At 39.9% G+C, this 288358-nt stretch overlaps 3 protein-coding genes and 1 pseudogene across 11 annotated transcripts in view; 2 read left to right on the forward strand and 2 right to left on the reverse strand.

Annotated features, from left to right (window-relative positions):
• Nucleotides 1-8383: 8383 nt before the first annotated feature.
• THBS1 (thrombospondin 1) lies at nucleotides 8384-26440 on the forward strand. 5 transcript variants are annotated; one of them, XM_025390803.1, is made up of 22 exons: nucleotides 8384-8675; nucleotides 9163-9375; nucleotides 9655-10214; nucleotides 11078-11153; nucleotides 11455-11654; nucleotides 11767-11889; nucleotides 12948-13041; nucleotides 14818-14991; nucleotides 15511-15687; nucleotides 15995-16168; nucleotides 16425-16552; nucleotides 16667-16819; nucleotides 17276-17494; nucleotides 17982-18089; nucleotides 18663-18822; nucleotides 18978-19096; nucleotides 20744-20978; nucleotides 21175-21402; nucleotides 21570-21841; nucleotides 22270-22367; nucleotides 22472-22611; nucleotides 23546-26440. In XM_025390803.1, exons 2-22 carry the CDS (start codon nucleotides 9309-9311, stop codon nucleotides 23551-23553), a joined length of 3513 nt encoding a protein of 1170 aa, XP_025246588.1. In that variant the 5' UTR covers nucleotides 8384-8675; nucleotides 9163-9308; the 3' UTR covers nucleotides 23554-26440. The 5 variants fall into 5 exon arrangements, 3 of the variants coding, with proteins under 3 accessions (XP_025246588.1, XP_025246587.1, XP_025246589.1); XM_025390802.1 differs by having other exon boundaries at nucleotides 9280-9375; XR_003120258.1 differs by lacking the exon at nucleotides 23546-26440 and having other exon boundaries at nucleotides 9280-9375; nucleotides 16667-16824; nucleotides 22472-22550.
• Nucleotides 26441-28218: 1778 nt separating this feature from the next.
• Nucleotides 28219-218408, reverse strand: FSIP1 (fibrous sheath interacting protein 1). 2 transcript variants are annotated; one of them, XM_025390806.1, is made up of 13 exons: nucleotides 218204-218408; nucleotides 211578-211710; nucleotides 205644-205827; nucleotides 199118-199272; nucleotides 197276-197369; nucleotides 174111-174206; nucleotides 172023-172147; nucleotides 170452-170562; nucleotides 158712-158870; nucleotides 147553-147690; nucleotides 50829-51339; nucleotides 29033-29114; nucleotides 28438-28458 (listed from the first exon to the last, which is right to left on the reverse strand). In XM_025390806.1, the coding sequence occupies exons 2-12, from the start codon at nucleotides 211701-211703 to the stop codon at nucleotides 29068-29070; spliced, it is 1746 nt and encodes a 581-aa protein (XP_025246591.1). In that variant the 5' UTR covers nucleotides 211704-211710; nucleotides 218204-218408; the 3' UTR covers nucleotides 28438-28458; nucleotides 29033-29067. The 2 variants fall into 2 exon arrangements, with proteins under 2 accessions (XP_025246590.1, XP_025246591.1); XM_025390805.1 differs by having other exon boundaries at nucleotides 28219-29114.
• LOC112627997 lies at nucleotides 130921-131528 on the forward strand (annotated as a pseudogene). Its single transcript, XR_003120257.1, has 2 exons — nucleotides 130921-130963; nucleotides 131048-131528. The product of XR_003120257.1 is annotated as a cytochrome c oxidase subunit NDUFA4 pseudogene (transcript).
• Nucleotides 218409-234559: 16151 nt separating the features above from the next.
• Nucleotides 234560-288358, reverse strand: part of GPR176 (G protein-coupled receptor 176) — a 119031-nt gene continuing 65232 nt past the window's right edge. The window contains exons 2-4 of one of the 3 annotated variants that reach the window (XM_025390808.1): nucleotides 243101-243158; nucleotides 242517-242708; nucleotides 234560-237777 (exon numbers count right to left, since the gene is read on the reverse strand). In XM_025390808.1, the coding sequence (XP_025246593.1) occupies nucleotides 236655-237777; nucleotides 242517-242708; nucleotides 243101-243158 (1373 nt within the window). In that variant the 3' untranslated portion in view covers nucleotides 234560-236654. Of the gene's footprint in view, nucleotides 237778-242516; nucleotides 242770-243100; nucleotides 243159-266380; nucleotides 266575-288358 lie in introns of those variants that run through there. The other 2 variants (XM_025390809.1, XM_025390807.1) reach the window with 2 other exon arrangements.

The following is a 288358-nucleotide window of genomic DNA, read 5'->3' on the forward strand; positions in this document are numbered from 1 at the left end:
GTGACAAAGCAAGACTCCATCTCAAAAAAAAAAACTAAAAATTAGGTAGAAATAAATATTTATTTAAAATGAGAAGTCTCATCAAACTAAAAAACAAAGTAACAAATATCACAAAATCTAAGGGAAAAACAAATCTCGAAATAAACGTATTAGATAGTTCTTTCTGTAGCACTGGTCCACGGACTGGCTGCCTTCTGACTATGCCATGTATATTTCAACCTTTGTCTCTCCTCCATGACCCACATGCATCCAGGGGCACCCACTGCCGGTTAACATGACCATCATGATACGACCTCTAGCACTGCATCTTCAGGTCAGGACAGCACGTGGGCAACAGGAAGATGAATGGAAGCCATTCCAACGCAAGGAGGGCTAGCCATTACCTCACACAGTGACTGCGAACCACACAGATATATCTTCACACCCTGCCCCCTCAGCTAGATCCAAAAATCGCCTGTAGTCACTCTAACTCTCTAACAGAGCAGTGTGACTGAGGCAAGTTAACATGGAAAAGTCAGAGGACGAAAGTAGTTGTAGCTAACACGTCTTACTTGTGCAAATGTTGCCAAACATGACCACACGAACGCATCACTAGGGCTTCTCTGGGGCCTGGGAAGGAACCCAGGCATGTAAGGGACCCTGACACCTAAGCCTCATCAGCTTCTTGGTAATCCCACCTCTGCCTTCCTCCCACACATCTTCCCATGGATTCCGGTCCCCAGGCTTCTACGTCCAGCAAGGCAATGAGGCTCAAGGCACTGAGCACCATGCCTTAGGGCAGGATGGACAAACTGGCAAAGGCACCAGGAAGAATAAATCACACAGATGCCCTCTGCCTTCAAGTCTTGGGACAAAGAGGGATGGAGGGAGGGGTTAGAGTTCTGAGCAAAGCCGGGACTTTGAACTCAAGCAAGTGGACACCAGCTCATTGAATAACCATGAGCTAAGTGCTTCACATGGATTACTGCTTCATCCTCACTACCACCCTAAGGAAAAGGAGAGAGGGAAGGAGAAAAGAAAGAAAAAGAGGAAGGAGAAAGGTGAGAGAAAGGGTGATGATGAGAAGGAGGAGGAGGAAAGAGAATATGGAGAAGAAGAATGTGAAAAAGAAGAAGGAAGAGAGGAAGAAGAGGGGCAGGAGGAGGAGAATAAGAATGGGAAGGAAGAGACACAGAGAAAGAAGAGAAAGCGATCAAGTGAAAGAGAAAAAGGGAAGGGGAAGGAAAAGAGCTAAGAAGAAAAGGTAAGCTGACAGAGAGAGAGAAAAGAAAAAAGAGAAAGTTTACTCCGTGAACTCTTCTTCCCTAGGAAGCAGGAGGGTTTATCTTTGGTGTTATAATAAAATGAAAAGCTTTTTTTCAGACTATACACTCATCCTCTTAAATTAGAAAGAGTGACAATTTCTTTTGGCTCAGTTCTGCAAAATGCAAGTTGTCATGATCTCACTCTTAAAAAAAGGAAAAAGGGAAAAAGCAACCGCCCAAGAGATGGCTATCACTTCAAGCGAATGCCCCGTGGGCCAGCCATTTGGTTGCTGTCCATGTTTTCCAGTGGCATGTGAGCCTTTCACCCAGACTGCAATCCGATGCCAAGCTCCATGGCATGTTCAATCTTCAAAATCTTTTGTACAATTCTAACACTTTCCAGGAAGAGTTGATTTTCTTTATGTTTGCTTGTCTTTTAACTGACTGACACTCATAATTTTCTTCCAAGGAAAAAGGAATAGCAGAAAACTTGAAAATATCACTTAATCTGTACTGCACATGTTAAGACTGTTTAGAAAAGTTGAAAAATTATAATTCACAAATGGGTGACTTGAAGCACCAGTTGAACCTCAGAAAAATTAAATTCTTTAGGAGGAATGCCTTTAATTAGAATCAGAGGCAGACTCTTCGTCATGGAAGTCCTGGAAACTCCATTATTTCACAGATTTGCAGACTCATAGACTTCCTTATTTATTGTCAGAAACTTCTGGAGGTCTCTCAATGAATCTCCAAGTTACTGGGTGAGACCACACCTAGCCCAGGATTCCAGATGAGCTGCCTAGTCCATATTACTGGTGAAGACACCCAGGGAACATTTCACAACCTATCTCAGCAGCATTCCAATGTGTTATAATCCTTGCTTTTAGGAAATCCTTCATTATTTCCAAAGATACTGCTACTGCTCTACAGCCTTTGTGAAAACAAGATCAAAACCTTTACAATTTAAAAAAAAAAAGAAAGAAAAGAATTAAGGAACATTCTCTCTCTCTTTCTTTTTTTTTTTTCTTTTTTTTTTTTTTTTTTTTTTTTGAGATGGAGTCCCACTCTGTAGCCCGGACTGGAGTGCAATGGCGTGATCTCATCTCAGCTCTCTGCAGCCTCCGCCTTCCAGGTTCAAGTGATTCTTATACTCAGCCTCCTGAGTAGCTGGGATTACAGGCACCCACCAACATGCCTGGCTAGTTTTTGTATTTTTAGTAGAGACAGGGTTTCACCATGTTGGCCGGCCTAGTCTCAAACTCCTGACTTCAAGTGATCCTCCTGCCTTGGCCTCCCAAAGTGCTGGGATTACAGGTGTGAGCCATTGCGCCCAGCCCACATTCTCTTCTTCTGCAAACTAACATGTCTATATCTTTTTCAGTCCTTTAATGATGTGTGTGGACCCCGTACATAACAACATGCACTCTGGGCCCCTCCGTTGTGGGCCAAACAACTAAACACCTCACTCTGGTTGGTGCCAGCCAGATGAAGTATTATTCCACAGTGCCTAGAAACCTGGGAGGCCAGATTGCTTCCAGTTCTATAAAACCTGTTTGAGAATTAAAAGAGATGCTCCATCATGTCCTAGGCTGGGTAAATGTGAAGGAACAGTGTAATTCTATGGCAACTGACAACCCCAACGGTAAGCCGAACACAGCACTGCCCCCAGGAGCAACAGCAAGTGTTTGAGGAGGCTCAAAAGAGAGTTGGGGAACTAGGGGGGTTAGGGCTGCATGTGATGGGGAGAAGAGGGTGTGGGATAACATGGGTTGGCCTTGGTTGATAGGCGATGTCCAGTTTCTGCTGCCTCTGTCTCTCCTTCCGCCTCCTTACCTCACTCTTGAGCCCCCCACCTTTCTCTCTCTCACTATCAGAAACACGTACCCTGCTCTTAATTGGGAAACTAGTAAACATTTCTGCTGATTTTTAATCCTGAAACATCATTGAGACCTTATGAAATGAGTCTCAAGGAGCAGAACCATATGAAGGGAAGGACTGTGGGCTGGCATTCGGCACACCTGTGCTGTCTTCTGGACTCCCACCACCAACAGTCTCCAGGACCTGTTTCAAGTTGCTTCACCTCTTTGAACCGACTTCATCTATTAACTGAGTGGTTGAACCAGATGGCTCTTTTTAGCTTAAAAATTCTGTGATTTCATTTGTGGAGGAATTTCAAGCACTGGTAGACAGAGAAGAAACTGAGAGGCAAGAGGTATGGTTTAGACTCATCAAATTAAATCAAAGGTGACTTTCCAGTCCCCCCCAACCCCGATCTGTAAGGCTGCCTTTGGGCGTGTGGCCTTCCTGAAAGATGGCAAACACTTGAAAAAGTTGCCACACTGAAACCCAAACCAGAGCATATATAGGATGTCCGATAAGGTGGCATTTTTTACTAAGATGATAAAGGATAAACATTGGCGGAGTCAGAGAGGCTGCTCCCAAATACAGACCTCCCCACCAGCAACACTGCATTAGCCTGCACCTATCTTCCAAAGTATGAAAAACACTTTTGCCAAAGATGGCTTGTGGGGGTTTATCATTGTTACATGCTAAGAGCCTGTTCTCCATGTCCTCACTTTCCTACCTTGCTCTTCTTCCCCATTTCCATCTTTCGGCCCAGTGTGAGACCTTACCATCTCCTTTTCCCATCTTCTTTCCTCCATACCCTTGGCTTCCTAGCAGGTCAATGTCCCTGCCCCTTCACTAGAATCCATCCATCCTGGTTATTATTTTCTTTGTGAACCTGCTGGACTACATCTGAAAGTTACCCAAAAGAAGGATACAAAGACACAACAAAATCAGAAATAATGCTCACCCTCACCAGCCTGCAGTGAAGAGTGTGTGGAACTAGGGTGGCTGCAGGCAAAGAGACAGGGAGAACGGCTGCCTCATGCCATGGGCAGGACAGTAAACAGTGCAAATTTTCTGGAAAGCATCTTAGTAATATAGGTGAAGAGCCTTTACAATGTGTTTATCCTATGATCTATCCTTATTTCTTTTATTCTAAAGAAATAAGAAGAGGTTTAAGCAAAGTATGAGTGAAAAGGCAATCCAAACAGAGGAAAAGGGGCTGTTACGATGTCTATGGTTCTCAGAAATAGAAAACAACAACTTGGCTTAAATAATAAGCACATAACCAGAGAAATCTAGAAGTAGGATGCCCTTAAGGGTTGAGAGATTCAGCAGCTCAAAAATGTGACCTGACATACGAGTTCTTTCCATGCTTTTGCTCTTCCTTCTCCGGCTGGTTTCACACTAAACTTGGCTCCCCAGTGGCCAGTAGCACCAAACAGCACTTATCGGCATTCTTGTTGGTATCCAAAAGAGATGGAGAAAGCCTGATTTCACATGGCTCTTCCTTAAAAGCAACAAAGACTTTTCCCAGAAGCCTTCCACAAACCTCTGATTGGCCAGAACTGGATCACGTGCCAATTCCTAAATCAGTCACTGGCAGGGAAGTGGGGAGAAGGGGAGGAGGTGTTTACCCTTAACCAATATGCCTACTCCTGCCCACTGAGGTCAATTCCATAAAAGTATTTCTTCAGTTCTTTGAAGACAGATACAATGTTTGTGAGTCACTCACCACCTTTACCCCAAGAACTAAAGGATAACTGAGTAAAATGGTAGAGCTGGTTAGGGAAATGGTGAGTAGTCCCATCCTTCTGTGACATAATTGACTTGTACCTAAAGAGATTTGGAAATTTAAACATAAGAACTCTCTCTTCCAAAGCCCAAGGCTTTGGGCACTTCAAATCTAGTCCTTGCCCAGGCGTGGTGGCTCACACCTGTAATCTCAGCAATTTGGGAAGCCAAGGAGGGTGGATCACCTGAGGTCATGAGTTTGAGACCAGCCTGGCCAACATGGCGAAACTCCATCTCTACTAAAAAAATACAAAAACTAGCTGGGAGTGGTGGCACATGCCTGTAATCCCAGCTACTCAGGAGGCTGAGGCAGGAAAATCGCTTGAACCCAGGAGGCAGAGGTTGCAGTGAGCTGAGATTGCACCACTGCACTCCAGCCTGGGAGACAGAGCAAGACTCCATCACAAAAAAAAAAAAAAAAAAGAAAAAAAGAAAAAAAAAATCTGCTCGTTACAAGTAAAAAGATAAAAGCTGATTTTTAAAAACTAAATAATAAGGAGTGTGAGGTGATAAGTTATATGATAGAGATAATGTATGCTTTAAAACTTTACAGAAAGAAGAAACCACATAGCATAAAGCAGATGGAAAACACCTCATGGAGAAGGGAGAGCTTGAATTGGTGTTTGACTGAAGGACAAGAAAAAGCTGTTGTAACTTCCCTCGGGCTCTGACCTCTGACGCAGTTACAGTAAAGCAACTTAGAACCATGATCTAGGGAACATATTCAGAGGGAAATGAATTTATGATGCCTTCAATTTGAAGATGCTATGATTTTAGACTATTCTAGAATACAATGATTTTTGGTTGCTTCGCACTTGTAAGAAATGTTCCACTACTGAAAACTGGCAATGCTTAAAAAATTCCTACACAAAAATCACAGCCCACCTTGCTGGTCTTTGCTAAATAAACGAAATATTTTTTTCTCAATTATGTTGCTCTCCTTAATTACATGCAATTTTAAAACTAGCTGTAACTGACAGTCCTTTCCTCATATTTACTGGCAATGTATTTAGGTCAATCCCACCTCCAATTAGAGAAACCTAGAAAAAGGAAATCCTACGGTGAAATGCCATATGCCTTACAATTTTCAGTAATCCTCAAGGATGACAACTTGGCAAAAAAGAGAACTGGACCAGCTCCCTGAAAGGTCCATCACTTCAGCCCATGTTAATTGATTGCCTTAAAATCACAGTGCCTCCAGTTTGTAGAGATACACTCAAAACGGACTATTGCCCTCACATTAAAGGGGATAGGTTTTCTTTTCCCTTTTCCCATCCCTGCTTCTCTCAAAGCTGCACAGAGGTATATGAGGTTTCTGGGGAATATTTGCCGCACATGTTGGCTGGCAAGAATTTGGGTGAATTCCTGTTAAGGTGCACAGACACCCCCTCTTCTATGACCTTTCCTTTCCACCCAGAACAACTGGAGTATCATGAAAAGACAAAGGGCTTTGTGTTTGAGATAAGCAGCTCCTATACCTGTCAGCTTTCTCTAATAAGAGAGCTCTTTCCTGCCACCATATAGGTCTTATTGGTAAAGCATGATGAAGTTTGGAAACTGTTTTCCTTGTTTTGTTGAAAGAAGCCAAGTTCCAAGAAATCTCCAGAGGCATTCCTCCAACCCCTCAGCCATGGCCATGGCAGCATGAATCCTGAAGGGGCAGTGAGTGCTGGCTTCTACTCTCTCAGCACAGCTAAGCCTAGGGGAGATAATCTTTTCATACAAGATGCATCCTGCTTTTGTGGGCCTCTTGCAGCCCTCAAGCCCTCATCTGATCTGTACACAATGATCAAGTGGGCCAGAGGAACCCAAAGCCATCAGCTGCCCATCCCTCCAAGAACTGTCTCTGTCCAATATCATGGAGCAAGTGGAAAGAAGAAAAAAAACCCAATCACTTTTCAAAGAGCAAGGTGAATGCTGTAGAAGGAGAAGGAAGGGGAGAGAGAGGGATGGGTGCCAACTCCAGAATCTTTAGATCTGCTTGGATGAATCATTACCTATGATTTGCGGGACAAGAATCCAATTTTACTCATCAACCAACAGAAACTTTTCTTACGGCCTCCCAACATCTAAAATCCAACAAACAAACATGTGCCTTAGCAACATACCGGTCATCTTTTAAAGGCTCTTGATATGCATGTTGAGTAATTAGCAAACACTCTTTCCGTAATACACACACACACACACACACACACACACACACACACCATCTTGTCATACAACACTCCCACGCAAGAAAAGCGAAATTGCTCTTTGATGAATGTAAACCCTTGGCTGTTTGCAGCAGTCGGGAGTTCTGCCAGGTTTAACTGCTAAGATGGGAGGTGAACCCCAGGGGTTTCCCCTGGCTGTGCTGAGATCCTTATTTGGTCAAGCTTCTACCTATGCCCTGGCCCCGGAGCCAGCCCGATAGCGCTGGACCACGGCACAGGGAGCGAGGCTGCTGACGTCCCATCCCGAAGACATGAATGGAATTCCAGGCAGCTGGAGTCATGCTGGCTTGGGACAGTGGCTTGGAGACCAGACTTCAATGACAGAAGCACTAGGCAGCGGCACTCATGGCAAGGCGTGCACCCACAGAAATGTAACCCACACCTCGGTTTCAGGAGCCGAAAAATGAAAAGAACGTTTAGGGAGGAAAGAGGGAAATACAATAATAGGCAGAGAGTAATTTATTACTCTATGGGTCTGTTCTGTAAATAGTTGAAGACTCTGGAGCCAGATGGTTCTGCAAATTCTCCAAACAGGAGTCACGTTAAGAGGCACGAGTGGGCACAAAAACTGTTTTTCAAGACACAATTTCAATTTGGCTTGAGGAAACTGGATACGAGTAAGGTTCCTTAAAATTCGAGTAGAAAGCAGCTGTCCTCCCCGGGCCCCTTGATGAGAATACGCACACCGCCCCCAAGCGGCCGGCCGAGGGAGCGCCGCGGCAGCGGGAGAGGCGCCTCTGTGGGCCCCCGGCAGCCGCAGGAAAGCGCCCGAAGGCAGCGAAGGCGAGCGCCGCGCAACAACCCGCCGGCCCCGCCGACGCCGCGCTCACCTCCCGCGGGGGCGGGCGTGGGGCCAACTCAGGACAGGCGCTAGGGGGACGCGTGTCCTCACCCCACCGGGACGGTGGAAGAAGGTCAGCGAGGGCCCGAGGGGCAGCTATTTTAACGAATGGCTCTCTTGGGGTCCCCTGCGCCCCGTCGGCCCATTTTTCTTTTTACAAATTGGGCCCAGTCTCTAGTGTTCACCTTTCAGCTATCACCCAGGCATTCCGGGAGACCGGCTCGCCCGAAAGCCCCTGCCCCACCCCGCGGGCCCTCCTGGGTGGTCGCCCCAGCCCAGTCCCTGCTCGGGATGCTCGCTGATCACCCCGAGCCCGCGTGGCGCAAGAGCGCTAGCGCCTAGCCCGTGCGCGCCAAGGCTGCGTGGGCGGGCACCGACTTTTCTGAGAAGTTCCAGTGCTCCCAAGCCCCGACCCCCGCCCCCTTCACTTTCTAGCTGGAAAGTTGCGCGCCAGGCAGCGGGGGGCGGAGAGAGGAGCCCAGACTGGCCCCCCTCCCGCTTCCTGCCCGGCCGCCGCCCATTGGCCGGAGGAATCCCCAGGAATGCGAGCGCCCCTTTAAAAGCGCGCTGCTCCTCCGCCTTGCCAGCCACTGCGCCCGAGCTGGCCTGCGAGTTCAGGGCTCCTGCCTCTCTCCCGGCGCAACCTCTACTTCGGACGCACAGGCGGTCCCCGCGTCCCTCCAGCCCTCGCCGCCCTCTCCACCGCTCCCGGCCGCCGCGCTCCGGTCCACACAGGTAAGTCGCCCCCGGCGGCCGCCGAGGACCAAAGCTGCCGGGGACATCCACCTGGAGCGCTGAGGCTTCAGTCCCTCTGGTGGACCCCGGAACCTACACTCTCCCCGCTCTCCTGCCCCAGCCCGCCCCTCTCGGCCGCTGGAGGACTCTTCGGGACAAGGCTCCAGAGCCATCCTCTCCAGCCTTGGGGTTCACAAACCAACTGATCAGGACACCCCAAGATTTCTTTACTCTCTGAAGTCCTCCTTAAGCCTTTGTATCAGCACTCCAGGGAAGAGTCTGTACTTCCCCGTGCCCTCCCTGCAACTCCAAACTACACTCCTGATCTTGTTCACCTTCGACTTCCCAAAAGCCCCCAAATTGTTGGTCTTGCGCCCCCCACACTTTAAAACCAGCATCTTTTCCCTCCACGTCTCTCTTTCCCTCTCTCTCTCACTCTCTCTCTCTCATGCTCTCTAGAAAGTAATCCTGTTGTCCTTCATTTCAGCAAACGCGGGGTCAAAGAGGGATGGTCCCGGCCCTGTCCCCATGCCCAGCCCGGTTTCTGCCCACCCTCCCTGCCTAACTGATCTCTGACCTTGGGCTCTTGTGCTTCCTGCTGTAGGATCCCTGCTGGGCACCAACAGCTCCACCATGGGGCTGGCCTGGGGACTAGGCGTCCTGTTCCTGTTGCATGTGTGTGGCACCAACCGCATTCCAGGTGAGTTTGTGTGGCACCTTTAGGGGAAGGAGGGACGAAGAAGAGGGGCTGGCTACCCCAGGTGTGCCCCTTCACATGCTGTCCTCTCCCAGCTCCTTTGCTCTTGAGCCTGACTGGACATCAGGACGCAGCTTCACTCTGATCCTGGTGTTTATTCAGCTCTTTCAGTGGCTGCCAGGAGTTTTCACCCCAGCCCTTTGTCTCCACCCCTAAGGACTCAGCCCCCTACCGCTGGTCCCAGCCTCCAAAGCTCACCATGTGTTCTCTCCTGCCTAACAGAGTCTGGGGGAGACAACAGCGTGTTTGACATCTTTGAACTCACCGGGGCTGCCCGCAAGGGGTCTGGGCGCCGACTGGTGAAGGGTCCTGACCCTTCCAGCCCAGCTTTCCGCATCGAGGATGCCAACCTGATCCCCCCTGTGCCTGATGACAAGTTCCAAGACCTGGTGGATGCTGTGCGGGCCGAGAAGGGTTTCCTCCTTCTGGCCTCCCTGAGGCAGATGAAGAAGACCCGGGGCACGCTGCTGGCCCTGGAGCGGAAAGACCACTCTGGCCAGGTCTTCAGCGTGGTGTCCAACGGCAAGGCGGGCACCCTGGACCTCAGCCTGACCGTCCAAGGAAAGCAGCACGTGGTGTCTGTGGAAGAAGCTCTCCTGGCAACCGGCCAGTGGAAGAGCATCACCCTGTTTGTGCAGGAAGACAGGGCCCAGCTGTACATCGACTGTGAAAAGATGGAGAATGCCGAGCTGGACGTCCCCATCCAAAGCGTCTTCACCAGAGACCTGGCCAGCATCGCCAGACTCCGCATCGCAAAGGGGGGCGTCAATGACAATTTCCAGGTGAGGCTTCTTCTCTGAGCCCTGCTCCGTGGGATCACCTGCTAGACAGGTGACCTGCCAGGAGGGCTACAGGAAATCCTGTCTGTGAACTAAAGCAGCAGTTCTCAGATTTTAGGCAGCATGAGCATCACCTGGAGGGCTTGTGAAAGCTCCCGCCGCGGCACCCCAGCCCCAGAGTTTGGGATTCTGTAAAACGGCAACTCTAACAAGTACCAGGTGATGCTGATGCTGGTAGTCTGGGAAGCACACTGTGAAAACTACTCAAGGAAACAAGAAATGGTTTTCCTTTAGCAATCAGCCTGTTCAAGCCTTAGATACTCCCTAGGCTCTTAAGAAAATAGCTTATTTCAAATGCATGCCCCCAATTTTAATGTTGTTTGAAATGGATACTTTCTATGGGCAGAATCAGTACCACTTTGCTATTGGATTCCTCATGGGTTCGCAGCTGGTCTCACATAGAAGGTTAAAATAGCAGTTAGTTGTTGCTGTTACAGCTTCATCTGCGCCTTAACTTCTAGATCTTTGCAAGGGTGGCTTTGAACTCCCACATTTAACTCTTTGACACTGGAAACTGTCATTATATCCTCTGGGCTTAGGATCAGATTCCATTTCCTGTGTACCCAAGTAGGCTGATAACTGAATTCTTTGTAAAATACTCAAGACTTGGCAGAAGTCACAATTAAGATTTTGAAGTTTTTGGCAATTTATGTTGCTGTGTTATTTTGACATAGTGATCTTCAGACAGCTCTTTGAAGCTTTTAGAACATCTATTGTATGCTTTTCCTAGCATAGAGACAGTCCTTCCCAACCCCATCCCCACCCCCCTCAGCTTTCTACAAGTAATGTGTATCCTCTGCCCACAGGGGGTGCTGCAGAATGTGAGGTTTGTCTTTGGAACCACACCAGAAGACATCCTCAGGAACAAAGGCTGCTCCAGCTGTGAGTACCCCTCTATTTTTAGAGCACATAGGGAAATCGGGGGGAAATTCCACCAAAAACAAGCTGAGGAATTTAGCAATAGTGGCTGTACATAAATTACCCCCAGTAAAATCATTAAGAGGCATACAAAAGTGACCTCAAGGGGTATCATACACACACCCATGTATACACACATGTGCGCATACACGCCACCCCTCTACGTGCATCCTTCACAGCAAATGAAATGTCTTCTACCACTAACAGCTCAAGAGGCTGGTTGGTAAGAGTCTCTCTTTGAAGTTTTCGTTTTGTTTGTTGCCAGCTACCAGTGTCCTCCTCACCCTTGACAACAACGTGGTGAATGGTTCCAGCCCTGCCATCCGCACTAACTACATTGGCCACAAGACAAAGGACCTGCAAGCCATCTGCGGCATCTCCTGTGATGAGCTGTCCAGCATGGTCCTGGAACTCAGGGGCCTGCGCACCATTGTGACCACGCTGCAGGACAGCATCCGCAAAGTGGTCAGTGGCCTCTGCACCCAGCCCGTTAGCATGAACCCTGGCAGGTTTATCACAGATGGCCCCAAATGACTGAAAATGAGGGTGGACACTAATGATATTCTCTCCCATTTAGACTGAAGAGAACAAAGAGTTGGCCAATGAGCTGAGGCGGCCTCCCCTGTGCTATCACAACGGAGTTCAGTACAGAAATAACGAGGAATGGACTGTTGATAGCTGCACCGAGTGTCGCTGTCAGGTAAGTAGTCTTCACCAACCAGAATAAGAGTCGACAGCTTTTGTTTGAACCTGCATCTTTGGGGAAATACCCACATCGCCACAGAGATTCTTTTTATGTTCCATGGCCTGATACCAAAGTGTTTTTTTCTTTTTCTTTAAGATGCAATTATGGCATCTATAAATTATTCTTTAAACTCTCAGATGGTTTATCAAAGTATTAATTACACCCCAGGCTAAGTATCTAAGACAATGAATCTACTAAGACATCTGAATAATTTACCTACCTTAGTTCAAAGACTAAGTGTTGAATGTCAAGTAAATAAAACCTGGTTGGAACATTCTTTTTTTTTTCCCCAACCCCGATTTATATTCAGTTTTGGCATAGGTTATCTTGGTAGAGTAGCAATTGCTTTTCAAATCACTTAGCCTGACACTGTTAGGATGTTACTGTCTACTTGGCTCAGATGGCACTGCCAGTTGTGTGTTATTCACTCTAGCATTCCCCCATGCCAGTGGCCAGTGAGTTTGGAGGTTCACCTGGCTTATCTATTAATAGCAAAGCATTTGAATTTGCTTAAATACAAATCACAGATGACTGGCTTTGGGAACCAACTTCATTAAATTCCCATTCTTTCCCAATATAGAGACAGGTCACAGATCTATAGATGAGAAAAAAAGAAATGCTTGTAGATCTTCCTTCCTCCCCGCAAACACATAATATAAAAATGTAAAAGTCCTGGCTGAATTTCCTGAGTTTGATTTCACACATAGATTTGGCCCATGATGTTGGTTGGTTCCTCTGCTATACATTCTTCGTACTGTAACTGCCACCCTTGACTAAGTAGCAATTAAAAAGAACTTTCCAAGCAATGGAGTGACACGTCAACTAGCCCTAGAACTGTCTCTACAATAGTGGTGGTTGCAAATATGACAGACAGATCTTCTATGAAAATCGTTCCACTAGAGCATTGACAGCCCTGACCACGTTTTGGCTTGTAAAGGAAATGTTACAGGATGTAGACTTCTGAACGCAACATGCTCAGCAGCCTGTTCCCCTCTCACTCTCTTGCCCTGCAGAACTCAGTTACCATCTGCAAAAAGGTGTCCTGTCCCATCATGCCCTGCTCCAATGCCACAGTTCCCGATGGAGAATGCTGTCCTCGCTGTTGGCGTAAGTTCCTCAAATGGCGTAACTATTCTTCAGTGACTAGATCAGTTCTACATACATCCTAGAGAGCCGAGCACAACACTGGAGCCCCACCCCCATCTCCGCCATGCTTTCATTCAGTTTCTGGCTGCAGCAGCTGCTTAACTGACAGCTTATCTGCTGTACACAGCCCAAAACTCCATTATCAGTACATCATAATTACCCCATCTGGATTGCAGTAATGGCAGTGAAGATCTTGGTATAGCTCATTCCTTCCGATTTTTTGCTTTGAGGAAAAGAGATGAAGACGTGGCAGCAACCGCTCTAAGTTGACTGCTTTTAGAATTTGACCGTAGTGGCACAGAGTTAAGAAAAATCTGCTCACCAGAGATACTGACAGGCTTATTGTGTGAGCTGGCCTGATGGGGCCTGGAAGTTCTGCCCCTTTTATCTGTAGGGATAAGAGGGCCTGAGAGAGTAACAGCAATTTGAGCTCCAGAGCACCAAAAGAAATAAGGCATGGTATTGTTCCATGGCACCTTATCCCTGGCTTTTGTTACCAGTAAAATTAATGACTTTGCTGAGACAATATTTAATGTAGCAGGTCCAAGTTATAAAAGTGATTCATCACAACTGAGATGAGGAAGAAAACAGAAAAACAACACGTGCCCTTCACGTACACACACAGACACACACACACACACACCCCCTTGTCACAGCTCAGAACAACCAGTTCCATCCAGGGATCATATTCGCGATCCTGGCACTGTAATGATCGTTTTTACATCTATTTTCTGTTCCGCATTCACTTGAGATGTACGTTAAAAGGAACAAAGCTAGCTGGAGGTAGCAAAGTTCTGAACTTGAATCAGGGATTACTAAGAAAACTTACAACTAATGTCCAAAGAAAATAAGTCCTTTGTCTTCTGTGGGATACAGCTAGATGTGATTGTAGCCGTGGTGCCTGGGCAGATGGTAAACAAACATGCTGTCCTCTTATGACCGTATGTGCAGAGAAGGCCCCAAATGCTTGGGTGAGAGGAACAACAAACTGACTAACTCATGGCCGAGTTGGAGCCAGAGCCAACAACAGCTCGGCTGCCTTCAAACTCATCTGTCAAACACATGGTGTATGGCTCCCCTGACAGAAACGGCTCCTATAAGCTTCCTCAGACTCACGCATTCCTGGAAGGCTGAGACTGGAAATGCCTACCCAGATATCTTAAGTCAGTAGAGGAAAACTCATTTGCATTGCTGAGAGGAGAAAGGAAAAGCAATGACTAGGAGAGCATACACTGTGGGAAGGCTCAGCTGTACTGAGCCAGGCAGAGCATCCGATTACCCCACTGCTGTACACATCATGACCTGGGGTAAATCCCTCGGCCGCTGGCCTAAGAAGTATGTTGCTTTTCATCCTGTATAACTGCAACTTTGTGCCGGCTCATATCGTGTTCTAGAGAGTCCATGTACAGCACGGTGACCGTAGTTAATAATAGTGGATTGTACGCTTAAAATTTGCTAAGAGAGTAGATCTTAAGTCATCAAAACAAAGTAACTGTAAGATGATGGAGGTGTGTTAACTAGCTTGACAGTGGTAATCACAATATATGTGTGTATCAAAACAACATATTATACACCTTAAATGTCTATTGTCTTTGTCAGTGACACCTCAGTAAAGCCAAAAAGAAAGAAATGTATTGCTTTTCACCCTCTGGCAAGTGGAGGGCCCTGAACAGAGCCCTCTGAAGAACAGCTTGTCCTAACCATCATGTACCTGATGAACCTCTGTTTCCCCTGCAGCCAGCGACTCTGCGGACGATGGCTGGTCTCCATGGTCTGAGTGGACCTCCTGTTCTACGAGCTGTGGCAACGGAATTCAGCAGCGCGGCCGCTCCTGTGATAGCCTCAACAACCGATGTGAGGGCTCCTCGGTCCAGACACGCACCTGCCACATTCAGGAGTGCGACAAGAGATGTGAGCATCTTGGCCTCTTAGGGACATGGAGAACTGACCTGTCCTTGGTGTCATCACCGAGGGCAGCTCCACAGCATGGACATTAAGAACACGGGTTCTAGGATCTCTGGATCCCGATCCCACTGCTTCGCTGTGCACACCTGAGCACAGCTTACCCTCTCTGAGGCTGTTTCCTCATTTGCAACTTGGAGATAATAATAGTTCTTGATAAGTTTATCTTGAGCATTTTCTTTAGCTACTGCATGTAAAGCAGTTAACATTGAGTTTGGTTCATGGTAAGCACCCTGTAAATGTTAGGATATTAACAGCAACCCATAAAAACAGCTCACTTCTCCGTTCTCTGGTAGAAAACGTTCCATGTTGACATTTGGGCCTGTGGCCAGGAGCCAATTTCTGCCGTACACTGGGTTTAGTTGCCATTGACCATTTCCTGGAAATAACGTGTGTGCTCCTGATGAGGGATTCTGTTTGGTTATCTCTAAGCCAAAACCATTTGTGACCATCAACTTTGTACTTTAGTTAAACAGGATGGTGGCTGGAGCCACTGGTCCCCATGGTCATCTTGTTCTGTGACTTGTGGTGACGGTGTGATCACAAGGATCCGGCTCTGCAACTCTCCCAGCCCCCAGATGAACGGGAAACCCTGCGAAGGCGAAGCACGGGAGACCAAAGCCTGCAAGAAAGACGCCTGCCCCAGTAAGTGTGAGCTCAGCTGCAAGGTTGAGCATGGGCAGCAGCTCCGCCCAGCTGGTTGCCTGGCATCTGCAGCCTGCAGTTCAGTGGGTCATAGAGCAGGAAGGTTACCTACTAGAGAAACAAACAGAAGCGAAGTCCTGCATGCTCAGCAACTTCTTTTAATGAAAAACAAACTCACCCCCTTCCCCAGCATTCTTTCCGTGTGTCAGAGGAGCAGAGGTTTCTTGAACGCGCTTAGGAGAGCCTATGACAAGGGAGGGATTTGAAAGTTGATCTTAATTGTTGCCTGTGGTTCATTTTCTTCCAGTCAATGGAGGCTGGGGTCCTTGGTCACCATGGGACATCTGTTCTGTCACCTGTGGAGGAGGGGTACAGAAACGTAGCCGGCTCTGCAACAACCCCACACCCCAGTTTGGAGGCAAGGACTGCATTGGTGACATGACAGAAAACCAGATCTGCAACAAGCAGGACTGTCCAATTGGTGAGCCACGCAGCCCAGGATGAAAGGACCTAGGAGCTTTGCTATTTTACTGAATGCTGCAGTCAGCATTCGAGGAGATTCCAGCTTGGTTAGTCCTGAGTGATCTGATTCTAAGATGCAGATGGACAACATAATCCCAACAAGTTATCAGTTCCCCATACCCTATAATATCTTACACTGTGTTAAGTGCTCAGCATGGCAGTACGGCAGCTTAGACTAACCATTTACTGTGCCTGTCTCTCTCTCCTTGTCTCAGATGGATGCCTGTCCAATCCCTGCTTTGCCGGTGTGAAGTGTACTAGCTACCCTGATGGCAGCTGGAAATGTGGTGCTTGTCCCCCTGGTTACAGTGGAAATGGCATCCAGTGCACAGATGTTGATGAGGTAAGGAACTGATGCACTCCGAGTTTCTGGATCTAGGAAAGCAGCTAACCTGTGCAGTCGCTTCCTTATGGCAGTGACTTCCGAACACGAAGCACGCTCTTATTTCCTCCATAGTGCAAAGAAGTGCCTGATGCCTGCTTCAACCACAACGGAGAGCACAGGTGTAAGAATACGGACCCCGGCTACAACTGCCTGCCCTGCCCCCCGCGCTTCACCGGCTCACAGCCCTTTGGCCAGGGCGTCGAATATGCCACAGCCAACAAACAGGTACAGTCAACTAGACAAGTAAACCAGAGGAGAGGAGAGCTGTCCTTGACCAAAACAACTAGGAGAGGGAGGAATGTAATTTCATACCATTCACACACACAAAAAAAAGGGCGAGGAGATGAATGTATGGTCTAGTTTTAGAAATGTGACTAGAAAATCCATGGTAAGTCCTGCAGGGGAAAAATAGTCTACCATATTTAAAAATGCTGCTCTGGAATAAGTTGTGAGCAGATGGACTTGTAAACGCCTAGGTGCTGAGCAAATTCAAGAAAAAGAAACATAAAGCAAAGTTTGCCTACAGCCTCAGGGAGAATGGGGAGGAACAGAGGTAATTACCCACACTCTTCCAAATGGAGCCTCTGTCTGCTCAGAGATGACAGGGATCTGGACTGTTGTTTCCATGAAATCTGGGGATCCTCGAAAGCTCTGGGTAACAGCAGGATGGTGTGCCCTTAGGTGTGCAAGCCCCGTAACCCCTGCACGGATGGAACCCACGACTGCAACAAGAACGCCAAGTGCAACTACCTGGGCCACTACAGCGACCCCATGTACCGCTGCGAGTGCAAGCCCGGCTACGCTGGCAATGGCATCATCTGCGGGGAGGACACAGACCTGGATGGCTGGCCCAATGAGGACCTGGTGTGCGTGGCCAATGCGACTTACCACTGCAAAAAGGTACAGCCAGGTCCCTTGTGTGCCTCCGGAAAGAGGGCCCATCACCTTATCAAAACACAGGCTAAGGAATTTTAAATACTTAAAGTCTGGACATGAAACTAAAAGATTAAATCTCCCAAAGGTAGAGGGGCACTAATTCCTATGAAAATTAATACCACTTGGTGCCAAAAACATGAACAGGCTCTTTTGGGCACCTGTGTTCCACAGTCAACTCTTCTGTCCAAAACAAAGTTCAGTACTCTATCCAAACACCAGCAAAACATGACTTGTGTTCACAACATCTATAAAGCCTAGAGCATTTACACAAATTCTGTATGTATATCCCCCAAGAAAAGTTTTACTTTCTTGTCTTCCCATAAAAAAACATATGCTGTTACTGAGCCGAATTCTGTTCTTTTTCTATTTGGAATTCCAGGTACACTCCTCGTGCATGAGCTGAGCATGAGGAAGGCAACTGAAGCAGTGATATATGTCTTCTCTTTCCTAGGATAATTGCCCCAACCTCCCCAACTCAGGCCAGGAAGACTATGACAAGGATGGAATTGGTGATGCCTGTGATGATGACGATGACAATGATAAAATTCCAGATGACAGGGTAAAAACAGTTTTCCATCCCGTTTTCATCTTTTTAATTCAGCAACAGCCTGAAGCACTTCAGGATTCAAGGAAATTACATGGCTATAGCAAAAAATATACCAAATCAATACACAGGATAATTAGAAATTATTCATTGTGTTCCAGTAGTTTAAGGATGTAGATGTTGCCAAGAAAATTTTTAAATGAGGGTTTTGTTTTGCATCAGAACTGTTTTTCTCTGCACTTGAGAAATTATAATGCATAAACAAATGTCACTTTGTTCCCTAGATTCATTTCAAATGTCACATCGAAATGACAGTAAAATTGACTTTGGGCACACTACGAACTGAGATGATGGGATTATATTCTACATCTCACTAACTTCTAACCTAAAATGGGGATCCATTTTTTAACTATGTCCTTTTAACTTCTGTAGTGATGATTTTACACTGAGTACTCAATTAGCCTATCCACAAAGTAGAAAGTAATTATTGCTGATTTTCGCAGCTTTAGACATATTATGCACATGGTTTGAGGCTTGAGCTCTTTTCAGGGACAACACTGTTAAGTGCTCCATTTCTTCTCTTTGCAGGACAACTGTCCATTCCATTACAACCCAGCTCAGTATGACTATGACAGAGATGATGTGGGAGACCGCTGTGACAACTGTCCCTACAACCACAACCCAGATCAGGCAGACACAGACAGCAATGGGGAAGGAGACGCCTGTGCTGCAGACATTGACGGGGACGGTAAGGTGCTGCCTGATCAGTGGGCCCGCGGGAGACAGGGACATGACACCGCTTTCCAAACTTACTTCTGTCTAGTCCTGGCTATTAGTATGCACTTTGGTGGACATATCCAAGGCTGGAGAGCCCAGCTCTTATTTGTCCCTTGTTCTCTTCAGGTATCCTCAATGAACGGGACAACTGCCAGTACGTCTACAATGTGGACCAGAGAGACACTGACATGGATGGGGTTGGAGATCAGTGTGACAACTGCCCCTTGGAACACAATCCAGATCAGGTAGGTGGACTCCTTTCAGAGTCTTTCAGTAAACTGTTGGAATAGTCCTTTCATGGCCTTTGAAAAATGAGCTTAACGAAGTTCAAACATTGTCATGACCGTGGCTCCCTGGGTTCTCATAGCCAAGTGGAATATGTTCATGTAAATAATTTGCCTGATGTGAGCTCCTTGCACAGAGTCTCACAGATCTTTAGCATGAAGATCTCGTAACTTCAGCCTTACCTTCTGTAAGAAGGGCTACTGGACTTGCTCTGCATGGTCTACCATTGTTAAGATAAATTATACAAAGTAGGGATTTGTGACTGACAACTGTACAATAATATTAATCATATATAATACTAAGAGATGGAAAAATAAATGTGCACAAGCAAAATAACCATGTTCATGGCTAATGATGTAATCTAGCTCTAAGAAAATCATCAAACTAAGGATATGTCCAAAACTTGGAGAAACCCCATTTCTTTGTCATTCTTCAAAAGTTTCTGGCATTACGAACATTCTTTACCTATGCTAAGGAGTGCTACACATCAACATTACACAGAACAGGCTCTCTGTCTGAAAGTATTTCTTTCTTGTGTAACTGCCCATCATTTTCTAAGGATAAAATTTAAGGCTTTTTTCCCCCTAAAATGAATTGTTCTGGAAGCTTAGAAACCAGCTTTTTTTAATGGTAAATTTTTATAAGATTAAAGAAATGAGGAAATCCAGCTTCTCCCTCCTAAGATTTGTTCCTGTGAAGTCTTGTCAAACATAAAACAATAGGATGAATGGCTCTGGGGCCATCAAAAGCTTGAATGATCTGGGTTAGCTTTGCTGATCAGATGGCATTGATAATCATTTATTTTGAGTTTGAAACTTACCATAAATTAAATTTCAATATCATGTAACCTCACTGGATGAGTTTTTGATTCCTCAGATAAAAATAAATTTTACAACAAAATTCAAGCATGATGTAAAAATCTTATAAGCAAAGACCATAAATACTGGCAAGAAGAATTCCAGTGTGTATATAAACAGTCCCTAAGCATCCCATGCATACTGAATAAAATACTCTGAGAAAAACTATTTTGGAAAAATTTAGAGTTTGACTTTACCTGAGCCTACAGGTGACAATCCTTATAGATACTAGGTGTATAAAATCAAATGCCTAAAAGAAAAACCCAAAGTAATTTATCCCTGTCATTCACGCTACCCAGACAGTATACAACGCAGAGACCATCTTTTGCCATCTTTTCAGGACTTAGAGAAATTGACATGTCAACAGTTTTACAACTGAAACCTTCTAAGGAAATTCTCTGTTGAAGTATCCAGAGAATTTCATTTAACATTAAACATTTAACAGTTAACATTTCGTTTCATCTTTAAAAATTAAATAATTCTATTTGATTTTATTTAGAAAGTTTTATATTTAAAACATTTTTAAATTATCCCTTCTCAGGTTTTTGTAAGAAAACAAGGAAAAAGGAAAAAAACGTTTAAAATGTAATGGCTACTATTGCTATCTTTCTGCAGGAGTATATAAATAGACATGAAACCCCACTGGCTATATCAAACAATGAAGAATTTTCCCTGTGGTGGGGGCATAAGTTATCTTTAACATGAATGGTTTATAATGCAATTTACCCTCCATTTACATCCCTCTTTCAGCTGGACTCTGACTCAGACCGCATTGGAGATACCTGTGACAACAATCAGGATATTGATGAAGATGGCCACCAGAACAATCTGGACAACTGTCCCTATGTGCCCAATGCCAACCAGGCTGACCATGACAAAGATGGCAAGGGAGATGCCTGTGACCACGATGATGACAACGATGGCATTCCTGATGACAGGGACAACTGCAGACTCGTGCCCAATCCCGACCAGAAGGACTCTGACGGTGAGTCAGGGGAGCCATTTCTAAGAGAGGGACTGCTGGCACGGCTGTGTAGATTGAGGAAATGAAAACAAGGCTCAAAGCATTTGAGAGGATGAAGGGACCAAATGCCAACTTAGACAAGATAGTGACATTTCTGACACCAGTAACAATAATAGCACCTCAGAATTTTGCTGAACTCTTGCTTTTTCGACCTCAGGTGATGGTCGAGGTGATGCTTGCAAAGATGATTTTGACCATGACAATGTGCCAGACATTGATGACATCTGTCCTGAGAATGTTGACATCAGTGAGACCGATTTCCGCCGATTCCAGATGATTCCTCTGGATCCCAAAGGGACATCCCAAAATGACCCTAACTGGGTTGTACGCCATCAGGGCAAAGAACTCGTCCAGACTGTCAACTGTGACCCTGGACTCGCTGTAGGTGAGTAGTGAGTTCTTAGATCAAGAGGCTGATGCATACATGGGGAAAAACAAATAGAAAACCTGGCAGTTGTACCTATCCCTGCGGGTGCTGAGGATGTCTGGGAACATGATGGAGAACCTTCTGAAGGCTGCAGGTTTTAACCTGGCTCTGGGCTCATCTTCCAGGTTATGACGAGTTTAATGCTGTGGACTTCAGTGGCACCTTCTTCATCAACACCGAAAGGGACGATGACTATGCTGGATTTGTCTTTGGCTACCAGTCCAGCAGCCGCTTCTATGTTGTGATGTGGAAGCAAGTCACCCAGTCCTACTGGGACACCAACCCCACGAGGGCTCAGGGATACTCAGGCCTTTCTGTGAAAGTTGTGAACTCCACCACGGGGCCTGGCGAGCACCTGCGGAATGCCCTGTGGCACACAGGAAACACCCCTGGCCAGGTAAGAAGCAAAGCCCTACAGCAGAGAGAGAGCTGATGGGTGCCTGACTAGCGATGGGGACACTGTGCTTTGACCAAGACTCCAACCAGGGAGTCTTAGAAAGTTCCCAGCATCACCAGCTGCAGCACTGAGCTCTGCTTTGTGAAAACATAACAGTGTTGAAAAGGGAGCTTGACCAAGAATTGCCCCGCAGATCCTAAGGTGCCTTCAGCCTTTTCAAACAAAAACCTCCTTCCCTCCTCTCTGTCTGCTTTATGTGTGCGCTCAGTGGCACACAACAAATGTGAGAGGGCTTGGAACAATTCCCCATTGCAGCCCTCTAACTTAGATCAGCTCGGTACCTTTCAAGCGTTGTTTCTGATGGAATGAAACAGAAATCTTTACCTGAAGGAGCTGTGTTTCAACCTTTCCTTTTCCTTTTCCTTCAGGTGCGCACCCTGTGGCATGACCCTCGTCACATAGGCTGGAAAGATTTCACCGCCTACAGATGGCGTCTCAGCCACAGGCCAAAGACGGGTTTCATTAGGTATGATCGTACTGATTCAATTTCACTTAAAGTCACACTAATGGACAAAAAGACAAAAAGTATGAAATAGCATTGTCACTAAACAAGACTTTTTTTCCCTGCAGAGTGGTGATGTATGAAGGGAAGAAAATCATGGCTGACTCAGGACCCATCTATGATAAAACCTATGCTGGTGGTAGACTAGGGTTGTTTGTCTTCTCTCAAGAAATGGTGTTCTTCTCCGACCTGAAATACGAATGTAGAGGTAAGAGCAACATCACCATGAATGTGCACTGGACATCTCTATTGCAGACTAATACCAAGGATGACAGTTATGGGGGAGTCCAATGTAAAGACTGTTTTGGAGACAGGGTTATTTCTGTTTTGCTTGTGAGGACACAAGGACAAAAATGGAATAATGCCTAGGCACTGTGGCTTATGAGTTCCTGAGTCCTTAGTTACAATATTAGTTTGCTTAGCAGTTTCTGTGCTGCTCATACACAGTGCAAAGGTAGGCTGCAGAAAAGCTCCTATACAATTTGGACTTCATTAATAATACTGTTCTTTACAATTATGTATTTATATATCTTACTGCTTGGTGTTTTATTCATGCCATCAGAGCACAAGTTAGAATTCCCAACTTTTCCCTGTATATAAAGAAGGGAGAGGAATGTTGCTTTCATTTTGGCATGTTAAATTAATGTTTACTATTAAACTTAGCTTTTTTTTTCCTTCATTCTTTTTTACTCAGTGATTACTTAAGCTTGCTAAGTCCAACACTGGCTCTACCACAAAATAAGCACTTAATATATATTTACTGGGCCAAGGCCAGATACTGAAAAGATCAATCAGAGTAGAGAAAGATGGTTGATTTTACACACACAAAAAAAAATCTAAATTATTAATGTAATTTTTGAGTCTGAATTTTTAAAATAAGACTCCCTAAACTTTTACCATTGAAAGCCTTGGAAAGCATAATATACGTTCTGGAAGGTTCATGCCATGTTGGTCACCTAGCATCAATGTCAGCTCATAAAATTAAATGCTAATATGCTTGAACAATCTTAAATTAGGCTTTTGTCATTAGAAAAGTAGAGCTATTCCTATGTGGTTTAACTTATTAACTGATACTAAGATGTCTGTGCTTTTATGAATTAGTTTTCATTTGTATATTTATTTATATTTGTTTATTTTAACAGATCCCTAATCATCAAACTGTTGATTGAAAGACTGATGATAAACCAATGCTGGTATTGCACCTTCTGGAACTATGGGCTTGAGAAAACCCCCAGGATCACTTCTCCTTGCCTTCCTTTTTTTCTCTGCTTGCATCAGTGTGGACTCCTAGAACATGCGACCTGCCTCAAGAAAATGCAGTTTTCAAAAACAGACTCAGCGTGCAGCCTCTAATGAATAAGACATCTTCCAAGCATATAAACAATTGCTTTGGTTTCCTCTTGAAAAAGCATCTACTTGCTTCCGTTGGGAAGGTGCCCATTCCACTCTGCCTGTGTCACAGAGCAGGGTGCTATTGTGAGGCCACCTCTGAGCAGTGGACTCAAAAGCATTTTCAGGCATGTCAGAGAAGGGAGGACTCACTAGACTTAGCAAACAAAACCACCCTGACATCCTCCTTCAGGAACACGGGGAGCAGAGGCCAAAGCACTAAGGGGAGGGCGCATACCTGAGACGATTGTATGAAGAAAATATGGAGGAACTGTTACATGTTCGGTACTAAGTCATTTTCAGGGGATTGAAAGACTATTGCTGGATTTCATGATGCTGACTGGTGTTAGCTGATTAACCCATGTAAATAGACACTTAAATAGAAGCAGGAAAGGGAGAGAAAGACTGGCTTCTGGACTTCCTCCCTGATCCCCACCCCTTACTTGTCACCTGCAGTGGCCAGAATTAGGGAATCCGAATCAAACCAGTGTAAGGCAGTGCTGGCTGCCATTGCCTGGTCACATTGAAATTGGTGGTTTCATTCTGGATGTAGCTTATGCAGATGTAGCAGGAAAATAGGAAAATCTACCATCTCAGTAAGCACCAGCTGCCTCCCAAAGGAGGGGCAGCCACGCTTGTATTTTAATGGTTACAAAGGCACAAAATTATTGTCAACCTAACTAAAACATTCCTTTTCTCTTTTTTCCTGAATTATCATGGAGTTTTCTAATTCTCTCTTTTGGAGTGTAGATTTTTTTTAAAATGCTTTACGATGTAAAATATTTATTTTTTACTTATTCTGGAAGATCTGGCTGAAGGATTATTCAAGGAACAGGAAGAAGCATAAAGACTATCCATGTCATCTTTGTTGAGAGTCTTCGTGACTGTAAGATTGTAAATACAGATTATTTATTAACTCTGTTCTGCCTGGAATTTAGGCTTCATATGGAAAGTGTTTGACAGCAAGTAGTTGACATTTATCAGCAAATCTCTTGCAAGAACAGCACAAGGAAAATCAGCCTAATGAGCTGCTCTGCCCCTTGTGCCCAGAGTGGATGTTCTGGGATTCTTTTTTCTTTGTTTTATCTTTTCAAGTGGAATTAGTGGTTATCCATTTGCAAATGTTTTAAATTGCAAAGAAAGCCATGAGGTCTTCAATCCTGTTTTACCCCATCCCTTGTGCCTATTTCCAGGGAGAAGGAAAGCATATACACTTTTTTCTTTGATTTTTCCAAAAGAGAAAAAAATGACAAAGGTGAAACTTACATACAAATATTACCTCATTTGTTGTGTGACTGAGTAAAGAATTTTTGGATCAAGCATAAAGAGTTTAAGTGTCTAACAAACTTAAAGCTACTGTAGTACCTAAAAAGTCAATGTTGTACATAGTATAAAAACTCCGCAGAGAAGTATTCCCAATAAGGAAATAGCATTGAAATGTTAAATACAATTTCTGAAAGTTATGTGTTTTTTTTTTTTCTATCATCTTGTATACCATTGCTTTATTTTTATAAATTATTTTCTCATTGCCATTGGAATAGAGATCTCAGATTGTGTAGATATGCTATTTAAATAATTTATCAGGAAATACTGCCTGTAGCGTTACTATTTCTATTTTTATATAATGTTTGCACACTGAATTGAAGAATTGTTGGTTTTTTCCCTTTTTTTTTGATTTTTTTTTTTTTTTTTTTTTTTTTTTGCTTTTGACCTCCCCCTATTTTTACTATTTGCCAATACCTTTTTCTAGGAATGTGCTTTTTTTGTACACATTTTTATCCATTTTACATTCTAAAGCAGTGTAAGTTGTATATTACTGTTTCTTATGTACAAGGAACAACAATAAATCATATGGAAATTTATATTTATACTTACTGTATCCATGCTTATTTGTTCTCTACTGGCTTTATGTCATGAGGTATATAGGTAAATACCATTCATAAATCAATATAGCATATACAAAAAAATTACAGTAAATCATAGCAACATTCACAGTTCGTATGTGCCTTAGAAAGACTGAGTTGCTCAGGCCTAGGCTTAGAATTTGCTGGGTTTGTGGAATAAAAGAACAAAATGATACATTAGCCTGCCATATCAGAAACATATAAAAGAGAAATTATCCCTAAGTCAAGGGCCCCATAAGAATAAAATTTCATATTAATGTCATTAGATGTTACTGAATCCTTTTCAAAGTGCAGTATGAAAACAAAGGGAAAAACACTGAAGCACACGCAACTCTTGCAGTGACATTTTCTGACCCAGGAATGAAGCACTGGGTGGGCAACACGATTGTATGTTGTGGAGACACTTCGGAAGTAAATGTGAACAAGGGAGGAGCTGTCCTTGCAAAGTTGAGCCAAGCATTACAGCTACCACCTTTTGAAGAAGGAATAATAAGTTTAATCAGAAAAGATGACTAAAAAATGTAAAATCTGGAAGGACTGCATAAATGCGTGTGTGTCTAAATACAAATTATCTTGTGAAGAAAAGGCCCAACTGTACCAGTAAGCAGACCTTGACTTTTGGATGGGCCCATCATGAATGTGGAGTACTGACTAATTTCTAGTCTTAATGAAAACAGATCAAAGAAGACATTTTATGAGTAGGTTAAAGGTCTGGCTTTGAGGTCTGTTAAACACTAGAAAGGACTGGCTGGGTGAGAGAAAATCTTCCTTGTTGATTTTTCACTCTCCTTCTATAAATATTCATCTTTCTGAGTAGCAATGATCACATATAAATGGAAACTGCCAAATCATTTTATAGTACCAAGGTGAAGAAGCAAGAACTAGAAAGTATTGATAATCGCTGTGGAGTTAGGAAAACTGATATAAAGGAAATAATTCTTTGAAATGGCAAAGAATTAAATAGCATCATTCATTCTCAGACGAGTTCAACGTGTGAAGTGCTAGGAGATCATTCTAATTCATTCTTGGACAGTGAAGCAAAACTGATTGAAAATACCAAAATAAGACAGAAAAAGCGACTGGAAAGAGGAGCTTTTCTTTCAGGCATGTTCCAGCTGCACCCTAGGGCTGACCTTCAAATAATCAGGTTGTACTGAAATAAAGGACTTGTTAAAAATTAAAATTATGTCATTAAGATGATAGCTTTTTTCCTCCTCCAACAGTTTATTGTCATGTGTTGTGGGAGAGCTAACTTGAAGAGCAATAAACTCTAGGTCTTACAGGAATGTACAATAAAGGTGGTGCCAGTAGTTTTTTTTCTAAAGAGTCACATGTAGAAAAGCCTCCAATTTCATTCCTTAAATTAATTAGCCCTCTCTGTCTTCTATAATTTTCTTCTTTTTATTTTTGACACAAAGTCTCGCTCTGTCACCCAGGCTGGAGTGCAGTGGCACAATCTCAGCTCACTGCAACCTCTGCCTCCCAGGTTCAAGCAATTCTCCTGCCTCAGCCTGCCAAGCAGCTAGGACGACGGGCACGCACCACCATACCCGGCTAATTTTGTATTTTTAGTAGAGATGGGGTTTCACCTTGTTCTGGTCAAACACTAAGCCCTAAAGGGAAATCCAAAATAAAAACATTTATTTTTAATAAGAACGCTTTCTATCTAAATCAGGGTGGCTTTAAAAAAAAAAAATCCAGAAGCTTCGTGTTGAATTATATTACAGATTTAGTTACCAGTCCTTGTTAGAGTTACTTCCGTTGACATGCTATGGAATGGTCTCACTTCTTTTATGGCAGAATTCATTACTTAAAACACTCTATTTTCTTCTCCCTTACCTATATAACAGAAAGGCTCACTATGTCCCAAATATCATCGGCAGAAGCAAACTATGAAGTCATAAGCCCTTTGCAGTGCAAGTCTAGAAATAATTTTACTCTGTGTTTCTTTCTCTCTCCCCCTTCCCTCCCTTTCTTCCTCCCTTCCCTCCACTCCCCTCCCTCCCTCCTCTCTCTGGTGTCTCTCTCTCTCTCTCTCTCTCGCTCTCTCTCTCTCTCATACATACAAACATCAAATACCAGAAAAGCATAGATTTAGAAAGCTGAACTCCTCTGAAAGGCTGACGGACAGCACTGGCCCCTCTCTGTCCCACAACAAATTCTCACCCATATCACTTTTGCCCTCTGATTCTTCCCACCCAAACCCTGAAACACAGAGTGCACCTCATTTCATTCCTTTGAGAATCTAAAATCATGACTTTTAACTTACGCTTCCATCCCACAGCAAAACTCTTGGCATCAAGATAAGTTGTATGCAGCACACTGACATCAGCATGAACAATTGCTATTTTAAATGAACAACAGTAAACTGAAATAGTGTCTGGAAAAAGAAACTGCCTATCAATACCTCTGAAAATAGCAGCTATAGAATTCCTCATTTTAAAAAGTCAAGGAACTTCCATATAAGCAATCATTAATGTTATTCACTATCAGTGGATGAACATGTGCCAGCAAAAATAATGTTATGTATACATTACTCCACATTTTATTAAAGGCAGCACAATAGCCTGCTCATTTTATTGATTCAGAAATAAACTGGACTTCCAATTCTAATGCCAACTCATCTTATGGAATGTCAACATAACACTTTCTCCTGAGTCTAAGTTACTGACTTGTAACTAAACTATCTTTCTTAAAATAGTACTGCAGACTTTCTTTTAAGTAGCTCATTTTTATCTGATGCAATCTAAAAGGCCCAAACTCTGAAAGAAAATAAGAAACTACTGTTGACTATTATTAACAAAGTAATATATCAAATAATTCAGTCAAACTCCTACTTAAGAAACGTGTCATCACCAATAAGATAGTAAAGGCTCTTCTGACATTGCTTTGTTGCAGCAAATTCATTTCATCTTATGGCAGGTTGTATCAATTTCACAGGCATGACACAGGTGGGAAGAAGGAAAAGCATGGCCACAGCAAAAATTCCCAGTGACCACCATGATCTGTCTGAATCCCAGTAGAGGCGAAACATACAAAATTGAATACAGGACAATCACAGCACTTCAACAAGTTTTACCCTGACAAGTATACATTAAAATGTCAGTTTTTATAATGAATCCTCACATTGTAAGATTGCAAAAATTTATAAACAATGGTCCCAGAAATTTTAATGAGCAAAAACCCTTGAACAATTACACTCCAAGTCTTGAAAGTGTCAAGGAAATATAATCCACAAAGAGTGACTCCAAATGTCAAAATCAGTAAAGAATAGTCTCTACAATGCATTCATTGAATTCAAATAATTCAATCAAAACTGTAATTTAACTTAATTACCAACTTTCTTAAAAGCACACCCAGCAAGTCCTTGATTAGGGTTCTTTACATTCTTCTGCTGCATCTTTAGTCTCCTGCTCATCTGCACATAAAAACAATAACCACAGTTATCAGAGATTCACAAATGTATGCATAATTAAGAAAAATAACTCAGCCTGTAAAATATTAAATCCTTTTACACATGAGGCAATATCACACTCTCATTTAATAGTTATTGAATAGTCACCACAAGCTGCAGAGAGTTTACAAGAAAAATAGAAAGATCAGGGCGCCTACTCTCATTGAGCTTACAGCTCAGGGAGAACGCTACAGGTTTCGGAGCTAAAATGACTATGGATGTGGAGACACACACAGAGGTTAATATTTTGCTTTCTACTAAGTTTCTGGGAAGTAGAGTGAGACCAAAAGTAAACGTTATATGCAGAATAGATAAGAACTGATCGCCTTTCATTTCTTAAAGTGAGAAAAAAAGAATTGTGACATTAACAGAAACGGAATGGAAATATTTTTCTACCCTTGGTGAGAAGGTTATCAGAAAATGCAGAATTGACAATAGAACTAAATTTTTAAAAGACAAAAAAGAAACAGGAGAAACTAGAAACTTCATGCACGACTGGTAGGAATGGAAAACGGTGCAGCAGCTTTAGAAACAGTCTGGTAGTTCCTGAGAAGGTTACCAGAGACCTGGCAATTCCACTTCTAGGTATATGTCCAAGAGAAATGAAAGCATACATCCACACAAAAACTTGTACACAAGTGTTCACATCAACATTGGATGTAATAGCCAAAAAGTGGAAACAACCCAAATGTCCATCAGATGATGAATGGATAAGAAAATGTGATATATCCATATAATTGAGACTTATTCAACAATGGAAAAGAGTGGAGTATGGATACATGCTACAACATGGATGAATCTTGAAGACATTATGCTAAGTGTAAGAAGCCTGTCACAAAAGGCCATATACCATATGACTCCATTTATATGAAATGTTCAGACTACGCAAATTCACAGAAAGACTGGCGATTGCCTAGGGCTGGGGTTGGGGAAAAATGGGAAGTGATTACTAATACCTACAATGTTGCATTATGGGGGGTGAAAAAAATATAAAATTGATAGTGGTGATGGAGGTACAACTCTGTAAATATACTACAAACCATTGAATTGTACACTTTTAATTGGATGAATTGTAGGAAGCTGGTGAACAGTGGCTCCCAAAAACTCACATCCTCATCCCTGTAACTTGTGAAAGGGGTCTTTCTAGATGCAATTAAATTAAGCATCTTGAGATAAGAAGATCATCCTGGATTCTCTGGGTGGGCCCTATATTCAATAAGAAGTGTTGTTATACAAAAAAGACAGAGGGAGATTAACACACACAGATGGAGGGAGGCAATGTGAAGAGGGAGGCAGAGACTGGAGTGACGTGGCCACGAAGCCAGGAATGCCCATAGCCAGGAGAAGCTGGAAGAAGCACGTAAGTGTTCTAGCGTTCTCTCCTAGGACCTCCAGATGGTGTGTGGCCTTGGTGACACTTCGATTTCAAAATTCCGGCCTCCAAAACTGTGACAGAATACATTTCTGTCGTGGTAATTTGTTGTGACAACCATAGGAAACTAATACAAATACATAAATTATATCTCAATAAAGCTGTTATTAAAAGAAAACTCAACCTTGTAATTAAGGGCAGATGACTTACAGTTTCATAGCAAAGTGATAAATGTAGTGATACTGTCAACACAAGGAGAAATATTAAACAGCCGAGGTAGAGGGAGATGGGATGAATGAAAAGTAGATCACAATATCTCATAATAATTCCACAGCTTCGTAAGTGCTATTCTCACTATGCAGTATTCTCCTTTTTGCACACCCAGCATATAACCACTCATCCTTGGAGGCTCAGCTTAAACGCCACTCCCATCCCTCTGTAGTGTTGTCTATGTACTTTGTTCTAAAGCTCTTACTATGCTTGTCCCACCCTACTGTAATTATCTGTTTTAAGCATCTTTAGGCACTTAAAATTTTTCATCAATAGACCTAGACTGAATAATAAAATTTTCCATCAATAGACCTAGAACAATGGTCCTCAACTGGGGGAAATTCTGCCCCCAAAGAACTTTTTTTGCAATTTCTGGGGAGATTTTTGTTTGTCATAACTGCAGAGGTCACTACTGACATCAAGTGAGTAAAAGCCAGGGATTCCATTAAATACCCTACAGTGCACCAGACAGCCCTTCAAATGTCCAGCTAAAAGTGCTAACAGTGCTGAGGCTGAAAAACTCTTGGAACTTAGAAAAGCATCTAATACACAGTAGAAACTCATGAAGTGTTTGTGGGGTAGATCGATGAATGAATGGATGGTAGATGGATGAAGAATGAATATCATGGGGCCCTGGGGTTTTAAAGCATGGCTGCCCATCAGAATCACCCAGACCCTGTTCTCAGAAACTGACTTAAACGACCGCTGCCAGAACCCACCTCTAGAAATTGATTTAACTCATCTGGGATGGAACCGAGGTGCTAATCTGTTTTAAATCTCACCAGGTGGTTCTAACATGCAGCCAGAGGTAAGAGGCAGCGCCAGCTAAGGAACAGACTCAGTATAGCTTAAATGACAGACCGGCTCCTGGCAGATGCAAGTAGAGAGACTGGACAATCAATCAAAAGTATGCAAAGCACAGATAGTTCCATACTGGCTATATGTGTCTCCAAATAAAATACTAATGAGGAAAGAGTAGAGAACTCAAAGGAGGGCCCCAGGGCAAGCTTACTCTAAGAGGAAGGTTGTCCAAAAGAATGACAATATGGATGGTTGGAGAGATCATGAGACAATGTGGATACAGCAGTATCTTCATTAAAAAGAAATTTAAGAAGAAAAAAGCAGAGATTCAGCAGACGGGAAAGAAGATACTTTCTGTACATTATTTTCACCGTCACCATCTATTTTTGATCATCCTAAAGTAGAAGTAAGTAGTAAACCATTTAGTCCAGAGCTTCTCACTCTTTAACATGCACACAAATCACCTGCTGGGGTATCTTAAAATTCAGGCTCTGCTTCAGTAGGTCTGCAGTGGGCCTGGGACTCTACTTTTCTTTTTGTTGTTGTTGCCCAGGCTGGAGTGCAACGGCATGATCTCAGTTCACTGCAACCTCCACCTCCCAAGTTCAAGCGATTCTCCTGCCTCAGCCTCCCGAGTAGCTGGGATTATAGGCATGCGCCACCACACTCGGCTAATTTTGTATTTTTAGTAGAGACGGGGTTTCTTCATGTTGGTCAGGCTGGTCTCGAACTCCCGGCCTCTGGTGATCTGCCCGTTTGGGCCTCCCAAAGTGCTGGGATAACAGGCGTGAGCCACAGTGCCTGGCTGAGACTCTACATTTCTAACAAGCTTCCAGCTGATGCTGACACCACTAGTCCATAGATCTAGTTTACAGTCACAATAGCGGATCTTCAGTAACTTTTTACTTTACCCAATCTGAATGAAGCGACAGAATCAAAAGTTTCCAATAACTGATAAAGTGATAAGGACATTACAATTAAATATCAAAACTCTCAAGCATGCCTTTGTTCATTTCATACTGCTAAACAAAATGATAAAGAAAATGATCAATAGCAAATATTTATATGAAAAGTCTACCTTAAGAAGAATTAAAAAAAATTAGTTGAAAGTAAATTGAAAATGTAAATTAATCAAATATAAACTTACTATACAGTAAGGTTTTATATTAAAAAATGTATTAACACTAGAAATTTCTAATACGGCATCTCTGATATCTTGGCCAAATAAACTCCTGAAGAGGGTTGGTTTGACCATACAAAGGGAGGTTAAGTCACTCAGGGCATTGAAGAAGCAATGTGTAGCCTTGGAAAAGTAATTTAAGAAATAATAACTATTAGGTTTGAAGGCACACCCTGTTTGAGACAATCGGAAAACTATTAAGGCAATGATGAGTTAAGGACTTCCCTAAGAGCTATCCAAAGTATTTTTAATGGGAAAAAAATCAGCTAATAGGGTCACTGTTTCTAGAATCTCACTGCTCTCCTGCAAACCAGTAAGACTACATTATAACGAAGAAAATTTTCTGAAACGATCTAGTTCCCTTGAAACTGTTCAGGTGGTATGAGTAAGGACATGTACCAACACATACCCTCTTCAAACCACTGCAACACCCTTACCAAAAGTCAATCCGCCGGCAACCAGGCCTCATCTAGCAAGTTACAATCAATAGGCAAAATTGCAACCTCAAATATATTCAGATTATATAGTCGTCATTATTAGTAAAACTTTTTTTTTAATCTGAGGATCCCAATAAGATAACATAATTAGCTATCTTTCATCTAAACTGGAATCTATAGTTCTCAAGTGTTCACAGTACAATCCTGTCACTAGCATTAATTTAGCAGCCTGGACATTCCAACCCAGGAACTCTGATTTCAGCAAGTCTGGATAGGTCCTTGGACACAGCTAGAAAACAAACAAGCAGAAAACTCCCCAGATGATCTTGATCCTCACTGTGGTTAGGAATAATGCTCTGTGGTTTGTAACAGTGCTTCTCAAACTTTATTGCCGGGAAGCATCACCAGGGATCTTATTAAAATGAAAATTCTCATGCCTCAGGTTGTGGGTGGGCCCTTAGGGGCCCTGCATTTCTAACAAGCTTCCAGTGGTGGTCGGGCTGCACTACAAGCAGAGGAGACTTACAACATGGAATGGAAACTCAGTGTCTCCAAAGGACCAAGCCCATGAAGTAGAGAGGGCTGGGTGGGGGCTGTGTCCTCTTGGAGAATACACATGCCTTCTAAGGGGAGCATCTGCTACTCAGCTCCCGTGGGTGGCGGTAGAACTTGCTGATTTGTCAGAAATGTCAGAGATCCAGGCTTTTATGGAAAAATCTCATGACAATGTTAAATGCCATGTAAGCCAACCAAGTCCAGTCACAGAGCTAATGATTTTATGTGAATGTTCTCATTTGATCCTCATTACAACCCTCCAGGGTATTAAGCCATCTTATATTATAGATAAGGAAATCAAGGTGTAGAGCAGAGAGAGAGAAATTAAGTAACTTGCCTAAGATCTCCATCTAGCAGCAGAGCAAGGATTCAAACCCGGGTCTTCCCTACCCAGAACCACTGTTCCTAACCACTAGGCCACACCCCACTGGTGGGTGGTAGGCCACCCTCCCTCTGCTAATCTAGGTTCTAGCTTGGGATTCTGCTACTTACTTGGACTCCCTTAGTTTGGTCCTTTGAGTAACTAATTTGCTCTTTGGTTTTATGTTCACCGTTTCAATTTAGAGTGACCAGCCATTCCAGTTTGCTAGAGACTGAGGATTTCCTGGGACATGGAACATTCAATGGTAAAACCATGACACTTCTGAGCAATCCAAGACAGCTGGTCACTCCAGTTTTCATTCAGAGGTATTATTTAAAAAAAGAAAACAAAACTTATATGACTCTTATTGCATTTACTATAGACTTTTAAACTGACACATAATTGTACATATCTATACGGTACGCAGTGATATTTTAATACATACAATGTCTAGGGGTCAAATCAGGTAAATTGCATACCCATCATCTCATTTATCATTTCTTTGTGTTAAGAACATTCAAAATCCTCTCTTCTAGCTGATATCTGAAAATACATATTATTGTTGACTACAGTCACCATATAGTGCTATAGAATATTAGAACTTATTATTTCTCCTATATAGCTGTAATTTTGTATCCTTTAACCAGTAACTCCCTATCCCTTCCTCCCTGCTAACTTCTAGAATTTTTCAAGAATACTGTTCACTCAACAGGTCCTATGAGAAATTCCACTTTGTTTTTCTTAAATAATTAGTGCAGTTCTGTCCCTGTTTTTTACTGCACAACTGATTTTGTGTCGCTTTTTGCCCTATTTTACTATGTTTGTTATTTGCTAATACCATGTTCATCTTTATTTTATGAATTTCTGTTAATAATTAGCTCAAATGCTCAGTAGGAAGGGAGAATACTATACAAGCACCGATGGCTTTTGCTTTGATTACCTAGAAAGCAACTCAGTACAAGATAATTTGATTAAATACCACACTAACCCACAGACCTGATGCTTTTTGCTTCGGAAGTGCCAGTACATTCAGGATTGTCTCTGAGGTTAAGTGTGACCTGAGAACACTTACTCCCCACTCTCCTCATGCTCCCGTAAGGAGGAACTTGCATGGGAAGCATCCTGGCCTCACTTCACACTCTCCACACTGTCTGCGGAAAGCTAAGTTTGGGGGATGAAATGGCATGCTCAGCTCAGCTCCTGCCTCCTCAGGAGTCAGCACCCAACTCCCACCTGACCCTGCTCCCCAGAGCTCCATGCTTTGCTCCTCCATCCCATTGGTTTCACATGGACAGGTTTCCACAGATGACACCTGAGGTTTTCCATCTCTGATCTCTGCCAGTGACTGGTTGGGTACGTTTATTTTAAAGGCATAGCATTAGAAGCCTGTCTGGCTGCCCACCCGAATCATGACAATCCTCTACATTTCATCAGCAATAAAGCAAACCTCCTTGATCGCCATTTGTCAGAATCTCTCTCTCTCTCTCTCTCTGGTTCTGACCCGAGTGGGGAAGAGAAGAGTACTATTTATTGATCCCCTAAAACCCCAGTAACTAGTGAGTACAATGCTGAATTTACTGAAGCTTGTTTTCAGAAATTCAAATAATAATGGTTACCATGAAGCTTAAAGCACAAATATTGATAATGTGTTTCACACTGAAAACTTTTAATACAACTGATAAGCAAATCCTTATTTTTCAATACCACCATTTAAAGCACACCAACAAGGCACAAGTATACATATGTAACAAACCTGCACGTTATGCACATGTACCCTACAACTTACAGTATAATAATAATAATAAATAAATAAATAAATAAATAAATAAATAAAAATAAATTGGTCTTCAAGGTCACTGAGATTGGTTCTCGTTTTGAAGCCTTATCTGACTCTGCCTTTTAGAAGCAGAATTGAAATAGCTGGAACAGACCTCAGCACATCAAGGAAAAGACAACTACATATCAGTAATACTTGCTATTGAAAGAGAAAACAATAAATGGCTTTACTTATTTTCTTCCTCTCTGCTTCCAGAAATCTAATCAGAATCACACTGTTGTGTATCTATTTGCCGAGGAGGTAGAACAGAAATGTAACACCCGAACACGCAGCAACTCCTCATTAGTTACCTCCTCAAAGGGCTTTTTGTCAAGAAAACTGACACAGCATTCAGTTTTGATGCACACTTTTGTACATAATGTACAATTTAGTATTTTAGAAAAAAATTGATCAAGTTATTTTAATAATTATAAATAATGAGGTTAGTAAAACTCCAACTTCAGATATTCTAACATGCTCAAAGTAATAATGTAGGATCTATTCCTTAGAGCTTATTATATAATAAACAGAAAGTAAAATATGGTTCACATATTCACACCTATGACATCTTAATCCTCCATACTCATAGGGTTAATTGTTATAATTGCATATTAAGATTATCTGGTATAATCAGAGCCATGTTCTATGTCTCCATAGCTTCTTTCCATTAAGTCACATTAAGTTCCAATTCATTGCATCTTGTCATGCTCTACCCAGTGACAGATATGCATCAGTGTGACTCATGTTCACATAAAAAGAAAGTCATATTTTAGCAAATTACTGTTCTAAACCCCCCTACATATGGACTCCATGGGAATGAGATCCCATACACAAGAAACCATTGCATTCCATTTAGTAAGTTTGATTACAGAAGTCAGAGGAGATTCAGATACTTTCTCTCTAATAAAAACCCTTTACCTGAAAAGAAGGACAATATACTGCAATTTCAGAGTAGAACAAAGTTTTCATAGTTCATTTATTAAATGAAGATCTTTGGTGTGGAGAAAGCGAGCCACACCCATCTAACTGAATTGCATTTGTAAGTGAACTCTGCTGCTAGATAAAAACATTATAGCTGGAAGTTCCAGTCAGCAAGATGGCACAATGGGAGTTGCTCAGCTCCCACACCCCCAACAAAAATGCAACCAACAACTAACTATTTACAGACAAGAATATCTTCATTAATACTCCCGAACTCCTTGAACTTGAAAGGCTGGGACACCCCCTTGGACCACATAACTGCAAAAAAGCCTCATTCAAGGGGTAAGTGGAATAGAGGAATGGTTTCACTTTAATCACATCGCCACTCCCCCAAACCCTGCCACATCTCAAGCTAGCACAGTACCACACACAGAGGACTCCCCTGGGCCCACAGTTTCTACAGTGGGAAAAGAGAGTTAGAGGCAAACATTCAGCTTCCCCAACACTCTGGGACACTGAGCAGGAAGCCCACTCATTATTATCTCCCAGGAAACACGGGCAGTGCAGGCAGGGCTAGACCACCTAGGATCAGCCAGAAATAAAGAACAAAAGTGAGACTCACAGAAGCAAGCACATGGATCTTGGCAGTGGCTCTGCATTCTAGCCAATGGAGGCACTCCACCAGAGAAACTAGCCAACAGCATTAGCATTATCCTGCAGGAAGTACAGTCAACTGATCTGCCAGGCTTCATTCCCTAGCCAGCTTCCCCACCTAGCTCTGGTGCTCCTTAAGCCTTCCCCAGGCCAGGCAGCAAGGGCAGGTCAGTGATTACCTAAGGAGGGTAGCAACTCGCCCCACCCAACCCCAGCAGCCAACTAGCCTAACCCTACCAAGCCTTCATGTTCTGCTTAAGGCTTCCCAGGCTGGGAGGCAAGTGCAGGCCAATGAATGAATATCTGTGGAGGAAATTACCTGGCCTCACCCAACCCCAGCAGCTGCATGGTGACCCCACAAAAACTCAGTGCTTTGCTTAAGCACTGAGTGCTTAAGTGCCATGCATTTCTCTAGATCATAGCCTGGCCCATCCTGAATGGCTGAGCAGAACCACAGAAACCTCGCCCAGTCTCTGAGCCCAGCACACAGCCCTGCCCAGCTATAGATTAAAAACAGCAGTACTTCCCAGCCAGGGAAAACAACATGCAACCCCGTGCAATCAGAGGCTATCACAGAGCCCAGTTAGTAGCTCCACCTAACTGTGGAGTCCAGCTAGTGATCTGTCTTATCAGACCACAGAGCACAGCCAGAAGTTCCACTCGACCTCAAAGCACAGGCAGCAGGCTGGCCCAACAGCAACCAACAGCAAGGTCTACCTGTCTGGGGTTGCTACCAGCCAGCCCATCCATAATCAAATGCTAAACTAACTAGTGAAGCTCTACCACTGTGAAAGACAACCTTCAAGGCCAAAAAAGGTGGCCATTTCTTCAAATGTGTAGACATCAAGGTTTAGAAAGAATCAGGGAAATGTGACACAACAAAAAGAAACTAATAAAGCTCCAATAATGGACCCTGAAGAAAATGGAGATCTATGAAAAAAGAATGAAGAAAGCCTACATAAATTATGGGACACCATCAAGAGAACTAACTTTCTTCTAATATAATTCTAAGAAAGATATGATGAAGAAAAAGGCCCAGAAAATATATTTAAGAAAATATGGCTGAAAGTTTCCAAAATTTGTAGAAATATGACAACATTCAGGTATAGAAAGCTCAGAGATCTCCAATTAAATTCAAGCCAAAGATGGGTGCACCAAGACAAATTATAATCAAACTACTGAAAAACAAAGATGGCTGGGCACAGTGGTTCACACCTGTAATCCCAGCACTTTGGGAGGCTGAGGCAAGCAGATCACGAGGTCAGGAGTTCAAGACCAGCCTGGCCAATATGCTGAAACCCCATCTCTACTAAAAATATAAAAAGTTGCTGTCATGGTGGCGCACACCTGTAGTCTCAGCTACCCAGGAGGCTGAGGCAGGAGAATCGCTTGAACCCAAGAGGCTGCAGTGAACCGAGATCATGCCACTGCACTCCAGTCTGGGTGACAAAACAAGACTCTGCCTCAAAATTAAATTAAATTAAATTAAAATAACAAAACAAAGACAAAAAATCCTGAAAGTGGTAAGAGATCAGAAATGTATCACATTCAAGGGAGTCCCAAAACAGCAATCAGTAGATTTCTCAGCAGAATCCCTGCAAGCCATAAAAGAGTGGGATAATATAGTCAAAGTGCAGAAGGAAAACAAAACTGGCAACCAAGAATATGTCACTCAGCAAAGCTATTCCTCAGAAATAAGGGATAAATAAAAACTTTCCCAGACAAAAACTAAGGAAGTTTATCACCACTAGGCCTGCCTTACAGGAAATGCTAAAGGGAGCTAAGCTGAAATAAAAGGCTCCTAATTGATACATAAAACTTATAAAAGCAAAAAGCACTAAATGGTATAAGTAAGACATAGTCATATTCAGAATAATACTGTAAGGATGATGTGTAAAGGAATTTTCTCTATATTATGAGAGTTAAAAAACAAAACTATTAAAAACAAATGCAGCTATAATAAATTGTTAAAGGAATCCAAATTACAAAAAGATGTAAAATTTGGGGGGAGGAAGTTAAAGTATTGAGATTTTATATGCAATAAAAGTTAAGTTGTTATCACCTTAAAACAGCCTGTTATAATAATATTTTTTGGTCTTTTTTTTATTATTATTATTTTTTAAAGAGATGGAGTCTTGCTATATTGCCCAGACAGGACTCAAACTCCTGGGCCAAAGTGATTCTCCCACTTCACGCTTCCAAGTAGATGGGGCTACAGGTACGTACAACCATGCCCAGCCAGTACAAGATGTTTTATGTAAACCTGATGGTATACACAAACAAAAACCTATAATAGTTGCACAAAAAATAAAAGGAAAAGATTCAAAGCATACCACCACAGAAAATTATCAAACCACAAAGGAAAGTAGCAAGAGAGGAAGAAAAAACATATCTACAAAACAAACAGAAACAAATTACAAAATGGCAGTAGCAAGTCCTTACCTATCAGCAATTACCTTGAATGTAAATGGATTAAAGTCGCCAGTCAAAACACATAGGGTGGCTGAATGAGTTTTAAAAAAATAAAATAAAAGGCCAACTATATGCTATCTATGAGAGACTCACTTTACTAGTAAGGAAATACATAGACAAAGTGAAGGGATAGAAAAGTTATTCCATGCAAATGGAAACCAAAAGAGAGCAAGGGTAGCTATACTTATATCAGACAAAATAGACTTTAAGTCAAAAGCTACACAAAGAGACAAAGAAGGTCACTATATAATGATAAAGGGGTCATTTCATTAAGAGGACATAATTGTAAACATATACACATCCAACATTGGAACACCTAAATATAAAAAGCAATTGTTACATGATCTGAGAGATAGACTGCAATAGTATATGAGTAGAGGACCTCAATACCCGACTTTCAATGATGAACAGATCATCTAGATAGAAAATCAACAAGAAAACATTGAACTTGAATTATACTTTAAATCAAATGAACCTCACAGTCATATACAAAACTTCACATCCTACAGCAAGAAAATACACATTCCTCTCAAGCACACATGGGACATTCTCCAGGATTGGCCACAAAACAAGTCTTAACAAATTTAAGAGGATTTTAATCATATCAAGTATTTTTTCTGATCACAATGGCATAAAACTAGAAATCAATAACAAGAAATCTTGGAAAATTCACAAATATGTGGAAATTAAACAATATGCTCCTAAACAAACAACAGGTCAGAGGGGAAAAAAAGGATATCAAACTATATTTTGAGACAAACAAAAATGGAAACACAACATATCAAAATTAATGGGATGCTGACAAAAGCAGTTCTAAGTGGGAAATACATAACAATAAATGCCTATTATCAAAAAAGAAAAAAATCTCAAATAAACAATCTAATGTTAAACCTCAAAAAACTAGAAAAAGAACCAACTAAGTCCAAAGTTAGCAGAAGAAAGAAAATAACAAATATTAGAGCCAAAACAAATGAAATAGAGACTAGAAACAATAGAAAAAAAAAATCAACAAAACTAAGAGTTCGCTTTTTGAAAAGATAAACAAAATTGACAAACCCTTAGCTAGACTAACTAGGAAAAGAAAGAAAGAAAACTCAAATAAATAAAATCCTCTGAACTCATCATATCATCATGTAATGGGAAGATAATGATTATGACCATACTTTTGTCTCATGATAGTTTTAGCTTATACAAAAAGTATTAATATAAATGACCAAAAATAAAGAAATGCTTAAATTATGATACATCAATAGGATACATTTGCAGCCATTATAATGAATGATTTAGAAGAATATTTAGTAACAAAATGTTCAAAATATAAAAGAAAAAATAGAAGAATATACTGTAAGAAGAATATGAAGACAATTTAAAATATACAACTAGAAAAAAGATGAACGTTAATATTAGCAGTGAATAGGTCTGGACAATGATTTTATCTTCTACACTTTTCTGTATGTTTCAAATATCCCTCAACAAATTACAAATTTACATTTGTTGTGCTATTAGAAAGCAATAACAACTACTTTTTAAAGTCTTAAAGCTAAAAACTTCTGCTTATTTAAAACAAAACAAAAATGAAATGAAAGAGGAGACATTACAACTGATAGCAAATAAATACAAAGGGTAATTAGAAACTACTATGTAAAATTATATGCCAACATATAATAACCTAGATATTATATTGGATAACCTAGAAGTGAACAGATTCCTAGACACATATATCCTATCAAGACTGAATCATAAAGAAGTAGAAAATCTGAACAGACCACTAATGAGCAAGGAGGTTGACTCAGTAATAAAAAGCCTCCTATCAAAAAAAGGCCCAGGGCCAGATGGCTTCACTACTGAATTCTACGAAACATTTGAAGAAGAACTAATACCAGTGCTTCTCAAACTCTTCCAAAAAATTGAAGTGGAAGAAAGCCTTCTGAACTCATTTTACAAGGCCAGCATTACCCTAATACCAAAGCCAGACAAGAATACTACAAGAAAAATAAAAAAATTATGCCCAATATCCCTGATAAACACAGATGTGGAAATCCTCAACAAAATACTAGCAAACCGAATTCAAAAGCAATTAAAAGAATCACTCACATGATCAAGTGGGCTTTATCCGTAGTATGCAAGGATGGTTCAACATATGCAAATTAATAAGTGGGATATACCACATTAATAAAATGAATAAAAACCGTATGATAATCTCAATAGATGCAGAAAAAGCATTTGACAAAATTCAACACCATTTCTTGATAAAAATTCTCAACAGATTAGGTACAGAGGTAATGTACCTCAACATAATAAAGGCCATGTAAGATAAATCTGTAACTAACATCATACTCAACAGTGAAAAGTGGAAAGCTTCTCCACAAGGATGCCCACTCCGACCACTTTTTTTGCAACATAGTGCTTAATGTCCTGGCCAGAGTTAGGCAAGAAAAACAAACAAAAGGCATCCTAATAGGAAATAAAATCAACATACAAAAATCAAGAGCATTTCTATACATTAAGAACAAACTATCCAAATAGGAAATTAAGAAAACAATCCCATTAACAATTGTCTCTAATAAAAAAGAAATACTTAGGAGTAAATTTAACCAAGGAGTTGAAAGAACTATATATTGACAACTACAGAACACTGATGAAAGTAAAGAAAATGCAAATCAATTAAAAGATGTTCCATGTTCCCAGCCTAGCCAACATGGTGAAACACCATTTCTACTAAAGATAGAAAAAAAAATAGCCAAGCATGGTGACGCACACCCGTAATTTTGGCTGCTCGGGAAGCTGAGGCAGGAGAATTGCTTGAACCTGGGAGGTGGAGGTTGCAGTGAGCCAAGATCATGCCATTGCACTCCAGCCTGGGTGACAGGGTGAGACTCTGTCTCAAAAAAAAAAAGATGTACCATATTCATGAATTGAAAGAATTAATAGTTAAAATGCTCACACTATCCAAAGTCATCTATAGATTTAATGCAATACCTATCAAAATTCCAATGTCATTTTCATAGAAAAAAACAATCCTTAAATCTGCATGGAACCACAATAGACCCTGAATAGCCAAAGCAATCTTGAGCAAAAAGAACAAAGCTGGAGGTATCACACACCCTCCAGCTGAAATATATACTTTGAAATATATATTTATTTATATATATATATTTAAATATGTATATTATATTAAAATATATATTTTAAAATATATATATTTTAAATATATAATATATATATTTCAAAGTATAACACAATTATAATTGCAACAACATGGTACTGGCATAAAAACAGATACTTCAGTCAACAGAACAAGACAGAAAGCCCAGAAATAAACTCATGCATTTATGGTCAATTGATTTTTGACAAAGATGCCAAGAACGCATAATGGGGAAAGGTGTTGGGAAAACTGAATATCCATATGCAGAATAATATAATTTGATCCTTATCTCACTCCATGTATAAAAATCAAATCAAAATGAATTAAAGATATAAATATAAGACCCAAATATAAGACCCAAAACTATAAAACTACTAGAATAAAACACAGGGGAAATGCTCCATGATATTGGTCCAAGTAGTGATTTTTTTAATATGACCTTGAAGATACAGGCAAAAATAGACAAATGGGATTATATCAATGAACAAAGTAAAGAGACAATGTGTGAAGTAGGAGAAAATTTTCAAACTGCACATCTGATAAGGGGTTAATATCCAAACTATATAAGGAACTCAACTCAATAGCAAAAAAAAAAAACACACACACAATTTAAAAAATAGGCAAAAGACCTGAACAGACATTTCCCAAAAGAAGACATAAAAATGGCAAACAGGTTCATGAAAAAATACTTAACATCACCAATCATTAAGAAAATGTAAATTAAAACCAAAATGAGATGCTACCTCACACCTGTTAGAACAGCTATTATCAAAAGATGAAAGAGGCCGAGCGTGGTGGCTTATGCCTGTAATCCCAGTACTTTGTGAGGCCAAGGCAGGTGGATCATTTGAGGTCAGGGGTTCCAGACGAGATTGGCCAACGTGGTGAGACCCCATCTCTACTAAAAATACAAAAATTTGCTGGGCGTGGTGGCACGTGCCTGTAATCCCAGCTACTCAGGAGGCTGAGGCAGGAGAATTGCTCAAACCGAGGAGGTGGAGCTTGCAGTGAGCCAAGGTTGTGCCATCACACACTGCACTCCAGCCTGGGTGACAGAGAGAGACTCCGTCTCAAAAAAAAAAAAAAAAAGATGAAAGATAAGTTTTGGCAAAGCTGTGGACAAAAAGGAACCCTGACACTGCTGGCAGAAATGTAATCAGTATAGTCATTATGGAAAACTGTTGGAGGCTCCTCAAAAAACTAAAAATAGGACTATCATATGATCTAGTAATTCCACTGCTGGGTATATGTCCAAAGGAACTGAAATCAATATGTCAGAGAGATACCTGCACTTCCGTATTCATTGCAGCATTACTCACAATAGCCAAGACATGGAATCAACCTAAGTGTCCATGAATGGATGAATGGATAAAGAAAATGTGGTATATAAACACAATGGAATAATATTTAGCCTTACGGAAAAAAAAAGACAGATTCTTTAATTCCTGACAACATTGATGAGCCTGGAAAACATTATGCTAAGTGGAAACCAAGCACAGAAAGACAAACACTGCATGATCTCACTTATATGCAGAATCTTAAAAAGTCAAACTCATGGAAGTGGAGAGCAGAATGGAAGTTACCAGTGGCTAGGGGATGAAAACGGGGAAAAAGGGAACAGAGAGTTGTTGGCTAAGGGGTACCAAGTTTCACTTAGGAAGAATAAATTTTGAGATGAATTGCACAGTATGGCAACTACAGTCACTAATCACATATTATATGTTTCAAAATAAGAGTAAATTTCAAGTGTTTTACCACAAAAAAATGGTAAGTGAGGTGATAGATATGTAAATTAGCTTGATTTCCTCATCTCACATTGCTTATATACATCAAATCATCACACTTTACCCCCAAAATTTATATAATTATGATGCCAATTTAAAAAAAATTTTTTTTTAATTACAGCTTGTGAAATTTCATGTAAGAAACAAAAAATCCAAATCTTTATATAGAATATGCGACTTACATAATTCTTAAGCAACATTACCTACTTTCATTGTAATGTAAAGAATAAATGTGAACCATATTTTCAGTATTTTATTCAAAATACTGAATATGAAATGGTTATACATTTAAATTCTTTTATGTCGGGGGGGCACCCAAGATGGCCAAATAGGAAGAGCTCCAGCCTCCAGCTCCCAGCGTGAGCAACACAGAAGACAGGTGATTTCTTCTGTACAAGGTTCATCTCACTGGGGCGTGTCGGACAGTCCGTGCTGGTCAGTGGGTGCAGCCCGACCAGCAAGAGCTGAAGCAGGGCAAGGCATCGCCTCACCTGGGAAGCACAATGGGGAAGGGAATTCCTTTTCCTAGCCAAGGGAAAATGAGACACACAACACCTGGAAAATCGGGTAACTCCCACCTTAATACTGTGCTTTACCAAGGGTCTTAGCAAACGGCACACCAGGAGATTATATCCCACACCTGGCCCGGAGGGTCCCACGCCCACGGAGCCTCCCTCATTGCTAGCACAGCAGTCTGAGATCTAACTGCAAGGCGGCAGCAAGGCTGGGGGAGGGGCGCCCACCATTGCTGAGACTTAAGTACGTAAACAAAGCCACCAGGAAGCTCGAATTGGGTGGAGCCCACCGCAGCTCAAGGAGGCCTGCCTGCCTCTGTAGACTCCACCTCTGGGGACAGGGCATAGCTAAACAAAAAGCAGCAGATACCTCTGCAGATGTAAATGTCCCTGTCTGACAGCTTTGAAGAGAGCAGTGGGTCTCCCAGCACGGATGTTGAGATCTGAGAATGGACAGACTGCCTGCTCAAGTGGGTCCTTGATCCCTGAGTATCCTAACTGGGTGATACCCCCCACTAGGTGCAGACCGACACCTCATAATTCACACAGCTGGGTACACCTCTGAGACAAAGCTTCCAGAGCAAGAATCAGACAGCAACACTTGCTGTTCAGCAATATTCTATCTTCTGCAGCCTCCGCTGCTGATACCCAAGCAAACAGGGTCTGGAGTGGACCTCAATCAAACTCTGCAGCTGAGGGTCCTGACTGTTAGAAAGAAAACTAACAAACAGAAAGGACACCCACACCAAAACCCAATCAGTACGTCACCATCATCAAAGACCAAAGGCAGATAAAACCACAAAGACGAGGAAAAAGCAGTGCAGAAAAGCTGGAAATTCAAAAAATTAGAGCGCATCTCCCCCTCCAAAGGAACGCAGCTCATCGCCAGCAACGGAACAAAGCTGGATGGACAATGACTTTGATGAGTTGAGAGAAGAAGGCTTCAGTCAATCAACTTTCTCAGAGCTAAAGGAGGAACTACGTACCCAGTGCAAAGAAACTAAAAACCTTGAAAAAAGAATGGATGAATGGATAACTAGAATAATCAATGCAGAGAAGACCATAAAAGAACTGATAAAGACGAAAACCATGACACAAGAACTATGTGACAAATGCACAAGGTTCAGTAACCGACTCGATCAACTGGAAGAAAGAGTATCAGTGATTGAAGATCAAATGAATGAAATGAAGCAAGAGAGAGAAGTGTACAGAAAAAAGTAAAAAGAAATGAACAAAGCCTCCAAGAAATATGGGATTATGTGAAAAGCCCAAATCTACGTCTGATTGGTGTGAGCCTGAAAGTGACGGAGAAAATGGAACCAAGTTGGAAAACACTCTGCAGGATATCATCCAGGAGAACTTCCCCAACCTAGTAAAGCAGGCCAACATTCAAATTCAGGAAATACAGAGAATGCCATAAGGATACACCTCGAGAAGAGCAACTCCAAGACACATAATTGTCAGATTCACCAAAGTTGAAATGAGGGAAAAAATGTTAAGGGCAGCCAGAAAGAAAGGTCGGGTTACCCACAAAGGGAAGCCCATCAGACTAACAGCAGATCTCTCAGCAGAAACTCTACAAGCCAGAAGAGAGTGGGGGCCAATATTCAACATTCTTAAAGAAAAGAATTTTCAATCCAGAATTTCATATCCAGCCAAACTAAGTTTCATAAGTGATGGAGAAATAAAATCCTTTACAGACAAGCAAATGCTTAGAGATTTTGTCACCACCAGGCCTGCCCTACAAGAGATCCTGAAGGAAGCACTAAACATGGAAAGAAATAACTGGTACCACCCATTGCAAAAACATGCCAAAATGTAAAGACCATCGAGGCTAGGAAGAAACTGCATCAACTAACGAGCAAAATAACCAGCTAATATCATAATGACAGGATCAAGTTCACACACAACAATATTAACCTTAAATGTAAATGGACTAAATGGTCCAATGAAAAGACACAGACTGGCAAATTGGATAAAGAGTCAAGACTCATCAGTTTGCTGTATTCAGGAGACCCATCTCACATGCAGAGACACACATAGGCTCAAAATAAAGGGATGGAGGAAGATCTACCAAGCAAATGGAAAACAAAAAAAAAGCAGGGGTTGCAATCCTAGTCTCTGATAAAACAGACTTTAAACCATCAAAGATCAAAAGAGACAAAGAAGGCCATTACATAATGGTGAAGGGATCAATTCATCAGGAAGAGCTAACTATCCTAAATATATATGCACCCAATACAGGAACACCCAGATTCATAAAGCAAGTCCTTAGAGACTTACGAAGAAACTTAGACTCCCATACAATAATAATGGCAGACTTTAACACCCCACTGTCAACATTAGACAGATCAACGAGACAGAAAGTTAACAAGGATATCCAGGAATTGAACTCAACTCTGCACCAAGCAGACCTAATAGATATCTACAGAACTCTCAAATCAACAGAATATACATTCTTCTCAGCACCACATCACACTTATTCCAAAATTGACCACATAGTTGGAAGTAAAGCACTCCTCAGCAAATGTAAAAGTACAGAAATTATAACAAACTGTCTCTCAGACCACAGTGCAATCAAACTAGAACTTAGGACTAAGAAACTCAATCAAAACCGCTCAACTACATGGAAACTGAATAACCTGCTCCTGAATGACTACTGGGTACATAATGAAATGAAGGCAGAAATAAAGATGTTCTTTGAAACCAATGAGAACAAGGATATGACATACCAGAATCTCTGGGACACATTTAAAGCAGTGTGTAGAGGAAAATTTATAGCACTAAATGCCCATAAGAGAAAGCAGGAAAGATCTAAAATGGACACCCTAACATCACAATTAAAAGAACTAGAGAAGAGCAAGAGCTTAAAAGCAAGAGCAAACACATTCAAAAGCTAGCAGAAGGCAAGAAATAACTAAGATCAGAGCAGAACTGAAGGAGAGAGACAAAAAACCCTCCAAAATATCAATGAATCTAGGAGCTGGTTTTTTGAAAAGACCAACAAAATTGACAGACTGCTAGCAAGACTAATAAAGAAGAAAAGAGGCCGGGCGCGGTGGCTCAAGCCTGTAATCCCAGCACTTTGGGAGGCCGAGATGGGCGGATCACGAGGTCAGGAGATTGAGACCATCCTGGCTAACACGGTGAAACCCCATCTCTACTAAGAAATACAAAAAATAGCCGGGCGAGGTGGCAGCGCCTGTAGTCCCAGCTACTCGGGAGGCTGAGGCCAGAGAATGGCGTGAACCCGGGAGGCGGAGCTTGCAGTGAGCTGAGATCCGGCCACTGCACTCCAGCCTGGGCTACAGAGCGAGACTCCGTCTCAAAAAAAANCGAGGTGGCAGCGCCTGTAGTCCCAGCTACTCGGGAGGCTGAGGCCAGAGAATGGCGTGAACCCGGGAGGCGGAGCTTGCAGTGAGCTGAGATCCGGCCACTGCACTCCAGCCTGGGCTACAGAGCGAGACTCCGTCTCAAAAAAAAAAAAAAAAAAGAAGAAAAGAGAGAAGAATCAAATAGATGCAATAAAAAATGATAAAGGGGATATCACCACCAACCCCACAGAAATACAAACTGCCATCAGAGAATACTATAAACACCTCTATGCAAATAAACTAGAAAACCTAGAAGAAATGGATAATTTCCTGGACACTTACACTCTCCCAAGACTAGGAAGAAGTTGAATCCCTGAATAGACCAACAGCAGGCTCTGAAATTGAGGCAATATTTAATAGCCTACCAACCAAAAAAAGTCCAGAACCAGACGGATTCACAGCCAAATTCTACCAGAGGTACAAGGAGGAGCTGATACCATTCCTTCTGACTCTATTCCAATCAATAGAAAAAGACGGAATCCTCCCTAACTCATTTTATGAGGCCAACATCATCCTGATACAAAAGCCTGGTAGAGACACACACACAAAAAAAGAGCATTTTAGACCAATATCCCTGATGAACATCGATGCAAAAATCCTCAATAAAATACTGGCAAACCGAATCCAGCAGCACATCAAAAAGCTTATCCACCATGATCAAGTAGGCTTCATCCCTGGGATGCAAGGCTGGTTCAACATATGCAAATCAATAAATGTAATCCAGCATATAAACAGAACCAAAGACAAAAACCACATGATTATGTCAATAGATGCAGAAAAGGCCTTTGACAAAATTCAACAGCCCTTCATGCTAAAAACGCTCAATAAATGCGGTATTGATGGAACGTATCTCAAAATAATAAGAGCTATTTATGACAAACCCACAGCCAATATCATACTGAATGGGCAAAAATTGGAAGCATTCCCTTTGAAAACTGGCACAAGGCAGGGATGTCTTCTCTCACCATTCCTATTCAACATAGTTTGGAAGTTCTGGCTAGGGCAATCAGGCAAGAGAAAGAAATAAAGGGTATTCAATTAGGAAAAGAAGAAGTCAAATTGTCCCTGTTTGCAGATGACATGATTGTATATTTAGAAAACCCCATCGTCTCTGCCCAAAATCTCCTTAAGCTGATAAGAAACTTCAGCAAAGTCTCAGGATACAAAACCAATGTGCAAAAATCACAAGCATTCTTATACACCAGTAACAGACAAACAGAGAGCCAAATCATGAATGAACTTCCATTCACAATTGCTTCAAAGAGAATAAAATACCTAGGAATCCAACTTACAAGGGATGTAAAGGACCTCTTCAAGGAGAACGATAAACCACTGCTCAGTGAAATAAAAGAGGACACAAACAAATGGAAGAACATACCATGCTCATGGATAGGAAGAATCAATATCGTGAAAATGGCCATACTGCCCAAGGTAATTTATAGATTCAATGCCACCCCCATTAAGCTACCAATGACTTTCTTCACAGAATTGGAAAAAACTGCTTTACAGTTCATATGGAACCAAAAAAGACCCCACATTGCCAAGACAATCCTAAGCCAAAAGAACAAAGCTGGAGGCATCACGCTACCTGACTTTAAACTATACTACAAGGCTACAGTAACCAAAACAGCATGGTACTGGTACCAAAACAGAGATATAGACCAATGGAACAGAACAGAGCCCTCAGAAATAATACTACACATCTACAGCCATCTGATCTTTGACAAACCTGACAAAAACAAGAAATGGGGAAAGGATTCCCTATTTAATAAATGGTGCTGGGAAAATTGGCTAGCCATAAGTAGAAAGCTGAAACTGGATCCTTTCCCTACTCCTTATATGAAAATTATATGATTTCATAAGACCATTGGGAAATAGGTTTTATGTTTGCATGCTCTTACTGATGCTACCTGTGACTTACAGACATACCTTCTTATCCTACTCTAATTTAAACAATAATACCTTTATATTGAGGTGCTTTTGAGACTTATTTAGCAAAACACATGTTTGCCAAGCCTCACCTGCTTTTGTTTTCTCTGGAGAATTGAGTTTCAGATGTTGGTCTTCTGATGAAAGGCTCACAGTGATACCATACAGTGGATCATCCAAGAAGGAGGGCCTTTTCAGTCTCCCAATGCCAAGAGTCTTTGACATAAAATAGTCTTTTGTGTCACTAATAATATCATTCTTGGAAAATTGAAGGCATTTCATATTCTCTACTTCAGTGACAAGAGCTTCTGACATGCGATGTCCAGTCAAAGCTTTAGTGAGATAGTAGCCTTTAGAAGCCTCACGTTCTGCACTCTCAAGCATATCTGCATCTTCTGCCTCAGTTTTCTGGACCTTTGTTCCTGATTCATTTAGTAATTTAGAGATGATGGACCTGGAAAGCTGGGGGAACATAGGTATTACATCCTCAATGTCTTCATTTTCTCTTTCTGAAGAAAGTTTAATGATGGATTTTTGTTTAACTATGCATTCATCCAGAAGACACTTTAACTGTTCTTCAGAGAGACGCGATGTGGACTGTAACTGATGAAATAAACCAAAAGTTTACATAGTCAATTGACTGAGTAAACACATATATTTTTGGGAGGCATCCAGTTATACAATATAAATGCAAGTAACCCCTTATACAACACATAAAAATAGAAAAATAATTCTGTGTAAAGTATCCAAAACTGTAGGGGAAATGTCATAATCCTGGCAAAATCTTTGGGTGGTGTTTCTCTGACCCCACCCATCCCTCAGCATGAACCCCACCACCACCCAATTCCTTAACTGGAGAAAAAATTGGCATACAAGGCAGACTACCCCTACCCCTGGGGATTCAGCCCTCCCTTGTCTGTCCACAACTCTCAGTGGACAATACTGCTGAAGACAGAAAAGGAAGGGTGAAGGGTGGTGCATCCTGAGATGTGTCATTGCTTCAAAGCTACAGGTCTAGGCAGAGGCCAGGGGCATTCCAGAGGCGGTGCATTTGGGGAGAATGATTTGATCATACATATTTAATCTCTGCTTGTAAAGGTTACCAGGGCTGAGTGTTTCAACCAAGACTGTAAATATTTAAAAACATTTTTTTTCTTCCAGCAATATTCTCAGGAAGTAAATTTTAAAAAACGAGATGAAAGTAGACAGCCATGTTCTACAAGACTTCAGCTGAATAGCATGACATTTGAGTTGCATCAATCTCAAAAAGGAATGACATTAAAATATAGTGAAACACACTGAAAAAAAAAGTGTCTACTTCCCAAAAAATCTGTCTTCCATGGTTTACATGTGGATTATCTAGGAAAAGACTAATCCTCCTTTACAGGGGGATGAATTATCTGAGAACAAGAAGTTCCATAAGAAAACTTAATCATGAATTTCAATGACTTTAACTTCTACTTCAGCAAAGTAAAATAACGCTATTGGCCTACTCTGAAAGTACACAGTAAAAAATAACTAAATATTCTGCATATGTAAAGTACTGAAATAAAAAGCTATTATTGAAACTAGTATAGTTAATTCTCCACTATTACGTAAAGCTTCTAATACAACTAATAAATACTAGTATGTAAAACAATTTTGTGCCATGTTTAAAAAATATTGTTTAAAATTATATTTAACTTACCTATATTAAAACTAGTTTTTATAGCAGCAAGTGTCACTATGAGCATGAGGATAATAAGAAATTGTCTGGGAATATATTCTTAGTAATTGTTTGGAATTCAAAATTCAGGTGACTGATCCTAAGGTTAATATATATGTCAAGAAATAAGATTAGAATTATATATTAGCAAATTCTACTTTTAGTCACTAGGCATTTCAGGCATCCAGATATAGTACTTTATCCATCTTTATCCAGAATCAGGAGCATTCTCTTCACTCTACTATATAAACCTAGTCAAGGAGAAAATGAAGGAAGTCCTTCTATGACATTAGATACCTAAAACACACTTTCAAACTTGGCTTATGTGAAATTACTTATAATGTGTAGACAATTCCCTAGGATTTAGAAAGAGCCCGCTGAGTGTCATCCTTACCAAACATCCTCATCAAAGCCTTATTATGATGTAATTTTTAGACACTAGAAAAAAATCAGTCCATATTAGAGCAGGAGGAGGTCTCTAGGGAAAAAAGGGTAGGAGGGAGGATTGGTAGATTATCCAATATGCTTAACCATTTCCAAAAGTAATATTGATATGATAGATGTTTGGCAGTTCTGATGATATATTTGGCTAAATACACAGAAAATGAAGCAAAAGGAAAATCAAAGCAATTGTGAACTCTGGGGAAAACAAAAAGTTTTACCAAAAAAAAAGGAAAAGCAGTGACATATACACAGAAAATTAGGCAGAAGAAACTAAGATAATTATTAAAGTCTAGGACAAACAAAAAGTTACATGAGAAAGGATGCCATAGGCTAATAATTGCTTCTGATGTGAACAATATTTACACAGTCAATGATAATATAAATACTGATGACTAAAGTAAGCAAAAATTGTGACTTAACTATTTTGGGGAAATGTGAGGAGAAACAAGGGGTGTTTGCACTTTATTAGTTAAATTATTGCCTACCACTATAGCAACCCAATACATAATGTCTAAAACTAATCAATTAAGAAAGTAAGTCATTAATAAATAATATAGAGGTAAAATTCAGAAAAACATAAAAGATTTAAAAGTAGTTAACTGGAGAAAATATCAAGGGGTAGGGAAGGCTGAGGCAAGGGATTGCCATTTTTATTTAAAACATTTTAACACAACTTTTTCTTTATTACTGTAACAAAAGTTAAAATTAAATATAAAAATAAAAGTAATTTAAATGTATTTTTTTTTTGAGATGGAGTCTTGTTCTGTCACCCAGGCTGGAGTACAGTGGCTCAATCGTGGCTCACTGCAACCTCTGCTTCCTGGGTTCAAGCGAGTCTCGCATCTCAGCCTCCCCAGCAGCTGGGATTACAGGCACCCACCACCACACCTGGCATACATAAATATAAATATGTGCATTTATTTATTTATTTATTTATATTTTTAGTGGAGACAGAGTTTTAGCATATTGGTCAGGCTGGTCTTGAACTCCTGACCTCAGGTAATCCATCCACCTCGGCCTCCCAAATTGTTAAGATTATAGGTGTAAGCCACCATGCCCAGCCCAAATTTTTTAATAAAAATGCACTTAGAAATAAAATTTAGAATATTTAAATGAAATTCCCAAGTGATAGTATGTTTGGACATCAGAAGCTGACCCATGTTTCATGGAGCCAGAAATTTATATAATCTTGGAGCAAGAGAAGGGCATTTCTTAAAAAAAAGAAAAAAAATACAAAATTACAAATTCAAAATTAGGTACAAAAGTGAGTTTCTTTTATTTTAGTATGTGAAAAAGATCACAACAAATTACTAGGATCTTGGGGAGGGCTGAGTCGATTTCTTACAGTATCTCTTTAGGTCATTGACCAGACACGCTTACAGAAATGTTTGCTGATTGCAAACTGGCTTCCTCCTTCCCACCCCAAAGCTCCTATAAGTGAGAGGCCCTGAGCTGAATCTTTATTGGCTTCATGGTAAATTGCTTCTGGGTACTATGGGATAAAACACTACACATTACAGCTTGTGTGTACACAGAAATAAGCTGGACTACAATTACCCTGATCCTCCTGGGGGAAGCAGCTGGATAGGAAAGAAAACACGGAAGACTAGAACCTGGGCTTCCGTCCAAGCTTTGCTGCCTTGAGCATGTCACCTGAGTTCTCAGGGGCCCATCTCCTTTATCTGTAAAATAAGGAACTTTAGAAGATAATCTCTACATTAAATTCTAACTCTAACATTGCTTTTTATGAATAACTACTCTAAAAATAAAAATAAATTTTAAAATAAACTTTTCTACTGACGTTACAGTGTAGCCTGGGTAGAGATATGAAAACAAAATAATAGCAAGAAGAGAACTTTTATTTATTCAGCTCCTTCACAATATCAATCCTGAACTCTTATAAAGTAACTAAACATTCTCTGGCCTCAAAATATAAGTAAAAGCAAATGAAACACATTACGCCCTCAAATTAATTTAATGACAGTGCTTCTGGGTGGCGATACAGACTGGAAACTTCAGCACGACCCATCTTTCCCATCTTTTGATTCCCAGCAGAGTCTTGCCCGCAGTCAAAGCTCAGTAAATGACTATCATGAGAACTGAATGATTAGAGTGCTTAAACCGTTTTTTAAGGTATTATATTAATATAATTTATTTACAAATACTGAACTGAAGTAAACTAGGGCTCCATCACAAACATCCCCAACTACCTTCAATAGTTAAGGAATCATCTAACCCACAGCCTTTTTCCAGATTGCTCTCAAAAATTCTGAGCTAATAAGCACCATGACTGAACCACTCACCGTGCAGGCACTGTCAAGTAACCATCTGTTCAAGTATTCACCTCAAAATATTCATCTTTCATGCCAGCTCTAATTTCCCAGTATTCCATAAACAAGTTATTATTCATACTATTCCTATCCTTCATAAAACTCAACATAGTGCATCTCAGTCTTCATTTTTCCAGGCCAGAACCCAACCTCTTCTCACTCTGTATATGAAAGCCCCTCTCTTCCCACCTTCATTTTAGTAGCTCTTTAATGAATCTTCTTTCTTGTTTCAGCCAATACACACGCATTTCATGGTAAAAGAGTAAATCTATTGGATTTTCATCGGGAAAAGAATAGAATACACATGCGGTGTTAGTTCTGCTGCATCCTGCTGATCTGGTTGGGCCACTAGGTTATGTCTTACAGAATAATAATAAGTAGGCAGCATTCACTAAGCAGACCAGACTCTGCACTAGGCATATTACATGTATTGATTCCTTTAATCTTTGCAACAAACCTATGAGGTAGATACTATTGTTATTTCCACTTTGTAGATGAAGAAACTGAGGCACCAAGAAATTAAGTAACCTCTCCAAGGTCATATAGCTTCTAAATGGTGGACTTGAAATTTGAATCCAGGTAGTCTGGGTCCAGAGTCTAAGTGTCTAGCCACGTGGCTACACTACCACTCGCTGTAAATGAGTTCTCCCTCTACCACCCTCCAAGTGTCCTTTTCCCAACTGCTGCTCATTTTTCTGTCCATTCTATCAGATATAGAAACTTTTTTACTTAACTTGGGACTTTATTTCCCAGATTAGCTTTTGTATGTATGTTTTATGCAAATGTATACAGTGTATGTTTTATGCAAACGTACATAGTGCCCTCTCTTTGAGCTCATTAAAAAAAAAAAAAAAAAACCCAGCCACAGCTCCATTCCCAGGATGCCCACTGTTTACACATCTCCACCCAGATAAATGCCAGTTTGGTGTAGAAGCTAAATTTGATGAGGAATGCAACTTGTAATTGCTGGAGATGGAACACAGACTGTGGATTATCTCACTCTCATCCCTGCCCCACCTCCTATGCTATATATCCGGAGTTTCTCCAGCCATAAAAATCTCCAGTTAATTGGGCAATGGATTTTGTTGACAAGGCAATCAAGATTATGTCCCTGATGCAGATAATCAGAAAGTCTACCCATTATAAACCAGCGGAAGCAATCTTGTCCTTTGATGTAAGCTTACTTCGGGTGTTTTTTATTTCCCCCAAACAGCATTCCTGAAGACCCACCCTACGAAACCAATACCATTATCACAAGTGAGAAAAGGGTGGAAAACTAGAATGTTCTAAATGATTAACAAGGAAAATATGGATGTACACAGATTTTAATGACATCGAGTTCTACTTCCAAAGAAGCAACTAAAAAACATTCCACCGTTTGCTTAATGACGAAGATATAAGTTTATAGCTCTCTGTTGCAACCACTGCTGGCAACACCTCAGTAGTAGTTTATTTTAGTCAAGGATTTTTGGCTACAAGGAACAGAAACCCTTATGTCAAAAACAAGAGGTGGTAGGGTTGAGGTTTGCTGTAAGATCAAAGAAGTCATTTCATGGACAACAAGAAGCAGGAAGTAAGAGTATAGACTGGCCTTTCGGAGTCTAGAGCTGAGAAGCCACCAGGAACCAAAGTCATGTGCCCCGTCTGTCTGTCTTGGTCCATGTCATCTCTTAACTCACTGCCTGCCTGATGCATCCTCCTCTCTGCAAACCCGCTTTCTCTGCTTATTAATAGTTTCTGCTTTTTCACAACCTCAGCTTGCCTATGTATTATGAACTGACTCCATAAGAGTACCACACCCACCAACAACTGACTATGTCCTTTAGCTCTCTGTATTCTTTTGCTTAAATTTTCAAGCAAGATAACCTGGTTGGTCACTGGCCAGGTTGATGGACTGCCTGTGTCAGGTTCAAGAGTCCACCACTGGTCCAAATATCTGAACTGAGGGTCACATGGCAGAAACACAACCATCCAAGCCCAAGGTTTTGGCAGGGCTGCGGGTAAGGTGATTTCCCAAACAAGAAGGTATCAACAGAGCAGGGATTCCAAAATAAACCTATCACATATTTGAACTACAATCACTATGAAGTAAGTAACCATCAGAAAGAACCTGCCACTTAATCTAGTTCTATAGTCAACTAAAGCTTTAATGATCAAAGTGTTTCCAAACTTCACCAATCTCATTAAATCTGGGTACTCACTGAAGAGTTATTTGAGATGTAAATGTAGAACTAGTTGTCAGAAAATATCTACCTGTGCATAGAAAAATAAAGGCACTCCAATTAGGCTACAGAACAGCACTATCGAGTCTGAATGCTCCCAATAGGCTCACATCACTTGCTATAGCTCTTTTGGATTAAACACATCTAAATATCAATGGAGAAAAATTTTTTTTTTTTTCATTTTAATGTCTGTATCAACGGTGCTAAGGATTCATAGGAGAAAAGGGCTTATTCTTCCTTCCTCTCCTAGCTCCTTCCCTCCCTATTCCATTCTCCCACCTTCCTTTCTTACACTGGGGCTACCCCAATCATATAAAGGCAAGTCCAGCAGGTAGACTGCTCTTAGGAGGCCATACCAAGGACAAAGGGTCCTGGGGGCCAGGGACAATCTGGCGTATTTTTCACCAGAATAGTCAGAGGCTGTCTGGCCAGAAGAGAATCTGAACTCTAGTCAAAAAGGAAGCAAATATCATTGCCAGAGAAACTATGTAAACCACCATCAAGAGTGAGGGTTGAGGCAAGGCTGTAAACAGGAAAGTGAGTCAGCCCCCAGGTCAGCAGCCAGGAGGCTTAGTGGACAGAATAATACTGAGTGTGAAGTAGGTCAAGGCAAACAGCTCTGAAGCGAGGTCGTGAACGCTGTGGTGGTGTGGGAAGCCCTTTTTATGTGGGGCCTGGCATGGCAAAGTCACTGTGCCGAATCAGACCCCACCCATGCCTAGGCTACCCATCTTCCCCAAACAGCTGGGTGAGGCAGGGCTTGCCTTATGGGTTTGCCTGGTTGAGAGGCTGTTGTGGCCCTGGGCAGTCTGTGATGGCTCTTATTGTGTGGCCCAGGTGCCCAGGCTTCAAGGATCCAGGCTTTCTGTTTCTATGTACCAGAATGAGAGAGGTGGGCTGCCAGCGAGACCCCTGTGTGTAAATTAGGGATGAGCATGGATCGAGGGAGCTAGAAGCTAGAGGTAGGATTCTCAAGTCCTATTATTTGAAAAAGGGCTAGAAACGTGGCTTGCTGGGGACATAAGCAGAAGAGTGTGGAGGTGCTTGGCAGGAGAGCCAGACTGTGCTTTCTAACAGGGTGACTGTGCTTTCTAACTGTGCTTTCTAACAGGGTGACTCGTGAAAAGGGACTCTTATGTTTTCATTTTGTGGGACAATTATCATTTGAGGATTGCCAACAGTAGCTGTTTTCTAGCAGTAGAGACAGCAAGTCCACTTGGATCAGATGCCCTTTGTTCTGAGCAAGTTGCCGGAATGGCCCTGTTATCACATGTCTATCACTTCCTTTTCTGAAACAAGTCTGGGGCCCAGCTCTATCTACAGCTGGAGGGGGCCTGGCACCCCTGCCCCGAACTCCCAGCTAAAAAAGCCTGGCCAGGAGATGAGGTGCACAGATTTGCATAAAGAGCCTAAAAAGAGGCCCCTGATTGAGTAGTTCTCATGGTCCAAGGGAACTGGAATCTCCTCCACCCCCTACCCCAGGATGTAGATCCAGTCTGTTACTTTACAGCAGCGAGCTCCCACTGCTTTGCAAGACTGTTTATTGGCCATTATTAGTTATGAGTATCATTTGCATGGGTGAAGGCCTTCTGTACTCTGTTTGATGATGCCTATTTTTACTGTGTAGAGATAAGTTGGGTCAAGGAAGGTTGTGATGGGGTCAGCAGTCAAGAAGGCCATTAGCTATTTAAATACCCGAACCTCCAATGGATCCAGATTAACCCTCACCCTCTTGCAGGAAATCAGCTGATAGATGAGTCACATTGGAGAAATCTGGTATAAATGAAACCTAAAGAACTTATGTATGCCCACAGGGGTCTCTAGAACTTTAAATACTTTGCTTGATATCATCTAAACTTCACAACTGTAGAGAAGGTATCCTCAGAACTCTGTCTCTGGGATCTTCAACACGTATCTTCTGTGTTGGGCTGGCCTGAAGATGGAGGTTCTGTGGTCTGTAAAGAATCTTCCCAAACAGGGTTTAAGGTCAGGTCAGGGGAGTGTATCTAACACCCTCCACCTTGTACTGGTGCTGAAACAAGGTGGAGATGTGGCATGGACTGGAAGGTAATACCTGGCCTCGCACGGCCTGCGCATAGGTCAGTGATATGGTTTGGCTCTGTGTCCCCACCCAAATCTTATCTCAAATTGTAATCCTCATGTGTTGAGGGAGGGATCTAGTGGGAGGTGGTTGGAACACAGGGGCAGTTTCCCCCACGCTGTTCTTGTGAGTGAGAAAGTTCTCACGAGATCTGATGGTTTTAAAAGTGACAGTTTCCCCTGTGTGCTCTCTCTCTTGCCTGCTGCCATGTAAGATGTGCCTTGCTTCCCCTCTGCCTTCTGCCATGATCCTAAGTTTCCTAAGGCCTCCCCAGCGATTCGGAACTGGGAGTCAATTAAACATCTTTTCTTTACAAATTACCCCGTCTCAGGTAGTATTTTTACGCAGTGTGAAAATAGATGAATACAGTCAGACAAGGCTTCAGGTTCTGACTACCAGTACTTCTGCTTTCCAGAGACATGGGCCCTTAATACATGATCAGTGCGAAGATCACCAGCAGCTCCTCTGCCTCTTATTGTGAGAAGCATCTCACTAGTGTAGTACTATCTGGACCCTGCTCCCTCACCCCAATCAGAGAGAACACTCAGCTAGTCCCCACCCATATAAGAGAGACCCCTCAAAAAGATGTTCAACCCCCGGGAACTGGAAAACCGAGTATTTCCTTACATGGCCAAGAAGTTTCTCAGCAGCATACACAAGTCAAACAGCCAAGCTTCACTGACATTACGCTGCTCAACATGACTGGATTCAGATTACCCATCACCCAGACCTGTGCACTTGCCTGCTGCTGGGCTGAGCAGATCTAACATGGCCTGTGCTGCTCTCACAGGTGTAGACCTGGATGTCACTTCTGATACCACTGCCATGGCCCCTCAAGTCACCCATGGGCACATCAAGCCCCTCTTGGCTCCTTCCCAGGATTTCTTGTCTATTGCTGATGAGGTGTGAGTTGCTAATAAGGTGTGGGATGATCAGCTGGCCACTTCTAGGCTTGTAAAAACCACAAGCGCAAGATAATTCATGCCCCTTGGGGCAGACTTTGACCAAGGGGAGAGGGTAGGCAGTGAAGGAGTTACTTTCCCCCTGGAAGGACTCCCTGAAATGCAGTCACCCACATGGCATTTCTCTGAATATGTCCCACAAGATCAAACAGTCAGCTGTACTTGCTAGCAAGCAGTAGTCAGGTCAGTGACACAGCTCTTATACTTACTCGCTTTCTTTGCTTCACTTCTCTTGTTCCCCACTTCTGCTTCTCTGGTGATGCTTTCGCTAATGAAGCAGCAGCATATACACTTTTGCCTCAGGCCCCGCTGCTCCACACGAAGACATTCGCGATAAGCAACAGCTTCCAAGTCACGGCTGGGCAGGACTCTGAACCAAACAGAGTGGGCCTGGAAGCACAGGGTCAGCAGCTCCAACCAGCCTCTGCAGACTGTCAACAACGCTCACATGCTGGCGCTGGCTGGGTGCAGGTTCAGGGTGATGGCCAGTACTGTCAACGCCATAGGAGATAGGAGGCAAAGTGATGCTTCAGAATCCTTGGGGCTCATGGCTTAATAGCTGGTTTCTACTGGCGAAGCTGGGACCAGAGCAGCAGAGTACTGTCCAAGAAGACAGAGTCAAAGGAGAAAAATCCTTTGGAGGCCTAGAATTTGCCCAGGGCAGCCAGAGGCAGCACCACTAGAGGGAGAATATGAATTGGAGCCCGGGGGAGAAAGCCAAAGTCACGGCTTAGGTTGGAGTGTCGAGATAAACAGCAAGAATGACAAGTATGGGGTATAAAAGAGGTCACGGCATGTTGTTCAGTGCCAAGGCATGTCCACTGCAAAGACGTAGGAGGCCTGCTTTCATTCTGGACGGGCAGAGTGTAAGACCAGGCCAGGGGGCTAAAAGGAGTGAGGCAGGAGAAGACCCTAAAAGCCACCGAGGAATCAAAATGACGTGCAAGGTGAGCTATGCACGTGTGACATTCCTTCACATCTTAGACGCATCCCCAGCTTCCTCGTGGCATTTTCTACTCCATTTGGGAAAGCCTCTCAAGTTAAGTGTTCCTTAAGCTTACACACTCTCTCTCTGAAAGCAACAGAAAGCCCCAGAGGGAGAGGAAATACCCTTACCAACAGCAGAGAGTAGCGGGGAGAGGCTGACATTTCTCAGTTTAGACTCCAGCGCTCTCACTCCCCAGCTGTTTGGTATTGGGCAAATGACTTAACCTTTCAAAGTCTCAGATTTCTAATCAGTAGAGTAGAAATACTAACAACTAGCTGACTCCAAACAACTGGTTGGGAGGAACACTAACAAGGAACAATTTGCAATAGTATTAAATACCTGCGTGAAGCTGCAAGGACCATGCCTGATGCAGACGAGGCAGGAGTTCGATCGATGCTGGAACACCAATAGCAAATCTCAGCTTCCGTCTGGAAGCTAGCAGCAGCAGCAGCAGCAGCCAGATGGCCTCTCAGCAGCTGTACGCTGAAGCCTGTACTTTCCAAGTTCAACTGGCCCCTCCTTTTGAAGATCTCTCTCGGATACCAGGAACGGAGCTTTATGGACGATCTCACAACTAACAATTCACAAGGAGTAAGCCGTCATGTGTACTCTTGTAGATTCATGGGGCCGTGGAGGGGGTGCTACAGAGGCTGTGAGATGCTGGGAGAGGGCACCCAAGAGGGAAAGGTTGGCATGTGATTCTCTATCATTGCCATCGGAAGGTTTATACTTCAAGGCTGACACTAATAAGTCTTCAGCATCAGAAAGTACTGTATGTGGTAACCACAAAGTAACCAGAAAGGGGCTGGCTTCTAGATACTTTTACATTTGGTTAAAATAAGCCCGTCAGGGCACCACGTGAGTCTTGTAAAGCGCAGGGCTGAAGTTAAGCCAGGTTCATCCCATGCTCCACGCACAGGGGCACGTGCCCCATTAGTCAGTTTTTCTCTTGTTCCTCAGGCTGCCCCTCAGCCCTCTCCACCTGTGCACACCCTCTTCAGGAAGCAAACTCTGTTTCAAACGTTTACTCGTTTCCTGTTGCCCTCACATCAAATCCTGAGGTGCGCTTCCTCACTACTGTCCCTGAGTCTAAGCAATCTAGGTCAATGTACAACTCTCTCAAGGAACAAACACATTTTACAGGAGCCTTGTTGAATCAGCATGACTTAACCTGAAGAGGTGATTCTACGAATGGAATCCAAGCCCCACAGCTGGATGATAGAAAGATATTTGAAAGATACCACTTTGAGCACCCTCAAATCAGGCCACACTGGGCAAAGTTAGGCCTCGTCTTGTTCTACAAATGGTCAGTCCTGACAAATTTCATCAGATCTCATTTTCCCCTTGGCTATAAATCTAGTGCGATACAGTTAACTGCACATTTAACTTGTTAACCACAGAGAGCTTTCCCTGGTCACAAACGGGTGACTTGCAGCATTTCCCAGGGTTGAGCAAGTGCTCCTGAAGCTCTGCCCTGTCTAGACACGTATCTGAAATATCTAATTACCCCTGTACATTTTGCAGAGCACACAAAGTCCAACGTCATTACATAAACATAAAGCTCCATATTAATATATTTGCTCAGTGAACTGTCCTTTTACATTTGCCAATCTGAACGTGAAATCATGCTGCTGCTGAGAATAAGGATAATATATTGTGAATAAGAAGTTCCAAGTTGTGCTCTGATCCAAATTATGAAAGTTAAATTATCTAGACAGCAAACCAAAAAAAAGCTGTGTAGCGAACTGAATCCAAATTCAGAAGAATCTAAATAGCCTGATGCATGGCCTCTCTTAAATGATGCATTTAAATAGCTTCCCTTTCACACGGAGCAAGAGGCTTTAAGAGAGAGATGAATCATCCACCTCCCTCCCTGTCAGCGGGTCCCACATTAGGTGGGTGTCCAGACCAGCCCAGGTCATTAGTCAGCACTGGGGGCGGGGCATGGAGTGAACAGGACTGATAGCCCTGGACTATCTACTATGCACCAGGAGTTTCCATATACAGTATTTATTCCATTTACCTCTTCCAACTACCTAGTGGGGAAAATTGGAAAATCATTCTCCACATTGAACAAATAAGGAAACTAAGCCTCAGAGAAATTGAATAGTCCAGGGCCCAGAACTAATTAAAAAAATGAAGCCAGACTATAAAGTTAGAGCCTCTTCATACTAATTGCGTTCAGACAGATGCTTACAAGAGTTGGTTAAACTCCTTTTTCAAGGGGGAGCACCTGGCAGCAGCATGGTACCATAACACGCCCCCTCCACACTCTATCCGGCATCTGAAAATGTGATACCACAGAGCAGCCTCGTAAGGGGAGCCCCTTTCGACTCATAAATCTGAGGCAAATGTATAAATAAGCCCTCACCAGTGGGTGGCGGCTGCCCTCTGTGTCTCCCACACCTGGGGCATCAGGCTGTGCCATTCGAGTACCCTCTGCATCTACTTTCCCTGCTGGATGTAAGTTCCTCGGGCTGGGACCAGGTCCTCCTCATCTGTGTTCCCAAACCTAGCACAGAGCCTTGGTACAAGATGCACATGTGGCAAAACTTCGTTGACAACATGACGCTTTCTTTGGGTGCTCCTCCACCCTCTGCAGTGACATCGCACCCCTAAAAACTCAGTGCTCTTAGTCTGTCCCCTTACTGACCAGTGGTCCTACGCCATGGCCCATCCTAGGCCCAACTCCTCTTCTCTCCCCTATGTCTTGTTCCCTTCAGAGCCTGCACTCCCCACATGACTTTGGATGACAATGGTTTAATCAATTAATGAAACTTTGTTTATGATTTGGGCACCGCAGATAGCAATGCTTTAACTCCTGAAGAGCTCCTTAATGCGAGAAACCTCAGATCCCAGCACGGGAAGACAGACAGACAAACTGGTTGAAAGGAAGGGTGCTGAAAGTATTCTCCATTTCACCCTGTATGGGCAATGATTCACCCCACCTATGGGCAGAGGCAAAGTACCTCTTCCCAGACTTCATGTCCACTCACCATGGAAAAAATGCTTCAGATTTGCAAAAATTCCCAAGCGCGAGAAAAAGCCTGCATTCTGGGCCTGTTGCTGTGAGAGTCACTACAAGTCTGACATAGAGGTTTAATTTGGTCTGCTGTGAAAATAGAACTGAATAATAATCACAGTCTTTGATTGTGGTTAGGTTTAATTATAGAAACTTACTCAAGTACATATATATTAATAGATAGCCTCACAAACATGGCAGAAAACCATTTCTATTCATAAGTATTTACAGGGAAAGCTCTCCTTATTTACTTTATTAGTAAATACATATTTTGAATCAGCAAACCAAAAGACAGGACCCACCTTTCATGTGAACATTTTCTAATCATGTCATGTCAGTATTTTCTCCTTTGATTTCCAGTGAGCTGGCACGAGCTCTGGCCTCTGCACTAGATGGTGGCGCTGAGTCACTTATTTAGAATGGAATTATGGATCATATAAAGACTGATAAGTACAACAGATGTTCAATGTGGTGGTTGTTGGAAATGTCGCCTAATTAAATACGCTAAAATATTTTGGTTGAAAAAATTTTTTAAATCTTCTAATTTTTATACCTTCCGATTTTCTTTGTTGTTGTTGAGACAGGGTCCAGCTTTGTCACCCAGGCTGGAGTGCAGTGGCTCAGTCTTGGCTCACTACAACCTCCGCCCGCTGGGCTCAAGCTATTCTCCCACCTAGCCTCCCAAGTAGCTGGGACTACAGATACACACCACCATGCCCAGCTAATTTTTTAATTTTTTTGTAGAGATGAGGTTTTGCCATGTTGCCCAAGCTCATCTTGAACTCCTGAGCTCAAGCAATTCTCCCACCTCAGCCTCGCAAAGTGCTGGGATTTTAGGCGTGAGCCACCATGCCTGGCAACTTCTGATTTTGTAATACAGAAATAACTGTCTTGGCCAGGCATGGTGGCTCACGCCTGTAATCCCAGCATTTTGGGAGGCCAAGGAGGGTGGATCATGAGGTCATGAGATCAAGACCATCCTGGTCAACATGGTGAAACCCTGTGTCTACTAAAAATACAAAAATTAGCTGGGCGTGGTGGCACATGTCTGTAATCCCAGCTACTCAGGAGGCTGAGGCGGGAGAATCGCTTGAACCAGAAAGTCAGAGGTTGCAGTGAGCAAAGATCGGCCACTACACTCCAACCTGGTGAGAGAGTGAGACTCTGTCTCAAAAAAAATAAATAAATAACTGTCTTTGGAAGTTAGACAAAATAATAAACAGTTTTTATTTCCTTTTCATCTAATTTCAAATTAATGTCTTAACTTCAAGTAGGCAGGGCAAAAACACCATTTCTCTCAAATCGGGTAATAAGAATTAATTGAAGGGTAATAGGCCAAAATACAAGGAGCACAAAAATGAAAACACAGACATGTGGATTCAGAATTGTGCTTCCCTTTGCTAGATAAAAATTTCACTCCTATAATTATCATTTTTAATGTCCAAAATCTTCCCCGCATAGGCTATACTTTTTTTTTTTTTTTTTTGAGATGGAATCTCGCTATCGCCAGGCTGGAGTACAGTGGCGTGATCTCGGCTCACTACAACCTCCACCTCCTGGGTTCAACCATTCTCCTGCCTCAGCCTCCCAGGTAGCTGGGACTATAGGCACGCACCACTGCGCCCAGCTAATTTTTGTATTTTTAGTAGAGACAGGGTTTCACCATGGTGGCCAGGATGGTCTTGATCTCCTGATCTCGCGATCTGCCTGCCTCAGCCTCCCAAAGTGCTGGGATTACAGGTGTGAGCCACTGCGCTCGGCCTGGCTATACTTTTTAAATGTTCAAACAATTAATTAACTTAATCTAGTTTTTTTTAATTCGTAAAATGCATTACTTAACTGAATTCACCAGTTAATTAAGCCAAGTGACTTCTTCATGACTGACCTGTTAAAATCAATTTTTGTATTTATAAATTACCATGTACCTATTAATACATAGTATAATTACTGTATTATAACTTCTACATTAAAACTTGCAATATGAACTGTGAGGCCAGTGGAGAGAAAAATCTTTAGACATAGCTAATTGAATAAATATATAAATTTGAAGATTCATTAGGGATTTAAACATTCTGTTTCAAAACTGAAGCCACCACATACTATTAATCTAATTTACTTCAACCTACAGTTCATATTTAAGTGCCATATATTAAAATGTTGTAATAGATGCTGATTATATCATCTTCATGTAAACTGAAACACCAGACTTTGCTGCCATACATACTGGACAACAGGTGAAAAAACTCCAACAGCAGAGTAAACCAACAACATTCCTAAAAGATCAAAAGATTCTCACAGCCTCCAAATTTGCAGATACGGAAACTTACATATAGGCCCTCAGTTCTTCCACAAGCTCCACCACCCATCTACCAGCACCTGTACCAAGTGCCCCACCATCCCTCATGTCACTAGACAGACTCCCTGTGCTCCTCTTGATGGCTGGCCCCTCTGCCTGAACACTAGAGACCACCTCATCTTGCCTACTCAAGGTCATTGCTGTGGCAATCTCCCCACTCTCTTTTGCATTACCACTTTCCCCCTCTCTACTGGATTTTTCCCATGAGCATACAAAAAGCTGCTATTCTCCAATATTAAGGAAAAGCCCTCTTTTGATCCTGTTTCTCTCTCTATCCACCACTGCATTTCTCTTACTTTCTTTACAATAAAATTTCTTAAAATAGGTCTTACTATCACCAAATCCCTCTCCTTCTATTGTCTCTTAAACTCAACCCCAACAGGGTTTAGTCCACCATTCCGTTAAAACTGCTCTTGTCTATGGCAACAATGCCTTGCACATTTCTACAGCAGCAGTTAATTCTCAGTCTCCATCTTACCAGACCTCTCAGCAGTGTATAGCACAGCTGAACACTCTTCACCTGGCAACACCTGGATAGAGCATATTATACATTTCATAAATCAGCCCTATTTGTCAATGTAACTTTCTACTTTGATTTATCCAGCAATTTCATTTTTTGGCCAAGAACTGTAACTTTCTCAAACCATATTCCCCTTTCTTCATTGTCATCCACACACTAGCATGTGACCTGTTTTGAGCTACTTCTCAGAACAAAATAAAGTATCTAAAACACAGTGATCATTACTGTGAAAATGGTGAGAATGAAGCTTCACTGTCATGCGGATGCCATGTCTCCTTCCCACCTAGTACATGTGCATCTTACACCAAGACATCAGTGGTGACTAATGTATCTTACTCCCAGGATCCTATGAGCATGATGTCACAATATATCAGACTAACATGGTACCCTGTGTGACAACCTTGCAGACAAAATGGTAACATAGAGCCAAAAAGAAGATAGAAGCCTAAAAGCAAGGCAGTGAAGTTATTCTGCTGCCCCTATGAGGTACAAGCAAACTGTTTATTCTCTGCTTATGTGCCTTTAGTAAAAAAGCATTTGGGGTGGGCGTGGTGGCTCACGCCTGTAATCCTAGCACTTTGGGAAGCCGAGGCAGGCAGATCACAAGGTCAGAAGGTCCAGACCATCCTGGCCAACACGGTGAGACCCCCCTCTCTACTAAAAATACAAAAATTACTTGGGCATGGTGGTGCATGCCTGTAATCCCAGCTACTCGGGAGGCTGAGGCAGGAGAATTGCTTGAACCAGGGAATCGGAGGTTGCAGTGAGCTGAGATCACGCCACTGCACTCCAGCCTGGCGACAGAGAGAGACTCTGTCTCAAAAAAAAAAAAGCATTCGCCAGATAGATAAATGCATACCACAGATCAAGGTATATGTTGAGTTGCTAGAGACTGTATCCTGAACAGGATACATGTTTCAGTAATCTCTGTAAGGTCTCCATATTTCCATTTCCCCAGTTACTCTAGTAAGTACACTCAGGTCTCTTTCAAAGGGCCCGATCTAGCAAGTTCTTGACCTTGGTTCCATGTAAGGGATGCTGGGCTTATGAACTGACCTGTCTGGGAATAATCGGATGAGGGGCAATGATTTCCTATTGTAACAGCTTAAATCAAGCCTCCGTTTGCCAGAAGACCCAGAGATTTTTGGTTGTAAAAATCAGGTGGCATAGCTAAGCACCTACCCATTTCAGTCACAGGAATCCCATTATCAATAGCCATTCCCAAAGATGCCTGGTCATCCTGATTAAATACCCATCCTGCTGCCCATTATGGAAGCCATGCTGCCTACCTACCTTGCCTTCTGATGGTAAGGTGCTGCTGCTTAAGCTCTATTAGCCCAGGATCCTAATATCCCTAGTAAGACCAGGGAGTCCCATTTCAACGGTACCATACTTCACAAGCATCAGAGGTCTACAGAGAACAGCCAAATTTTTTTTTCCAGTGAGGCCAGTTGTATCTGTTAGGCTCTTGTTGAAGAGCATCTCATCAGGACCCTCTCAAGGAAAACAGTTGGAATACAGATCTCCATAGCCATGATATATCCCCTCCAACAATCCTATCTCCCTAAGTGCTTGGACTGCTTGCTCTCATAGTAGCACATGACAGAATTTCTAGCAGCTCATTGGTACCACAGTCCAAGTTTTGGTCAACCAGTCAAGAAAACATAAACAGATCAATGCCATCTATTTATGCTAGTACACTGAATTCAGAACCTCTGTGAAGTGCTCTTATAGCAATAAATTCAACCCATCTAAAGTGGTATTTTTCTCTATTTGACCTAAAACTTTCAAAATCCATTATTATACATATTCCCCCAGAATATTTTTCAGTATCAGTTGGGAAAGTCTTGCAACTGTTTAGCACCATAAGCTATCACCCCCTACCTTTGACTTTGTCATTGGTGTTTTGAGGTATTCTGGGATCTATGTTTAGTTATACATCTGGGAGTAGGGCAGAGGGAGAACTGACCTGCCTTTGTAATGCAACTCCTTCAGAGAGCAGAAAACTCCATCAAGACACGAATAGCCTCATCAGAGAAGGCCACAGGGCTGCTCCAACTGGCAAGGGTGGCTTGATGGACTTTAGGGATTCAGGGTGCCCTGAATTCACCAAATCTTACCATATCCCCTGTTCTAGTTCTCAGAGTCCCACTCTTTCTCTAAATACCCAAACCAGATACCAAAATAAGGGATCTAGCTGTGAATTCAAATGACATCCTTAGTTGACAACGTGCATTACTGCATTTGGCTTTTGGTTTTTTAACCCTGAATGACAAAAGAGATTCTTTTAGTGTGCTCATAGAAAGTCCCTATTTTTCAAGCCATCCTTAGGTAAGAAAATTTAGGAATTTGAGCTTATATTCCCTTTCTTTAAGCTGTCTGCCACCGTTACATGCAGCCATCATACCAGCCCAGTTTTTCAAGTCCTCATTCCTATGCAATTGTTGCATGGAAATTCCTACTTGGTTCCCAAAACGTTTTCTTTCAATTAGCAACTCATTCTAGAAGTTCACAGATGATTTATTTGCTAATTTTCCACCAAATGTTATGAGGTGTCAGTCTTATCGCTTATGCAGCTGGATTTTTCACTACCTTCAGCTCCAACTAACCCAGACAACCAATCCCAGCTTCCCCCAATTTTTCTGTGGTTCTATTTCCCAGAACCATTCCTGGTTTCAAACTCCCTATTAATCTGGGTTCTTACTTGCAAATAACAGAAATAGCAAAACTAAGACCGGCTGCTTTAAGCAGAAATTGAATTAATTGAAACAATGGTGGATATTCCCATATAATCACTGAGAAGGCTATGGAAGGTACTGGAAAACAATCAGGAACAACAAACAGTAGGCTACCCAATCACAACCAAAATCATGCCATAGAATTTAAGGCTGCTCCTTCCACTAGACCACTCAGTCAGCTAGCTGAGCTAACTACACCAACATCAGGAGCAGAGACAGGATGCGACTGCTGGAACTGCCACCACTGCCACTTCAGTAAACTGATGTTTCTATCATCACTGCACACTGAGTGGACCATCACCCATTCTCTGTGGTCTGTCCATTAGTACAGAGTGGGTATGCCTGATAGGCTAGGTCTAGCACATGTCCTGTAGCCAAGGTGGCTGGGATACTGAATAGTGGTACTTCCTAGATTCAATGATGAGAGGCAAGCTCTGAATCCTGCCAAGATTCACAAACTGGGGAACTTCCCAAACAAAGGAAGAGAAATCATATGTAAGGCAACCAGGAAAAAAAAAAGACAAATACCCACTGTAGTATCTTCTTTGTATTTGGGGGAAGCATCATTACAGAAAAAGAAGATGGATTTTTATGTAAGCCAAAGTTGGAAAACTTTCATGCTAAGGGAAAAACAGAATATTGCACAAGTTTCATTTATTTGTAGGTGTTTTGCATCTATGGCAGTTAAGAATATTTTATACTGAATAAAAAGAAAGCAAGTAAAGAGAAAAGACTCCCTTGAGTTTCACCATACAAATTAGAGAATCTGGAAATAATACTCTTGATCCCTCATTATTTTTTCTGCCCTCAACAAGGCTGATTCAGAAAAAGTATTTATAATATCTGTTAGTATTTCCCAAGAATATTTTAAAATTCTGGGCCGGGTGCGGTGGCTCAAGCCTGTAATCCCAGCACTTTGGGAGGCCGAGACGGGCGGATCACAAGGTCAGGAGATCGAGACCATCCTGGCTAAACGGTGAAACCCCGTCTCTACTAAAAAAATACAAAAAACTAGCCGGGCGAGGTCGCGGGCGCCTGTGGTCCCAGCAACTCGGGAGGCTGAGACAGGAGAATGGCGTAAACCCGGTAGGCGGAGCTTGCAGTGAGCTGAGATCCGGCCACTGCACTCCAGCCTGGGCGACAGAGCGAGCCTCCGTCTCAAAAAAAAAAAATAAATAAATAATAAATAAAATTCTACAAGGACCTACAAGAGAACATTTGCTACCAATTAGAATGGATTTGAGCATCAAAGAACAGAAAAATTATTATAATAACCTGATTTCACACATCCCATTAAGCATGTTTAGAGTACATTACAGCAAAGCATGTTAAAGCAATCTGCCCTCCAAAAAGTGCAACTGAGAGGAGAACCAATGGAACAACACTGGAGAACCAGAAATTTAATTCTAGGAGAATGACAGGAAATATGTGAGTGTCCAAAGGAATTAGTGAGTACTCAGTGACTTCAGACACTTTGCCATTGGTGAGGAGCAGGGAGGTTCTTTCTCCTTGTTTCAAAAAAAAAAAAAAAAGCATCTGGAAGCTGTAGAAATACACAGTGATTTCTCACCTTAAGCAGGTATGCAGTCTTCTCTCTTGCTACAATCTTCAGAGTATTATATAAGCATTTTATTGATCCATTTGTTAACATTTGGATATACGCATTCATTTCACCGTGTGTGTTTCGACAGCAAACATCGAGAAGACAAATGACTTAACAAAATGTGCTTAGATGGGCCATAAGGAGGAGTGAAAAAGAAGAAAGGGGAAAAGTAGGTAGTAACAAGGAGGCAAAGAGGGAACCAAAGAGACTATGCTATTTTCCTATTTCATGCACATGTGGGTGCGTGTGTGTGTGTGTGTGTGTGTGTATGCATGTGTGCATGGGGGCGGGGGTTGCCTAGCAAATTTGCTCCATTTCAATAGAAACTTTAAACTTCAAAATTCCTTTTTTTCTGATTTCTAAGTATAACAGCTAATATTTAAGATCCAGTGCTTTATATTAAGAAAAATATAAAGGTATACATTTAGATTTGAAATGCAGTCTATGAAATCGGAGGTGTATTATGAAACCAGAAGTAATATTGAAAACAATAAAGGAAAACAAAGAGAAAAAAAGAGCAAATGGCTTTTACATAAAGGTTAAAAATTTACTGAATTCTCTTGGTTCCCAACTAACACCAAAGACCAAAGTTCACCATTTTGCTTTTTTCTGAGGCTACAGATACAATGGTCATTGCCAAAGCTAGAAGGCCTGTCGGGGGTCCAGAGGAATTTAAGAGAAATGACTCTGAGCACTGGAGGTGATGAAGTAGAAACAGCATTTCCTTGTTCCTCTGACTACCTTCTTTTCCAAGTGTTTTTAACATGGCTCTTGTAGGTCTGCTTTGCGAGCCCTTGCCAGCAAGTGAAAAGCAATCTAGGAAACCACAAGCTTGGTCTGTCATTGAAACAAACAATTTTAGTTAAAGGCGATAAAAGCAGTAACAACAAAAATGGATTCGAAGTTGGTATACAAAACTCTACAATTATGTTTCTTTAAAAGGCTACAGTCAGGAACTACATACAATATATTTTGTATAGGAACTTTGCAACACAAGTGAATGTGCCAGGGTTTCTCATGAGTCCCGTGACTCTCAGAAACCTTCTGTCTTCCAAATAGTTCTTTTGAGTCTACCCTAAAGTACACAGCAGCATATGGAGAGCATTTTTACTGTCTGAAATCGCAGATGCAAACAAGAACATACTGTACAGGCTTGAGTATTCAATAGCACACTCTGAATACCCAAAAATGTACAACAGGGAAGAACGGGGACTATTTTTTCATACAAATTCTTAACAATCTGTAAAAGGAAAAAAATAAAAGCCCACAAATAAGCAGAGTAACTTAATTTAGTTATAAAATTTTAGTCATTTCAAATTCATCTCAAAACAACAAATATAGTATTTTATTCCCACTAGACTGTAAGTCTCATTTGTACAAGGGCCAAATTTGTCTTTGCATTATTGTAATCCTAGCACCTAACAGGGTACCCAGCAAAGAGAAGATGCTCAGTAAATATCTGTTGATTAAACAAATAAATACTTAATGTGTAAAACAATGATTAAATGAATACTTGTGTTAACCCCATGTATGTACATAACATCCACTAAAACCTGCTTAGGACCCAAATAATGTCAATTAACAAGGAGAGGTTGAAAGATGAGAAAAGAGGAGAGATGAAAGCATAAAATAGGCAAAGAGAGAATTATCACTTAATCTCTGGAAATTCCTCTAAGCAGTTATCCATTGTTCGTGACACCTTGAAAATTCTCATCCTTAACCTATTAGAATTTCTTCAGCGGGAATAGCCACAGCAGCCTCCGGAGAGATCATTTTCTCTGGGCATAATTAATGGTCTCCTCCTTGCTCCATTATCCTAATAACATTCAGTGAGGTCTCATCTGCCTGCATTACGTTTGGGCCCTGTGGTAACGTCATAGAATCAGAAAGCCTTACATACAAACCATCTAATTCAACCTCCGTACTTCACTGATGAGGAATTTCCCAGAGGTTCTGAGTGCCTTGCCCCAGTTGGCAGCAGACAGAAAACTTCCTCTGTTCTGCAGAGTTCTGGAGTACGTGATAAAAGAAAAACTTCAGCTGAATTAAATTTAAAGGAGTTTAATTGAGCAATGAATAATTCACGAACCGGGCAGCCCCCAGAATCACAGCAGATTCACAAAGACTCCAGTGCAGCCACGTGGTAGAAGAAGATTTATAGACAAAAAAAAAAAAACAAAAAGGAAATGACATACAGAAATTGGAAGGAAGGTACAGAACAGCCGGTTGGTTACGGGTCAGTGTATATGCCTTATTTGAACATAGTTTGAACACTGAGCAGTGTATGAAAGGTTGAAGTCTGGCCGCTGGGATTGGCCAAGGTTTAGCTGTTGTTACAGGTGCATACTACTAAGTTAGGTTTTCATCTTGTCTGCCTATTAAGCTAGGTTACAGTTCATCACAAGCACTGAAATATAGAAGTACAGAGTCCTTCTCAGGCCATATTTAGTTTGCTTTAACATACGGCAAAGAATACTAAATTACACATCCCCAAAGGCTCATGGCCAGAAACGATTTGTTACTCAATATAAAGATCTATTAGACACCTGGAAATCTTTGGAGACAAAGATGCTTCAAATAGCCACAGAAGGGAATTCATAAGGAAGGTAACACATTACAAATGCAAAATTTTTCTATGCTGAATTCAAACTGAAAAAAAAAAGTTGTTTTAAATCCTATCATTCTCCAGAGAGAGGAAAGCAAGAATTGTTCTCTACAGCATCTGAGATGTGTTATCAGCATATCACCCACCATACAGCACAAAAGCAAAGTTCAGGCCCTCATTTTAGAAGCAACATGGGTGGCTGGTGACTGTTAATTTCACCAATGGGTAAACACACACGACTTCCCTGGATGCCTGTCATTTGCCTCTCATCGCATAGTAACCAGCTGTATAAGTAAGTAAAAAAATCCTCGAAACTGTTTATTGACTATAATTGACAGGGTTTATGGTATTTGAAAGCAAATAAGCACTATGACAAATACAATAAAATATGATGCATAAAAATGATGTAAAACCGACTTGGTGTTCTATCTGACTTTCCAATGAAAGTCATTTTCCTGGTTTACCTGATGAAATGTTTCAGAGGTTCATTGAATGAACTGAGTCATAGTTTCAAGTCTCTGGTTGCCACTTTACCATTTACATGATTTAAGGCCAAACTCTGCTCTCCTTCCTATGTCATAACAAGACTGCACAAGACTATAATGCAAGCCTTACCACCCGTATCCTAAAGCTTTGCACCAACCAGCAAATGTAAAAACGGAAAACACCAGAGCTCTAAACAGATTACCCAGCTGCTGTGTAAATTTACAGCCGTCTATAAGCCTTCGTAATATTAGTGATATTTATAAAATTATTGAGCAGTCCTTGATTATAGTGTATTATAGAAATGCAAATTGCAGTCACAAGAATAGGATGTGGGTTGGGACTCTTGAAATCAACCTTCATTTTTGACCTGACATTTGATATTTTGCCTCCAATTTGAATGTTCTACTTGTCAGAGTTAATGAAACTGAAATGAGTCACAGATACTATCTATGACTCACATTATTATAATATCACAATTATATAATACTGCAAGTATTCATGGTACAAAAAAAGAATGCCATAGGACAAAAGAACTTCCCTGTAGATCCAGTCATCACAATGAATAAAGCCCTAAGCATGCTTGCTAATTTTAATGGGACAGGAGAGTCTTAATGCAACTTTCCCCTCTCCCACCCCTATTTTTTATTTAATTATTTTTAACCTGCTTCTGGTCCAAGAAACCATTTCCTAGCCTGGAGTGCTAGGCATTTACTAATGGCCTTTCCAGCAGGGCTGACATACATGAGTGGCTGCCTCCAGCTCACTCACAGACTTGGGGGCGGCTCTTAGCAGCCCGTTTCTACCTGAGGGTCTTAGTATTTAACTGAATTCTTTAGTGACAGGGAACTGCAGAATAAAGAATGCTGCATGGGGTAGGAATGCACACACGTGTTTTCGGCTGCTTCATATGCTGGCCTGCTGTGACTCAGCTTGCAAGATCAAAGTTATAAAGTCATTTTTCATTTCTTGGGGGAAAATGTCTCAGTCAAAGTAAGAAAACCTGAAACCTTTTTTCAAGGAAGATATGAAACAAACTTTCAAAGTTTTTTTGTGGTTGTTTTGTTTGTTTTGCTAAGTAGTGGTCAGTATCACGAGATGACATCCATTAAGCTCCACTAGTGACTCTAAAATTATATATGAGTTGATTCCTATGGTAAAGTGTATAAACTCAGTGGTTATTGTCATTGTGTTCATCCACTTTCATTGAGCATGTCTCTAAAACAATGTTGTACTATACTTTTTTCCCAGGAGTTTTAGAGAGAAAATAAAATTCCTCTAACGGAGACAGTTTGACACAATTGTTCAGTCCTCGAAGCAGTTCATTATTAGGCGGTAGCCACACATTTGAATCAATAAATTCATATTCAGACTCTGCCTTCAGAGAAAATCCTGTGGCATTATCATTAATCCTTTGCACCTGAGGTTAAAAATGTGGCAGAATAATAGCATCATTTTTAGGCATTGGCAGAGCAGAATTGAGTTCAATAAAAAGTAGAAAAGATAAAAGGAAAAAAAGGAAGATCCAACATATGAAGTGGCTGCTATTTTATTTCATCATTGATTATATGTATAGGAAAATATTTAAAAGATGAGTAGACAACAATGAAATGATGTATCACAAGAAGTTTGTTTCCTTCTCACAGGTTTCAAAACTGAAATTGTTAGAGAAAATGAAAAATGAGTTTTTAAGTGTTGAGAGTCATTCTAGAAAATGTTTGTGCACACAAAGCCTGACTAGACCTATTCCAGATGATGTTCTTATGTGTAGCTGCCCAGCGAGGTTAATGTGGGCATCGCCAAATCCTGAGGTACCTAAAAGGAGTTGTCAGAGAAAAGTTAATATAAAAATAAAAGATGGAGAAACAAACAAGATAGACTGTTTTCTGATCAGAAATAAGCCTGCCAACTACCCATTAGAGACTGCTTAATACTTGCAAGGCTCAAACTGCCTGAATTTATTCTGGAGCTTCTAGATATATCTGGGGAAATTGAGACAATGTGCTTCTTTCTTTTTGTAAAAAAAAAAAAAAAAAAAAAAAAAAAAAACCCGTAGGTGTTACCCAAACGAGTAGGAACATCAAGTCTGGTCTTTGTTTCTGAGGTTGCCTGCAAGCTGCTACATCCTTAACAAAAGTGCTTTTGCAGTTTACTCTTCAGCATCTATTATTTCATAAGCAAGGTAATCAAAATGAATCTCAGCTTCAAAGCTTAGTATCAATCACATTTTTCAACCTTCCAGTTTAGTTTTGGTATGACTGGAAAATTCTGCAATGCTAAGGAAGTGTGCCAACCATAAATTAAAATAACATCTGAATGTACCCTACATAGTTTAGAAGCCTACAAAGGTTTATAGGTTTATGAGTAACAAACCTTGGTGACAGTAATTTTCCTTAGCTGAAACTATCACCTGAAACAGTCTGTGAGACATCCAGTTACACTTTGAGATTTCTCATCAGGCTTTGAGTATTTAAAAAACTCAATTTCTGAAATTTCGCCTATATACTCGATCCCTCCAAACACACCTCCCTCCTGGAATGTCATGCTCCTCACAGCTGAACGCCTGCGACTGTCCCGAACACTTCCCCTCGCTACAGGAAAATGCATTAACCTCCAGCCAGCCGGCTGAGTGTGCCATGTCCGTATCAATTAGGCTTGAGCATTTAAAACGGCTGTTCCTAAGGTGATTAATGACTGCAAATGAGAAGACCTTTCGTTTCCCAGGGACAGGTCACCCCAGACCCTGTATTATCGCCACCAGTCAAGGCGTCCTGCTGAACCAGGCTGCCATGCATCCCCTTTCCAGCCCATTTATCAGTCAAACCTGCCAGGATGATTCTTTTCAGGTGTGCATCTGTGACACGAGGGGAGAGACCTTTGTTTTAATTGCCCATGATTTGCTTTATGGTCTCCAAGAACTCATGAGAACTTTTGCCAAAGTAGTTTCCAATTCAGAAGCTGGGACAAATGAGCACCTCCACCAGGGATGAGGAGCAGTATCTAGATACAGTGTTCAAAAGCACTTTTCGGCACTCAGATTTCCAGGCAAGTACTGAAAAGAAACTCAGGCACGAGGATTTTTTGAATTTGTAACTAAAGGTAAACCTGTTTTATAGTTGGCTTCTCATTGTTCAGGAAACTCCTTTTCAAGGCCAACTGTCATCAAAGGTTGAGAAAAAATGATTTAATTCAAGTTTTCAAATTGCTCATGTAAAATGGTACTATCCCATTTCTCATCCAGGTATAAGTGAGCTGAACAATTAGCAGGCAGTTATAGTCAAAAGAAACTTTTCAGAACAAAGCTGTCATTAAGAGATACTAAAAACATTTCTCCAAAGAAGACATAACAATGGCCAACAGCTATGTGAAAAAGTGCTCAAAATCACTAATTATTAGGGAAATGCAAATCCAAACCACAATGAGATATCACCTCATGCCTGTTAGTATAACTGTTATCAAAAAGACAAGAGATAACAAGTCTTGATGAGGGTATGGAGAAAAGAGACCCTTTCTACATTCTTGGTGGGAATGCAGATTGGTACAGGCATTGTGGAAAACAGTATGAAGGATCTTAAAGGAATTAAAAATAGAACTACTGACGCAGTGGCTGCTGCCATCATGTCAGCTGCAGCAGGGAAGCTGGCTGGCGCTGCACACTCCATGGAGCCGGTGGGAGCCCTGCCTCTTCTGAGTTGCTCCCTGTGCCGCTGCAGCCGCCCAGACTGCAGCTACAGACCCAGGCCTCCTGCTCTAGGGAGCAAGCAGGAGACCTGCCCTCCTGGGTGGGGCTACAGGCCACCCAAACTGCAGCTGTGGATCCAAGCCGCCCTCGTGCTCTTGCGGGAGCCAGGAACAGTCAGGATCTGCCCTCCTGGGTGCAGCTGGAGCCACCGCACTGGCGGCTGCAGATCTGGGCCTCCCAGTTGGGAAACAGGAAAGAGCCTGGGACAAGCGGGAGTCCTGCCTCTTCCGAGTTGGCCGGGCGGGAGCTCCCTGGTGCAGCTGCGGCCGCCCTCCCAAGTGCAGGACTGGGGCATCTCTGCAGCGGGCACCCTAGGGCACCCCAGGAAGGTTCCCTCCCCCTGTCCCTGAAGGCTCAGGGGTGTCTGCTCCCACTGCCTGGCCTCTCTCTGCTCCCGGCCTCTGGCCGAGCCCCAGGGCCATGAATGGCAGCGGGAGGCAGAGTCTGGGGCGGAAGAGAGCAGGGTCCCCAGTAAGGCCCCACTTTCAGGCCATCCCTGGCCTGAAGACTGGGGGCCAGGCTGCCAGTCCTGTGAACCGGAGTGGAGACTCATGGTGCCTCTTTGGCCTGCCCACGGACCAGGTGGCATGAACTCTGTCCCTTCTGAGGTCCATAAACGCCCTGTACTCAGCCAGAGCAGGGCAGAGGATGGCTAAGGACGAAGAGGGCAGAGAGACTGGGACCAGATCACAAGCTGCAGAGAAGAGTACCCTATCTGCTGATAGCTGGAGACGACGGGAAGACCAGCTGCAGAGAGGAGTGCCCTCTCTGCTGAGAGCTGCAGAGATGACCTGCCAGTAGAGAGGAGCTACCCACTCCTCTGAGCTGTTCTAACACTAAATAAAACTCTGCTTCTTCACCCTCCACTTGTCTGTGTACCTCATTCTTCCTGGATGCAGGAAAGAACTCGGGCAAAGGCACTGCAGCCACAGAGGTTTCCCGCCAGAAAAATCGACACCTGAGAGATCTCCTAACACTACTGAGTTGGGCCAGGTGGCTCATGCCTGTAATCCCAGCACTCTGAGAAGCTGAGGCAGGAGGATTGCTAGAGGCCAGGAGTTTGAGACGGGCCTGGGTAACACAGTGAGACCTCATCTCTACAAAAAATTAAAAAGAAAAAAGGCTGCATTTGGTGATGTGTGCCTGTAGTCTCAGCTACCCTGGAGACTGAGATGGGAGGATTACTTGAGCCCAGGAGTTTGAGCTTTATTTACAGTGAGCTATGATTGCACCACTGCATTCCAGCATTGAATACAGAGTGACACTGTGACACACTGTCTCTTAAATTAAAAAAAAAAAAAAAGACTGACGGAAATGAAATCACCACTTAACTTCATAGAGGTACCACATTTTCTTGTTCACTGCAGCATCATTCACAATAGTCAAGATATTGAAACAACTGAAATGTCTGTTGATGGATGAATGGATACATAAACTGATACACACATACACACAAATATTATTTAGCCTTAAAAAAGGAGATCCTGCCATTTGACACATGAATGAACATGGATGACATTATCCTAAGTGAAATAAACCAGACGCAGAAAGAAAAATACTGCATTATTTCATTTATATATGGAATCTAAAAAAAACAAACAACAAAAAAAGTTGAATACACGAAGATAGAATAAAGTGGTAAAGTGGTTGTTACCAGGGGTGATAGAATAAAGTAGTTGTTACCAGGGATGCGGTGAGACTGGTAGGAAATGAAGAGATGTAGGTAAAAGGATACAAAGTTGCAGACATGGAAGATGAACAAGACTAGAAATCTAACATACAACATGAGGACTATAGTTAGTAATACTGTCTTTTATTTGGGACTTTTGCAAAAAGAGTAGACTTTATGTGTTCTTTCCACACATATACGAAGAGGGTAACTATGTGAAATGAATGTGTTAATCTGCTTGACTATAATCACCATTTCACAATGTATATCAAAACATCGTGTTGTATACATTACAACCAGTATACCTTACAACCAATAAAAAATAAAGTGGGTTTTTTTTGTGTGTGTGTGGTCAAAAAAAGACATACAAAAACAAAAGCCCTGTGGATGCATCATCTGGGGTTTATTCCAACATTACAAGTGTGACTTTGCCTTCTGTTAGGGCTCGGGTATCCACCTCTGTCCCATCTGGCCAAACCTATACCCAGAAGAGACTTGCGCTACCCCTTTCCACATCTTTTCTACCCCATGACATCACTGGTATGTTACTCAGATTTTGGTGTTTTCTAACAGTCTCAGGACAGGAAAATAATTTACAACTTGAGAACAGCCATTCAAAAAATTATCACTTACAGAATGAAAATACGCATGTACCATGAACGGGAGAGGGGAGGCATTAAAAAAAAAGACTTCTTAAGGTCGATTTGCCAAAAGATCTATGTTTAAATGTTCTAACAAAATCTACTGCATAAGGACATATAGATATTAAATTGGTATATTGGAAAAAATACTGAATGACATGGAATGTCTGAAATTTAAAAACAAATTAATATCACTATGCTTTGCCCTTTAATCAAAAGAAGTTAGTCACTGGTATTTAATGCACACAAGAATCTAGTACAAAATTGCTACAAAAAAATAAAATAAAATAAACAAGAAAGAAAAACAAGAGAAACTTGAGATTATACTGGCAGCTTGAAATTTTCTAGAAAATTTTAATTTTAGTCTCTACCTTAAGACATTTGCCAAATGTCCATAGAATTGAAGGTTTTGTACTACTCACTAACAATATATACTGTTTGCTTAACTTGGGTTTGATGTAGACCAGTGGTTCCACAAACTAGATCATAACCTTAGAAGGTGAGACATACGCAGCATAAGTTCGTAAAAGCTCTCCAGGTGATTCTCATCTGCCATGGTTGGGAACCACTGATGCAGACCAATGCTTTCCAAGACCCTACCTTGTTAGGAAAAGAAAAGACACGTATAGCAGTGAGGAACCCAGGAATAACTCAGAAGAAGTAAGTTAAGCAGATTTTTTTAAATTATAGTGATGTAAATAAGATACTAATATTTGTGCACAAAAGTAAAGGTAGGTTGGAAATGGTGAAAAGTGTGATGTAATCAGTGGTTTGGGGCCTATCAGGGAGACTTCTTGGGAAAGTCTTAATTATAAACTGAATTGTAAAGGTCAAGAGTCAGTAAATCACAGAATAAAGAGGCAGACATTTTTAAGATGACCCCTTCAAATAATCTGAGCATTCAAGCCACCAAGTAATAATGGCTATAATTATCACATGTTTTATCTCTAGTTTGTAGCATTATTTAAAAAGGAAAGCTATTTCAGACTGGAATTTCTTGTGCAAAGTTTTTTTTTTTTTTGGGGGGGGGTTTTCGTAACTTATGAAAAATATTTCACCCAAAAAGGAACGGAATTCTTTGTCCAGCCTAAGAGTGAGTGGAAGAGAACGAAGCAGAGCAAACAGAAACAACCGATAGCTCAAAAGCTGAATACCGTAAGCACCTACACATTTGACCGAACACGATTTCAGTCTTCTTTAAGAGGAATGAGGAATGACTTAAGAGTCTTAAGAGTTTTCAGCTGGAATAAGATGTATAGGGATAAATTATGTTTATTCACATAAACTGTTTTGCAATATGAAAACACCAAAAACACCTGTAAAGCCAGTGTGGCTCCCACTCCAGGAACTCTAGCTGGTAATGTTTCCTGACAGAGTAATTCATCCTAAATTTCACATCCTGCAAGCATAAGGGTCAAATATATTTTAGTAATAAAGACATAAGTTTCTGAGTAGAAATGCTGAAAGTTTTCAATCTCCAAGAACATTTGTCCCACCTATTCTGATAATACTTTACTATCCCTTTTTGTTAAGATATCAGAAATTACTGAGATGGAATTTAATCTAGCTTACTTCTTACATTTAAAAAGATCTCTTGTTTTTGCATTTATCTAGGCACATATAAAAATCAGTATAGCCGGGCTTGGTGACTCACACCTGTAATCCCAGCACTTTGCGAGGCCGAAGGGGGTAGATCACAAGGTCAGAAGATTGAGACCATCCTGGCTAACACAGTGAAACCCCGTCTCTACTAAAAATTCAAAAAACTTAGCCAGGTGTGATGGTGGGCGCCTGCAGTCCGAGCTACTCGGGAGGCTGAGGCAGGAGAATCGCGTGAACCTGGGAGTAAATAAAGCTTGCCATGAGCCAAGATCGCGCCACTGCACTCCAGCCTGGGCGACAGAGCAAGACTCCATCTCAAAAAAAAAAAATTTTTTTTTTTTTAATCAGTATGTGACCTACTTTCTACCCAGGCAGAGGTTAGCATCATTTTCTAAGGCTCCTCACTCTTCACTGTATTTTGGTATTTTCCATCCCTGCCTGACTCCACACCACTCTCAGGCTATTCTTCCCAGACACTTTTTCTACTGTGCCATCCTCTGCCCAGGAACCAACAAAGCGTTCCCTTTCGGATCAAGTCCTGAATACTCAGCTTGACCCTCTCTAATCAGATGAATCTGCCTCTTCAACTTTATTTCCACGTTCCCCAACCTTTTCATTCTAATTAAGCCAATATCCCGATTGCCTTCCACAGAAATCATGTTTTCACTCACATACTTATTCAGTAAACACTTACTGAGCACCAGCTGAGCATCAGGCCTCGTGCTCATTTCTGGCCCCACACTTTTGTTCATGCTGGTCTGGCTCAAACGCCAAGTCTCCCCCACCAAAGCTCTCTTCAGCTGTGCTGACCCACCACTCAGCGTCCTTATCCTCGGGACTCCCCACATCAGCACTCGCAACCTGAACTCACACAGCACTCTTCTAGAATACTTTCAGACATTCTATTTCAAATAAATTAGGAAACTCTGGTTCAAACTCAGTTGGACAGGTTTCTCTACTATGGAATTCTCAGAGGCTTTAATAAGCTACCATGAGTTGTGAAGTCCTCAGAGGGTTATATAATATTCAGTATTTCACAAAATTCCTTGGCCATGAAAATTTTACAGCCTAACTGCTGAAATCCCAGGACAATCTTATTTGGGAAATGTTGCCTACTATTATTTAAAATTGGTACCACATGATTTATCACTTAATTACATTGCTGGCTATATGGTATTATCCTGTTACTTCTCTGTCCTTCTTTCTATACATCTTTGTCCTTTTCAAATATCCAAAATATTAAGTCCTCCCTTATGACTAAAAGTAAAGGAGTAAACCAAAAAATACTGTCTCAGCCCTTGGGGAAAGTTTTCTAATATGTATTTATTTACCTCCCTGCCTTAGTAAGCAGTACAATGAATGGATCTTTGGTGGCTGAGACAGGTTGAAACAGCAAAAAGACAACAGCACCACTTTTGAACATGACTTTATGTAGACCACCTCCCTGGCCTCAGTGTGTCCTCATCTGAACAACAAGGGACTTCCCAGTGCTGACAGTCTATCGCACAGCATCTCAGTGTTGTGATTCTTAAATGAGTATTCACTGTACAATCCTATAAAGCTAAGAGCTAAACAATCAGATATCACCCCCAGAACATTCTTCGGAAGTCTTCGTGCTCTGCTTTCTTACTAATATAATAATAGCTTGTTTTCTTATGATTTGCCTCCTTTGAATATTAACAATTCCTATTGATTTAGGTTTCTTGTCATTTGGCTTTGAGTTAACAAAGGCTTTACTTGACAGGGACTCGGCAATCACAGCAACAGCCACACTTGCAGTGTTCCTTTGTTTACCAAGTGCAGTCAGTAACTGGCCAGACGGAGTCCTAGAGGGCACGGGCCACGGAGAGAGGAAGTCGTCTGACGGGAGGGTGGGCATGAACCTATGGGCATGAACCCAAGAAAAACAACAGTCATGTGTCTCCATATCTAGTTATACTTCAGGTTCTAGTGGATAAACAACCAACCAACCAATTTGTTTTATAATGTAGGGTTTCCTAAGTTAACAAATCTTAAATTTCTTAAGTTTCCAGAGCCCGCTGGAAAAAGATCATCACAATTCTAAGATTCTGGAAATGATGAATGTCAAAACAATCTCTATTCCATTATTCCAATAAATTTCTTGACATTGATGTGATTTTCACACAGCGTTTAATGTAAAATGACAAGCAACTCAAATTTCCATATTTTTCTTTTAACCATCTATAAAAAATAGATAAATATGGCATCTGGTCCAAGCTCTAATGAATGAAAAGTACATTATTTCCTCCACACAGCAGGTGTGTGACTTTGGGTAAGTTAACTTCTCTAAGCCTCAGTTTTCTCATCTGTAAAATGGGGTTTATTTCATAGAGTTGTCCTGGGTATTTGAAAAATAATGTATTCAAAACACTTAACACATCATTGTTGTGATTGTTATTGCTTTTTGGGTTATGGGTGTTGTTTATTATTATTGTTTGACTAGTGTTATTGTTATAAAAAGGATAGTTAGAAAGGATTCTATTAAACCTCTGCAGATTACCTCGCTTTGATTTGAAAGCCAATTCTTTCTGCACTGTTCTAAGTCAACCTATACAAATTGTTAGATACAAGTTGGAAAAGCCCAGAAAATCATGTGGTCTCTTTTGCCTTTAGTAGATTTCTCCTTTCAACGACTACATATCTATCTCCCCCAATTCACATCATCAAAGAGAGCTTAATACAATTAAATGGGGAAAGAAGTCAAGACGAAATTAGACAAAGCCACATTAAAGCAGTCAGCTCAATTCTTGACACACAGATTGGAGGACAAACAAAGGGGTGAGTGGAAGAGATGTTTTCCTTCCCAGGCAGGAGGCATGAGTTGCACTCCCATAAATGTCAATAACCAGCTGTGTGGCTCTAAGTGGGTTGAGAAACTATTAGAAGAGATGACCTCCATAGTTCCCTTCCCGCTCAGCTCAGAGCCCACACTGTAGCTTTCTGTAAAGTTAAGTCTGAAGTGGAGGATAGGGCTAAATATTACCATTTTAAAAAAAGAATGCTAGTGCTATTCAAGAATGAAGTTTAATTCTCAGTCCTTTGGAATAAAACTTCAACTCGTTTATTTAGATAAATGCTTTCCAGTACATTTATTAAGACAGCAAGAAGTGATGTTTTGATTAAAAGTTAATTCTAAACATTTGCTACATTCAGAGCAGTACTTTGTTAGTTATATATTTTGAACTTGCATCTGTATGTATAGAAGCAAGTTCAACTTATATATAGGACTAAGAGCTGTTAAAATAAAAATTTGTTGTGGATTTTGCACATTTCGGGTGATTAATCAAAAGATTTCATCTACCTAAACTTTTCTTTCCTTTTTTTTTTTTTTCTTAATCTTGGATCCTACTTATCTAGCAGGCTTCCTTTCTACTGGATATAATTTCAGTAACTTCAAAAGCAAACACAAAGTAATCTTATCTGTGAAATTTCTCAAACACTTTTTTCTAAGTCTTTGTTATTTCATTTGTTATACACAAACCTAGATGGTGTAGCCTACTATACACCTAGGCTATACGATATAACCTACTACTCCTGGGCTACAAACCCGTACACCATGTTACTGCATTGATTACTGTAGGCAATTATAACAAAATGGTAAATATTTGTGTATCTAAACACAGAAAAGGTACAGTCAAAACATTTTTTTAAATGGTATGCAGGCTGGATACAGTGGCTCATGCCTGTAATCCCAGCACTTTGGGAGGTTGAGGTGGGTGGACCGCTTGAGCTCATGAGTTTGAGATCAGCCTAGGCAACATGGTAAAACTCTGTCTCTACAAAAAATACAAAAATTACCCAGGCATGGTGGTGTGTGCCTGTACTCCCAGCTACTTGAGAGGCTGAGGTGGAAGGATGGCTTGAGCCTGGGAGGCAGAGGTTATAGTGAGTGGAGATCATGCCACCAGACCGTAGCCTATGTGACAGAACCAGCCTTTGTCTCAAAAAAACACCTCAAAAACAAAAAATGGTATGCCTGAGTACTGATTAGGGCACTTACCATGAATGGAGCTTGCGCTTGGTGAGTGGTGAGTGGAAGTCAAGGCCCAGGACATTACTATATACTAATGTATATTTTATAAACACTGTACACTTAGGCCACACTAAATTTACTTTTTAAATATTTCTTTCTTCAATAGTGAATTAACCTTAGCTTACCATAACATTTTTACCTTCTAAACTTTTAAATTTTTTAAAACTTTACTGTCTTGGTAATAGCATTTAGTTTAAAACACAAACACATTAGCTGTACAGAAATACCTTCTTTCTTTATATCCTAATTCAATAAACTTTTTTCCATTTGATATGGTTTGGCTCTGTGTCCCTGACCAAATTTCATCTTGTAGCTCCCATAATTCCCATCGGTTGTGGGAGGGACCTGGTGGGAGATAATTCCCACCTGTTGTGGGAGGGACCTGGTGGGAGATAATTCCCACCTGTTGTGGGAGGGACCTGATGGGAGATAATTCCCACCTGTTGTGGGAGGGACCTGGTGGGAGATAATTCCCACCTGTTGTGGGAAGGACCTGGTGGGAGATAATTGAATCATGGGGTCAGGTCTTTCCCATGCTGTTATCATGACAGCGAATGAGTCTCACGAGATCTGATAGTTTTAAAAGGGGGAATTTCCTTGCACGAGCCCTCTCGCTTTGCCTGCTGCCATCCACGTAAGATGGGACTTGCTCCTCCTTGCCTTCCGCCATGATTATGAGGCTTCCCCAGCCATGTGGAACTGTAAGTCCAATTAAACCTCTTTCTGTTGTAAATTGCCCAGTCTCGGGTATGTCTTTATCAGCAGTGTGAAAACAGACTAATACACTATTTTTAAATTTTTTTTTACTTTTAAATTGTTTTGTTAAAAACTAAATAGAAACACACACATTAGCCTAGGCCTACATAGGGTCAGGATCATCAATATCACTGTCTTCCACTCCACATCTTGTCCCACTGGAAGGTCTTCAGGGGAAGTAACAGGCCTGGAGCTGTCATCTCCTATGACAACAATGTCTTCTTCTGGAATTCTTCCTGAAGGACCTGCTCGAGGTTCCTTTGCAGTTAATTTATTTTTTTAATAAGTAAAAGACTCTAATGATTAAAAGTATAGTATAGTAAATACATAGAGCAGTAATATAGTCATTTATTATCACTATCAAGCACATACTATGCATAATTGTATGTGCCATACCTTTATACGAATGGCAGCATAGTACACCAGCTTCACCACAAACATATGAGTAACCTGTTGTGCTATGATGTTACAACAGCTACCTAGTCACTAGGTGATAGGAACTTTTCATCTCCATTATAATCTTATGGGACCACCATCGTATAGGCAGTGCATCAGTGACCAAAACATCGTTATGTGATACATGTGTACTAAATGTTTGAAATACTGCAACTCAGCAGAAATTTTAAATGGATCATTTATAGAAAAACTGCTAGACCCCTTTGAGAGACAATAAATCCAATTCGGTCTGCCCAGGCAGAACAAAGACAACCCCTTCAGAAGTTTTAAGAGGAAGCAAGAGCATATATTCCCTCAGATATAACATGTATGTCCATTTGTCAGCAGTTGCAGGGACTACTGGCTGGGTGGAGCTAGTTCACAAGGACAACCGCATCAATCAGGGAGACCTGTGACCCGTGACTCTCATGTGCTCATGGACTAAATGGGAAACAAAATTCCCCGACCCCAAGTATGGTAAATGATGAATGGCAAGAAAAAAACTGGCTTATCTTCTGATCATGTAAATTCCTTTCCTTTAAAGGGAGATTTGTCTGCCCAGAGGCTTAAAGGCAAATCATGAAATCACGTGTCTTCTGGAAAAAGACACACCAGCTGATAAAAAGATGGTTTCTCCAATAATCAGTGAAAAATATCAAAACATTTATAATTATGTGCTATTGCTTAAGCTGGCATTCTCTATTTCTCATCACTTTCATTGACCAAAGTATATTAGGGTATGGAAGTTGATAAAACTTAGAGAAAAATCCCAAGGAAATTCCATGTCTTTTGTGTTCCCTCAAACTGAAGTTTTCCCAGTACCTTTTTTCTCCTTATTGGCAATGGTGAGAAGGAATACTATATGAAAAGAGAATTTAAAACCTATCGTAGACTTTGTTATATGAAAACATTCCCTTCTGGAAAAGAAATGTAAACTTATAGGGATTTCTTAAGGGTCTTCATGGATAGACACCATCCCCCTCCTCCAGTAGCTGTTAGCTTTTATGTACAAATGTACTGAACTAGAGATCTATTATATCAAAAGGACATTTTCATCCTAGAATATTTTTCAGAAAAACAAGCCTCAAAATGTAACTCTTCTGTGCAGATGCAATCACCCAATCAATTCTTCTGCTGATCCAACATTCTAGTAAGACTGACAATCCATTCATTCATTCATTCATTCATTCATTCAGCGAACATTTATTGAATGCCCACTACAAAGTTCAGTGTTGTAATCACTGAGGTTCTGAAAATCATGGCTCCAAAACTCAAAACCTGTGAAACCTTGGATAAGTTTATTAAACTCTCAAGTTTCAATATCCTTATTTAAAATCCTAGTTGCTGGTATGCAGCTACTTTTTATGAACCAACCTAGAGAAACTCCATCCTCATTCAGATGCTCTACTGGGAGGAAGGTGCGTGGGTCAACCTAGAGGAAGACTATGATGAATTTTGAAAAGATCTTAGGATAGGACACAGAATCTCAGGCAGGTTTCTCTGGGTCTTTCCACTGTTCCAAGAAAAAGGATCACTCACCAAGGCACTAAATGCAACTATTTCTGTTGCATATAGACAAAGAAAATTAATAAATGTAACATGATTAAAATATGTGTTCGGGAAGAATTCAATATAGAATCACATAACTAGAATGGGAACTATCGATTAGATGAGGCTGAAAGGGCAGCTGTGCGTATTTCAAAGGGCTCTGAATGCCAGATGAAAACATCTGTACACAGAGGAGGGGAAGACATGAATAGGTTTGAACCCTAAAAAGATGTTTGTCGGTACCAAGCAGAGTGGACTGGGGTAGGGGAGTGAGTGGAGGCTGGGAAGCCAATTAAGTTTGTGGTCACAGTTCAGACAAGAATGCAAGGAAGAAAAAGGCTTCAATAGCATAATGCTTTAATACTATGCTTCTCAGCCTTGAGTATTCCATAGGCCATTTGTAAACAACTTACAAAGTTAAGTTATAGTTATCATAGTGTTACTTAAAGGTGTACAATATTCTTTATACCTACAGCGCCAATGAAAGTACAATCAAAACGAAGTTACAAACCTAGGTAATCTTGTTCTAAATCTTGTCCTCTTTCTGGCTTTTTGACACCTCTAGGACTTCCAACCTCCTTCCTGTAAAACTAACGATTGTCTGAGAGTGTGGCACTTGAAAGCAAAAGACCTGGGTTCAAACTCTGACTCTGCCTCTTACTAGCTGGAGACTTAGGGAAATTGTTTGTACCAATATAAGCCTCAATTTCTTCATCTATAAAGTCAGCAGAATAACTTACCCCATACAGTTTTTGTGAGTATCAAAAGAGTTATGTGGAAAGCACTCTGTTACCCATGAGTTCTCACTGACAGAATCTTGGGGACTTGCATTAATATGCAAAAGACAACAGAAATTTGCTAAAGGAAGTGACATTTTTTGGAAATGTTCTGAACTATTAATATTTTAAAAGAGAAAAATCAAAAAATGTTTATAAGAACAAGGCAATCATTTTTTCTTAACTACTCAAACTCAGAGGATCATGTGTGCCTCCATTTCATGCCATCATGTGCAGAGGAGAAAAAGGAGACAGGTTGAGGGCCCGTGTGTGTTGCTGACAAAGGCAAACTGAGCCCAGGCCTTGTGGCTCCCAGATCTGTTCACTACAAATTTCATTGATAATGCTTATAGCCAGCCAAAACAGCATCTTCTGTGGAAAGCAGCACCTGGGACCCTTCCACAAACTCTCTGCGATGTGCTAAGACAGGTCTCAAAGACTAGGCATTTCCCAGGGAAGAGGGAGGACACCACACCTCAGGACCTTTGCTACACTCTGAGACAAGGCTCACTCTCCATATGAGAGAGCTCACTTAAGTGGAGAGAGGGGAGCAGTAATCCAGCTCAGGATCAATAGAAAGAATCAACTCAGTCTTCCTATGTAGATCTATTTCATACCAAAGACCTCATGTCTTCAACTTGGAAAGAAGTTCAAAGAAAATATCAGGGACAAGATTACACAATTTACAAAGTGACTTCGCACACATCATATTTGATCCACATGGTCAACACGTTCAATTGATATTATGACCCAAAAATACTCTCCAACCAAAACAACATGTTTATTTCTATTGTCTTCATCTTCAGCAAAAAATTTTAATCTATTTTTCTATTTCTTCTGTTCTTGGAGAAAAACTTGGCACACCTTTAAAGCAGTAATCAACTTCCCATTTTTGAGGAGGCTTAAATCATGTTTATAAAAATAGCAAATAAAATGTTACTCCACCATTCCTCCTTCTTGAAAATAATATGGTACAGTACCAAATTCCATTCATTCTTTCACTTGTTCATAAAACAAACACATTGGTAGCACCCAAGATATGCCACCATTGTGTTATCCTGGAGGACATGAAAATGAAAACCACCAAAGTCTCTACCTTCTGATCATAAAATCAGTATTAATAAAAATCATAGCGAGCAGATGTGGACTGAAGAGTATAAGACCAGGTCAAAAATCATGAATTTGGGGTAAAAAGAAAGTTACTGAAGACTGGGATGACTGTACAAATACACAGGAAAGAAGTCTTCAACAAAATTCTAAAAATGCCTCAAGGTTTGGGACATCCATTTGAGAACAGTATACATAGTAGGGCCAGTGAGGGATGGTCAATACAAAAACGCTGTGACACTAACTTAATTTGTAACTTAACAAGAGTATTAACTGTGTACTTTTAATATAAAATAAAATGGGTGACTACATTTCCACAATTTTTAATAATCTGTGTTTTTTAGCTTATCCTTTAAAAAATGAGGAACCTATTAACATTAGTTTTCAGGTTACCATTTTAGGCAATTAAATATGAATAATCAATGCAAATTAACGAATATTATATAAGGAAATCTGATTTATCTTTCAGCCTAAGCAGACAGGATTTTTTTTTTTTTTTTAAATGGAGTCTCGCTGTCACCTAGGCTGGAGTGTCGTGGTGCGATCTCAGCTCACTGCAGTCGCCTCCCAGGTTCAAGTAATTCTCCTGCCTCAGCCTCCTGAGTAGCTGGGATTACAGGTGCCTGCTACCACGCCCAGTTAATTTTTGTATTTTTAGCAGAGATGGGTTTTCACCATTTTGGCCAGGCTGGTCTCGAACTTCTGATCTCAGGTGATCCGCCCGCCTCAGCCTCCCAAAGTGCTGGGATTTCAGGTGTGAGTCACTGCACCTGGCCTAAGCAGACATGATAATCTATTTATTTAATAAAGATAACTTAAGTTTGCCTAAATTCTCTATAATTACAAAATAAGAAGTTATATTAAAATCAGATTTTTAAGATAGATATAGCAATACGTAGCTCATCCCAAATGATCTAATTCCAAAATCTTGCATATATTTGACTGCTTCCTATTTAGAAGCTGTATTAAAAGTCAAGGGATTGGCTGGGTGCGGTGGCTCATGCCTGTAATCCCAGCACTTTAGGAGGCCGAGGCAGGTGGATTCCAAAGTCAGGAGATCGAGACCATCCTGGCTAACATGGTGAAACCCCGTCTCTACTAAAAATACAAAAAATTAGCCAGGCATGGTGGCGGGCACCTGTAGTCCCAGCTACTTGGGAGGCTGAGGCAGGAGAATGGCGTGAACCCGGGAGGCGGAGCTTGCAGTGAGCCCAGATCGCATCACTGCACTCCAGTCTGGGCAACGGAGCAACACTCTGTCTCGAAAAAAAGAAAGAAAAACAAAAGTCAATGGATTCTTCAAAAAGCAAAACATCGAGTTGCCATATGACCCAGAAATTCCACTCCTAGGTATACACCCAAGATAACTAAAAACACGTCCACATGAAAATTAGTATACCAGTGTTCATAGCAGCATTACCCATAATCGCCAAAAAGTGGAAACAATCCAAACATCCAAGTGACTACTGAGTAAACAAAATGTGGTACATCCATACTGTGAAATATTATTTGGCAATAAAAAGGAATGAAGTACTAATACATGCTACAAAATTGATGAACTTTGAAAACATTACGCAAAGTGAAAGAAACTAAACACCAAAGACCACATATTGTATAATTCCATGGATATGAAATGGCCAGGCTATGAAAATCCACAGACATAGAAAACTCAGTGGTTATGCCATGAAATGGGGAGTGACAGCTAATGATTATAAGGTTTCTCTTGAGGGTAAAAAAATTATTCCAGTATTTGATAGTGGTGAAGGATGCCCCCTCTGTGAGTACAATAAATACCACTAAATTGCACACTTTTTAAAAAGTGAACTTCACTGTATTTGAGATATCTCAATAAAGCTGTTATTTGTTTAAAAAAAAAAAAAAAAAAGCAATGGCTTTTCAAATGCTTCCTGGACTTCCTTGGCCTCTTTTTGCCCCCTTTTTATTTGTGACTGGCTAATTTCCTCATATATAATAAATAAAAATAATTACAGGAATAAATATGAAAGCTTTATCAGTGTGTATAAGACTATAACATGTCCATTCTGGAATTTTTACTGCAATTTTGTTTCTAAAATTGGAATGTAATAATGTAGAAAACCCAGTGTTGTTATGGGTACTGTTATGATAGCAGGAATTTAATCATAATTCTGAAATGTTTTCTAAATATGCAGTATCTCTAAGTCGAAGGATCATTTCGAAATATGAAATAAACACAAGACTTAGTGTGACTTCTTTTTTACTTCTATCCCTCTACCCCATCCTCACAAAACCTGTACCCATCTATGGGAAAACAGAAAAATGGCCAACCTCCAACTAACTCCAAAGGCAAGAATGACCAGCACGCCCTAGGATTGAGAGAGGAAAGAGAGAAGGAGGGGCCTATATTTCTGCCTTGACAACGTAGTAAGTAAAAAGTAGCACACTGCTTGCCCGTAGTTTCAACCAGTGGATTAGCAGCCCCACCTCCTAGGTGAGGCTAGAGAGGGTGAAGAAAGGGGCAACATGTCCTTGAGTTCTGTCCCCATGGCTAGAGAGAGAAAGAACAACCTCCTCCCAGACAGAAGCACTCAGTAAATGCAGGCACCTCTTATATATTCTCTACCCCACAGGACATTCCAATAGGGCTCAAGAAAGGTTAGTTGAATTGAATTCATCAGAAAAGGGTAGGGGGAGGAGAGATCACTGAGTATTTATGATGTTGCAATAGTTTTAATTAAATATAAGTCAATGGATCAATTCCTTGATTATAAATCTTACAATTAGATTTCTTCAATCAGCAAGTAACTTTTGGCAGATTTCAGTAAAATTAATGTACTTTCTAGCCTAAATGAAAAATGGCTGATAAAAGTCCAAAAGATAAAGTACACAAGTAACAACTTACTGGGTTAAAACAAAAGATTATTTAGAGTAACATTTTATTTATTTAGAATAAGAAAACTGGAAATTAGTATTATCTAAATTTTTAATATCTGCATGCTGAATTTTAGTGAATTTTCTTATGTGAAGTACATACCTTAATCTTAAAGCAATAATTGGCTGGGCATGGTGGCTCACACCTGTGATTTTCCCAGCACTTTGGGAGGTTGAGGCAGGCAGATTACCTGAGGTCAGGAGTTTGAGATCAGCCTGGTCAAAATGGTGAAACCTCATCTCTACTAAAAATACAAAAATTAGTTGGGCATGGTGGCGCACACCTGTAATCCAAGCTAATCAGGAGGCTGAGGCAGGAGAATCACTCGAACCCAAGGATGGAGGTTGCGTGAGCCAAGATCACGCCACGACACTCCAGCCCAGGCAACAGAGAGAGACTGCGTCTCCAATAAATAAATTAATTAATTAATTAAATGCAATAATAAGAAAATTAACCATCTGAACAGCTTTTGACTTCTCTAGTGGAAAAACACACTAGATTGTTGGTATGCAAACTAGGGACTTTAAAATATTAAGGAGCTAAATATTTCCCTGGCAATTTTTTCTCCCATTTATTTTCTTAACGAACTCTATTTCAATATATAGAACAGGGTTAACTTCTACTTAAGTCACATCCAAATGATGAGGTGGCTTTCTGTATACAGTAGACCTGGATAGATAATTGGGAAGCAGAGCATCTGCTACAAATTTTGACTTATCTGAGCCTAGTTTAGCTAATGTAAAAAATTTACCACTTAAATCAATCCCAGATTATTTTGTACAATCTTACTACTTGGATCATTTTTTATACTAGGACCTAATAACATGATTACCTTGAGAAAAAATATGAATTATATGAAAATTAGAAAATAATTCCAAATGGATTTGGCTCGTTCACCTTGAATTCAAAGATGACCATATATTTTTCTGGACAGTATGGGTGGAAATTCATTTTGCCCAAAGTGCTGAAAATATGACAATCTAGACTTAAAGCACTATGGCTTTGGTTATAGATTCCAGAACTAATTAACTTTATTACCTTATTCTTTCCCTCAAGTCATACACCAGAGTAAAATTGCCTCTGTAAGAAGATACAGCTTCCTAAGTACACAATTTTGGGGTCATATCAAGCAGAGTTCTGCCCAGCTGGAAGTCACCCTCTTTTTCCACTAAGACTGCATGGTTTTAACATTACTTGAGGATATAAAAATATTTATGTAATCAGCCATTCAGGAGCCTACTCTCCTGCATTCCATTAACACCTTCTAATACAGCATAAACATTGTAAAGGTTATATTCTTGGACAGACCAGAATGTCTTTGAGAAATTATTAGATCACCCCCAGAAGAGTACTATAACGCAAATGAATGAGTCACAGGACTAACTAGAAGCAGGGCAGTATCTTCAGAAATATAGTTGACTACAACATTAAAAGACTTCTTTTCTAATGTTCAACTGCTTTTACATCTCTTTCTGGCTAAAGTGGGAGTGGGGGAAAGGGCTGTGAGGAGGGGAGGAAGATCGTTATACAAAGGCACTCAAGCAAAAAACTAGGCAAGTTGTATTATTTTAAAATATTAATTAATAAAGTTATACTAGTTAGCAGGAGTCTAGATGTGCCATACCTAAAATAAATGTAATCAAGCCTCTCAAAATTATAAAGTTTTAAAGCTTATCTACAAGTATAAAGTTTAGGGAAGTTGAAAACCCAGCATCTAGAAGGGTTCTTTAGAAGAGTTCTTTTATAGTTCCATTATATACCCAAAAAAGGAGGAGGAAAGATTTAGCACGTAAGATGTTTTGAAGTAACAGACGTTCTGGAAATTAAGGATATGTAGTCACAGGCCCTGCAACTCTCAATTAATTTGCACAATGTTGCTCAGTGAAAAATAATGAGGCGGATACATTAATCAGCAGTGAGGTCTTCTCCAGCCTTCCACACTCAACAGTACTGAGAAATCAAATCGACTTCCTTCTGCCTCAGTTAGATAGGGATGATTATCTTACTATCCAACACTAGACTGTAAGGTCAAGAAAAACCCACTAAGTCATTGGAAAAAAAAAAAGTATTACAATTAATGCTTTGTATTAACTTTAAAAGAAAGTCCATTACTTTGGTAACAGAATGCAAGTGTGAATCCTATTAAATAGCACTCAGGATAGGCAAACAATTCACTGCTGATTGCATATACAAACGAATATGATGTCATAAAATAAGACACCATAAATCAAAACACAGCTAAAGCATTACTGCCTCATATATTCTATGCATTTTCTCACTGGCAAAAAAACTAGCAAAAACCCAAAATGACATGTTTAAAGCTTGCTAAACTCAAACCTTGCTAAACTCAAACTAGTTTTCTTGTTTAAAATCTTCTTCTGAAAAAATTAGTTCTGCCCAAAATAAAAAGATTCATAAGGCACAAAATAAAAAATCCCTTACTGGTCTATTGTTGTTTATTATTGTTATCTATTATTGTTGTTTTCAAATCCTCTAACTACCATATAATAGTGACAAAATTTAATTCGACTTCTTCCTACTTGAAAATGAGTAGAGGACATTACTAAACACACTGACGCTTGTGTATATGTTTTCAAAAAAACCTACAGATTCACCAACAGTGAATTGCTAAGTATACCACAAATAATTGATATCACAAGGGAAGAAATTTACTCCCCAGAGAACATAAGATATAAATATAAATAAGTATATAAATCTTAATTGTATCTAAACAGATACAAATAACCTCTATATCTGTCTGTGTGTATTCAAATCTACGGTAAATATATCCAACTCAATACCCAGTCCAATTTAACTCTTACATGGAGTAAAGGGAAGGTAATGAAAATTCCCTTAGACCTCTATGGTAGCTGCAGTTGTATTCAAATCAAAACAATAGGAACTGTACTTGGCACACTCATAATACAGCCTTATAATATAAGGTTAGGAATGAAAATGGACTAAACCATTTTCATTGAAGGTAACTTGGGCAGAAGTAACAATGTGCAACGTATTGAGAAAAATAAGGTGTGAAACAAAAGGGGTTGCAGAATTAATTTCCAGGATAAAATACTGTCCAAGTGGAGATAAAAAAGGAAATAGACAAAAGTCTCAAAGGGATAACTAGGTTTTTAAAATGTTTCTTACAGGCATTATTCAGTGATACTATGCTCTATTTAAACTCGACTTCATCGGCAAGAAAAGAATTTCATGCAGATAGATATTGTGCAATGGAATGTAACAAAGCATTGTTCAAAGGTATTGTTTATTAATTTCTGTCACTGATTTTGGATCCATTCCTAATGGTAACTAAAAGCTTTTTGAATTGAAAACATTAAAGGGCTGTTAAAAGAAACAAATGCAGAGAGCAGTACAGCCGGCAGCATAACGGGCCAGGGTGGGTGGGGGAAGGGTCTTCACATTTAGACAGCACTGGCAAGAAAGCAGGGTTTTTTTAATACTCCTAAAATTATTTTAGTCTTCAAAAACTAAAAATATTCTGCAATAGCTGTTTCACCTAAGGTAATTAATTCCAGTTAGAAAAGCAACTAATGAATTGATAAGTCAATTGAAAAGTGAGTGAGTCATATTTTTAATGTCAAATTGCAAAATTCTTTATGCTTGAAAAGAATTAGAATTAAGAAATCTGTTAAAATTTTGACTAAATGAGCACATTTTAAAGGGTTTTTAAAAGAAAAATTTAAGCTCCCTCAGACGTATGTAAAATTGGTCAAGAATCCATCCATTCATCAAATGTATTTGCAGCCAATCAAAAGCTCAGTCCTTTAGGACTACAGCAAAATCCAGCAATCAACCTGTAGCATAGGAGATGAATATTCATAGAGAAAAATCACATAAGCAAGCAGATTTATTTTATTTCAGATTCATTATCACTACCCCAAATGGACAAGTAAGGCTGCTATATTTCTCATAAGTGTGCACTCCTGTTTCAGACAGCTATTTCATACCTGCTCTTCTCTCCTTCAGCCACCCCAACACAGACTCCTGACCCCAACCTCGGACAATGACCCTAGATTTCATTGGAAAAACAAAACCCTTTAGGTAAGAGCTTGCCCAAGCCCCGCCATCAAGTTACAAACCTTGGAGCATCCGTTTCCAGTGTCCCTTTGTCCCTCCTATTACCAGGGAGAGGTGTCCCTCCCTCCAAACAATACTAAGCCCCACCCCCGCCACATGTGCTTGTTGACCTTCCTCAAAGCACAGAAGACCCATCCTAGGGGAAAGGGGATGACTGGAAATGATCTCCCTCTCTCTAACTGTAAAAATACTACCTAATTTTTTAATGTAGCTATTTCTTCCCACTAGAATAGAAGCTCCATGAGAGCACAGACATCATGTTGTTTACCCGGCTCCCTAACATATGCAAGGGTGTCCATTTTTGGAGCTGTGCAACAAAAATTCCTTAAATATTTGTTGCAAGTCACACCTTCTATAAAGCCTTCCCCTTCTCCCACCACTCCCACTGAAAGCTTCATTCATTAGCATGATCCCAGCTACATCCAGGGAAAATTAATCACTACATCTTTTGGGCTCCCGTAACATTTGAATCCCTCCCACAGCACAGACGAGACATTTTCACACACATTCTTCCTTATTCTGATTCTCATTCCACACTATAAAACAAGGTACTTAAGAGGAAAGACTGCCTTATTTATTGGTTATTAGATCCTAAATCAATGCCTGAATGAGCTCAAAAGCGTTTCTTTAACTATACTGAGGAGAAAGTCCAAACTACTTTATGAATTGATTTCTAACTCATCCCCTACTTTTTCAAAAGAAATATGTAAGATAAAATACCTATTTAATAAATAACAAAATACTACTTTTCTTTATTTGCAGAAGTTATTTAGTCATGAAGTAGACACGCAGGGTACCACTTAACACTAATTTAATGGAAAGATGTCTAAGTTTGTCATGAGAAAACGGAAAATGGTTTTTCCCTAAGGTCACAGACTAAGGCAGTGGCAAAGTCAATTAACTACTCTTTATCTTACCAACACCAAAAAGAGCTTTCCTTTCCCACCAACCCACATCCATAGATTTCAAGATTTTTACTATGGATATTCGATAATTTTGTCTACTAGTAAAAAAAGAGTAAAGTTTTAATTAATTATACTGAATAAAAGTGCAGGGGTGGGTGGAGCTATTAAAAGAACAAACAGGTTTTCTTCTGAGCCATACCACAGAGAGCTAAACAAAAGCCACTTTAAAAAAAACTCCCTCAGAGTACAAGAGCTGCTTTTCTCTGTAGATTCTTACAAGATAATGATTAAGCAAGAAAAACACCAAATTTTCTTTTTTTCTTGGATTCTTATTTTCCCAGAGAGATTATATTTACAACGTGGAAAATGAAACTGTTAGAAGAATCTCACTTATTAACTCCAGTAAACTTAAAAACTAAATAAAATACTGCATCAGCAATTTGGAGCCTCTGGTTAATAATAAAGGGTATAAACAGTAAAGCAAGAAACTCTGCGTTAATCAACTATGTCAATCTGTCATTCTGTGTTTCCTTAAAGTGAAAATGGTGAACTATGCTGAAAAACAAAATAAGATAAACCTCTGTGTGTGACTAAAACTCTAGCCAGCTGAGTTTCTGGCTAGCATATATGGCAGAATGGCATATTCAAGACTTGGAAAGACTAACATTATCTGTAAGTCTGCAATTTACAAGAAGTAGTTTTAACAGTGACACGAAAAAGATAAGAAAAGGTTCCAAATAAAGTTATTCTTATGATTTCAATATTGTTATTTTCATGAATGATTATGAACTATTTTTTCATCCATTCGTTCTGGCACTCATTTATAGGAAGTACTAGAATGTCACAGAGGTAATAATTAAACTCCCAATTGTTTAAACTTTTTCAAAGTGAAAATAAATATTCATAGGTAAGCTTCATAAAGTAAATAGTTTCAAAATAAAACAGAATGACAAAACAACCAGTTAAATCACAATATTAAAGTGAATGAACCCAAATTTTTAAATTTTTCAAACTATATAGAGTCCCTCATTTTCCACTGCTCCACGTCTAAGTGTTCTCATGTTTTCTTAGAGGCAGCACTGAACTTCAGAGTCAATCACGTCCAATTTTTAGGATGCCTTTGGAATTGAAGTCTTAAGACCACAACTAACAAAAAGCGAGTACTTTGCTCCTTCACAGCAGGATGCAGATTCCTTTTTCTAAGCAGAATTCCAGACATTCCATGAGTTTCCTATAAAAATCGATGTCCATTTTAAAGTAGGCCAGCCTGAACTCATAGCAGCATAAAACAGCCAAGAAGCACACTTATTACTGGGAGCTTTACATCTGCTCCTGTAAGCAAACTCTAGAGATTTCCATTCTTCAGCTCCACCCTAAATCTGCCTCTCAGCTCTTCCTTACTATCACAAGACAGTGGGTGCTGTGAAAAGATGGCCTAGTGATTCAAGGAAAAACCATCGATTAGGAGAGCTCTGAGGACAAACAAGATGAGTGCTTGACTTTCCCTTCCCCCTCCCAATAAACTGCCTCTTTAAAAAACAGATATTATATTTAAAGGTTATCACTTCTCATAACTCAATGACTTAAGAAAATAATTTTTTTAATAAATCAAAAGTACCATGATTTTTTTTTTTAACATGACACAAGAGCATACACTAAAATATCATGAAGAGTACAAAGCTTAAAGAGTTTAAGTGTAGACATCAGAGTAAAGGCCTGGGTCTTAGTCTCTGGTAGCACATGTAGAGCTTAAGTGGGATTTACACCGGTCTCTGTCTATCCTTAGATGCCCCCAGGAGTGAGATGGAAAGCATAGGCTGGTCAGAAGAGGATTGTGTGACCCTTTTAAGCTCTTTATTCAAAAAGATTTATCAGATCCCTACTCTGTGTCAGGACTGTGCTTGGCAACTGTAAGCTGAAACAGACCCAGTCACTGCCCTTGTGGAGCTGCAGCTTGCTGAGGGAAACAGACAGTCACACAAAGGAACACATTATTACCTCCCGTGAGCAGTTCTTGGAGGCAGTCTCAGGGGAGAGTGAGGGAGAGAAACCCAATCTATTCCAGGGATCAGGGAATGCTTTCCCAAAGGGAGTAATGTTTACACCAAGTAGAAGTTAACCAGGCATAAAAGGAAAGGGAAAGGACATTCCAAAACTAGAAATCAATGTAAGCAAAGGCCTGAAGCAAGAGGGGCAAAGCCTGTCAGAGGAATTAGTGAGTTTGAAAAGGCAGGTGTTGAGGGTTAGGGTCTAGTAATGTAACTAGTGAGAGTTGAGGCTGGTGGGTGCTGGGCAACAGTTCATGCCTAGTCTTTCAGGCTTTATTAAAGTCCCAAGAAGCAGAGAATAACATGACCAGAATTTCTGTAGAGTGAAAAATGGAGTTGAAAATAAACCTACAGCAGACAGGAGGAAAACAGCGGCTGGCCTATCGCAGTAAACCTAGGATAATAATGGTAGCCTAAACCAAGAGGATAGCAATGGAAAAGAGAGAAGTGGGCCATTTTTAATGATCTCAGATACAGTGCTTTTGATGATCTTCTAATGAACTATATCATTAAATTTCAAAAAACAAAAAAAAAAAAAAAAAAAAAAACCTGGCCCGTAATAAGCATTCCATGAATATTTGTTGATCCAGTTAATCTTTTTCATTCCATGCTTCTTCCTCACCTTTTTCATGAAGTCCCCTCCCCATGTCTGTCTGGAGTGAACCCACATTGCAGAAGCAATTTCTCCAGAACAAAAATCTGTCAATTCATATTTTAATAGGTCAACACTAAAGGAATAAGAGGATACAAAGGAAAAATACTAGGGAGGAAAATTCTCTCTGTCTTCAAGTTCAAATTTGCATTTCTCTAACTAGCATTTTGCAGCTTGACTTCTTTTGGGTATTTAAGAAAATTAGCCTGTATTGTGTTTCCTGCTATGAACACCAGGTGCCATACTATGTTTCATCTACACCATGTAAATGACATGCCAACTTCATTCCTTTTATTGCCAGATCAGCTCCCTAGAGGTCAGAGTGACCGTGTCACTTGTCTGGTCACAGAGCCAGGGAGAACATGAACGGGGAGGTCAGGTCAGTTGGAATCTAAACCCAGCCTTTTCTTGTTTGCTTACTACACTAGTTGTCAAGTATCTACCATTCCTTCCCCTCACTTTTTCTTTACATACATTGGCTGGCCACCCATTTAAAAATAAATAGGTACACTGCAGCATGATGTTAGTTTGCTGAAAGCTAGGAATAAGACACAGGTTATTCTTTCTAGTGTGGCCCAGAATTAACCATAAGATCTTAAGCAAAGTATTCTGCTTTCATTTTTTCACTGGTCAGATGAAGACAATGATATAAGTATATGAATTATGAGTATTGTTGTTAATAATGAGAGTTCGAAGCAGTAGACACAGAGAGGTGCCACTCCATGCCCTCCAAGAAAGGCCTTTGTGCCCAGCTGTGGGGTGGGTAGTCAGCAGACAGCCTTCAGGAGACAGCAACCTTAGGGCCAGCCCCAGCTGCAGAGTGCTGCTTGCCTGAGATCTCCCACTTTTCAAGGTGGCCCGTATTCAGTACCTGAACAAGGGTGATAGAAGGACTGTCCACTTCGGCCTACACAGTCTGCCGCTGACTAGAAACCCTTGCTGTATTCACAAGGCTTGCCAGGCCTGCATGGCAGGACAGCTCCTCTCTCTACCCAAAACTGCTTCCTCCCCCTTCCCTTTAGGAGTAATGACTCCTAATACACATCCTGTACCCCGAATTCTATCTTGGCAGTGCTTCTAAAGAACCAAAACCATGACACTGTACTTTCTTACTTTGGAGATATTAACTAGGTCATCATAAAACTTAATTACATATTTGAAGTGCCAAGAACAGGCCTGTTGAGTAACTTGATTTGAAGTTGTTCTATTATTTAACAGAAATATATCTTTATTTCATATTTTAAACAAATCAAGTCCTAATTGATAGGTTTTTTTTTAAATCTCAATTTAATTATATGCCAAGTTTGAACATTCAAGTTTCTATCCCAAATAACTTTGGAAGAAAGTTATGAGGCTAAAAATAAAAGGATAAAACTAAATTGGGATATCTAATATAATTAGAGTGTCACTTCAGTGACAACAAATACATTTCAGTCTAGTTTTTAATGTGTTACACAAAGCTGGTTCTATAAGTGCTTGGCATCAATAAATTAACAACCAGCATTTTTGCCAGCAAAGTCAGCAGCATGCACATAAAACCAACAAGGGATATTAGGCCCACTGCCAAAGCTTTATACAACTAGTGTCACTTAATTTAGTTCTCATATCAGAGTGGAATCGTGCTCGTTCTGGAAAAGTATTTCTTCCAACCCTCCTGGAAATTGAAAATTAACATATTTCTCTGCTTGCTTATAGCCAACACTACAATTTTACTTTTATCTAAATCTGGAGGTAATGTTTAAAGACTGGAATTTTAAGCTATCCAAGTGAGGATAATTTTTAAAACATTACATGGATAGCGGTGATAAGAAGTGAAATGGTCATTCTAAACCCCTAAAAATAATAAGACCACTGAATTAGATATGCATAGAGCCCAAAAGGTCCTTTCATTCAATGTCCAACACGTATTCATTCAGATATTATTTAGTGAGCACCAATTATGTGCCAGTCAATGTTCGGGTAGGCAGAGCTATTCCGATAGTGGTTATCTTGCTTGCTGAACAGAAACAGGAACGCAGGAAACAAACTCTGCCAAAAGATCCCTGCACTTAAGAAATGGCAAAAAATATACTCCTACATATTAAAAATAAATGAAAAGAACCATATATTAGATCAAACTAAAGATTCATGATTATTTTCTCTTTTTTCTTTTTCATTTTGTTTTTAGAGACAGTCTCATCCGTAGCCCAGACTGGAGTGCAATGGTGCGATCATAGCTCACTGCAGCCTCAATATTATTTTCTTAATGGTATCCAAAAGAATACTGAAAAAAGGTCAGCCTGGAATACTGAAACCTACTTATTTCATAGACCGAAACAGCTGGCAGCTTTTGGTCAACTGCTGTCTTACTAAGGCTGCCAAATGGAAAGCCCAATAGGGCTGCCATGTTCTACTGCATGTCATTCAAATGTTACCAGTCACTTAAAATTCATTGTAAATACTGAGTGTTTAGGAATGCCACAGAAATTCTGGAGAGTCACAAACTTCTAAATGTGTCATAAGCACGTACGCAACATTTTTATAAGCAAAATCTGAGAAGTATGATATTATTTTTCATTTTAGAATTCAGTCATATTCTTCACTAAATTCAAAACCAAACCAAATACATACCACTCAGGTCAAAGGGAGGCTGAAAAAATAACACTTGACAAACTGACAGAAAAATGTTACCTCCTGCAGAGAAACAGAGGTGTTAAAACAAATCAGGTTGATTCTTGTTTTTATTAATGTTTAATCATTTACAGGACATACTTCATTTGCAAAGAAAATACTTGTTCATCAAGTTGAAAGATGAATGATAATCGCTTTTTGAGCATTTTATATTAACTGGATTAAGGTAGGGAACTAGCAAAAGGGCAAAAGGCAAAATTTAACAATTCTTCCTAAAATTTACTTGTCACTTTTTTGGTATGCTATAGAAGAAAAAGAATTATTTTTTTCACATTTTCCATCACTCCCAAAGAATTTTAAACAGAAAATTTTATTATTTCATCCTTTAGTTCATTATGATGAATTAAATACTTGATAAAAGGAGAAAAGTAAACTATCTTTTCATGTTGATTTTTTTTTCCAAAAAACCAACTGTGTGGAATGAGGGAATCAGAGACTAATTATATAAAGACTATGTTAATGTTTAATTTGGTTATATTTTAAAGAACCTGAAGGCTCCTGCAGACTGTTTTCATTCTGTGCTACTACCCCACTCCTGGGCGCAACCACCAAATTTTAGTGCCACCGTCATAAATGCCAAGGGAGTAAGTTTATTTTTCCCAAGGTTCAACAGAGATCTCTTGTGCTTAGTCTGAGGGCAGTGGAGTCCTGCATTAATGCATATTTTTATTAAGCTCTCACTTTAGTTCAGCATGCAACAGATATTTTCCAAGGTTTCCATAAACCTTCTAGTTTTCTGACTTAAAAACCCAAAATACAGTCATGAAGTCCATGTATCTAAATATTCCTGCTCCAAAGTGAATAATGCAAGAATCTCTCCAAGTTATCATTCTCAGCATTAAATCATTTTAGAGTTAATTTTCAGTGCAAAATGACCAAATAGCCCCCAAAGTTTCCAGAACCTCTTGCCTCAGCAGGGAGTTAGCCTTCCCAAAGAGCACAGAGAATCCAACTAGAGTCACCTACCCGCCAGGTCCCACCAGATACAGGTTCTACATACTTTCCTGCGTCCAGAAAATAGGAAGAGATAAAGACCTGGGGGAAATAGCATTTGCATAAGCAGTGGTTATGACTGTGAGTTTTGGAGTCAGGGAGACCAGCGACTACCTTCTGGTTTTGCCAATTACTAATTGTATGACACTGGGCTATTTGCTGAATCTGTCCAAGCTCAGCTTCCCTATGTCAAGAAGAAGGTGTCGAGATGAGGATCTACTTTAGGGAATTCGGTGAGAATCCAGGGTAGGGCATGCTGAGGGTAGGGCATTCAGCAGAGCGGCTGCCACAGCAGTTCTCCACGAAGAGGCGACTGCTGTGATTAGTGTTGTTCCCAACATTGTGATGAGCCCAAACACCTCCATCTGTCAGCTGCGCTTAGAAAGGGCTTGGCTGTGAGCAACACAATTGCCTGTCCCTCTCTTCTCTCCAGGAATAGAACAGACGAGACAGAACAGTCAGTAGTTGCGAACGAAGAGGTAAGAATGTTTTGGCACTGTGGTTCTTTTTAACACTTAGGAATTGAAGCGATTGGTACCTTGAGTGCACTCAAGGGAAAATCAGATCAGTGGCTTGAAAGTGCATCCAGCATATACATGGAGATGCAAAAATTAATTATACATGATGGCGATATAATAATAAAAATAGTAATAAAGATATACTTGAACACAACAACCTCAGAGAAAATATCATACAGATTTTTCAGATAACCCAGAGTAGTTATTAAAATTTCTGAAGACCCCATAGCTGGTAAGGAGAAGAGCCAAAATTAGAATCTGAGTCTGTTTCATTCCAAATGTTCATAATCACTGTAATCTGTTCCAAGTGTCCTCCCAACAAGCTACAGGCCTCATACAAAACCACTACATGATGGAATGAGGTGGATAAGATGGGGTAGGATGGAAACTCGTGGTATGCTCAATATAGAACTATGTGGCCTAAAAAGCCAGAAGAAATGGTCAGGCCTTCTACAGAACATTCTGCACAAAGTGTCAATCTAAAATGAGGGCCATTAATCATCTGGTAATATTAAGATCAAACAACTGAGACCATAGGATAATCACAAAACTTGTCAGTCCTAGAATGTACGGACTCTAACGCATATGTCAGTCACGACATCAAGTCTCACAACCAAAAACTGCCCAAACGGTTTCTGAAAAACAGAAACTTTAAGAATAACAATGGGCCGGGCACGGTGGCTCAAACCTGCAATCCCAGCACTTTGGGAGGCCGAGTCGTGATTATAGGCGTGATACCATGTGAATTTTAAAATCACCTTCTCAAGTTCCATGAACAACTCATGTAAGATTTTGATTAGAATTGTACTTAATTTTTGCATCAATTTGGAAAGAATGTCATCTTTATGATATTAGGTCTTCCTAATTATGATTCTGGTATATCTCTCGATTTACTTGGTCATTTTAAAATGTCTCCTAATACAGTCTTTAAAATTCTCCAGTTTCACTGTTGCATCTCTTTTTAAAAAATATTTATTCCTAATTACTTGATACTTTTTGGTGCTATTAAAGTCATATCTTTAAATTATGTATTCTAGCTATTTATCGCTAGGGTATAGATATGTGATTCTTTTTTTTTTTTTTTTTTTTTTTGAGACAGAGTCTTGCTCTGTCACCCAGGCTGGAGTGCAGTGGCCGGATCTCAACTCACTGCAAACTCCACGTCCTGGGGTTCAAGCGATTCTCCTGCCTTAGCCTCCCAAGTAGCCAGGATTACAGGTGCCTGCCACCACACCCAGCTAATTTTTGTATTTTTATTAGAGATGAGGTTTCACTGTGTTAGCCAGGCTGGTTTCAAACTCCTGACCTCAGGTGATCCACCCATCTTAGCCTCCCAGAGTACTGGGATTAAAGGCATGAGCCAGCGCTCTTGGCCTGTGATTAGTCTTTGTACATTCATCTTGTATCTAGCCATCTTGCTGAATTCTCCTTTTTAAAAATAATAACTTAGTGGTAGATTCTATTGAACTTTCTTTGTATACAAAGAAAGTTGACATTTTTATGTCCTCTTTTCCATTCCTTTTGCCTTTTTTTCTTGTACTGTTTGGAACTCTATGATTATGTTAACAAGTGATGATAATAGGCATTCTTTTCTAATTCTTGAGTTTGAAGGCTGTGCTTTTAATGTTTTCCCATTAAGTGTGAAGCTTGTATAGATTTTTTAAAAATTGGCTGGGTGCCATGGCTCACACCTGTAATCCCAGCACTTTGGGAGGCCGAGGCGGGCAGATCACGAGGTCAGGAGATTGAGACCATCCTGGCAAACACAGTGAAACCCCGTCTCTACTAAAAATACAAAAAATTAGCCGGACATGTTGGCGGATGCCTGTAGTCCTAGCTACTCAGGAGGCTGAGGCAGGGGAATGGCCTGAACTCAGGAGGCGGAGCTTGCAGTGAGCCGAGATCGCGCCACTGCACTCCAGCCTGGGCAACAGAGCGAGACTCCGTCTCAAAAAAAAAAAAAAAAAATTCACATGGTAAAATACTTCTGAAAAAGAAAAGCAAGGAGGGGGCCTGCACCCTAGCAGATATCAGCATTTCTTACAAGGCTAAGACAATCTAACTCTGGACAAGGAGAGACATACTGACCTATGGAGTAGAAGAGGGTCCAGAAAAAAAACAAAAATCCCACACATATGCATAACTTTAATATATGACAGAGATGGTGAGTTTGTGTGATAAAAATGAAAACTGAACCTCCATTTTACATTATACAAAAATTAACTCCAGATGGATTACAGACTTAAAATACCAGAAGCATATCTTTAAAATGTTTAGTGGAAAATATGTTTTAAGGACTTCTTTCTGAATCTGATAAAGAAGTATTTTTTTAAAGACACAAAAGTACCCATTATAAAACAAGATACAGTAAATTTGACTCTTAAAAACAAGGACATGTGATCATCAAAACTCATCTTATAAAAAATGAAAAAAAGCTACAAACTGGGAGAGGATAGCTCCCATCTGTATAATCACCAAAAGATTAGAATCAAGAATATATAAAGAACTTCTATAACAAGAAAAACTCAAGACAATTCAAAAAAAAAAACTGGGCAAAATACATGAATAGGCTTTTAAAAAAAAAAAAAGGGGGGGGCGGAATATATTAGGTATAAGTATTTGAATGAATATTTGACCTCATTAGTGATCAGGGAAATGCACATCAATTATAAACTCACATAATTGGCAAAAATGTTTAAGTCTGATAGTAGCCTGTGTTTCAAGAGAATATGGATGAACAAGATTTCTTAAATATTGCTGGTAGGAATATAAACCGGTACAACTACTTTGGAAGCATTATTGCATTATCTTATAACATTCAGATGCTCTATAACCCAGCCACACCACTCCTCTGTGGAAACTAGAGAAAATTTTTGTACATGTATAGCAGATAACACGTACAAGAATGTTTATCACAGTAGCATTCATAACAAAAATCTGAAAATAACCCAAATGTCTATTTGAGAAAATGCAGAAATAAATTTAGGTACATTCTCACTATGGAATATTACACAGTCCTAAAAAAGGGTGCACTACTGCATACAAAAATATAGATAGATCTTGGCAGCATAATACAGACTGAAAAATTAACTCCTGAAAGATGATCAATACCAAGATACTCTTTTATCAAATATAAACTTCAGTATAAAATGTAAGGCTATATTAAACCAGAAATCAATTTAACAATCAAACTGAAATCCCTACCTCAATAAAAACTTATCTTAAAAGTACAAACTTTCAGAATTTCCATGGTGTCATATGCAGTCTACTTCATTTATTTCATGGGATAAAGTTCTGCATTTCATCAAGATGAAATGAAATGCAAATGGATAAAACCAAAAGTGTACAGTAGTAGATGTTACACCCTCTCTCATTACTTATCAGGAACAGTTTGCCTGCTCACTTAAGAATGAATATCCTAGCACTTTGGGAGGCCAAGGTAGGTAGATTGCCTGAGCTCAGGAGTTCGAGACCAGCCTGGGCAACACGGTGAAACCCCGTCTCTACTAAAAATACTAAATTAATTAATTAATTAATTAATAAAATAAAATTAGCTGGGCATGGTGGCGGGCACCTGTAGTCCCAGCTTCTCGGGAGACTGAGGCAGGAGAATTGCTTGAACCCAGAAGGTGAAGGTTGCAGTGAGCCAAAACCGTGCCACTGCACTCCAGCCTAGGTGACAGAGTGAGACTCCGTCTCCACAAAAAAAAAAAAAAAAAAAGAATGAGTATCATACATCATACACTCAGTCATAAAGAGTCTTGAGAAACTAGTGGACCAGAAAAATATTAGGTGTATTATCCTGAAAAAGCACACTCTGGAAAACAGCTCAGTCACAGTACAGTACAGTGTCCATCTGTGACCATTTTTGAGTGAATGAGGAAGGTCATACATTTGCTTAAAGATAATTTTTGAGCCCAGTAAGGAAACCTCTTTAGCTCCTAAATTAGAAACCAGAGAAGCCTGACAGCCTTCACATGTGGGAAACCTATTGAGCAGTGAATAGAATAATTATTCCTGAGGGCTGTGTGTTCTGTATATAGGAACGCACGACACTCAGTACTCCACGAAAGGCACATTTGCCTTCCCAACCCTCAGAATATACTAAAAATGTGTTTTTTCCCCTCCTAAATGTCATTAGCATATTCTGATAATAAACAATTGTCTTTAATAGCCAGATATTTAATATAGTAGTTATACATATATAGAGATGCAGCCGTTCGGCCTATTGTCCTGAAAACTGGAAAAATCTGCTCCTCCTGTCCTAAATATTAAGGAAGTACATAGCAGATACTGGAGAATCTGTAAATTAAATATAATAGGATTACCATGAGTTTTCACTGCTATAGGTATTTAGATTCCATTCTTACATGACTTATCCACACTGATAAAGAATACACATAAAATTAGGGTCTTTTCTGCCTTTGATAAAGAACAAAATACTGGTAAGATAGTTTTAAACAATATGAGTTGAGTTCTCAATTAACTGTTGCAAGTGTCAGAGTAGTGTTCTATTTGTGAGTGGCAGAAAGTATCAAGACACTAGGAGAGGGCAGTTAAGAAGGCCCCCATAAAACTGTGGAAATGAGAATATGGTACAAAGGTAGACAAATTCCTTGTTACAGAAATAAGGATATCGAAATGAATTAGGTTTTTTAGATCAATAATGTCAAAAACTATTAAGTATGTGATTCATTAAATGCAATAGCCAAAGTAAAAATATTTTTCTTTTCAGAAAAGTATTCCATTATGTACTAATTTCAAAAGAACAAACATACACATTCCAAAACCACTTGCATGTGTTGACAATGTCGGTGACATATAAATTAATATGAGGTTTCTGGAGACAATGGGCTTGAGCTTCACCATATATGTGTCTGTCCACCCAACTCGGTGGTGAGTTAAGAACAGGGACTGTCTTATTCATTGTTGTATCCCAAGCGTGTGATTCAATTTTGGTGGTTAGAAAATATTTTTTGACTGAATGAATGAACTTGGTATTATATACCAAGTGCTTTTAAAATTATTTTCACACCCCTTTAACACAGTATTTCTACCCCCTAGGAATTTATTTGAAGGAAGTAACCAGAGACACAAAGACACATATACAGGATGTTTGTTACAGTATTATATCTAATAGCACAAAATCTAAATGTTCAATCACAGAGAAATGATAAAATGTCATAAATCACACAAGGAACTAGGCAGTTATTTTAAAGTGTGTTTATGACTGGGCGCAGTGGCCCAGCACTTTGGGAGGCCGAAGCAGGTGGATCAAGAGGTCAAGAGATCGAGACCATCCTAGCCAACATGGTGAAACCCCTCTCTACTAAAAATACAAAAACTGGCTGGGCGTGGTGGTGCATGCCTGTAATCCCAGCTACTCGGGGTGCTGAGGAGGAGAATCACTTGAACCAGGGAGTTTGAGGTTGCAATGAGCCAAGATTGCACCGCTGCACTCCAGCCTGGTGACAGAGCGAGAATCTGTCTCAAAAAAAAAGTGTGTTTACAAAGTATAATTATTGACAAGGAAAATTTTCATAATGCAACATAATATGTCCAGTATATTTAATACATATATATACACCTAGATTCTAATGTATTATATACATATGCATGAGTATATTTATATCTATAGAAAAACAACTTGTGAAATACACCAAATTGTTAACACACTTTGCTAATAAATATAACTTAGTTGATATACCTTAACATTTACAAAAGTAAACTAAACTTATACTTAAAATGAAATATAAATAATTTTAGTTAATAAACATACTCCATTTCCATGTGTGCTCTATCTAGAAACTACCCAACAACCACAAAAAAGCATTTGATATTTAGTCTTATAATTCAAAAATGAGACCTTCATAAGGAAAAGGAAAATACGCAAATATGGTTTAAACACCACAAGAGCAACTCCACCAAAATGAGCACATACTTTAAAAATAGTCATGCAAGTAAAATATCTCATTGGAAAGGTAAATATTAGTGAATATTTTATTGGAAATATAAAAACATTCATATTTAGAGTAATGTAATAGGGAAACATACCTTACAAAAATATTCTCAAATATTTTAGAATAATATACACTAGAAAACAAATACAGTTGTTTCCAAATTTTACTTTCTAAAAATAAAATCCTACTACTAATTCTTAACAAGGGTATGGTATTTTCCTTTTTTAATGCTGTTTTATGTTATCACTCCCTAAAGTCAATAACTGTATCAGAATTCTGGGCTCATCTGATGAAAACATTCCATCCCTATTGAAAAACAATCTGAAATCACATAGCCTGAGTCTGCTTCCCTGTGTACTCCATACAAACCAAACCACAGAAGTTACTAAAATTAAACAGTGGAGAATTGATTCACTGATAGGCCAGCAAAAGGATTTTAGGTTTTTTTAATTCTTTGGGCATTGTTTTGTTATTGTCATTATCTTTTTTTCTTTAATCCAGGGAAAGTCTCTACCACAAAGGTCTCAAAGCAGAGTTTAAAAGCAAGAATGGATCTTGTCTGGGTGTTCAGCTATCCATATGCACAGGCTCATTCTTCAGCAGAATTTACTAAACTCTTTAGCGTCTTTGAATCAGTTTTTATCTTTGTTAATTAAAACAAGCTAAATTGCCTTTTCTGAAATCTTAGGAAGTTCTATTCTCAGATAACCTACATTAAACTTTTAAGAAAGATGGAGAATGGTTCAGAATAATTATTACAGTAGCCAAGAAGTCCAGAAATGCTAATGGCTAAGGAACAAGGAACCCTAAATATCTTAAAATCTAGCTTTAGGAGCCAAAGAGATCAGGACAAATACTGCAAGGCCTTGTACATTTGTCTGACCTGTTGCCCTGGCAAAATGACAGGGGAAGAGAATTAATACCCAAATTCTGGTCATAGGCTCAGCTACTACTCAGCTGAGACAACCTTGGAATGTAACTTAAAACTAAGAGTTCTGGACCAGGCATGGTGGCTCATGCCTGTCATCTCAGCATTTTGGGAGGCTGAGGTGGGAAGATCGTTTGAGCCAAGGAGCTTGAGGTTACAGTGAACTATGATCAGGCCACTGCACTCTGGCCTGGGCAACAGAATGAAACCCTGTGTCTGAAAACAAAATCAAACCAAAAACAAAAATCCTCATGTAAAGATAACCCGATCAAACAGGAGAATTTACTACTATATGCAAGAATATGGCAGTTACTGACAGGAATATTTATGCTAAAGCATTTTAATGATTATTCAATGCCAAAAAAGTGTGAATTGATTAAGGGGGGGAAAACAACATTATCACAAACAACGTCATCATACGCATCTCCCTAGCTACATAATTTTCCACTTGTCACAGACACAAATTTTAACATTACTATTTGAAACAGCCACAAGGTACCAAATATATTATTTACAGATTATAAGCCTTCAGCTTTTTCAGGTCTGAAACTTAGCATTCATCTGAATGTTTATAATCATGTAACTGAAGTCTATATACAACATTAATCTGAAGTAGTGAACTCTTGAGCAAGCTCCCACAGTACTTAACTAATTTCAGGAATGAAAGTGCACCTCTTAAAACATGCAGTGATAGAACTGGGGAAATGCAAAGAATAGGCCTGAAATTCTAGTCTATGGGGAGATCTTAAAGCATAGCGAGACTCTGTCTCAAAAAAAATAAAAAGTAATGTAAGAAAAAAAGATTCTATTAATAAACATCTAGCAATCACTATCTCAAAAACTAATAAAAGATGAGAATATAAACAAGTTTACAAAAGTATCTGATAAATGCATAGATAATAGAGCAGGAACCAGTTCTTAAAGAAAATGTATTTATTCAGAGCATCTGACAGACAATGCTATAGATGGGGTGGCAGGGACTGTGAGCTGCCTCCCAGTGTCTGTTCTCTTTTGACATGGTATCATAATTTCTAGTTGCCCATACAGTCACTTAACTCAAGACTCATTTCCCAGCCTCCCTTGCTGCTGGGTATGGTCATATGACTAAGATTTGGCCAATGGGATGTGAGTATACATATTACACACAACTTCTGTCATGATCTTTGCCCTGGTTAGAATCTGATTGAAATGGTCAGAGCCATCTTAGGCCATGAAATAGCAGATACATGAGCATCAAGGTATAAGGAGCCTGGGTCCTTGGTAACTGAAGAACCACAGTCAGGCCTGGACCTTCATTCTAGCCATGTAGATAGTAGGTAAATAAATATCTATCTTGTTTGCACCATGATTACTTGGGTTTTCTCTATAAATAACAATTATTAGTCAAAATAATACAATAGCTAACATTTATTTGGCATTTACTACATACCAGACACTGTGTTAAGTGCTTTATATAAACTCTCTCATTTGCTCAAGACAGTAACAATTTCAAGCAATTATTCCTATCTTTTCTTCATAAGGAGAAAAGATAACTTTCTCAGAGTCATTCAGCTCCTAGGGTCTGAACATAGGCCTATCTGATGCCAATGCCATGGTCAGGCTGCGAGCCACAACCACATACACGATAAATTCCATTTGCCTGGGATGGAGAGCAGCCACGATTCCCTCCTACATAGCATTCCAAGAACGTTGAGTTTTATGTCCCCCAGATTTAACTGGCATATCTTCAGGACTGTGAAGAATGAAAAAAAAATCACATCACAGCACAGAAATGAAGAAAGAGTTATATAGCAAGATTCACAGAGGAAAAAGAAAATCATTCCCACTGCCACTCCAATACAGTGCAACTTAAAAGTCATGCCATAAAGCTATACACCAAAAGGTTTATAGTTTTTTGGCTTTGGGTTTTTGTTTGTTGTTGTTGTTGTTGTTAGCAGGAGGAGATTATGGAGGACCTTTATTTTCTACATTACATATTTTTATAAGGTTTGAAATTTTTATAATCATCCAGTATTACTTTTATCATCTAAAAAGACAATAAGGATTTTTTAAAATATGTCATAATGGGTATCAGAAATTTTCCTGCTTGGAATTTTATTATTTACGAGAATGCAATTGTAAGTTATAATAAAAAGTGTCAAAGTGCTAGAGAAATGTAATTATAGAGATAAAATAATAAAGGAAACATATCAGTTTCAAAATCAGTATCAAAATCTATTTCCAACCATATTATTCCAATAAGGATTTAAAGCAGCTTATAACAACAACTACAGTACAACACAGGAGGAGAGTTAAGTGAAAAAAATTGAAAGCAAAGAGGAAAGTAAAGGTGAAAGAAATAAGATGAAAATGATTCCAGATGTACAGCGTGCAAAACACATGGGCTAAGGTTCTGTAGCCTTTGTTACAGATTCGCTGAAATATTTTTTCTAAGCTTCCTAGCAGACTAGGCAAAAAGGAGCTCAGAGTGTCCATCAGATAAAAGGAAGTGAATGGTTCAGAAGGAAGCACAACTGATTTTGGCACCAGGACCTACTGAGATGCTTTCTCTAAAGAGTCCACAGAATGAAGGTGCTTTTTCACAAAATGAACTGTGTATCCAAACACAAACAGGATTTTTTTTTAATGTTGGGGCCCAGTTGCAAGTATAAAAGTTTAATAATTTAGGGGCCAAAATTTAACTGAAAGCTGAAAGGCATGCATATTATATAGAAATGCAAATAAAATGGTCTCAATATAGTTCCTGGACAAGCTTCCAACCACCTTCTCCTTTATATAAATGATATATTGTAATTTACTTTCCATAATTCACTTCCTTTGCAGATACTAATATCTTAAATATTACTGACCATTTTTAAATATGCAGCACTAAAATCATTATGGTCTGACACTTTTATATGCTTATAAAACACATTTTATTCTAACTGTTTTTATTAGAAGAAATGTGGCCTGCTGCAAACCAAAACCTACATATTTTACTTTGAAAAAAAAAAAACGCAGCTGGAAATATAAACCCCCACACATTTGCTTTTAACACTGCTTGGGAACTAAGACCCATTAGGTGTACTTGACTGTGTTTTCACAGAAAAGCAGCACTGTCAGTGCAGGCACAGCCCATGGCATTCTCACTGCTCCCCAGGAAGGGGTGAGGGGTGACTGTGCAAGCTGGGGCACCCCAGATGAGGGCTGCCTTTCACAGGGATCTCTGGACCATTGTGTCTCTAGACTTAAGAATACAGAAAACAAAATTCCTTGGAATTTAGCCTCTGAGGAGGCAGGCAAATTATGTTAACCACAAGCAAACATCTACATTACTCTCTGGTTAGTTTCCATTACCTTCTAAAATAAATTGCAACTTAAAATCAGATCTTATAAGACTACATATAACAAGACACCCATATGTTTTCTTTTCTTGCCTCATGAAATGACAAAAATTGCAAGAACTATTATTTAATACCATTTAAATTTTAATACTCAAATCACACGTGTTTATATTTAAATAAATGTTTGTTTCTTAAAATACAATTTATTCCCAGACTCTCTTGCTATAAATTAAAACACAAATGGAAGACGAGGATGCCCAGAAATGATTCCAGCTGATGGAAGTTCCCGGTCCAGTACAGAAAAAGAAAGAGAATAACAATAAATATAAGTTAAAAGAAGAGTAGAAGCAAAATGCACTGGCAGTAAAGGCATGCTGGCACCAGGTGGGTTCTTGGAAAACAGGTCAGCAGAAGTTAACAGGGTGGTCACTAGCCCAATGACCAACTGTTTCCAAAACTGGTCCAAACACAAGCCTACTTGTTCTCTGCTGGCTGGTCCCTTACTAGAGATTTCCAGCTGGAACTTCAAAACTTGATATAAACCATGACCAAGTGGGCTTTGTCATGGGAATGCAAGATTGGTTGGGTATTCAAAAGACCACTGATGTAACCCACCAGATTAGCAGATGAAATGGAGAAAAAGTCATCATCAATCAATGCAGAAAAGCATTTGTCAAAATTCAACATACATTCATGATTAAAAAAAAAAAACTCTCAGCAAATTAGGAATAGAAGGGACCTTCTTCATTCTGGTAACACCTACGTCTAACATAATACTTAATGGTGAAAGATTGACTGCTTTCCCCCAAGACCAGAAACAAGGCAAAAATGTCCACTCCCACCACACCTACTTGACATTGTACTAAAAGTTCTAGCCAATGCAAGAAAAAAAATCAAGGACAAGAAATAAAAGGCATGCAGATTTAAAATAAAGTTGTTCTTATTCACAGACAACATGACTGGCTATGGAGAAAATCCCGAGGAATCAAGGGGAAAACAATTTCTAGAACTAGTAAGTGATTTTAGCAAGTTCACAGGATAAAGTTCAACACCAAAATTAACCATTTTTCTATATATACTCTTCTTGTATACACAGAAACCAAAACAAAAAACACACATATTAGAAACTATGAAAAAATACTACTTATGGTGTTACAATTTATACTTAAGTACAGGTCTCAAAAAGCACATACAGGATCTATAAGCTGAAGATGACAAAATGCTGCTGGAAGAAATGAAAGAAGACTAAATAAATAGAGAGGCATACCATTTTGATGAATTGGACGATTCGACATAATAAAGCTATCCGTTCTCACCAAACTGATCTATAAACTGATGCAATCCCAATCAAAATCCCAGCATGATTTCCTGTAGGTACAGACAAGCTGATTCTAAAATTTATATGAAAAGACAGAAGAACTAGAATAACCAGAACAATTTTGATAAAGGAAAAATGAGGTTGGAAAAATCATATGAGCTGATTTTAAAATTTAATATAAAGCTACAGCAATGAAGACAGTGCGGTACTGGCAAAGGAACAGACACATGTGTGTCTGAAATTTTTCATCATAAACGGTTGTTAAAAATAAAATTTAAAATAAACCAAATATGAGGAATCTGGAAAGGTCACTGAGGCACATGGGGAACATTATTAAAAGGCTGGAGAACAGACACTACAGCTGTGATTCTTGCCTGTCTCATTCACTCACTCAAACTCAATGCTTGGCATAGAGCACACAGTCCATAAATAGCTGCTCAATGAATAAAAAGTGAATGATGCACCAAGGGAAAGCTTACTCTTTGTCCTTAACCTACAGAAGGAAATAGCACCAAGAATCATAATGGATTGATCTCCTTAATTGAAAACCAAATAGAGAAGGCTGGTTTAAAAGTAAATTTTATTTTAGAATGTCAAATTCCAGATCTAGTCCCTATTCCCTCTCTTCCAAAATACCCCAGCCTACACTGGTTTCTCTTTTATGAACTCCTCTAGTAGGTGGCCTTAACATTTCTTAATCAAATACAGCGTTGGACTGCACTCTTGTGTGTGGTGCCTGGGCTTTACCATGTGGTTAGGATGGAAATAGCTGACATGTATTGATGGAGTTCCCGCCATATATCCTGGCACTGTTCTAAGTGCTTTCCACTCAACCCTACAAAGCAAGTTATTAGTATGCCCTCCCCCAGATGAAGAAACTGGGGCATAGAGGGTCAAATAACTTCTCCAAGGTCACATTGCTAGTCCGGGGCAGAGCAAGGACTCAAACACAGGCAATTTGGCTCCATACTTGCCTCGGTACTGCCTCTTCTGAGGACCCTGAGAACCCAGACTCCTACAAATCACACTATTTTGTGTATTTTTCTCAGCAGTGTCCACCTAGGACAATGATGGGTATGCAGCACACACTTTAAAATCTAAATGGCTGGTGTGCTATCTGGGCTGTATTTGCAAATTCCAAGAGCATCTTTAGGGAAAGTTTTTAGCTGAAGTCTGTGTTGTTCTGAAGAACCCTCCTGAACTTTCTATAATGTTTTAGTTAATTCCACCATGAGGATTTCCATGACAAAAAAAAAATTGTTCATGTGTGATAAAGATAAGATGTTAGTACTCACCAGATGTTAAGTTTTTAATGTAAATATTGCCCAAAATAGATACCAAAACAACACTAGCAAAGTAAAAATCCTCCTGGGGAAAATTATATCTCAGTGAAAGTACTTTCCTATAAATCCCCCTGCCACTCCCAACAAACACACATAGAAAGCCTTTGATGGCAAAGGAAACCTCAAAGATGTCTTGCACTGAGAAGATAAAATATACAACGCCCTCCAGGAATTCTGGTCCTTCTTAAGATCTCTATCACTAATTGTTTTGGAAAACCTCAATACGAGTATTTGTTTCAATTCTGGGTTACATGTGGTTTAAGGGTAAAGAAAAGAAATGACTGTAGTCAGTCATCCACAGTCATCTCTCTAATGAGGTATGTGCTTACTGAACATATCTCATCTGAAAACAAATTTTTTTTATAAAAGATGAGTTTTTCCATTGATCTTTTTTCTTCTACAGCATTCTACTAAAGAGAGATTAATCCTAAAACAACAAGAAAGGCCTTTAATGAAAGCTCACCACAGCTGGCCAGCACCCAGGCTTTAGCTGTGTCCCACGATACACTCCAGACGTTCTGCATGTTCTCTGTATGTTACATGTCAGACCATTCCAATGGAATGAGAAACTATGACTATACTATAATTTTTACATTTAACCCAAGTTTTTGCTGACATAATTAGCTAAAAATAGCAAAAAGGGTAACAAGAACTGTCCAGTTAACAAAACTAATTTCAAATAACAAATTTGGAGGAGGATAATTTCAGTGACCACAAAGTAAAAGTAAAAACTTTATCCTATCAAGGACCACAATATGCTAACCGAATTCACCACCTATAAGGGGATTCTCTAGGAAACCCACCACCGGTATCCAATTTCCACTGGCAAGAAAGAGAACACAGACGTGATCATGCGACCACTAGGTGGCACCTTCACACTGCTTCATCTCAAAACCTTATTTCCACCTCTACTATGGCCTTCCCAAAGTATTAGCAGTGTAAAATTCAAAACACAGGTGCCTCACTTTAACAAAAACTAAATAAATAAACTAGAAAATATATTTTTAATTAAAAACTTTTCCCATTAACTTCTACATATAATGCTTTGGTATATAATCACAGAAGAATATCTCACCAAACTGTCAATATAAATTGGTATTCTGACTTTATCGCCCCTTGGCAATGCATTGTTCTAATATTACAACGTAGAACTGAGATAAATTTGTTTTCATTCTTTTTATCACAAATATCTTCTAAATGTACATAACAGGAGTCTATTCTGCCCCTTCCCATAGAAGGTGGTTATTTGAGAATGACGTCTTCCATACAAAGTGCCACTGTCTTCAAAATGCTTTGACAAAGGCCATTAACTGAACTAAACTTCTTTACTTATAAATAAACACAAAAGGACTCACCAAAATGACTCTAGAGACTGCTCATCTTATGGAACTTGGTCTGGTATAGTAGCTTCAACTGTATGTGTAACTGAATTAAAACAATTGTAAAAGCCCTGTGAGCAAAGGCTGTGCCTAACTGAAAAAACAAATGGCGGGCTCTAATATTTCTCGAGTCCCAGCCTATGATGGCAAGTGTCAAGTAATCCTGCAGACTGGGTAGAATGTATACCATTTCTTCATACTTTTCACATAAATACACTGAGGTTTTAGAAGATTTTCAAAACAGGTCTAGATTATGACCTTGTAGGATCAACAAACAATTAGCAAATTTCCCAAGACCTGGGTGACATTATTAGATTCAAAGGGAAAGTCTGAGTAAGGGGCATTTTGCTTATTTGGAATTATGTTTTATGTTTTGTTGTTGGCAGGGGCATGGGGCAGACAGTTCTGCCAACTTGTCTGTATCTATTTGCAAAATAGCACCCCTGTTTCAGGTAGCTACAAATGGCAGGGTCCCAAGTAAACTTTTTAAATGTGCGGTTTCTCCTTGGCAACCTCAATCTCTCCTTTTCTTTCTCTCCAGTCTGTGTCCTTCCCTGCTTTGTAGCCTCTCACTCAATAACACTCTTGCTTTTGACACCCCCAATGCCCTTTCACCTTTCTTTCTTTCCTTTATTTTTTTTTACTTTTTTTTTTTTTTTCTGAGATGAAGTTTTGCTCTCCTTGCCCAGGCTGGAGCACAATGGCACGATCTTGGCTCACTGCAACCTCCGCCTCCTGGGTTCAAGCAATTCTGCCTCAGCCTCCCAAGTAGCTGGGATTACAGGCATGCATCACCACACCCAACTAACTTTATATTTTTAGTAGAGATGGGGTTTCACCATGTTGGCCAGGCTGGTCTCGAACTCCCGCCCTCAGGTGATCCACCCACCTTGGCCTCCCAAAGTGCTGGGATTACAGGTGTGAGCCACTGCACCCGGCTTTCACCTTTCTAAATTGACTGAGGCAAGGGTCTAGAATCAGCCATTTCCATTCTAAGATAAACATGCCAGTCACTTGCAGAGTTGGTCCCTACCTCCCATGTGGTTCCCTGGCACTTCATATCCGCCTCTTTTTCAGGCCTGAATACCTCACATTGTAACTCTCTGTCTACATGAGGGCCTCCTCTACCAAGCTAAAAGTTTGTCAAGAAAGAAGACCAGGTCTTAATCTGTATGCCCAAAACCTACCTATGGTGTTTGTAAACAGTAAGCCCTTAATCAATGCTTGTTTAATGAATGTATCCTCTTGCCTTGCCTGATTTACATCTTAAGCCTCTTCTTTAATTGTGGAAAGGCTTTACCTCTACCTAACAAAGGAGTTCTTAATTTTAGAGTTCAAGAACACGTTTTTATGTACATCTATATGAGCATTTTTCCAGTAAAGAGGTTCACAGCCTTAATGAGGTTCTTAAAGGAATCTCTAACTCCCAAAATTTGGAACCAAACCAAGTTAAAGAACTTCAAGCACTAGGAATCAGAAGAGAGACGTATTATTAGGCTAAGGGGCCTGCCAAGCATCATGGGACTATATTGGTAGGAAGCTACGAACTCTGCTTATAGGTAATGTCTCTGAATACAAAATAGAAGTAGACAGACTAGTCTCTGCTGAGAAATCAGACCAGTCGATGCAATCATATGCATTCACAAAACACATACCTAAAAGAAACCACAACTTCAGGGCCATGATAATGATCAGAATACAGATGTTCCTCAACTTACAATGGGCTTACATCCTGATAAACCCATTGTAACAGTAAGCCAAAAATCCATTTATTTAATCACCTAACCTACTGAATATCATAGTTTAGTCCAGCCTACCTTAAACATGCTCAGAACACTTATATTAGCCTACAGTTGGGAAAAATCATCTAACACAAAGCCTATTTTATAATAAAGTGTTGAATATCTCATGTAATTTCTTGAATGCTGTACCTAAAGTGAACAAAAGAGTGTTGGTATAGGTATTCGAGTATGGTTTCTACTGAATGCATATGGCTTTTGCACCATCATAAAGTTGAAAAATCATTAAATTGAACATCATAAGTCAGGGACCATCTGTACTATGATTTCTAGAAAGTCACAAACTTTTAAAACTGAGTAGCAAAGGTATAGGACTGCAGAGAAAAATATTATTTTTATTCCAGATTCTAAGTCCTATGCAGAAGCACAGCTCTGTTTCCATGTTGAGTGTTCAAATACATACATGCCTATGCCCTTTAAAACCCTACTTCATGTGGCTCTGACCCAGCACCCAATCCCTTTGCCTAACACCTGTGGGTGAGGTAGTGTCCTTCTCCAGTTTTGTGCCTGCTAAGTAGAGCCCACCACTGGAAAAATTTTCATAGGCTAAATTTTAGTGAATTACTAAGAACAATTTAAAAATGGAAAGTGTATTTTCTAGAGGTCTGTTTCACCAAGAATTTTCAGTGGCGTTAACTAGTTAGGATGAGTTATTTGACATATGAAGATGTCAGTTAGACACATCCCAGGCCTCTCTGACCTGGACTCTCCGACTGACCAATTATAAATCAAGGGTTCCCATGATCCACTCTTCAGGTTCAACAACTAGAATGACTCCCAGAACTCCGGAAAATAGTTAACTTACTATTACTGCTTTACTATAAAAGACACTACTGAGGAACAGCCAAACAGAAGAGATGCATAGGGAAATGTACGTGGAAGGAACACAGAATGTCATTGTCCTCTCTGTGCACACCACCCTCCCAGCACCTCTACATGTATACCAACCCAAAAGCTCTCCACAACCCATGATTTAGGGGTGTTTATGAAAGCTTCATTATATAGGCATGATTGATTAATTCTTTGGTCATTGGTGATGAGCTTAATCTCCAGACCCTCTCCCCTCCCTGGACATCTAGGGTGGACTGAAAATTCCAACCTTGTAATCACGCTTTGGTCTTTCCAGTGACCAGCCTTCATCCTGAAACTATCTAGGAGCCTCGAGTCACCAGTCATCTCATTAGCAAACAAGACACTCTTTTCCCTCCAGAGAGTCCAAGGGTCTTAGAAAGTCTCGTGTCAGGAAACGAAGACCAAGACCAACTATTATAACAAAAGTTGCTCCTATCACCCCTCTCACTCAGGATATTACAAAGGTTTTAGGAGCTGTGTGCCAGGAACTGGGGACAAAGACTAAATATATCTTTCTTATTATATCACAATATCATACATACTTAATCCAATTACTATATTTATAATAATAGTTAAGATTAGTTATCTAAATGCCTACACAAACAGCATAAATCACTGAAGCCTTCAAAAGGAAAAAGCAGCAAATGCAGAACCATTTGAGTCCATTACCATTTTACTTCTACCTTTCTTCTTCTGATGTGAGTTTTCTTGAATCATTCATTTCTCATGCTGAAAATCACTCATTCAAAACCAGCCTTTTAGGAAGAAGGCCAGTACCCATGTATTAGGCTTCCATGTTGGGATTCAGATGATATGGAGTAGAGTTTTTCTACCATAAAAGAGAGGATATTTGAATAAGCCTTTAAGAACGAGAAAGTGAAAAACAGGGAAGAATAACATGTGCAAAGACTCAGTGGCATAAAGAAGGTTTGTATGTTAGGGAACAGCAAGTCGTTCACAGTGGTGGGCACGCTGGGTGGACTGGGAGCTACGGCGAGCGATGAGGCTGAAAAGCGTACAGCCGGCCAGGAAATCTGGATTCATCTTAAAGGTTACAGGGCCATTATAGAATGTTAATCAGGGAAGTGCCATATCATATTTGCATTCTGGAAAGATCACTCTTGCAGCAGTGTGGAAATGGACTGGAGAGACTAGCTGCAGAAGGATTAGTTAATGTGGTAAGACAGAGATAAAGGATTTGAAAGACATTACGGAGGAAGAATACACTGATATGACTCCCTTCATAACTGTGGGGTAAAAATATAGTCCAATCTCTTCCTTTCCCAATTCATTGGTTTTGAGACCCCATTAGTCTATGTTATTAGCAGCAATTCCAGTATCTCCCTCCTGAAGCTGCTCCCCAGCCCTACCCCAAATTGTTGAAAAATGTTGAGGTCTGTCCTGATTCCAAATGCCATGTCAAAACAGAATAGAAAGCCTGATCAGTCCAAGACGAGTCCACACTTCTAGGTGCTGCAGCCCCTGGTAAAACCACAGAGTTGTTACTTTTGTCCATTGCTGCCACAAACCCTGGTGTTCCAGATCCCTGCAAAAATGACAGTGATGCCTCACACTTGGGATCCCAGGGAACTGCAGCTTTACCTTAACTCACACACACTGTCAAGGGATCAATGCTGTGCCAGAAACCCAGGCTCAGCCACGAGCCCTCCCTCATGAGCCTAGAAAGACCCTAATGTTAGCCAGTTCAACCTTCTCCTTTCTCCATAGTGAGTTTCCCTTTGGGCCCCTTGGAGTCCTTTCTTTCCAAGGGACCTCTGCTGGAGCAACATGAATCCATGAGAGAGGTTCAAGTAAAATTGAGCCAAAAAAGAGAAAGGGGTTACAGTTGGACTCCCTTTCCTCCAGGACGTTCCTTGGCCCCTATACAGGCAGTCAGCACTGTGAGACTTTGTCTCGCCAACATTTCCTGTCACTCTTCTCCCAGAATCATGGTTACTCATTTGCATTATATTTGCATAATTAATAAGGTTAAGTCCCATCTTTAGGGAAGGGTGACTTTCCATGTCCACCTAAAGAGCAAGTGCCTAGACATTCCTCACAATTTAGAAAAGAAAAGAAAAAAAGAAGTGAAGTGTCTGTCTTTGGCGACTAGGTAGATGGGGATGCAGCTGCCCCCGCTCTGAGTGCCACAACAGGGCAGCGGCCCTGGATGACAGCTGCCCCACTGCAAGACTTGGCCAGTGACTGCAGCCTCTTGTGAAAGAAGAAGCGGTGTGCCAGCAAGCACCATTCATCAAATGGAGCACAGCAGGTTTCAGCCCCTTCTTTCCCTCAGCCAGTCACCTCTGGACAGTGAACAGTGACCCAGTGGGCCTGCCTGAAACTGCTAAGGCGGAATGTTCTTCAAGAAGTTAGGCTCTGGGATGAGTCTGTGACCTCAGCAAATTAAAGTCCTTTCCAAAGAGTCTCATCTATTAAAGTAGAGAGATCCTGCTAAGATAAAGATGGCAGAAGGGGATTCTTTGATGGGTACACTCTTTTTCATGGGGCTGGAGGAAGTACGGGACTGAAAGTGAAGTCTCTCAACTAATTTGACTCTTTCCTAGCTCGGAAGAGAATTATCTGTGAATTCTCTCACCCTCTCTGAAGTGCCAGTTACCGGGCGACAGTCATCAGTCTATCTTCTTTACACTTCTTTCAAGAGGCTTAAAGCCCTGTGAGGGGATAGATAGATAGATAGATAGATAGATAGATAGATAGATAGTGAGTAATAGGTATATAGACAGATAATTTTAAAAGCTAGACTAGCAATTACTTGCCAAAAAGAAAAAACAATTTCCTCTTTTTGTGCTGTCAGTAAAATGTAAAATTTTACGGAATGCCCGCAAGGGATTCTCTTTAAGTGCTGCAAAACGATTATTTTCCACAAAGTCTAAAAAAAAAAAATTGAAATGCTGATAGGAAAAGATCATCTTACTAGGTGCTTTGTAACGTAGAGGGAACTCCAGTCAACAGGCAGAGTGAGGTGGAAGGAAAGAGCCCCCAGAGGGAGATGAGACTTGTACTCCACGCCAGCTGCACTGCCGACTGTGTGGCCTTCAGTGACCGCCTCACAGGCCTCCTTCAGTCACCCACCTGGAGGGCGACTTAAATACCAAACAGAATAGTTTATGTGTGAAATGCTTTGCAACTATAAACGATTATTCACCTGCATTATAATTATGTTTCTACAAATTGTGCTTGTCAGTTCACATCCCAAAAGGACCTAAGCATTAGACACCATTTTACAAATTTTAAAAGGTCATTATGAAGTTCTGAAATATACTCTGGCTGAAGAAAATACACTTTAGGAAAAAAACGAACACATCATCCACGTCTTCAGTCCTACATCCTAAATAAACAGTTTAATCCCATCACATAACACAGCAAAGCCTGTTATCCGATAAAAGGAGAGTACTAAACCCTCAATTTAAGGACTAGTTACAACTGATTAAAGTAAGGATACTTATAATTTAGTGTGTAAGAATGTATGCTGAAATATAATTAGTGCCTATGAATTAAAGCAGGATGGATTAGGCTAATTCCTGGAATGCTATTAGAGAGAAGACCCTAGGTTTAAAAAAAAAGAAAGAAAAGAAAAGAAGAAAAAAGAATGATCTTTGTGTTTGCACAGCAGCTAAGCCGCTTAATGTCCCTCTAATGGATGTGAATGGGAAGAAAGGGAGAAGGGGAGTGGAACCCTCTCCGTGGCGTCAGCCCACGCTATGCCTGCCTGGCACTGCAGCCCTGGAAACCTGGGTACAAGGCAGAAGGGGCTGATTGCATGCCCTCCGCTCACTTCCCAGCTTCATTTATATGGTAATTAGCGCTCTGCTGCCAGAAGGGAGAGCATCTGCCAAAAGTAAAGTCCTCACAATAACAAAACTGACATTAGCTGTGATGCCGTCAAAGTGCTGACTAAGAAATTTCTTTTATCTCCTTTTGAAGCCATAAAGTGCATTCATGTTATTACTAGCCGGGAGTTTTTAACAGTCTTGCACTGACAGCAATTATTTAACACACGCACAAAACAATAGAGTTTCACACCACGTAATAAACCTTTGAGCTCCGTGACTTCCAATGCTCTCACTGGCTAGATTTTATGGTCTGGTAGCTCCTGAACAGTCAAGTATACAAGCCACAAAAACAGTATAAAAGTGATTTGAAGCAACCACTTTTTGTGCCCTTGCAGATTTATTTAATGACTGAGGCACACTCCATGATCATGGGCCAATTAAAAGATGTGTCTGCCCACCTTATTCGCTGTGCTTAACTGCTACTAAGTCTCTGCGAAGGAATCAAGCTGAACCCATGGTTGTTGAACTGTCCCTACATCTAATTTTTCCAAAACCTCAGCCAGAGTAAGACTTAAGTATTTTAGCAATCTATTTAAGGTGCACTATATTATTACCTTTCTCAGTAAAATAATTCATTCAAATATTGTATTTGAATATCAACTCTGCTGAGGCCCAAAACAGAACACCAAATACGAAGGAGAAGAAAATCAAGAAAACTGCTTTCGGGAATCATCTAACTGAGGAGTTGTAATCAAATAACGGTGACAGAGGCTGTATGTGTTTAAAGAACTCTCCTGGAAGTCAGATGTGGGTTATGGACAAGTCACCAAAGCCCTATGTCTGGTGTCCTTATCTGTAACAATAGAGGTAGTGATAGCTATGCCACCTGCCTCCAAGGTTTTCACGAAGATGAAACAAAAACTGCAGGAATGTAGAAGAATAGATTGTAAATATTTTCATCACAAAAAAAATAAGGAGCTGAAGTGATGGATATATATTAATTAGCTTGATTTAATCTTTCTACAATGTATATACACATCAAAAGTCCACATTGTACCCTACAAATATATTCAACTATTATTTGTCAAATAAATTTAAAAACTGCAGAAACAAGCACTTTGCAAACTATGATGCATTATATAAATAAAGGAACAATTATTCTCTGCAAATGATACCAACTGATTTATTTTATTTTATTTTTTTGTCACTCTAATTCAAGGATTTTAGTATGTAACCATCATAGCCATGGAGACCTTGAAATCTAATTGCATTTACTAATTTACTATGAGTTATCACTAGGAATTCCCTAATTCAGTATCAAGAATATAGAAATCAGAATATCAAAGTTTTAAGAATTATGAAATTTGTTTAAAGGGAACATATGGTTTAAAATAGATGGCTAAAACCAGCAAGCATTATAAAACAATTTTTAAACTTTTAAAAGACTCAACTTTTAAAAGACTCAAATTACATATGCAAAATCCTCAGTCACTATGTAAGTTCATGACTTTATACATATTTATGTGCAAAGTTTGAACTATATTATGACTCATTTTTGGCTGGTCATGGTGGCTCACACCTATAATCCCAGCACTTTGGGAGGTGAAGGCAGGTGGATCACTTGAGGTAAGGAGTTTGGGACCAGCCTGGCCAACATGGGGAACACTGTCTCTACTAAAAATACAAAAATCAGCCAGGTGTGGTGGTGGGTGCCTCTAATCTCAGAAACACTTAAACCTGGGAGGTGGAGGTTGCAGTGAGCCGAGATCACGCCACTGCACTCCAGCCAGTGAGACTCCATCTTAAAAAAAAAAAAAAAGATATATATATATATATAAAATGACTCATTTTTAAAGGCATTTTTGGTCAACTAGTTTTATGTATTAAAAACATACTTAATGTAAGTCAGGTACTATAGAAAGGTCATAATCAATCACATAATCTCTTTCTGAGCCCATTTATCTGTCCGTACATCTGTAATAGAGATGTGCTGTCAGTGGCGTTTACATTTTCCCAGCAAACAGAATCATAGAACAACAGGGTTTTAGAGCTCTGTCTTGCTTTTACGTCGGTTGTACTTCCCTAACATTTGCATATGCCAGGATTTCACCTATTTTCTTAAATTGCATGCAATAGCCATGCCATGCCCACCATTTTGAAAAGGTACTAGCTGCCCACCTGGGGTTAGTTCTTGACCTCTACATCAAGATACACTTCTGGTCATTGCCTTTGGTGTATCACTGCCTTTGGTGTTCTCTGCCAGCCGGCCCTCCATGGCTGCTAATCCCCATCCATACCCTGTGACGCCCAATACCCAACTGTTTCTCTTCTGCTTGTCTCACTCTGCTCCTTCTCTCTGAATGGTAACTCAAGCTCTGCCTCTAACGCTTTCTTGCCAAAGTATTTTACATACTTTACCCCTCAAAGCCTTTAAATTATTGTTTATGTACTCCCACGAGTTATATTTATTTGTCTTGTGTCCCCTACTTAATTTTAAATTCTTATAGACACACATTTAATGTTGCTATTTTTCACAAATTTAACATTACCATATTACTTTCATATGCAGAAGTATGACAATGGGTAGACTTCCCAAACTATGCAAATTCCTGCTTTTTAACAGACATTTAAATCAAAATACACTGTTAGGATTGTGTATGGGACTGACTATGGGACATTGTTTGAGTTGTTAGGAAAATTTTCTGAAGGATAATCTTAGGCTATTGATGTTGATCATGTGTGTCTGCACACAATGTAGAGATAGGATAAATAAAAATTAAAACAGTGAGTTTACTACTTCATAGCTAACATTCAATTCAAATATTAAAAGTAGACTCACTCAAGAAAAAAATTACATTCTTCTATGTTTTTAATTGTCACTGCTTATCTAAACCTTAGATACTAAGCAATGAAGCTAAGAAGAGATTAGCAGCAAACTTCAAAGGTAATAGCAGGCACTTAAGCAAGAATATAATTACATGGTGATTTCATTGACATTACTTACTCAAAATACACTCTAGAGATGATGCAGGGCTTATACATGAAAGTATATAAATGCTTTTGATGGATTACTTCAACAAACAAAAAGCAGGTTGCAATACCCAGCACATATTTCTCACAAATGACTCCATATGAAAATCAGATAGAAAAACAGCAGCACCTCACAAAACTTTTCAATATTGTAGAACAGTAAATAAAATTAACACTTTAGAGGTAGTTAAATCTGTAATATATGTGACAAAGAGCATATGTTTTAAATATATAAAGACAGCTTTCCAATACAAAACAAAAAGAATACCTTAATAAAATACATAAATGAACAAAGACACAAATGGTCAATGCACCGAAGAAGAAACACAAACTGCCAATAAACAATCGAAAATATGTCCAAATTTGCTAGTAACCAAAACAAAATAAATTAAAGCAACTATATCATTTTTAAACCCTGAGACTGGCAAAAAAAAGAATACTACCACTGTAGGTATAGCACTCTGGAATATTCTTAGTGCAAGAATAAATTACACATCCTCACTGGAGGACAATTTGGCAACACACAGCCGAACCCTACACACACACTCTCAGCAATTCCACTTAAGAATACATCCTAAGACAATGATTAAACAAATGCTCACTCCGTCATGGTTTATAATAATAATATTGGACATTACTAGAAATGAACAGAGAGGCCTCATTCAATAGACACACTCACATAGTACCATAATGCATTTATTGTTAAGTAAAAAGCAGGCTATAAAACCTATGTAGAATATGATCCTGGTTTGTAAAAAGACAAAAAGGGAAGGAAGGGGAGGAGAGGGAAGGAGACTGAAGAAGAGAGGAAAGGAGGAGGGGGAAGGGGTGTGTGTGTGTGTTGGGATGGGGGGAAGTGAGCATTTGGGGTACATGTGGACAGGGAAAACGTCAGACAGGATAATGACCAAGGGTTAACTATGCTTGCATGCATAATTTTTCTTTTCTTCTTTATATTTTTCTAGATTGCCTGAATGTCCCCAAAAGCTATTTTCACTATGAAAATAAATTTCAACTATAATCACATTTGCATAACCACTTTGTAATTAAAGAGAAATCTTTCAACAAATTCTCCATCCTTATCAGAGGCAGTCAGCAATTATTTCTAGTTGGGCACAAGAGAACCCTTCACATTCACAAAGTGTGTTTCTAGGTATACCAAACAAAAACAAAAACAAACTAAAACTTGCTGTGTATCCACACAGACTCTTTAAAAATATTCTCTAGTACTTTCCAGAGGGAAGCGCCTCAATGGAGGCAGAGCCTGAAACCTTATTCCGTGTATTTGATACTGGTTGGCCAGTAAGAATGTGAAGAGTTAAAAACCCTTCCAGAGTACTTCATGCATGCAATGAACTGGGATAAATAATAATTGCAGGCAGATACTACTTAGCTCAGGGCCTGGTGGCTAGACAGCTTCTCTCCTTTCCAGTCGGAGGCCTCTGCCGCAAACATGCTCCGCCAGAGCCAAGCTTGATCCCCCTCTTTGTATTTATTGGAACTGGAGCTACTGGAGCAACACTGTATCTCTTGCGTCTGGCATTGTTCAATCCAGATGTTTGTTGGGACAGAAATAACCCAGAGCCCTGGAACAAACTGGGTCCCAATGATCAATACAAGTTCTACTCAGTGAATGTGGATTACAGCAAACTGAAGAAGGAACGTCCAGATTTCTAAATGAAATGTTTCACTATAACGCTGCTTTAGAATGAAGGTCTTCCAGAAGCCACATCCGCACAATTTTCCACTTAACCAGGAAATATTTCTCCTCTAAATGCATGAAATCATGTTGGAGATCCCTATTGTAATCTCTATTGGAGATTACACTGATTAATAAATAACTGAAACTTGAAAAAAAAGTAATAATAATAATAATTGCATTAGCAACTAGTGCCCAAAGAAAGATTTCTGAAATATTCTAACTTCAGGAATCAAATACAAGCTGAGGTGACATCAAGCTCAGCAGCTATAAGAATGAAGTCAGACATTCTGCCCTGTGCTCCCCACATTTGTCTTCTCTCATCACTTCCAATTTAAGGAAGGAAAAGCCTGTAACAGAAAAATGATAAAACAAGAAAATTTCCATCATTTGAGATAGACATTGTGAATAATTCTACAAAGACACACTTCTCCTACTTCTCAATATGTCCAAGAGGTGAAATTGAGCATATTCTTTATTTTCCAAGATTACACATATGGTTTCAGTAAGTCTTTTGTTTCAATTTTCATTTCTTGGCCCTCATTTTTTAGACAAAATCTAACAACCCATGTCAGACTCACTTTAAAAACACACAGCTAGACACTACTATGGAACCTCTCTCTTCATTATTTTTAGACTCTCCTAGAATCCTACTAATGCCTGTTTCTTCTACACCCCTAGAAAATTAGAATGTTGGGGAAATGTTTACTTTTTTAGAAAAAAATAAACCAATGTATCTGAGTACTACATAAATCACCTTTTTCTTCTCTGAAACTGCTCTGTTAATAGCCACTAGCCACATGGGGCAATGGAGACCTTGAATGGTGGCTGAGTCCAAATCAAGATGTGTTATAAGTGTACAAAACACACTGGATTTCATATATATATATATATATATATATATATATATAATATACAATTAATAATGTTTAAATTAAATACATGTCAAAATGATATTTGAATATAGTGAGTTAAATACAATCTCACCTGCTTCTTTTTACCTTTTTGATGTGACTAGCAGAAGATATAAAATTACTTATGTGGTTGCATTGTGTTTCTGTTGGACAGTGCTGGTCTGGAATGCTACTTCATCTTGTCGAGATTCTTATTGCCATTTCTGTAACTCTGCAAATACTCAGTATTGTCTTTCAATAATAGGTCTTCATCAGTGGCATAACGCAAGAGGTTTGCTCCCTCCACCACACTCAGTAAAACACCTGCCACTAGTTACTCCTTTTCCCCAAAATTAAAGTCTATGCTTACTGGAAGCTGATCTGAGCATTCTGCACTCCTCGTGATCAGTGTTTTCCCCAGGGCTGCTCTGCCCCTTTGGGCCACATACACGTGAGCAGTGGAGCGGCATTATAGTTTGCCAATGCTGGTGGATGGTATAACTTTCAGTTTGGGGTTCAAACTCGCTTCCCACAGGGCAGACACACTAAAGTGTCACCACAATTCCCTCGCAAAACTCATTCATTCCCTGAATTCTCCCAGTGCACCAGAAGGAATGCTATCCATTTTATATAGCCGCCCAAAAGTGGGCTACTGTGTCAGTTAGGATTGCTTTCATAAAAGAAACCCAGCGACACGCCTGGCATAACCAAGGTCGGTTTATTTTTCCAACTTAAGAAATTGGTCAGAGGTAAACAGGTAAGAGGTGATGCAATAACTTTATGACGGGACAACTGCCCCAGCCTCCTCTCTTTCTGACCTGCCCTTGTGGTCTCAAGACGCCTCCTGAAGGTTCAGGCAGTGTTTCTATGCTCCCACCAAGAAGGGAAAAGATGAAGGGCGAAAGGCATATGTCAGCTGTTTTTCCTTTTATCAAGAGACTTCTGCCTGTATCTGACTGGCCAGAACTAACTTACATGGTCACCCTAGTTACAAGGGAGTCTGGGATAGTATTTTTAACTAGAATTTTATCAGTAAGGAAAAACAGCAAATGGATTTGGGGTAGGCAGTTGTTAATGTGTACCCTAGTTTTATTTTCACAAATATTGTTGCAATTTTGTTAGAGATAGGAATAAATGCCTAGAGATATGGGGATTAAAGAAAAATACAACAAAATTCACAATCTTAATGTTGGACACAAAAGTTGGGAGAATGGAAACTTTGAGAATATAATATCTATTACGTAGATCATTTCATTTTATTGAACTTCCAGTTTTTTGAATAGTTCTTGTAACAACTCTCACCATGTATCTTCGTTGATAGTAAAAGTACAATCAACCTGCCAATAATATCTTTTCTAAAAGTTTAGTTCATATTAAACAGCTGCTCAGAAAACTTTATCCACCAGTCACAGCCTGCTATTCAATATGGCCTCATTCTACTTTTATAATTTTATTTTCTTCTATTTCCTTTCATCCGGAGTGGATGAAAGCAGACCTCCAATGTGAAAAGGAGTTTCTTCCTGAGTCATCTGCAAAATTCCACACTCCTGTCACCCATCTGATCCAATACCAAATTCAGCATTCCACTCAAATTTCTGAAGCATTGTTGTCGTTAATAAGAATCGCTGTCTGCTTTTCAATCACTACCACTAGATTTTTTTTTAAAGACACAGAAACATAGCTTCAGTAGTTCACAAGTATTAAGGCCCACACCATGCCAAGCTGAGAATGGGAGAGCTGCACCAGCTGAGGATGCCAGGCCCTCCGCTGGGAGCACTCACTCACTCACTCACCAAGTGACTTACTCCCAAACAAGAGCCCTGCAGAAAGCCTGATTCAAGTTCTCGGTTCAGCAAAATTCAAGTTTCTAAGATGTCATGTATCTTTATGGCATTGGCAAAAAGTCAGACCTTTCTATGATTAATTCATAAACGTTACTGATCATTCTGTTCCCTATAATGATCCAAGCTTTCCAAAAGCTGGCCCTTTTCCACAGTGTCTTCTTTCTGTAACACCCACCCCCATCTATACCAAATGAAACCCGGCTCATTCCTCAAGGCTCAATTCAGATTTCACATTTTCCACAAAGCCTTTCCAAATCGCTCTGCTGTAACTGTTCTCTGTTTTGATCAAATATAGCACTTGATTTCTATTTCTCTCATGTCATTTGTTTTATTTCTGCCTTATATTTGTCGACTAGTCCCAGCCTCTCCCACTAGACCAAAAGCTTGACTCTATATTCTTAGCAGAGCATTTTATTTATTTGTTTGCACTGAATTAAATCTGGATTGTTTTTTCTATGTGACAGACAAAAGTAATTGTGCAACATCATTGACCACAATATTTTTTAAAGTCTGGTCACAAATTATGACTGTCAAAATAGTAATCAGCCCATTGCTTTCCATTTTGAGCTCCAGAGAAAATTATTACAAATATATGAAGAGATGTCCTATGGCCTTGAGGAGGGAGGAAAGATTGCCCACCAGTGTCTATACAAGGCTTTCACTACTCCACTATGCAGCCCATAGGTCCCCATATATATTTAGCACAGAATCCAGTTACACAAAGATTCTTGAGCATCTGCAAAGGATGAATAGATTTCCTGAACCCAAAAGTTGGGACACAGAATTTTTGTGCCATTCCAGTTTCCATTTAAAATACAGCTTTCATTGGATGCAGTGGCTCACTCATGTAATCCCAGCACTTTGGTAGGCCGAGGTAGGCAGACTGCTTGAGCCCACGAGTTCGAGATCAACCTGGGCAACATAGTGAGACCTCACCTCTACAAAAAACACAAAAATTAGCTGGGCATGGTGATGCAGGCCTGTAGTCCCAGCTATTCAGGGGGCTGAGGTGGGAAAACCACTTGAGCCCAGGGGGCAGGGGTTGTGGTGAGCCAAGACTGCACCACTGCACTCCAGCCTGGGTGACAGAGTGAGACCCCATCTTAAAAAAAATTTTTTTAATGGATCAAGGAGCACACTTCTTTAGTAAATCTGGTATGTGTTCCAAACTGTTCAATGTAAAAACCTGGGGTAAGATAAGAGTTAACATTTTAAGGAACAAAGAGCAGAAGCTAAGAAGGGCAATAAGAAGGGCAAAAAAAGTTTGAAAAAAATCCATCTTACTGGCAAAAAAATAATAGTAATATATTCCTGCATATGTAGGTTGTGTGTAATTATAATCTATCTCTTTTTCTTCCTTCTGCCCTAGGTCTCAGAGGCTAATGTGCTGTTTTACAAAAACTGTTTAACAACTTTTCTCTGACTGGTTTGAAAAACTGCTGTTGTTCTCACTGGAGGGATGGTGCAAAGCTTTAAAAAAGCTATAGAATGATGAAGGGAAAATAGATGTAAGTGCCAGGATCCTGTTTAAAGGATCAAGGAAGGTCTAACTCCAAGAATGTCCACTTAACATTATATTTTCATTTCTATGAATTCTATCTGGTTTCATTTCAAATCTTTGCCATATTCTCAAAGCTCATTTTCTTTCTTTAAATATATTAAACAGACACATTTTACATTCTGAAACAGACCACTCCAAACTCTGCAGTCTACGTGGAACTGACTCTACAGCATGTTTTTTCAATTAACCACTGCTCATGGTAGTTTTTTTCTTTATGCGTTGGGGGTCGGGGGAGTCCTCTATCATGGATTCATGGCCCTTAAATTTTATTTGTGAGAATTTATTAAGGTCTAGATTAAATTATTGTGTTCTTCCAGAGAGATTTCCCTTTCCTTCTACCAGGAGCTAGGATTACTCCAATCTAAGACCATTTTCAACTGAACATTCAACTTGGCCCCATGGGTGGTATGAACTCAAACCCAAGGCCTACCTTCATGCAGGGTTATCATTAGTAATTCTCATGGGGGTCTTTTCTTTTCCATTCCACCCACAACCAAAGCAGAGACAGCTACACATGTCCCCACCAATCCCTCTCCAGAGCAGATTCTTCTTCATTTTTCCACTCGGAAGAACCATTTGGTGTGCTGACTCTATGTGGGAGCTCTGCCTTGACCTCTACCCTGTCTTGGGCTCTGTTTCCTGTGCTCCCTCTACACATGCCTGGTTAAACCCACACTTCAGGCCTTCAGAGGTCAACAGATACCATGGGGACCAATGTTTGTTCCAGTGGCCACCTACCCCTCCTAACACATAGTGTCTTGTCATTCCTACCCTCCAAGGAATTCCCTTACACATTTCTGTCAGCTCAGCCATGCTTTTAAAACTACTTTTTAAAAAATATATTTTATCTAGCATGCTCAGGCTTGCTTTCCCAAGCAGGGTCTCTCTTAACATCTAGTCTGCCATACAGCTAGAACTAGAACTCTCCCATCCAGAGATCTGCATAGGGGCTGGAAACAGTTCCATGTGGCATGTTACTACCCTGTGTCAACATCCAAATAATAGGCTTCATTTTAACCTCTAAAATCAGTATAATGTTTATGTACACATTTTTCTTTTACCTCAATGCTATACTGCTTAAATACGGTGTGTGTGCATCATATATTATAATTTTTACAATAATTATTTTATATAATTATACTTAATAATCATATTCACATTTGTTTATTTCTTGAAGCATGTACCTGTCCTTGTTCCATGTAATCACACCTACAGCACATGGCCGCTACCAATGAACTTTAAAAACTAATTCAGAAAGCAAATGGTAAGTTATGTTAAAACCTAGCTAGTCTTATTACCTATTTCTAGAGCCTCTGCTCAACAATAAGAATTTAAGGAAAAATAAGCAGTATTATAAAACAAAGCTACTATCATAATTGTCCTTTTTTTTTTTTTTTTTTAAGATGGAGTTTCACTCTTATTGCCCAGGCTGGAGTGCAAAGGCACTACTTCTGCTCACTGCAACCTCTGCCTCCCGGGTTCAAACAGTTCTCCTGCCTCACCCTCCCGAGTAGCTAGGATTACAGGCATGCACCACCATCCCTGGTTAATTTTGTATTTTTAGTAGTGATGAGGTTTTGCCATGTTGGTCAGGCTGGTCTCAAACTCCCGACCTCAGGTGATCTGCCCACCTCAGCCTCCCAAAGTGCTGGGATTACAGGCGTGAGCCACCGTGCCCAGCCCATAATTGTCATTTTTAAGGTGCCTCTCAAGATATGGCACGTTATTATTCAGAAACAGCACAATACCTACACCTTCTATAACATATCATCTGCATTATCATAACACATGTGAAAAACCATAATCCAGAACCAAACATCTTTAATAATTTTTAAAATGTTTACAGTATAGGTAGAATACAAAGTTTATTTATAACCTCTCTCATTCCAAAATGAGTTTGAAACTGAAACCTACTAATATATTTTACAAATTGATTTAAAAGGATAGTTGAAACAAAGTAAGTTCATGAAAAAATATCCAACTATCCTTAACATCTTCATCTCAAACATTAGGACAAATACCTAATCCATGCAGGGCTTAAAACCTAGACGACGGGTTGACAGGTGCAGCAAACCACCATGGCACATGTATACCTATGTAACAAACCTGCACGTTCTGCACATGTATCCCAGAACTTAAAGTAAAATTTAAAAATAAATAAATAAATAAAAACATTTTCCTCTCGAAGAACTCCAGCTAATTATCTTTCAAATTTCTCATAAATTATATTGATCTATGAAGTCAATAACTTTTAAAAGGTTACTGGGTCATTTATTCATTGCAGGATAATTCATGAACATCAGCCATGTAACTTTAACTGTTCTACATTCTCAACTATTAAATGATGATATTCCATTGCAAGGAGTTTTGTTAAGATTTCTGCATTAAATGATGTAGAAATATATAAGTGCTTCTGAAAATTTTATGTTCTACTTGCTTGTTTCAAAACGGGCCTATGATTAAGAGAACACATTTTTTAACGTTTCTCTGTTAACGTACAAATCTCACTCTCCAAAGTTTAAAACCAAATGTTTTGCATCATTATTACACACACCTGCCACCACCTACAGAAAGAACAAACGTTGTATACTCTAAATACCAACTGTATGTGGCAGTGTTATTATTTTATCCACATTTCTAAAACCTGTTACAAGTGAAAAAAAGATTAAAATAATTTCTGCAGTTATAAACAGTGACACCAAAGTATAACTATTTTTCCAATTCAGACTTTCATTAATGTATGAACACCAAAGCACACTATCTGGTCTTCCTGTTTAACCACAGACATGTCAGGTCTGTTTGGAGTAGTGCTGAATTTGGAAAAGATGAATATCCGGTTGGTAATAGCTTAAAGGTTTTAGAATAAAGCCTACATTTGTGGGTGGCCACAAATCTTAGCTGAAAATTGGCTGAACTATACAGATGTGACTTAGAGAGGTTGGATTTATTGAAATGTTCACAGGTTGAGGTGTCAGAAGAGCTGGGCTTCGATTATTTCTGAAAAATCATTTAGCTGCTCAAGACTTTGGTTTCTAATCCATGGAACTGCCCCACATGACCTCTAAGCCCCTTTAGCTCTCACATTCGAGAATTCTGAATCTATAGCATGTGTAACAATTGAAGGTAGACTTCCCAACCCATTCTTTAAGCAGAAGGAGCACTCCAGTCTTCTGACTGGGGTTCATATATGCTTATATCAGGTTAAATGACAAGAGCATGTCGAAATAAGAATCAGAATGTGAGGATTTATCATCCTTTGTGAGCCACATTCTTATCCTCAGTGCTCAGCAACAGGGCTTAGAGTGCTAACATTTTGATGCAATAATGACAATGCAGTTCACCAAACAAGGCCAAGCTCAGTGGTTTCCGGGAAACTGAAAAGAGAAAGAATGCGGATAGAAATAGTAGAGGCTTCAAATGATGGAGTAAATGAATGAAGTTCAAACTGAGAATCAAAAAGAGACACAAAAAAGACCTAAAAAGTGTGGTCAAAGTATTTGGAATGACTAGAACTAGAGAAAGTTTTTCCTAACAATACTAACAAAACATCTTTGAGAGTATTTTATCATTAGTGGGATCAATGGGATAAGGTCAGATTGATGATTTTTTATTTAAAATGCAAAAACTTTTAAAATGGAATTCTTTTGATTTGTGAAAGACAGGATCATTATGCAACTTCATCAAAGGTATTTTTACCTAACTCTAGAAGTCAAAAATGTTCTTTATTTTTTTAAAAAAAACAAAAAATCTTTATTGTCACAATGGAACACTCACACCTCTGAAAAATGAGACAAATAATGAATTATTGTTGCTATTCATTTAAATTATTCAAAAAGTCCATCATTATGTTAATGGATTAAAATATCCTTAAATAAAAAAAGATATAATAAAATTGCCTCAATTATGGCTCCCCTTTCTTTAGAAATAAAGGCAATTTAATAGAAAGTGAAAATTATCTAATAAAGGTAAGTTATAGCACATATTCTATTTCCCTTCAGGTGGTTGTTAGTATATATGCGCCAATATATGAATATACATATATAACACAGTTGATAAAATCTATCTTAAATGTTTATTTGTATGTTTTGTATCATATATTTTCAATTAGAAGTCCTATATTAGCCTGGTGCGGTGGCTCACGCCTGTAATCCCAGCACTTTGGGAGGCCAACGCAAGCAGATCACTTGAGGTCAGGAGTTCGAGACTAGCCTGGCCAACATGGCAAAACCTCATCTCTACTAAAAATACAAAAATTAGCCGGGTGTGGTGGCACATGCCTATAGTCCCCGCTACTCAGGAGGCTAAGGAAGGAGAATCGCTTGAACCTGGGAGGCAGAGGTTGCAGTGAGCTGAGATCACGCCATTGCACTCCAGCCTAGGCAACAGAGTGAGACTCGGCTCAAAAAAAAAAAACAAAAAGTCTTCTATTGACAAAGTCCAGGTCCTTGTCATTTTTATCATCCTACCATAGTATTAAATGGGTTAATATTATATAAGTTGCTTTGACATTCCCTTCTTTGAGAACATTTATTTCCTGGGGCTTTTTTGTTTGTTTGGTTCATTGGTTGGTTTCCTTGGGCATTATTACTTTGAAAATATTCCTAAAAGTAGAATTATACAGCTCAAAAATATGAATCATATTATAGCTGTTGTTATATTCATTGACCAATTGTTTTCCAGGAGAAAAAATAAACCATTCAAAAAGCTACCAATAATGTCCAAATATCACTGTCCCAATCTTTACACCAGTCTTACTGACACATAATGATATCATATTTGTCATTCTTTTGGCTGGCCTAACAGGTGTATATAGTTCCTACAAGTTGTCTGAACATGAATTTTAATTGCTGGTAAGGCTGAATATTATTCCTTGTGATGACTCACTCTATTTTTCTAAATATATAAAAACCATTTACTGAGATACAATAAGCAATGATCTCTTGTACACATAGATGCTTTCCACATTTTTAAACATTAATTTATTTCTGTATAGACACAACACATGTATATTACAGAAGTCTGAGATATAAAGAAAAGCACAATAATAATATAAAAATCACCCATAATCCCAACACACTTTTCCCTTTAAATAGTGTGTGTTACAAAAAGTTAATTTCCTTTCTTTGCCTCCCCATCCATCCCAATCCCTGCTAAAAGTAACTGCTGGTAAGTATTTGGTATACGTATATTGTTCCAGGATTTTCCTATGACTCTTTTTATTAAAATGGTATCACACTGATCACTATCTTCTGCAACAGGCTCTTTTTCCTTAATGCTCAATCACAGACATCTTTTCAAGACACATAGACTTACCTCATTCTTTTGATAGGCAGATGGTATTCTAGTCTGTGTCAGTACAATAAGTTATAACACTGGGTTAAAGCAAGGCAAAAGGGTCCCAGCTGATATCTGAGGTATATATATTACATTTTTTCAGTTATGGTCTCATAGGTAACCATAACCAGTTCCCTTGCCCCCATAGGTATCTGCCACCAGTTCCTTTGCCACCTTGATCTTCCATTGCAATCACCCAACCTCTCCTCACCCTTGCCTCAACTCATCACCCCTCATCTCCAGCTTTGGTGGACTCCTGAGAGCTGTCAGAGAAACCCTTCAGCCTTGCTGGCTGGCTCCATTTCACAGCAGGGTTTCCAACCTCCCCTGGGCTACCTGACTGTTTACCATTGCTTTTATCTTATTTTCACTGGCTCTATTCCAGTCCCTTCCTACCCTTCTTCAATCCCCACTCTACCCTCCCACTCTGACCATATGGAGAGGTCGCTAATTTACAGGGTAAGTAGAGAACATTCAAACATGGCCTCTCACACCTTCTCTTCATCTCTCAGCCTGCCTTTCGTGGCCCACCCTTCCTTTCTTTCATCCTGAATAAGGAAAAGGGTACCCTGGTTCTTCTCCAAGGCTTACCCCTCCATCTTCAATGTTGCCCTCCATAAGACGTCCTTCCCCCCTGGAAACAAGCTTATGTAAATGTCATATTAATTATGTTAATAATAAAAATAGCAAAACAAATGTATATCACACTTAAAATGTCCAGACCCTGTTCTAAGTACCTTACATATACTAATTTAAACTTCATAACAGCCCTATGAGGTGAGTGTTACAGTAATTGTAATTATCTCCATTCTACAGATTAACGAACTGAAGCACAGAGGGCTCAGGGGACCCGCCAAGGTCACACAGCTACTAAGTGCACAGTTGAGATTCAAACCCCAAGCAGTCTGACCTTTAACCACCATGCCCCCTATAAAAAGCTTATATACTAGGACCGGGGAAGTGATTTAGGGCAGAGTGGGGTTAGAAGACTGGATGGGCAGAGAAGCCTGCAGAGCACCCAAACCAACAGAAAACTACTCTCTTCTTTGTCTGGTTTGAAGTACCAGAGACAGACATCACTTGTATGGCAAATGATGGAGAGACTGTCTGTGGGGGCTGTCTTATGGTGCCTATTCTATGAAAACAGATACTCCCATTATCTCTTCATTCGAACATCTCAAATTGTCTCCATACAAGTAACCTGGTGGAAAAACTCCTATCCACAGCTAAAGCCACTACACCTAACCCCATGGGAACCAACTAGGCAAGCGGCAGGTGGCTCAGCACAAACTCCCTGACATGTGAAAAGAGCTCAAATGCAGCTCCTCCACCTATTCACCACCTACAGGCTGCCTGCTTGGGCCTGAGACACTCACCTAAACCATCCAGGCACCCCATGATACTTCAACACTCTCTACCCAGCCAGTGTCACTCCAGTCTAGTTTGAATACTTAGTCCCAGATAGACCATTTCCAATGAGATAATTCTAACTTTCTTCCTCAATATTTACCAGAAATATGTCTCTTTTTGGCTTCCCAATCACCATGCATTTTCCTCCTCCACTATAAAGAATCAAATTAATATTTAACATGTCAGCCCTTTAAATCTTTTTGGGAAGTGACCATCTGTGATTTTTCTACCAAACCACTCCCCTTCCCTCCTACCCCAACAAACACATACAAAACACACATGCACTAGTCTCTTCTTTGCTGGGCTAAATAAATACATGTAGCCCCATTAACGATCCTTCATATGACCTGGTTTTACATCTCTTCCTCATCTTGGTCACTCTAATATCTACAGATGATCCATTTTGCTTACTTCTCTCTTAATGTGTCCCAGAGCAGCTGTATGACACGGCTAACTCACACTAAGGAAATCCTACAGATGTGCTTCACACATGCTGCTTCCAGCACCCACGGCTCATCCTTCCTCCACTCTCAGAGCGGCTTTTCAAGGCCCCTGATGCCTACTGAGTTTCATATTAAGTGTGTGAGCTTCAACCTCATTTCATTGTCTACTTTCCCTAGCTCCTAATAGCTAAATCCACTGATGCCAACAACACTACCACCTCCTACGGACTAAATCAAATCCCACTTCCTCAACCAGTCTTGACCAAGACAAATGTGCATCAGCAGCCTCAGCCTAACCCTGAAACACAGAATTAAGCTGCTTTTCCAGCCTTTACTGACAAATCAATCCTGGATGCAGGCGTTTCCAGTACCCCCTAGGGCTCCTATACTGCCCCTTAGCTCACTCTTTCTTCTCCCATCCCTAAAACAGGATATAGGTTTGATCCTTAGATCACCAATTCAATGGCCACAGATTACATCTTCCATCAGTAATCCTGAAAGGATGTTCCATTGCAGGAGGCAGAATAAGGCAAAACTGCAAAGTTGGCCATTTCCTATCATTCAGAAACCACATTCTCTGGTTGGAGGGCAGTAGACTAATTTTGTATATAGAAAAGACAATCTCGCATTCTCCTAAAAAGTGTTACTAAACTTCCAAAAGTAACTTTCAATAGAAGATTTAATCCAATTAATACCAAATATTTAGGAAACACACAAACTAGTTTTAGATACTATATATTAAAAATAACATCACTTCTTATTAAAAGTAAGTGTGCCAACAATCTCCGGCAAAAGAACAGAGGTCATCTTGCACTACTCTCTTGACTTTAAAGCAATGAAATGAAGTCTCTCAGACAGTGGTCCCCAGCCTTTTGGGCAATAGGGGGAGGGGTGGAGGAGGGGTATGGTTTTTGGATGAAACTGTCCCACCTCAGATGATCAGGCATTAGATTTTCACAAGGAATGTGCAACCTAGACCTCTGGCGTGTGCAGTTCACAATAGGACTCGTGCTCCTATGAGAATCTAATGCCACTGATCTGACAGGAGGCAGAGCTCAGGTAAAGCAAGAGATGGGGAGTAGCTATAAAACAAATGAAGCCACCCTCACCTGCTGCTCACCACCTGCTGAGCGGCCCTGTATCTGGTCCTTGGTCCAGGGGTGGGGGACCCCTGCTCTGAGAAACTATGTAATTTATTCAAAGTCACAGAGCAGGCTATAAACAAAACTGAAACAAGGACTCAGGTCTCCAGATTCCCGGTCGAAATAGTATCTAGCCATCTATGAGGTACAGTGCGTTTTCAGAGTTTGAAACACACAGTATCTTCCCCTCAACAGGTCACATGGTACACAATGTGAATCCACAATTATGAACTCAGTTAGGAATCTACAGTTATGAATCTACACTAAGCAATGAAAACATAAAACAGGGCCAGATGTGGTGGCTCAGGCCTGTAATCCCAGCCCTCTGGGAGGCCAAGGTGGGCAGATTGCTTGAGCTCAGGAGTGACAGATCAGTCTGGGAAACAAGGTAAACCCCTGCCTCTCCTAAATATAAAAAAATTAGCTGGTCATGGTGGCACACACCTGTAGCCCCAGCTACTCAGGAGGTTGAGGTGGGAGGATTACCTGCACTCCAACTTGGGCAACGGAAGTGATATTCTCAGAAAAAAAAAAACAAAAAAAAACATAAAACAGTACAGATCAACATTTGTGGGCCTTTATCATGCAGATAACAGCCTCTGAAAGTGTTAACTGTAAAAGACAAAACTATGAAAATAAAATTTGTATAGGGGAACCCAAACATTTCACTCATGAATATTACTGATTATAACAAGTTTATCACACTTTAATTAACAAAAAAACAACATTAATCATGAAAAGAAAAGCAAGTCCCAGAAAGGCAGTAATAGCATAGTTGTTAAATGCTAACCATTTGAATCCTATCTCCTCCACTTACTAGCCATGTAACCTTAAGGAATTAGTCAACCTCTCTTTCGCTCCATTTCTTCATCTACAAAATGAGGACCGGTATTTACCTCATGGAGCAGCTGTGATGATTAAACACTTTACTATCTGTAAAATACTTGGGACAGTGCCTGGCTCATAGTTGGTATTCAATAACTGCTCTTATCTACTCATGTATTATTCTTTTCCACTTGGATAACAACCAACTCTTGACATTTATTATATCCCTTTAAGTGTAGCCAAACTTCATAAGGCAGTGGAATGACATATGCTTTCTTAAAGGATCCTGGTTTTGAGCCAAAAATTAAATAATGGTAGAGACGTGGTAGAAAAGAACAGGTACATGTTCAAGGTATGTGATAAATGGCCAGTGTCTTAAGTCTGTCTGGGCAACAAAATAATGGTATTTTGGGTGGTTTATAAACAACAGAAACTTATTTCTCACAGTTCTAGAAGCTGGGAAGTCCAAGATCAAAGAGCTGGCAGGTTTGGTGCCTAGTAAAGGCCCATTTCCTTGTTGATAGGGGTGACTTCTCACTACATCCTCACATGGTAAAAGGGGCAAATGAGTTCCCTTGGGCCTCTTTTATAAAGGCACTAATTTCACTCACAAGGGTTTCACTGACATGACCTAATCACTTCCCCAAATTCTCCACCTCCTAATCCCATCACCTTGGGGATTAGGGTTTCAAAAGGAATTCTGGGGGGACACAAACCTCCAGACCACAGCAGTCAAAAATCAGGAGAATGGATCATGAGGAGTGACAGGCTTAGCCCACCTTGGATTGGCAGATATGGGGTGAGAGGAAGTACCAACAGTTTTCAAAACCAATCAAACCACAAACATTTCATTTACAACATCGAATTTACAATGTACCATCATTACCACTACAATGAATGGCCAAGAGCCCCCTTACACTTCCCTACCATTCCTACTTTTTTTTTTTTTTTTTTTTTGAGACAGAGTCTTACTCTGTTGCCCAGGCTGGAGTGCAGTTGTGCAATCTCGGGCTCACTGCAACCTCCACCTCCCGGGTTCAAGCAGTTCTCCTGCCTCAGCCTCCCAAGTAACTGGGACTACAGGTGCACGCCGCCACACCCATCTAATTTTTTTTGGATTTTAGCAGAGACGGGGTTTCACCTTGTTACCCAGGCTGGTCGCGAACTCCTGAGTTCAGGCAATCCGCCCACCTCGGCCTCCCAAAGTGCTGGGATTACAGGAGTGAGCCACTGCCCCCGGCCCATTCCTACTTCTTCTACTTCATCCCATCAACAGAATCAGGGAAATCTCTCTGAAAATGGAAACAGAGGTCTCCCTGAAATATAACACCCATGAGATTCTCCATGCAAAGCAAATAAAAATGAGCTCTAAAAGAAGCACCATGTATTCATTCCCTTTAGATCTGCTGCCTAACTCTCATGAGGTGACCCTGATCTCCATCAGGCTCTGTGTCAGTGCTGCTATCTGTGGCCTGCGGGCAGTGAGGGCAGTTCAGCTGGGCTTGACCATTAAGGTGTGACGACGGGATTGTGACACACACTCAGGGGCTCTGAAGGGGAGCATATTTTAAAATCACTCACCTGATGTTTACTCCACAGTGCAGTATATTAAATGGAATAATGACAGAGGGAGTGACTGGAAACAAGAAATCCTACAAAAACCATGTTATAAGTGGCTAAGGCATGAGGTGACAACACTGAGAGAAGGGTGATAAAAGTAGGGACAGAAAAAAAAAGACTTTGAGTCATAAGAAACTCAGGAAGGATATGGCAACAAATTAGTCACATTGTTTAAAACTCAAAGAGGCTTGAAGATCACCCAAGATGACAGAATTTAGCAGGAAACCAAAAGGGGTTACTGCAGGTAATTACCACAAGACCACAGTCACAAGCTCAGCCTTGACATGTTTAATTTTAGGGAAAATCCAGGTATCCAGCTAAAAACATGCTGTAGGTAGCTGGAAAATCATAATACGATAGAGCATTTCTAACAGGTTCAGAGTATCAACCAGCTCACAACTGGGTTGCTCGAAGAGTTTTCACTCATCAGTAATGACATGTCTTCATGTTGAGCAAGAAAAACATGAAGTAGGCCAAGAAAGACTTGGAATGCATTAAAATTCATTAATTACTAATAATATATTAGTAATTACAAACAAAAAGTGAGAGAATTTAAGCTATAAGTTCAAAACAGAAGGATGATTTTAGGGAGAACTACCAAATTTTTCCACAAAAAAATGATTATTTGTGTCACTGTCAGAATATTAGGATTAAGGATAATTATTCTGACTTCAGATAGTATCTTACACACTATCCGAAGTACCTTACACACTATCTGAAGTCAGAATATGCTTTATGTTATTTAAATTAATGTTTTATATTATATAAATTGCTTAAATTCAGAATAATATCAAAGTCCTATGAATTATATGTTTAGCTTTTATTCACATTGTGACTGACAAATTCACATGGCTGATTTAACACATGAGAAGAGTCATAAAATAGTCAAAAGAGACTGAAACCTTTTTTGGTACAAGTTTTGGTTATACCATCTTTAAATAAGAGAGATGGTCAGGTGTGGTGGCCCACACCTGGAATCCTAGCACTTTGGGAGGCTGAATGGGGCAGGTCACTTGAGCCCAGGAGTTCGAGACCAGCCTGGGCAACATAGAGAGACCCCAACTCTATTTTTGTCTAAAAAAAAAGTTAATTTAAAAAAAAGAAAGACTTACCACATTTTCCTTCATCATTCTCAGCTTTTCATCAATCTCTCTCAGCCGAATACACAGATCCCGTTGCTCTTTGGTGTTCCTGAGTACCTTTTCTCCTGGAGTTACTTCCATATTTTTTTCACCATCAAGGTCAGGTTCCTAATTAAGAAAAAAAAAAAAAAAAAAAACATCATTTCCAGGCTGGAAATGTGCTGTCACATACCAACCTCAAAGCAACTGAGCCTTGAGGGTTAGCTTTGCTTCTCGAACAATATTTCTTCCCTTCAAAACAATATTTTATAATGCTTTAAAGTCTTTCCATTTTAGGAGGTAAAGGTCCAATTGTACATACAAAAAGCAGGAAAGGAACCCAATTTTTATTGCATACAATTCTACTTAGCAAATTATTAAAAGAGTGTGTCAATTTCAAGAAGTGATTATTTTATATTTGGCTTCATTTCTCACTTCTGGTAGCTTTCAATCTCTAGAAGCATCCTGATATGGTTTGGCTCTGTGTCCCTACCAAATCTCATGTCAAATTGTAATCCCCAGCGTTGGAGGTGGCGCCTGGTGGCAGGTGACTGGGTCATGGGGGTGGAGTTCTCATGAATGGATTAGCACCATACCCTCAGTGCTGTTTTCGTGATTGTGAGTGAGTTACCACGAGGTCTGGTTGTTTAGAAGTGTGTATCACCTCCCTCTTCTCTCTCTCTTCCTCTTGCTCTGGCCATGTAAGACGTGCCTGCTTCCCCTTCACCTTCTGCCATGATTATAAGTTTCCTGAGGCTTCCCCAAAAGCAGAAGCTGCTATGCCTCTTGTACAGCCTGCAGAACCGTGAGCCAATTAAACCTCTTTTCTTTATAAATTATTCATTCTCAGGTATTTCTTTATAGCAGTAAGAGAACAGTCTAATACACATCTAGAGGCTGAATTATTATCAGAAATATTTTTTAAAGGAAATCTAATGTTAGGGAGGAGTTTGGAAAAAATGGTATCAAGGTCTCTTTGCAATGCTAAGCAGTCAGCATTTTATAAACTTTTATGAAGACACACCTGCTATGAAGTAGGACACATGGTAATCTGAAAAGCACCCTGGATTTCATTTTTAAATTGAAATTACTTTAATAATCTACAACTAGGATTTTTTCTAAATCTTAGGGCAAGCAGAGAGAAGGAACAAAAAGAAATAAATTATAAGTTGGACTTAACAACATTTTTAAATGTTGCTTAATCAAAGCCACCATTGAGAAAATGAATAAACCACTGACTGAGAGACAATGATCATAACACACATATCTGACAGAGGACTTGTATCCAGAACATATAAGGAACTCCTACAACTTGATAATAAAAATAATCAAATAGACAATAACAATCAATCAAATGACAATCAAATTCTATAAAGACTTGCACAGATACTTCATAAAAGCTGTGTGCATGACAAATAAGAACATGAAAACCTCCTCCACATCATTAGTCATTGGGGAAATTCAATTAAACCACAACGAGACACTACTACATAACCACTAGCATGGCCCAGATGAAAAACTGAACACCAAATGCTGGAAATGTGTGAAACAAGAGGGACTCTCTTACATTGTTTGCAGGACTATACAATGGTACAACCACTTTGAAAAACAGGCCATTTCTTTTTTTTTTTTTTTTTTTTTGAGATGGAGTCTCACTGTGTTGCCAGGCTGGAGTGCAGTGGCACAATCCCCACTCAATGCAACCTCTGCCTCCTGGGTTCAAGAGATTCTCCTTCCTCAGCCTCCTGAGTAACTGAGATTACAAGCATGCGCCACCATGCCCGGCTAAGTTTTGTATTTTTAGTAGAGACAGGGTTTCACCATGTTGGCCAGGATGGTCTCGATCTCTTGACCTTGTGATCCACCCGCCTTGGCCTCTCAAAGTGCTGGGATTACAATTGTGAGCCACCATGCCAAAACAGGCCATTTCTTAAAAAGTTAAATGTTTGTCGATCCTGTGACCCAAAAATTCAACTCCTATGAATTTATCAAAGAGAAGTTAAAATATGTAACTACAGCCTTGTACACAAATGTTCATGGCAGCTAAAAACTGAAAGCAGCCCAGGTGTCCATCAATAGAAGTATGATAAACTCTGGTGAGTACCTGCCACAGCTGGGACCATCAGGGCGTTTCTCCTGGAGCTCCATCTTCCGGTTAGGTTTAGTCAAAGTAAGGGGAGGAGTTCTAGGAGAGTAGAGGAGAGAAGGAGAGAGAGCTTGGGGTATTTTTCCCCTTCCCCCCATACTTTTGCATCACAGTTTGGGCAGTGATGTATCCCTGAGATGTGCTGAGTTTTCTTAGATTCAACTGCATGTTCATGCTCAAAGACTAACAGAGGACACACTTAGAGCCACTCTACTCAGAAGGATATAAAACAGGAAACACAGCAGGGCAGTATCAGGTATCCCTTTTCAATGGGAGTGTTTGCTACAGTCCATGCCAAAACAATATAGGTATAAAGAGCAAAACAGCTATAAGCTGCCTGTCTTAAAATCCGCCTATCCTACAGGAGCCATTATGTCTTGAAATGCCCCCACAGGCACACTGAGTCCAGGGACCCAGCAAGAAATGTGCCCAGCCACAAGAATCACTGCAGTGAGAGATGCCCAAAATATGGCTTCTCCATCAGGTCTTTATAATTCTCCCAATCCAGGGATCATTTTAAGCATAAGCAAAGTTGCCTCCTAACGTATTCGGCATTCCAACTTTTCTCAGACTGCCAAGGAAACAGAGTTAGGAAACTAACTACAGCTCAAATGCTCGTGCTGAGGGGGCTGGGGTTGGCTAACCCTTTGCTCATGTCCTCTATTATTACAACTTCAGATGGCCAGTTCTTCTCCCCCAGCTCCAGCTCTTGCTGAGCTCCCACACACTTTTTCTTCCCCCTGTCCACTGTGGCTAGTCTCTTGGTGTCCCAACATCCACTGTTAGCTCCTTTAAAGCTATATAAATAGTCCCTTCATATAATTATCTTCAAAATACAAGCTAGGTATTCCTTTTGTTTCTTGTCAAAAACTCTAACTGATATATAGAGTGTGTGTGTGAGTGTGTGTGTGTGTAGAGAGAAATAGACTGGAAGGAAATTTAACAATAATTAACTTGGTAAAAATCCTGATTATTTAATCTTATTTTTCTTGTTTTTGTAGTTCCGGAATTTCCTACAATAAACATGTATCAATTTCATAAGCAGACAGACCTTTTTTTTTTGAGACACGGTCTTATTCTGCCAGTCAGGCTGGAGTGCAGTGGCACAGTCACGTCTCACTGCAGCCCCGTCCTCCCAGGCTCAAGCGATCCTCTCACCTCAGCCTCTCAAGTGGCTGGGACTACAGGCGCACACCACTTTGCCTGGCTGATTTTTTGTGTATGAAGAAGGAATGGATGTCACTATGTTGCCCAGCCTGATTTTGAACTCCTGGGCTCAAGGGATCCTCCTGCCTCAGCCTCTCAAAGTGCTGGGATTACAGACGTGAGCCACTGATTTTTTATTTTTAACAAATTTTTCTACCAAGGCCATTTTTGTTCTGTTCTGACAATGTGACTCTCCATACCTGAGAGGTATAGACCCGAAGGCTGGATTCTAGCTTCAGTTCTGCTGGAACAATCAGCTGTGTACTTTTAAGGAAGTCACCTCCTCTTTCTGGGTCTCAATTACTTCTGAGAAAGTTATTTCCCCTTCTAATAGCTTATGAGTCTGTAATTCTCTACAATTAGACCCAAAGGATATACAACAGCTTTCTTCAGTCATGGCCTCCAATAGCATAACCGTATAGTTCAAATATTTGAAAAATATTGTATGATGAAAGCAGAGGCCAAGAGGGGGCAAGGAAAGGTAGCCACTGATGCTGACAGAAATTGCCCAGCTGCAAACTCAAAAAGCTCTGTGGTGCCAGGAAAGATCCTTTTCTCACAACAAAGTGCCAACCAGGACTGTCTGTCCTTGTAATCATCAGGAAGTATCTTGATTTCTCATAGTAGAAATGTTTAATCAGATTCTCTGACCGACATATCATTTCTGTGTTTCTGAGTCATACAGGAATGCTTTTATGGAGAATTCAATAAAAGCTGTACTCGATATGCCACAAGAAGGGAACTGTCCCTGAGGCCAAGATCAATAGATACTTGTTGATTTGACTAATTGGTTGCCAAGAGATTCTGAGTTTATCCTTAGAAAAAGTATGTGTGGTGTTGAGTAGGCCAAAAGGGATCTTTGAAGCAAAATAAACTCATTTTCAAAAGTCAAAAACAGAGGAAATTACCCACAGCTTCGTAAGTTATTCGATATGCAAATAAGGCATGCGTTAAGGATTGGGAAAATACAAACCTGTCTAAATAAAGCCAGTTTGGCCTATGTTTTCAAGCTAATGCTATACATTTCCATAGGCTCCTGCTATTTCCTGTCATCAGATGGATTGTGTGCCTGGCAGTACCAAAAGTAGAGAAAAAGATAGTTCAGGCAGATTGTTTTTATCACCTTGGAATAATGCCATAAAATGAAGGAAACCTTGACTACATCAGAAGCTTAACAGAGGGAAGCAAAGAAATATAAGCTTCACAGTAATCTGTAAAATGGAGGTGGCAAGGGTAGTTTCCCAGATTTAACTGGAGATCTAACAGATTGGCACTGGAGGTAAAGAGCTCTGAAGTAACTTCTTGTTTGTTCCTCAAACCCATAAATCCATGCTCCTGTGGCTTCTATGGGTTTTGGAAACGAACAGATGGTCAATAAGATTTCTGTGCCTGTAACTAGCATACATTTAAAAAATCCTAAATTCCTGCCCTCAACCAATACTTTAAGTACATCTGGGGTCAAGTGGAGTCCATGGCCATTACTGGAACTATACAAATCCCTGGACCCAATAATAAAACATCTTTCAGAATTACATGTCAAACAATGGTCTGTATTTCCTCAACTTCAGCTAATATTGAGACAGGAAGAGACCAAAAAAAAATTAATTGTTGCTGTCAGCAATAATAGCATGATCTTGGCAAGAAAGGAGATCAATATAAACTACAATTTTCCTCAATCAAATGATTGCTAATTTTTTCTGGAGCTTACCAAATTGTGTACAACTGAATCAATATTTTAAGAATAAGAAAATAAATCAAATTAAGGAGGACCTTTATATCACACAGTGATGCCGCCTGTCAAGGAGAGCCATTTCTGAGGCCCTCCCCAATCAGAAAAAAAAATCTAATGGTGAACTGGAATTCTAGATTTAGTAAAACTGATTTCATGAGAGATGAATAAACTGTACTTGTATATAAGAGCCAAATGGAATAGAAGTTATTATTGAATCCAGTTGCTAAGGATTTAAGAAACTGAATGCTTACATAACTCCTATATCTTAGATATTTCTGGAGAGAACTGGAATCTAATACATCTACAAATAAGAAGTATGGTAACTAAATTATAGAACATCACTCAGTTTTATGGTGGGATTTACAATACATGGAAAGAACGAACTGATTTGTTGAGGGTTAGGAGATGGATACAGAAAAGTATGCACAGTTAAACCACAGATCTTAAGAAAAAATTGCTTCAATTAGTTCTCTTGCTAAGACAAAATGAAAATAAAAAGCAGATGTAAAAACTGCAACCACATATTATTCACATTACAGAAAGAGCAGTAATATGCCATTCTTTCTTTTGATTGTGACCACATGCTTTGTTTTATGCTAAGGAAATCAGATGCGTAAAAGCCAAATGCCGCTTTTAAAACACTGCCATAAAGTTAAGTGCTGGGCCAGAGCATCTATATGAGAACATCACAATCAGCGAGCCCATAAAGAGAAGAAGACTTCTTATCTGCCCTTTTCACAAAGACCAACACCTCCTTCATCTCTGAGCCACATTCCTAGAGTTCCTCAAACTATTCTAACTCAACCACATTGACCCAACCACATTTATCATCTTAAATCTATGTGGATACCAACTTACTACCTTATAGTTACCATACACAGATAAGTCAGAAAGTCTATGTTTCAGCTTGTTCAGAAAACTGTTTTCTTGACCAACAAAGATAAATCTTCAAAGGAATTTTTAAAGTATCATGCCTTCATCAAATAACCCTTCCTTTCCCCGTGCTCCCACAGCATACACTTTCCGTACTTTTCATCCGATCAGTGCCCATCTGGTGGTGGTTCCTGTTTCACTGCACAGTCACTCCACAACTTGTTCTATGCTTACATCACATCCTCTGGTATCCTACAAGCTACCTTGAGGTCAGAGATCAAGCTTCATACTAGTCTGGACACTACATCAGCCACTACAGTATCTCCTACGAAATAAGCAGGCATTCAAAAATGTACTGATGATCTCTGCAAAGGCTTGACAAGCAACATAAATGCGTGAAGTGGGCCTCGGGGCCTGCCATGCAATATAGAGTGGTGGATACTGCAGCAAACTGGAGAATCTGTGCCCCATAGAAAGAGCAGTTGCTATTCAGCTCAATCCAGTAATTGCCAAGCAAGAATTTAGGTCTAATGCTGACATATTTTCTAATTTGAATTTTTCAACTAGAAATTTGGATTTTTATAGGAATTCACCTAATTTTTTAAATGTTGACTAAGAAAAATCTTTAAAAACTTTGTAAGCAAAAGGTGACCCATCTGGGAGATTAATTTCTCCCGTAGGTCAGGAGTTCCTGACCCCCAGGCCATGGACGGCTCTGGTAGGTGGCTTGTTAGAAATGGGGCCCCAGAGCAGGAGGTCAGTGGCAGGCACAAGTAAAGCTTCATCTGTATTTGCAGCCACTCCCCTCACTCGCCTCACCACCTGAGCTCTGCCTCCTGTTAGATCAGCGGCGGCATCAGATTCTCACAGTAGTGTGAACCCTATCATGAACTGCACATGCAAGGGATCTAGGCTGCACACTCCTTATGAGAATCTAATACCTGATGATCTGTCACTGTTTCCCATCACCCCTGGATGGAACCATCTAGTCGCAGGAAAACAAGCTCAGAGCTCCCACTGAGTCTACATTATGGTAAGTTGTATAATTATTTTGTTATATATTACAATGTAATAAAAATAGAAATAAAGTACACAATAAATGTAACATGTTTAAATCATCCCGAACCCATCCCTCTCCCTGGGTCCGTGGAAGAACTGTCTTCCATGAAACCAGTCCCTGATGCCAAAATGGTTGGGGACCGCTGCTGCTGTAGGCCACCAGTTTTCAGCCTCGTAATACACAATGGTGGTCTTCTTCTGTGTCTCTGGTCCCTCTGCCTCCTTCCCTAGTTCCTCTTCCTCCTCCTGCCCCTCACTTATGGAAATAGACTTTCTGGATATTCCTTGGATGTGCTCTCTCCCTCTCCTCTGAACCACCACAGCACTTTACTTATAGCCTTCTATGAGCCTGGGCACGGTGGCTCACGCCTGTAATCCCAGCATTTTGGGAGGCTGAGGCAGGTGAATCTCTTGAGGCCAGGAGTTCAAGACCAGCCTAGGCAACACAGTGAGACCACATGTCTACAAAAAAAAAAAAAAAAAAATAGCTGGTGTGATGGCGTGCACCTGTAGTTCCAGCTTCTGGGGAGGGTGAGGTTGGAGGATCACTTGGGCCCGGGAGGTGAAGGCTGCAGCAAGCCATGATTGCACCACTGTACTTCCAGTCTGGATGACAGAGCGAGACCTTGTCTCTTGAAGAAAAAAAAGCTTTCTATGGCACTTGCCTGTGCTGTCTTGTCCACAGTTTTCTACATATACTCAATACTTCCCGTAAAGAAATACATTCTTTATGTCACTTATAATAATATAATTCGCTGAGTTCTGTGTCACTGTGCTAAACACTTTATGTATATTAACTCAGCTACTCTTTACAAGAACCCTAAAGAATATTACTGTTATTTTATAAACAAGGAAAACGAGGTTTAGAGAGCTTCTAATTAGTGCCCAAGTCCACAGAACTAGTAAATGTTACAGCCAAATTTGAGGTGAGACTTTTTAAATTATACTTTAAGTTCTAGGGTACAGGTGCACAACATGCAGATTTGTTACATATGCATACATGTGCAGATAATTTCCATCTTTTTTTTTTCTTTTTTTTTTCTTTTTTTGGGATGGAGTCTTGCTCTGTCGCTCAGGCTGGAGCACAGTGGCGCAATCTCGGCTCACTGCAAGCTCTGCCTCCCAGGTTCACGCCATTCTGCTGCCTCAGCCTCCCGAGTACCTGGAACTATAGGCGCCCGCCACCACACCTGGCTAATTTTCTTTTGTATTTTTAGTAGAGACGGGGTTTAACCGTGTTAGCCAGGATGCTCTTGATCTCCCGACCTCGTGATTCGCCCACCTCAGCCTCCCTAAGTGCTGGGATTACAGGCGTGAGCCACTGTGCCCAGGCTGAAGTGAGACTTTCTGATTCCAAAGTATTTTATTTGCCTGATTCACCGTTAAGATCTCTACAATTCCTTATATCCAAGAGCACTCAGTACGTGTTGAATCAATTGTTCAAAAACAGAAATTTATATTCCACTTAAAAGAAATTCTTAAGGAGGACGCAGAAAAATTACTGGTGAGTTAATGGTTTGCAGAAGAGTTAAAGTGAATATGAACTATGAATATTTGTGGATTAGCAATTGATTGGAACTCATTCATCAACTACACAGATACACAGGGTTTATTCAAGATACAGTGTACTTATACAAAAAGTAGTCCAATCCAAAAATAATATCCCTAAAATACTTTGCCATGTTAGCATTTTTGCTTTGAAAATTCAATGTGCAATGCTGGTTTTAGTTAGAAATGAAGAAATGCCAAAGGGAAATTGAACAAAAGCTCAAAAGATATTCTTTTTTCTTTTACATGCGAAAAGCATAAATTATTTCTTTTTAACAACTACATTACATTTTTGTTTCTACATCCAATGGGAATCCCAAAATGTTGTTTTCCCTTTTCTTTCCAAATATATGTTGTTTCACATAAAAACACTTAATCTCAGTATGTAACAAAAATGTAATGTACTGGTTTTCCCTTTCATTATTTTTAAAATATCTTATCTGAACCATAAATGTGAACTCTGAAAATGTGATTTTGTTGATGATGAGAAAATGGGACCATATTCATGCTTTTTATTTGAAATCCTAATGGCCCAACAAAGCTCTGAATTCTCTGTCTCTTTCAAGAAGAGGAGGAAACAAGGGTCACCAGGTCATTCCCATGCTATATTTTTGCCAAAAGTGCACCTTTTGGATGGCTCTATCCGTGCCTTGGACTTCACAGACTTCACTTCATTTGACAATCATGAAAAACACATTTTCTATATTTAAGACCATAGTTCAGCTCTGAGATTTCAGCTACCCTTGAAATCTAATAAGAACAACAACAAAAATAAACTGAAACATGAAAAGAACAAAGAGTATCTCTGAAACATTTTATTATTCTATGTAGGGTTCCTCCTTTTTGAAAAATAGAATTCAGTAACATAAATAAACTAGCCTAACTCATGTCAAATTCCTGAGATATGGCCAGGCACGGTGGCTCACGCCTGTAATCCCAGCACTTTGGGAGGCCAAGGCGGGTGGATCACGAGGTCAGGAGACAGAGACCATCCTGACCAACATGGTGAAATCCCATCTCTACTAAAAATACAAAAATTAGCCAGGCGTGGTGGCAGGCGCCTGTAGTCCCAGCTACTCGGGAGGCTGAGGCAGGAGAATTGCTTGAACCTGGGACGTGGAGGTTGCAGTGAGCTGAGATTGCACCACTGCACTCCAGCCTGGTGACAGAGCAAGACTCCATCTTAAAATAAAATAAAATAAAATAAAATAAAATAAAATAAAATAAAAAACAAAGTCCTGGGATACATTCAAGTGAGGACAAAGATTCCAATTATCTCTGTTTTCCAAGAATTTTCATCCCACTGCAGAATTTCAGATCGATAGTGGGAACAACAGCACCACTACTGCAGTTTAAAGGATCAGAAGCAGCTGTTCTGTCCTTTAGAAATACAACCAGTTACAAAACTGTTTCCTTGGAACACCTTCCTACTGCTCCTTTCCCCTCAGGTTGCTTCAACTGGCATGAAGCTAGATCCCTAACCTTCAACTGACAGCTTAGAGAAGGTGCTTACTATAAATCAGAAGGATTACCTATAGGCTACTGATATTTAAATCTTTGGATGTTCCACAAAGATCACAGCCATCTACGATTGTACAGAAAATGATCTGGTGAAAACTTTCACAAAGCTGCTACAGAGTTATTAATCTCTTACGCAATCAGAAATTTTCTCCTCAATCTACCACCCAAACCAAACCAGATTCCATGAAGTACTAAAATATAGGGGTGGGGGAGAAATTTACTTTTCTGATATGCCACTCCTTCTACCAGATTTTTTTTTTTTTTTTTTTTTTTTTTGACAGGGAATCTCATTGTGTTGCCCAGGCTGGAGCACAGTGGCACAATCTCAACTCACTGCAACCTCCCGCCTCCCGGGTTCAAGTGATTCTCCTGCCTCAGTCTCTCGAGTAGCTGGGAGTACAGGCATGCACCACCACACCCAGCTAATTTTTGTATTTTTAGTAGAGATGGGGTTTCATCATGTTGCATGTTGGCCAGGCTGGTCTCGAACTCCTGACCTCAAGTGATCCACCCACCTTGGCCTCCCAAAGCGCTGGGATTACAGGCGTGAGCCACCACATCTGCTTTGTAAAAGAATATTTGAGGGAACTACTGAGAGAAGAAACAATTCATTTTAAAACTCTCATAGGAGAGAAGTCAATATAATGAGCTTCACTGCTTGATGTTAAATTAAAGGAGCGAAAAGAATGTGGCGGAGTAAAGGGCCAGTGGCTGCCACTGCTAACACCTAGTGCCACAGGAATAAAGAAAAATAAGGCTCTCAAAGGACTCATGAGTGCCATATCAGCTTTCTTCCCTCCCCTCACTCTTGATCATGATCGAGATTTAGCTTAAATCATACAGATACAATAATATTAAAATAAGTATTTCCTCAGTGACCCCATCCCAGAAAATTACCCAAATGAAAGAAAAGTGAGTAGAAAGTGGAAGTAATCGAAGGAATATACACACTGTTAGGAAACTATGATCACTGGAAAAAGCAACTGGCTAACAACCAGATTGTAAAATTATGTGAACTAGCTTTAGCACACGTTAACTTAAACAGTCTACGGGTTCTTCAAATACCTGATTATTCTGATTTTCAAGTCTTGGAGAAAAGCTGGAAATTGCTGGGGAGGCTGCAGAGAGTTCCTGGAGTTTTATATCAATTTCAGCAAGCTGCTGATGCTGGGTGACTGCCAGTGCATATCCTTTTACTGGGACCACCCAGCCAGACTGATCACCCTAAGAGGAAACAAGGGTCACAGGTCATTCCCAGGCTATATTTTTGCCAAAATATACCTTTCAGGTGGCTACAACAATGCCCAGGACTTCACACAAACACACACACACACACACACACACACGCACAAACACACACAGACAAACAGAATTAACATTGGGTTAGTAAAAGAATAATATGAAATAGTTTCTGGTTTTGTTTTCTGCCAGCCTGCATAAAGTATCTCCTAATATTTTGATGGGGGTTTCCCCTGTGGAACAAATCTCTTAGTTTCACAGTCTGGTTCTCATGACATTCTCATTTATCTACATTCAAAAAATGTTTTGTGACATGTTAAGTAGGAAGAAATTAGGTTTACCCTGTAATGGGATGTGGCATTTTCAAACTCTGTTCCTTAAAAGTAACACAGGGTCTATAAAATCAGTTGCTTGGGTTTCAAAAACTTAATTGATCATCTTTCATTCAACTAATATTTGTTCCATATTAACTCATAAAACCCATTCATTACATTCATTCAAAAATCTCATACTAAACGCCTACTGAACACATATATTATGCTAGGCACTGGTGATTCTATATGAATATCACAAGGTTCTGCCCTCGAGGAGTTCTCAATTTCTTGGCAGCAACAATTTTAACAAGGTGTGAAGAATGCTGGTAAGCCCTGGGCACCATGGGAACCAGAGAGGATCAACTAACCTCTGTGGGCAGGAAAGGGCTGGAGAAAACAGGACCTTAATCAAGAAAACACCATGATCAGGTCTGTATTTTAAAACTGGAACTACTGAGAGCAAGAGTAGAGGCAGAAAGCCCAGTTAAGAAGCAATAGTTATAATCTAGAACAAAAGTGCTGAATGACTGAACTAAGGAATGTTTTCTGGGAACACAGAACAGAATCCAGAGATATATAGGAAGTAGAATTTACAGAACCTGGAGGTAATTTTGTGGAAAAGTACAGGGAGACATAAAGATCAAGGATAAAGAACAAGTTCCTCAAGACACGGATGCCCACTGTCACCACTCCTATTCAACATAATACTGGAAGTCCTAATCAGAGTAATCAAGAAAGAGAAAAAAATAAAAGGCATTCAAACAGAAAGAGAAGAAGTTCAACTATCTCTGTTTGCAGACAACATGATTCTATACCTAAAAACCCACAGTCTCTGACCAAAAGCTCCTACATTTGACAAACAACGTCAGCAAGGTTTCAGGATACAAAATCAATGTGCCAAAACCAACAACATTTCTATACACCAACAACATCCAAGCTGAGAGCCAAATAAAGAACGCAATTCCATTCACAAGAGCCATAAAAAGAACAAAATACCTAGGAATACAGCCAATCAGGGAGGGGAAAGACCTCTACAATGAGAATTATAAAGCACTGCTCAAAGAAACCAGAGAGGACACAAACAAGTGGAAAAATATTCCGTGCTCATGGATAGGAAGAATCAGTATTGCTAAAATGGCCATACTCCCCAAAGCAATTTACAGATTCAATGCTATTCTAAAAACCACCAATGATCTTTTTAACAAAATTAGAAAAAGCTATTTTAAAATTCATATGAAACCAAAAAAGAGCCTGGATAGCCAAGCCAATCCTAGGCAAAAAGAACAAAGGACGCATCACATTACCTGACTTCAAACTATATTACAAGGCTACAGTCACCAAGACAGCATAGTACTAGTACAAAAACAGACACAGAGACCAATGGAACAGAAGAGAAAGCCCAGAAATAAAACCACACACATACAACCATCTGATCTTCAACAAAGTTGACAAAAACAAACAATGGGGAAAAGGACTCCCTGTTCAATAAACGCTGCTGGCATAACTGGCTAGCCATATGCAGAATATTGAAACCAGAATTCTTCCTTACACCATATACAAAAATTAAGTAAAACCTAAATCTATAAAACCCTTGGAAGATAACCTAGGAAATACCATTGTGGACATAATCCCCATCAAGGATTTCATAATGAAGATGCCAAAAGCAATTGCAACAAAAACAAAAATTGACAAATAGGACCTAATTAAAGAGCTTCTGCACAGCAAAAGAAACTATCAATAGAGAAAACACAATTACAGAATGGGAGAAAATATTTGCAAACTATGCATTCAACAAAGGTCTAATATCCAGAATCTATAAGCAACTTAAGCAAATTAATAAGCAAAGAACAAATAACCCGATTAAAAAGTAAGCAAAAGACACAAACAGACAATTTTCTAAAGAAGACACATACATAGCCAACAAGCATTATGAAAAAAATGCTCAACACCACTAATCATTTGAAAAATGCAAATCAAACCACAATGAGATACCATCTCACACCAGTCAGAAAGACCATTACTAAAAAGTCAAAAAAATCACAGATACTGGCAAAGCTACAGAGAAAAACACCTATACGCTGCTGGTAGGAATGTAAATCAGTTCAGCTATTGTGGAAAGCAGTGTGGCAATTTCTCAAAGAACTTAAAACACAAGTACCATTCAACCCAGCAATCTCATTAATGGGTATATACCCAAAGGAATATAAATCATTCTACCATAAAGACACATGCATGCAGGCCAGGTGCAGTGGCTCATGCCTATAATTCCAGCACTTTGGGAGGCTAAGGCAGGTGTATGGCTTGCGCCCAGGAGTTCAATACCAGCCTGAGCAACATGACAAAACCTCATCTTTACAAAAAAATTTTAAAAATTAGCCAGATGTGGCGATATGCACCTGTAGTCCCAGATACTCAGGAGGCTGAGGTGGGATGATCACTTGAGCCTGGGAGGTCGAAGTTGCAGTGAGCCATGACAACATCACTGTACTCCAACCTGTAAAACCATGTCCCAAGGGTGGGGGGGTGCGGGAAGGCACATGCATGCATATGTTCATCGCAGCACTATTCACAAAAATCAACCTAAATGCCTTTCAATAGACTGGATAGAGAAAATTTGGGACATACACACCATGGAATACTATGCAGCCATAAAAAAGAATGAGATAACGTCCTTTGCAGCAACACAGATGCAACTGAAGGCCATAATCCTAAACAAAATAACACAGGAATGAAAACCCAAATACTGCACGTTCTCACTTATAAGTGGGAGCCAAACATTGAGTACACATGGACACAAAGAAGGGAACAACAGATACTGAGGCCTACTTGAGGGCAGAGGGTGGTAGGAGGGAGTGGATCAAAAAACTATCTATTGGATACTATTCTTATTACCAGGATGATGAAATAATCTGTACACCAGAGTCCTGTGACATCCAATTTATCTACAGAACAAACCTGCATGTGTACCCCTGAAGCTAAAATAAAAGTATTTTATTTGTTTAAAATAAACAACTTAAAAAATAATAAACTTTGTTATGGCCTTACCAAAAAAAAAAAAAAAAAAGAACAAGTTCCTGATTTTGTGAAGTCGGTGATGGTGGTCACGTTATCCAAACTAGGGATTATATAGATGCAGTAGGTTTGAAGAGAAAGCTAATGAATTGTTTGGGAGCTTTTGAAACTGGCAGACATCCCCCTACGATATCCACAGATTACGTTAGGCAGTTAAATACTTTTATGTGAAATTCAAGATAGAGACTTGGGATTGAAATAAATACACTTGACTTACCCACATATCTACAGTGGTTCAAACCCTGGGGGCTGTGAGAATGGATAAGGTCATAAAGGGAAGCATTAGTGCAAAAAGAGGACAGAAGCATCATGAAGAATATTTGGAATAACGTGGCAAGTAGAGGGCAAAGAAACTTATTTCATACATTTTGATTTCAAGATGCTAATACCAGGAATTAAGCCCTAGGTGATAATCAGAGGCATTACAGGTAAAAACTTTATGCAGCAAGACTTTTACATTTTTATCCTCTTGACCCTGGCATTCACAGTCCCTGTTTCAGTGAAATCAAACAGTGTGTGGGTCTTGGCAGGGAAGCATCACGACAAGACACTCCTCTCCACTCTCTGACATCAAGACAAACAGATGACCTAGATTCGACTAATCGAAAGCAAACACCCCGAACCTTGAGGGACAGAAGCAAAGCTGCAGGGAAATGATTAATGGAGACAGTGATGGTAGCAGCAATGAGCATCTCTTGGAGAACAAACGTCTGGTGGAGCCAGGGGCAGCCAGCCCCTAACCAGGCTGTTCCTAAAGCCATGTCTATGGCTGCCTGGACATCTGCCTGGTGTACAAACCTGGTTCCCCAAACTTCCCATTGAGTCTATGGACTACTCACAACTCCCAATAAATTCATTTTGTGTTGCTTTAGCCAAAGTCCATCTTTGTTACTTGCAACCCAGAACAATGACTGATAAAAAATTTATTGCCATGCTATTTATAATAAAACATCTAAAAATAGGGGGAAAGTGGGTAGATTGTAGTATATCAATATAAGGATTATGATATAGTCATGAATGTTCTTAAATACACTTGTAAGTTGGTATAAAGAAATTGAGCCTCAGTGAGGTTCAGGTAGCTAAAGGCACACAACTCTAATAAACTGACAGAAGTCCAGGTTCTGACTTAAATTCCATTGCTTTCCATTGAAAATAAACATGAACAGCTTTAAAAAAAAAGAAACTTATGCATAATTTTTAAAATATATTACCTAATTACTCACAAACTCTAGTAATTTTTCCTAAATAAAGGTGATGTTAATACCATATAGCCCAAATGATAAATAACAAAGAATCACAGAAAAGTAAAGCTATGAAATTGATGATGAAATAGTGGCTAATAGATTTTAAATTCTTGTCTGAATGGGATTATTTTCAAATGACGCTGAAGTTAAAAGAGCATGTCAGATTAAATTCAACAGAAATGTAAAGGTTTCATGCACTACACCATTACAGAAATAATATATGTAAGAGGTAGTAAATGGCATCCTTTTTTTCTATGTGTCTAGCGCCTCTATACACCCTTGCTATGTGTGGGGAACTTCTAGCTTTTAGGAATCTTACCTTTCCAAGATAGAACAGAAAATGCTCTTCACCAGCATCCTTTACAGCTAGGGTTCATGCAGGTAACTAAGGGTCCACACTACCAGACTCCCCGACTCAGTACTACTAGATGTGAGTGACCTGAGATCTGATCCAAACCCATTTCACTGGTGAGGGTGGTAGTAGAGACAGCTTAGGGGGTGCCATTCATTGCAAGTGTGAGTTCCCAACACAGATGAAAATATTTTTTAAATTCTAAATAAGTATCCTAGAGCAGTAGTCCCCAACAATTTTGGCACCAGGGACAGGTTTCTTGGAAGACAATTATTCCATGGACTGGGGGGCGCGGGGTTAGAAAGGATGGTTTCAGGATGAAATTGTTCCACCTCAGATCATCGGGCATTAGATTCTCAAAAAGAGCAGACAACCTAGATCCCATCCATGTGCAGTTTACAGTAGGGTTCGTGCTCCTGTGAGAATCTAATGCTGAGGCTGATGTGACAGGGGGCTCAGCTCAGGTGGTAATGCTCCCTAGCATACCGCTCATCCCCTCCTGCTGTGCAGCCCAGTTCCTAACAGGCCATGGGACCAACAGGTACCAGTCCCCTGTCCTAGAGAGATTCAAGAGAAGGTTACATCCATAAAATTATGCATGACGGCTGGGCACGGTGCCTCGCGCCTATAATCCCAGCACTTTGGGAGGCCAAGGTGGGCGGATCACCTGAGGTCAGGAGTTCAAGACCAGCCTGGCCAACATGGTGAAACCCTGTCTCTACTAAAAATACAAAATTAGTATAGTGCAGTGGCAGGCACCTGTAAACCCAGCTACTTGGGAGGCTGAGGCAGGAAAATCACTTGAACCTGGGAGGCAGAGCTTGCAGTGAGCTGAGATCGTGCCATTGCACTCCAGCCTGGGCAACAAGAGTGAAACTCCATCTCAAAAAAAAAAAAAATTATGCATGCCAGTAAAAAGAACAACCAGAGAACAAGAATTCAGGGGGAATTAAAACATAATTATCACTTTAGTCACTTTCTTTAAGTTGTGCATTTATTTGTCAAAGATGAGATTGTGGGGCACTTCATAAAGGAAAGGACACATTTGAAAACACAGAGATTTAAAAGAACACAGAGAATTTGAGGAATAGCAAGAAGTTTGGTATGATTTGAGAATATAGTAAATAGATTCCTTCTTCAAAGTTTTCCTAAACTTTTCCTGCTGCACTGCTTCTTCCTCTGAATTTCTATTCTAACATTTGCCACCATCTACCTGACTCTAGAATTTCTATGTTCACCTCCCACATCAGGTAAGAGGACTTGCAGAAAGAACGCTCAGTAAATATTAGTGTAAATATATACATATATACACACACACTTTTTTTTTTTTTTTTTTTGAGACGGAGTCTCACTCTGTTGCCCAGGCTGGAGTGCAGTGGCACAATCTTGGCTCACTGCAACTTCCACCTCCCAGGTTCAAGCGATTCTCCTGCCTCAGTCTCCTAAGTAGCTGGGATTACAGGCGTGCGCCACCACACCTGGCTAATTATTGTATTTTTAGTAGAGATGGGGTTTCACCATATTGGCCAGAGTGGTCTCAAACTCCTAGCCCCAAGTGATCGTCCCGCCTTGGCCTCCCAAAGTGCTGAGATTACATGCGTGAATCACCATGCTGGGTCTAAAAACAATCGTCTTTAAAAATCTCAAAAGAGAGCTGCGTGGCTAAACAGCAGAATAGACATGGTTGAAACCCAACTTAGAAAACTGTATAATGACCTTATATGTACAAAATGGCAAAAAAGGTTAACATTATGAGAAAGATGTTATAAGACCGGAAGAGAGATCCAAGAGGTCCTATAGCCATCTGTGGCAGACACTGTCTACTGACTGACATGATCCCCATTTCTACCTCTACTACAAAAAAAGAGAAAGCCATATACCTGACTCCCCCTTCTCACTTGCAGCAACATACTGAACAAATGGCTATGTGTACAGCTTGGCCGGTGAGATGCAGGTAGAAGTCCTGGGGACACCATTCCATCCCCAGTGAAAAAGCAAAGCCTCAGAGGAGAGTCTCTTTGCTCTTTATCCTTCCTTCCTCCTGTCTGCCTGGAAGATGGCCACACTGCCTACAGATGCAGCGGCAATCTCGCAAACCTAAAGACAAAATCCACAAAGGAACGCAGAACCCGAGGACAGAAAAACATGAGCTGCTCACCCCTGCATTTCTTGTTACCCCATTTACAGGTATCCCAAAAGGAGAAAAAAGAGATGATGGAAAGGAAGAAATAAAAAACATAAACTTCTGAGCTGAAGGAAGATTTAAACCTTCAGATAGAAAGAGCCTACAAGGGCCGGGCGCGGTGGCTCAAGCCTGTAATCCCAGCACTTTGGGAGGCCGAGACGGGCGGATCACGAGGTCAGGAGATTGAGACCATCCTGGCTAACACGGTGAAACCCCGTCTCTACTAAAAAATACAAAAAACTAGCTTGGGTGCGGTGGCGGGCGCCCGTAGTCCCAGCTACTCGGGAGGCTGAGGAGGAGAATAGCGTGAACCCGGGAGGCGGAGCTTGTAGTGAGCGGAGATCCGGCCACTGCACTCCAGCCTGGGTGACAGAGCGAGACTCCGTCTCAAAAAAAAAAAAAGAGCGAGCCTACAAGGTACCAAGCAGGAACTGAAATGTTTTTAAAGACACACACAAATACAATCTGATAAAATTGTGAGCTCCAAAATAAGGGGAAAATTCTACATGCTTCAATAAACAAAGCATTTTGCATGCAGAATTTAGTTATCTGCTAAGCTAACATTCAAATGAGGAAAAAATAAATATTTGAATACACAAACACTCAAAAATTATCCACACTCCACTATTTCTTGGTGCAAAATTTTTCAAAAAAGTTCCAGAAAAATAATTCAAGGAATGACTTATACAAATAAATGATTTGTTGAGTCCAAACACACAGTTAATGGTGCGGCTAAAAATTTTGGCTAACTTTTGTTGAGAGAGATTCCTAACATACAAGAAGCATACTATTTTTAAAGGTTAAGATTAAAATGCGTAATATTCCAGAACTAAAATTCCAGATGATTTCAATATATCCTGGAGGAAAGAAAATGAAACACAAGGGAAATAAAAGTACACCAAAGATCCAATCTTGTTAAAATATGAAATTTTAGAAACTAATTATGGAAATTGAAAAGAAAATATGAATTGTAATATATTTTTAAAACTTGAAGGTTAACAGTACCAGATCAGAAATAGGATATTAAGTTTCCAAACCACAAGGGAATAGGGAGATAAACAAAAACAAATATGATAAATAAAATATAAAGTTTGATGTCAGGAAAAGATTCAAAAAGTATGTGGTCATAATGATTATGAGTAAATTAAATATCCTCATATTGATAATAACAAAAGATAAAGGATGACGAAACAAAGATAAAGACACAAAAGCAAGAGCAAAAGCCCAGCTACACAGTACCTGTAGAAGATCAAAAACTAAAATGACAGACATGACTTTAAAACAGAAAGACGACATAAATACTAACAAAAATAATGTGCGAAAGGCAGTATTATTAACAAAAAGTCATTATGAAAGCATTCCTAGAATGTATAAAGAAAAGCTATCGCCATAGTTCGATATGCAGTGAGACCATGGGTAGCAGTACTGAACTTCACAATTAATAACAAAACCAGAATGAAACCCAGATCCCTTAATTCTTACTGGTATCTAAGCTTTTGTTAATAAAGCAGACACATTACAGTTATGTGTCGCTTAATGACAGGGATATATGTTCTAAGACAGGTATCACTAGGCAATTCTGTCATTGTGCAGAAATCACTGGGTGTCCTTCCCAAACCTAGACGGTAGAGTGTACTACACACCTGGGCCACATCGTAACGCCTATTGCTCCTGTGCTATAAACCTGTGCAGCATGTTTTGTAGTTACTGTGTTGTAGGTGATTGTAACACAATGGGAAGTATTTGTGAATCTAAACATATTAAAACATAGAAAATGTACAATAAAAATATGGTATAAAAATATTTTTAATGGCACCCCTGTATAGGGCACTTAACCATAACTGGAGCTTGCAGGACTGCAAGCTGCTCTGGTGAGTCAGTGCTTCAGTGGTGAGTGAATGTGAACGCCTAGGGCATTACTGGCTGCTACTGTAGACTTTATAAACACTGTACATTTAGGCAACACTAAATTTATTTTAAAATATCTTTATTTAATAATAAATGAATTTTAGTTTACTGTAACTTTTTTACTTTTAAAACTTTTAAATTTGTTTAACTTTTTCACTCTCATAATAACACTTAGCTTAAAATACAAACACAGTATACAGCTGTAGAGAAATATTTTCTTTCTTTATAAGTTTTTCCTATTTTAAAATTTTCTTTTTTTATTTTTAAGATTTTGTGAAAAACTAAGACACAAATGCACATACTAGCCTAGGCCTACACAAGGTCAGGATCATCAATATCTTGTCCCACTGGAAGGTCTTTAGGGCAGTAACACGCATGGAGCTGTCATCTCCTATGATAACAACGCCTGCTTCTGAAATTCCTCCTGAAGGACCTGCCTGAAGCTGTTTTACAATTCACTCTTTTATAATAAGTACAAGGAGCACACTCTAAAATATAGAGCTACAGTGTCACTAGGTGACAGGAATTTTTCAGCTCCATTATTATCTTATGGGACCACTGCCATATAAGAATGTTGACCAAAACATCATTATGTGGCACATGACTATACCATGAATCAGCGAAGCTAAAATATCTCAGAATTATGTGGGCATTTAGCAGTTTCCCTCACCCACCCATTTCCCCTACTGCATCAGCCCCAGGCATAGCAACACCTTCACCTGCTCCTAGACACAGCTCCCGCTGGGACCTCACCATCTCAGGAAGGACTATTTAGAAGATTATTATCTGTGATATTCTGTAGATATGTGTTTGGTTTTTGGTGGAAGGGAGGGATATTTTGTTTGCCCACGCAGAACTTTTTTAAATAGGAGCAGTTGTGAACATGTTACAAGTTTAATATTTCCCACAAAAAAAAATCTGAATTTCTAGCTTTCCTTGAAAAATTGGAGGATCCAGGCAGGCCTGGCCTGAGATTTCCATGCAGCAGCCACCAGCGGACAGACTGTTAGCTCCCGCTGGATGGGCACGCCCTCCCCTGTGGGCCACAGGCATCACTGCACACGCACTGCTTTTGGACCTACAGCAAAAAAAACTACGCTCTGAATCTCTGTGTCCCTAGATGTGGAAACGAAGACAAGGATTCTTGTTCAAGTGATTCACTGGGAGAGTGCCTTTGGGACCAGGGAAGTGAGGAAAACAGCTGAGGGCAAGGGCACAGGGCCAAGCGAGGATGTGGTCTCAGCTGAAGACCAGCTTCAGTCTGATCCCTGGGGAAGCTCTGGAGGACACAATGCCCCACAGAGCTAATCTCACCTTTAGATAAAGGGCCCGGGGTGAGGAGGGAGTAATATCCTGGGCTGTTTGGCTCAGGGATATTCTCCGGCGAAGGGGACAGCTGTGTACCCTTAGCACAGGGCTGGGGCACGGATGCACAGACAGGTGTCAGGGAAAGGGGATATGGGCAGGGTGCCAGCAGCATTCAATCCATCATGTCCTTATTAAATGCAGGGGAATACAAGATATACAAAAGAGCTAAGTGCTTCAAGGAACATAGGAGAGTGTATTTCTTCATGGAAGCAAAGAATATTTCTCAAGTTTAATATGTAAACAAGTGCAAACAGTGGCACAGCACTCTTTAGGTGACCTTCCCAGGCCCTATAAATACCTGCATTTGCCCCACCCCACCCCCATTACATGCTGTTCCCCTCTTTCAGTGTAGTCTGTCCCCACCCAGACTTATCACCATAAGCAGGCCCTCCTGTCAACCCCAGGACTCTCCAGGGAAGTGGCTGCTCAAAGTTAACTGGGCAGGAACAGGATGGAATTCTTTAGGATTACTGAAGACTACACTGAAACACCACAAAACCAGTTTAGGGACAGTAAGAAAAGGAGACAGAAAAACACATTCATATGTCATCAGTAATAAGTACATCACATCACAGGCAGAAGTTATTTTGATAACCAATGTGTAAACACTCTTAGAATGACATTAAATAATCCTCTGAAAGTCAATAAAGAATTGACCAAGAATAAATTTGAAAACTTCAATAAAAATAATTGTACAAAACAGGATTTAAAAAATTAACTTGTATGTTAAGTTCAGAGGTACATGTGCAGGTTTGTTACACAGGTAAATTTGTGTCATGGGGGTTGTGCAGATTATTTTTTTACCCAGGTATTAAGCCTAATACTCATTAGTTATTTGTCCTGATCCTCTCCCTCCTCCCAGCCTCTACTCTCCAACAGGCCCCAGTGTGTGTCACTCCCCTCTATGAGTCCATGTGTTCTCATCATTTAGTTCCCACTTAAAAGTGAGAACATGCGGTATTTTGTTATCTGTTCTGTGTTAGTAAAACAGGATTTTTTTTAAGTCAGAGAATAATGTCTCAGAATCTGAAAAATTATTGTAAATTTGTGCTACTGGGTCAATAATATGATTTTTTAAAATCAAAATTAGGAAGTGTAGAGTTCTCTATCAGAGTTTACGTACCTCAGAACTGGAGAGCCCGGAATCTTTCTCATCCAAGTCCTTCAAAAGCTCAACCAGCCTTTTCTTCTCTCTCTCAATCATAACCACTGGGTTTCTTGATTCCTTGGCCAACTACAGAATTTATTAATGGAAATATTATATAATCAAAGAAACTCATAGTTCAAGAAAATAAAAATGGAACCTGAGACTTCTACACTACAGATACAAAAAGAGAAAAGTTGCAAGATTAGGCATTTTATATTTGCTAGGTAATTTTATTTTACGCAAAAATTTTTGTATACGGCCATTCTCTAATATCCAAAGATATCCCTATAAGTAGGCCTTCCTGTTAACCATTCCAACAGACATTTTATTAAAAAATAATATGAGCAGTTTTCAAACTTCTCTATCATAGATAAAAAAATATAAATGCAAAAACATCCTTGCTGAGACATTTGGAAGAAATCTTCTTGCCACTTTCTTTGGGGTACTGGTCCACTAAATGAAAGTGCTTTTAAATTTCAAGACTATCATATGAGGAATTTAAATATTCAGTTACTATTAAAAAGGGGAAAGAGAAATCTACGGTAGACCTGCTGTGTCAGCAAGCACCTGGATAAGGGGGGAACTCTACTGCTCTAGGAAAATTGAGCAGTAAATCAACATACAACGGGCCAATGCAAAGAAAGAGACAGATCGAGATGGAGAAGGTTTCCTGAAGAAGATCATATGAACGTGGAGCACAAAAGTCGAGCGTCCCAGAGGCCAGTCCTGGCAGTGGCAGGCTGTCCCACAAATCCAGTCTGCCTGGAAATGATCTGCCAATTATGGGGAAAGCATCAGGCTTGAAATGTAAAAAATTACTTAACTCTCTCTTGTCAATACTCCACACTTGCCCATGCAGTTTTCTAGTGACGCTGTTCAAGGGCTGTGCAGAGCTTCTGTCCTCCTCACTATATTTCTTGTTGCAAATTAATTAATTCGCAAACCCAGCAACCCCTGTGCCCTTGTTTAGTGTAAGTCTGCCTTAAAGACAAACCAAGTCAGGTTGCAAGGCCTGTAAGACCAAAGATGGGTGCTTGAAGCGGAAGCTAATCAAGGCCAGTGACCAGCTGCCGGGAGGTTCAGCAAAGAGGCAGACAACCAGTTGGCTTCTCCAGCCCAGCTGCTGCCAGGAGCATTTTCCATTCAAAGTTGTAAATGTACTAGCTATAAAATCAGTCTTATTACTTAAAAAAAACGATTTTACCAATACGCAATTTAAAGTCTGAGAAACATTGTCCAAAGCTATTATCTAAATAAATGTTTTGCAAATTGCAGGAAACAGACTATTTCTGGATAGTGAAATAAATGATAGATGCACCTAGCAGTTTTATAAGGAGATAGGATAGGATAGGATGTAATGGGTTGAACATAGAAATAATGAAGTACTGGTTTATAAAAAGTTTTCTTTTATTATATCTACTAATTCAATCATTTATACATTTATGATGGTTGAAAAAATATTTCAAGACACTGAACTGAAAAAACCATTGCCATTTTTTCAGCTCATTTAGCCCCAAATTCTCGCTTCTGAATTTCTAAGTACATACCTCAATGTTTCTCTTAATAAAATCCTGGTTGTGTTTACCCCTGAGCTCAATCTTTTCTGTATTTGAGAAAGGTTTCTTTCCTGCTTTGATCAATGACTCATTTCTTTCCACATCACAGGTAAAATCTAATATTAAGAAAGTTCAAAAATTTTTCGTAATTAAAAGTGTCAATTATGCTAAAAGCCCACTTTAAGCATATATTAAAATATATAAGAAATAAAACACACACAGAAGAACTAACTTCTACATTCCAGATCCCTCATATATAATGGAGATCTATTCTTAAAAAGATAAATGTGCTACTGTAACTTCAAATGAAGTTCTCATAAAACTTGTGTAATTCATTATCACATATCAAACTTCTTCCTGTTGATTCCATGAGAATGATGGGAAATATCAATAGAACTTCAAGACAGACATGAGACGAAGAAATTGCTGATGTTAGGGAGACTTTAAAATACATATTTTATTGCAGTCTTGACACAAAACAAAAATTTCCCTAAAGACTAGGTCATCCCTGCTATTCTATTAATTTGCCATCACTCCTTCTGAACAGTGCATTTTGTTTAGCCTGTCTGAGCAAGGTCTGGGAATTAGTGTCCCATGTCCTGGCTCCCATCCATACAAACCCCTAGCGCCCATTTCAGTTGGCCAATTTTCCTCAACCATTCAGAAGAGGCTTGAGTCAATGTCTGAGATATTCAGACACTGAGTGCTCAAAATAAGAATAAGAAAAATACTTGTGGATTCATATTCCCCTTTATAAAATATCTCATTTTCTCTGTGTCACATTAAAATATTTTAAAACAAGATCATGTGAGCCCTTAATCAAAGCTCTGAAAATATGCACGAAGAAGGAACGTCTCCTTAAATAGCACATGCAGTTCGCCCTACAAAACAGGATGCATTTCCACATTAAAGTCCACAAAAGAAAAAAACACCAGTCACAAGCTCAATCCAGACAAAGTTTACAGAAAAGTTAATTTTGTTTTCTAAGGGAGGTTACCTGAACAAAAAGGATGAAGTGAGCTAGTCAATTGGTGTGTTTATAGCTAGTTATCAAAAAGTCAATACAGATGTAACCATTTAAAAATTTTTGATGAAAATAGCTGGAAAGAACGAGGGAAAGAGTAAGATCTCTTGATTAAAATTGTTTTCAAACAAAAGTAGCTTTGAGTAAAAAAAAATTTTACTCAAATTTAACTTACATAAGCTTATAGGCAAATAAACCTACGCTTTAAACCTGGGGTTTTATTTTTTAACAATCACATAATTATCTTTTAAATCAACTACCAATAGTTAAAGTATGAGTTCCTTTTTTGGTGATTGGCCTAATAGATACAAGATATAACACTTCTTTCCATAATTCAAGTTGTATACTGTCTTTTAAGTTGAAATATGAGGTTTGTTTATTCATTCAGCTGAAGTTTCATATACTCGTAAGCAATACTACATTTAAAAAATACAAATTGAACACAGCCATGTTTATATTTATCATAGAGCTTCTTTAAAATACATTTCTAATAAATAGCAGGGGAAACACATTGGGTTATCTGGCCAGAACTGTCTTCACTGTAAATGTCCTCTTCTCCTCTCCAGTCTGGCAGTGATATAGCTGCCATGTTCCCAGAATGACCCCAAACCTTGCTGGGTTGGACAAGTTGGTTGAGCCAGGCGTAGGCCCCTGACCCAGCTGGATCACTCAGGCTCTTCTCTAGGATTGCAGAATTGAGCCAACCTCTGAATGACTAACCACAGCATATGCTCTTGGGAACCAAAGAAAGCTGCCTCCCACCAAAATCCTTTTCACAGGTTTGTTTCTGCTGAAGCCAGGTTCTTATTACTTGCAGCCAGCTTTTTAAAAAACTCTTTATTATTATACAAAATGTCAAGCATCCAAAGTAGAATGGTATAACAGATTCTCAGCAATTAGCTGCAACAATGACCAGTCTTGTGTCATCTTGAACCCTACTTGCTTCCACTTACCTTTGGATTAAATTACATGGACTTATTTCATTTATGAATATTTCTGTATACAGCTAGTATTCCCTTGTGAAAATATGTATGATCACACAAATTAAAACATACCTTTACTGAGTTTCTGCATCTGCTTTTCATATTCTTCTGGAGGGATCTGAGTATGAAACACGGAGGAAAAGTTGTCTTCATTCTCATGAGAAGGACCTGTTGATTTTAAAAATCATCTGTTCAATGCTCACAAAATAAATTAAGAAGTTGTCTACAAAGTTGTTTTTAAAAGATAACATTTAATATTCTCTCCAGTATTCCTCAATCCCCTCCAGACATACAAATTTCTTAAGACAATGTCAATGTCACCTCCAAGTAGAAATGACAATCATCTTTGTATAGAGGAGCCAATGAAACAAACTATAGGAGCTAAGATAGTTAAACAGCATTTCCCTGGAACTTAAGCACAAAAAAAACGTGTAACAGTGTGCTAAAATATCACATTAACTCTCCAGAGACAATGCACCCAAATCTTGATGCTCATAATACAGAGAATATGCACACTGAGTAAATATAATTGTGATTTTCTTTAGGTCCTCAGGGTGGAGACTTCAAATATGTGATCAGTCATTAAGATGAAAGCATGTGAAAGATAACTTGGGAGACTCTTAGCAATTAACTTTCTTCTTTTCTAATGTATTTTCTTGGCACCTCCATAAAGAAAATAGGACATTGTGTTTTTCAACTTCTTTGTTTCAATGTAGTTTATTTTTAAGATCTCCTACTAGCTAATTTGGACACTGTATATTTGCAAGATGCTGCTAACATAAACATTTTATTACAAGTGTGTCTCTATACCCTGACGTGAGAGAATCTGCTACGTTGTGGCACAGAAATGGTTCTGCCTCAGAAAACATGGGAAGTCTTGAGGATATTACAGGATCCACCACCTCTCCCAAAAAGCAAACCAAGTTCAGACACCCCCTATGAGCTGATACAGACAAAGAAAGCAGGCAGAAGATACATTTACCCTCAACACACAACCACCAAATTCAAAACGCAAAACTTCTGCTATAAACACTAATTCATCAACACCAATTCCCTAATTTGGAGTTCATAATAATGAATTAGGAACTGGGGTTGACATTATACTGTTAGTCTTTGTACAATCTTTGATGAGTTAATCAAGCAAATTTGTGGTGTAAGCCTGGGGAGAGAGGGGTAAACTACTTAGAAAACAAAAAGGTTTAAAATTGTTTTTGAACTTTCATTTTTTTGGTGCAACCACTATTAAGAGATCTTCAATATTCATTAAAATCAGTTTAAGTTACATTTACATCATAGTCCTGAAGTGGTAATACATTTATTTTCTATCCCATAATTCCTTTAGGATAACCATTTCACTCAATTTTATACTAAAACACCTGTAAAGACATAAAAGTATGAAAATTTACAATACTGCAAACCCTCACAGGTGATCAGCGACTATCTGAGGCCAGTGTCACGCAGGTGGTAAGAAGAAGGTGAAATTACTCTTGTGACCCTGTGGCTCTTTGCCCATCATCCCAGTGGTATTCACTGCCTCAGAGAGAGGTGGGTACTACCTACAACAAGGGTGCCATCGATCAGCTTTGAGTTTAAAAGACAAGAGTTTAAAAGTTGGGCATTCAGTTGCAAGAGGCTAACCCTTGAGGGAAAAAAAGATTTCTGAATTCCAAAAGTCTCCCTTTAGAAAGTTCTTCCTTCTTTTTCAGAAATAACGTAGAAGAAATTATGGAATTAACCATTTAGTAGCCATCATAATAATTGACTCAGGTAAGTATCGTCAATGAACGATAAAACTAGTGGGTGACAGTTTGAGGAATAATAGGATAATAGCCTCAAAGCATCTCTCTCCCCACAAGATAATGTATTAATTACCAAAGGAAAAACAGTAACTTTACCATGGAGAAACCTGGCAGACACCATTTTCATCTAAAGTTAACATTGTGAGTGTCGGGACCATCACCATCACGCATTTCCTGATCTGATCCATTGAGAAGGGCACTATCACTTCTGTGGGATTCCTGCCAAAAACACATAACCTGAACCTAACCGAGCAGAAACCAACCAACCCAAACTAGAGGACATGGTACAAAATAATAGGCCTACTATCTTCAAAAATGCCTATGTCCTAAAACACAGAGACTAAAAGGTATGACGGGAATTATAATGCATAGCCTGAGATTTTTCTTCTGCTAGAAAGGATATTCATGGGACAATTGGCAAAATCTCAATAAAGCCTATTGATAATTGCATAACAATCATTTCCTGATTTATATGTATAATCGTGCATGTATGTGTGTATATGTGTGTCCTTGTGTGGAGAGGGAGAGAGAAAAGAGAATGTGGTAAAATTTCATCATTTGGAGACTCTGGATAAAGAGTGTTTGAGAATCCTTTGTACTTTTCTTCTGACTTCAAATTTGAAGTTACATCAAAATTAAAAGTTAATAAGAAAATTTTTAGAATTCCTCTCTTCACCACAAACATTCATGTGAGAAGGAAAAAAAAAAAAAAATCTCCCTTTAGAGATCATGAGCCAAAAGTTTGATGATTGAGCACAGTTTTTCATGTGAGTCCTGAAAGAGGACGACTGCAGGATGCGATTTAAATTGCTTACTGCCACCCATGGAAGAAATTAAAACCCACCCCAAATAAGGATCTGGAGGACCGAGAAGACTGCAGAGGGGATGAGTTTAGAGCAGACACAAGTGATACAGGTATTAAGCTGCTCCCCGGCACAGCCCCTGGAGGTGAAATCCTGGAGGTGCATAGAGAACCTGAAGAGGACGGAGAAGCCCAGAGCAGAGTGAGCTCTGCCTCACTGTACACCTGGAACTGAAGGGAGACCCCGCACACAGGAACACAGTGCTCTCCATCCACCCACGACAGCTGCAGAGAAGCAAAGGCAGTGTGGCATGCTTACAGGGAGACAGGGGCTGAAGTCATCTGTCTCTCTCTCCCCCATCCCCCAGTCACAGACACACACACACACACACACACACACACACACACACAGTTCCCCATGGTTGGCTGGCCTGTGGCTTGAAGGAGACCAGAAGCTCTCACACGCCCCTGTGAAGACGACTGGGGTCGCGATGAGGGGGTGGCACACAGCCTCCCACCAGAGAGGATGTGGCAGGGACCACATAGAACATCAGCATCTGCTGGCAGATGGCAAAGGCTAAATGGGACCAGCTACAAGTCAGCGGACGCCCCAGCTGGCTTCCCATATCCACAGACCAAGCGGGACAGGATGCCTCTGAGAGAACAGCAAGGACCAGATGCACGCGCCACCCCCCGCCACCCCCAGGCCATGATGCTACACAAGCGTCCTCCCGAACCCAGACACCACCCTGAGAAAAGGCAGGGAGAAACAGAAAGGGAAAAAGGGCCTCATTTCTGAATACTGAACTGTACAATTTTTAGATGTCCTACCCAAGTATAGTAAATCCTCTCTTAACATCATCTGTAGATTCTTGGAAACTGTGACTTTAAGCAAAACGACATATAACAAAACCAATTTTACCACAGTCTTATAAATATAAATAAGAATTAAGTTTCTATGGCACATTTCTGGTCACAAAAACATTATTAAACTTCTAAATAAAGACCAAAACACTTCTAATATTAAACACTGACATAAATGTGGGCTATAAGTATATTTAAGAAAAATTAATAAAAATAAATAAGGTAATTATTTACCAGCTTATTCCAATTCAGAGTCTCGGGCGGCCAGAGTCTCTCTTGGCAGCTCAGAGTTCCAGGCAGGAACGCACCCTGGACAGGATGCCATGGCAAGGTGCACTCAGACGCACCCACACTCACTCACAGTGGAACCACGTAGATAACCTAACATGCGTATCTGTGAGATGGAGAGGAAACCGGAGTGTCTGCAGAAAACCCAGGCAGACGGGGGGAAGACAAACAAACTCCATACAGACAGTGGCCCTAGCTGGGAATCCTTTTTTTTGTTTCTCATCGATGTTATGATAAAATGACATTGAGCCCAGCGTGGTGGCTCACACCTGTAATCCTGGCACTTTGGGAGGCCGAGAGGAATCTCTTGAGCCCAGGAGTTTAAGACCAGCCTGGGCAAGATGGCAAGACCCCATCTCTACAGAAAATTTAAACATTAGCTGGGCATGGTGGCATGCACCTGTAGTCTGTTACTCAGGAGGCTGAGGTGGGAGGATCCCTTGAGCCCAGGAATTCAAGGTGGCAGTGAGCAGTGATCATGCCACTGCACTCCAGCCTGGGCAACAAAATGAGATCCTGTCTCTAAAAATAAAAATTAAAAAAATTAAAAATAAAAAAACACGATGTTGAATGAAATGATGTCATTCGAGGACCTACTGTTATCAGCGGCCATGCAAGCTTTGCGTACTGAAACAGCGCAGGGGCAGACTTAGATCTAGATGGAAGGCAGCCCCTTGACTCAGAGATAAAAGGAAAAAATCACCCAGAAACCAGAGTCCCCATCTCCTTGAGCAACAACACTGTTTCTTGAGGCAGTTCAAATGCGTTACTCAACTGCCGTCAGACTTCTTTCTGCATCTCTTCAGAGGCTGCAACTCTTAGAAAACAACTGCACAGAAAGGAGGCAGATACGAGCAATAAAGATGTCCTCCTGCAAGCAAATCCTCACAGTGGAGACAGAGGTGTGATGCTAAGAGCCCTGAAAGGCTTGTCCCCAGAACTACATCAGTTATAGGTATCAAATCCGAACCAGCACAGCAGAGCCTCAGTAGTGAATGTCCGCTAGACACTCAAAACTGAAATGGCAGCTGGGCACAGCAACCTAAGCTGCAACCAGAGATTTAAAATCACAATTTTACCAGCATCCAGATGGACCACGAGCAGACTCAAGGCAGACGTGCCTTTTTGCTCTGTTGGCAAATGGCAGGTGTGGATGGATTTTACCTCACTGGAGGATGAGAAGACACAGAAGGAAAAACATGAAAAACAAATGAAACAGCAGCCTGGTCATCAATGGGACAGCAGACATGTATTTTGAAAATACTTATACAAATCATACAATTTCTAAAAACATTTTGGCATCCTCAATACATCAAAATACATGACATTTGTGAAATTAGAGGAGTAAGTCACAGGAAAGAACTGATGAATGTAAAAAGACAAGAGGATGGGATTATAAAAATAAAGGGGGAAGGAGGGGGGAACTGAGTGAAATGAGGGCTTGTAAGAAAACCAATGTGAGAGTGTATCTTTTAATAGGCTAGTTTAAAAGAGTACACTCATTGCCTCACCTAACATGTACATCACTAGACATAACAGTGATTTTCCTGTTAGACCCTAATGGTTTTCCTGTTTGGACTTCTCTCCTTCCGCCCTTCCAATCTTCCATTCTTGCTTTCTTCCTTCCTCTTTCCTCCCTCCCTCCCTTTCTTCCTTTCTTTTAATGCTCATTTTCTTGTCTTTTATTTTTCCTTTCTCCTTTATAAACCATAATCCTAACTATACTACAATTTGGAAAGTTTGCACTTTAATTTGAAGTCTAAGTTATATAAACATATTTTTTCTATATTAAGAAAGTCAAGAACAAAAAAATGGTTTTCTGCCCCTCCTCTAAAGTAACACAGGGAATTCAGAATTGTTTTACTTACCCTCACCTTTTTCTCCCACTTTTCAGCCTCTGTTAATATAATCTGGACTTTTAGGCCTACCTATTGTTATTCTTATCTTCTAGTGTAGAGTAATTCTTGGATTTATAAACATACATTTCTTTCTGTTCACCTCTGTATTTGGCTGGTTATAATGCTCACAGATAATTCCTTTATATAGCAACTTCTCTAATCCTGGATTGTACATTGTGACTCATTTGCTGGTTGCCTAGAGTGTGTTTTCAAGTATATTTATTCCAAAGACAATATTAGCAGTGAATTATCCACTCTACCATATCTAAGAATGTCTTTCTGCTGTCTTCACGCCACAGTAACAGAGGCAATATGTAATCCCTAGTTACTATATTTTTCCTTTATTGCAAGAAAGAAATCTGAATTCAGCTTCCATTTTTATAGGTAAAATAAGATTATTCTAATTTGTGCCTGGATGCTTGTAAGATTTCTTCGGGCCTTCCCACGGTTCAGAATTCTTACGTGTGTATATATGGGTATTGGCCTTTTATCATTAATAGTGCATATATAATATTTTTTAAATCACAAGTTTCCTTTGATCATTGTTTCTGTAACAGTTATACTGGTTTACTTTCTCAGAAATTTCTATAATTTTTAGCTGGAATTCCTATTCCCTATCTCCACACTTATCATTTGCTTCATCATTTCTTCAACTATTTATCCCTTCGTGTTGTGGAGCATCATTCACTGCCTTGATTCTCCTGCAGTCTTAATTGTGCTCGTTACTCTGATAGGTACAGTTTTCCTATCTTTCCATGTAATCCTTTCTCATCTTAGCTTCTTTTTTAAATCATCCTCTTGTCATTTCATGTTAGTATACTCTTTCTTCAAGGTCGTCTTTTTTGGTTTCACAAATAATATGCATTTTCTACTGTATTGAAGGAGTACAATCAGTTTTCCGAAACTAATAAAAGCATAATTATATTGAAAGACCTTAACAGAACTCTCTAAGATGAATGCAAATCAAGTAGACAAGTAATATGGACATTTTGCATATTTCAAAATTTGTTCTACACAGAGAGAAATAGTCCTTCTTTTCAAGTGCCCATGGAACACTTATAAAAGTTAATCATATATTAGGTGAATTTTCACTGGCGGTATTAATCATATTACAGGCAAAACAATTCTTTGTGTGGAGTTCCCTTATGCAAGTCCTGACCTTTAGCAAACTTGGCCCCCGGCATAGTGGCATAAATTCCAGTAATTCCCTCATTCTCCCCTGCAGCACATCCTTACAACAGCCAAAAATGCACACATCCAAATGTCTCCTACAATGAGAACCTCTCTACTAGACTATAAAGATTTCAACAAATTCAAAATATCCAAAAACAGTTCTAAGAGGGAAGTTTATAGCAATAAATGCCTACATTATAAAAGAAGAAAGATCTCAAATAAGTAGCCTGACATTACGCTTCAAGGAACTGGAAAAATAACAAACTAAACCCAAAGTTAGCAGAAGGAAGAAAATAATAAAGATCAGAACAGAAATAAATCAAATAGAGGATAGAAAAGCCACCAGGAAGGGGAAATCAATAAAGCTAAGAGTTGTTTTTTTGAAAAATCAAACAAAATCAACAAAAGTTAGACTGAGAAAAAACAGAAGACTCAAATATCTAAAATCAGAAATGAAAACAAAAAAATTACAACAGACACCTAAGAAATAAAAAGTATCAAAAGGGACTATTATGAATAATTATGTGTCAACAAATTTCATAACCTAGAGAAAATGGATAAATTCCTAGAAAAATATAAACTACCAATATTGAATCAGGAAGAAACAGAAAGCCTGAACAGATCTACAATAAACACAGAGATTGAAGTAGTAATTAAAAACCTCCCCGCAAAGCAAACCCCAGGACCAGATGGTTTCATGGCTGAATTCCACCAAACTCTCAAAGAAGAATTAATACCAATACTTCTTAAACTCTTCCAAAAAAAAAAAAAAAAAAAAAAACAGCTAGAGGGGATACTTTCTAACACATTTTATGAGGCCAGTATCACCTTGATACCTGAGCCACACGAAGACTCTACACAAAAAAGAAAATTACAGGCCAGGAATCTCTGATGAACATTGATGTAAACATCCTCAATAAAATATTACCAAACCAAATTCACAATATATCAAAAAGACTACACACCATGATCAAGTGGGATTTATTCCTGGCAGGTAAGGGTGGTTTAACGTATGTAAATCAATCAATGTGATACATAAATAACATTAACAGACTGAAAGACAAAAACCACATGATCATTTCAATTGATGCAGAAAAAGCATTTGACAAAGTTCAGCATCCTTTCTTGATAAAAACTCTCAAGAGTTTAGGTATAGAAGAAAATTTCCTCAACATAATAAAGGCCATTTATAAAAAGTTCACAGTTAACATCATAATCAATGGGGAAAAACGGAAAGCTTTTCCTCTAAGATCTAGTACAAGGTAGGGATGCCCACTCTCACCACTTCTATTCAGCATAGTACTGGAAGCACCAGCAAGAGCAATCTGACAAGAAAAAGAAATAATAAGCATCCAAATCAGAAAGGAAGAAGCAAAATTATCTGTACTTGCAGATGACATGATTTTGTATGTAGAAAACCTCAAAGATTCCACCAAAAAAAAACCTATTAGAAGTAATAAATAAATTCAGAAAAGTTGTAAAGTACAAAATCAACATATAAAAATCCGTGGCATTTCTATACACAAACAAGCTAGCCTAAAAAAGTCAAGAAAACAATCTCATTTATGATAGCATCAAAAAAATCAAATGAAGTACTTAGGAATAAATTAAACCAAGGAGGTAAAAGACCTGGACACTAAAAACCATAAAACATTGGTGAAAGAGATTCAAGAGGACACAAATAAATGGAAGGATATTCCATGCTCATGGATCAAAAAATTTAGTATTGTGATAAAGTCCACACTACCCAAAGCAACCGCCATCAAAATCTCAACAATATTTTTCACAGAAATAGAAATCCTAAACTTCATATGGAACCACAAAAGACCCCAAATGGCCAAAGCAATTCTGAAAAAGAAAAACTAAAGTTGAAGGCATCACACAGAAAGGTAATCAAATTAGTATTAGCAATGTAATCAAAACAGTATAATACTGGCATAAAAACAGACACACAGACCAGCAGAACAGAATACAAATCCCAGAAATAAATCCAAACATATATAGTCAATTAAGTTTTAACAAGGGCCCAAGAAGACGCAAGGGGGAAAAGGTAGTCTCTTCAATAAACGGGTGCTGGGAAAACTGGAATTCCACATCCAAAAGAATGAAATTGGACTCTTATCTTACACCATACACAAAAATCAGCTCGAAATGAATAAAAGACCTAAGCATAAAATCTGAAACTATAAAACTCCTAGAAGAAATCATAGAAGGAAAGTGCCTTAACATCGCCCTGGGCAATGATTCTTGGGTATCACACCAAAAGTTCAGAATAAAAGAGCAAAAATAAATAAATGGGACTACATCAAACTAAGAAAGTTCTGCATAGCAAAGGAAACAATCAATAAAAGAAAAAAACCTACAGATTGGGAAAAACATTTGCAAATCACATATCTGATAAGGTGTTAATATTCAAAATTTATAAAGAACTCATACAACTCAATAGCAAGAAAATATAGCCTGATTAAAAATGGGCAAGATGAATAGATACTTTTTCAAAGAAAATATAAAAATGACCAACAATATGAAAAGGTGCTCAACATCACTAATCATCAGGGAAATGTAAATCAACACTACTGTGAGATAACACCTTGTTAGGAAAGCTATTATCAAAAAGACAGGAGATAACAAATTATTGGTGAGGATGTGGAGAAGAGGGAACCCTTGTATACTGTTTGAGGGAATATAGATTGGTGGAGCCATTATGAAAAACAGTATGAAGATTTCTAAAGAAATTAAAAATAGAAAGAATTACCATACGACCCAGCAATTCCTCTTCTGGGTATATACCCAAAGAAAATGAAATCACCACCTCATAAAGACATCTGCACACCCATGTTTATTGCACCATCATTCACAATAGCCAAGATATGGAAACAAACCAGGTGGCCATTGGCAGATGAATGGATAAAGCAACTGTAACACACACACACACACACACACACACACACACACAAAGGAATATTATTCAGCCTTAAAAAAGGAGGACCTGCCATTTGCCACAACATGGGTAGACCTGGAGGACATAATACTACGTGAAATAAGGCAGACACAGAAAAAAAAATACTGCATGATCTCACTTATATGTGGAATTCAAAACAAAAGGAAAAAGTCAAATATACAGAGAAAGGAAATAAAACAATGATTACCTGGGGAGGGAACACTGGGAGGAAATGGGAAAATGTAGGTCAAAGGATAAAAAGTAGCAGATATGTAGGACTAACAAGTCTAAAGATCTAATGTACAGCTCAAGGACTATAATTGATAATAGTGTATTACATTCAGGAATTTTGCTAAATGAGTAGATTACAGCTGCTCTTCCCATGATGGGGGGTTGAGGAGAGGAAATGGGTAACTATGTGAGGTGACTGATACGTTAATTTGTTTCACTATAGTAAGCATTTTACTACATATATTTATAGATATACATATATGTATCTCATATCATGTTGTATACCTTAAATATACACAGTAAAATTTATTTTTAAAAATATCAAAACCATGACAATATTATGAGACTCTATATTCATTTTTAAAATATAGGACTTATACAAAATTCTGGAGAAGAAAAGAAAGTCATCATCATTTTCTAAGTAACTATTATATCAATGAGGAAATAAAAACATGGTAACGTCTTGTGGAAAATAATGAAAATGATGATACCACATACAGGAGTATGCTATAGAGATAAAGCTATGTTCAGAAACAAATTCATAGCAATGATGCTTTCATCATTTTTTAAATTTTTATTTGTATTTTAGATTTGGGGGGTACACTACAGGCTTGTTACAAGGGTATAATGCATGACGCTGAGGTTTGGATTTTTATTGATCCCATCACCCAGATAGTAAACATAGTACTCAATAGAAAGTTTTTCAACCCTTGCCCCATCTCTCCTTCCCTCCTTATGGAGTCCCTGGCATCTATTTTTCCCATGTTTACGTCCATGGGTACCCAGGGTTTAGCTCCCACTTGTAAGTGAGAACATGCAATGTCTAGTTTTGTTTCTGTGTTAATTCACTTAGGATAATGGCCTCCAGCTGCATCCATGTTGCCACAAAGGACACGATTTTGTTCTTTTTTATGGCTGCATAGTATTCCATGGTATATATAAACCACATTTTCTTTATCAAATCCACCATTGATGGGCATCTAGGTTGGTTCCACATCTTTACTATTATGAATAGTGCTGTGATGAACATATGTGTGCAGGTGTCTTTTTGGTAGAACAATTTATTTCCCTTTGGGTATACACCCAGGAATGGGATTGCTGGGTTGAATGGTAGTTATATTTTTAGTTATTTGAGAAATCTCAAAACTGCTTTCCACCAGGCTGAACTAATTTACATTTCCACCAGCAGTGTACAAACATTTCCTTTAATCCGCAGCCTCACCAATGCCTGTTATTTTTTCACTTTTTAATACTAGTCATTCTGACTTGTGTGAGATGGTATCTCATTGTGGTTTTTCTTTGCAATTCTCTGATGATTAGTGGTGTTAAGCCTTTTTTCATACACTTGTATTCTTTTGAGAAGTGTCTCTTCATGTCGTTTGCCCACTTTTTAATGGGGTTATTTGGTTTTTGTTTGTTCAATTCCTTATAGATTTTGCATAACAGTCCTTGGTTGGAGGCACAGTTTGCAAATACCTTCTCCCATTTTATAGGTTGTCTGTTTATTGTATTGATATTTTCTTTTGCCGCACAGAAATTAGTTTAATTAGGTTCCAATTGTCAATTTTTGTTTTTGTTGCAATTGCTTTTGAGAATGCAGTCATAAAATCTTTGCCTAGGCCAATATCCAGAAGAGTATTTCCTAGGTTTTCTTCTAGAATTTTTACAGTTTGGGGTCTTACATTTAAATCTTTAATCTATCTTCAGTTGATTTCTGTACATGGTAAGAGGTAGAGGTCCAGTTTTATCCCTCTTCCTATGGCTAGCCAGTTTTCCCAGCACCACTCCTTAAGCAGGGCTGCAAATAGCAATTTCTTTCCAAAGAGTACAGTGTGGAAAAGAAGGGGGAAATACGGTAACTTTACAGTGGAAAAATCTTACAAATATTTCCTCAGCCAGGTGATCAGAGTTAACATGAATAGCAGTGTTAATAATATGATATAATGAAAATGACCCTGTAACTCCATGGTTTTCCTCCCCAAAACACACACTCTCAAGTCTAATCATGAGGAAAGCATGAGGTAAATTCCAACTGCTGGACATTCTACAAAATACCTGACCAGTACTACTCAAAACTGTCAAGGTCATCAAAAATAAGAAAAGTCTGAGAAAGTGTCACAGCCAACAGTAGATTGAGGAGGCATGAGGGCTAAATGGAATGTGGCATCCTGGATGGGACTGTGGAACAAAAAATGGACATTAAGTAAAAGTTAAGGAAATGTGAATGTACCAAAATTGTTCACTAATTGAAACAAATGAACCATACAAATGCAAGATGTTCATAATAAGGGAAACTAGGGGTAGGCATAGGGGAAATCTCTGCACCATATTCATAATTTTTCTGTGAATGTAAAACTGTGCCCAAATAAAAAGTTTAGAAAAAACTTCCAGATTAAAAAGATTGAGGAAAACATGAACAAAATTAGAGATAAAGAGAAGGTACAAACAATATGAAAAAGAATTATTATTTAAAATACTATCTGAGATTGTATATTAGTACATTTTTAAATCTTCGTGAAGTGGATACTTTAAAATCTTAGTGACATGGATGCACTGCCAGAATTGACTCCAGAATAGCTAGTAACCTGAAATAGAATAGTAAATATGACAGCAGCTGAGAAAAGAGTTAGAGAATTGCCTCCAAGAAATTATCTGAACCAGATGGTTTTTCCAGTGAAATCTTTCAAATTTTAAGGGAACAGATAATCCCTGTGTTATATAAACTGTTGCAAATCATAGAAATAAGTGAGCAGCCACCCCCATTCATTTTATGAAGTTCACACAGCCTGACAAAGCAAACATACATACATCTACTCTCCACCCCCAACTACACCCCCTATACCATAACAAACATTTCACACACCTGTGTGTGCACACGCAAATACAACTAACCTGGCTTATAAATATGGATGCAAAAAATCTGAATAAATTCATCCCTTTAAATCTGGTACTAAATTAAAAGGATAATCTTCCATAACTAAGAAGGGTTGGTGCAGGAATAAAAGACTCATTTAGTATTTAAAGCTATTAATTTTAAAACATATATATATTTATATATGTTTATATATATTTAAATATATATTGAAATGCATTCAATAAATTTCAACACTTAGTTCTTATAGTTCTCAGCATAGGAATAACTGTTAAAAAGGACACAAACATTAACATTATTTCCTGATGATATGTTCACAAACTAAAACAAGGTAAACAAGTAAAAATAATTAGAATTAATAATATAATTTAGTTAAATGTACAAATAGAAAATAAATTATAAATGTGTAAAAAGTCACTATGTCATTAATAACCCTTTATAAATATGATGGGCTAAACACCAATCAGGGTAATAATAAAAAGATATATAAGACCTATGCATAGCTAATAGATGTATGAAACCTGCAGAAATTCCTTGACATATAAACGATAATATAAGAGACACATACCGTGTCCCTGTTGATGCAGTAATGTCTAGTAATCACAGGAATACTAATAATAACTCAATTTGTTGAGCACTTACTACATGCTCTAGAAGTCAGCTACCATGTTGTGAGGACACGCACGCATCCTATGGAAGAGTTCGTGTAGTAAGAAACTAAGGTCTCCAGCCCACAGGTAGCAAGAAACTGAGGTCTGCAAACAACCATGTGAGTGAGCTTGGAAGCCAATTCTCCAACTCCAGTAAAGCTTTCAAATGGCTGTAGCCCTGGCAACCATTTGACACAAGGGATCCTGAGTCAGAACCACCCAGCTAAGATGCTCCCAGATTCCTGGCCCACAGAAACTGTGAGATTATAAATGTTTGTTGGCTTAGGTTGCCATGTTTTAGGGGTAATTTGTTACACAGCACTAGATAACCAGTACAATGATCTTGCAGGAAAATAATGACACCATGGAGGCAAGACTGAAAGCTGTTTGAATAGTCTGATAGAGAAATGCTGAGATCAAACCATTTAATAATGGGGGTTTAAAAAAAAAAACCCGGTCAGATACAGATAGGGCAGAAAAAATACTCATTTGGGGAACTCAGGGAAGAAGTGTAAAGGAACAATGAGGGAGGAACTCAGCCTGGCTCTTGAGTTTCCAGTTTAGAAGACTAGGTGGGTGATGAAACCATTAACCAAAGCAGAGAAAACATATAAAAGAAGGAATAGGTTTCAACAATAGGGAGGAAGAAGGAAAGAAAAAGAAGAAAACCAGCAGGGAATAATAAATCCAGTAAAAAATGTACTATGCTATGAGAGGTCATTGTCTCAGATTCTTTAAAGATGTCAAGTACAATCAAAACTGGAGGTATGCCATTAGATTTCGAATTTAGGAGGACCACTGATGAAGCAGCTTCCATAGTGTGACAGTAGAAAATACAGACATGGAAAAGTTAAGAAGTAAATGGAAGTTGACCAGGTAGCACCAAGAGATGTGGACTATTCTCTCAACAAGTCTGACCTTTAAGGAGAAGAGGGAAACTGAGTGGTGTCTGTTTTAGAGTAAGGTTCAAAAAAAAATGAGGAAAAAGGCTTATTTGTATGTTTTGCTGGTCATTCACTGGTTCAGCGGCTTTTCGATTCTGTTTTAGGACTAGAAGAGTTAAACATGGTAAGTTGAAGGAAAAGAGCCAGAGAGATTGAAGCCTTTTTCCTCGTTTTTTTAAACCTTACTCTAAAAAAGCTCCAGATGAAAAATGGAATGGCTGACAAACCAACAGCCAGTGAAAGCGATGGGATGTTACTGATTCTGGCCTCAGAGAATAAGAGTACCTTCCCTTCATGTAAACTTAGAGGGAAGAGGCAGGGGATGGATGAGCATAGTCAGGATGAAGCTTAGAAACAGAAGGAAAGAATCTGAAGGGATTCCTACCCTGTAGATTCATTTTCTCTGGGAAGGAAGACCAAACAACACAGTGAAGGAAGGTCTCGCAGAAGATGGGAGACGAAGCAGTTAGTAACAGTTTGGAATCACCATTTTGGAGAATGCAACAGAGATTGCTAAGCAATGCTGAGACTCCAACGAAACCAAAAACCAAAATCCTTACCTGTGTCAGTCAGCACAGTTATGTGATTTCCTCCCTCTGTCCTCTGCATATCAGAGTAGAAAGAGACTACCAAATTTTCTTTGAGTATTTAACCAAGCATCCAAAAGCAGAAGTATCACATATATGAATCTCACAGAAAAGGCACCTAGAAAGAAGTATTCTCAAATTTTAAAAAGCCTAATTGGTTACGATGTTTATGTTTTGTGTTTATATGCATTTATATATTTGGAGCTGGAAACACGAGAGAAAAATGTGACAAAGACAAAAAGAATAACCTCTATCAAAAGCAGACAGTAAGCAACCCTGTCACTAGATGTTATTTGTCTCAAAGAATATTGAATTCTACCTGTATTCATTAGATAACCGATAGAAACTAAGGGAAAACTCCTGGCGATGTAAAGAGTTTTGATTTTTGCAACATGCCTCTAAGAAAACCCAAAAGTGACCCCTCAGTAATGGGATGGGACAGACTTTTAAAATATTTCAGAGATCTCTAGCAAGTACAATATTGTTTACTTCAAAATCCCAGTAAAGTTGAGGTTAATATGTCTGGATTATAAGGTTCAAATGTGATATAAATCAATTTAATGTTGTTTTCAACTTTTTCTTGGAGTCAAGGCCTCTTTTGTGTTTAATACCTATAAATAAAAGTAAATGCACTATCCAAACACAGTTATTTTTTTCATTTATTTGCTGTTGCTTATTGGTGATGCTACAAGCGAACTGGGATGGTTTTTGTGTTTTGGAAGCTGAAAACAGGTTGGAAATTGTCATTCAGCCATCAGCCCAAAGTCCTTAAAGTTAATTGTTTGTTTGTTTGTTTGTTTCTTGGAGATAGGGTTTCACACAGTCACAAACGCTGCAGAGCAATGGCATGACTGCAGTCTCAAACTCCTGGGCTCAAGCAATCCTCCCACCTCAGCCTCCTGATGCTTGGCTAATTTTTAAATATTTTGTACAGACAAGGTCTCGCTATCCTGCCCAGGCTGCTCTCAAACTCCTGGCTTCAGGCAATCCTCCTGACTCCACTTCTGAAAGCACTAGGATTACACCCATGAACCACCACACCCAACCTGAAGCTAACTCTTAAATAAGAGGATAAAACTGACTAGAAAAGAAAAATACCCATCCTAAGAATTTCTCCCTTCGTTTAAAGAAAAAAAATGAAAAGAAAGTATGTTTGGGTATGTTGGTAGATACGCTGAAATAGGTCTGGCTTTAATAATGTGGTCATGCTTAAAATGATTCTGAACATAGCTTGCAAGTCCCTTGCAGCTCCAGCTTTCATATCATTAAGTCCACTTAATTTCCATGTTAGAATATCAGGACTAATCTCACATTACAGGAATTGTCTACAGGGCCTACAGCAGTCACGTGACTCCAGAAATACAATGTGAGCTCTACAGGTTTAAGCCAAATATATAATCCAGGAGCTTCAAATTTTTTAAAAGTGCTTTAAGGCTTTTTAAAGTACTTATTGTAACTAGATGCTGCCACCTACTGGCAATTTACAAGTGCCTTAAACTGTGCTGGTAACAAAAAATTATCATAGAGGGAAAAAAGGCAAAATTTTCCTGTTTTCCTAATAACACTTCTAAAAATATTTTATTTAGAAATTTATGACTATATATGATTGATTAAAGTATTTTTAAATTTTTATACATTTCTCATTAAAACAGTAGCTGAGATCCAATGAGTAATGGGAAATTCATCTCAGTGTAGAACAGATATAAGTAGTTGCATACCACCTTATGATAGTGCCTATGTTGAAATAGCAAGAATATGAGACTTTCAAAAAATCCATGGCATGAGGTCAAACTGGACTCTTGTGTTTCTAATTATTTCTTTCATACTTGCAGTGAAAATATTCTACTAATAACAACAAATTTAAGCTGATTATTCCAAAAGTTTCCTCTTTTAGAATAAGGTAATAGTTATGTAGTCCAAAAAAAATTAATGTAATTAGGTTAATAATGCAGCCTAAAGTAAAATGCTAACTACTTTTTTAAGATTAAAAAAAAAAAAACAGATATGTATGGCAATAAGTGACTCCAAAACGTATGTCTATGAAGTAAACAGCAAGCAGGAAATTTCATTAAGGAATTTGGCTTTTCTGTAAAAGAACAATCATCAAAAAGAGATTCTAATTAAATCTGAAGAAGCCAGTAATACAATAATGTTACCTCTTTATTTTGGTGAACCGGTCAACTGTGAACTAATTAAGATAGTCAGTAGCAAGAGTGAAGGGAAACAGACATCTGGTTCACCTAACAGTATCTTGTATTCCCTTTTCCTTTAACATTGACCCTGCTTTTGAGCATCTTACCTGTTTTGTACACACTGCCAATACATAATAACCAAGAAGTCAGAATCTAAAATCTGACGCTTTAATAATGTCATCATGTTTAAAACAATGATTCTCCCAACATAGCTTTCGAGCCCCTTGTAGGTCCAGCTTTCATATCATTAAGTCCACTTAATTTCCATGTTAGAACATCAGGACTAATCTAACATTATGGGAAGTGTCTAAAGGGCCTGCAGCCGTCACGTGACTCCAGAAATACAATGTGAACCTAGATTTAAGCCAAATATACATGCCAGGAGCTTTAAAAATTAAACATATTGTATAGTTTTGATTTGGTTTTGAAAAAAGGGCAACTGAAAACAAATGTCTTGCCTTCCAGGACCAAAAGTTCACTGGGTAGTGAACTCTGTGACTGAAAAGGTTAATGTTAAAAGGCCACCACAGATCCACTTACAGAGTGGCCTGTCTTACACTGCTTGCTCCACAGTCAACCACAAGCAGGTGTGGTCTTTCAGAAAAGCCCTATCCACTAGAAAAATCAGTATTTGACACCTGGTTTCCAAACTATAGATGCTGAGATACTATGACATCCAGAATCTCATTCCTGACACTGTCCATGTTTTTGTTTTTGTTTTTGCTTTTGGGAATAAGGGGTGTAGTCTTATTTCTAGGAAGGTGTAGAATTCCTGATAAACATTGAAGGAAATATATTAGTAAGTTGTACTTTTCCAAACAGGCTACGTTCATATACTGGTCTTTAGACATTTAAATAAATTAAAAAGCAGTTCATAAGCTATAGCTTTAGAGGTGCTCTTGCACTGTCTTTTTTAAAAAATAATGTAATTGCTAAACTCAGAAAAAAAACAGATTTGAGAAAAACATGTTATTCCAAAATACTGCCCTAATAAAATGTATTACAAAGACACAATAATCAAAATAGAGTGGTATTAACATCAGCACAGACAGAAATTTTAACGGAATAAAATAGAAAATCTTGAAACAAACCCAGTTCGTACATGATAAAGTTAGCACTTCAAATAAGTGGGGAAATGATGGATTATCTAATAACAGGTCTTGGAATAGCTGGTTAGCAAATTGGGGGAAAAAACTAAATCAACTATCTACCTCATATCTAATACCAAAATAAATTTCATGTGGGTTAATATTTAAATTTTTTCATTAAATTATAACTGATGAAAGGAAAATATATATTTTTATATAATCTTGAGACATAAAAGGCCTTTAAAAGCAGAGTACCAATGAATGATAACATAAAAGAAATGACTAGAGCAAGAAATTTAAAAAATTAAATTTAAATTAAAAAAAAGAAAAATGTTTTGGTATTTGTGACAAAGAATTAATATCCTTAATATTTAAAAACGTCTTTCAAATCAATAAAGAATGCCTCACTTTATAAAAGAGCCTAAGACATGACTAGGTAACTCACAACTTGGCTAAACAAAAGAAATATATAACCTCCCTGATAATCAGAGAAATACAAATTATTGTGATTCCACTTTAAAAAAAAAAAAGCTTAAAAATAACTACAAAATCCATTGTTGTTGGCATAGAAAACAACATTCAGATACAATGTGGTAAGAATCTAACTTGATTTCAATAAGTCAATGTGAATAAAAATCTTGTGAAAGTTCAACCCTGGACTAAGTATTTCTCTTATAGGAATGTATTCCAAAGTATACCCATTTTCTATAGCTGCCCTAACAAATTACCACAAACTTGGTGGCTTCAAACAACAGAATTTTATTCTCTCACAGTTCTAGAGGCCAGAAATCCAGAATGAAGGTGTCAACAGTGCCACATTCCCTCCAGAGGTTCTAGAGGAGATTCTGTTCCTCCCTCTTCCGGCATCTGGTGGTTGCCAGCAGGCTTGAGGCTGCATCGCTCCAATCTCTGCCTCCGTCTCTGCAGCACCTTTTCCTCTTCCTTATCTACCTCTTCTCCCCCCATCTCTTTCTGATAAGGCTACCTATGATGGAATTTAGGGCCCATCTCAATATTCCAGGACTTAATCACATCTGCAAAGACCCTTTTTCCAAATAAGGTAACATTTACAGGCTCTAGAGATTGGACATAGAAATCTCTTGGGGATTGAGGTGAATTTTTTTCAGCGTACCACAGAAGGTAATCGTTGCAATAATTGACTAACGGTGTCACTGCAACATTATGTGCAATTTTAAAAACTGAAAACCTAAAGGAATAATCTAAATGTTCAATAGAAGGGTATTAGTTAAACAAATAATGGCACATCCATCTAATGAATTAATGTATAATCATTAAAAGTAATGCTGACGTACATTGTTCCAGTTATCTATTGTTGCATTAAAAAATCACCCCAAATCTAGTGGCATACGGTAATAATTATTTCAGGCAATAATACTTATTGATGCTGAAATTAGTAGGTGAAAGCTGGAGAAGAAACAGGATATTTGCATAGTCTTAAAGTATCTCCCCCAAGATATGTATTAATTGTAAAATTAAAAAATAGTAATTGTACAGTGGAGAAAACCAGCAGACACCATCTTAACAAAGCGATCAAGGTGAAACATTACCAATAACGATATATAACAGCATCAGGTACACCAAGTGTGATCGACTGAGAAGGGCACATAACTTCCAGAGCATGCTTGCCAAAATTCATAACTTTCATCTAATCATGAGAAAACATCACATAAACCACAACTGAAGGATATTTCACAAAACAGCTGACCAATACTCTCCAAAAGGGTCAACATCACGACAGACAAGGAAACACTGAGGAACTATCACAGAGTGGAGGAGATTAAGGAGACATGACAACAAAATGTAACATGGGATCTTGGATTGGATACTAGTAAGTAAAAAGGACATTAGTGGGAAACCTGGTAAATTTTTAAGAAAGTCTATACTTTAATTAATGGTATTACACCAATGTTGATTTCTGAGTTTTGATCACTATGGTTATGTAAGATTAGGAGAAGCTGGGGGGAAGGGTATACGGAATTCTGTACTACTTATGCAAATTTCCCATAAATTTAAAATTATTTCAAAATAAAAAGTAAAAACCAAAACTTAATGGCATACAACAAATACGCAGAAAATGCTCAACCTCACTAATCATTCAGGAAATATAAATTAACCATGATGAAATATCATCTCACTCCTGTCAGAATGGCTATCACCAAAAACACAAGAGATAAAGTGTTGGTGTGGATGTGGATTAAAGGAAACCCTTGCATTCTGTTGGTAGGAATGTAAATTACTACAGCCATTATGGAAAAGTGTATGGAGGATTCTCAAAAAACTAAAAATAGAATTACCATATGATCCAGAAATCCCACTTCTGGGCATTTACCCAAAAGCTTTGGAATTCGTCTGTCAAAGAGATGTCTGCTCTTCCATGCTCACTGCAGCACTACTCACAATAGCCAAGTTACAGAATAACCTAAGTATCCACCAACAGATGAATGGATAAAGAAAATGTGGTATATATACACCATGGAGTACTTTTCAGTCTTTCAAAAGAAGGAAATTCTATCATCTGCAACAACATGAATAGAATTAGAGAACATTATGCCAAGCATAAACCAGACACAAAAAGACAAATACTACATGTTCCCATTTATATGTGGAATCCAAAACAATTGTACTCAGAGAAGCAGAGTAGAATGGTGGTTACCAGAAGCTGGAGGATGGGAAAATGAGAAAATAATGGCCAAAGGGTACAAAGTCTCAGACAGGAGGAATAAGAGTTTTTCTTTGAGATCTATTACATGGCATGGTGAATGGCATCAATAATGATGTATTGTACATGTCAAAATTGCTAAGAGACTAAATTTCAAATGGTCTCACCATAAAAGATGTTAAGTATTTGAGGTGATGGATAGGCTAATTAGCTCGATTTAATTATTCTATATTGTATTCATAAATCATAATATCACTTTGTACCCCATAAATATAAATTGTCAATTTACAATAAAAAATTTTTTAAGTTAATGGCATAAAACAGTGAACATTTTATTATGCTCTTGTTTCTGTGGGTCAGGAATTTGATGGACACAGCAGGAACAATTTATCTCTGCTCCACTCTGAATGGGGCCTCAGATGGCTGGGTAGCTCCCTTTGGCTGGAGATGTTTGGAGTAGGTCAGGGGGCCATCTATCTAGCCTTGGTTATTCTCTGCATTGTGTTTGGTGGAGCTGAAATGTCCAAGCTTGCTCCTTTATTCAGTGTCTGCATTGAAACTGTTGAATAGTCAGTGTATCGGTTTCCTAGGGCTGCTATAACAATTTACCACAGGCTGGGTGGCTGCAAACAACGGAAATGTATTCCCTACAGTTCTAGAAGCTAGATATCTGAAATCAAGGTGTCAGCAGAGCATTCCTTCTGAATTGTTCCTTGCATCTTCCTAGCTTCTTTTGGGTTCCAGCAATCCTTGCATTCCTTGGCTTGTAGCTACATCCCTCTATCTTCACACAGCCTTCTTCCCTGTGTCTCTATGTCTCTTTGTGTCCTCTCCTCTTTTTTGAAGGCCCATGCTAATCCAAAAAGACTTCATCTTAACTAAGTCTCTGCAAAGACCCTATTTCCAAAAAAAGACACATTCCAAGGTTCCAAGTGGACATGAATTTGAGAGAGACATTACCAAAATCATGATAGCCAGGAACTGGCTACAGTCGTCTTCTCTCTGCATAGCCCCTCCATATGGCTTGCCTGGGGCCTCTCACAGCATGGCAACCTTGGGCAGCCTGACCTCTTACACAGTGGCTGGCTTTCCTCTGAGTGAGCATTCGACGAGAAGCAGAAACTGCCTGTCTTCTTAAAGACAAGGCCTGGAAATGGCATAGTGTCATTTTTGCTGTAATATATCAATCAAAGTTGTTCCAGGCTAGCCAAGACTGAAATGGGAGGGAGAAAAGGACTCCATCTCTAAATGAGGAGGAGAATGAACACAAATAAAGAGAAGGAAGTAATGACAGCTGTTTGGAAACAAACGACCACACACATCTATTACTGACAGCTAAAGGTGCTCCAGAAATACAAATTAGTCGGGAAAAGGTTACAAAATACCATATACATATATAATTTGATCCTATTTTTCTTCTCAAAATATATATATGGATATTTGCATTAAACACATCTCAAAAGGTAAATAGTAAACTAAAATAGTGGTTATCTCCACAAGTTGAGAATTTAGCTGATAGTAATATTTTTGTTTAACCAATGTTTTCTTACATAGATTACACGTGTTACTTCTGTAACAAAACAGAAGATGCAAAAAGTAAATGATCGATGAATTTAATATAGGCCAGACTAGTATTTTTTGATGTTTCAACTAGGATATATAAAAATACAAAATGTTTCTAATCCCTAAAATTTTCACCATCATATAAATGGGTTAAAGGTTACATGACTCCATAATATTTCTGTTTTCAAAAAAGAAGATTCACAAATAAACATAGAAACAAACGAGAAAGGTAGAAATAAATGTGCAGAATTGGTTCATCTCAGGACTGTGAGAGACCAGGAAATAAGACAAATCAGTCATAGATTTTAACAAAAGGCATTCCACAGGCTCGTAAGCAGTTAGGGAATTGTATGCAGAAAGTGGGATCTAGAGACACCTAAAAGAGACAGGAAGTAAAGGCAATGACACACTTCTGTCTGTTTCCCAGTTTGTCCCTGCCCTGTCCCCCTTACTGTCAAGCAGACACAAACACTTAAAGACACCGAAACATATCTAAGCTTGGAGTAGTTTCATATAATCCTACCTAATGTGATCAATTATTTCCCTAAAGAACAGTCAAACTCACAAAGAACAGGACAGAAAAACTGGATTGGGAATTTTACTGTAATCCAAACATTCTATGACTCAGATAAAAACAAAGCTGAATGACATCTCCATCTACTCACCAACAGTTTCTTCAGACGCAGCAGTCAGAGATAAAAATTTTTTTGTATTTTCCATCTCCTCTTTACTTTGCCAAGCTTCATTATATTTTGCAGACTAATGAAAGAAAAATTTAAATTTAAACATAGGAAAAGAAGGCAACTATAATCATTGATTTTTTAAATTCCAACACAGCTCCCAGTCACATACATACAAACGAGAAGTCTCAGGCTTTTTTTCTTTTTTTTTTTTTTCTTTTGAAGAAATCTGTAAATGTTCTCTGTTCTCACAAAATTCTGTCAACGGATATTCCCAGATAGAGTCATTATATGATAATTACCTTGCTTAAAGTATCATAAGCTTCTGCTTGATATTTTTATAATTAGTGAGTAACCTAAAGATACACCATCAAATTAAAAAATTTCAGACATTTCAAGATTGTTACTCTATTTTATTATGTTTCCATTTATAATTCTTGCTTCAAAGGAAATAAAAACTTGAAGATTCAATAGGAAAAAGTGATAGGCTAACTTTTTCTGCTAAAATTTCCAGAAACGATTTATCTAGTTTAAAGCATTGCATTGTGGATGTTCCTTTCTTTCAATCCCAATGGACTTCCTGGGAACCTCATAAAAATGTATTTTTAATTACTACATTTTTAATTCATATTATTGTCTAGGAAACTTTCCCAGAAGTCAGTCAACTGTTCAAGGAGGGCTTTTCAAAAACAACCAATCTCTTATTACACACGGTTCCTTACCTTAAAGGCACTTTGCTTTGAGGGTCAAAATTCAAGTATGAGTCAGTGGCTATACACCAAGTCAATGCCAACATCTAGTCAACTTCAAGCCCTCAATATTATAGAGAATAAGAGGTCCAAGGCAGCCAAGGAAAGTTACGGAGCACCAGGAATTTGTTGAGATAGAAGCAAATGAAGTATGGTCCTAGACCTCAAGCACTTTACAGCTTCCCAAAGATCTTGACCAGCATAGGAAACAGTCAACTCCCCAAAACTTGTTTGTCACAAAGGTTTACCCAACTAATGAAGCTAACCAGAGGGTTAAACTGTGTCTATTTATCTCCAAACTATAAGGCTGCTGAAGAGAAAGCAGACATACGTACTTGATGAAAGCAGCTATTACACCTCTTCCTATTCCAGAGATGGAGGGGCCCAGCACTTTACCAGCCTGCTGCTGGTAAGAGACGTGGTACCCTGGGCCTGTCCCTGGGGAGATGAACACGCCAGTGCAGTGCTTGAAATCTGAATGCCACAGACCAAGTTTTCTTCTCAGGTTCCAGAAAAATATCACCCCTATAACTCCTTCATATACATACATATACATATCACTGCCACCACCTCCACAAAATAAAGCAATAAAGGCAGGCCACAGTAACACCATGGTCCATGATTTTCTTACTCAACTTATAGAGGAAATTCTTTTTTTCTATATATATAGAAAATATATATTATATATGTACATAAAAAATATATATTTATATATATATATATATATATATATATTTTTTTTTTTTCTTTTAGTGCCTCGCTCTGTCAGCCAGGCTGGAGTGCAGTGACATGATCATAGCTCACTGCACAGCCTTGAACTCTTGGGCTCAAGCAATCCTCCCACCTCAGCCTCCCGAGTAGCCAGGGCGACAAGCACGCACTACCATGCCTGGCTAATTTTTTAATTTTTTTTACACATGGGGTCTCTTTATGTTGTTCAGGCTGGTCTCAAACTCCCAACCTCAAGCGATCCTCCTGCCTCGGCCTCCCTAAGTGCTGAGATTACAGGCGTGAGCCACCATGCCCAGCCAGGAGAATTTGTTTCTTACATGTCAGCATAAGGTTAGAGAATTCTTACCTTAATTTCTTCCCACAGCTTTATTCTCATTTCTAGACCTTGCTTCTTAATTTCTTTTTCTCTGCGTTGTTTCTTTGCCAATATTTTATCAAGTTTTTTCATCTTCTGAATAGCATCTTGAAGTTGAGAATCTAATTCTTCTAATTTGTGTTCATCTATATTGTGTGGAAAGTAAAAATAAGTCTGAAGTATAGTAAAATTATAAAGTTTTGTTTCATTCTTACAATTTGTTCTTTCATTCAACAAATATTTATGGCTTATAGTAATAACTACTATACTGGTACCATGTATCTCGATTTACAAGGTGCTTTCACATGTATTTGTTTATATAATTACCTAACAACCCTATGAAATAGACAGTTATCTCTATTTTACAGTTGAGATAACTGGGTCCTTTCAAATAGGTAACAAATTATAGCTCTGGACTCAGAAGTGATTCTCATTATTTTAAATCCCAAATTCTTTCTCCTTCATTCTGTTACACTTTCTATGTTCATGACTAAGAAACAGAAAATAAAGAATAAGACAAGAATCCTGTCCTAAAGCTGCTTCAGTCTAACTGAAAGAGAAGGCGTGTACACAAATGGCTACAGTAAAAAGCCGTATGTCTTCAGTGACACAAAGTGGCTGCAACACATAGAAAGAAGAAAAACTCAAACAAGTACTCCATGTAGCTTGTATCTTTTTTCTGTGCTGCTTCCTTCATTCTAATTTCTTGAAGTACCTAAAAAGGTTCTTGAATTGTAGATAATTAGATAATCCATAGTAACTTATTTGAAATTAAGGACACTTTAGAACTTCTGTCATTAACTTATGATTAATGATAATAATAACTAACATTTATAGAGTTACCTGATAGGCACAGTTTTAAGTGCTTTATTTATTTTTTTTTTAATTTATTTATTATTATTATACTTTAAGTTGTAGGGTACATGTGCATAACGTGCAGGTTTGTTACATATGTATACTTGTGCCATGTTGGTCTGCTGCACCCATCAACTCGTCATTTACATCAGGTATAACTCCCAATGCAATCCCTCCCCCCTCCCCCCTCCCCATGATAGGCCCCGGTGTGTGATGTTCCCCTTCCTGAGTCCAAGTGATCTCATTGTTCAGTTCCCACCTATGAGTGAGAACATGCGGTGTTTGGTTTTCTGTTCTTGTGATAGTTTGCTAAGAATGATGGTTTCCAGCTGCATCCATGTCCCTACAAAGGACGCAAACTCATCCTTTTTTATGGCTGCATAGTATTCCATGGTGTATATGTGCCACATTTTCTTAATCCAATCTGTCACTGATGGACATTTGGGTTGATTCCAAGAATCAATATCGTGAAAATGGCCATACTGCCCAAGGTAATTTATAGATTCAATGCCATCCCCATCAAGCTACCAATGAGTTTCTTCACAGAATTGGAAAAAACTGCTTTAAAGTTCATATGGAACCAAAAAAGAGCCCGCATCTCCAAGACAATCCTAAGTCAAAAGAACAAAGCTGGAGGCATCACGCTACCTGACTTCAAACTATACTACAAGGCTACAGTAACCAAAACAGCATGGTACTGGTACCAAAACAGAGATATAGACCAATGGAACAGAACAGAGTCCTCAGAAATAATACCACACATCTACAGCCATCTGATCTTTGACAAACCTGAGAAAAACAAGAAATGGGGAAAGGATTCCCTATTTAATAAATGGTGCTGGGAAAATTGGCTAGCCATAAGTAGAAAGCTGAAACTGGATCCTTTCCTTACTCCTTATACGAAAATTAATTCAAGATGGATTAGAGACTTAAATGTTAGACCTAATACCATAAAAATCCTAGAGGAAAACCTAGGTAGTACCATTCAGGACATAGGCATGGGCAAAGACTTCATGTCTAAAACACCAAAAGCAACGGCAGCAAAAGCCAAAATTGACAAATGGGATCTCATTAAACTAAAGAGCTTCTGCACAGCAAAAGAAACTACCATCAGAGTGAACAGGCAACCTACAGAATGGGAGAAAATTTTTGCAATCTACTCATCTGACAAAGGGCTAATATCCAGAACCTACAAAGAACTCAAACAAATTTACAAGAAAAAAACAAACAACCCCATCAAAAAGTGGGCAAAGGATATGAACAGACATTTCTCAAAAGAGGACATTCATACAGCCAACAGACATATGAAAAAATGCTCATCATCACTGGCCATCAGAGAAATGCAAATCAAAACCACAATGAGATACCATCTCACACCAGTTAGAATGGCAATCATTAAAAAGTCAGGAAACAACAGGTGCTGGAGAGGATGTGGAGAAATAGGAACACTTTTACACTGTTGGTGGGATTGTAAACTAGTTCAACCATTATGGAAAACAGTATGGCGATTCCTCAAGGATCTAGAACTAGATGTACCATATGACCCAGCCATCCCATTACTGGGGATATACCCAAAGGATTATAAATTATGCTGCTATAAAGACACATGCACACGTATATTTATTGCAGCACTATTCACAATAAGTGCTTTATTTTTAAGCATTATATCATTTAATGCTCATATTAACCCTCTGAGGTGGTATAATCACTGTTCTCATTTTACAAATTAGTAAACTGAAGCTATTTTGTAACTGAGTTACACATATGTCCAAGGTCATATAACAGGTAAATGCCAGTCAGATTCCACCCAAATCTGTCTGACTGCAGAGCCAAAGCTCTTCGCCTCTTAGCCACAGATGATATTCTCTCTTTTTAAATCTGATGAAAGCTGATAATCCAGCAATGAATGAGCATGAATGCTCAAACAGTAAGTCTCAGCCACCCCAGGATAGATCATTAGAAGTGGCATATTGTGCTAAGTAAGGCCAAATTTATCAACTTTTGAAAACCCAAAGAGTTCAGTGATGTTTCCCTATAATGGACATCACTTCTTCTTCTTTTTTTTTTTTTTTTTTTTTTTGAGAGACAGGATCTCATTCTGTCAGGCTGAAGTGTGGTGGCATGATCATAGTTCACTGCAACCTCGAACTCCTGGGCTCAAGCAATCCTCCCACATCAGCTTCTGAATAGCCAGAGCCAAGACTACAGGCACATGCCAACATACTTGGCTAATTAAAAAAAAAAAAAAAAATTTGTAGAGATGGGGGTCTCACTATGCTGCCCAGGCTGGTTTTAAACTCCTGGGCTTAAGTGATACTCCTGCCTGGGCCTCCCAAATGCTGGGATTACAGGTACGAGCTACTGCTCTTAACTTCCTAATTTCCTTCTAAAGGAAAAAAAGAAAGAGGAAAGCAACTTATCCAAAAAGAATACTGATACTATTAAGAAGGAGGTTCCTGGAATCTTATTGCTTATGTACTTCAAAAGCAACACCTTCTAGTTCTCATTCCCAACTGCCAATCCTAGCATTCTCAGGCTCTGTCAACATAGGTAGTCTATATAGCAGGCATTTTGAAGTAACCCATTCAGTACTAAAACCATATAAACAAATCCAATGTAAACTGTGTCAACAGCTAACCTCAATTATAATATCTTAGATACGGGAAGGGGACAGGGAAGTGCTGGGTAGAAAAAGGTAGGGTCCCTGGTGAGGGCTCTACCCTTGGGCCTGTACCCATGGACCTAAATGAGAACAGGCACTCCTATTTTCACGCCCAAATATTGCATTTTCCAAGACCACTCTGGCCCACCATGCCCCCATCCTGTGCCCCTATAAACCCGAGACCTTTAGCATACACAAGTGGCTGAGGAATAGAGGAACACACCAGCAGACACCGGCAAACCAGTGACTGCGGAACGATGCCGATACCAAGGGGAGTTCAGTCAGAGGCAGCTGGAGGAGAGTTCAACCACCGGGCAGCCCGACTCCAGGGGAAGACCACCTTCCCACTCCATCCTCCTTCCAGCTCCCCATCCATCTCACTGACAGCTACCTCTACCACTCAACAAAACCTTGCACTCATCCTCCAAGCCAACATGTGATTCGATTTTTCCAGTATACCAGAGCAAGAACCCAGGATACAGAAAGTCCTCTGCCCCTGTGATAAGGCAGAGGGTCTAACAACTGATTAACTGAAGCCGCCGGCAGACAGCAAAGCTGAAAAAGCACACTGTAACACTCCCACTTGGGCTTTGGGAGTTGTAAACATTCACCCTTAGATGCTGCTGTGGGGGCAGAGCCCAAAAGCACTCCCCAAGGCCTCTGCACCCCCCTCTAGGCGTTTGAGCAGCAAGGCACTGAAGAAGTGAGCCGCACCCCTGTCACACATCATGCAAGGGGGATAAGGGAACTCTCCCATTTCACTTCGTTTCCTGAAAACCATAATCCTGAGTCACCTGACCTAACAGTGAGAGCTGATCTCATCCCAAACATACTCTAAATCACAGCTCTCAAACTTTTTCTCAGCTCCCCTTTACAGCCTTAAAAATTATTGAGAACCCAGCGGGGCACGGTGGCTCACGCCTGTAATCCCAGCACTTTGGGGGCCAGGGTGGGCAGATCATGAGGTCAGGAGATCAGATCATGCTGGCTAACACAGTGAAACCCCGTCTCTACTAAAAATACAAAAAAAATTAGCCAAGCGTGGTGGCAGGCACCTATAGTCCCAGCTACTTGGGAGACTGAGGCAGGAGAACGGCATGAACCCAGGAGGCAGAGCTTGCAGTGAGCTGAGATCACACCACTGCACTATAGCCTGGGCGAAAGAGTGAGACTCCGTCTCAAAAAAAAAAAAAAAAAAAAAAAAAAAATTATTGAGAACCCATAGTAACTTTTCTTATGTGGGTTATAGCTATTGATAATGAACATATTAGAAATCAACACTGAAAAGTACTGTAAATATTTACTTATTAATTCACTTTCAAAAATAAAAAAACATGCTATTACTAATTATGTTAACATAAGTATCACATTTTATGACAAATAACTATATTGTCAAAAAATTAGTGAGAAGAGTGGTATTGTTCAAATTTGCAATATCTGGATGAAGGGAACACAGCTGGATTCTCATATTCTCATAGGAAGACAGTCATCCTATTGTAATCTGTTGTTTTGGCTAAAGTATATGCAGAAAATTTGGCCTCACACAGATATATGGTTAAAAAAGGAAGAAGAAACTTAATAGCCTATTCAGATAATTGGATAGTCTTCTTTGATACTACACCAAAACTTAACAGGGGTGGTTTCTTACAGGTTAACTGTTAAGTGAAGTCTGTAATCAAATCAGTGAGCTTTACGTATTTGTTCCATTAAAATCCTTGAATCTGTATTTCATGTTGAATGGATCTTTTATCCTACATTGATCATTTGGAAAACAGTGGTTAACTAAATTATGCAGACCTTCAACCTGTTAACACATTTCATTACACAAAGGCATCAGTTAATATTGCCACCAGTTTTTATAAGAAAATTCTAAGTATTGGAAAGCTATCAACCTCACAGTGACATATGCAGTTTTCCAAAACTGTAATTTTCACTCGAAAGCTCAAGTTTTACCATTGGCAACAAATACTGTCAGTAGTTATCCTCAAAGTAACATGTTTATTTTCTTAAAAAGAAGTCTACCAAATACCCATCTGAATGATAATTGTCAGTCATTCTTTCAAGTAAAAATGGTGTTCCATTACAAAAGTGGCCAGTTCAGCTCTCAACTCCAACCATCACAAAAGTACTTTTCTTCAACACAACCTTCAAACTTTGGCATACAGCATAATTGCTTTATGTATACTTCCCATTTTGCCCCACAGGATGTTAAGAAGATGCATATTTAAGGGTAAAAATTTCATAAAATTGATAGTTTTTACTGATTCATAGCCAGTGACACTGGCTATTTCTTTTTCCTGTCAGTGCCTGGTTGCAAAGAATACAATGACTACTAGTGCATTTTGGTGCCATTGTCCAGATTCATGATAAAGCACCAGGAATTTTGCTCACCATTCCTTTTATACCATCAGTACAAATGTCAGTATGGTGAACACAAAGGCAAACAGCATCTCAGTATTACTATGAAAACAGCTTTCACCTTGCAGAGCCCCTGCAAGGGTCTGAGGGACACCATCTCCCACCATATCCCCATGGCTCTGCAGACCACTTTTTGAGAAACACTATTCTAATTCAATCTGACTAGAATTAATTTATCACTATAAAAAACGTCATTTTTTAAAAATCCAAATGTTATTGGGTGGGACTATCCCCACAAATTATAGCATATATTTTATTGTACAATTTTAGTCATCAAAAAATCAATAAATTGCATCATAAAATGCAGAAATACTCCCTACTTGATTAATGTATAATGACCCAATATTTTATTAAATAACATATTTTGTTATATTTCTAATACAGGTATATTCAAGGGCTCTTAATATTCTTATAAATAAAAAGTGGTGATTACTTGCTCACAAATAGTGTATGTCTTTTTTGGTTTATTATTTCTACTCAGTTGATAAAAACACAGGTAATACTAACACCTTCAATATGACATTTGTAATTATCATTAACATTTGTAATTATCATTAGCCAATCACCTAGTGATTATCCTACCTGAACACTCAGGGATTATCTGATGTTGAACCAAATCCAGATCTTCATCTGACCCCTCTTCAGCCAATTTTATTTTCTCAGAGCAGCTTTCACGCTTATCATCATTACTAGTTCTTCTGTTCTCTGTATTACTGCTTTCGGAGTGGTCCTCTTTACCAGAGTTCAAGTTGCTTGCAGTATCAACCTAAAAATAATTTCCAAAAAACAGTTTCTGAAAACACTGTATTTTTTAAAACTTTACATTTCTAGAATGTTTTGACACTAATGGAAGCAGATGGAGAATGTACATAAATGCAATACACTAGCATTAAAGTATTCTAGAAATATAACACTCTAATTAAACATAATTTAACTACACAATTCCATGTAATAACATTTGCACCATTCTCCAGCAATCCTTAGCAATAATGGAGAAGAGTCTACATCAGTCCTGAAGGGAACTGCTATCTGCCGGGCTCTGGGATAAGGCACACCGGGCCTGCTCCTTGAGCTTACACTGGGATGGGCAGTTAAAGGTCTAATACGACAGCCACTTGCCACATGTGGCTACAGAACGGTTGAAAAGTGGTTAGTCTGAGTTGAGATGTGCTTTCTAGTGACAGTCTCCTAATCAGAACCCTGTGCTTTGGTCATTTATTTATTTCTATGATATTCACAGTTTTTCTATTTCATTTTAGTATCCCTTTACATTTTAGCAAAGTTCATTTTGAAAACCCCACTTGACACAGTTGTGTTTTCCTAAGAGAACAGAAAAGGACCTCCGTGGCCAGGTGAGGGAAAAGCAGGGATCAGAGACCCTGGGGTTGGTAAACTGTGATGAAAATCACTTCAGAAGTTAACACAGCCCCAGAGAGAGAGACAAGGCCTCCGAGAGAGAATCAGCCCCTTCTCAAAGGAGTACCTTTCCCTTCTCAACAGACAGAATGTCTCCTCCAGCCCATCTGCTCTAAGCCCTCGGTAGGTTTTGTGTTCTCTCTGCACCACATGCTCAACCATCCACCACAATCTGCAGTCGCCTCGTGAATCCCCAGGTTGGAAGACGGGCAGTGCTGAGAATGAAACTGCCAGGAATGCACGCCTGCATGGGTATGTCCCTGCCTCAGCCAGATCATAAACCCAGCAGAACTGAGCTGACTCGGTGGTAATAATCACAGCCATCATTTATGGAAGAATTACTATCAGCCATGGCCTGCCTCATTCACTCCTCACAATGACCCTATGGTGTAGGTTTCACTGCCATGAATTAACAGAGCAGAAAACAGACCTAGCCGAAAATGAAACTAGTGAAGGCCCCATTTATAAATAAGCAAAATAGTGTTTACTTTATGTAATCTGGGAGGTGGTTAAACAGGGTTCCCTAATCAAAAACATATTTCTGCCAAAGGCAGAAAAAGCCTGGAATTCCACAATATCCAGTTAATCCTTAAGGCCTTCTGTCCTGTGAAAATGCTAACATTTCTGGGAGAAGCTGCACAAGTTCTGTCCATCATTTATATTGGTATAAATGAACTTAGCAGACCTTCCTCTGAGGCTGGGTTTCACATGGGCGAATAAAGAATACACAAAAGGGAACTAGATGGATAGTATACTTCAGGGTACCCCAAGACCTTTCACACCCATCATCTCATATGATCCTAACTCAGAAAGAGCAGAAGGTAATGAGGCACAAAGGTGAAGCTGGAGAACTAAGCAAATTTCACAAATATTCCCATAGTTTCCCACCCTACTAGCTACCAACTGTCTTCCCCATCCCATTGCCCACTGGCCTCTCTATTCCTAACCCCCTTGCTCTTCTGTCCTGTGGTCTATATGTATGATTTTTCTCTCTTCCTCATTCTTAACACCACATCCCACCTCTATATATATGTGTGGGTGTGTGTGTGTGTGTATATATATATCTTTTGGACAGGGTCTCACTCTGTTGCCAAGGCTGGAGTGCAGTGGCGTGATCACGGCTCACTGCAGCCTCAACCTCCTGGGCTCAAGCAATCCTCCCACCTCAGCCTCCCCAACTAGCTGGGACCACAGGTGCATGCCACCACACCCAGCTAATTTTTGTATTTTTTAATAGAAATGGGGTTTCACCACATTGCCTAGGCTGGTCTCAAACTCCTGGGCTCAAGCAATCCACCCTCCTTGGCCTCCCAAAGTGCTGAGATTACAGGCGTGAGCCACCGTGCCCAATCTATTTTTATTCTTTGAGATAGAGTCTCACTCTGTTGACCAGGCTGGAGTGCAGTGTTGTGATCTCAGCTCACTGCAGCCTCCACCTCCCGGATTCAAGCAATTCTCCTGCCTCAGCCTCCCAAGTAGCTGGGATTACAGGCGCCCACCACCACACCCGGCTAATTTTTGTATTTTTAGTAGAGACGGGGCTTCACCATGTTGGCCAGGCTGGTCTCGAACTCCTGGGCTCAAGCAATCCTCCCACCTCGGCCTCCCACAGTGCTGGGGTTACAGACGTGAGCCACCGCGCCCAACCCCACCTCCATTTTTCATGGCTCCACGTCCCCTACTCCATACCTTTACCTTAATCGCAGGAAACACAAATGCCTCATGAAACCCCTTCCTAATATTTAGATTCCTACTTGAAACCCATGGGATTTTTACACAAATTACAACCACTGGCTCTTTAAAAAAAAAATTAATAAGCAACAACAAGCCAAAATTTTTAGAATGAGAAATATATTATCACTAAACACATGTCACTAAAACACTAATATTTTAAGCTCATTTTCTGCTGTGAAAAAAAATATTCAGTAAGAACTTAATAAAAGACAAATCTGAGCAATAAAACTAACCAGCACACCAAGATTTATTATTCAAACAATATGTAAGGTTTTCTAGACGTTGAATGATTTGCAATCAGCAGTCAGCATACAATATATTTGTAGCTTTCTTCCCCAATCTAAGGTGAACCTTGCTGATTTTCTATGAACTTGATTAACACAAATCACAACTTTGAAAACTCTGCTTTCAATATAATTGTCAAAGTTCAGACTGGCTAATAAATATTCTAGAGTTTAACCTGTAGCTTAGCAGGTTGAAATAAAATCTGAGTTTACGTGATCACTGATATTCTGGTTTTAATAAGTCTTGAATGAAGTAATATTAATCTGTGTATTAAAACATGTATAAGTATTAATATCATGAAGTTGCTACTTAAAAAAAATTGTCACCCAGAAATAAATAAGCAGGAATACTAATTCTATGCTATTCTAAAATTTGCAATCTGGACAACCTAGTGAGACCCCGTCTCTATTTAAAATTTTTTAAAAAAGAAATTAGCCACGTGTATTAACATGCATGAATATCAAATGTACTATGTATGCTAGGATATAAAAGCCAGTGTGAAAAGCTACATACGTATGATTCCATTTATACAACCTTCTGGAAAAGGAAAAAAAAAAGGGACAGAGAATAGGTCACTAATGTTAAGGGATTAAGAGTGACATTGGATTATTTACAAAGTAAAAGAATGAAAAAATGTTTTGAGGGATGATGGAACAAACTGTTCTATATCTTGACTGTAATGGTAGTTATATCACTCAATCTGCTTGCCAAAACTGTACACCAAAAAGTGAATTTTATTGTATGTGAATTTTTTAACCAATAACTAAAAGTTAATAGATCAATTGAGATACAATATTAATACATCAGAAGATTTAATATCACAAAGTTAGAAATTCTCCCCAAATTAATCTGTAAAGTGAAAGCAATTTCAATCAAAACCCCAACTGGATTTTTCAGAACTTAAAAAACTGATCTAAAGTACATATAGTCCAGGCGCGGTGGCTCACGCCTATAATCTCAGCACTCTGGGAGGCTGAGGCATGTGGATCGCCTGAGGTCAGGAGTTCAAGACTAGCCTGGCCAACATGGTGAAATCCCATATCTACCAAAAATAGAAAAATTAAGTGGGTCTATTGGTTTGTGCCTGTAGCCCCAGCTATTCAGGAGGCCGAGACAGGAAAATCACTTGAACCCAGGAGGCAGAGGTTGCAGTGAGCCTAGATCACACCATTGTATTCCGGCCTGGGCAAAATAGTGAGACTCAAAAAAAAAAAAAAAAAATACATATAGAAGAGCAAAAAGCCAAGGATAGTTAAGACAGTCCTGAAAAAAAAAAAAATATGGAAAAGCCACTATCAGATATCAGTAATTATTACAAAGCTGTAAGAGTTAACACACCATATGGTAGTGATGCAGGACTAGATGAAACAAAACTGCATTTTGTACAAAGTCACTTACAGCTAGGGTTCTGGACATAGGTTAGGATAATCTGATTAGATGAACCTGCACAAGATTTAGAAAGCACATGTGAGGTAGAAGCATCTTCCTAAGTTTCTGATAGGAAGCTGGCAGAAAAATATCAAAGGCAGCCATCTCTGCATGTCTAGTCACCAGCTTTGTGGTTCTGAGGGACTTGGGGCAGTGGCGGAAGCAGCAGCAGCAACTTTCTGATCTCTGGATTACAGCTCTGGTGGCGTGACCTAAGAACCCATAATCCAGGGGAAGCCCCCTCCCTCAACTCCCTTTCTTGCTGGTCGTCTGTTGACTTTGAGGTCTTCTGTTGATTTCGAGGAACTAAACTCTTCTTTGCAGTGGGGGAGGTAGAGGGGGAACACAGTCTCACTTTGTCACCTAGGCTGCAGTGCAGTGGCACAATCGTAGCTCACTGCAGCCTTCAACTCCTGAAATCAAGCTATCCTCTTGCCTCAGCCTCCCGAGTAGCTGGGAATACAGGCATGTGCCACCATGTCCCGCTAATTTTTTTAATTTTTTGTAGAGTTAGGGTCTCGTAATGTTGCCCAGGCTTTAACTCTTATATTCAATCCCTTTCTGCTTGAAATACCTAGAGTGCTACTCCTGAACCACATCATGACAGACAAAACTCTAAGAGTTCCATAATGGAGAAGCTAGTCTACAGATTAAAAAAAGAGTATGAATTCATTAACTTGCAAAAATTTTTTTCATTATAATGTTCAAATTATTCATTTCCTAACACCTTAAAAGAAATAAATGAGAAAACTAATGCTTTAAATAAAAAAAATCAAGTCTGGATATTTTAAGGGAAAAAAAAGGGACAGCTAAAGAAAAAAAAAAAGGTCACAGCCAGATAATACCTAATGGGGTTTGGCTCTGTGTCCCCACCCAAATCTCATGTCGAATTGTAATTCCCAGTGTTGGAGGAGGGGCCTGGTGGTAGGCGACTGAATCATTGCTGTTATTGTGATGGCGTTCTCAGGAAATTTGGTTGTTTGAAAGTGTGTAGCACCTCCTCCTTCACTTTCTCTCTCTCCTCTGCTCCAGCCATGTAGGACGTGCCAGCTTCCCCTTCACCTTCGGCCATGATTGTAAGTTTCCTGAGGCCTCCCCAGCCATGCTTCCTGTACAGCCTGTGGAACCACGCAAACCTCCTTTCTTTATACACTTCCCCGTCGCAGGTAGTTATTTTACAGCAATGTGAGAAAGGACTAACACAATATACCTACCAAATATACATCACATGACCTTTACTAAACCATTTTTTTAAAATACTGAACCTTTTTAAGTAAGTGTTTTTAGTCAAAGTCAATGGTGGCATATTAGATGTTAGAATACAAAACTTCCTTATAAAGAAAAAAAGAGTCAATGCACAAGTTTTAACAAAGTACAATGTAGAGAAATAAACTACACTCCAAAAAAAGAAAGGAGAAAAAGGAAAGCGGGAGGGAGGGGAGGAGCAGAGGGAGGAGAGAGAGAGAGAGAGGGAAGGAATGGAGTAGAGTTTTTCTCGTATTAATCTAGATTAAACCCAAGAAATCTGCAAGTGCTCCCCGAACACACTGTCTAAGAAGAAAATTTAAAATGGGATGTTAAAACCACCTTAGTTTCATCAACTGCTGAGAAGTTAGGGGAAGGAGTTTAAATCTTTTCTAAACAGTAAATTACCTTGCAGGATGCTGGTTCTGTTGAGAGCACCTCCAAAGACGCATTTGAACTTCTGCTCCCAGGGCGTATTCTTGAATTTGAAGCTGGTTTTGAAATTCCATCTAGGTTTCCCTTTATAATATCCATTGAAATCCTGGGACAACAAATAAAATATTTAATACCAAGCGACTTGGATATTTAAATCTTTCATTAGTTAGTGTTAATATCCAATTACTCAGAGGCTTTGTTTTAAAGATTATGTTGCTACTGAAGTCACACTTAAGGGTTCCCCAGCTTCACCAAAAGACATCTTGTGTACCCGGATTGTTAAATCTTATGCCACAGTATACATAAAATATACTGCCCAGGATGTTAGATACTGAATATGGCTAAAAGAGAATGCAGAAGTGAATGCCATCTCGGTTGCTTCCTGGGCCTCCAGGAAAAAACACTTCCTGTGTCCCTGGTCTTCCCCGAGGGAACATTCAGGGGCACTGCTGTCTCTCAAGCAAGATCCACTTCATCTTAGTGATTGCTAAGTCCCTCCTGCTACTTTATTTTTTGAAAATGAGTCTCACCCTGTCACCCAGGCTGGATGGGGACAGTGGCGCGATCTTGGCTCCCCGCAACCTCTGCCGCCCAGGTTCAAGCAATTCTCCCTACCTCAGCCTCCCAAGTAGCTGGGATTATAGGAGCCCGCCACCACACCCAGCTTGTGTGTGTGTGTGTGTGTTTGTGTGTGTGTGTGTGTGTGTGTGTGTAAGTAGAGACAGGTGACCTCATGTGATCTGCCGCCTCGGCCTCCCAAAGTCCCCTTGCTACTTTCTTTCAGTTTTGCCTTCATTTTTGTAGCCTTGCCCACTCTAGCTCAGCCTTCTTCCCTCTCAGCTCTGATTTCTTCTCTCCCCTGTGGTGCTGCATTTTCATGGAGTACCTAAGCACTGCTCTCATTTTATCAACTCTCTCCTTCTAAAACCCATAATTCTATTTCTACCCTCTGAAGCAAGAGAACAAAATCTATTTCCCTCATTAGAGGACAGATTTTCATTATCTGGCTACACATTACCAATCTATTTAACTATTTTTCATGTGATATTATCCACAGGCCTCTCACCACCCTGGCTGTTCTATATCTAGTGCTATTTCCGGAAGCAGGAAATACTAGGAGGGGTGGCATAAGCTAGAGACACAGTGAGCGATGCTGCACATTGATCCTTCCAAACCGTGTGGCCTACCAAGACCATTCCAGCTCTGTCCTGTGACACTGGGGCAACACGCATGCTGAGTCAAACGGGAAGAGAGAGAGAATTCCAGCTTTTGCCCTCTCATACTCGGCTTTGCATGTGAATGGGTGCCTTCCAACAAATCCTTTCCTAAATTCCTACCAATTATACACTCAACCATAACAGAATGAAAAAGGCAATTGCTTCTACCCAACAATGTTCTTTTCTTATCCTATGAAATGACTCATCTTTCTTCTGCTTGTTGAACAGCAGAGGCAGGGTCCAGAGAAGCTGTGGACACAGGAGAAAGCACAAATACAAACAACCTGAGGCTTCACCTAGGTACACAGAGCGATGTTATGGCTTGACTTCCAACTATTCAATGTGCCAAAGCTTATGCTTAAGAGACCAGGAGGTCAGCTCTTCCCATCTCAGCAAATGAAAAAGGCATTGATCTCAACATTATTCAAACTCTGCAAAAGGGTTTGGGCTCACTCAGGAAAGCACTGACATTATTATTGTGGGATGATGAATCACCCTGGCCCCTCACATCACAACCAAAAAGCATAAGTCACCAAAAGGCCAAATGTCTTGTAAACGCCCTAAGCAGCCTGTCAAGGGAGACTTATTGCTGCTTGCAGAGGGAGCAATGAGATGCAAGCATGCGCAGAGCCGCATAATACATGTCAATAAAGGCAGAGACACAAGGAACCAACAATGACCTGGATCAGCTAAAGGGCTCCACAAATCTTTCATTCTGCTTTAGAAATAGGTCTGTTCTATTAGGTTCACTCCTGAAAATAATAAATTAAATAAAATGCAGTTCCTGAGGTAGGTGGGGATGCAGTAACAGACTATCTTATGAATTTGGCCATCTAGAAAAAGGTATGGATAAAGGGTATTAAAATTGGATCTTACAGATGTATTTAAGCATTTGGAAAGAAATTGTAACTGCCACATAGAAATTCCAGAAGAAAAATAAAGCCCTGTACAAGAAAAAAAGCAATCAAACAATATGTAAATAGTTATAATTATGTAAGCATTGAATGTTGACTTAACCAAATATTATGCCTTAATTATACTGAGCGTACGCAAGAAGGAGTGCACAAAAGGAAGCGAGTAGTAACAGAAATGTAATCTGTTATCATAGGAAATCAAAGAGACTGTCCAGAAATTGATAAAGCCAAACAATAGTTAAATATAATACTTTAATGAAAGTAAAAACTAATTTTATAAGTAATAAAAAATATGAAATCTCCAACAGACTGGAAGGAACATAAATTTATAAACATAAAGATAAATTTCATAATCATAGAATTAATGACTTAGTAAGCATGACACTAAGAGCATAAATCAAAAAGGGAAATAACAGATGTGGCTACATAATAATTAATGCTCTTGAGTCTCAAACATGAAAAAGAACTCTTAAGTGAAATTAAAAGGAACCTGAGAAACTGGGGAAAATAAATGCAACATAGATGACATACAAAAGTTTAATACATTCACATATTTATAGAGCTCTTACCAATCAGTAAGAAAAAAAAATTCTAATAGAAAACTGGGTAAAGATTTTAAAATGAAATGCACATATCAAAAAAATAAGAGAAAGACATACAAATTGTCGACAATCCCACTTTAAAAAGTCCAATTTCTCTAATTAAAGGAATATACACAAGGGGACCTGAAAGATGATGACACATCAAGGAAGTAAGAGTAGTGGGTTCTGGATTGGTGGGTTCCTGGATGTTCTTGTACCCTTGCTTATCTTATTTTCTGTTTTGCTATTAACTATATCTTATATTTATAACTAAAGAATTCATTTATTATAGAAAGATCTCTAGAATGTACTAAAAGGTATTTGAAAATAAATTAAAAATCACCCAATGGCCCACCAACCTGAGCTAAACACTATTGGTACATCTCTTTCCCATTTTTACTCTACGTGTTTTTCAACAAAATTGGACTAACGTGTTTCTCGCCACTACATAATGAGCATTTTCTTATGACATTAAAACACTTCAAAATAGAATCGTATTTACTTCACGATACTTGATTGAATAGACAGATTAGATATATGACCAGATCCTAAATTGTAACAAGTGCCAACTTTTTGTAATATTCATTTCAAATAAGATTAATTTAAAGTTTTTCATACAGGCTTGTGAGAAATGCAATCAACATAGATGAATTAAAGCCAACATGGAGACATATGGCTGCTATAATTTGGTATTTTGAGATGAATAAAAGAATCAAAAGAAAATGAATCCTCCTCGGTTGAGTCATTATGAATAGCAAGCCTTTAAAGAGTGGGACTAATTTATTTTCATTATTTTTATGTCTAAAAATTATTTATGTATGGTCAATTTTTTTCCTTTATATATTTGTGTATTGTGTAAGGAATACTTGCCCATGCAGAAAAACATCAAATAATACAGGTGAACATAAAAAATGTTTTAAGTCAAAATTCAGCTTACCCCAAGAATTAGTGTTAATAGAGACTTGCAAGTCTCACTTTTTTAGGCATATGCAAACCTTCTATCCTTTATACCCACCGACTCCTCCCCAATGCAAACACATGCAAACGGCATGGTGCTTTGCAACTTGCTTTTTCACAATTAACAATCTATTTCATATATTTTTCTATATCACCATTTATAGATATACGTCATGCTTTCAAACAACAGCATAATATCCCATACGTGTAGCACTTTTTTAATCAGTTAACTTTGGTGGTATATAGAATATTTGCTATTAAAAGCAATTCTAAAACTTGCTCAAGATGTATCACAGATCTAAAGTAAAACTTAACACTACAAAATTTTATTTTTGTCATTACTGTTGTTATTGTATCTGTAGTAAAGACGGGGTTTCACCATGTTGGCCAGGCTGGCCTCGAACCCCTGACCTCAAGTGATCTGCCTGCCTCAGCCTCTCAAACTGCTGGGATTATAGGGGTGAGCCACCAGTCCCGGCCAAAACCATAAAATTTCTAAAAAATACATGTGACTGTGGGTTAGGCAAAAATTTCTTACATACAACATCAAAGGCATGATTCATAAAAGAAAATATTGACAAATTGGAAGGCATCAAAATGTAAAACTTGTACTCTTCAAAAGATGTTAAGACAAGGAAAACAAAACCCAAAGACTAGAAGTCTTTGGGTATCTGACACATATCTAACAAAGGACGCATATCATGAATATATAAACAAGTATCAAGACTCACTAACAAGAAAACAAAGGATTTGGACACACACATCACCCAAGATGATGTATGGATGTCAAAAGAGCACCTGAAGAGATGTTCATCATTATTACTTCTCAAAAAAACGAAATAAAAATCACAATGAGATACCACTACACACCTATTTAAATGACAAAAATTAATTTTTTAGAAAACTGACAATACCAAGTGCTGACAAAGTTGGAAGCAACTTTAACACTCATACTGCCAGTGACAATGCAAAATCATCACTTTTCAAAACTGCTTGGCAGTTTCTTACAGTTAAACATATACTTACCATATGACTCCACAATCTCATTCATATTTACCTAGGAAACGAAAACATATTCACACACACACACACACACAAAAACTATACATGCATATTTATACCAGTTTCATTAATAACAGCCAACAACTGGAAAGAACCCATCCGAATGTGCCTCAAGTAGGAAATGGATAAAAACACGTAGGAAATGCATAAATATACGACTGTACATCCATACAATGGACTATTGTGTCCAGAATTGGTTCCAGAATTGGTTCCTTCCGGTGGGTTCTTGGTCTCCCTGATTTCCAGAATGAAGCCACGGACCCTTGCCGTGAGTGTTACAGTTCTTAAAGATGTGTGTCCCGAGTTTGTTCCTTCAGCTGTTCAGATGTGTCCAGAGTTTCTTCCTCCCGGTGGGTTCGTGGTCTCACTGGCTTCGGGAGTGAAGCTGCAGACCTCTGTGGTGACTGTTACAGCTCATAAAAGTAGTGCGGACCCAAAGAGTGAGCAGCCACAAGATTTACTGCAAAGAGTGAAAGAACAAACCCCCCACAAAGTGAAAGGGCACCCCAGCACGTTGCCGCTGCTGGTTCCAGTGGCCAGCTTTTATTCCCTTATTTGGCCCCACCCTCATCCTGCTGATTGGTCCATTTTACAGAGAGCTGATTGGTCCATTTTACAGAGCACTGATTAGTTCATTTTACAGAGAGCTGATTGGTCCGTTTTTACAGAGTGCTGATTGGTGTGTTTACAAACCTTTAGCTAGACATAGAGTGCTGATTGGTGCATTTTTACAGAGTGCTGATTGGTGCATTTACAATCCTTTAGCTAGACACAGAGCACTGATTGGTGTGTTTACAATCCTTTAGCTAGACAGAAAAGTTCTCCAAGTCCCCAACCAACCCAGAAGCCCAGCCGGCTTCATCTCTCACTATTAGCAACATAAAGGAACAAACAACAGATACACAGAACACGAATGAATAGCAACTGCATGATGCTAAGCTGAAAGAAACCTGATTCAAAAGGCCACAGGGTGTTTGCTTCCATCAATATGACAGTCTGGAATGGGCAAAATTACAGGAACAAAAAACTAAGTGGTTGCCAGCAATAGGGTTAGGGAAGGGGTTAACTACAAAGAGCACTAGGGAATTTGGGGTTCATGACGAAACTTCCATATTCTGATTGTAGTGGCTGGTAATTACATAACTGTATGCATTTGTCAAAACTCATAGAACTTTAGATTAAATGGGTGAGGCTTGCCATAAGTTATACCTCAATTGTAAGTTAATATCTTTGTGCCAATATTTCTTTAGCTATGGTCATACATCCATAAAATAAATTAGAATTGCTGAGTCAAAGAACAATTATGTTTCAACTTTTGGTAGTTCGCCAAATTGTACTCCAAAAAGGCTGCACCAAATTACACTACTTCCCCAACAGTGGACTGGGGCCCATCTGATTATGTCAAAGTTGTTTCATCTTCTCCAGTCTGAGAGGTGTAAAAGGTATCTGTGAATTTGGTTTACGTTTCTTCACGAGAAAAGTTGAGTCTCTAATCAATTGTTTGCTGTTTGCATCTTTTTATTTTACCTGTGAAATGCCTATTTGCATCCTTTGCCGTTTACGGTCTAGTTTAAATGGCTGGTGATCAGTTATAGATCTTGGTGGGAAGATCTAGATCTCGGGAAAGTGGAAGCCTTGGTTGGTTACAGGTCCTAATGTTAGGTGATTCCTGGAGAAACAGCCTCCGCGGAGGCAGAAGCCCTTGGGGCCCCGCCCCCAATAAGCCCGCCCCCGCCCTCTCATTGGCCATGTCCGCTCTCACTGACAGTCCATCTACGAGCCAAGCGGCCCGATGCACCTCCACCCCGCCCACTCCTCGGCGCACCGCCCCGCGACCGAGCTCCGCCCCCGTCTGCGCGGCCCCTCACCTTCCCGCCGGGCCGCCTCGAGGAACTGGCCGCCGGCAGTCAGAGCGCAGACGGCCGCAGAAGCGCGCCGCCGACACTCGCCGAGCCAGCCACTTCCCCACAGAGAAGAGGGATCTCTCCCGCCACCTCAGCCTCTCTAGTGGTGGAACAAGCCGCCAGTTCAAAGCCCTCCTGCCTGTAGCACCGCTGTTTCTCTGGCAACTAGATGCGCGACGCTTCCGGTCTCGCGATAGGGGAAAGGGCCGTACCATCCGGAAATGGGACGGGGGCCGGCTGCTGCTGGAGGCCGGCGAGCTGGACGGCGCGGCTGTGTCCCTCCGTCTTCGCGGCCGATCGTGGGGGTGGGGAGCGATTTGTTCGTCTTTAGGTTGGATTCGGAACGGGGACGTCTGAATGCTTGTGTATCTCTGTCCCTCAGGTTGCTGTGATGCCTTACAGGTCAGCTATTCTCTCCGAGCAGTTTCACCCTCCGCAAAATGGGAACAATAATAATTCTCTTCTCACAAGACTTGTGCAGCTCAAAAAGACCATGTATGTGAAGCTCTAGTAAATTTGGGGTGCTATGGAAATTTTAAAAATATTAGTTTTGCACAGATTTGGCTACAGTCAAAAAGTTATAATTGCTTGTTGCACCTTCTTTCATTTCGCAGTTTCTCTAATTCTCAGTGCACGAAAATTATTTCCCTACGTCCACAAACTGATTTTCCTCACCTCCAGTGCCATCAGATTTCTCCTGCTTCCCAGCACGTTACCGTTTACAGAGCATTTTCACATTCATGGCTCCTTTGTCCTCATTGTTTTAACTGGATAAGATGTGGTTTTTTTCAGCGAAGCAAATAGTCACAGGTTGAGTTGCCGGAAGACCACAGCTGCGGTCTAGGCCAGTGCTGGATATTAAAAACCTGGCTATAAATGTCACGCCTATGCTCCTGAATCCTGCATCTTATCACCAGCCCAGACTTCCCTGAACTCCAGACTCCTTTACCTAACTGCCTATTTGACATATCCACTTAGATGTGTAAACATCTCAAACTTAACACAGGAAAAAAGAACTTCTCCAGAGTCCCCCACCCACTCTATCCATCTCAGCAAATGGTAATTTCATCCTGTCATGCCTAAACCAAAAACCTTGGAGTTGTCCTCAATTCCTCTTCCTCTCACACTTTACAAATCAATTCGTTCTGTCAGCTCAGCATTCAAAATATATCCAGAATCCAAACACTCGTCACAAGTTCAGTGCTTCCATTCAGGTCCACGCAGACATCATCTCTGAATGATAAGGCTTTCTGTTGGCTCTCTGACCTCCACTCCTACCTACTGCTTCCCCCTAGTAAACCTGGTTCCAGCCTCACTGTCCTCATTGTTAGTGTTTCTGTGCAGGGATTTCTTCCCAGCATTTCTCAGGGAATTTATGTGGCTTTCCAAATCTCAAAAGAAAAAAAGTTGCAAAATGAAGAAAATAGGAGAAAGTATCCTAATTCTCCCGTGAGAATTAAAACTTAGCAGCCAACCTAGGGATGTTACTGAAGAAATTCACCAATGTCAAGTTGAAAACCAGCCCAGGAAATGCCGAGTTCGAGGCTGAGGTCATCATTTTCAGGAACCAGGACAAGAGCACTTGGGAGAGACATGGCTACAGTCTCATCAGTCAGTCTTGCTTGTAGTTGGTGCTATGTAAGTATATGTTCCTGGCCCTGTGTGCTGCTGGCAGTGAGTCATTCTTGCAAATAAAATATAAATAGGTTGATACTCATTGTATACTTTATACAAATTCTATGAGCAGTGTTCAAAAAAGTAACAAGTTTTGGATTCAAAGTAAATCCTTAAATTGGCAGTTTCCAATCCATGAGTCTGGGTAGTACAGTTAACCCTGCTAGGAGATCTATTATTTGAATACTATTCAATAATGTTCTCTGTGTTCTCCAGTATTTGAATATTTGCCATAAACTCCAGTTCTTGTAAACACTTCTAGATTTAATAGTTCTCATTTTTTAAACAAAGGCTTCAGATACTCATAATAATAAGTAAAGAATATGAAGAAGGTAGGGAATATTTTGAGAATCAGATTTTGAGAACAGCTGGTAATTCTGATTGCCTGTTTCTGCATCCCACAGAGCAGTATCTGTCAGGAATTTGGTAACACTTGTTCCTCCAATCCAAATTACCACACACATACACCTACACACACACCAGCCTGAAATACAGTTTCCCAGCTATCCACGTGGTTTGCTCCTCTGTTTGCTCAGGCATCTGCTTCCTCAGGAAGGCCTTTCCCAACCACCCTATATAAAATAATTATCCCCATCTCCACGCTGCCTACGCTCTGTCCCCTCGACCCTGCTTTATTTTTTTACGAAGAAGAGAGACGACATTATTTGGATTTTGATACTAAACAGTTAGGTCATCTTAGGTAAATACATAAGCTTTTGTGGGCCAGTTTCTTCGTTTGAAAAATGAAGTTGGACTAGTTTTGTAGTGCTTAACTGCACTGCACATTACAATCACCTGGGGAGATTTCATCAAATATTGAACCAGGGATGTACCTGAGATCAAATGAATCTAGGACTTCTCAACTTTAATGTGCAGACAAATCACCGAGGAATCTTGTTTAAAATGCTGCTTCAAAAAAAAAAAAAATTGCTGATTCAGTATCAGGTGAGACCGGAGACTAACAGGCTCCGATATGATGCCAGTGCTCCGAGCCCACCAACCACTGTTTACTGAGGGGCAAGACGAGATCATTGCCAAGTGCCTGCACAATTCTCATACGCCATACGAAGGCCATTCTTTCCAGTTTTTAATTTGGTGACTAATAGTGTCCACTAAGAAAACAATACCTTCCCAATTTCTTGCGCGGGCGGGGGTGGGGTAGGTTAACTGAGAAAAAGCAGACCTGTGATTAGTGCACATGATTACTACTGTTTTCTTTTTTTAACTGTTGCTTTTTAAATACAGGCAACAGAAGATGCATATAAAGCCAGTGAAAATAAAATTCAGGTTCCATGTACACTTGCATCTCTTCACGGTTTGTAACCTTTCCAGACTAAGTCCCTATTGACTAGATTTTGCATAAAACTGTTTATCTCATTTTGAATTGTTTTCTGTCTCTGTGTCACTCTCACGTTGTTTGTTTACCTCCTGATGCTTCCGTTTTGTAAACCGCTGAGAGGCTGTGTGTGCCTTAAGGGCCAGCTTTAATAAACTGCATTTGTTGTGTATTTGCTTTTAATTTCCCCAAATACTTCTGTGTCAGCTATTGCAGGTGACACCCTCAAAACAACATTGGGATATAAGTCCGCGAGCACCACGTGTCTATACTGTGTTTTCTGCAGTTCCACTTTCAAAAACCGCAAACACATCCTGGAAAGTGTTGTGCCTTTCAAAGTCATTCATAAAATTTTTTTCTAGAGTCAAGATATTGTAAGCTAAAATTTCCCTGGTCTCATTCCAGGTTGGTGACAGATGGCAGTGGCAGTGTTAGTTTCGGAGTTTGTTTTTGTTCGCAGTCTCTCCCTACTCTTGACATCCTCCTTCTGAGTGGAGTCAGATTTGAATGAATGAAAGCAAGCAAGAGCATTGTTTGCCATCTGGGCACCAACTACCTTCAGCCTTGTTGCCCCAGTTTCCCTTTTCTCACCATCAACTTCAACCAAATGTAACAATGTGGTAGGAGAGGGATCTCATTAAGCCTCATATCGTAGGTGCTACACACTGGATTTTGTGTAGAATAGCCATTTCTACTGGAGAGCAGATAATAGTGTTTGCCACTGGACAGTTCCCATCTCCTGTGAATCTATGCTTAGTGTTACTAAAAAATTACATTTACAAAGTGTTTCAGACTTGCCTTCGAAGCATCATTTCACTTCATTCATACCATTCTGAGTCGGCACTAGTATTACCTGGATTTAGAGTTGAGAAGCAGAGCACCTAAAGGGTAATTGTCCCAAGGTCATTGGGAAACTAACTGGCACTGGGATTCCAACCTAGGTTCCAAAACCTGCCCTCTTGATCTCCTCATGGGTCTGAATTCAAGAAGAGGAGATATTTGTGTCCACTAGATGGTGCTGATTGTCCTCTTTAAGGAAAAAAAAAAAAAAAAAAATCGGTAGCCACTTTCAGAAACAAGTTCATTTGGATTTTAGGTGTAATTCAAGAAACCACTGAACTGAAGTATCTTGTATGTTTGAACTGTGCTTGGATGCGTCTTTAAATAGCCACCCAAATAGGAAAAGTGAAAATTTGATCTCAAAAAAAATGCATTTTTTAAAACGTTAGTACATATAAATAATATCTAAAAACCATGGTGACTTAGAGACACTGAAAGTTCTCACACATCTGTATTTACATTCAATCAGTAGACTTAAAAAGAGGTACATGTTTTATTGCATTTACCCCTTTTATACCAACTGTACTCTCTCCAGCACTTCCCAATCCTGCTTGGGCACAGTGCCATCCATGCCAGCAAGGGTCATGAACAGGGAAGTAAATAAACCCTGAAAAAGCAACAATCAGGTTCCGGAACAGGTAACCCTTTTTTTTTTTTTTCTTTGAGATAAGGTCACAGTCTGTCGCCCAGGCTGGAGTGCAGTAGCACAATGATCATGGCCCACTGCAGCCTCAACTTCCCAGGCTCAAGCAATCTCCCACCTCAGCCTCCTCAGCCGCCTCAGTAGCTGGGACTACAGGCACGCACCACCACACTCAGATGAATTTTTTTTTTTTTTAAGAGGTGAAGTCTCCCTATGTTGCCCAGGCTTAATGCTATTTTTATTGAAAGTAAAATACATGTTAAGCATATGTTTAGTGTGTGCTTAGTACCTTATTTGAGTACATTTTTTAGAGCTTAAAAGCTGTGAAATAAACCCAATTTGAATGGGTTGTCGGACTTTGTTGTTCAGAAGGATCAGTTCAGGTGTGATTTAAAATATTGATTCTAGTTCCTATTACATGATTCAGTGGGTCTGGAACACAGACCAGGAATCTGCATTTGTAACAAGTCCTTTGGTTCTTGTGGTACAGATGAACCCCTGACTTCAAGTTAATGTTTTAGAGGGTAAATACTGGCGAGGACATTGCTCCTGGAGGCACCGTGGAGCCTCCCGCAGCTGTTCTACACGGAGGCTGTAAACAGTGACATCCAGCACTTGCTTTGCAAACAGCAGGCTAGACACTGAAAAACGCTCTCCCTGTAGAACTCTTTCCCTCCTCTCCCGACCGGTCTGCTGTGGAGTGCTCCGCAGAATTAGCTGCTGGTCAGTGGATGTCTCCATTTTTTAGAAGATTACAATTTCTCAATGCCTATTGGTCCAAAAACATAACGATGACTCTAGGTTTGCTTTCAGTAAAGAAGTTAGGTCACGCATTGTCATATAACTCTATTTAACTGGCTCAAGCGATCCACATGTCAACACAGGGGGCCAAAAACTTCCAGGACGTTGTGAAATTGTGTAAAAATCAGTGCACGCACACACACACGCACACACAGCAGTGCAGCTACATGTTTCTGGCCTAGAGGGTTGTTTTTAAAGATAGTAAAGTAAATCAGTGAAAACGAAGGTATGTTATAATACCCGGAGTCATTTGCAGGGGGAAGGTATCATGTCAACTCGGCCCTAAAGCAATCGGCTCTGCCAAGTGAGTCACTCTCACCAGAAAGGGGAAAAAAATCGGTTTCTCTTCTTTTCTGAGGAAATTCCCTCAAAGTAACAGACTGCTGAACTTTCTCATGATCTTACTGGCTCCAAAGTTTGGTCACCTGCAGCAACTCTGTACCTGCAAAGATTTAAAGAGTTGGCAGACACTTCCCAAGGCCAGCTGCAGTTTCAGTTGCCAGATGTCCACCGAGATTAGTATTCTACTCCTGACATCTCGCCCCTGTCAGCTGAGTGGATGTGACACTTCTTGCGGATCATAGCTGAAATTTCACTGCAACTATCAATCCTGGGCTGAAACCAACAGTATCTGAACATTGCCCATGCACTGGGTTTCATGCTTCATGTTTTCAACCTACCAGTAAGCTTGTCTCTGAGTCTAAAATCTAACTTCACTATTGAGCTTGGTCTCTCTGATCCCACAGGGGTTCGTTCGTTTGTTGTTTTAAATTGGATCTCCTGATCCATGTACTTGCTTGAGGTGAGCAGGTCTGTGCAAACCTACCCCCAAAGGCCGAGGAAGCTGAGAGGCCAATGAAAGAAGCTGACAAGTCCATTTTCTCAGAAAGAAACATTCAGTAGGGGGCTTACAAACAGAAGCCGTGTCTCTGGTAGCCAGAGACAGTGGATCCCCGCACCTGCCCTCCAGAAAGCATCCTTTATATAGCAAGATTTTAGGGAAAGATGTGCAGCCAGTCATGCCTCAGGCCTTGTTGCAAAACTCATGACCCCTGGGGTGGTTAGATAAGCATCTCTGTGGGGGTTATCTATGCTACAGGAACACACTGGTCATCTTGCTATGCAACAGGCTGTTTTCCTACAATACTAAAACTTCATATAAGTTATGTAAGCCTTCATTATTATGTAAACCTTTGTACATATTTTAACAAAAAGTAAAGGAAGCTAAAACAATTAAGATGCCATATTAGAAACACATTCAAACCAAATATTTAGGGTGTTAAGCAGCAATGTACGGAAATGATTTTTCTCAGAGTTAACATCTCAGAGATGAAGAACTAAGAAGGAAACCACTACAGGGGTTTGTTCATCAGTCAAGGGTCAGGCTGCCACAATGTTTAAGCCTCATCCTGGCATTCTTAGCTTCTCACTTTTTTTTTTTTTTTTTTTTTTTTTTTTTGAGACACAGTCTCGCTCTGTCGCCCAGGCTGCAGTGCAGTGGCTGGATCTCAGCTCACTGTAAGCTCCGCCTCCCGGGTTCACGCCATTCTCCTGCCTCAGCCTCCCGAGTAGCTGGGACTACAGGCACCCGCCACCTTGCCCGGCTAGTTTTTTGTATTTTTTAGTAGAGACGGGGTTTCACCGGGTTAGCCAGGATGGTCTCGATCTCCTGACCTCATGATCCACCCATCTCGGCCTCCCAAAGTGCTGGGATTGCAGGCTTGAGCCACCACACTCGGCCTCACTTTATTTCTTACACGATCTTTTTCTTAGCTCAAATTCAAAGTAATGTTTCCTATCTGAACATACAGTGTTTATTATACTAGGAACTAGTCATCATTTTGATGACTATTGGTTTTCTTGTTGATATTTTTAAAATTTGATCATCCAAACTCCTTTCTTAATAGAAGCTGGCTTATTTTCCCCTCATTTTGCCACAATAGGCAAACTAGAATTTATGTTTTAATTTTGTTGAAAAATTGTTATGTTTTATATTTTTGTAATTCATCACTGACACACATTTTAAAATACACATCTCTGGATTTTCTTTCTTTTTTTTTTTTTTTTTCTGAGACAGAGTCTTGCTCTGCTGTTCAGGCTGGAGGGCAGTGGCGCTATCTTGGCTCACTGCAATCTCTGCCTCCCAGGTTCAAGCAATTCTCCTTCCTCAGCCTCCCAAGAAGCTGGGATTACAGGCGCACGCCACCACGCCCGGCTAATTTTTGTATTTTTAGTAGAGATGGGGTTTCACCATGTTGGCCAGGCTGGTCTCGAACTCCTGACCTCAGGTGATCCACTCACCTCGACCTCCCAAAGTGCTGAGATTACAGGTGTGAGCCACCACACCACACCCAGCCACATCTCTGGATTTTCTGTGCTGTCTTTGCCAAGAACAGTGTGGCCTGGGCCCAGTCTCTTAACCTCTTTCCACCTCAGTTTCTTCGTCTACTAAATAAGAGGTCGATAAAGGTTTCTACCACTACTTCCAGCTCTGAGACCCTGTGATCTTCTGATTTAAGCAGTCTCTGCTCTCTTTGGAAACGACCTGCTCATGTATCTCAGCCTTACTGAAACAGCATTCATACCAATGTAAAAGCCGTCTGCTCAACGTGCATGGCAGCAAGAATTGCTTGTTTAGAAACATCTGGGTAATGCTAACAGCCATCTGTCTTGTCCCTGCAATTGTCGAACAAAGAATTAAGCACAGCAAAACCACAAGAGAAGTGCCCTATTTTTATAGAACGATGCAATAGAACAGGTTCAGAATTGGTTTAGGTTTTATGAGAGTTGCATGTATCCCACCTCTGTTATGGAAGGGCAAGCCTCTTCACCTCTCCAGACTTCAGTTTACCAGCCTATCTGCCAAACAATGGGAAGATAACTCTCTAGCACTCTTCCTTATTTTGTTGAAACAGAGAAACTGGAGACACTATACTGAATTTTTCATTGCACTTGTTAATAAAATGAGTACTTTTATGTCAAATTACAGCAACCATCTAATCCATGCTGGAGAATGAAAGAAAAGCAGATGAATTATCAGGTTCAATTCATATCTGGTGTGCATTAAATGTTCATCTATCTTGTGTTGCTTGCTACAGATGATGGTATTTTTGTGAAAATTACCAACACATTTTTTAAATGAATCTGGAGATCATTACCTAGACCCAAATTTGTGAGAATTTTGTATTCGGGTGGATACCTGCATCCATGCATTCAATTTCCTATCATTCATTGGTCACTTTTTCTGAGTTAAATCCTCTATTGAAGGCCAGGCATGGTGGCTCAGGCCTGTAATCAGAGCACTTTGGGAGGCCAAGGCGGATCGGATCACGAGGTCAGGAGACTGAGACCATCCTGGCGAACACAGTGAAACCCCGTCTCTACTAAAAATACAAAAAAAATCAGCTGGGCGTGGTGGTGGTCGCCTATAGTTCCAGCTACTCAGAAGGCTGAGGCAGGAGAATGGCATGAACCCGGGAGGTGGAGCTTGCAGTGAGCCGAGATCACGCCACTGCACTCCAGCCTGGGTGACAAAGCGAGACTCCGTCTCAAAAAAAAAAAAAAAAATCATAAGTTCTGCAAAAAACCAAATACCACATGTTCTCACTTGTAAGTGGGAGCTAAATGATGAGAACACACAGACACAGAAGGGAACAACACACACTGGGGCCTATTGGAGGGTGGAGGGTGGAGGAGGGAGAAAAGCAGAAAATATAACCAATGTATATGAGGCTTAATACCTGGGTGATGAAATACTCCGTACAACCAACCCCTGCAACACACATTTACCTACGTAACAAACTGCACATCCTGCACATGTGCCCCTGAACTTAAAAGTTAAAAAAATAAAAAATTTAAAAAGAATCATAAGTTCTGATCCATAGTCGGACAAAGCTCTTAATTTCCTGGACCTCAATTTCTTTATATTAAATTACAGAGGTGGTATATGACTAGGCTAAGGTTTTCCAAATTCAAAATGTTATCACTATATAAAGTAAATGAGAATTTTATGGAGAAAGAAAGCTTTTGAATTTAAGAAAGACTTGTCATTCATCAAAAGAAATCACTGAGAGAGCAGGGACGGTATCTTGAACACTTTATATTCCATTACAATAGCATGTATTAAATGCAATAATATTTACTGCTATGAATAAATGAATCTTGTTAATGTTTCATATCCTTACAGGGAAGAGTATCACGTGACTCTCAGGAATGTGGGCAAGGGGTGAAAGTGATTTGATGGCAGAAACTAAAGTTAAGTAAACTCAGTGCAGAATTAACAACGAGGGCCAGGCACAGTGGCTCACTCCTATAACCCAGCACTTTGGGAGGGGGAGGTAGGAGGATCGCTTGAGGCCATGAGTTCAAGACCAGCCTGAGCAACAAAGCAAGACCCTATCTCTACAAAAAAATTCTTTAAAATTACCCCTTGAACCCAGGGAGTTTGAGGTTGCAGTGAGCTATGATGGTGCCACTGCACTCCAGCCTTGGTGACAGAGTGAGGCCCTCTGAAGGAAACTTTGAATGTCCTTTTAAGGCCATATAACATCTTCTTATATCTCTCCAAGGAGATTAAGAATGGCTTTAAGTTTTCTTCTTTTTATATATCCTGTTTTTCCTCCAAATTTCTTTTTTCTTGTGTGTTTGTTTTGGCATCTGCCTGTATGTTAGATACTGTCCTCAGAGGACTGGTCATCCTTGGCTGTCTGCTCATGTTTAAAAGTCTCAAAAAAGCGAAGATATTAACATGGAGGATGCAAGACATAAGATGATGCCTCTGAGTGCTCTCCGCAGAGCGACCTCAGTCTTGGCATTCCTTCAAGAGTATCTTAACATTTATTTTAAACTGAACGCCTCTACAACAAAACAGGGGAAATCATGAGGCAGAAGAAGTAAATTGGGAAAATAACATTGAGCAAAACAGCTGCCAAGCATCAAGGATTTTCATCTAGTCCCCAGTATGGTTGAATGATATGTGCCAAGTGGGTATTCAAAAAATAGTCATGATAATAATAGATGATAATGATCATCAGTACTTTAGAGGGTGCTTTGGAAGAATTGGGCTTTAATGCTTTCTGTACTGTTTTTAGCTCTGTCTCTAACTTGCTTCATCTCTTAGGGCTAATGACGTGGCCATCTGTGTCTCTAGTTTCCCCATCTGCAAAAAAGAGATTGTATCATTTCCTACAGAAAGCCTGTGGACTGTGTTTAATATCCTCCAGTGAAACATCGTATCTAAATATAAAGCAGGCAATAAGAAGCCAAATGTTACCAAGGGAATAAACTCTAAGACAGAGTATTATAAATTAAAATTAATTAAGAACTTCTAAGTAATATTCTACTGACCTTTGGTTGATGCGAAGGTACTTATATTGCATACACTTTAGATTTTTTAAAAGTAGATGAGAACATAAATTATAAATAAATAAACAAATCCTAGGATGCTTTGACTCATTAAACTCAGTATCTTAGACATATTAATCCAAAATATTTTGTGGGTTCTAAATTAATTTCTAAAGCAAACCAGCATTACTTAAATTAAATCTATATAACAAAGTAGCAATAATTCTTAAAAACACTGTAAAAATACACAAAAGAAGAAAGAAGAAATCCTTCTTTTTGGCTATAGAAGATATGGGGAGAAAAGTAGAATTCAGAGTAGCCCATGATTGCCTAGTTCGTATAGCCAAGCCAAAGGTACTATCTGAGTACATCTGACATGATTTGAGCACATCAGCAAAAGCCATTGGTTTCTCTGACCCTGACAGCCTAAATTGCCTTATTTTCTAAATTTCCTCTAATGATGTATATAGTTTCTCCTTTTTTCTTTTGTTTAGTCTGATGGTGCCTTGCAAAATTCAGAAGCCTTTTAAAGTTAACTTGTATTCTTATCAAAATAATACATGTAGACTCTTTTAAAATATAACTGAAAGACTTAACAAAACAAACAAACAATTACAGTCCCAGAAACAAGGACCTGCAATAATTTTAGCTGCCTCTTCTGGCAGTCATCACACATCCCGATATTTCTGAATAACTCACATTCTACTCTGTTTCGCATCACACATTTTGAGCATAATTTGATTGCCTCCTGTCATGGTAGATGAGGATATCGCTCTCTTGTGCAATACTTCCAATCCTTAGGAAAGTAAAGTCCCGACTGGAAGGGCGTTAGGAATGGAGTGTGGGGAGAAGATCTGGAAGTGCAGGCTGGTGGGGAAGCTGACTAAGGAGAGGCAGCTGGCCCAGCAGTGTGGCACCAACAGCAGATCTAGCTGGGGCTCTAATTACTTCTCAAACAGCCGTCAATCTCTCCAACCTGAGCTTTCATTTCGAAGGTACTTAGAGAAGCCAGTACCTTAGCTAAGAACTATCACTGACAGACAAAAAAACAAACAAACAAACAAAAAAACCTCTAGCGTGAAAAGTAGACATTAAGACAAACCCATAGAGAAGAATTATCCTTAATATCCTCAGTGAGATAGTAGGAAATGTTTCCTGCCCTTAAAAATGAAGATCCAAAGAACACACACACAAAAAAAAAAAGAAAGGAAAAAAAGCTCTTGGGAAATTCTTAACTCTGCTGCCCAATCAGTTACCACCATCCATCTTCTTTCCAGCTTCTAAAATGTGTTGCGGTTATAGACTCACCTGGAACCATAGAGCGCTTTGTCTTCTCTCCTATTCCTTGCATCCTTCTGGATTTATGACATTTCTTTTTAACCCCTTACATGGGGTTTTAGTGGCATTTCAGGAGGAAATAGAATTGGATATGTATAAACAATCAGCCATTTCTTATCAGGAACCACACATGGTTCCTTTGCCGGGTTTTCTTCATTAAGTTAACATAAAACTTCAGATACAACATAAAAAGGCAGGAAAACAATGAATTTATCTGAGAAGATTATTTTATTTTATTGAGATTGTACCCCAAACAGGAGCAATTTCTGATGTGTTCATCTTTGTAAATAATAAATTAGCTCACATATCAAGTATGATGAGGGTGCTTTCTGCAGAAAATAGCAAAACTTTGACTCAAACTTGTGTGTACAACATGAAATTTATTGTCTCACATTAACTGGAAGTTCAAAGGTAGAGACATGTGACTTAGCAGCTCAGTGACATCATCAAGTACATGTTGCCCTGTCCGTACTGTGCTGTCCTCTTTGTCATCTTCATTCCAAGGCTGGCTCCCCTCACTGTCGTCATGATTTACTGTAGAGTCTGAACCTAGAAGTGGTGAACAATCCATGGAAGCTTCCTTTCTTGTTCCTTAACTGCTGCCCAGGGAGATCCTAACACTCTATAGGCACTTTGAGATATGAAAGAGTCTGGTCCAGTTGTAACGTTCAGGATGATGCCTAATGTAATGCTCTTCCTCTCCCCCAACTCAGGCTTGATCTGTAGCCCAAGGAACTCACCATGAGTGGATGAGAATCCTCTCCTCCTATAGCTTGATGTTTCCTCTTGCGGTTCTCCCTTCTGCCTCCACGGAGGTAGGAGGAAGGATGGGCAAAAGGAGGAAACACCTTCTCCTTGAATGGTGCAGCCATTGTTCTCTCATTGGTACTTTGGGGGGGAATCGCCAGAGGTGTGGCATGTGGCCCTCATTGTACACGTCTCTGGTGCCAGACACAGCACTGGACTGACCACTTTCAACCCCACTCAGCATCCAGCCGCAGCCTCCTCCAAGTCTGGCCAGCTTTCAAGTCGAGTTTCTATGGTGTCTCCTTGACATTGAGAAAAATCACCCATTCTCACCATGCCACAGGGTGGGTGTGCAGGATGCCCTCTCTGTTTACTCTGTCATCTCTCTCCAGTTCCTTTCTCACACCTCCAAATTCAGAGGGCAGATCAGCAAGTCCATCCTGAAGCAGATACCCAACTGGGGAAAAGCAGCCAGGCTTGCATTTTTCCCTCGAGCAGATGTCTCATGACCTAGACAACTCTCTTTAAATTTCTTCTGTTTTCTCCATAAATAACCTGGGTTTGCATGGAGGACAGAGGTAAGGGTTAGGGAGACGGTCCCACCCTCCTCAAATCACCTCAAACTTTTGTCTAACCCAGAGTGTCTCAACCTTAGCACTGCTGATATTTTGGACCAGACAATTCTTTGTTGTGAGGGCCGTCCTCTGCATTAGAGGGCATTTGACAGCATTCCTGACCTTTATCCAGTAGATGCCTGGAGCATGCCCCACTTCTTGACAATTATGACCGAAACTTCACTGGCTTAACCCCAAGAGTCCCCTCTGTTCTCCTAAAACCTGGTTTTTGAGACACAAAAACTAGGAAGAGATTCAAAGGATATCTGCTTTTCCTTGAGGCAGTGAAAGCCTCATCCGCTACCCTGAGGCAATGCATGTGAATGAGAGGGGCCAGGCAAAGGCGGAAGAGAAGTTAGATGCACAGGGAATATGGTTAATACAGCAAGAGCATCATGCCGTGTGTTCTATTTTCTCACCTGTTGCCTTACAATGTATACCACATGTTTATTCTAGTAACTCCTTTTTGTGTATATTACATTTTGTATATGGACTGCAATGAATACACATATAAAAAGAAATTTGAGGGAGGCAGAAAGCCTTCATCACTAAGTTCTGATCGAAATAGCTGATAAAAGAATTATTCTTCAAGCCCAACACACATGCCTGGAACTGTGTTTCTCAGTATTGAACTTCCCCTCCAACTTTGGAACTTACACTCCTAGTGAATTAAAAGGAGGCTTGGGTGTTTGAAGAAGGAGATGGATCAAAGGCCTTGCATTTGATGCCTTTTAACTCTGCAGGAGTCATTCCAAGGAAATCAATAAGAGCCAGCAATAACTCCACTGAAAGCAAATCTTTCATCACTCCTACACGACAGAGACCGCGCCCCTGCTCCAGGTGCTGTATCTCTTATGTATTCATTCACCATTCACTCATTTCAATCTGGCAATAAGAACCCCTGAATCCCCAGGACATGAAGTGCTATAGAGGTTCGCATAAACAATGCTGGAGATCAGAGTTTCATTTCCATACAGGTTTCCAGACCTTTATTCTACTGATCAACTAACGGATACCTTTCGCACAAATGTGGGGGAGACGGGTTGAAACTGAGGCTAAGAAAAAGGGAACTGTTTTATCTTCTGAAACCTCACGTATGGGGAATCTAAGCTCATTTCCATTTATTTTATACGTCTTGCACAAAAACGCTTTTGATGCTGCCCTGGGCATTGATACTTATTTCAATTCCTATTTTATTCACAGATTCCCAGGTTATTTACCATGACTCATTTCTCTTTTGGTTACAGAGCTCTAATGTGGCACATTAGTTGGGATATCAATCTGCGACATACTTACAACTATTTGGGGAAAGTGCATCGCTATGCTATGGTATTACTGACATTGTATGTTGAGACATTGGTAGACTACACCATGAAAGCATTAACCCTTTCCCTCCACCAAAACTCCGCCCGTAATAAACTTTTTCCCTTGTGCATCTCTGATCCGACCTGTAGCAGCAGCTGCATGTGCGCAGAACCACCTCACCTCTGGCGCAGGTCTGCCAAGAGCTCAGCAGTACCCAGCTGGGATGCAGCAGTGGCTTTTCTCCTCAGATGAATCAGACCGGTGCTTGAACTCCAGATGTTCACTTAGCCCACCAACTAACTTGCAGTTTCTTTCCTACAGCTGGGGCCACTTCGGATTTGTATATCTGTCATTCGATACCCTGTGTACTCCGCTCTGCTCTTACTTCGAAACAGTCATTGAGTGCATTCGTATTCAGATATGGCCTACAGGTTAGTGGCCAAGGTGAACCTTCTTTGAACATCCTATTTTTTTTCAACTGGGAATTGTCTAGTTAAGAAATACTCTGGCTTACACAGTTATTTTTTCTTTAGGGAATCTAATAGTCCCTTGGCATTGTGTATTACCCCAAAGTATCATCATTATGAATATGAATCACTGTTAGAATAACTGGGGAAAAGACCTGTAGTTTTCCAAGAATATTCCACATAAGCTGCCTAGCCACTTTATTTTTTTATGTACTGTGTAAGTGCTAACACTGATACAGCTGTACTCTGTGCCAGGCATTGTGTTAAACAGATTATTTCATGTAATCCTAACAGGCGCTCCATGCCTCACTCGGACTCCCTGAAAACAGAGCTTGAGACGAGGGCTTTGTGCAGGTAGGATGTTTGGGAGGTGATCCCTGAGGGTGTGAACGAGGGCTGCAGAAAGCGAGTCGGAGAAGGAGAAAGCAGAGTCAATAGAAGGCTGCGCTATTGAAGCACCATGGTGGGCCACTGGGACTTAACTCTGTGTCAGTGACCTCTTGAGAACGGGACAGAGGCCTCCCACAATTGTCCAGCGGGACAGGAAGCAGGGGCATTTATCCAGTGGTTCCCATGCCCCACAGGCCAAGGATTATTCCCAGACACAGGGAGCTCTGCTTGCAGGGAAGTGAGTAGATGCCGCCAGCAACAGCCCACTGTGGACACAGCTAAAGTCATAGGTGAAATATGTGAGTAGGGGCAACAGAAGCTTCTGACACAATTATTATCCTCCCATTTTACAGAAAGGGAACTGAGGTACCTGGAGGTGACTTCATCCTCCCAAGGTCACAAGGCTAGTCAGTGTGGGGCCAGGATTTAAACACAGACCATCTGACCTCAAAGCTCATGGCCCTAACTGTTGTGCTCCTGACCCCGCTCCGGCACAGGAGCGGTGATGATGGCTGCACTCCAGGCTTCCCTTGTGTAGCTCCACCTAGAGATCTGGGTGTCCATCGCCAAAATCTGGAACCCATCTTGGTGATATTTTTTCAAATGTTGCATTTCCTCCTTAGGGAATTTATTTTCTTTTAGTTGCAACAACACAAGAAAATGCTACTGAGATGCCACATCTGCATTCATGAGAAAAAAAAAAAAATGAGTATCTTTCATCTGAGACCATGTAGGAAGAGACAGGTTCCAGCAGTATATCACTTGAGGGAGATAAAAAGGGGAGAAAATATAGCTCATACAACTTGTCTTGATTTCAGAAACTGCTTTTCATTTTTTTATTAAAATGTTATTCTTCAAAGAGTACAGAAATACACCTGGCAATGACCTGTTAGAAGTCAGCCATCTGCTTCCAACATACATAAGAAACACACCAACCAGATTCTGCCTCATCAAACTTTATTAAGTTGTACATATACAGTATATTATCAGAACAACACCAAAGTGGCTACACTTGACAGATTCTCCTAAAGTGGACACAATTTTCCTAGAGATTATTATTCCCCTTGATAAAAGTTGTAATGATTGTGAAAGTTTTGAAAGATAAGCTTGAAGGGCCACAGCGCTCACTATCAGGGCAAGGAGCTATAGATGCCATGCACACAGGGCCCGGGAGGCAGTGGAGTCGTGGGAGGGTGTGGCAGCCCCGTTTCTGCTGTGAGCAAACAGTGCTATGAGGAGACCAACACAAAGAGGAAGGTGCTTCCTCTCCAGGGGCAGGGTCTTTGGTTCAGGAAACACAAGACACCACACCCAAGAGAAGTAAGGAAAACAAAGCTCCCTACAGGGTCTAGGCTCCCTCCAAGAGACAGGGCCAGTGTGGTCAAAAGAGGGGACGAATGGAGATGCGGAAGTTTGCTGATGAGGACACCCACTTCCCTTCAAGCTTGCTCAAGGCACCAGACTAGCTCCCCTAAGTACCAAGAGCAAGAACAAAACACCCTAGAGAAAAGGGCAGAGCTGGCACTTGGTTTGTCCTCACTAACAGGGAAGTGTTATCAGCGGTTCTAATTCAACCCGGTGAAATCCACCCCAGAGGGGTCCCAAATTGCTTGTGAGGCTGATGAGTTGAGGACACTGCCCTCCCTCTTCTACCCACTCTGGCTCCTGCAAAGACAGGGAAGGAGGAAGTGAAGAGCTTATCTGGGCCAGATGCTGCCGTGGCACTCGACAATGACTATTTCTCCCTGTTCTGTTCCTCCTCTGTGTCCAAAATTAAGAGAGAACCACAGTTGTACAAACAGACTGAAAAGGAGACTGGCCATACCTGAGTTCTGGAGTCTTCCTTGGAAGGAAACCATCTTTCTCAGATTCTTGCCAACCTTCTGGGCAGAATCACCTTTCCAAATCAGGTCTTTTCAGTTTGATGTTTCCAAAGAACCCAGCTTACACTAACTCTCCATTTAAAAAATACCTTTTAATTCCAAAAGTTTGCAGAAGATGATTTTTTCAATACACTTGACTCATACTGGTTGTTACATAGCACCTTTCATGCGAGATCATAGCGAAGAGAAAAAAACTACAGCGCTAGAGGCATCTCTCAGGCATCTCCCCCTGTAAGCTTCTCTCTCGTTTGTTGAGAAAACACAATTTAAGGTGAAACACATAGTGAAGACTTTTCAGTGTTTTCCAGCCACCACTGACCCTGACTGGAGGGGGCAGGTGGATCTCTCTGAGGCGTTGGTGGTGCCAAGGGAAAATCAGAATTATCAAGGACGAAATATCTCCCTTACTCCTGGCCACATCTATTGTCGTGTCTACCATAGGTGTGGAATCGTCATTCCCTCACCTACATCCCAATGAAAGGGAAGAAGGGTATCAGGAGAAACAGTTGAGTCATATGACTCGGGCTTCCAGAGAAATGGTGTAAGATGTCAAATCGCTATCTTCTCAACAGAAAATGTTTGACATGTTTAAGTTAATCAAACAGGCATTTTCTCTGGGGCCACCCTGCTCCATCATGATCTTGGAATTCCCTTAGAGTGCCCCTGCTCCCTGGGAGCTCTGAAAGTCTTCTCTCCGTGTGTTCTCTGCGGAGCCCAGGGAAGCGAGGCATCCCCAGCAAGTGTACACGGAATACCCGCCTCAAGACCCGTTCGAAACTGCCCAGCTCTTGTCCCCACAGAGAATCATGTGGACTTCACTAAGGACACGGACCACTGAGATGGATATGTATACTCCCTCAATAAAGAGGACACTGGATTTTATGTAGATTTCCCTATCATTCAAAAGCATCTGGCCCATATTGCAGGAATCAACTCATACTGAGTTGCAAGGAGATCATACAATCATATGGCCACAGTATTCCCACACTCTGGTGGGATATGGAAGCTCCCCATTGCTTCCAAGACCATCCTTGCTAGGAATCCACCTTTGGAAAAATGCTCACTTTATTGTTCCTGCTCATCTTCCGCTCCACCCTGCCAACTTTGGGCACCTTTGTCTGGATCAGCTCTTCTGGGGTGTTACCCAAGGGGGGAAGCAGCCGCTTCTTGCTGTTTCGGGTCTCTGAGAGCCACTGAGGAGGCAACTCAAAAGGCCCAAAGCCAAACTGCAGGGAATACTTATCAGGGAAGGTTTCAGGTTCCACAGGGGCTGCTGGTGCCACCTGGGATATAGAGTCCACTGTGCCCAAGGGTGGGGCAGAGGGCACAAACTGTGGCCCCTGCTCTCCCTCCAGGCAGGTGCTAAATATCTCCTTGGCCTGGAAGTCAGCTGAGCCAATGTACTTGGCCTCACTCTCTTCCTCATCCTCTGTGGGCTTAAAGATCTGCTGCTGCCCAATGTGGAACATCTCCAGGAGCTGGCTGCCCGAGCGTATGCTGGGTTCCAGGCTGGCCTCAGCCACGCCGCTCCCTGTACTGACCACATTACGGCGACTGTACCGGTGGTGTAGTTGTACCAGGGTCCCTATCAAGCACTTGCGGACAGATTTGTTCACAGTAAGAAAGAGAACAGGGTTTGCCAGCAGGGAGACTTTGGGGAGCCAAATGGCAGTGAGCAGCAAGAAGACGGAAGTGTCGGGGACATTGAGCACGGTCTGGTAGACGACCAGGGTGGCATAGGGCACGCTACACAAGATGAAGACCATCACCATGGAGAGCAGGGTGGCGTGCAGCTCGGCCTCCCGCTGGGAGGCATAGGGAATAGAGATGGTGTTCTGTGGGGTCCGGAGCGCTGCTATGATGACCTTCTTCTTCTGGCTGGCACTCAGGGCCCGTCGGATCAGTATCAAGAAGAGGAACACCACCGCCACAGGCACAATGACCGTGGTGATGTTATACACCAGAACGTACACGAGGTGGCCCAAGGAGTTGCTCCAGACTTCCGTGCAGGTGGACGTGGCATAGATGTCGGCCACATTGGTTACTGCAAACACAGGGACACTGGCCACCACTGCATGGGCCCAGATGTACATCACCAGTTCACGTGACTTGGCATCAGATATTTTCCTCTCCAGTGGATAGAGGACTGAGTAGTACCTGCAAAATACACAAACAAAATTAATTCCACAGAAGACACTTTTAAAATTAGGGGAATCTATATCACCAAAAGCAAGTGAGAGGGAAGAAAGGTCAAGTTCTTTTATTCAGCCTAAGATAAAGAAACACTGAGGGAATCCCAGAAGCCAGACCTTAAGTTTTGAGGACTTTGCAAGTACAATAAGAAGCGTCACTAGACCAAAAAACAGAAACCTTTCCAAAGCAGCAGAGGAAAGCCCTGTCCTCACCAGGCGTTACAGGAAAACAAGGAAACAATTTCAATTCATAGCTAGCTTTATCATTGTTGCTACCAGGATGAAATCTCAAAGAGTGCTCTCAATATAAAAGATTTCTCCATCTGCTATAAAGATATCTACTTTTCAATTTGAGGGTAAAGGGTAATTGGTAAAAAATTTTACATGGGCTAAAGAAGCTTTAGGGCAATCTTCAAAGCTACCAACAGAAATCAGTTTGTCTACAAACATATCTAAAGCAGACCACGCCACAGTCCAGATATCATTAGCAATTACAGCTGTTCAGGGCAGAAGAACCCAGGATGAAGAATGGACTCTGACAAGGTCCTTTCACAAAAATCAATTCAGCTGACAAGAGTTATGCCTGCTCAACAGTCATTGCTCCCATGATAATCACTCAGTAACCCTCAGGGCAATTAATAGGTCTAAAATGCCTGTACAATTAGATTTTTGTTAAAATCAGATGAGACATTGGTTTTCCTTCCAACCATTAACTTGATCGTCTGTAACCACCTAAACAGAATTCCAAAAGCACGCTGTTTCAGTATCACCAGAGATTTGAGGGAACCGAGTAACTCTTTGGACCCTAGAACCACATCTGTAGTAAAAGGGCTGCTACTAGCCCTCAGAGATATGGTCAGTTTCTTCACATTAGTTTGGCCATATCTGTGCAGTCAGTTAATGCTAGGGTTGACCTTACAACCTTAGTGACACCCAATCACTTATAGGGCAAGTAAGCAGGCAAGCCTTCCAATAACACGTACTTCTTTTTTTTTTTTTTTTTTTTTTTTTTTTGAGATAGAGTCTCACTCTGTCGCCCAGGCTGGAGTGCAGTAGTGCAATCTAGGCTCATTGCAACCTTCGCCTCCTGGGTTCAAGCCATTCTCCTACTTCAGTCTCTCAAGCAGCTGGAATTACAGACATGCACTACCATGCCTGGCTAATTTTTATATTTTTAGTAGAGACGGAGTTTCGCCATGTTGGCCCAGTCTGGTCTCGAACTCCTGACCTCAGTTGATCCACCTGCCTCGGCCTCCCAAAGTGGTTGGATTACAGACGTGAGTCATTGTGCCCAGCCTCCTGTAACAGGTACTTCTGACCACCACCTATGCACCAGGTCCTGTGCCTGGCACTGGGTTATAAGAATGAAAAGACACAGGAATGTCTCTAAACCCAATGGGGACAAAGATACACACACTAACAATTATGAACAAGGAGATGACAGCTCTACTAGCCACAGGCACAAAGGAGGTACAGGTAGCGCCTAAAGCCACCTGGGAAAATAGCAAGAGAAGGAGACACTGCAGTGGAGTCTGGCAGGGGGACCAGCAGAAGGGGAACATTCCAGGCTGAGAGAGATGGGATGTAAACACAATAGTGACCACGGACAATCGGGGAAGGAGGGAGCATGGTAAGATGTGTTCTAGATTTCTTTCTGGGAGGAGGGAAAAAGAGAAAGAAGTACCTAAGTGATGCATGCTTTCACATTTTTTCTCTGAATATAGGTAGTTTTCTAAGGATGACTCAGTAAATACGTGATGGCCCCACCCCTACACATGAATACATGCTTAGGAGTTCACTGGCTCTGACTGCCATTTGCTCACTGACATGTAACAAACCCAGGCTTCCATTAATTTCCAATCCTGTTATGTGTTGGGAAGCAGATTGCAACATAAGCACACGGGCTCACTATAAATAATGTTCTTACTGTGTACACCTCTAAACGATGATGCAAGAAGTGTAGATGACCTCCCGATTAACCTGCTGACTTAGTGCCATGAAACAAATAGTTATGAAGGAAGTGAGAGAAAAGACTGTCTACTCTTCTTCAGGTGTACATGCAGATGCTTGCGAGTAATTTGCATCTGTGAATAACAAAATAGGAATTTACCAGCCCTGTTTTCCTACTAAAAGGACTTGTTTTACTTTTTAAAATTATGGTAAAATTACAGTAGCTTTTCTGCTGGAAAGAAAATGAGAATTTCTTACTGTTTTTGTATTTGTTTAAGACCAACGCCCCAGAAATAACCCACAGGGATTATTGCACTGCTTCCAGGTATAACAGCAAACTGTTCAGAATAACGTATTCTCCTTCTTGTTGAGTCTTATTTAAAAAAAGAAAACCTTTCAGGATTCACAGCAGCATTACTCACAATATCCAAAAAGTAGAAACAACCTAAATATCCACCAACTAGTAAATGGAGAAACAGATTCGGTATACTCCTAAAATTGAATGAATATATTATTTGGCCATGAAAATGAATGAAGTACTGATAAATTCTATAACACGAACTTTGAAAACATGCTGAGTGAAAGAAGCCAGACACAAAAGAACACACATTGTACGATTCCACTTACATGTAATGTCCAATAACGTAAACATACAGAAAAAGAAAGTAGACTCATGGCTGCTATGGTCTGCGCACAAGGAGTGACTGTAAGTAAATGGGCACAAGTTTCTTCGTGAGTTAATGGAAATATGTTAAAATTATATGGTGACGGTGGCTGTACAACTCTATAAATATATTAAAATTCATTGACTTGTATACTTTAAATAGGTGAATTTTATCATATGTAAATTATATCTCAGTCCAGAATATCAAACTGAAGACTTAAGACTTTACCAGAACAGGTACTACCAGGGGAATTCAGCAGGACACTGAACACAAAATGGTTCGACATAAAAGGCATTAGCGTACCCACCAGAAGCACTCTTGAGAAAGGACTCTGACTTCACTCTTATATTCGAGTCCTGTGCAATGGCACTTTCCAGATATTCAAAAAGCAATGGAAGAGACATGCAACATCACCATAAAGCAGGTGTGGCAAATTGGCATCTCAGGGCATACGTTCACCTTGCTAAAGGGATTTGGATGACCCACATAATACTTTTTGAAAAAATATTAATTGCCAACATTTTAAATTATGGAATTCTAGATTTTTTTATTCCTCTTCTGAAAGAATAGAAAAGTCCTGCCCACTGAATCTAGATTCCTACAAAGCAATTATTAGCTGCAACTGCTGAGCGGCTGATCCCCATGAACGGAAATGTGGACACACTCTTCACAGGCCACAACTGCAACCTGGCCTGTTGTGGCTTGACTTGTCACCTGCCTTGTTTGGCTCCATGGATGGTGAGATTCCAGTCCCTTCTAAAGAGCTGCAGCTGTTCCTGGCAAGATTTGATGGTAACATGATTGCAGAAATATATCTAAGGAAGAATGTGCCATCAGAAGGGAAGCCTGAGAAAGAGAGGCAAATATTGGTGCAGCCCATCCTAACACAGGCCATAAATAATTCGCTTAATTCTTTCTACTGCTCTGGAATCTGAGGCTCAGAAAGTTTAAGCAACTTTACCCAAAGCCACTCAGCTAGAAACCTATGTAGGCAGGACTCAAAGTCAGGCTTCTATTCCAACATCCATTCTCTTAACCACAACGGCAATGACTTCTCCCAGTATGCTGGGGGCTTCATGTAACTCTGTGTCCCTCCATGCAGACAGCATCAGGCAGCTGAAGAAATCAGGGTCCCTGGCCTGAGAGGCTGAAATGACTCTGCAGGTGAGTTATACAATCAATACCCTCACAGGTCATTAAGGTATTATGTTTTGAATGGACAAAGAGTTCTAAATTTTCACATTAGTCTAAAATGTAGTTAAATTTTAACATAGGGCATAAAATCAGAATAACCAACACTTTCCCTTCAGCAATGTTTCCTCTCTGTTAATCTTGAAATCAAAAGTACTCATGGATATAAAATACTTTTCAATTTTTGCTTGCTTACTTAATTCAATTCTCTAGAATATATTATCTAAACTGTATTCATGAAGCACTAGCTAGAAAAGAAAAAGGCAGGAATTTGCTGATTATGAGATCTTTACACAATTTTGATAAAATTGATCAAATTATGTAGAATTGCAGTAACTGAGAGGTAAGGTTCACTTCCAAATGAACATCCTTTTAAAGAGGATGTGAAGAGAAAGCAATCACCACTGCAATATGAAGCCTTGGAAATCAATCCTCCAGAGGAATTCTGGTGTTACCTGGCCAGATCCAACTGGACCATCTAATCATTTGTTAAATAACCTCTGAATCATTCCCTTGTTCTTTCAGAGATGTTCCATACTGCATCAAAAAGCCCTCATTGCAGAGTTACCGATCAGATGAAAAATCTACTGCAAATTACAACACAAATACCACCAACTGCAACCAAGCTGAAGTGACACCGTGATCTAGCAGCTCCGCCCCAGCATCCTCACCATGGAACTCCCACCCCCAGGTCTTCTCTCAATGGTTCTGTTTTCCCTGGCTGTTGCTAAATCAACCTGTCCTTTGTGAGGCATCTGTTTTGGACATTTATTCTCTTTCTGTTCATCACAAGCAGACTAAAAAGCAGTACACAGAACACTGACTACTCATTTGCCTCATGTTGCTAATTTTTTAATACAACTCAAAAGAAAGTTAGCTCCTGGCTACCTGATCTTACCTGTCCAAAGCAATAGCAGGGAAGCTGAGGATGGTCACAGAACAGAAGACTTTGTGCAAAAATTTGACGACCTTGCAGAAGAGCATGGTGTAGATCCACCAGCAACAGTGAGGACTGGTGCTGAGGACGATGTCGAAGGGCACACAGACCAGGCTGGCACAAATCCCCGAGCAGGCCAGGTTTTTAATGAACCTGTTGGTGACAGATTTGAACACGGTTGTGCGGCAAGTTGACCATAACACCATGAAGTTTCCTGGCCAGATATGAAAGAAAATAAAATAATTTAAATAAAAATTTAAAAAACATAAAAAGGAAAAAAATACAGGTTAAAAAATGTAAAAAAAAAAAAAAAAAAACCACATTTGAGAGTTGATTTCAAAAGATTTAATTTAAATCCTATTACAATTAAAATTTAACATATTATATGATATATTATGTCAATTAGGTGACATTATTAAATCACTTACATATCAATAAGTCTAGAAAAAATTTTAGTGGTGAGATTCTCTATTTACTTTTGGGCAAAACAGTATTATAACAATAGCTTAGTCTCATCAGCATATAAACAATTTGTTAGTTATTACTTAATCCCAGGCAGTCTGCTCTTATCACGTTTTCCAATGACCTCCACGTTGCCAAACTCTGCAATAGAAATACAGTGCAAGCCACACATGTCATCTTAAATTTCTGGTAGCCACGTTTTAAAATAGTAAACAGAAGAGGTGAAATTTTAATATTTTTTATTCAACCCAAAAGATCCTAAATATTTCAACATATAATGATTACTTTAAAATTAATATTTTGCATTCTTGTTTTTATACTAAGTCTTCAAAATCCAGTGTGCATTTTATTTTACACTGACAGCACATCTCAGTTTGCACTAGTCACCTTTCAATAGCCACAGGCAGCTCGTGACCACCATACTGGACAGCACCATTCTAGACTTCAGCAGCGGCGATGCAACCAACCATCTCTCTTTGAGCATTGTCCTCTGCGGCTTCCACAGGCCTACAACCTCCTGGCTTTCCTTCCACCCTCCCACTTCCACCTATCCTTGGCTGCTGCAAGTCTACTCTTACCAGGTTTTGCAGAAGAGCATGGTACAGCTCCGCCCCCTCTATCCTCTCTCAGTAGCCTCTCCCTACGTTAGACTACCCATTCTGGTAATTTTCCATCAAAATGCTAATGACTCCCAAATTCAGGTCCTAAAGTAGGCGTTTCCTCTCAGCTGTAGACTCCTTTTTCCAGATAAACTTCTGATACCCCTCTCAATCCCCACCATGTTCCTCAAGGGACTCTGATGCCTACTCTGATGCCTACTGCCTAATCTCATACCTTCCTTCCCCTGGCTTGCTGGGCTCCTGCCACTCCAGCTTTTGATCCATTCCTGAAACACATCAGGGCTAATCCTGCCTCAGTGCCTTTGTACATGTTTTTTTATACTGCTTGGGATGTTGTTCATATGGCTGATTACTTTAAATCCCAGTCTTAGTTTAAATGCTGCCTTGTCAGAAAAGCCTTCTCTAACCATCATTTTATTTTAAACACTAACTGCTCCTGCCTCCATTATGCTCCATTATCATATCCCATTGCATCTTTCATAGTTCTCATCACAATTATTCATTTGTTGACTTGTTATCTCTCCATTTCATGAAGAAAACTGTATCAATCTTGTTCACTGTTATAACTCCATGCCTAGCTCAGTATCTGGCACAGAGTAGGCGTTCGATAAATATTTGCTGAAGAAATGAATTTGTAAAATAAGCAGACACACAGTAATCAAAAGTCCCTGTGGTAAGAGAACGTCTTTTGTAGTATGTATGTCCTGTAAAGATACTCTAAGTCAGCAAGCAGTTCCCAAATCTCGCCATACATCGGAATGACTGTACCAGATATAAGTGCATAAATATGGCACTGGGAACCTGCAACTGTAACGAGCACATTGGTCCAGCTGGCCCCCAGACTACAGTTGCTTTTAAACCACTTTTAGACAGAGTCCACAGCCTCATGCCCAGACTCTCACAGGGAACCAGGCCTCAGGTGTGCAGGCCTGCCTGCCGAGGGGTTATATTAGCATTTACATGCTCATGAATGAGGAAAGTTGTTTTCATGCTGTTATTTCTTTAAAACCAGAGACTGCTATAATCACATTTTATTTCCATCTATTTATATGCCTCTAGGCAGCATCCAGAGCCTAATCTCTTCTGCTATTAAGAACCTGAGGCTAAAGAATCCTGTGTTCTTTCCATTCTCTAAACCTCTCCTCTCGTTCTCTCTCCTCATTTAAAACTGACTCATTTGGTTTGAAGAACCTGAATTGGACCAATATGTCAGGAGAGAAGCACCCATACCCAATACCCAATTGGCTACGCATTTAAAAATAAATGTGTGTGTGTGTGCTTGTGTGTGCACGTGCATGCCCACACAGCAACACAGCAAGATAACTATATGATTATTTAACCTCATTAGCACTTCAGATTCTCCTTCGTTTTACAAGGCATACCAAGTAAGGATAATTCAGTATATATTTAAGTAACAAAAGTTTCAACCTCCATATACTTTTTATTTTAGAGGTCACATTGTAAGTCACCTAATCTCCCCTAGAAATGATCTAAGTTCTGGAACCATTCCAATTGCTTATGTATTCTCATTATACTTTCTAATGTTGAATTCCATGACAATACCCAATGCCGTAGCTATGAACACAGCAACACAATTAGGATATACTCACAGCCCATACAACCAAAAAGGAAATAAGAGGTAGAGAGTGGTGACATTGGTACAAGTCTGCCCTTCCTGGGACTGCTGTAACTCTGTCATTCCTCAAGAAAAATAACTAATGGATACTAGGCTTAAGACTTGAGTGATGAAATAATCTGTACAACAAACCCCCATGACACGTGTATCTATGTAACAAACCTGCACATCTGCACATGTAGCCCTGAACTTAAAATAAAAGTTAAAAAATGCAAATTAAGATTTCTCTTTCTGTAATATACATAATAGTCAAAGAGAGTGGATTTGGAAGCCAAAACATGTGAATTAACCACAACTCTGACAAACCGTGCTTGATTGATAATGAAGAACCTTTTTCCAACTAAATTTTGCCTCTGCAAAATTTTAGCTTTGGTTGTCCTTTTCAACTGGTTTATTGGCTTTGCATCTTTGAGAGCAATAATTCTGGCCTTTTAAAGAGACTAGCAACTAAAATGAAAAAGATACTCCAAAAGAGCATTGGGAAATCGTGTGCATCTGAGAATCCTCCGGGCAAAAAAGACATATTACCCCTTTGAAAACTACCAGCTTCCCCAGACTTAAAGCAGTAAAAGATCCATGGCCATGCTTTTACAGAAAGATAACACACCACCCAGAATATTCTAAAAACTAGAACTTGAAAAAAGCTAATGCAAACTGGAGGTGATATTAAATTACAAGGAAAAGTCTATGACAGACTGTGCCAAGAGAGAGGCCAAAGTGGATCCACAAGGGTCAGAAAGGCTACAAAGGAACTTTTACATTCAGTATACACCTTGTGATGCAAGAGGGAAGTTTAAACAAGTAACAGTAATCCCATAATAGAAGAAACAACCAGCCGACAACTACTTTGTGTTACTGGATTTTTTAATGCCTTCTTTGCTTCAGTTTGCAGTCCAAAATGAAACCAAGAAGAGTCTCTTGGGTTAAAAGAACTGTGTGAAGGGCATATTAGGAAAGGCTTTTAATTAATATGCCAGGTAACAACAGGAATGACTTTTAACCTAACTATGCATTATATAAAGCAGCTTTCTTATATAGAACATACAGTTGGCTCTTGCTTTTTATTATTATTATTTTTTATTATACTTTAAGTTCTAGGGTACATGTGCACAACCTGCAGGTTTGTTACATATGTATACATGTGCCATGTTGGTGTGCTGCACCCATTAACTCGTCATTTACATTAGGTATATCTCCTAATGCTGTCCCTCCCCTCCTCCCCCCACCCCATGACAGGCCCTGGTGTGTGATGTTCCCCACCCTGTGTCCAAGTGATCTCATTGTTCAGTTCCCACCTATGAGGACATGTGGTGTTTGGTTTTCTGTCCTTGCGATAGTTTGCTCAGAATGATAGTTTCCAGCTTCATCCATGTCCCTACAAAGGACATGAACTCATCCTTTTTTATGGCTGCATAGTATTCCATGGTGTATATGTGCCACATTTTCTTATTCCAGTCTATCATTGATGGACATTTGGGTTGGTTCCAGGTCTTTGCTATTGTGAATAGGGCCGCAATAAACATACATGTGCATGTGTCTTTATAGCAGCATGATTTATAATCCTTTGGGTATACACCCAGTAATGGGATGGCTGGGTCAAATGGTATTTCTAGTTCTAGATCCTTGAGGAATCGCCACACTGTCTTCCACAATGGTTGAACTAGTTTACAGTCCCACCAACAGTGTAAAAGTGTTCCTATTTCTCCACATCCTCTCCAGCACCTGCTGTTTCCTGGCTTTTTAATGATTGCCATTCTAACTGGTGTGAGATGGTATCTCATTGTGGTTTTGATTTGCATTTCTCTGACAGTGAGTGATGATGAGCATTTTTTCATGTGTCTGTTGGCTGCATAAATGTCTTCTTTTGAAAAGTGTCTGTTCATATCCTTTGCCCACTTTTTGATGGGGTTGTTTGTTTTTATCTTGTAAATTTATTTGAGTTCTTTATAGATTCTGGATATTAGCCCTTTGTCAGATGAGTAGATTGCAAAAATTTTCTCCCATTCTGTAGGTTGCCTGCTCACTCTGATGGTAGTTTCTTTTGCTGTGCAGAAGCTCTTTAGTTTAATTAGATCCCATTTGTCAATTTTGGCTTTTGTTGCCATTGCTTTTGGTGCTTTAGTCACGAAGTCCTTGCCTATGCCTATGTCCTGAATGGTATTGCCTAGGATTTCTTCTAGGGTTTTTATAGTTTTAGGTCTAACATTTAAGTCTTTAATCCATCTTGAATTAATTTTTGTATAAGGTGTAAGGAAGGGATCTAGTTTCAGCTCTCTACATATGGCTAGCCAGTTTTCCCAGCACTATTTATTAAATAGGGAATCCTTTCCCCATTTCTTGTTTTTGTCAGGTTTGTCAAAGATTAGATGATTGTAGATGTGTGGTATTATTTCTGAGGGCTCTGTTCCGTTCCATTGGTCTATATCTCGGTTTTGGTACCAGCACCATGCTGTTTTGGTTACTGTAGCCTTGTAGTATAGTTTGAAGTCAGGTAGCGTGATGTCTCCAGCTTTGTTCTTTTGGCTTAGGATTGTCTTGGCAATGTGGGCTCTTTTATGGTTCCATATGAACTTTAAAGTAGTTTTTCCAATTCTGTGAAGAAAGTCATTGGTAGCTTGATGGGCATGAATTTGAATCTATAAATGACCTTGGGCAGTATGGACATTTTCACGATATTGATTCTTCCTATCCATGAGCATGAAATGTTCTTCCATTTGTTTGTGTCGTCTTTTATTTCATGGAGCAGTGGTTTGTAGTTCTCCTTGAAAAGGTCTTTCACATCCCTTGTAAGTTGGGATCCTAGGTATTTTATTCTCTTTGAAGCAATTGTGAATGGGAGTTCACTCATGATTTGGCTCTCTGTCTGTGCCTGGTGTATAGGAATGCTTGTGATTTTGCACATTGATTTTGTATCCTGAGACTTTGCTGAAGTTGCTTATTAGCTTAAGGAGATTTTGGGCTGAGATGATGGGGTTTTCTAAATATACAATCATGTCATCTGCAAACAGGGACAATTTGACTTACTCTTTTCCTAACTGAATACCTTTATTTCTTTCTTCTGCCTGATTGCCCTGGCCAGAACTTCCAACACTATGTTGCATAGGAGTGGTGAGAGAGGGCATCCCTGTCTTGTGCCAGATTTCAAAGGGAATGCTTCCAGTTTTTGCCTATTCAGTGTGATATTGGCTGTGAGTTTGTCATAAATAGCTCCTATTATTTTGAGGTATGTCCCATCAATATGTAATTTATTGAGAGTTTTTAGCATGAAGGCTGTTGAATTTTGTCGAAGGCCTTTTTCTGCATCTATTGAGATAATCATGTGGTTTTTGTCTTCAGTTCTGTTTACATGCTGGATTACATTTATTGATTTGCGTATGTTGAACCAGCCTTGCATCCCAGGGATGAAGCCCACTTGATCATAGTGGATAAGTTTTTTGTATCACATCTGTTCTTTTTTCCTTTTTATCTTTCTGACTTAGGATTACAGGTTGAGTACCCCTTATCCAAAATGCATGGAATCAGAAGCGTTTCAAATTTCAAACTTTTTCAGATTTTGGAATATTTGCATTATATTTTCCAGTTGAGTATCTCAAATCCAAAAATCCAAAATCCAAAATCCAAAATGCTTCAATGAGCATTTCATTTGAGCATCATGTTGGTGCTCAAAAAGTTTCGGATTTTGGGCTGGGCGTACTGGCTCACGCCTGTAATCCCAGCACTTTGGGAGACCAAGGTAGGCGGATCACGAGGTCAAGAGATTGAGACCATCCTGTCCAACATGATGAAACCCCGTCTCTACTAAAAATATAAAAATTAGCTAGGCGTGGTGGCTTGTGCCTGTAGTCCCAGCTACTCGTGAGGCTGAGGCAGGAGAATCACTTGAACTTGGGAAGCAGAGGTTGCAGTGAGCCAAGATTGCGCCACTGCACTCCAGCCTGGTGATAGAGTGAGACTCCATTTCACAAAAAAAAAAAAATTTCAGATTTTGGAGCATTTCAGTTTTGTATTTTCAGACTTAGGATGCTCACAGTGTGACTAAATATTTTTTATGATTCCATTTTATCTCCACTGTTCGCTTATTATTTATACTTCTTTTAAATTGTTTTAGTGGTTGCCCTATATTTACAACATACATCATGAATTATCGTCTACATTCAAATACTGTTATACTGCTTTACATGTAATATAAGAATCTTATAACAGCATTGTAATGGTTAATACTGAATGTGAACTTGACTGGATTGAAGGATGCAAAGTGCTGGTTTTGGGTGTGTCTGTGGGGGTGCTGCCAACAGAGATTCACATTTGAGTCAGTGGAGTGGGAAAGGTAGACCCACCCTCAATCTGGGTGGGCACAATCTAATCAGCTGCCAGCATGGTAAGAATAAAAGCAAGCAGAAAAACGTGGAACAACTAGACTGGCTAAGTCTTCTGGCCTCCATCTTTCTCCTGTGCTGGATGCTTCCTGCCCTCAAATATCAGAATCCACGTTCTTCAGCTTTTGGACTCTTGGACTTACACCAGTGATTTGCCAGGGGCTCTTGGACCTTTGGCTACAGACTGAAGGTTGCACTACTGGCTTCCCTACTTTTGAGGTTTTGGGACTTAAACTGGCTTCCTGGCTCCTCAGCTTAACAGACAGCCTATTGTGGGACTTCACTTTGTGATTGTGTGAGTCAATTCTTCTAATAAACTCACCTTCATATATATATCTATCCTATTAGTTCTGTCCCACTAGAGAACCCTGACTAATACAAGTATATTCCTAATTCCTCTCTTCTAAGCTTTTTTTTTTTTTTTTTTTTTGAGACGGGGTCTTGCTCTGTTGCCTAGTCTGGACTGCAGTGGCATGATCCCAGCTGACTGCAACCTCTGCTACCCACAGGCTCAAGTGATCCTCCTGCCTCAGCCTCCCAAGTGGCTGGGACTGCAGGTGCATACCACCATGCCTGGCTAATTTTTGTAGAGACAGGGTCTTACTATGTTGCCCAGGCTTGTCTTGAACTCCTGGGCTTAAGTGATCGGCCTGCCTCAGCTCCCAAAATGCTGGAATTACAGGCATGAGCCACCGTGCCTGGGCCTCTTCTCAGCTTCTTGAACTGATCTGACAATCTCTGTCTTTTAATTGGTATATTTAGAATACTTACATTTTTATTGTCATATATTTTATTTTTATATAAACTGTAATTCAATATACATTGCTACAATTTCTTCTGTCAGCAGTCATTTAACGTTTAGAGTAATTAAAAATAAGAAAAAGTCTTTTATAGTTACTTCCATTTCAATCATTTCTGGAGATCTTGATTTCTTTGTGTAGATAGAAGTTTCTGTCTGGTTTCATATTCCTTCCACCTAAGGAATGTCCCTGAGCATTTCTTGTAGTACAGGTCTGCTAGTAATGAATTTCCTCTCTTTTGGTTGTCTGAAAAATGTCTTTCTTTTTTCTTCATTTTTGAAAGAGTATTTTTGCTGAGGATAATATTCTAAGTTGAGAGGGTTTCTTCCCCCAGCAGTTGAAAGATGTCACTCCATTGTCTTCTGGATTGCAGTTCCTGATAATAAGTTTCCTGACTCTTACCTTTGCTTCTCTGTGTATAATGTGTCTTTTTTTTTCTCTACCTTCCTTCAAGATTTTCTCTTTGGTTTACAGCAGTTTAAATATCATGTGTCTAGGTAGTTAAATATGATGTGTCTAGGGGTGTGTGTGTGTGTGCGTGCACGCACACGTTGGTTAGGATTATGGTTTGATGTCTTTTATCATCATTTAATGGCTACATAAAGGCAACAGTGCTTTCATGGTCATGCCCTAATTCATGTTATCTATTGTATATTGATGGTTTTTTTAAACTGTTTCCAATATTTCATTATTATACAACGCTGAGATCAACATCCTTATATGTATAATCTTTGGGAATTGAACTGAATACTTACTAGGGATAAATTACTAGAAGCAGAATTTCTGGGTTAAACAGCTTGCACACTGTTAATATATATTACCAAAGGACTCTCCACAAATGGTATGTGAGAAAGTTGGTTTCCCCAAATGCTCACTAAAAGTTCTGCAGCCTCACTAAAATGTTTGCAACTGTGCATGTTTCCTCTATCCTAGGATTTATGTCTTTCTAGTTCTAGAAAATTTTCATCCATTGCCTCTTTGAATTTTATCCTACCTCTTTCTCTTTATTCTCTTTTTCTGGATTTCTTATTAGACTTACGTTAGACTTCATTCTATTGATTATATCTTAACCACTCATTCTTATTTTCCACCAATTCATCCTCTTCTGAAAACTGGGTGATACTTCTCAAGTTTACCTTCCATTTTTAATCCATTCTCAATTCATCTGGAAGTAATCATATCATCCCCTCTTTTATTTAAAATTTGTGTTTGCATCTACTTCAATTGGCCTATTCTTTATTGCCAGTATTCAATTTACTATGGCTTCCATTCCTTCGTTAATCTGTAATCATTTTTAAATGCTTATGTTTTCTTTCAGATTATCCTGTTGTATCTAGTTCTAGAAGGATTAATTTTGCCATCTGTTGGGTCGGCTTGCTGTCCTTTCTGGTTTTTCTCAGATGGTTCCTAACATTCAATTATGAGCTCACAGTTTGTGGGGGTTGTTTTTCTGTGGGAGGTTATACTGCCTGGCTATAGAAGTGTTCTAAGTGGCTGGCCAAGCATACATTAGTACTTTGTTGCACTTTTGTGAGCAAATAAAAGACAAGATGGTTGACAGATCATTCTGAGAAAGGTTAAGTTTGTAGCGAAATTTTTATCCTAGGGAGATGCAGGATATTTTAATAACTAAGGACACAGATCCTGAAACCCAACTCCCAGACTCAGTACCAAGCTCTATCACTTACCAGCTATGTGATTATGGGTAAATTAACTTCTCTTGCTTCAGTGTCATCATCTATAATGTGAACGTAATAACAAAGTCTATGTGCAAGAGACATTGTGAGGGCTAAATTAGTCAATACAGTAATATATGTACAGTGCTTAGAACTGCTTCTTGTGAATAGTATGTGCTGTTTAAATGTTATACACTACTGTTACTATTATTTACATGAAGGTTTCAAAGGGAACCAAGAAAAGGTCTGAGAGAAAAAGAGAGAGGTTTGGCCAGAGGAAAAGGAACATGGAGTTGTGTGTAGAGGGGACAGAAGGGGACAGCTCAGAAGGGAGACCGAGGGCCTTGGGAAGCAGCTAGGAATGTGACATGGTAGGACTGACTGGCCCCAGCTTCCAAATGGGACACTGAGGTCTCCCAAGGGAGACTCACCCAGGTTTGCCCTGTGAAGGCCCCTTGAGTGGTGCTCCTTGGGCAGAATCACATCAGATTGTCTCATGTGGTCAGAATGGGTGCCCCGGGACCAGGGAGTTTGGGCGACTATGGCAAACTCAGTGCTCTTCTTCAGACCTGTAGACATAACTTGCCTCTCTCCTCCTTGCTGTCATCTGGATTCAGTGGCTTCACAAAAGCCTTTCTTTCTCTCTAGCAGAGAGGGCAGGAACCACTGTGAGGCCTGCTTTTCGAAGAATGTCCAACCTTGACTCAAAGCAAACATGAAACATCTCAGATTAAGGACATCCCTTCTCCAGATAGGTCCTGCTTCTAGTATCTATGAAGTCTACTATAAAACATTCAATATACCCCACAGATGATGTAAATTAATACAGCCATTATAATAAACACCAGGGAGGTTCCTCAAAAAAGTAACAAGAGAACTATCATATGATTCAGCAATCCCACTACTGGGTATATATCCAAAGGAAATGAAATCAGTATCTTAAAGAGATATCTGCACTCCCATGCCCATTGCAGCATCGTTGCCGATCACCAAGATATGGAATCAACCTAACTGTCTGTCAAAGGATGAATGGATAAATGGACAAATGGTATATATACACAACAGAATACTGCAGCCTTAAGAAAAGGAGGAAATCCTGTCATTTGCAATAACACAGATGAACCTGGAGGAGATTATATTATGTGAAATAAGCTAGGAACAGAAAGACAAAGACCACATGATCACATTTACATGTGAATTCTAAAACAGCCGGAATTATAGAAGCAGAGTGTAGAATGCACTGCCAGTAGGACGAAGCATTGGGGAGATACTGGTCAAAGGACACAAACTTTCTGTTAGGAGAAATCAGTTCAAGAGGTCTACTGTACAACATGGTGACTACAGTAAGCAATATATTATACACTTAAAACTGCTTTAAAATGTAGATTTTAAGTGTTCTCAGCACAAATAAAAATGTGAGATAATGCACATGTCAATTACCTTGATTTAGCTACTCCACATTGTATACATATTTCAAAATACATGTTGTATAACACAGATATATACCATTTTTGTCAATGAAAAATATTTTTAAAAAGCAACAACAAAATAAAATGCCTCACAGAATTCTTGCAGCAGCACACAAACACGATACGCCTTAATAGAATGCCAATATGAATTAAAAACCACACAAGGTTACAAAAATCAAAAAAGATATCAATGACCTTGGCATTGTTTCATTAAGAAAAAGTAAAAATCTCAAAGTAATGATAACTGGCTGACAGTGTTTTAAACTCACTTAGCTAGACAGCTTGAAACAGCCATGAGATTATTTCATCATTATGAAAAGAGTTTTCTAAAAGGTTATCTGACCAAGGATATATTACAAATAATAAAACAATGATTCTAACTATACTTGGTTACTTGTTTAATAAAAAACAACAACTAGCCAGGTGTGGTGGCTCACACCTGTAATCCCAGAACTTTGGGAAGCCAAGGCAGGAGGATTGCTTGAGGCCAGGAGTTCAAGACCCACGTGGTCAACATAGCAAGACCTCATCTCTACAAAAAATAAAAATAAAAAATAAGAGAGCTTAGCCTGGTGTGGTGGCATGCACCTGTAGTCCCAGCCTCTTAGGAGGCAGAGGCAGTAGGATCACCTGAGCCCAGGGGTTGGAGGCTACAGTGAGCTATGATCCCACCACTGGACTTCAGCCTTGATAAGAGAGCAGGATCCTGCCTCAAAAAAAAAAAAAAAAAAAGCTTTGAAAAATATTAATCAGTCCAAGACATGTCCCCAATAGGTAGCCAGCAAGTACCCTTGTGCATTTAGGCTCACAGGATGAGCAACTAAAATTTTTAACCAAGACGGAAAAAAACTATTCCGTTTTTTGCCACCATAACTAGAAATCAGTGAAAGCATTCCTGAATATCTGAGGGCATTGCTCTATTTTTTTAAGTATAATTCAAATGTAGTTTCATGATGACACTTACTTTTGAAAACAGTTGGTTATGTATTCATTATTTGTAAATAAATAAATATTGCCAGAGAATATTCATTATTTGTGAGATTAACAAATTAAATCCATATTAAAGAATAGTAGAGGTACAAAAGTAACTTGATTGATTTCACTAAAGGCATTCAATGGTTCCATTAAAAAAAAAAACTGCCATTAAAAAAAAAAACAAGTTTAGACTTCTCAACATCATACAACACCCTTTAAGATATAACCCCTGGTTACCCGCATACCTACTAACTAACGTTGCAGCATTGTGATGGAATGGGATAATCCTGGAAATTTAAAGGTCAAATTCATGTTTTTCTCTGAGTCCCTAAAGCTGCTACCCAAGCAAAACCTCCAAAGAGAATGAGAAAGAGTAAGAGAGACAGCGAGGGAAAGACAAGATAGGAATACAGAACTCCTCAGTGCAGAGAAGTCAAATGATACCTGGAGAGTTCAAAACAAGGGACTGTGAAGCTCTGTGGACCAGGAAGTATGATGGAGGGTGGGGAACCAACATTAAACAACTGAGTTTCACAGTTCACACTTCCAAAGCAAATAGTTATAAAAAGTTCTAAATAGCTCTAAAAAGGATTCTATCTTATTTTGATTTTTAACAATGTTGTTCTTGAAACTACGCAGATACATTTTCCAAGTGACCAGAGAGTCAGTGCTGACTGGGTGATAAGAAATTTTTTGATTTCAGGATTTTTGCTACTGGTAGAAGAATTATGGCCAAAGAATGTAGGGGAAAATCAGCTTGCAGCCATAGGGCTATGCCTGGCGGTGTTCAGTACAATTTGCTCTACCTCCCAGTCTATAAAGGTTTGAGCCTCTTCCTCACTAAAGAAGTGTCAGTTTGCTATAACTTATGATTAAACTAATACCTGCCCAACTCAGTTTAAGCTGATTACTATTGGCATGAGAAAATCATGTTATTTTAGCTACAATTCATTTGATTCCAGAGGATTTTTTCTGAAATAATGCAGAAAGTTCAAACTAAGCAGGAGTTGAATTCACAGGAAGAAGCTATGTAGTAAGTTCATTAAAAGTCATGGTGAATATTAAACAATTACTTTGAATGAAAAGCATCTTAAGAAATATATATTCCCACTCTAACCATGGATGGTTTCTTCTCAGAATACTTGTTCTCAAAGAAGAATGCAGATAAAATATTAGCAAGATTCACTTTTGTAACTCTATATTACAAAATATATATATAAAGAGACTCCTACAACAGCCTCATCCAGTCAGCTCCTGTGAGGCCACACAATGGATTTTAGGTGAGTCTATAATAAATGCACATATCTTTTAGCAAGAATGGTATCCCAAAGGGTAAGGCAAACTGTATAGCATGATCAAAACAGTTTACTATTTCAGCAACCACAGTCAAGTCTGCCCCATCCTTGGGGCTCTCTCATGGAATTCACAAAGCCCCTGAAATTAGTCATTCATGTCTTTCAACACACAGCAAGACAGATACAGAGACATAAAGTAAGAAGAAAAATACAGTTAGAATCTGAATTGTTAACGCTTCTCCTTATATTTTCAGTGACTTGAATATTTTCCATATAAATCAACTGGAAAACTTTCATGGCTTCACAAGATACCTTCTCTCTGGTCGCACACATTAGGTCTATTAACCTCCTTGAGAAGTACATTATTCTCTGAAAAGCAAGAGTCTTGAAATGATGGACCCCACCTTAGCTGTGGCAGTGTTGAAACCCTTTAATAGCAACAGGTTCCACTTCCCTACTTCCCTTTCCATAGGTATATGGAGAAAACTTCTAGGGAAAAGAAGGAAAAGTTTTACCTACTTCTACCCATTGTTAAGCATGCTCCCTTTGGATAGCCATCCGAACACGCCACACTTGATGGAGTGGACGTGAAACAGTTCATTATCTTAAATATCTACCACACAGGCCATCTTACTAAGAGGTTCTTGCCCATATCAAATTACTCATGCAATCTTTAAAGCCTGGGAAAGCAGGGTCTGTATCTTCTGCACCGTTCATCTTGCACTTAGGCTTCCTGGGTTATTTCTCCCCTTGCATATTGTAAGATTATGAAGCCTGAAAAGAACCTTATCTGAAAACTCTGTCAACCCTCATTAGCAACAGACATGGTTTTATATCTAGGGGTTGCTTCATAAAGACCTAAATAGATTAATACATTAAAACTTGAAGTTTAATGTAACAATGGAATCATCATTTTTTTCCTGTGTACTCACTTTTATAAGTATACCTACTGACGATAACTACCTTCAACCAACAAGCTGAATGTTTACTATCTTCCCATTGCCAACACACAGTGTCAGAGCTGCTTAGAGAGATGTATTCAACAATGATACATCACGCTACACTGTAATTAGTCTAGTGAACGTTCAGGGAATACTCATGCACTCTATTCTACTTCCTCTGTTCCAGTAACTATAATTATGCAGTCCAAAAGGAAAAATTATGTTGGCAATATTTCCAAAGACCCCAAGGGTAAGATAATTAGAGGACTAAGAAAGGAAAGTGAGCCTGATCCTGCTTCAGTCCACTGGGACGTAGCATAGCTGATGTGAACTGGATAAATAAGATTTTGGAAATGAGAGCTTCTTACTCCTTACGATCTGACACAATCTGACAATGACATTAATTAAAAGCTGAAAATGTCATTCATTTTTCTATAGCTGAATTTAGGAGGCAAGGCAGGAGAAAAAGGAGAGGCCTAAGGGGAAGGAACTAGAAATGGCATTCCAAGTCTTCTAACAGATTTTGGGACACTCTCCCACTACTGAGGAGGTTCAGTTTCTCTAGAGCAGACCTCCTGTGTGTCCTTCACCACTCTCTCCTCTCCCTGCAAGGAAGGAGAAGGCCAGCAGGAGAGGAGTGTTTGTGCAGTGAGGAGCTGTGAGAGCCAGAATAGCAGATGGGGCAAGAGCTGGGGGTAGCCAGATCCACGATGAGGCCGGAGATAGCTGGCCAAGACATGGAAGGCTCTGGAAGGAAGTGATGGATCTGAAGGTCACAGCAAGGTCAAGAATAGAACACTTAACCTTGCTCTGACCTGAAAGGATGAGTTATAGCACACAGGCCATGAGAGCCAGCCAGCTCAATAAAAGAATGGAATAAATGCTCAAACAGAATGCTGGGAGCCAAGAGCTCTGTAGGAAGGAGGGAGAGGGGCAAAGTAAACAAAATAACAGATTGGCACATTGGTAACATGGAAGGAGCTTGATAACTAAGACACTCTGGTCTAGACCCAGAATATCTATGATTCTAGACCCAGAACAATATCTATAATAATATATATAATTCTAGCAGAATTATCTATGATTGCTTTTGAGGTAAGAACTAAACTGGCAAAGCATATGTAAGGGCCTTGCAGATGTAACATGATTTTGGAAGTACTTGTCTGTAATGAAGTGCATGTGGGTGGGCAGAAACAACACCTTTTGGAAAGCAAATCCTAATACTTGCTTTTCTCTCTTTTCTTCTTCAGCCCTCCCTCAAGTAAACATGGAGAGAGTGGAAGAGAAGAGGGCAGAAATAGAGAGCAAAACAATAGGGAGACTTATTTCAGTTCCATTTCTCTCCCCATGCTAAGAGCTATTTTGTATGTGTATTTCCCAGTGACTTTAAGCAACGGAGACTTTCTGTGCCTGAATCTTCATTAGTCACGTTGCTGAGAACTGGACAAAGGTTTCTTTGCTTTGTAACATTTTCTAAGCATCCAAGATTCATGATGGTGATGGCCACAGTGACACAGATACGCAGAGGATAATTCGCCTAACATTTTAGCATTCCATGAATAATCAGTTTCCAATTCCTGCATTTTCACTCTAATATTAGTTGATTTGAATAACATTGAGTTATTTACCACATAATTTTCCTGCTGGTTCAAAAAATGCAATTTCGAAAATGCTATTAGCCTGTTTAAAGCAGTAAGATCAGTGCGGAGATATCACCTCTTATTTTCTCATTATGAAACAAAACACAGGGGAAAGAATTTTCTATCCTGGGAAAGATCGATTTTCTACTTTCTAAGTTTGTAAAATACTGGCTTTCATGGTGCAATCAATATCACTGACTCAATGTGGATGAAGCAAATAAGATAAAATACAAAATCTGTTCATTTTCATTAAGCCACAGTTTCCATTAGTCTTGCCCTTGGTGTTATTCTTGTAAAGGTTTAAGTATGCAAATACCACGGCTGAAGTCTGATCACTGGATAATAAATATTAGCCAATAAATTTTAATATTACCCTAACTAAGGAAACAAAAGTGAGCATATATGCAAAGATCAGTGACATGCTGCAACTCTTTATTTTTCCAGTAAAGAACTCTGAAATTTTTTAATAGGGGTAAGAATGCAATCTACAACACCAAATAGATTTTATATACTCATATATGGATGGAAGGAGCCTCGAAAAGTTATCTACACCTTCCTTGTTTCCAGATAAGATTATGTAAGTCTTATGTAACAGAAAGAACAGCTATTTTTGCTAACTTAAGAGTTAAGAGTTAAGAGTTCTGGCAAAAGCAAATATCGTAAGCCCCTCTTCATCAGCCTCTGAGATGGTCAATGATCTTCACATCCCTGTGTGGGCCTCTCCCATAGTCAATGATGTCGACTTGTATGAACAATAGGACATGACAGAAATGTCTGTGAGATTTCCAAGGCTAGGTCATAAAAGACATTGCCACTTCTGTCCTCATCTCTTTTGAATCACTTGCTCTGGGGAAGGCCAACTGACATGTCTTGAGGAAACCCAAGCAGTCCTATGAAGAGGCTCATGTGGTAAGGAACTGGGGCTTCCTGCCAACAGCCATGTGAATGCACCAACTTGGAAGTAGATCCTCCAGCCCCACTCATGCCTTCAGGTGGCCACGGTTCTGGCCAACATCTTGATGCAATCTTATGAGAGACCTTGACCCAGAAATACCCAGCTAAGCTGTTCCTAAATTCCTGATCTACAGAAATTATGAGAGATGATAACTGTTGCTTTAAGCTGCTATGTGTGGAGGTCTACCACTTAGACACTTTGCATAGACTCTTACTTCTTTCATCTTCAGAATGAAAATGATAAAATTTACCTTTTAGAGCTGTTGTATTAAATGAGATATACAAAAAGTGCCAAACACTGCCTTACTCATTACGTGTTAAATATAATATCACATAAGCATTATTATGTGTGAACTTTATTTTGCTGATCATGTAACTATAAATTAGTGAGACTTATTTCTAAGTCACAAAAGGCATCACAGTAGTCACTGAGCAACCACAAAATAATGTTTTTTCAGAGTGTCAGATTTTACTTACCCTTCCTTTGAGACAAAAAATTTTTAAAAATCACATAAACTTTAAGCTCTTTTGACTCTTGAGAGTAAATCTCCTTTTTATTGTCTGACTTTCTAAGAAATGTAAAGAACACCAAAACCCAACCAATTAATAGTCCTTAAAATAATTTTATCAGCTTAACTTCTTTCCATCAGTAAAATTAATGAAATCAGAAAATGTAGCTCCTTGACTGTCCAACAGTGATTTTCCCTGATAAGTAGCTGTCGGAAAGACCACAAAAGCCATAGTCAAGGCACATCAGTCACTAACACTGAGGGCTAGGCCTATGGGATGACAGTGAGGACTCAAGGATGGTAGCATTTACCTTTACCCTATGGGATGACCTTAACCGGATTATTCAAAGACCTTGCTTGGTCTGTTCCCAGTTGGACATTAGAAACTTCCAACAACACTTATGTCCAGAGTATGCTCTTCTGGTTTCCCTGCTACTACTTTGGCCATTTCTCAGTATTTTTTGCTAGCTTCGTCTTCCTTCATCAGGCCCCAGTCTTGACCCTTCTCATGCTATCCTCTTCTTTAAACTATTTTAGGTGAAATTTTAATAGCTTCCATGTATATTGCTCGACTTTACCTCTTATCTGAGCTATAGACCCAAATATATATAAGCCAACCGGATATCCATACGCCCACCTGACTTCTTTATTTTGGATTCTCACAAGCATCTTGGACTTAACATGTCCAACCTAAGCACTTGACCTTTCCCAAAACTCCTCCTCCACCAATATTATCCATCTCAGAAAAATGGCATCTCCATCCCCCTGGTTGCTCATGTTAGAAACATGGGAATCCTTGCTACCTTCTTATCACTCAGCCCCACATCCAATGTGATATTTAGTCCTGTCAACTCTACCTACAGAATGAATGCATAGTGCAGCTGCTTCTCTCTATACCCACCAGCACCACTCTGGCCTGTCACCCTTCACCTCCACTGCTGCAGCTCCTCACTGATCTCCCCACACTGCTCCTCCAGCCCATCTAACGCACTCTCCACACCACAACCAGACCAACCATTTTAACAGCAATTAGGAACATCACTCCCCTTCTTGAAAGTTCCATTGCCTTCCCATTGTTTGTAAAGGCAAAACCCAAAAGTCTAGCCTGCCCACCACTACACTGTGAGAATTAGGAAAGCTGTCCCTTCCTGTTCTTTGTAATAGATGACAAGTCTATGACTTTGAATGTGAATGGCATGCCCTAGAGTACTGCTATCCTACAGACAAAGGAGAGTAGCAGCCCCATGGGCCTTCACTTGAATCCCTAAAACTTCAAAGCTCTCCTCTGCCTGGGGGGCTGATATGGTTTGGATGCATGTCCCCTCCAAATCTCATGTTGAAATGTGACCTTCATTGTTAGAAGTGGTTCCTAGTAGGAGATGTTTGAGTCATGGGGGTGGATCCCTTATGAATGGTCCAGTGCCATCCCCATGGTAATGAGTGAGTTCTCACTCTGGTGGTTCACACAAGAATTGGTTGTTTGAAAGAGCCTGGCACTTGCTTCTCTCTCTCTTGCTCTGTGTCTTGCCATGTGACATGCTGGCTGGCTCCCCTTCACCTTCTGCCATGATGGCAAGCTTCCTGAGGCCCTTGCCAGAAGCAGATGCTGGCACAATGCTTCATACAGCCTGCAGAACTGTGAGCCAAATAAACCTCTTTTCTTTACAAATTACCTAGTCTGAGGTATTATTTTACAGTAATGCAAACTGAGTAACAAAGGAGGCTTCCCAGACTCCCAAACAATCGTTCCTCCTGTCCTCTACCTCATCCTCACTAAGTTGACCTCACTTCTCAGGTCTTCTTCCAAGAAACCATCCCTCACCACCAGAACCACCAATCCAAATCAGGCCTTCCTGGCATCAGTTCTCATCATACTGATTACTTCTTGTTTGTAGCACTTATTATACTGAGGATTAGTCAACTATCTGTGCCACTCTCCACTAAACTGTAAGCTTTATGAAGGTAGGGCTCTCATCAGGTATTTTACCACTATAGTTCCAATGTCTAGAACAGTATCTGGTAATCATGAATATTAAACATGCATCTGTTAACTGGAAAAAAATGAAAAAGCAAATGAACATTGGGAAGCATATTTCTACTAGCTCCATGCTTACTAGTTATGTAGAATCCTACTTGGATTCCAAGTTTGAGGGGAGCCCAGAAATAAGATGTTGAGCTACATATCCACAAGCTCAACATTTCATCCCTCTACCTCTCTGCTTTTTCACAATAAAAATAGTTTTAGTTTCTTCCTGAATTTTTTTAAACTAACACATGTTTACTGTTATAATGGTTCAGGCTGGATGTGGTGGCTCATGCCTGTAATCCCAGCACTTTGGGAGGCCAAGGTGGGAGGATCTCTTGGGTCCAGGAATTTGAGACCAGCCTAGGCAACATAGGGAGACCCTGTCTCTATAAAAAATAAAGAAAAATTATCCAGGTGTGGTGGCACATGCCTATAGTCGCAGTTACTTGAGAGGCTGAGATAGGAGGATCACTTGAGCCCAGGAGGTCAGGGCTACAGTGAGCCGCAATCACTGCACTCCAGCCTGGGCAACAGAGTAAGAGTCTGTTTCAAAAAAAGAAAAAAGGTTTAGAAAAGTATAGGAAGAAAGAAAAATTACCTGAAATCCCACCATCTTAAGAAAAGCATGGTAAATATTCTGGTCATCACATTTTCGTACATGTCTTTGTGAATATATACACTTACATACTTAATTTTATGTAAGTGGCCTATCATTTACACAGCATTTACATGCTATTCTTTGTGGACACCATATCTTCTTATATATATAATGTTAAAATACCTTTCTCCATTCTCATTATTTCATCACACGTAAGCATTTACATTATATTTACAGACATATGGTATTATTATTTATTTTGTAAAAGTATAATTTTATTTTATATATATGCATTACATAATGGGAAAAATCTCCCTATTCCATGGTATGAATATATCACAATTTATTCAGTCTTTGTCCTACAAATGGGCACTTGCTTTGTTCATGGGTTTTTGCCATTATAAACAAAATCATTGTTTTATACATAAGCTTATTTTCTGGTGTTTTTCTATCTGTGATATTGATTTCTCATTTTCACCAGCAATATTTATAGAGGCTTTTCCCAAAAAATTCCTGCCTGCAGCAGGTGCTATCACATCTCACTGATTTTTGCCAATCGGTGGGTGAGACCCTTGACGGAGACCCAGAAGGAGTAGTCCTGTGGCCAGTACCCAGTGCTTCATGGATGAGGCATCATTTTTAGGGCATATGCTTTTCCAAATGCATTACTATAACATTTCTGAAAAGTAATCCAGCCGGTTCAGGTTTGGATGGTTCTCTGAGTCCACCATAAGTGCAGCAACAGGTCTAAGTAAGTCAAGCAGGTCCTCTTACCTCAGAGCCCTGTCTCTCAGATCATACTCACTGCTGTTATGGGGGAAGAACCCCTAACAGGGTGTGAGCATGCATTGCTCTGGGATGCCTGTTTCATAGCATGCAGGATGAGAAGGACAGTGTGGCAGGAGAGGGAAACAAAACTAAGCTTATGCCTTAGAGGAAAGCTTCAATCCACAACAAACAAATCCCCAAGAGATATGCCATCTGGGCAAGCTGGAGCAGGGCAGCAGATGAGGGAATTGACAGTGAAGGCTAGAAGTAGAAATGGAAAATCACTTCTAGAAAAACCCATTCACAACTCAGCAAAGCACACTGAAAAGGGGTCCACCTCTGGAACAAGGTTGAGAGGTTTCCAACTGGAGTAAAGACAGGACTCCAGGGGTGCTTAAAAGTCACAAAAACCTCAGGAAAGGGGGACCACAGAGAAATATGGATAGCTGAGTAGAAGGTCCTCCCCACCTACAGGGGGCTTCTGCAGGTTCTGCAGTGTGCAGGGCACAGCAAGGTGACCACTGCAGAGCTGGGCAAAGCCACAATGCCCCTAGGAACTGTGAACACACATTAGCTATTCTTTCCTCTACATTCCTGTAACCTTTTCAAATGCCAAGTGTCATTTGCTTGAAACCCATCTTTTGATTATTTTAAATTCATACAGCACACATCAGCTCCTATGATTAAAATCCATCCTGCTCATTGAAGCTGCTTCTTCAGCTCTTGCCTGGAGAAAACAGAAGCCAAAAGGGGCCTGAAAACAGTCCCAAAGATGCCGTCAGGGTCAGCCTCCAAGGAAGAACCCTGACCACTGACACAGTATATCCTAACGGAATGGGAAAAACGCAAACTAAAACCAAAAGGCGAACCTACTTTCCACCATTGCTTGGCAGAATAACAATAACAATAATATGATCGAGTATTAAAGGGTATGAAGATATAAGCATCCTTATATGTTTTGGGTGGTGTCAACTGAAGAATGATGAGGTTCATAAATCTGGAAAGGGGAGCTTTATTTCTCACAAAGGGTTGAAGCCTTTAGGGTGCCATTTTGACAGGCTGGAGGCTATGCTAAAAACAGATACTTCAAGGGAGGGGAAAAAAGGAACAGAAATTTATACTAAATGATGTGCTCAAATATACATATTCAACAAGCTATAGGAGGAGCATGAAGATATACGAAAGGAGACATGTACGCACATGCAGTTGAGCTTCACGCTCCTTCATGGGTCTCATGTGACAAAAATAGCAGCATTAGCATGATCTGAGTGTGGAGTTTTCAGCCCTCTGCTGTCAAAAGGTGAAGCAGAGGACACGTAGGCCTTTACTGTGCCCTCTCCAGACTGGCCAGAGCCACTTCATGGTCAGTGGTCTCTTAGCAGGCAAAAAAGGAGGGGCAGCATGAGGTGGTTAGTTGATATCAGTGTGGAGTCTTTTGAAAGGGTTAGTTTCTGTTCAGCCCTTAGAGAAGAAAGTCTAATAGAAATTAACGAAGGAGGGGGCATAATGAAGCATGCCCCATCTTCTTCTATTCCACTGTGCAGCCAAGTAGTCAGTCAGTTTTCAAGGTTACTCTTGGGTCCCCTTGGCCAAAGAAGGTCCATTCAGTCAGCTGAGGGGCTTAGAATTTTATTTTTATTTTACAGTGGACAGGTAGATTGCTACAGATACCTGAAAAGTAGCTTGGCAGTATCTATTAAATTGGTGCAATTGTGGTTTTTGCCATTACTTTTAATGGAAAAAAACACGATCACTTTTGCACCAATCTAATATTAAATGCATGTACTTTGCACAATCCTACTTTTGTAAAACTATCCTACAAATAAAAGAATCAATGTATAAAGCTGTGTGTTCAAATGTGTTGTCGAAGGATTGTTGACAGTGACTCCCAAATGAAAACAATCTGAATGTCCCTCATTAGGATAAATTGTGGCATGTCCCTATGGGGACATAGAGAAATATGTGGAAGGCTACATCCCAGGCTGTCAACATGGATTATCTCAACTGAAGTGGTATTGGGAGATGGTATAATAAATGTGTGACTTAATTTGTTTATGAAATAAACAACTTTCCACCCCTGGCTAGCCGGGTATGATGCTGAAAATGTCATCTTTAGGGATTAATTTTTCTATTTCTAAAAGTCAGTTGTTAAAATACAAATATTCCTGAAGCTGTTTTTCAGCCCTTAACACCCAGAGGTGGGAGAGAAAATGTTGTGGTTGCTTTCCAGCCCTGAAAGCAAGTTGACAGAAGCATCCTTAACTAGGACAGGTAAGTGTCTGTGTAGGAAAGGCGGGAGGAAAGGCCTCCAGCTCATGGCCTGACTGACATGCATCCCGTTGACACCAACATCTTGTCGAGGAAGGAGAACCAAAGGACAGGAAAAGACACGTGTGGAGGGGCTGATGGGGCACATCCATTGCCTGCTGCCTGAGGCCAGTGCTACTTAGGATGCCGCTCAGGTTTCCTTCCTGGTTCTTTGGGGATTAGCACAAGCACTGAGCTGGCCCTCTGCCAGCTGGAGGGGCAGCCAACAGGGATTGCCAAGGGGTCAAAGAATCAGCATCACTGGCTGAGAGAGCAGCTTTACCAGCAGGGATCAAAGGTGCCAGACATGGTTTTATGCAATTCACTCAGGGAGCAGAACAAGTAATCAGAAAAGTGTGATTTTCCTCTGCTCCAATACAATAAAAAAGCCTGCCCTTGTTATAAAGTACCAAGAGAATCAATAAGGGTTTCAGAAGACATCGACATGCCTCACAGGCAAAGCCCTGGAAACAAACTACTGCTTTCACCACAATGTGAACTTCAGGGCAGATGCTCTTTGGCTTGAATAAGTTTACAGTACAGCAAAACTGCCCTCCCCATCACAGTGCACGTGGACCTATCTGTCCAGGCTGGAGTAGCTGGAATGGAAGCAGATTTAGGGTGCTAATATTAGAAAGAATGATACTACTAGCCAGAATTTAGTGAATACTTATTGTCTAAGTATGTGTATCATGGGATATTTGCAAGAACTCAGTCATTCAATCCCATTTTACAAATAAGGAAATTGAGGCACTGAAAGGTTAAGTAATTGCCCAAGGTTCTAGAAATCAGAAGCAGTGGAGCTGGAATTCAGACCAAAGCAGCTGAACTCCAGAGCCTGGGATGTGATCACTACATCACACTGCCTTCTCATGAAGAGACAACACCTGACAACGCAACCCCCAACACTGAGAACAAAGACCAAAGATGTGTCACTGGAAGCCATTTGGACCCAGGCATCAGAATGGATCAGGGATAAAACTTGGTGAAAGTAAGGAAGCCATGAGGTCATAAAGAATGCCAAAGTTCCATGGGGGCAATGTGTGTGCAGGACGCAAGGAGCTTACAATGCTCTGGGGTCAAATCTAGGAAAGTACTGTAGAATGAGGTTGCAGGATCTACAGGGAAAAGCAAGTCATCTCAGGAACAAAGGGTGGGCTTGCAGACACACCCAGAAAGGACTTGAGGCCATTAGCGCTTAACAGACTATGGTTTAAAATTCAAGTGGAAATAGCTAAACCACATCTATATGATCTAATTTGTTTTTGACTACTTTCTCTGTTATAAAACACTGATGTTTATTGCTTTCACTTTATTGGTACTGTTGCCACCCATCTGAAAGCCTGGTTATCTGGCTTTACAGCTCCAATGTGAAGATTTTAAATTGCACCCTCAAGGCCAACATTCACCCATTCCTCAGTCCCTGTCTCTCCTTTCCGAGATGGGAAATGGGAGGAAGCCTCTCCCAAATAGGATAGCTGCTGCCTCTGAGTTGGCATGAGTACAACAGTTTCTTTCTCTTAGTTGTTCTACTACCTAAAGCTGCAAGGTACATATAAGGATGGGTAATAAGTGTTAATTGGTGAGTATATTTTATCTTCTCTGTCTAGAACAACTCAAATGACTTTGTATATTCTTAATACCAGTACTGTTATAATTATATAATCTGATTTATATAAATATATATATATACACACACATTCCCAGTTAGATACATAAATCTGAATAATTCATAGAATTCAAATCACCATGTGTGTTCTGCATCATAAGACAACTAGTATGAAGAAAATCCTGGGGAGGGGGGAAGGATAGCATTAGGAGATATACCTAATGTAAATAACAAGTTAATGGGTGCAGCACACCAACATGGCACGTGTATACATATGTAACAAACCTGCATGTTGTGCACATGTACCCTAGAACTTAAAGTATAATAATAATAATAATAAATTCAATATATGTTATTAATTTGATTTAAAAAAAGAAAATCCTAAGGCAGTGCTGAGAACATATTATCAGTATTTGCTCATTTTTGGCCGAGACGGGTGGATCACGAGGTCAGGAGATCGAGACCATCCTGGCTAACACGGTGAAACCCCGTCTCTACTAAAAAAATACAAAAAACTAGCTGGGCGAGGTGGCGGGCACTTGTAGTCTCAGCTACTCGGGAGGCTGAGGCAGGAGAATGGCGTAAACCCGGGAGGCGGAGCTTGCAGTGAGCTGAGATCCAGCCACTGCACTCCAGCCTGGGTGACCGAGTGAGACTCCACCTCAAAAAAAAAAAAAAAAAAAAAAAAGAGTTACAAACTACCATTCTTTGATATTGAACAATCAATGAACTGTTCAAAAGATAATAGCAAAAATAGTTTACTTATTCAACAAACATTTATTAATTTATTAGAATGCAAGGCTCTGAGCTAAGTACCAGGTTTACAAAAACAAATAAGACAAAATCTCAAGGAGTTGACAAATGAGTTTGAGAGATAGATAAGTAGTTACTGAACAAATGATGGAGGAATAATATATGGGAAGAGGAAGGAGGACCCAATGGGCTGGAGTGGGAAGTGGAGCACCACAATAGGATACATTTGATCTGAGTCTTGGATGGAGGCCCAGGCAGACAAGAGGGAGAGACAGGAACAGATGAGGGAGCACCCTGGGCATGCAGGCAGGTTGCACAGCATGAATATGGCAATAGCAAGGAGTTTAGTGAGGCCAGAGGCTAGAATCACTTTGAAGAAAAAAGTGAGAGTCAGCCAATGAGTTGCCAATTAAAGTGACTCCACTCTGTGTGCTAAATGTTAATAGCTACAACTCTGCAAAATAGAAACAGCAAAAATGTCCACAAATGACATGAGATTTAAACTTTAACGCTCTATTTTCTTAATTCTAAAATACCTCATTGATTTAAATAACACTTGATTGTAAAACATAACCCAATTCAAGAAATGTCAGAATATGAAAGGATGAAGGAAATAAGTCAATAACAACTGCGAGAAGGCCTCATCCAGGAGAAAATAAACAGAGACTCTTACGTAAAAGTGGACTTCTGTTTTGCCCCAGAGTCAATGTCAGTATAAGCAAAAGCCTCCACTACATTCCATGTTTAGTTTTCAAGCACTTCAAGATCAAAGAGCATTATCTTTGAAAGTTTTAAATTGATTAAGCTAACTTAGAGTCATTAAAAATGGAAACAGTTCTTTTCAGCTTAAGGTTGGAATGGGGGAACCTTTCGGAGACCACTGAAGCATGCGTTAACTTGGTTCTTAGGTACTTGAGCATACAATGGAAAATTAGAGTTGCCTTGGTTTCTACAACTGCCAAACCTCAGCAGATGAAGAATCTTCTGCCAATCTCTCTGCATCTCCTACATTGATTCCTCCTTCATGTCTGTTTCCTCAAAAGATGTTCCTATCCCTAACCTTCTTTTCTTCTCACACCACACAGTCTTCCCAGGTAATCTCAGCCACACCACAGCTTCAGCTAAATTGACCTGGTACCGACGTCCACATGTGTCTGTCCAGCCAAGAAGTCTCTCCTTAATTTCAAACTTGTGTCAAACAACCCATTTCCCCATGGATGTCTCACAGACACCTCAAAGTCAACAAGGTTAAAACTAAATCCATTGTTGCTTTCCTACCTGCCCCCAAATGATCTTGCTCCAGGGCTCTCTATATCCATAAAATGTCCCTCCTTCCACTCAATGGCCCAAAACAGATATCTAGGATTTTCTCAAGCGACTTTTGCTCTTAAACTCACACATCCAAAAAAATACTGTAGATTTTATTATCTCCCCTAAAACCTTTCAATCTGCAAACTCTTCTCTGCCTTACCACCACAGTTCTGCTTTCAATCCTGGTCATTTCTTGATTGCATCACTCCAGTGGCCCAATATCTCTCAGCCACTAGTCCTCTATCTCCTTCCATCAGCCCTCAGTATCCATCCTCCACTGGATCCTCAGAATGTTTCCTAAAATACAGAATTGATCAGGATGCCACCTGGCTTTATATCCATCATTGACTTCCCTTATCACTCTCAGTATTTTATCCCAAATCCCTGGTGAATGGTACACAAGGCTCTTCATGAACTGTCCCAGAATTGGTCCTGCTCCCTCTAACATTACACACATGCACATGCGCGCACACACACACACACACACACACCCCATGCTCCAGTGCAATGAAGAGGGCAAAGGATCTGAATAGACATTTCTCCAAAGAAGATATACAAATGGCCAATAAGCACATGAAAAGAGGCTCAGCATCATTAGCCATCAGAGAAATGCAAATCAAAACCACAATGTTAAACCACTTCACACCCACTAGGATAGCTACAATAAAAAAGACAGATAATAACAAGTGCTGGTGAGCATGTGGAGAAATTGGAACCCTCATAGACTGCTGGTGGGAAGGCAAAATGGGGCAGCCGCTTTAGGAAATGTTCTGACAGTTCCTCAAAAGATTAAACATAGAGTTCCCATATGATTCAATATATTTGTTTCCTATTGCTGCTGTAACAAATTACTGCAAACTCTCTGATGAAAACAACACAAAATTATTACATTACAGTTCTGGTGGTCAAAAGTCCAAAGTGATTCTCTAAAGGCTATAATCAAGTCTCAGCAGGTCTATGTTCCTTCTGGGGGTTCTAGGGGAAAATTCATTTCCTTGCTTCTTCCAGCTTCTAGAGCAAGGGTGTCCAATATTTTCACTTCCCTGGGCCAGACTGGAAGAAAAATTGTCTTGGGCCACACATAAAACATGCTAATGCTAATGATAGCTGATGAGCTAAACACACACAAACACACACACACACACAAATCTTATAATGTCTCAAGAAAGTTTACGAATTTGTGTTGGGCCACATTCAAAGCCATCCTTGGCTACATGCGGCTCACGGGCCATGGGTTAGGCAAGTTGGTTTTAGAGGGTGTCCCCGTTCCTTGGCTTGTGGTTCCTTCCACCTTCAAAACCAACAATGGCTGGTCAAGTATTAATTACAGTGCATTAAGTGCATTACTCTGGCTCTTTCTGCCTCTATCTTCTGTCTTTTAAAGACCCTTTGGATTACACTGAGGGCCTACTCAGATGATCTAGAATAATCTATTTTAAGGTGAGTTGATTAGCAGCTTAATTTCATCTGCACACTTAATTTCATGTCCATTTACCATGAGACTTAACATATTCACGGGTTCCAAGGATTAGGAAATGAACATCTTTGGGAGACGGTGGGGTTGGGAGTATTATTCTGCTGCCTCCCACACACACAGCAATTCCACTCCCAAGTATATATATCCAAGAGAAAGGAAAACATGTCCACATAGAAACTTCTACAAAAATGTTTATAGCAGCCGTATTCATAATAGCTAAAGAGCGGAAACAACTCAAATGTTCATCAAGAGATGAATGGACAATGAAAATATGGTATAATCATACAATGAAATATTAAAAGGAATAAAAAAGAATGATGTGCTGATACATACTACAACATGGATGAACCTCAAAAATATCATGCTAAATAAAAAAGTCAGTAACAAAAGGTCACATATTGTACAATTCCATTTGTATATGTCCAGGATAGGCAAATCCTTAGAAACAGAGGGTAGATTCATGATTGCTTAGAGCTGAGGGCAAAGGGAATTAGGGGGACAGGTGGATGCTCATGAGAAGACAGTATCTTTCTGGAGTTATGAAAACATTTGAAAATGATTTGGTAATGGTTGTACAACTTTGTAAATATGCTAAAAACCAGTGAATCATACAACAAAAAGGAGTGATTTGTATGGTAAGTGAATTACGTCTCAATAAAGCTGTTATTTCTAAAAAACGACTCAGTACATTTTTGAAGATATGAGCACAAAACTGAGGAAAGTCCTAATATTTATTTAATTACATTTCCCTTGAAGGTTTTTTTTTAGTGACTGTTTTGCTGGGATTGTAGTCTCCCAAATAAGTCAAAGAATAAAGACAGCTGGCACAGAGATGAGTCTGGCACCTCCGACAGTGGCACCAATTTCATGCACCAGAGAAAGCCGACATTGCTCCCCTATTGAGATGTGCCTCCTGCTCCCCAGGAAGCATGAAACAGGGCAGCAATTAAACACAAGAAGTGTTTTGCTTTGGTGACATTCTATCTTTTTCTTTCTCACACACATGTACACACACACAGAGAAAGTCCATTTTCTATTAATTCTCCCCAGATATTATAAACGCATTCTCTCTGTTCCCTCCTTTCACAGTTCAGCAAATAGTTTACTCATTTTGCTAAGAGCAAACTTGTTGTAATCCCTAATAACAAATCACAGGCATAATTAGAACCCAAACCTAGCACGGAAAAATCTCTTATGAAGAAAAAGAATCCAGTTATGAATATTTTCAATTTAAGAAGTTTTAAATCCACTGATTGACAAAAGCTATAAAATTAATGCAAATTAAAAATATTACATTCCATGAAGATTTATTATGAGAAAGAAGCCAATCAATTATTCTCCATTTTCAGAGAGTTGGACAAGACAAAACAGAAACAGATTATACCAAAGATACTTTTTCAAAAATAAAAAGGAATATTTTAAGGATGAGCAAGCCCTATAATAAGCTTCCAAGAAGGGTTATGAAATCACCCTAAAGAGTCATTATAGATTAAGATTGGATTTGGGTAAACTTAAGATTAGATTTGGGTAAAGATTTGTCATTATATCACTTAAGATTAGATTTGGGTAAAGTGTCCATTAACAGATGAATGGATAAAGAAAATGTGCTACATATACAAAATGGAATACTATTTAGCCACTAATAAAGAACGAGATCCTATCATTTTCAACAACATGTATGGGACTGGAAGTCATTACGTTAAGTGAAATAAGTCAAGCACAGAAAAACAGACTTCACATGTTCTCACTTATTTGTGGGAGCTAAAAATTAAAACAATTGAACTCATGGAGATAGACAGTAGAATGATGGTTAGCAGAGGCTGGTTAGGGCAGTGTGGGGCTGAGGAAAAGTGGGGATAATTAATAGGTTCAAAAAATAGAATAAGATCTAGTAATTGATAGACAATAGGGTGATTATAATCAACAATAATTTATTGTACATTTTAAAACAGCAAAAAAGAGTAATATTGGAATGTTTGTAACACAAAGAAAGGATACATGCTTCAGGTGATGTATACCTCTTACCCTAAAGTGATTATTACACATTATATGCCTATATCAAAATATCTTTTTTTTTTTTTTCAGACAGAGTTTCACTCTTGTTGCCCAGGCTAGAGTGCAATGGCGTGATCTCGGCTCACCACAACCTCCGCCTCCTGGGTTCAAGCGATTATCCTGCCTCAGCCTCCCGAGTAGCTGGGATTACAGGCGTGTACCATCATGCTCAGCTAATTTTTGTATTTTTTTTAGTAGAGATTGGGTTTCTCCATGTTGGTCTGGCAGGTCTCAAACTCCTGACTTCAGGTGATCCACCTGCCTTGGCCTCCCAAAGTGCTGGGATTACAGGAGTGAGCCACTGTGCCCAGCCTTATCAAAATATCTTGTAGCCCAAAATATATATACCTACTATGTACTCACAACAAATAAAAGTTTAAAATTTTATTAAAAAAACAAAAAGCAAAAGGATTCGATTTTGCTAAACATAAAATAACAGCTTAAGGAAGACAAAGAAGTTTTTCTGTCTCTCATAAAAATCCAAGAGACAGTCCAGGACTGGTTGTAGGAGCTCTATCCCACAAAATTCTCAGCATCTTTCTAGCTCATTATTCCACCATCCCAAATACTGGGACCCCATTCTCAGAGTCTAAGGTGGAAACTAGAACTCCAGTAAAATATCTGTATTTCAGGAATTAGGGTGGAAAGGGGATGAAGAAGCTGGAGAAAGGACAGTATCACCTGTCTTTAAGGAAAACTGCAGGAAACTCTTATGTGACACTCTGCATCAGTCATGTGATCATACTGGTTACCATGGAGCCTGTCTTCATTCTGGAAAACGATATATCCATCTAAAAACAGAGTTTCAGGCCTGGCACAGTGGTTCATGCCTGTAATCCCCAGCACTTTGGGAGGCCCACAAGGGCAGATCACTTGAGGCCAGGAGTTCAAGAACAGCCTGGTCAGCATGGCAAAACCCAGTCTCTAATAAAAATACAAAAATTATCCAGGCATGGTGGCACATGCCTGTAATCCCAGCTACTCAGGAGGCTGAGGCACAAGAATTGCTTAAACCTGGGAGGCAGAGGTTGCAGTGAGCCAAGATCGTGCCACAGCACTCTAGCCTGGGCAACAGAGTGAGACCTGTCTCAAAACAAACAAACAAACAAATAAATACATAGAAAAAGAGGGTTTCTATTGTTCTGGAAAAAGTGGGAAAGGATACTAGAAAACATACCAGGGTCTTGGCCACTGCCATCAACACTGATATTGTTTGGAAGTCTGTCTCCTCCAAATCTCATGTTGCAATGTGATTCCTATTGTTAGAAGTGGGACCTGGTAGAAGGTGTTTGGGTCATGGGGGCAGATCTCTCATAAATGGCTTGGTACCTTCCCCTGTGGTAATGAGTTCATGTGATATCTGATTGCTTAAAAGAGCCTGGCACCTCTGCCTCCCTCTCTCTCCTGCTTCCTCTCTCGCCATGTGACATGCCTGCTCCTTTTTTTGCCTTCCTACATGAGTGGAAGCTTCCTGCTGCCCTCACCAGAAGCAGATGATGGCACCATGCTTCTTGTACAGCCTGCAGAACCATGAGCCAAATAAATCTCTTTTCTTTATAAATTACCCAGTCTCAGGTATTCCTTTATAGCAACATAAATAGACCAACAAAAACACCCACCTCCTTAATGTAGGCAAACTCTTCAGAAGGTACTTCTTCTTTATAAAATTTATAAAGAGACTGAGAGAGACTTCTAGGGGGACAGGGCTATAAAGTTAATATAAATTTGTTCTAAGAGAAGGAGAAAGGGAAAACCCTTTACTCAGGGTCCCCTTTAGTTTGTTAACCAACAAAATTCGTTCTGCAAATGTCCCCATTCTTTGAGTCAAGCACAGTACTTGGCACATGGAGATGCTTACTGAATGTTTATCAACGAGCAACTGGATTCGTGGCAAATAACAATAAGAAAGTGTTACATTCAACTACATCAATGCATTCTAGACATTTTTCTGATCCTATAGCTAGGGACATCTGACTAAACCCAGAAGTCATCATACACAGAGGGTAATCAACTGAAGGTGCCAAAGAGGTAAAGTCAATTCTTTAAAAAATGTTGAAGTCTATTCAAACTGATAACAAGTTGAGTTATCAGTCTAGAGAAGGACTGTCACAATATCCACTGCCTATCGGGGAGCCTGTCTCTAATCTCTCCTAAGCTTTTCCATTTTCGCCAGTCATCTTTTAAAGACCAGAATCCTCCAATGCCTCTTCTCTACTCACAGGATAAAATCTCAATTCCTTTGCACAGTGCTGTAAGTGCCTGACCAGCAGTCCCAAGATTCTCTCTGTCCACTGCCTACCATGATTGCAGGTTGGATTCTAGCTTCCTGGATCACCTCTCACTCCCTGAGTGTGCCATTTACTCCAACTCCTTTATGTCCTTACCTGATCACTTTCTTTTGTGTAGGAATTCCCTTGCCTCTTGTATATACATGGAAAATCCTATTCAAGCTTTAAGGATCCATTTCCAATATCACCTTCTCAATGAAGACCTCTTTGATTCCACAGATTTCATGCAAATTTAATCTTCTGTTTCTCCATTATACTTTGTTTACATTAATTAACACAGCACTTAGCACAGTAGTGGTGATACTAGCAGTGGTAACAGTAGTAGTAGTAACAGCTAACATTTATTGAGCAATAATTACAAGCCAGGCATCTTACAAACATTAACTCATTTAATCTCAGCTATAACCTTATGAACTAAGGCCCTCATAAGGTCATAAGACTAACTCCTCCAAAAGCTCATGAACTCTTCAAGGATAAGAACAGTATTTATCTTTGTCTTTTCATCACCAGAGTACAACACAGTGCTTGGCTCATGGTAGCTGATTAATACGTGCTTGTTCTGGCCAATCATGGTGGCTCAGGCCTGTAATCCCAGCACTTGGGTGGCTGAGGCAGAAGGATGGTTTGAGGCCAGTAGTTCGAGACCAGCCTGGTAACGTACCAAGATCCCATCTCCATTAATTAAAAAAAAAGAAAAAGTCTAAAGGTACCAGCTGCTGTAATAATTTTAAAAATGTTCTCACTCATTGAGTGAGTAATGACTCATAACAAAATTAGGCTGTCATATATTCATTAAGTTTCTGCATTCTGAATATTTTTATTTATGGACAAATATGCTGGGTTTTTCAATAAAGCAACAATTTAAATGTAGGATACTCTAAAGAATTAAATCTATAAAGCCAACAAACGAATCTCTAAGGAATCTGACCTTTCCCACTTCATCTTCTGATGCTCCCTCAAAATAAATGCCCCATTTGCTTAAATCAAACGTAGGTAAAACTTAAAACATTCCATTGTATTTTGCTGCTCAGCCTTCATCTTATTATTTGTAGACTAAAGGAAGAAAAAATAACATTTTCAAAGTTTTTAATTCTAAGATGACTTGCTAATTCTTAATTAGTCTAAAGAAAGAAAACACTGGCCGGGCGTGGTGGCTCAAGCCTGTAATCCCAGCACTTTGGGAGGCCGAGACGGGCGGATCACGAGGTCAGGAGATCGAGACCATCCTGGTTAACATGGTGAAACCCCGTCTCTACTAAAAAATACAAAAAACTAGCCGGGCGAGGTGGCGGATGCCTGTAGTCCCAGCTACTCGGGAGGCTGAGGCAGGAGAATGGCGTGAACCCGGGAGGCGGAGCTTGCAGTGAGCTGAGATCCGGCCACTGCACTCCAGCCTGGGTGACAGAGTGAGACTCCGTCTCAAAAAAAAAAAAAAAAAAAAAAAAAAGAAAACACTTTTTCTTCAGCTAAAGAAGCGATTATTGTTAATAAAATGTGAAGTGTTACATTAATAGCCCATGAGGGTTCAATATATGCAAATCAATAAACGTAATCCATCATAGAAACAGAACCAAAGACAAAAACCACATGATTATCTCAATAGATGCAGAAAAGGCCTTCGACAAAATTCAACAGCCCTTCATGCTAAAAACTCTCAATAAATTAGGTATTGATGGGACATATCTCAAAATAATAAGAGCTATTTATGACAAACCCACAGTCAGTATCATACCGAATGGACAAAAACTGGAAGCATTCCCTTTGAAATCTGACACAAGACAGGGATGCCCTCTCTCACCATTCCTATGCAACATAGTCTTGGAAGTTCTGGCCAGGGCAATCAGGTAGGAGAAAGAAATAAAGGGTATTCAATTAGGAAAAGAGGAAGTTAAATTGTCCCTGTTTGCAGATGACATGATTGTATATTTAGAAAACCCCATCGTCTCTGCCCAAAATCTCCCCTTAAGCTGATAAGCAACTTCAGCAAAGTCTCAGGATACAAAATCAATGTGCAAAATCACAAGCATTCCTATACACCAAGAACAGACAGAGAGCCAAATCATGAGTGAACTCCCATTCACAATTGCTTCAAAGAGAATAAAATACCTAGGATTCCAACTTACAAGGGATGTGAAGGATCTCTTCAAGGAGAACTACAAACCACTGCTCAATGAAATAAAAGACGACACAAACAAATGGAAGAACATTCCATGCTCATGGATAGGAAGAATCAATATCGTGAAAGTGGCCATACTGCCCAAGGTCATTTATAGATTCAAATTCATCCCCATCAAGCTACCAATGACTTTCTTCACAGAATTGGAAAAAACTACTTTAAAATTCATATGGAACCATAAAAGAGCCCGCATTGCCAAGACAATCCTAAGCCAAAAGAACAAAGCTGGAGGCATCACGCGGTAGACTTCAAACTATAGTACAAGGCTACAGTGATCAAAACAGCATGGTACTGGTACCAAAACAGAGATATAGACCAATGGAACAGAACAGAGCCCTCAGAAATAATACCACACATCTATAACCATCTGATCTTTGACAAACCTGACAAAAACAAGAAATGGGGAAAGGATTCCCTATTTAATAAATGGTGCTGGGAAAACTGGCTAGCCATATGTAGAAAGCTGAAACTGGATCCCTTCCTTACACCTTATACAAAAATTAATTGAAGACGGATTAAAGACTTAAACGTTAGACCCCAAACCACAAAAACACTAGAAGAAAACCTAGGCAATACCACTCAGGACACAGGAATGGGCAAGGACAAGGACTTCATGACTAAAGCACCAAAAGCAATGGCAACAAAAGCCAAAATTGACAAATGGGATCTAATTAAACTAAAGAGCTTCTGCACAGCAAAAGAAACTACCATCAGAGTGAACAGGCAACCTACAGAATGGGAGAAAATTTTTACAATCTACCCATCTGACAAAGGGCTAATATCCAGAATCTACAAAGAACTTAAACAAATTTACAAGAAAAAATCATACAACCCCATCAAAAAGTGGGCAAAGGATATGAACAGACACTTCTAAAAAGAAGACATTTATCCAGACAACATGAAAAAATGTTCATCATCCCTGGCCATCAGAGACATGCAAATCAAAACCACAATGAGATACCATCTCACACCAGTTAGAATGGCAATCATTAAAAAGTTGGGAAACAACAGGTGCTGGAGAGGATGTGGAGAAATAGGAATGCTTTTACACTACTAGTTCAACCATTGTGGAAGACAGTGTGGCGATTCCTCAAGGATATGGAATTAGAAATACTGCTTGACACAGCCATCTCATTACTAGGTATGTGTATGTATATGTGTGTGTATATATATACATACATACATATATATATACACATACATACATATATATATATCCAAAGGATTATAAATCATGCTGCTATAAAGACACATGTACACGTATGTTTATTGCAGCACTATTCACAATAGCAAAGACTTGGAACCAACCCAAATGTCCATCAATGATAGACTGGATTAAGAAAATGTGGCACATATACACCATGGAATACTATGCAGCCATAAAAAAGGATGAGTTCATGTCCTTTGCAGGGACATGGATGAAGCTGGAAACCATCATTCTCAGCAAACTATCGCAAGGACAGAAAACCAAACGCCGCATGTTCTCACTCATAGGTGGGAATTGAACAATGAGAACACTTGGACACAAGGTAGGGAACATCACACACCAGGGCCTGTCATGGGGTGGGGAGAGGGGGGAGGGATATCATTAGGAGATACACCTAATGTAAATGACGAGTTAATGGGTGCAGCACACCAACATGGCACATGTACACATATGTAACAAACCTGTACGTTGTGCACATGTACCCTAGAACTTAAAGTATAATAATATAAAAAGGGTAGTAAGACAGACATATTTGACATTTTTGATGTAAGAACCAAGCCAATTGTAACTTTAAATACAGATCTAACCACTTCAGATTTTAAATAAGGAATTTGACTTAAAATAATACAGAAATAAAACCACAGAAAAAAATTTTAAAAACATAGCATGTGTCCCATCATTTAACGTGTGGTAATACATTTAATGTGTGGTAATACATTTTTGTTGATCTGAATTTGAGGCAGGTATTATTAGTTGCCCCCCGAGGAAACAGAAAAAGAAAGCCATATGATTTGCACATGATTACATAGTAATTAATGGAACCTGAACTTGACTCCAGATCCTCTGGCTTAACTACCTATTGTTTCCCCAACTCTCTGCTGCCCTGGGTCCTCATGCAGCTGTCCTTAAAACCTCATTTTTACCCAACTACCACTTAGCCCTGAAAGGAACTGCAGTTGATCATTTAACACTTATACCTAGACTGTGAATATGGCTGTAATTATTAAGGATGAATCTTGCTAGTTAGCTGTCCCTTGCCCATTAAGGCTTGACAATGGTCATAATAATGACCAATACATATTGATCATGTCTAGGCGTGAGGCTCTACGCTGAGCATTTCACATACACTTCTTTATAAGTTGAATTGTGTCCCCACCCCCACCCACCCCAAAAAATACACTGAAGTCCTATCTCCGAATGTGGCTTGGACATAGGGTCTTTGCAGAGAGAATCAAGTAATAATGAGATGATTAGAGTGGGCCCTAATCCAATTTGACTGGCGTCCTTATAAAAAGGGGAAATTTGTCCACAGAGACAGACACACACACAGGGAAGATGATAGGAAGACCCACAGGAAGAAGGCCTTGTGAAGACAGGATTAGAGTGATGCATCTATAAGCTGAGGAATGCCAGAGATTGCCAGCAAACCACCAGAAGTGAGGAATAGGCAAGGCAGGGTTCCCCCACAGGTTTCAGGGACGGCGTGGTCCTGCCAACATTGATTTTAGACTTCTCGCCTACAGAACTGTAAGATAATAAATTTATGTTGTGTTAAGACACCCAGTTTATGGTACTTTGATATAGCAGCCCAGGAAACTAACATAACTTCTGATCATTTTGACCAAATGATAGGTTTAGGAGGCTACCTGACCAAATGTGGCTTACTTATAAATGTTGGCAGACATATTACAATGGCTTTTTTGTCTCCAACATATAGTCAGTAGTTATAATCCTACATACATGGTAGTTTTGCAACTTAATACATTAAGATTAAAGCTCTCAGTAGGGATCTCAGTTGGAGACTACACTGAACCCACTGAGGGGACCGGGCCCCTTTTGAGCTCATCTCACTAATGTCGAGTGCTACAGTCTGAATGTCTCTGTCCCCCTCTCCCAAAAATTCATATGTTGAAAGCTAATCCCCAGTTTATTAGTCTATTCTCACACTACTATAAAGAACTACCTGAGACTGGGTAATTTATAAAGAAAAGAGGTGTAATTGACACACAGTTCCTCAGGCTGTACAGGAGGCATGGCTGGGGAGGCCTCAGGAAACTTACAATCATGGTAGAAGGTAAAGGGGAAGCCAGCACATTTTATAGGATAGGAGCAAGAGGAAGAGAGAGTGAAGTAGGGAATGCTGCACACTCTTTCAGACAACCAGATCTTGGGAGAACTCTGTCACAAGACAGCATTAGGGGGATGGTGCTAAACCATTAGAAACCACCCCATGATCCAATCACCTCCCAGCAGGCCCCTCCTCCAACACTGGGATTATAATTCAACATAAGATTTGGATGGGGACACAGAGCCAAACCACAGAACTCAGTATGAAGGTATTTGGAGGTGGGGCCTTTGGAAGGTGACTAGGTCATTTAGGCAGAGCCCCATGAATGGGATTAGTACCCTTATAAGAAGAAGCCCAAAAGGGGTCCCTTACCCTTTCCACCATAAGAGACACAGTGAAAAGACATTCTGGTCATCTATGAAGCAGGACATGGGCTCTCATCAGATACTGATTCTGCCAATGCCTTGATCTTAGACTTTCTCGCCTCTAGAACTATGAGAAATAAATTTCTGTTGTTTACAAGCCACCTAGTTTATGGTATTTTGTTATAGCAGCCTGAATGGACTCATACAGTGAGGTAGGCCCACCAAAAGTCTGTACAAGGGACTGAGGGAGAACTTGCTCTAGAGGAAGGAAAGCCAGGCATGACAGGACTTGCCTAGGACAGGCTTCAGATTCTGAATACAGAAAGCCATCACCCTGTGGGTTTCATCCCCAGCTCAGCAACTTCTTGGAATCATACTCAAAGAGAAGGGCCTGTCACCAACAACACTAAAAGCAGCACTGGGTTCACACTATTAAAAAAGCGGGGGTGGGGAGAGTTTTCTTTTGTACTTTGTACGTGAGTACTGGGCAGGAGGGAAGAGCCATGGTGGCCAGCAGACATGGAATGATAGCCTGCTGTTTGAAGCAGAAGAGGAAATAAGAGTGGCTGTCACGTGGGCATCTAGACTTTTGAGAGCATGTGTACCATGCAAGTCCTAGAAATACTTGTAGTGTATTGTAGGAGAAGAATCTGAAGAGGCTGATGTCCTCCAAGTAGGGCACAAAAGATAGTATGAAATGGTCTCAATCATATGTATTTAAAAGGTAACTTATAATCAAGAAAAGATCATTATTTTTACTATCCTGCAGACCTAGTATCCAGCCACTCACACTCCATACACACGATAATGAAAACTGCTATCGACTGAAGCATACCCTTCAAAAGAGGCCCAGATCAGTCCCAGTTACAATAACTCAAAGAGCTACTCCCAGAATCGCGTTTTGCAAGTGAGCCCACATCTGGAGCTTGAACACGCCAGTTGATTGACAGATCAACAGTACTCTCTGCCAGTGTAAGAGATTATTACACAGGCATAGCCATGCCTGAGGTAGGAAAGAAAGCCAAATTCCCAGCTAAGATGTCATCTGGGTTTATAATACAATAAATTTCTCTCTAGAATAGATATTATTTTAGAATTCTAGACATTTGATGGTAGCAGGTGCACTTAACAGGGAAAAATGCTGACTTCAACAAAATATAGCTTAAAGATCTCGTGGGAATTTATCCCACTTTCAGAATGCAGGCAACAAGTGCTATCTTCTTTTCTATGTGATTTTGACTCACTTCCCTCATTTAATTTCCTCTTCAGTCCTAGGGGAGGCCTATAAAGCTTAGAGAAAAATCTGTTAAACGGCTATGACAATATTATTTGTCACTTTCCACCCAAGTTCTCTCTCTACTACTACAGGTAGAAAGAACAGCCTTTGTAAAGCGTCAAGAGGATTGCTACTAGCATTCTAAATCTCACCCAAACCTTAATGCCACACAATTAGCAGAATAATATAAAATAAAACTCTTCAAAGTCCCAAATATTTTTCTCCATGTCCCTTTCAACAAAAAGTAAAATCAGATACAAAATTCCCCTGATATCCTCTGGACATCACCACAAGAACAGTGGTCCTCAAATGTCAGGATTCATGAATATTACATGGGGTGCTTGTAAAAATGTAGTTTCCTGGTCCCCACCCCAAACATGCTGATTCATAATCTAAGGGGGTTTGGCCTAGGAATCTGTATTTAATACGCTCCCAGGTGATCTTGAAAAAGGTAGTTTCCAACCACACACCTAGAATACTGCTGTAAAACATGTATTTATCCTCAATTACATTATATAGCTGTCAGTTTAGCTATTTATCTACCCCAGAATCCAAACCACAGTTAGACAGTGCTCCATGGTTCTCACCACAGTCACAGGATCAGCCAAGGGGACCCCTGTTCTGAGGACCTAATGGGAGCCCCCAACCCCATCTGCCCCCACTGCCTAGTGAAAAAAAAAAAAAAGATCAGATGAGAATTTGGGACAAGAACCTATTGGCTACACAAATCCAGGCCCTATAAGTGCCCATACTTTTCCTGGGTTTGCTGCCTTACAGAGGACACGTTCTAACAAGGCCTCAACAGTACAAGGCTTTGTAGAATCGAACCTGGGCAGCCCAACCCTGGTTGTGAACCACTTAAATGTCCTCTCAACCTCTTCCCTCCTGACATCCAACCAGAAAATGTACTGAGGTGACTCTCAGACTCTCCTAGCGTGACCAACCATCCTGGTTTGTCCAGGACTGGGAAAGTTAGTAGGATGTAGGACTTTCAAGGATGAAAATAAGAAAATCTAGGGCGAACCAAGATAAAATGGTCCCCTACTCCCAATTCTAACAGTATCTCAAGAGTCACCTCCTCAGAGCATAGGTGTTACCAGCACCACGGAGGCAACACCGTGGGGGAGTTCAGACAGAGGTGGCAGGGCTTGGCCAGGCAAAAGGCTCTCAGAGGAGGAAGAATTCTGGCCAGGACACCACTCACTGAGAGGCTAGTCCTACCTAGGCCAGGCCCAGCCAGGTTCAGGCCCATAAGGTTGGGTTTGAAAACAGAAAACTCAGAGTCCTTGAGGGGTACCTTTAAACCAAGAGCTCACAGAGATCAATTCACATGAAGTCCTTGCTCTCATATAAATCTCAGTCTCCAGAATCTAAAGCAGAATTGCAAATAAGCAATTGAGTTTTCCATTCAAGGAATTTAAACTCACTTTATCTACTAGATAAGGTCTAGAAAATAGAGGAAAACTAAAGAGTTAACAAATGAAGAAAAGAACTTCAGATAGTGATAAGAAGAGATAAAGAAAAGGAGGGACAGTACTACTGAATAACCTTAAATGGCTCTTAAGTACTATGGCTGTCCACTGGAATCCCCTTTAAAGCTTTAAAAACACTGATGCCTGGGCCACACTCAGAGGCTTGGATTTAATTTAGTCTGGGGTGAAAATGGGCTTTGGGATCCATTAAGACTGCCCTGGTGATTCCGACATATAAGCCAAGGGTGAAAACCCCGCCGCAAGTGGGAAGCGCAGGTCTGTCTGAGGAGACGTTTGAGTTGAGACCTTAGTAAGCAGGAGAGAGCTGGGCAAAGAGTATATCAGAAAGTGCAAGCCCTGAAGCAGAAATGAGCTTGGTGTTCTAGAAACAGAAACAACGTAAGCTCTAGAGAGCAGGGACTTTGTGCCTACAACCTGAGGCCTAGACCAGTACCTGAAACATAATAGAGTCTTAATGTATTTTTGTTGAGAGCGTTAATTTTAAAAAGTCCAGTGTACCTGAAGCAAAGTGAGAAAACAGGAGAAAAGCATAAGGCAAAGGATAGAAAACAAGTTATGACAAGGTTGTGCCCTGTGGGCCACAGATGAGCTTTTACTCTCAGTATAATCAAAGCCACTGGAGGGTTTCAAACAGGAGAGCAACATTTTGCTTTTTAAAAAGATCGTTCTAGACTTCTACATCTGTGAAAATGGAGTAGATATACTTTTCCCTATTTGTCCCACTAAGGTACCATTTAAAACTCTGGGCATTATATACAACAAACATGAGAAGATTCTGAAAGTAGAGATGAAACCACCTTTGCAAAGGTTATGACAGCAAGAGAAGTCTAGCACGACTGACTCCATCTTGCTTCCAGCCTCACAGGCTAGCTATCCTCACTCATTCCTGGGCAAAGGCCAAGCTAACCATGAGAGGAATTTCGTTTATAGTTTAACTTTGAAGAAAGGATGGTAATAGGCATCAGTAGAGGCCTAGCAGAGAGCTAGAACTGCCACCGCTACCCAGCTCCTCTTCCATATCAACAGAGGCCAGTTGGGGAACCTGAACATCGATCCTCAATTGACACTAACAAAGCATCCCCTATCATGGTGGTATCACAAAACACCAACTAAAACTCAATACAATAAAAACTAATACAAAGAAAAAAACTTTTGAAAATAGTAAGCACAAGAGAAATGACATCTTACCAATAAGGGACAAGCAACTAGAATGAGAGTAGATTTCTCACCAGAAATCATGCAGGTCAGGAAGAAGTGACACAACATTTTTCATATGCTGAAAGAAAATTTTCAAACCAGAATTGCATATCCAGTGAAAATATTCTTCAGGAGTGAAGGAGAAGCAGACCTACCCTAAAAGAAAGGATTTTTCAAAAAGTCTCTTAGAAAGAAAATTATAAAAGGAGGGATACTGGGATATCAGAAAAAAAAAAAGAAAGACAATAGAAATAGTAAAATTATCAAAAAATATAATTTTTTCTCCTCAAGTTTTCTAAATTACATTTAATAATTGAAGCAAAAAATTATAACACTGTCTAATGTGGTTCTAAATGCAGATAGAAGAAATAATTACAACTTAAAAACTGGAAAGGGTAAAGGGACATAAAGAGAGAAAAAGTTTCTATACCAAGAACTGGTAAAGCAATGGCACCAGCAGACTGTGATAAGTTCCATGTATTTAATAGATTGCCTAGAGCAACCACTAAGAAATAAATATAGGGGGTGCATTAAAAAACAACAATGAATTCTTAAGAAAAAGTTCAACTAACCCACAGGAAATCAGGAAAAATAAATAAAAAACAGAGAGAATAAACAGAAAACAAAAAATAAAATAGCAGACTTAAGCCCTAACATATCAATAATCACATTAAATGCAAATGGTCCAAATACAGCAATTAAAAGAAAGAGACTGACAGAGCGGATCAAGAAATATGACCCAACTACACACTATCTCCAAGAGACTCACTTCAAATATAATGTTATACACAGGTTGAAAGTAAAAGGATGGAAATAGATGTATCATGCAAACATAAAGAAGTCATGAGGCTGGGCACAATGGCTCACACCTATAACCCCAGCACTTTGGGAGGCCAAGGAAGGCCTCACTTAAGGTCAGGAGTTCAAGACCAGCCTAACATGGTGGAACCCCATCTCTATAAAAATACAAAAATTAGCCAGGCATGGAAGCATGTGCCTGTAATCCCAGCTACTTGGGAGACTGAGGCATGAGAATTGCTTGAACCTGGGATGTGGAGGTTGCAGTGAACCAAGATCACCCCACTGCACTCCAGCCTGGGTGACAAGGCAAGACTCTGTCTCAAAAAAAGAAGGCATGCTTATCTTAATATCAGATAAAATAGATGTATTAGTCCATTCTCACACTGCTATAAAGAACTACCCGAGACTGGATAATTTTTAAAGAAAGAGGTTCAATCAGTTCACAGCCCTGCAGGCTGTACAGGTTTCTGCTTCCGGGAAGGTCTCAGGAAACTTATAATCATGACGAAGGGTGAAGGGGAGGTGCGCACATCTTTACATAGCCAGCGGGAGAAAAAGTAAAGGGGGAGGTGCTACACACTTTCAAACAACCAGATCTCATGAGAACTCTATCACAAGACAGCACATGGGAGATGGTGCTAAACCATTAGAAACTACCTTCATGATTCAATCACCTCCCACCAGGCCCTTCTTCCAACACTGGGGATTACAATTCGACATGAGATTTGGATGAGGACACAGAGTCAAACCATATCAAAAAAACTTTGGAACAAAGAAAATTACCAGATACACAGAGAGGAATATATAGTGATAAAAGGGTCAATCAAATAAGAAGATATAGTAATCCTAAATGTATATGCATCAAACAACAAAATGTGTGATGCAAAAGCTTAGAATTAAAAGCAGAATTAGATAAACCCACAGTTATAGTGGGAGATGTCAACCCACCCCTCTTTCAGCAACTGATAAAACTAGACAGAAAATCTGCAGGGAAAGAGAAGAATTCCATAACACCATCAAGCAACAATATCTAATTGACATTTATAGAACATACCACCCAGCAACAGGAGAATACACATTATTTTCAAATGCTCACAGGATATATATCAAGATAAACTACATCTGTGGCCATAAAATAATCCAATAAATTTTTAAAAATTGAAATCATACAAAGTGTGTCCTCCAACCACAATGGAATCAAACTAGAAATTAGTAAAAGAAAGACAACAGAAAAATCTTCAAGTATTTGAAAGCTAAACAACGTATTTCTATATTATTCATGGGCTGAAAAGGTGTTTCAACATAAATCAAAGAATATGTTGAACTTAACAAAAATGAAAATATGTATGACGTATCAAAATTTGTGGGACATAGCTAAAGCAGTGTTGAGAGAGAAATTTATACTACTAAAAGCTTATAATTAGGAAGGAGAAAATGTCTCAGATAAGCTCCCAACTCAAAAACCTAAAAAAAGCAAAGCAAAAAATAAAAGAAAACCTAAAAAAAGAAAAGAAAGCAGAAAAGAGGAAATATTAAGGAGTAGAAATCAATGAAATTTAAATCAGAAAAACAATAGATAAAAATCAAGGAAATAAAGAACTGGTTCTTTGAAAAGATCAATGAAATTGATAGACCCCCTAGCGAGATTGACAAAACAAAGAGAGAGAAGACACAAGCTACTAGTGTCAGGAACAAAATGGGATAGCTATATGGATCCTGTGGACATCAACAGTATAATAAGGAAATAACCATACACACATAAATTTGACTATTCCTTGAAAAACATAAGCTACCACAGCTCACACAATACGAAACAGATCATTTGAACAATCCTGTCACTACTAAGAAAACTTAATATGTTAAAACACTTCCCCAAAAAGAAATCTCCAGGTCCAGACAGTGTCACTGGTGAATTCTACCAAACGTTTAAAGAAGAATTAACACCAATTCCACATACTCTCTTCTAAAAAACAGAAGAGAAAGGAACACATCATTTTATTAAGCTAGTATAACCCTGATACCAAAATCAAAGAAAGTACAAAAAAAGAGTACAGACCAATATCCCTCATGAATAGATACACAAAAAGTCTTAACAAAAGATTAGCAAATAGAATTCAACAATACTTTAAAATAATTATACACCATTCCCAAGCCTGCTTTCAACATTTGAAAATCAATCAACATAATCTACTCTATTAACACTAAAGAAGAAAATCACAATTAAGTCAATGAAGAAAAAGCACATGACAAATTTTAACACCTATTCATACAAAAACTCAGAAAAATGGGAATAGAGGGAAACTTCCTAAACGTGATAAACATTTACAGAACACTGACAGCTAACATTATATGGTCAGGCATCACTTAATGACAGATATTCATTCTGAGAAAGGTGTCAGTAGGTAATTTCATCACTGTGTAACATTACAGAGTATACTTACACAAACCTAGATGGCACAGTCTACTACACACCTAGGCTATATGATACAGCCTATTGCTTCTAGGCTACAAACCTGTACAGGATGTCACTGTACTGAACACTGAAGGCAATTGTAAATATTTGCATATCTAAACATGGAGAAGATATGGTAAAAATATGGTATAAAAGATGTTTAAAATGGTACACTTGTATAGGGCACTTACCATGAATGGAGTTTGCAGGACTAGAAGTTTCT

This window comes from Theropithecus gelada, chromosome 7a, assembly GCF_003255815.1.
Source record: "Theropithecus gelada isolate Dixy chromosome 7a, Tgel_1.0, whole genome shotgun sequence".
Lineage (NCBI taxonomy): Eukaryota > Metazoa > Chordata > Mammalia > Primates > Cercopithecidae > Theropithecus > Theropithecus gelada.

What these genes read in the sequence shown, in the direction of transcription:
- THBS1 (XM_025390803.1), top strand. Translation starts at nt 9,309, where the DNA reads ATGGGGCTGGCCTGGGGACTAGGCGTCCTGTTCCTGTTGCATGTGTGT. An exon ending in AGGACAGCATCCGCAAAGTG is followed by an intron (nt 11,655 to 11,766) that starts GTCAGTGGCCTC and finishes TCTCCCATTTAG; the next exon opens with ACTGAAGAGAACAAAGAGTT. An exon ending in ATGCCACAGCCAACAAACAG is followed by an intron (nt 16,820 to 17,275) that starts GTACAGTCAACT and finishes GTGTGCCCTTAG; the next exon opens with GTGTGCAAGCCCCGTAACCC.
- FSIP1 (XM_025390805.1), bottom strand. Translation starts at nt 211,703, where the DNA reads ATGGATATTATAAAGGGAAACCTAGATGGAATTTCAAAACCAGCTTCA. An exon ending in TTGAAAATCAGAATAATCAG is followed by an intron (nt 147,691 to 158,711) that starts GTATTTGAAGAA and finishes TTTCTTAATTAG; the next exon opens with GAACCTGACCTTGATGGTGA. An exon ending in TCCAGAGAAAACAAAAGCAG is followed by an intron (nt 29,115 to 50,828) that starts GTGAGGCTTGGC and finishes TTTTATGTGCAG; the next exon opens with ATGAGCAGGAGACTAAAGAT.